The sequence below is a fragment of the Channa argus genome, chromosome 20 (genome assembly GCF_033026475.1).
Source record: "Channa argus isolate prfri chromosome 20, Channa argus male v1.0, whole genome shotgun sequence".
Classification (NCBI taxonomy): Eukaryota; Metazoa; Chordata; class Actinopteri; order Anabantiformes; family Channidae; genus Channa; species Channa argus.
In genome coordinates, this window is record NC_090216.1 from 6,475,752 (window position 1) to 6,695,000 (window position 219,249).

Here is a 219,249-nt window from a genome sequence, read left to right on the forward strand (position 1 = left end):
TACAGGCTCAATTTACATGCCATATAGTAAGGCAGTCAAACGTGTTGACTCTACTGGTTTCATTTGCAAATGGAGTGATGTGCATCACTTTACACATATTTGCTCAACATTTGAACAGTTCGAAGTTTGTGCTGAGTAAAATGGCTTAATTTTAAATGTACTACAATTACCAGCTACTGCAAAAGAGGGAATATAATGTACAACATTTCAAGTATCAGTTTATAAAACTGTAAAGTGAATAACTTTACTGAGGTACTTCACACTACAGCTGTGTAAGACAGGATGTTAATATTGTCAGGGGGAACAAGAAAATGTAGACTAGTGTATTCAAAACATTTGTTACTAGAGTAGCTAAATAAATTTAGCCAGCTTTGATAATTAGATTTCTCAGACTTAAATTACTTGCTGCTTACAGCAAAAATCAAAGCTACAGATGAGTTATATTATTCAGGTCTGCTTTAAGCAGGTTTCTCCAGCTTCTCAAATATACGTGCGCATTCCATGAAGTTCTGTAAATGCTTTTGTTCTGTCACCATTCTGACCTTTTCTGATCAAACAGCAGCTTTAGACACTTAAAAACCAGACTGCTCTGCTGATGTTATCAGCGGTCTCCGCATTTTGTCTCAAATGCTTTTGTGTAGCGGCTTTTAACCCTGCAGCACTTGTCACTTATGTCTCCAAACAGCCTGAACACAAAACTACCTAGTAATGTTTGACAGTAGATGACATCAATATTTTTCTATGTTGCAAGTTTTTAATGTAAAAACTTGCTGACTTCTTAACTCTTTACAGTTTAATGAAATTGTAGCATATATTTGAACTCCTTAGGAACTGCAACACCTGACACACTGTACACACAGAATCACAGCAGCTAGTCAAACTAATCTGTGGCCGGCGTTCACCTGCAAAACTATTGCTTCATTGGGCAGCATTTTTTCTTTTTTAAGACCAAGCAGTCTGTAATTGATCAGTCAATTTAAAAGGCAAGACACCTATGATCTAATAAAGTTTTATTTTCTTAGAAATGGCCAGTTTCCTGTTTTTTTTTCCTTTCTATGAAAGTATACCCCTTTTTGAATTTCAACTAGCATCTACATAATGGTTATTGAATACTTCACAATATATTAAGTCTAGATGTTATGGTACATGCATACGATTCAGGCTGCATGAAGAGCCACAGTCACCACGATACACGGGGAGAGAAGGGGGAGGGGGGAACGACGGGAGGAGGGGGCCTGCAGATTGACTCATCAGTTCCAGTTTAAGGAGCTCTAACACCTCCTATTGAAACCCTCTCCACAATACACCGACTGCATCAACATTTTAAACATATATACACACACACACACACACACACACATTCACACACACGCATACAACTTTCACTGTACAACACACACACACACACATTCACACACACTCCTTTTTACAAGTGTGGAGCCCCTCCACCTGCCACTTAAGCTAATATACTGGAGAGGGTTATTAGTGTTTAAACCATATTCTCTTTCACAGAAAGAACTTCACCACTGGGACAATAGAGTTTCTGCAGTTTGCCTGGGTGTCAGGGTGGGAGGAGGGATGCTAACCAAAGAAAAATAATAATTATAATAATATATAATAAAATAAAAGGACATTCAAATACAGTCAGCTTTTTGCTTGAAAATACAAAACTACATGAGAAAGCATTGAAATAAAATCCATTGATCAGAACATTTAAAAAAAGCCCAAGTGCTCCATCACACACACAACATTGCTTTTTACCCACACACACACACACACACAAACACACACACACACACACACACAACAGAGCAACATCTGCCCATCCATTGCCTAGTTACAACTGCCTGGGCAGCCAATGGGGGTGGCAGCTGCGAGGAAGCAGGAAGTCTCATGAGAGCAGTTCTTGGGAAGTAGAAGAAGATGTAGTGGGCCGGGAGCAAGGATTAACACAGTGGGGATCTTTGCTGCCAGTGGGACGCAGGACATCGTCGACAGCCCATCTGCGCTGCCCTTCTCTTCCCATCTTCTCTGTCTATCGACTGCAATAAGAAATACTCCAGTGAGGAATCTCTTGTGGCCTTTCTGTCTGTCTACCCTCAGCTCCACTGTTCCCTCTTGTGGAGTCTGCCTTGACTGCAGCGAGTCCAACTGCAGTGGGCAGGAAGCTGCTTCCTCTGCAGCTTCTTTCACTTTGATCCCACCTGAGAGCGCCGCAATCACAGAGTCTCTCTGGGTCCTTATGGCTGCAACTGAATGTGTGTGTATGTAAGTGTGTGCGCGTAAGTGTGTATTTGGCTGTGTGCATTGAATGTGTTTGTATGTTTATGTAAGAGAATGTAACTCGACCGGATGCCTTCAGTTATGTTGAAGCGTGTTAGACTCAATGGGCGGTGCTGAGTCATACAGAGTGTCTGTGTCATGTGTGGGTTCTCCGGCCAGTGTGCACGGGTTGGACAAAGTCCCTGCTCCACAGTCACAGAAAAACCTGAGAACAGATACCACAGATTGAGAACCAGTCTCTTCACTTAAGGGAAAAAAAAAAAAAGGTCGAAAATCATGTATATTAAAAGAAAGAAAGAAAGGAAGAAGAAAAAAAGGTTATAAAATGTTTTGGTTTTCAGATGGAAAAAAACCCAATATACTACATAATTAAAACCTGAATTCTTATAAAAACAGAACTACAGGACTCTTACCGATCGTGCCGTATAAACTCTACATCATGCCCTTGGTGGCATTTTTTGATGCAGTTTACACAGATAGCATTCCTATCTGTTGTATTACAAGTGTGACATCTGCAGAGACAAAACATTTACAAAGCACAATGAGATGACTTCAAGTTAAAATTTTCTAAATTGCCTTTTTGCAAAATACCGTTACAACTAACAGTTTCATTATTGATTAGCCTGCCAAAAGTCTATTTTTGTAACTGAAATGTCACATTTTTTGTGAAAGACCCATTATAATTTCATAATTTCCTAAACTTAAGTGACATCTTCGAAATTCTGTTTGAACAGCTCAAAACAACAAAAAGATTCCAGATATGCAAATAATAAACCCTAACATAAAAACCCTCACAAATGCAAACTCAAACTAGCACTATTGATTTCCGTTAGCTGCTATAATTGTAGATAAATTAACTGTTAATCCACTAATCATTAATTTGTCTAATTAAATGTGTAAGACTTCTTCTGAACTTTATATCTGATGCTTTTTACCTGTAGAAGTCATGCATGGGGTAACTAGTGTAGCTGGAGATCTTGTAGAGACACTGTCCCCTGCTGACTGCTTTCTCAATGGCATCCTGATTGTTCAAAATCTTATTATCTGAGCGATAGAAAAGAAAACATGATCAGGAAAGGGATGTTAAAGAGCAGACAGAACAGCTTATGACTGGCTGAAGTTTTCTAACCAACAGGTGTTGGGTACCTTTCATTGTAACATTGACTCCTGAGGCCAGAAACAGGCCTCCAAAGCGATTGTTAAAGATCTGGTTGCCCTCCAGTGTGGCTGTGGCATGGTTAGTGATTTCAATACCTGGATAAGAAAAGTCTGTCATCAGCACCATAATGCAGCATCAAACTGAGATGTTATGTGTGCTTCTTTTAGCATTGATCTGAAAAGTGCACCTGCAGCAAAGCCATCAAAAATGCGGTTCTTGCGGAGAATTGGATGGCTGTTAGTGCTGATCAAAACACCGGCCTGTGCATTCCTGAAGATGTCGTTCTCTTCCAACAGACCTACATAGAAAAATATTTTACAAGGCAAACTACATATTCAGAAAGCTGAAAAGTACTAACATGTTTCAGATAAGTATCTGCCAAAAAGAAAATTCAGAGGCTAGGTTTAGTGTTTCTGAATTATGTGGCTGTTTGTTTCGTTTAGGTATAGTACCTCTGCCGCCATTGAAGATGCAGATGCCTCCATCTCTACCATCATGAATCTTATTTCTTCTCAGTGTGGGGTTGCTGTCTGTCTTGATCCAAACCCCAGCCATGGCATTGTCGAAGATCTCATTGTCTTCGATGAAGCCAAGACCTGTTACGATAAGCAGCAGGATTAGACAAAGAAGTTCATATGCAACACATGCTGTACAAAAAAAAAAAAAGAAAGAAAAAAAAGGAAGCTAAAAACTAAAATACAAACCTGAGTTGTAAACTAAAATCCCTCCATTCTGGCCTCCCCATATTTTGTTGCGCCTGATCTTTGGGTTGCTCCCCGTTCTGTCAAGATTCAATAAGAGTTGTATAAGTGTGTCATAAGAAAATTAGGAATAAAAGTTCATGTGCTGCAGCTTTTATGTAGAATCAGTGAATATCCAGCTGAAAAGGGCAATATTTACCTTATTTGTACACCAGAGTACATGTGATTATAGATGTCATTGTCTTCCAACACACCATGCCCATTGTCATAGAAATATACACCAACCTAAAAAGAAAGATATAACACTCAGCACAAGCAAATGTCATTAGCGTGTTAAAATGTCACATCAAGTATGTTGCATCTATATAGACTGAAACTACACAGCAATTTTAAGTACTGTAAAATATTAGCACAAAAAACAACTAGAGACCTCAATTATTGCACCATTTACAACTGGCAAAGGATTTAAATGCTCAATTTTGCAAACAATAATGATGAAGAATGTTTAAAAGTGTTTACATTTACATAAATGAGGTAACTCAGGAACTAATTATAGTCTCACTATAATTCCCTCTGAGGGGTTTATACTAATTTCTAACATCCTACAATCTTGTCTCCCTGTTTCCAATAATAACCCAATTAATAAAGCACCTGAGTAAAAGTGCATGTACTTGGTTTAGTACACATCCTCTCATCTCTTCAAAAGATAATTACAAGCTTGCCTGGGTTATCTACTTTGATGTTTTTACATGCCAAGGCATTTTAATAAGAATGCTAATTAAAGCAAGATGGAAAAACAGTAGGGATGGTACAATTATTTCACTTTTTTCTATAATACTCCTCTGCAGTAAATCACAACAAAGCATAAGTTAGTTAAGTCAACTTATCACTGACATCTAAATGTTAGATTATAGATTGCTATTTATCACTTTATTAAAGCTGGATCTGACAAGGCAGTTTAGGTAAAAATAGTTTTGAACATCAGTTACAGTATATATACATTCTGTTTTGCCTTATTTACACCTAATATAAGATGGGTCTTAGCATGTCCAAACTTTATCTCTTTTACCTGTTTGCCACTGTGGATGCGGTTCTTGCGGAGGACAGGAGTGCTACCTGTGGTCACCCACACCCCGGCCAACGTGTTACTGTAAACCTCATTCTCCTCGATCACACCCTGTCCTTTCTCATGCTGCAACACAAAGCAGGATCAGCTTTAAAAACTTTTGAATCTTGTTTACATTTCAACCAAACACACTAGGACATTTTCCATCTGTTAGCAAACTAACCACATAGATGCCTCCATGCTGTCCATCGTGGATCTTGTTGTGCCGTACGATGGGGCAGCTGTTGGTTCGGATCTGGATTCCGGCCAAGGCATTACCATAGATATCATTATTCTCTATCAAACCCCGACCGTCACCAAATATGTACACCCCTCCTTGGTTACCGTTAAATATAGCATTTCCCCTGGATATAAAACAAAAGAACAGTCAGTCTAGGAATAAAATGTGCATATGAACAGAATATGAAGCTGGTTGGGAAATTAATTGCCAATAAAACCATATATATATATATTTAAAAGGTTAGCCATGTTAAATAGGTGTTTTGTCCTCACCGTATCGTGGGGTCACTGTTGGATGTGATCCACACACCAGCAAAATTATTAGCATAAATTTTGTTCTCTATAAACTGCCCCCGCCCCTTCTCGTGGACATAGATGCCTCCCGTTTGGCCATGGTGGATCTCACAACGCACAACTGTGGGGTTGGCATAGGCCTTCACCTCAAAGCCCGCTATACGGTTTCGATGGATGTTACAGTTCTCAAAATAACCCTGGAACAGACAAGACGACAACTTAGATGGACAGTGAAGCTTCTACAAATAAAACACTATGTGATAGCTAAGGAGTTGTTACCATGCCGTGATCAAAGGTGAAGACTCCAACATCTCGTCCGTGATGAATGTGGTTACGTCTAATGATGGGATTACCATGGTTCTTCACCCAAATACCTGCTAGTGCATTGTTGCTGATTTCATTGTCTTCATAAATGCCCTGGGGGAAAAAAGAAGAAGCAAAACTTCAATTTAGAACAAAGCCTGTGCTGTAGATTTGTAGATTTATGGCAAACTATGATTGTTACTGTTAATGGGAAACTATTATATTTTACCTGTGCATGGTCTGTAATGTAGAGTCCTACATTCTCACAGTCACTGATGTTGCAGTGTTTGATGGTTGGACATGCTCCCTGGCCACTTACACACACAGCTGAACCTACTGAATAAAGTGGGGGGGAAGTTACACAACAGTAGGGACACAAGTAACTTATATTACTAAGTAACTTACAGTCTAGAGGTAATCAATTTAAAATATTAGACAAATAACACCAAGCAATTTATCAGAAGTTACATGCAGAAACATTTTGAACTGGATATTTTCCAAACCTAAATCGTTATAAAAATTGTCAGTGAAGAATTTTCTGCTAATTGAAATAATTCAAACATGTTATTTACTAGTGGCCAGCTAATAAATATAAATAACTGTCCTAGAGAGCAAATATATTTTTTTTAAAGTTCAAAATTGTTCTGTGAGACACATAACGTTTTGATGAACACGACATATTGAACAAGATGCTTTTTTTTTTTTGTTCTTTTGGCTCATCCCAGGAGTGGTCACCACAGCTACAAATAAAACTGTGCGGCAGAAAAGCAGTTTTTATGCCCTTCCTGGCGCAAACGGGCTTCCCCACAGCTGGGGATGGGAATGGGCTGTTTGGGGGGGGACTGGATATCGAACCACTGACCCTGTGGTTCGTGGACAACTGCCTTACCAACTGAGCTAAACCTGCCCCTTCATATTGAAGATCTAAAATAATGCACTTAATGATTGCCTGGAGGTGATAAAAACTAACTATATATGGAGGAGTATGCACAGTTTGAAAGAACACTATAATAAAAGTAGTCTTGAAAAAAAATAAAAAGGTAAAAAGCTAATAAAGCAAGGCTACTTGGTTATTAGCCCAAGACACAAATGACAAAAGAATCCTGTCATCCTAGGTTGCAGGATAATGAGGAACACACTAATCTCTCAATGATACACCACAGTTAGGGAGGAGAACAGTAGCTCTAAAGAGATTAAATGAACAATACCAGTACAACATCATGCTACTTTTGTCAACTACTACTATGTGTCAACATAATTCACATTCAACTCAGAACAGGTATTTTATCTAATGTATTTCATAACAATTGTGATTGTGTGTGTGTGTGTGTGGGGGGGGGGGGGGGTACCTGTGCACGTGGACCGAATGGTGCAGTGGTCAATGTTGGGACTGCAGTTCACTGTAATCTCCAGACAGTGGTGGGCGTTGTGGTGCTGCGCTGACTTATCGTCAGGATTAAACTGAGAAGTGAAGAGCAGAAGAGGTCAGAGTGGTTATGATTACTGAAAATACATCAAGCTTTCATCCACCCACCACATCCACATTGGACTCTCCCTACTTGAGATTGAATTATTATTATTAAAAACAACACCAACAACAATAATATTTGGAGCTGATTGCATGATATAATTCTAAAACACAGATTAAAAAAAACAATTTGATTCACTAGTTCTGATTTCTTTGCAACTAAATTAACATGCTTACAAGCTTTTCTCATACACACTGTTTTTGTATAACTCCATCACTTGTCCCTTGTCTGACATTTATATCATGGCAGTTATTTCATAATTAACAGCTCATCAGCAAATCAGGCTAAACATTTTTAAATTGTTTTCAAACATTTTTATAAAAACGCCTCTTCACAATGCTCAAAAACTTCTGAGATTCAATTGCCAGTACACCACACACACACTCGTGTTTTTTTAATCAGGAGCTCCTGGGCATCATTACAAAGCGTGTGTTTCACTCATTTGGGATTCTTGCTTACTTCCAGCATGTTCTCTTTAAGCCACACAAAAACCCAGAAGTCTCCATTAGGTAAATAATGTTATCCTCAACTGTATTATAAATAATAAATTAAGGGGTAGGTTAGATTTTTTTCCTTTGTGACTACATTTATTAAGAGTAACGGGAGTACTCCTAACATTTGTTTGAAAAGTGAAAAGAAAAGGAATGCCTGTGCTTACTTTGATGGTCATATATCCCACGTAGGCATCCTCTGAGCCCTCCATGAACACAAATGTTGAGTCTCTAGTATTCTCTATCACCACCTTATCTGCTACTTTACCAGGTGCTGAAGGGAAAAGATGAGAACAATCGTCAACACTCTTGTACATAGGGACATAAATGCAACATTTTAAGATATCACTGCATGGATCACAAGCATAAAGGTTTAAAGAGATTTATAGTTGAGGGGAAACGCTTACCTGCACCAATCATAGTAATGGGGGACTCTATATAAATCCACTCGTCAGTATAAATGCCAGAGTGAACAAAGATTAGGCCATCAAAGTGGGCCTCTTGTACCCCCCCCAGTGCATCCTCAATGGTGTCATAATACTGCAAGAGAAGGGCACAAACACTTCCAGGCACAATATACAAACACATAATTGATCAGAAGACAATATGGACAAACAATCAGTGGTTTACATTTCCAGTGGTTTGCATAAATGGGTGTTGTGAAACTCTTAAAATATAAGGTTTTCACTTACCAGCATATTCTCTCTGCCTTTGTATCTACCAGGGTTACTGTAGAAATGCTCAGCAAACCCTGGTTTTACATGGGCACCTTTGTACTGCAACACAGAAAACATTAAGGTCAACAATTGTTGCTGGAAATCACATCCAACATTAACATCAAATTATCTTGGCTTAAATAAGTTTTTTTGACAAGACATTAACAAAGAGGAGTGTGCTAACCAAGAAAGTGTCATGAAAACTAACAGTGTACTACCACACACTGGCCACTGCATATGTCTAAAAGTGAAATGCAAAAAAAAATGAGAACTTTACAACCTTTAGAGGCCTAAATAAAGATACATTTATAATTATTAGAAATTATTAGCAGAGTCTTTTTACTACTTATCAGAGATATTACATTTTAGATGTGTGGTGTGGGAGCTGCAAAGACTTTGCATTTCTTATTTCCTTAACAACCATAACAAGCAGTTGAAATCAGAAGAATGACTGCAAAAACTTAGGAATAAAGTGATCCAAAGCAAAAAAAAAAATAATTAATTTGTTCTCACTTGAAATTTGCTTCAAAAAGATCAACTGCTTTCAGCTTGTTCCTTCAGGGGTCGCCACAGCGGAACGTGTTCCGCACGTTGATTCAGCATGAGTTTTTTTTTTTTTTTTAAACGCCGGATGCCCTTTCTGCCGCAACCCTCCCATATTTCGGGCTCAGGACTGGCACCTAGGTGGCCCTTGGTGTCTTGGTGGGGCAACACCTGGTGGCCATCTGCATCCCAACCCAATGCTCTACCACTGAGCCACCAGGCCCCCTTTGAAATTTGCGTATAGCATTCTAATTACTAAAACCTAAAACATTTGCCTCGTATTAACATTGTCTTAAATCCTCATGCTAAGTCTGCACTGACTCATTAAACACTGACAAATCCCCCAAAACATCCTAACATCCACAACCTGATACACAATTGCTTTAGATCAGCATAGTGATGACATTAACATTTTATACTGATCTTTCTGGATTTACTGAATGTTTAGCAGTCAAAGACAAGAAACAGAAGGAAAGGTTTGGCTGGCTATTTGTCATAAACTAGTCAAAATCTCCCAGAGACAAAACATGTTATGGAACAACATTGAACCAATTCTGATAAAGGAGCTCGTTTTGCATAAGAAAATCAATTAAAACACCAGAATAAAAAGCTAATTAAACTAAGACAATAGTAAATGATAAAAGCACTTTCAACACAATATTTAAATGGGTCAGTATTAGATATGTCAATATTATACATATGCAGATATCACAAAATCTATAACAGGATTATTATCAATTTTCCATTTAACTGCTGCTCATAAGAGTTACTCAACCAAATACATATAAAGTACTTGTCTAGATTTTAGGTTCTGTAATAGCCACTCTTTCATCTGTATATGAACATATAATTTCAAAAACAAAAAGACAGACCTAGATTTGCATACTAATGTCCAATAAGTGTGCACAATGTTTACATGCACTTCTTTTCCCCGGATTGTGGGTGACGAGTTTTATAGCAGTAATATGACTTCACATAATGACATGTTACGCACAGAAAAAATGTAAAGAGATTAAAAAGAAGTCGCTTATGCAAAAAAATACTGAAGCCCCTCCAAGAGCTCTTTATTCACAGAAAGACAAAAAACATCGAAAAATGATTTCTTGCAACTTACCAGCTGTTGAAAACTCTCCTTCCAGGGGTTTGGGTGTTCATGCTCCTCAGGACTAACCTGGTAAAATGTGCCTGGCTCAGGGTGCATCATGGGACGTGTATACTCAAACACATCCATATATAGTCGTTTCCTAGATGGGTAAATATCACATACACAGAATTTGAGTTTCGGGTCTTTAAATGATGTGTTTTTCTAAACAGGAATGGAGCAGATCCCATTATTGTAGCAGCACTGACCATAGGATGGGGTCATTGGCTAGCTGGCTGAATCTCTTACAGACACAAGCTGCCTGACATAGGTCCTGTTCCAGCAAGTAGGAAAAGATCTTCAAAACAACCTCATCTGGAAGTTTCTGCTGCAGATATTGCTCTGCTGGGGCTGCTAAAACACACAAATACACACTCACAGTGTAAGCGTAAGAAGAAATACATCAATTCAAGAACATTAAACTGTAGACTCGTCATTGAATGGACTGCAAAATAATAAGGTTTACTACAAGACACAGGAAAAAAATAAAATAAAATCCATAACAGGCTCAACTACAAAGCCAACACGTTCCTTGCCCGACTCCGGAGATTTAACACACACCTGGCAGGTCGTGGCTCTTACCGGACACTCGTGCCCGCTTGGCTCGATGGCCAAAGGCCTCTGTTGATGAAGTGGAAGCTCCCTGTAAATTTGGAAAAGTAAGATATTAACTTCCTGCCAAGACTCAATGAACTTATTCATTTACCGAGTTGTCACAAAAATCCTTGCTCCTTCACAGAAGAACACAATCAGCAATTCACTGTCACTGTCTGTGCACAGGAAAAAAATACTGTGGAACACACAATGAAAAAATGCACATTATTATTTATTATTTTTTTCTTTCTAACCTCCATTGGGCCCTTGCTGGGACAGGCAGAGGCGGTGGCTGAGGCAGCAGCGGTTCTCTTGGGAAGCAGGGTCTTGCGTCGAAGCTGGTAGGGACTGTTTTGAGCTCCTGGACCGGACTCCTCAATAGCCATCTCTGCTGCGGCTGCTGCAGGAGCCTCCTCATCTGGAAACAAGGGCAAGACAAGACTTCCTATGCACACATCACTTAATAAAAGATGCAACTTCAATGGACAAAGCTGCACAATTAAGCAATACATGCAATTAAAAAACGAAGAAACCTAGTCATCCCTCTTTCACTCAATTACACACCTAATATTTATATCTGCAGCAAACACTGATGCTTTTATTCTCTTCACCATTAACGGGACAATGGTGTACATTCAGCTCACATGCTGTATGCACACTGCGCAGGCTAACAGACTGGGCAAAAACTGGTATGGCAGACAAAGGTTAGTGATTGATATGCGCCCCATCACCAGTCTTTCGCGTAGTCATACCCAAGTGATATCGGACAATGTGCATTTGTCTGTGTCCTATATTAAAGAAAATTAGCCTCATCTTTTATGGGGCTGTCAATTAAGGGCCGCAGATTAAGTCGATCAGACGTGTGGCTAATGGCTAAAAACTGAACTGCGTAGCTGACAAGTCTGCGGCGTAAACAAATCGATCTACGGCTCGCAGGCACCGTGAACAAGGAAGATGATACGGGTTCAAACTGCTCGTTACGGTGCCGTTAAACTACTGCCCCAAGCACACAAAATGGACACTGTGAAACTACCCGTAGCATCTATCACAGCTGATCTGTGTGGCCTCTCGTAGCTGGGACGGCTAGCTAGCATTGCCCCCATTCGCTGCTAATGTTTTTGTTAACGTTACACCCCAAAAATGGCAGTCCAAAGACGCCACAGATTTACACCCTCGGAATCGATAGTGACAGCTGGGAATGCAACGGCCGAGCAGACGCGAAGACTTGTGTTAGAGCATGTGAAGTCGATCCCCTTGCCTGCAGCTGAGATTACCTGAATGTAAGCTGTTAATGTTGACCGTATAGCTACATACGCATTACGTTAGGCGAAGACAACCCCCAACCTCCACCTAAATGGTAAGCTAGCTAGCGGTGTTAGCTAGCCCCAATCACTCAAGCCAAACAAAGCGCGGCCTGGCCTAAGCCACAGAGCAAGAAGCCTCGGGTTTTCCTGCTGAACCCGGGGCCTCGCGATGTACAGAACAGGGCCGTGTGTACAAACGGGGGTTTTGTAAAGGCTGTTACCCCTGACAGGGCTTTGTCATAAACCATTAGCTGGCGTAGCCTGGCTTACCTCTATCCCCGTTGTTCCGTTCGGGCTGCACCGGGCGCGGCCTCGACACTCGCCTGGGTCTCCTGTTAGTGGCTCTGACGGAGTTCATCAGGGGAGTTGGTTGTTGAAAAATACACTGCTGTCCTCGACCGCCCGCTTCTAAATTTAGCCCTCGTCCCTAACTACCACCCGAACAGTTGTTCCCCAGATAACCCAAACAATTGCGATCAAAAACCCGCTGGTATTTGGGGTGTAATCGCTTTTTTTTTCTCCCTTCCTCCGTGGTGTTACAGCTGCCCCGTATCGTTGCTCGGTGCCAGCTCCGTCTCAGTCTGTAGCAGGAGGAGCCATTAACCCACACGGGAAACAATCGCGAGAAAAAAAATATGAGAATGACCGTGAGACCAATCACATTTGGCGTTTTACGAGCGGCACATTTAACAACCAACCAGGAGCTCTGTATCAGACTACTTGACAAATCTTGTTCTCTGCGTGTGGGTTCGCAATCGGTCAAGCGGCGATTTAATGAATCCACACACACGTCAGTGGACTTATCAAAATAATGTACATGTTGCAGATCCAGTCCTCAGTCTACATATACAGTTCATAACTAGTGTTTATTTTGGTGTAATTTGTGACCACTGGCTAAACAAAAGCGTTTCAGCAAAACTGAAGTTCGCTGTTTCCTAAAGCCACTGACCCTGCATTTGTTTATTTATTTTCAGTGAGCATGGGCGGATCGTGACAATGCGGGCACCAGGGCACCGAGAGGGGAAAGGCCGCTTGTCATAGAGGCGAAACAGACACAAAATAATCGTGGTGTCGTTTGGGATCTCTTGCACCATGTCTCTTTTTGCATCCCCTTCTTGGCTGATTTATGGCTATGTGTGGCTTTGATTTGTATCTCATTGTGGCCCAGTAGGCCCAATAAATAAGTAAAAAGAGAATTGATATTTATAATTTGCTATATTTTGGTTAAACAAATGGCGGATTGGAGAGATAGTCTTGAGTATATATATGTATGTTATGCCATTTTAAAAATTTGAATTACAATTATAATGGCAGAGAAACAAATTGTAAAAATAGAAAAGATAGGTTGTTTAGAATATGACACAGAGATGCATTGTTAGTTGGCTAAATATATTAACATAAATACAAATATTAAAATTTTATTTATGCAATTCAATTTGAAGGGTATGTTAGAGATTCACATTTCAAACATGCAAAAAAATTATTGAAACATGAAAATATAATAATCTTTTTAGTTAAAAAAGAGTGAAAAATGAAAAGCCTTTCAAAGTTTATCATCAAATCCTATTTTAAATGTGAATTAATAATTCACACAAAGCCACAATGAGGCAATATAAATATTATCTGGCAAATGTATCTTGTAGCTTTAAATGTTGTTTTGCACTTGTTTAGTTTAATTAATCTGATTTATTTGGATTTGTTTGTTGATTAATAGCTAAAAAGTGGGGGCACCTGTAGCTCAGTTGGTAAAGGCAGTCGTCCATGGACCACAGGGTCAGTGGCTCAATCCCCAGCCCTGGCAGGACACCGAACCCCCAACAGCCCACTCCCCACCAGCCCAAGCAGGAGACGGTTGCATCAGGAAAAGGCATCTGGCATAAAAACTGTGCCAAATCAACATGCGGGCAATGATCCGCTGTGGTGACCCTGATCTCACAGGATAAACCAAAAGGACAAAAAAATTAGTATCTAAAAAGACCCTACCACACTATTATAAATGTTAACTTTTGTTTTATCATTTCTCTTTAAATCCAACGATTGACCATCATCATTATTTATTTGTCATCACCACTGTTCATCCATTCTTTATTCGACATAACACGGCTGTTTATTGTAAACATTTTTTAAATTATCGGACATTTTCTATGTTCTTATAGACGACGATTGATGCTTTTAATGGTTTTGTGTGTGTGTGCTTGTTCTATTGGGTGTCATACAACGTAAAGCAGCTGGAACAAGGCAAAACAATTGTCCTCTAGGAATAATAAAGTTGTTTGAATTTTGAATTTTACATTTGACTGTATTTTAAACCACACGAATTTAAGCTAACTACAGCTTTTCTTCTCAGTAATAAATCAACAACAGTATCCAACTTAAAAACTCTTTAAGCTTACAGAAGATGTGTGTTTAAATCTATAAATATATATTTCTGTAGTATTTACCAAACAACTTCAATTAGACTCAGGAGACTAGACCACTAGAGGGCATTGTTTGGCTGCATATGATGAGACTGGAAGCATTGAGGACACACTTTTTAAAGAGACAGCTTTGTTCCATTTTAACAAGGTTTTAAATGAAGTGAGATTTAAAAAAAAAAGTTTTCTTTCATGACATGTTGTTCTGTCAGGGAAAAAAATATGTGTGTGCTCTTGGCACAACCTTCAGTAACTACCAAAATCATTTGTCATTTTAGTAATCGGTGAAAATAGGTGAGAGGATTGTTACAGTGCAATGCAGAAGTGAGTAATGACATATACTATATTTATTCAATAACCAAATAATTTCTACAATGTTAATACAATGGTGTTAATACAGTTGTTTCTAAATAAACTATATTTTCTATATTATAATTTAAAATTAATTTAAAAGCTTGTTAATTTTGGAGCCTTTTTATTAGCTTGCTACATGGGAAGAGAAAGATATGCAAACAAACAAACTTTTTGGAACAATTTTGCAGTAATATGGTACATACATGGCCTCAAACTGAAGGTCAACGCAAAGCCTTCTCTTTTTTTTTTAAGCTAATTTCCCAGCTAAATATTCTTTTAGTTTCAGTGGCTATCAAAAAACTTTCAGCTATTTGATTTTGTACATTAATTGGTTCTTTTTTTTAAATAAAGACTCAGGTTTGTAGTGTTCTGTGAAGAGACTTTAAGATTGCCTGCATTGTATGTACTATACTCTGCAGGGACAGGTAAGGTGAAAGAGAATTGTTCAGACCATTTCCTATTCTGAGCCACAAATCAACACCTTACTGAGACAGTGTCAGTCTAAAAGCGAGGCCAGCCTTTGTCAGGAAAACATAATTCTTTCCCTTCCACTAATGTAATGATGACATCTCCTTCTTAGCCTACTGTGGTTAACCCTTGATTTTTTTATATAACCCATGAAAACATGTCAGCAGTGAAGCTGTGAAGTACTAGAGAATAGCATATTTAATTTTCATTGTTCTGTTAAAACTCATTCTCCACACCAATTTATTTTATCTCAAGCTGAACTGCTCCAAAGGCGAGCAGTCTTTGGAGAGGAGTGTTTTTAGTATGTTGTTTTTCACAGCTGCATAGATCACAACAGAGCTCACACATCACAATGGATCCTTCATCACTAGCATCACCTGGTGGTTAAAAGGCACAAATACACACACACATTCAGGTTTGCCATGTAGGAGGCAGTGTATCCATATCAATGAGATGGACTCTTTCATGCAGCTGCAGCCTTGAAACCCTGGGTTGCTTCTGAGTTTGTGTGTGTGTTTGTGCGTGTGTCTTATCTAGAAGCCATGTCCATCCTCCTGTAATAAGCCGAAAGAGCAGCTGTGTAGTCTCCCCTCCCATAACTGTCCACCCACCCTGGCACACAGAGTAGAGGTTGGTGGGGTCACTATGTCCTTGAAATCTTTGAAAGCCCTGGAAGACATCATTTCTAGATAAAGATGGCTCAGTTTAATGAGTGTGTTAGTTTTTTCTTTTGTCACAATTCTTCATACACCCACATTTGACATATAAATTTTACTCAAGCAGAAATAATATAGTATACAAATTTTAGAAAGGTTATGAAAAAAATCCACAATATACATTTTGCACAGAACACCAAAATAAAGGTGACATTAAATATAGAACTTTCATTTACAAACAATAACCATAATTACACTACGAGGGTAATTACACATCTTTCACTTAAAAATAAAGGAAAACTGAAAGGTTGGAGGGGATGTTGAGGCACGGAGAGCTACGCCAGAACGAGTATATGAGTAGATTGTTAATGAGTAGGTCCCTGTAGGGTGCTTCTTAATGAATATCTTTCAATCATAATGTTGAATGTTAAATGAGGGTTGATTTCTCAGTGTGTGTTTGCTGATATCCCCAGCATCAAAACCTTTGCTAAACTGTTCCAAAGTCATTTAGTTAATTACATTATCTTGGGATACCAGATGGATGGTGTTTGTTACATATACATGAAAGTGAAATCTGTTTACTTCTTCTCCAACTGTTTCTACTTCTACTTGTGATGTAAATTTATTGTGATGCAGTAAACTCCACCCATCTGGTGCATCATGGACAAATAGAACGAAGCACACATTTTAAAAGTAGAATTTTTTAAAACTTTAAATAAAATAGAATGCAAAAAGTCTATTGCTCCTTTGAAAGACAGTCAGGATTCTTGTTTCACATCCAGGCTCAATGTATTGGCCAAGGAGTACAGTGTCACATGACTGGTCTTTGGTGATGTCCATGCAGAGGAACTCTCTGTCCGGTAAATCTGTGCCCGGGTTTTAAACAGGCCAAAGCGAGCTGCGAAGAGAAAAAAGTCCATTCTGAAGGTGCGTGTGAAGAAGGCATAGAGGAAGGGGTTGGAGCATGAGTTGATTGGGTAGAAGAGGACCAACAGGAGTTTAGATTCTGAGACTGTAATGAGAGGGAGCTTGAGGGCAGCCGAGATTGCAAAGAAGGAGATAGGAGCCATGCAGATGAAGTCAGTGAAGATGAGGACGGCCATGCGTTGGGCGATGCGGGTGTCGGCGTGGGCTGGTGCTGATGAGGGGTTGCGGACGGTCAGGTAAATGCGGAGGTAACAGCCGCAAACACAGATGAAGGCCAGGATATTGAGGAGGAGGAGAAACACCACATAGACCTGAGACACCAGAGACTCCACGTCCATGGGCAGGCAGATGCTCACCTGCACCACAAACAAGTACAGATGCATATTCAAAAACTTACTTAATCCCCACCTTAAACCTCGGACTACTAGGCAGTCTTATGGACTAGTCGATCACTGGCTAAAACCATCTCATAGTGTTTGTTGACCAGTGGGCTTTACTGTATGAACAGACTCCCACTGTATGTGTGTGAATTATTCTAGATACATACGGACAGCTGGGAGGTACACAAAAATACAACAGCCAATTGCAAGATTTTCGCAATAATTCCTCTCTTTCTGTAGGTGATAGTATTTTTTGTTCAAACTATACAAATACAGTGTCGATTTAACTGCATGATCATTTAGGAGGCTGTAGTTGGTGTTGCTTTTCTACTGTTTTGTTTTATAAAGGCAGTTATTTAACCTAGTTGCAGTGATATAAATAGGGTAGTTTTTTAGTGGTAGTGGTTGAGTGATTTGAGACCATTTAGCCAAGTCATTCAATTTCAGCAGGGAGCCTTTACAACAACCCATTCAGAAGAATTTGCACTTCCATTAGGGAGAAGTTGCCGGTTTAATGAAGCACCCACCTTGCCATAGCTGCTCACCCCAACTGTGGGCAGCAAAGCAGCAAGGGAGGAGAAAATCCAACCTGCTGTCATGACAATACACGCGTGTCTCAGGCGGAGTTTGCGATCGAGCCTCAGAGCATGTGTGATAGTGTGCCAACGCTCCACGGTGATTGCTGTCAATGTGAACACTGACAGCTCACTGGCAAACACCTGCAAATTACACACAAACACGTTTTCTATTCAGCTGTGTACACTGATGAATGTTGTCGTCTACCAGGCTATCATATGCATGCAAACACACCGTAAAGAAACCTGCAGCACTGCATCCCACACCCATCTGCCAGTCTATGGCATAGTTGTAGTACCGTCCCTGGGTGAGTATGTCTATGGTTGCTATGACTACCAGGTAGATGCCCATGCAGAGGTCAGCAAAGGCCAAGTGACACATGAGGAACCGAGGAACAGTCAGCTTGGAGCGGCTGCCTGGAATCACATCAGTGGAAAGAGAAAAAATATCAGACTGTGGTGATGCCAACACAATTAATAAATGTCCTTAGTTGGATATTTGGAAAAAGTCATCATTTTTCATCAAGTGAAGAAAAGATGGAAATAGTGTTTAGAACAAAAAGACAAAGAAACATGAAAAGGAAGGAAATTAGAAAAGGCAAAACGCTCCTACATTACAAAAAGTGTAAAAAAGAGAGGAAGAGGAAACAAATGATGAGACAAAGTAGGAAAGAAAAAAAATAATAAAGTAGGACAGGAAGCAAACCCCTACAGGTGATGTTTGCAAGTCATTTTATTTGTGGTAACTGAGACAGTTTCAAAATCTTGGTGCCTAAAGCAGGCAGTGAAAAACATGCTAATAACCATGAGATGAAGAAGAAGAAAAAAAAGAAGAAGGAGGAAGCTGACGTGCAGCTAGTTTCAATGAACAATGACTGTCAATTATAAAATGAGAGTAGATGAAGATGTAGGAGCACAGGAGCACAGGAAGATGGCAGTAATGCAGTAAAAATCTTCGTCTTCTTCTTTTTCTTCTTCAGATCGTTACTTTTTTCCACACTCCAGCATAGTAGGTGGCAGTAATGCACCTTAAAGTTGGATTCCACCCGCCAATAAATATGAAGAAGAACAAGAATGACAAGAACAATATGAAATGTTAATGACAGGAAAAGGACTGGTTGAGTGAACTTAATAGACTAAAGACAGAGGTCTATGTGTGTTTGTTGATTAGTAACAAGAGAGTTAGCATAGTGAAAAGCCTTAGTAGGTTCCGGCATTTTGATGGTTAGATTGGTTCTTGGCCTGATATTAAATGCTTTCCAACATGTGGTGGCTTGGCTGGTTTACTTGTAATGTTTGGCTCTGCTGGGATGCTGGTTGTCATAGCATGCAGGGTAGTTTTTTGTGTGGCCTAGTTGCTTGATAGTTTGTTTGATGGATTTGAAAGATCTAGAACATTACTGGGTGGTTCTAGGATGCTGGAACACACAGCTAATCCTCGTGAAACAACATTGGTTAAGCCAGCAAACAGAAGCGATGATCAAGCCTGGACATTATCAATAACTAAACAAAATAATCAAATTAAGTAGACTAAAAAGAGAATATGAATAAAGTATGTCCTCCACAGCAGTATCTCATCATTCACCTGAACATCCCTTGTCAAGAGGAATGCACAGGAATAATCACAGTATATACTGTATGGCACGACCCTAATCTCATGTCAAATGTGCAAAATATATCTACAAAGTGCAAATTAGTTAAGTTAAGTAAATAGTACGTTGGCATCTCAAAGTGTTGAATGCTGTGAACACTGAAGTAAAGTGTACTTGACAGGTTAGACCTTTGGAAAATACAAGTACTTGACTATTTACTTGTGTTAAGTTGGTGTGTCATTAGTTTGCAGCTTTAAAAACACTACTCTAATATGAAATCACATAAAATAATAAAAAGAAAGAACACAAAACTAGACGATGACAACCAAGCTCAACACAAAATGCCACAAACCAAGGTAGAATACGATACAACACAAATTCTGCCTTTAGAAATGATGCTCTGGCTCAATACCTAAAAATACGAGGAGAACCATTGCATTTCCCAGCAGTGCAAGGATGGAAATGATCCAGATGAGGACCCGAAGGGGGGTGCTGGACATGATGTCCTCACAGGGGTTAAAGTCATCTGGTGCCGGGCTGCAGGTGATGGAGGTCGAGTTGGAGCAATGGTCCCTGTAGAAGTGAAGATTATCCTGAGCCTTTGGGTGGGAGCACAGGGAGTTCCACACCGATCTGAAACACAACAACACCCACAAAGTTCAGAAAAATGAATTAAACTCCAAAAAATGTCCAATTTTTTCTTCATTTGCAGGATGTACTGTATAGGCACCTTTTGAATATATTTACCGGTTTCTGTGTATTTTGTGGAAGGCGCAGCAGTGGGATGGGTATGTCAGGTCGGCCTGGTGCAGTTTGGTGAAGAGCTGCAGAGGAGGAAGTTCTTTCAAATGGAAGGTGGACTGTGCGATCAGCCTCTGGAGGCCCCCAAGGATGGAGTCCGGCAAGGAGCTGAGAGCTGTGTGGGAGACGTCCCTGCAAGAACAAGCACAAACAAGTGAGAATTTAACACCAGTAACTGAAACTGTTATTTCACTTTCTTGCAATTACTTGCATTCACAATAATGTTTTTTTTTAATGCAAGTATGAAGATGTCAGAAGCTGTTAAATATGGAAACATTCAGTTGGAATTCCTGAAAACATTATTACTGATCCGATCTAGGTTGTGACTAAACTAGCGGAGAAGTCACTGATGAGGAGATGTACTCTGGAGGCCTTGAGAGAAGTGATAAAAATAAAGCAAAAAACTAAAAAATTTCTAGCAATAAAACCGTAAAAGTCAAATTTCCTGAAGCACAAATTGATGGAGGGAACTACAGTTTGATTGCCAAGTGATTGCTGGGACATGGAGTGAAGAAAACATCACAGCAATGACAGCACAAAAGATTTTTTTTGTCTGATTGCCACTTCAAAAGAAATAGGCATCTCTTAGTTTGGAAATAAAAAGATTAAAAATCCCTCTCGCTAGGTAAATTTAAATTAATTCACCTGCTCTTGGTTTATTTTTACCTTAAACCTAGCATGTGTGCTTATTTTTTTTCTAATCTTCCCACACATGTCACATTGTTTTCTCCTACATCCTGATTTTAATAAGTGGCGATGAAGAGGGTGAATCATGTAGGCATGAGTTACTGTTAGATGTCATGCTTACAGTACCACCAACTCACTGGAACCCACAAAGGCGTTGGGATTGATGTGAGTAAGCCGTTGGTTGCCTCTCAGGAACCTAAGACAGAAAGAGACAAAGAGAGAAATTAAACATGTAAACTACTTGTCTTTTTATTTTTCAAAATCTTCTCTTTGTAATTGTGTCTGCTTGTGACTCACAATCTGTGCATTTTTGTGCCGTTGAAGGCGTCACTTGCCACCTCCTTGATGCCATTTCTGGTGAGCCGTCTGTCATTAGAAAGAGGAGCCAAGTTACAGTCATGTGGTTCCAACACAGAAGATTCCCAACAGTCAACTTATCTGACTATCAAAGCTAATTTTAGTGAATGTGGCTCTTTTGTTCTCTGTATCTGAAGCTGCACAAATGCAGAAAAGTTTGGTCAAAAACACAAAGAATGTATTTATTATGTAAGACTACTTCTTTTCTTTCTTTCCTTTTCTGCTTTGTAACAATCTGGACTTTGAAGGCTAATGGCAATCTGCATGCATTATAGATGGGTTTAATATGGTATAAGACATATTCAAGTTTTTAGTAAAATAGCAAGAGGACAAAAGAACTTCATTATCACTGTCAGTCAGATCGATAGCACTCTCATATCTTATAATACCGTAGAACAACCCTGTCACTGTAATATTATATTGTATTTCTTGACTTATTTTAACTGCTGCAGAACCATTTAGGCTGCATGTGAGCTTTCTCTTTTTCTCAATCCTACCTTTATTTTTGTATTTCAAACAGGAGAAAACAGAGGCACCTTTTAAGTGCAATATGAAAATATCTCACTCATAGTATTAGAAGCCTGATACAAAGGGAGAACATGATTTTCAGCCGCTTAAAAAGAGGGACGATGGAAAATAGAGTCGAGATGTGTGTGTGTGTGTGTATAAAGAGAGAGAGAGAGAGGTAAAGAGTTAGAAAAGTTCAAAAAAGGGAAAGAAGTGGGAGAAGATGGAACTCAGCAAAAAGGGCAGAGAGCATTTCAGGGAACATTCATCGTTGCGTATGTAATGCCCACTTTGCGCTGTGTGAGGGTGGCGTCAGTGTGTATGTTTCTAAAAAAGAAGAAGCATGAATCCCTTACATCTCCTGGATAGTCTGAGTGCAGAGGCCTCTGAAAGCACTGGCAGGGACTCTCTCTATGTGGCTGTTCTCATGCAGGTCTCTGAGCAGCACAAAGATCAACAACACATGATAAACAACAAATACAGAGAAATAAATAGTACAAGGGCTTTTTCTAATAGAAGAAAGCAGACGTGGCAAATATATGACCACTTTGAATCTGTTTCTTTTTTGAAGCAGAGACAGTTTGAAGATGGATTTTAAAGGTTAGAGACCAGCGAGTGATGCTTTACAGGTCTCCTCAGTGTGTAGGTTTTAACTGCAGTGTTACTTTTTATTCTGTGCATATTTAAGTCTGTGTGCATAATAGAGCCTGTACTTTCAGGTCATGTGAGAATAGTTGTGTGTAGGTGTGTGTCTGGGCATGCATTTGTATACTGACTCGAGACTTACAAGAGAAAGCCACTGGCTGTGGAGTGGATCTTGGTGAAATCTGGAATAATTCTCAGTCCAGTGTTGGAGATGGTCCTGTGTGATGTGCAGATTAAGCACCAAATGTTACTACATTCCCACGGTGCCCTTAGAACAACACACACTCTGTTTGGTGACTCAGAGTGATACAAATTGGACAATGTAGTAAGCTGCATTTATTGTAGTGGCCAAGATTAAAAAAATGTAAAACTGAAGAGATTCCAGAGAAAATTCAGAAGGATTCAGGTGTGAGAGTAACAAATCATCGTGTTTAAAGAGCCTCTTGTTTCAAACAAGACAAAGAAACAAAGTCAACCTTATTCTAATTATGTATTAGCATTAGCTACGTGTCTTATAGGAAATTGTGGTAGACTTTTGGCATTGTATGCAAGTTTATATTATATTGTTTAATGCAACCTGCAAGATGCAATGCCTGGTAACTTCATTTAACAAATTAAGAGGGGGGCTGATTGTAAACATATCATCACATACAGTAAATTCAGAAAATGTTTCAGAGACAATTCAGAATACATAGCTGTTGCACTAAGGTGCCCTGGTTTTAAAGTTTAATAGATGTAATTGTACATTTTCCACCATAGTCTGCTCTGTTTATGTGTCCCAGTTCTCATAAATTGGGACAAACACAAGAGTAATAGTTATGGTAATGGCAGTAAGGGATTTTAGCAACATACATTCCCTTATTTGCAGTTTCAAAATACATACACAATACAACCGACTTTTTTTTTTGTAACACACACCTTGGATAAGTTGTGTTGTAGAAAAACTTTCTTGGGAAGTTGACACTTCATTTCTCTTCTAAAGGATCTGAACTAATTAAAAAATGATGTGTCTGGTCATATGGGGGCCCATTACAAGTAGTTCTGTCACCCATGACCCATTTTGGACTCACACTCAACACAAAAAAACAGAAACATATTCCTCTCCGCTGCACTGGCAGTACTCACAGATACTGTAGTTTCTTGATATTCCTGAATGCATCTGGATGGATGTAACTCAGGTGTTTTGACTTTGTTATGGTTCTGAAAGAAAAAGCCACAGTCATGTTCTCATTTATGTGAATGAGTGGTTGTACAAATACTGGGTTTCACCACTGCCATTATCCTGTCAGCGATACTTACATCTCAGTGAGACTGGAGAGATTGGAGAAAGCGAAAGCTCCAATACTCTCCAAAGCTACATTTTCAGAGATGAAGCTGAGGGAAACACAAACATATAAATGAAAACTATGACACAAAAATCAAAAGGTCAGATATCAGGTCTTCATTGTGTGAAATATTTAGTCTGTGTCAAGCTTTGTCATAAACTGTTTGGGTGATCAGTTCTTTTTAGACTTTGCAGCCCTTCCTGTTCCATAACAGAGACTAAACACTTAAACATGTTGGATAAAATACGTCATGAGTGGCGGATTTTAGAGAGCTGTATACTCACATATCAGCAAGCTGAGGGAGGCTGGCGAAGGCAAATGCACCAATACTCTCAAGCATGTCATTCTCCAGTATCATACTAAGGTTAGAGGTAGTGAAGGGAAAAATGAGAAGAGACAGTGTGAGAGGAGGTAAAGGAGAAGCTCTATATGGTGCAAACGTGCTTTTCAACACTATTGAAGCTTCAGCTACAAACAAAACAGAAGGCATCTTCTTGTATTCTTTCATTTGAGAAGATTGCAGCCCTCACTAAATGCAAGAAAGCAAAGAAAACGTCAGACTTGAATATGTTTTTCTTTTTTTTATTTCCTTTTTTGGAGAAATATGCTCCTAAACTTATACAGTTGTGGAGAGGTGCTGTCAAAGTGTCTTGATGACTCCAACTCCAAGGACTTCTCTGGCAGCAGTTTGGAAAGTTTCACTTCTAAAAGTGCCTTTCTAACCAATGAGACAATTTCCATGTTTTTTGCTTGACTTTGTTTCGGAGTTTATTTTTTCTTTCAATTTTAACTTCAGTAGGACAACTGCCTGAAGGACTGTGCAAAACGTGACAGAGCCTAAAGACTGTGAAACAGCAAGACCAACTGCTGCTGATCAAGGACTGACTTCTAATCAAGGATATGTCTGAAAGGTTCCAAATTCTACTGCTGTTGTTACCATGGCCTCTTCTAACGCAGTGATTTGCTAAGCTCCACAGCCAGTCAGAGTGGTCTTTCTCACTGACGGACCAATGCTGACTGACACTAATTAAACATGTCAAAGCTGCTGAAAAAAGCTGTTGATGGGGGAACAACAATGTGGGACACATTGCAAAGACTAGGCCAATGGGGCTCATAGGGGAGCTGATTCATCGTCTCGAGGTGCCATGGCCCTTAAAGTGAAGCAGATCTGTTTTAGAGCAGGTTTTGATTCTGATTTTCACGCCACTGCCATCTTAATTGCTGTTTGTAGCTTTACATATAACTAAAGGAAGCTTGTCTGTTCACAGCTTTAGGTTCGACAATAGGAAGCTCAAAGTGCAACCAGAAGGTGCAATTAACAATTACAAGGAACTCCGCAGATGCAATTAGCGTGTAAATTACTATATGAAATTTGTTAAATAAAGAAATAATTTGATCTGAGCAATTCCCATCTGATGCCTGTAGATAGTGAAGAGACAAATATCATTTATAGCACAATATGTCTCCGTATTTCAAAGCCTTCTTTTTTCAAATACTGTTAATGTTAAGCTTGTAGTTTCAGTATCTCCATCGTAAATAAACTTTATTAAGCCTTTTTTTTGGTTTGGAGGAATATTGCCAAACCCAGGTAAAGAGAAATGTGACAGTGACACCTCATTATAGATCTTTCAACCCCCCCATCCCCCCAACCTATATTTGGATGATCCATATCGGGAGTGTTTAGACTAGCTCAGCTCATTATGTTCCACATCAGAAAATAAACACGAATACCAGACAAACACACTTACAGTTTCCTGAGGTACTGCATGCTGGTGGGGGCGCCCTGAGCAATCACTCTAATCTGCGTCTGCCTAACGTGCCTGTTAATGCAAAAACAGAATGTCATCAGCCAAGACAAGTAATTGGTGGTATTTTTAGGTGTATGAGGGATGTGCACGTGATCTGATTCACATTTTCACATGTACATCAGCATTAAATCAATGTGCATGTTTTGCGTACAGGACGTCTATAATGGTTCCCAAGCTTGTTTTTGCATCTGGTTGTTTTTAGAGTGCATCTGCAGTGGCCCTTCAATGCTGCATACTTGTATGCATCCCCACTGTTCCTAAGCCTTGACCTTCGAACAAAATAGATGAGAACACACACATCGCCGTCTGGCAGTCTACAGCGCGACTCTTGGGAATAGTTGCTACTTCTGCCACTGTGTATGTCCTCATTTGTGTGTGTGTGTATGCTTGTATGCAGTGTATATTTTTAGTATATGTTTATTTTTGATGTTTGCGCAAAAGCCTCAGGCTATCCTAATCTTTATGCTGACCCCCATCGTCATCCCCCTCCTGCTTTCTAGCCTTGAGATTCCTTCAAAATGTTTCAACAGCAACAACAGATCAGTGTTTACTCCAAGTGGCAATGTTACCTCATCCAGCTCTATGTCACTGTGTCAAACACCTAAACCACCGATGCTCAGTTACCATTGTTGGAGGCTAAAGCTACACTTTAGCTTTTACAGGTAACAAAATCAGCCCTATCAGCACTTGTAAAAGTTATTAAATTTCAAAACAACAATCATTTCCACCTTTCACGCAAAGATGCTGCATGTTATCCAGCTTGGAAGTAAATGCCTGATGTAGCTGTCTGGTCAGATTGTAGGTTCGAAAACTGGAATCTGCCTTTTGGCATTTGTGGGTAACATCTTACCTTGTGACATTTGACATTTGTGTGAGCATTGACAAGGCAATACACAGCCTGCATGCAAACAGTGTGTGTGCGTGTGTTTTTTTTTTTTATGTAAAAGATGAGATTTGCTGATGTTCTGTGAGGAGGAATGCTCTCAGTGTAACCACGGCATCTTCAACCTGTGGCTAGTCGGTGGGCTCTGTAGAAATCTGTGGTTGCACTGGGACTTGCTGAAGTTGATTCTACATATATTCCCTCCTGCACACAGCATTGGCTCAGTGCAAACATTAGCCAAGACGAGATGAGCAGGCATTAGAGAGGAAGGTCTAAATGATTATGAATGCTCATGAATGGGTTTCATTGAATGAGTAGGCATTGCATATCCCCCAAATGTAAATTGAAGAAAAGAATGGGAAATACTATTGTGGGATGTAGCTCTCGAATTCTGACTTGTTTCATGAGTAGTTTCCCTCTGCTCAACTATAACAATCTCACGCAGTATGAGAGTATTTAGTCCATTAAAACAGCTTTATAAAATAAGGCAGCTTTATAAAAGTTACACACTGGATAGAAAATGTACTAAACAGAGATGCTATTAAGTTGCATTATGGGATATATAGGGCCATGAATACTAATAGATGAAATGAAATGAAAAAATATGAAAACAATTCAATGATTCGTACAGAAAAGACTGTAACTACAGACTGACACTGTCATTACCAACACCTTCAGATGACATTGGGTGGAACACGGTTTGGTTCACAACTGCATCCCAACACTGATGCAGATATTTGTATGAATGAACTTGAATCTGTCTCTGTGTGTGTGTGTATACTCACAGGCATTTAATTTTGCTGGAGATGTTCGAAGGAATCTCTGTGACGTCCAATCTCAGCTGGTAGCAGGAGTATGTGGTTTGCTTTTCCAAGCTGGTTTCAGGTTTAATGTTCACCTCAGACCCGGGCACTGACGCGGCTGCTGTCTCAATCCTTACAGTTATCAGCATTGTGAGGATCATCCCCATCATCATTGCATCTGTTTGAGTCTAGTTTGATCTATTTTATCTTATCTATTTTCAAATGTTATTTCTTCTTTCGTCTTACTTAAATTGTATCTGTTTTCCTGCCATTTTGTCTCCCACGTGGAATTTACATGTATGCAGGCCTTGTTCCATCAGAGCCCAGGCTCCACATTTAATTAGAAAGTTTTTGTCGCTTTATTCGTTCGTTCGCACGGATCACCATGATCCTGAAGGTGCAGGGAACAGAAGTTTCTGAGGTTCTTTTGTACATTTCTACCATGCAGCGGTGAATGATGGGGGCGTGTGTATGAGGATGTAGGAGGTCTCCGCTGGATTTGTGTGTGTGTGTGTGAGAAAGAGAGAAAGAAGGGGAGTGTGGACAAATTACCTCTGCAAAGGATATTCACTCATGGGTCTTATTATTAGATACACCTGTACAATCTAACACAATCCAATACAGCAGCTCTGCAAAGGCCCTTTTTAACTCTGAGTTTGTTTCATTTCACCAAACAAAATTGCATTTTATTTGTTTTAGGCCTTTAAAAGTTTTTGCAACAAGCCAGTGTTAACAAATATAATTAAATAAAGCTCTGCTTTTTTTTTTGCAATGAAATCCACATACACAGCAGTATATAAAGCAGTATATAGATCTTCTTCTTTTCCTTTCGGCTGTTCCCTTCCAAAGGTCACCACAGTGAATCATGTGCCTCCATCTAACCCTGTCCTCTCCATCCTCTTCTCTCACACCAACTAACTTCATGTCCTCTCCCACTACATCCATAAATCTCTCCTTTGGTCTTCCTCTGAACCTCCTGCCTGGCAGCTCCAACCTCAGGTGATGCCAACTCTTGCACCAATGTAATTTTCATTATTTCAATATAACTCTTTTATAAACTCTTTAAACATATTTGTTGCTCCTGATGATGAAAAAGATGTGTACTAGCTGAATATGCATTAATAATGCAGCATTATTATCTTAGGGTTAGGGTTAAGTTTGCTTTATTTCAAATTTAGTTTATTATTTAGTGTCACTACAGTAAACAATGTAGTTAGTGGGAGCATGATACTGGGTGATAATCTTCCTTTTCACCTTCTTCAGCATCATGTCAAAATATTTATGGGGAGCAGACGTGAATCTGTTATGTCTTCTGTCTCATATTTGTGTTTAATGATGAGCACATTTTGACATCGATGGACATAATATTCCTTTCTACGCCATTCCCCACATGCCAGCAACACAGCCCGTTTGCAAGGACACTCTCTTTGCAAGCGCATGCACCCATCCATTAATGAAACCTTTTTTGAAATGCTATTTGCTTTACATTCATTTTTAATATAAATATTTAAATTCTTCTACCCAAACAAGGCTCATATTGAGAAATAGTTGAGTGTATGCGTCCTATACTGTGGGAAATAATGTGGACGAACAGAGTTCTTTGTGATTTATTCCAAAGCAAGAAGAAAAATGCAGCCTTGAGCCCTTGACATGACCACACACACGCTCTCTATCACGGGCACATACACTCTCACGCAGTTTCGCTTGCACACAAGGAAAGAGAGAAGCAGAAGGATAGAGAGTGAGTAAGTCAAAAAGAGTCTGACAAACACAGGTGCACAAAGGAGTGGCTATGAAGGACTGAGGAACATCTATGCAGTGCGTGTGCTGATACATCGTGTAAATTTGTGGATTAATCTGTTACAAACAGATTAGTTTTCACCTCTGCAGAATACAACCACCCTCCTTGTTCAGTGAGCCGATAAATGATTGAAACGTTGAGGGCTGGTTGTTTAGGGGGGTTAAGTTTCAGAGCCTTTTTTTTTGCATTTCAATAGACTTAGTAAGACATTTTCCTGGACTGATTGGTAACATTATTAGATACTACACTTACTACAATGTGGTGTAAAAATCTCTGCTCTTTCAATATACACATTCTCATGTTGATTGATTTGTCTTTCACTTTCATAGCTCACTTGGTTGTGATGACAGTGTAATTCTCTGCACAGTCAAATGTAATTAGGCATTAAACCTGTGATTTTGTTCATCATTAGAGTTTTCAAATGGCTCCAAGGACAGATCAGAATGTCTTATTTTCACATTCTTTCATTCATGACCATATTTCTTTTAAAGGTAATTAAATTCTTGCATGACATGTAATAACAATATTTCATTGCGCTTGTAACAATGTCGCCAACTGTAAAAATGACTAACTAGACTTGTTTCGAAAGCATTTATTGTATATAGATAAAGAAAGGTGAACCAAATCTGATGATGTATGGGTTGTCTTCAAATGGACAGTGTAGACTCCACTAAAGTTCAGTCACTAGTCGTCATACATCCAGCTGTTGTTTTCTGAAAGGACACATCTATCTCTAAATATTCAAGGTGCAGACTGACAAAATGTAACGGATTTGGGACTGTTGAAAATTGAAGTTGCTTCTTATTTGTCCTTTCAAAATAACAGAGCTGTGTCTTTATCTTTTTCTTCTAACTGGCTGTGGTCAAGGACAGCACAGTGGCAGATGGCTACAGCCTAACACAAGCTTTTTGTCTAGCACAAGATGTTCAGCAAAAGACAAAAAGAAAGCAAAACAAGATAGTGAGACTTGGGAGATGTTTATTGAAATAGCAGGTCCTTGCGGCTTCTCTCACCTGAGGATGCAAGCTCAACTCTGCAGGCTCAGCGATCTTTCATCTGGCAAACAGCAACTCTGCAGAGACTTCTACTGTTCACTGCACTGAGTCATACTTCAAAGCCCTGCTTGGTGTATGCAGGGGGGTATTTATGTGCATCCACTGTCCCAGATAGAGGGAGTGGGACTTGTGAGAAAAGGTGCTGCTTTCCTTACGTCGATGAAGTGAGAGGAGAAAGGAAATAGCAGGGACGTGGGAGAATCTGCAACTTGTAGATACATTAGTTTGTTAGAAGCAGATTGTTAAAGTAATATTTTTACTTTCTGAGAACCATGATTGTTCACATTTGACACAAGACAAGCAAATCCACTCTGTTGACAGCCCTACATTAGAGATATTAAGGAGAATTAATTTTAAAACAGCAAATATTGAAAATCACTGAAGTTACCAACCCCCGCCCCAACCATGACAATTTGCCTACTTGCACACTCTGAAGCTCACAAATTATTGCATTACAATTAGCTCAATTGCTTTAAAAATAAAAAGGAGTTTGCTTTATCTGGGTGCAGAACAATTTGTTTGGCACAGAGCAGTTGCCAGGCAACCAGTGGGGACTGCTTGATGTTAATTCAAGCAAGACAGCAAGTTTTGACACTTTGTTGTAGTATGGATCAAATGAACAAGATATGTGTTTGTGTGACTTTCCGATGTGGCAGCCTGATAAGTAGATCACAGAGCTAGCAGCTACAGCAGCGTGTCAGACAGACAGGCGTGAGAATATTTCTTATCTGCTCATCTACTGCAACGCTCCTCCGCAAAGTGTTTTTGCCAGAATGTTGAACAACTCCTTTAAGATCTTCCTTCTAACATAATCAAATCATGTTTTATTTATATAGCCCAGTATCCCAATCACAAATTTGTCTTAAGAGGCTGAAGCCTGCAACATCCACCCTTTGCCTTTACCCTCAAATTGGGTAAAGACCCACCCCCTTTATGACAGGTTAGAAAATATGCAAGCTGCTATTACTTTGTCTTAATCACAGTGATCTGCTTCTGTGGCTGAGTGAGATGTAATATGGACACAAGTGTTGCTGCAATGGGAGCAAATACCAACACACAAACGCACTCCCGGCTCACTTGGGTAATATTTTATTTACTCATTAAACTTCAAAACTATTTTTCATAATAAATTTCCACTTTATGTTCATCAAAGAACCGTAACAATAAAAATAAAAGTAAATACTGTAGAAAAATTGTACATATAGAAAATAAACATGGTTAATGAACACCTAGATGTAAAATCCCATTGGTTGAGACACCTCCTGTTTCTGATGGCAACACAACAGAGACAGAGAGAGAGAGACAGAGTGAGAGAGAGAGAGAGAGAGAGAGAGAGAGAGAGAGAGAGGGAAAAGAAAGCGATAGACACAGGAACTGGGAGAGCAGATAGGGAAACGTACTAAACAAGGGGAAAACAGGAAGAGAGGAAAAGGAGGTCGAAAAGGCCAGTTAAGTATGGAGAGAATAAGGGAAAATGTTAAGTTGATTTTGACAGAATACTTTGATATCCCACACACAGTCCTTCTCATGTCGTTTCTCGCCCTTGTCCATTTTGCATGCATCTGGCTGGTTGGTTACATTGCTTGGAAGAACTGAAGGGGCGTGTCCGTGACTGTTTGTATTGATATATCATGAGGCTACAATTCTCGCGCTATAGAGGGCTCGGACACGGCAGAAGTCCATAAACAGATAATTATCCCACAGCCCATCGGAAACCCATCTGTCTGTCCTGTATTGGTCATGTCATTAGTATTGATAAACTAATAGCATCAAGACAAAAGGATGCAAAGACAAAGAGAGGAAAGGCAGAACCAATGAAATCAAAGCAACTCAAGTTGTCATATAGCCAATGGCATCATGAACTGGACTTTTCTATCTATTAGCAACATATGGTAACATTTACTTAGTTCTGTTTTTGATTCTTTTCCTCAGCTGGTTTTTGCTATAAAAGGTGGTTGTTTAGTGGGCGTGGCCTATAAGAAAACAAGGTGTGGCCTGTGGTGGGCGCACACATCCAAGTGTTGCACTAGAGTTACATTGCAACCCGCAACACTCTCCTCCTCCTCCTCCTCCTCCTCCTGTCCCCAGAAACAAACAAACATACCACCTCTGGACTTAGAGGGACACGCAACCACTCCACTCCACAGCTCAGAGATTCAGGCATGCAGCACACTCGAGATGGTCATATTTTGTCAATGAGGATTTAAACTGAGAATCCATTCAGAGATTAAAATATTGTTGAAGCCCACAGACTGAAAACCATTTGAAGTGCCTAGTTAGGAATACTCCAAGCCAAGGTGTTAAGCTTATGATGGTGCTTCACTTCATAACCTCTGGAGTTTCAACGCAGTATTAAATCACACGGAGTAAGATGATTCACGTGCAATAAGATCCCCCCTCCCTTCCCCCAAAGAGTTTATACTGCCCAAATGTTCTTCATTTTCATCGTTATCATTGCCATAACAATTATCATAATGGTTATTTTCACCATTGTCTTCTTGTACAGTTTTCAGCGTCAGTTATGAAGATATGGTGGGTCTTTAGCATTGCAGGTTCACGTATGTCTGCATGTGTAGAATGTGTGTGGGCATGTGTGCTGTATTTATGTGTGCGACTCCACAGTCGTGCACGACTGGTGTCTGTAGGTAGCATCTGAAGTCTCAAGTATCCTCTCCAGGAAATTATCTCTCAGTTTTCTGCTGATTCCACCTCCATGATTTACAGGGCACAGTAAAGCATCTGTCTCTGTAGCGTAACAACCACAGCACCATGCGTTATATTAACAGCACCAGCCCTGCCTCTGTCTATTCATCACTGTCTGTATGGCTACACTCGGATTTCCTGTCCTGTTGCTTGGGATTAGGCTTGGACTTTTGGTGTGTTGGTTTCTTCAGCATCCTCATCACGCTTCATTGAGTCCCGTCTGCTAACAGGGAGGAAGGCCAAGAAGCTTGGAGGAGACACTTAGTGCTTGCCTTGGTGCTTTAACATCATGTTTGTTCTTGTGCTCTGCCTCTTCCTCAACACACTCGGTCTGCCATGTGGTTCACTTAAAGTCTTCTTTGACCTCTATGAGTCCAACTTGACAGGTCTTACTTCAGCAGGGGAGTGACTGATCATTTTTTCTGGCTGGTGCTGAAATGGTTCATAGCTGGGGATTGAACTGGTGCTTTCTAAATCATTTGGAATGGTGTTTATGTTCATAAAACAAGCCTCTCTCCGAGGATCTGCTCATTGGTAAATACTGTACAATACGGGTCCATGCCCTTGGGCCAGTCTGGGTGCTTGGGTGTATGTTTGTGCTTAAATGTCATTGTGTGTTTGTGCTTGAATGTGTGTGTGTGCAGGTGTAATAATTAGAGAGTAAACATTAAAATCGGCATGTCTATGTCAGTGTGCATGTCTGTATTTTTTTGAGAATATATCTATTTATGTACATATACCGTTATATATAAAGGCGTATGCGTATATGTCTGTGTATTAGACATCTTCCACCTCAGACGTAGTACTCCTTGTCTTTGTTCTTCTTGTTTTTGGAGATTTTGGCAATGCCCAGAGGCTTGTCCTTGGCGCTGCCGTTGGGCTGTGTGGCCGAATTGCTGATATAGTTGCGGCTCTCGTCCACGTGGTAGGAGCCTTCATCACGGTTGCGGTACTTGTACATAGCATAGAGGAGGATGAGGATGCAGAGGGCAGCGGCTGCCACGATGCCCACCACCATGCCTGTAGTGCTGCTGCTCTCCCGCACCACCTCTGAAGGACCTGGGAACACCTTTACATCTGGCAGTGGTGGGCGTGCTGCAAGGAGACAGGGGAGGAGTGTGATATTAAAGTAGAAATCTACGGCATCCATTATTAATTTGAATTACATGTGAAGATGGTGGGAGGAGAGCTGAGGCAAGATGATATAATGAATCATCATGATGAACTTTTTGACATGTATTTTGCATAATGCTATATGCTGTCAATGAAACGCTGCAGCTTACAGCCAAAGCTGTTTCCATATTATCACATAATGTGTAAGCAGATTACATTACGCCATGTTGAGAGGAGGGCCAGACCACAGGTGCACGTTATATCAATTTTTATTTTGACACTTCATGACATGCACAGGTGAAAAAAAACACCGGTTTAAATTATAGTTGGTAAAATAATTTGCACACAAGTTATTTGGGCTGCATAGATACAAGGAGGAGGAAAGAAAAGAGGAAGGAAGGGGAAGAGCATTGGATATAAGGATGAACACTGAGGGATAAGGGAGGATGATGAGAGGGTATGAAAGAAAACTAAAAGACGTGACTGAAGATTGGATATGGGAATGAAAATATTAGGACATGCCTGGAGGCAAAAATCAAAGTGGAAATGAGAAATTCATTGTAGCCGGGGACAAAGCGGCGAGAAAACACTGCATCGGTGAATCTGGAGGACACATGGGGGTGAGGGAACTTAAGAAGGTGAAGTCTAAGTTTGTAGACAGTTCTCACCTGAACTCGGGTCACAAGGATCGATGTCTTCATCATCGCTGGGACACTCGGCTGAAGCCACCAGGAGGTCGTCTGCCGACTATGGAGAGAGAGAGAGAGAGAGAGAGAGAGAGAGAGAGGATTAAGAAAAATTAGGAACATAAATACAGACATTGAGGCAACCATTTATCAAAAACATATCAAAAATAAAAAAAAAACAGCAAATGATCTACACCCCTTTCTACGTGTGAGCACACAGAACCAATATATCATCCATCCATTTCCCAGTTTGCCACCGACACCCTTGCGTGTTACAGCCCCCAGCAATGGCAAGCAGCCAAAACCAGAGAACCAAGAAAAAAAATTAATGAGAAGGGAAAGGAGAAATATTGAAAACCACAAGGGGACAGCGAATTATCATGTCCTACTCTCTTGAACACCCCCTTCATTTTTTTTCTCCTCGTCTTTCTGTCTTCTGCACGTATTTGCTTCTTGTCTTCACTGTCCATTTAAGATTGACATTCATTAATTTATGTTGGAAAATGCACAGGCCAAAGCTAAAAAGAAGAATAAATCAGTTTTCATTAAAATTTTTCAAAGCGCTTTATGGTTCATGGAAATCTCCTTTGTTTAAGACACACGCTCCATAGGCAGCATGTCAACAGGTAACTTATATTTAACCTCTACCCCACATCAACCAAGTGATATCTCAAAAACTGCTCTTTCAGTGTGCCTCTCTCCCTCTCTATGGAAAAGGCGCCCTTTTTCCTCTCATCCCTGCTCCTCCTGTTGCCATGGCAACTCTAAGTTCAGTGTTAAAAATGATGGGGAATGGCAAAAAAAGGGAGTGTGCACCCTCAGATGGGACCTGTACATTGATTTGCCATTCCATCCAAGGTGTGAAAAAAGGGAATAAAAAGGGAGGAAGAGAGTGAAAGATAGATGGACGAATAAAAGGAATTACAAGAGGAGGTGACTAGGGAAAAATAGTGAGAGAAAAGAAGAAGGAATAGGAGGAGAAGGACTTCAAAGTGCTGCGGTCTTTACTTAACACTGCTAATGTGCTCTGCATATTCATAAACTACTGTTAAACATCTTCTGTCTTGAGTGTGTGTGTGATAATGTGTGTGCATATATATATATATATATATATATATATATATATATATATATATATATATATATATATATATATATATATATATATATATATATATATATATATATATATATATATATATATATATATAGAGTGTGTGTGTGTGTGTATGTGCGTTTTAACCACACTGGGTGCTCAGTGCCAGTATTAAATTAAAATTGGATTGTGATGCATTGCAGTAGAACTTAGCAACCCACAATAAAGGAGCGGCAGAGCTATAAAAGAGAGGAGCTCTAGAGGCAGATTACAACCAGACCGGAACAGAATTCAAACCAAATCAAAGTAGTAAGTGGTCGATCATGTTTTAGCTTAAACTTACAGCCATTATTTCTCACAGAAGTTTATTAGGCAGTGAATCTGTCCTTGTTTTCGCAATTTTCTTGCCCACTTGACTTTGTAAAAACGCAGTTTACCTAAGGTTAAAGAAGCGACCACTTAGTTTATTCATCTGAAAAACCCTGCGCTGGCCTTGTATAGTGTGGTCTTGGTCCCGACAAGTCTGCTGTGGCTTAGTTTGGCCTGAAACATATATTAGATTATTGATGCTTGACTCTGTCTCTTTCCTCCGCTGCCTTTCCAATCAGTTCTGCCCACTGGGCTGTCAAATGCTGCTAGAGTGAGCTTAGCCTCTGGAATCCGGCCAGTCAATAAACCTTTGTGCATTTGCCAGGATCCAAATAGCACAAGAACCAATCAGTCAGTAGGAAACACATCACCCCTGACATCTGTCACCAATCAATGTCAAGCCACCATACTTTATTATTCTTCCAAAGACACGTATGTGCCATCCACAGGTGCCTGTATTGAAATATGATTTTAGCTTTAAAAAAAAAAAAAAAGACAAGTAAATTTAACATGGCCCCTCCTCTGATCTGTGGCATCACCCTGTCAGCTGACCACCCCTTTGAAATAGGGGGATGTCAATTGGACTATTGATCCACCTATCACATGGGAGACAATAAACAAGAGGAAAATTAGAGACAGAAGTCAATAAACTACAGAAGTTTATAGAAGATGTGCTAAAAAGATATGTACAAAAAACCTCTACCCCTCCAACCACCCTCCATCTTGCCCTCCTTCTGTCCCTCCCCCTATGTCCCCATCTTTTCTAAGAGCATGCTGACATAATGATGGTCACAGATGCACAATGATAGGAAGGAAAAATACAGCAGGTAAAAGGAAAGGAGTGAGAGGACACGAAGAGAAAAGACTGCATGCTGAAAGAGCAAATCACTACCTGAGCAGCCGAACAGTGCCAACGACCATCCATGCCTCCCTGACTGCCTAGTTCACACATAGTAGCTGCACTCTGTCCTCACACACTCTTGCAGAAGATTCAACAGCTTATCTGCTACTTTCACAACTGGAAATCACACACGCATATTCACACAAGCTCCATAATAACCAAACATGCTCCATTGGTCTATTTCTATTTAGGCACATCTACAGAGGCACACAAGCATACACCAAATCGGGCTGAAGTTGGCAGGCTGATGAAGAGATCCTGACGAGAGAGGAGAGAAGCTAGCTCCACTACTGCAGATGGTGAGATAGACTCATACACCGCCTGCATTAACAGCCTATCACTGGAGCTCAACCACAGAGGGAGGGAGGGAGAGAAGAGAGGAGGGGGAAGTGATGGGTAAATATGGAAAGATATGGAGGGAGAGAGAGTAAAGGAGTCAGGAGAGGAAAAGAGAATAGGAGGAAGAATGTCCAGAAGATGGATAGCAAGGCGTAACAAAAAGAGAAGGAAGAAAAAGATTTGAAAGATGTGGACATATCATGAAACACAGTACAAACAAAGCAGACAAGATGGGAGAAAGCGAACGAGAGAGAGAGATTCTCTGAAAGCTGATAGAAGTGTCACCTGATTTGTGATACCTAACTGCTCTGAGCTTCAGGTTTTTTTTTCTGCCTGCCCATCAAACACAGGTACATACATACACAAGAACATGCACAAACAAGACACCAAACATCAAACTCAAACTGAAGCTCTGTGAATCACAGCAGCCTCTAGCATAAACACACACGCACACATACACACATGCATATGCCCCCCCCAAACACACACACACACACACGCACACACACACACATACACTCACATAATCTCTTCACTCTTTTTCTGACTGGTGCTCAGCTGTCATGCATTATTAATCCATTCCACTTTTCAACATGAGAAAAAAAAATTCAATAAACTGTGGACTTCAGGAAGATGCACATAACACATTAGTACTGCACAAAGTAGGTACAGTGGGAGTAAACCCATGGGGCAACTTAGGCTCATCCACTTCAACGCACATAAACGTGGGGTGTGGGCATGAAATTGATATAGTGTTTGAACCCATAGCACATCTTGAAGACATCTCCACTGCCCCTCCTCTGATGCAATGTGCTGCAATACAAGCCTATTGTTCTCAATCCACCTGAGTGTGTGTGTATGTGTGTGTGAATTCTGTGTTTGTCTCTACATTGTATGTGTGTGCTGGTTAAGGCCAGGTTGGTTGCCAGGCAACACAAGGCAGCCTCAATGGAGAAGCTGTAGATTCTTCTTAAACAAGACAAACGCACACACACTCAAACATGCAGAGTTTTGGGGCCAGCAGGAGTGATTCCACTCACAAAGATGAAATGCACACACTGCAGTATGTTCAGGCGTATAGAAGACCTGACCTAGTTCTCATACATGGACATACTGAGTCCAGTGCAAGACTGCATCCCAGATTTAGCACCGACATCAGCATATCATATAAGCAGAAATAGATTAAAACCACATACACAAAAACAGGGAGAGAGACGGAGAGGTGAAGTGTGAAAACAAGCTCCTGTGTCAATGCTGTCATTCTGCACCGCAATCCATCCAGCTCTCATATCCATTATTGATGCCTGAGGCTTTACTCACAGCACTGTGCGTTCTATTATTTATGTCTGAAACAGCTGGCGGTTTATACACAGAGGACCTATTCTCTATGGGAGTCTGGATAGGAGAGTGAAAGCAAAGCAGCGGGTAGTGGGGCTCACTATCTCCATGGCAACTTGTATCACTGGGAAAAAAAATCTTTTCAGTGCGGCAGGCTGGCACACAGTTTTATAACACAGAAGAAGAACTGCAGTACACACAGACGCCCACAAAGAGCATGACAACATCTCAGTAGAGATCTGAACAATACACCAAAAGAGTCTGCAGGGTGCCTGCTGATAATGTATCTTCTGACATTACCATCAACTTCGCAGTTACATCAACTATAAATAAGCTTAATAACAGTTATATGTTTTTGCTGTAGAGTTCCATTTGCATCAGTTTACTGGGTGCATATTATGTGAAACTTATTACTGCATCCATTAACGTAAGCATTTCCCCTCCTATAATTTAGTGGGTAGGAACCACTTAGTGGAAAATTGGCCATCCATTCATGTTAATGTGCTGTTGCAGAAAAAAATGTATGTGAGCACTATTGATTAAATGTTTCTGGCTCTACTATATATTTGATATTACAGTGTAAAAATGTAGGGTCCAACAGTGGGTAACTAAGCCACGGACAAATCTAGTCGCAGTGTTATGTGCCCTAGCATTTCTACCAGGCCACCACTTAGCTCTGTATTTTTTCTGGGGAAATTTCATATTTTGATTTTATTAATGCATTTACAGAGCAAATAATATCAAAGTAATCACTCATCAGCTAAAAAACATACATATCCCATTGAAAGAGACAACATTACAACATTATTTCCCTTATGTACAGTAACATGTTGGATCTCTTACAAGTGAACTCAAGTGAACTTTTAGATATATGGTATTTTTTTATTACAGATTTATAAATCATTAATTGAAGCATTGTGTGTGTGTTACATATGTTGTACATTTTTTTATGACGATGATTTCTTATTTTACCTTATGTACTTTTTATACACAGAAGACATTTGAACTAGCTTCTGTCCATTTGTTTTCATGTCTTATGCTGTTCTTTTACCTAATGTGTGTAGTGCACTATGCAAAACAGCTTTAATTGCCTCTGTGTTTGAAATGTGAGATATAAATAAACTTGCCTTGTCCCGAGTAGAGATTGAAACATTTGCATGTCTCCTGACAGAACTTCAGTGCTCTAGTCTTTTATAAGTGGGCTCTTTGCATGCTAATCCTCTTACTGAGCTTGAAAAAAAAAAGCAAATTAACACTTATAAATTACCCATTGTCACACCAAAGGATGATGTGTGTGGGGTGATGGGACATACTGTATGAGAACAAGATATCAGAGGAATTACATTTACAACAGTTGATGTGTGTGCACCCACACATCACAGGGATTCAATTGGTTTTCCCTACACAGGCTACTGGAGAACAGTGTACAAATATGATTGTGCTCTGACCTGCTGTGTGGCGCCCTGTTTCCTGTTGGTGGCTGTGGTGGTTGTGATGCCGCTTATTGAGGGGGCGGAGTCAGAGCGGTTGCCTCCAGCCGCAGCATTGGACTGTGGCGTGATGGAGGAGGACGGCATATCGCCGACAAGTCGTGCGCTGCCCTCCACTCTGATGTGCGGGTGCCCCTCTGCGGCCATGTTGAGGATGCGAAGGCCATTGTAGTAGAGGCCAGACAGCTGGCCCTGGAACATGCCGGCACCTTGCTCACCTCCGCCAACACGCACAGTCGTCTGGCTGTTGAAGATGGTCAGCTGACGACCTACACACACGCAAAAACCCACACACCAAAGACACACAGCCACACCAAGAAAAAGGTGGACAGACACACGCAAATACAGTCACACACACATACATACCAGCGGTCACATATGTGCATACACACACACACAAGAGTGTTTGAGTGTTACACATTCCACCACCCCCAAGCCATGGTGAGAGGATGGGACAGATTAAGCATGGCAGAGCAAATCGAAGCCGTGGAGAAACCGTGGAGAGGGCTGAGACTAAAAGCGATAAGAGGAACAGAAAACAGAGAAAAAGAAGTAGAGGGGAGGGGAGGCAAGGAGACTGAGAAGTCGAGAAGAAGGATGAAGAGGCAAAGAACAGAGGGAGGAGAAAGAGGCAGCAGATGAGAAAAGTCAGAGGGCCCTGGGAAGACAGGGCTGACAGATGGTTGCTATGGTGATATGGTGTGCGGCACGACATTGTATTTGAAGGAGCAAAAGACAGGCAGACAGAAAGACAGTACCAGAAAACTGTTGTAACAGCCCTATGAAGCATGCACAGGTTATAAGCTCTAGCACTGCTCACTGTTAAAGGGACTAGAGGCTAATTTAAGGAGCTCTGCTGAAGTTTAGGAGGAAAACTTTTACATTTTTTTCAAAAAGCATTGCTCTATTATTCATTTCAAATTTACGTAATTCTTACATGACACAATACTTTGCACATACTTTAATTTGATTACAAATTTTTTTCAAGATATAATCTTTAGTAAATGCTTTATTGTTTACAATTTGATAATAAACAAAATTATTAACCAGTCTTAAAAAGGAAACATCTTTTATCAGTAGTATTTTTCTATTTTCTCATTTATTCACATTTAATTCTCTCCATCGTCCCTTTAACCTGATATTATCAGATACACACTAACAAGATACGTTCACAGGCACTACAGTTTACACAGTATTACACACTACAGCTGCCCAACTTTTAAATACTTAGTTATGGATTTAGATTTTTAGATGTTAGTTGATGGTGCACAATATAGTATATTCAACTGCCTTCAAATTGTATTTTTTAAGCTCAAAGTTTTAAGGAATTTTAATCAGGGTTTTTACCTTTGTCGAGTAGCCAATCGTCAACTACTCGACCGAGCCGATAGGGGATTCGCTGTCTGGCGATGGCCAGGCGCTCGTTATCATTGTTGCCTTTAATTTAGAGATGAAAACACAGTAGTAATTACGCACATCCAAACGTGGTACAGGAGCTGGATACAAAAAGAACAGCAATGAAAAGAAAGTAATGGTCTGCTCATTGTTAGCATGCCACTGCGTTAAGGTAAGCTTGATGTGCTAAGAGAAGAGAAAACTGAATTCACTATGTTTCCAGTGAGCGGACTCTTACTCTCTGTTCATTGGATTTAATTTAAAGAGACATTTCAGGGGTTAACATCTGTAAGAGCACAGGGAAATAATGTTACAGCTACCACATACTGTCTATATGACTGACTGAGTTTAGAATTACATACAGGAAGAACCCTCAAACATACCTTACAACAACTAGCATTTAGCATTTTAACTATCAGCTACCTAAAGCCTGCACCTCATTGTGTTAAAGAGTACTGTCTAAGATTACCACTTTAAATATAAAAAACAACAAATATAAAAACAAAAACTATGTTCAACAAAATACACTTTTTTCTTTTTCTTATTTTTTCTCTCTAGTTAAAACATTTAACTCAAAATATGACAAGTTTTTAAATTATTGTTTGTCCAAAAATGCACCAACTGTTATTATTTTCTTTTATGGTGAGAAAAACAACTGACACCTGAATTGAATGTTTTCATAAATTACCTTTAACACTATTTAACAGGCCAAACATAAAATAGCTGGCTGGTATACAAGCTTGTAATAACTCATCTCATTTTATGGTTTAAAAACTCATGTTTCATATCAGATCACACATATTTCATTTCAAACACAATAACATGAAACAAAGCTGCAATTATATTTCTCATCCTCAGTGTTTGGATATAAACATTTATAGGAACACTGATGCGGTTCATCAATCAGAAATTGGGTTGATTTGGACTATGGTGTAGTTAACTGTGCCCCAGAATGGGGAGTGCTGTGTTGGGTCATTGGGTTGGGCTTATGTGGAGGGGGGGGGCAGGGCCTACCTGATGGATAGCGCTCTATGACTGGCAGGTCATCCAGTTGGAGGGTTGCGTTGCCCCCGCTGCGAGTGAACCGAATTATGTGGTATTTCCCATCGTTGACGAACTTGGAGCTCTCCTCGATGTTGATGTCATCGGTGCCAACATTAAATACTACTCTGATGTTGCCCTTGTCCTAAGGAAAAAGACGGAAACAAAAATGCCTTATGGGGACTGCAATTGTTTTAAAAAAAGGCAATGATATGATGTATTTCATGCCTGTAAGGTCCTATTTCATTGAGGTCATGTGGGTGCAAAGTAGGCAACAAAGTAAAGAGATGCTATCTCTGGTTCTGCTGCATCAATTTAAACAGCTCTGTGATGTAGTAATTAAGCCTATGAGCTTAGGCCTAGTGGTTCCAGGCTTAGCTCTGCTTAGACACGTTTAGATTTTTGCAATTTTCCCTCTTTGGATGAATAAAATCATATCTTATGTTGAAGACTCTTTTTCAAACCTGTCCATTTAGACACTGTCAATGCTATCAGGGTGCAAAACTAGATCAGTGGAGTTTCTTATGTGGCTATTTTGATCAAGTCTCTCTTGAAAAGAGGAAAATGGATGCGTCCACATATCCCCACTTGCCGTGTGTGAATAGTTCAGTGCCTAGTTTTATGAAGTAGTTCAGGTAACAGAAGGAAGTTGTTAATACTGGATGTGTGGAGAAAAAAATCCAATCTGTACAGGCTCTACCATAACTTTGTGGTGTTCAGGTTTGAATGTTGAAAGTGTAATACAATTATCTCTGAAGTTGTATCAGGATTAGTGAGAAATGACTGTGGCTACTACGTGGTAGGACAACAAGTGTGGCTATGGAGACAGATCCCATAAAGCTCAACCAAGGTTAAATGAAACACTTTTTGTCAGTATAAAGTCCTTAGAGAAGAGCAATATGTACAAATAACCTAAATGGTACAAAATTACTGTATGGAAAATCAAAGTTCCTCGGGTTCGTTGTTTGATTAGTGTGTGTACTTACTATCTGCAGCTGAAGGTAGTCTCCCAGGCCAGAGGCGCTGTCCACCCTGAGCAGAATGGCATGTTTTTGTTGTGTGCTGAACCCCAGGGCAAGCCGGTCTGCCCTGGTGCTGGGGCGTTCATTAGGGGGCCACGTGTAAATGACCAGGCCTCCATCACGACCAAAGATATAAGTGGTCCCAGCTGGTCCACACAGATAGAAGAAATTGAATTGTAGGCACATCTAAATGCTATAAACAGTGTTATCTATCATCACAGGTCCCCTACTGCAGATGGTACCTCTGCCTATTTTTATCTAAATGTTTAATACACAAGGGATATGTTGGAAAATAATAATAAGTGTTAAATGTCACAGTTTACTGTCTTTCCATATTCTGCCTGCTCCTCCTACTAGCTCCAAGAAAATCAGTATTACCTAAACTACTTTGCTGACTGTGACAACTGACTCATACAAATAACAACACATACAATTCGTTGACTCACTGGGTGAGAATTAATTGCTGTCTAAAGCTACAGAAGGAAAATAAGTAATCAAACTGGACTTTGTACATTAGGCTTTACAGTATGTGCCACTTTAAAATCAATAGGTGACAGTGCCCTCACGTGGTGGCTCTGATAAGATGCATGACAAAAGTGCTTTGATTCAACAAATCATCAAAGTGCAGCAATTTTAAGCGTGCGGACCAACACCAGGTTTAACGGTTTAAGGTTTGACACAGAGCATTTGCTAAAGCATTTAGGGGTATATTGTATTTGATTTTTGCATTTAAACGTCCTAAAAATGCCAATAATGCACGGCTGGCAATACAAAAACATAAATGCTGAATAATCTAGCCAAGTATGAGAGAGAAAATAAGACTCACCATCATTGCACAGTGGTCCAGCATACGAAGTCATGCTGCAGTCACAGGTAAAGCCCTCCCACTGCTGCAAACAAACTCCCTGATTTGAGCAGGAGTCTTCTTGACAGGTAGTGCTGGGACCTGCATTAAGAGACGTGGTTGGATGGGAGGATGCACATGTTAGGAGAAAATAAACAGATACACTTTTTGTTTTTTTGTTTGGAGCCCAGTCTATTCATAGCAGTATGAAAGTGCAGTATGGTTATTTTTAGACCTTATTTCCCTGAAACATTTTGCAGTTTGAAATGGCTGGGTAGACTGTTGTACAGCAGTGGTCTTAAGATTAGTAGTATTAGTAAAAAATCAATGTGAGACTAGGATATTGTGGATAGGCTCCCATTCGTTTGCTTACACTAAGAGAAGATGTTAGATTATCTATACTGTAAACTGAACTGGAATATATGCTACAAGGTGAAAAGAGCCAGATGTTGACAGCATGCAGGTGGTGAGACTAAATGAATGGGGCAAGGACAGGAAGAGGAGTTAAACATAAGAGCAGAGTTATGCTTAAAGGCCTTTATCTCAATACTCTTCTTCAGCTGTATCACTGTCACCGTTCACTCCCTGCCTCGTGCTAAATCTACACTGGAGGAGAATGTCAAAGATCTAAACATAGTTCTCCTTTGTTGCAATTCTGACACGAGGCATGGAGAAAAGGGTGTCAAATTATTCATAAATGGAGTATTGATGTTTATGTTGAGAGTCAGTAGGAGGGGTTAGAGAGCATGCTGCTAGGCAACTCGGGTAATGGAGCTGTGGTTAACTCAAGTCAAGCGGTGGTGATGTTACTACTGTGATGAAGTCGCTATGGTGACTAGGAGGGGACAGATCACCTCTGACCTTTAACTCTGGATCACTGGGATCCACACAACACTGGACACCACTGGGTAGTTTGAACACACGCATACAGACACACGCACTCTCACACTAATTTTCCCATCCTCGCACACGTGTCTCACATGCTCAGACAAAGCGATATACCTTGCAAGTCAGCTTTCATCAATGTAACTTTTGTCAGCCAAACAAAAAAGCAAACAAGCAAATTAAGTTAGATGGTTAGTCAATGCACACAGATGCCTGTGAACTGCTGAAAGAGTGGAACAGAGAGAAAACGCAATGTGCAAAATACTGAAGGGGGAGATGAGAAGAAAGAGTAAAATTTACATCTAACAGAACAGAAGCTGGGTTAGTGGGTTATCCTCATAACGGAGAGCATGGGTTAAATGAAAACTGAAATAAAAATCAGTAGGTACATGGGACCTGGACAGAGTGTTTGCACCTCACCTTCACAGCCTCTCTCAACTTGTCCCATGGTTGCCAAGGCTTCAGCCAAAAGGTCAGGAAGCTTGCCATTTAGATCAACTGTTGCTAGGCAACCCTGGAAACCTTCACGTGAGTGTACCAGCTTGGGCAGGTCTCGGTACATCTCTTTGGAGACTCCCCCAATGTACAGGTCACCTATCAAAAAGCAACACAATGAAAGTAGCTTTGTGAATAAATTACATTCCTATTTCTTAGACATTTCTTTGTAAAATGAATCATTATTGACTGACTCATTCATACTTTTTAATTTTTGGATTGAATATTGTTTTACAATCTATAGGCTCAGTCAATTGATGGCTTAACATTGGCTTAGCACAAAGAGGGTTAACACAGCGGTGTCCAAAAGCAACACAATATGCCTAACACCATCTCCAGGCAAATAACTTCCCCTAAAAAAATGCATATTGTTGTTTAACACACAGCTTAATCTGTTTGTGAGATTTAGAGGTGCTGCTACACTCATATATTTCTCATGGACATGAGATCATAATTAATCTTTTCCTTTAACTTTCATTAAGCACCTAAGGACAAAGATGTCACTCATTTGATTGTTTAAACATATAGTCTATACAGTAGGTTTATACTATCAGCTCTACAAACTAGTATATATTTTTTAATTTTATATGTATAGATATTGTGTGTACAATCTCATACTGTATGTTTGTCCCATTACCTCATATAAGCTACGTTAATTAAGCTATCACTGCTTGTATTTTAGTGCCTACCCTTTAGGTCAAGGTTCTTGGCGCCCACAGTGGTCTGGGTGGTGACTTTGGTGTCAATCTTCACCGTATGCAGATTGTTAGTGTCTCGAGATATATGCACGTTGTGCCAGTGATTGTCGTTTAGAGGACTGTTGGAGTTACCCTTGATAAGATGTGCCCCATTGCCTAAGTCAGAAATGTAGTGTAGGTAGCTAGAGAGTGAACAAGAAAAAAAAAGAAGTGGGAAAAGAAAATCCAAATTAATCATATTCATGATAAAGAACAACACAGGTTCATACACTTCAGGGAATCATAATCTGTCTTGTAGAAAGGTAATTACAAAAAATGAAAAAGAGCTTTCATATTCGATACTTCAGCACTGCAGTCAAAATATTTTTTTTGTCAACCAAAAGCTGTATTAACAAAATCTCAGTAAAAGTAGCAAAATTATAAACATGAAATTCTGCAGGACAGATAAATGCATATTTAAACAGCAGATCAAATAATTTCCTTCTCATTTGTACACAATTTATTTAATTATATGTTACTCTAAATGTAATGTGAAGACCTCGCACTGACTCATGCAATGTAAATACCAGATGCTGCACATTTTCCAGCTCACCCTTTAACCAGCTCTATTACAATGAAGTCATTGCCGTCTCCCCTGTTGTAGAGAATAAGGCCATCGGGGGACGTTGTCTTGAACTGCATGAAGAGATGCATGGAGTAGTAGGCCTGCAGCGTAGGCAGGGTGACGAAACTGGAGCGCGAGCGGAAGGTGACGGGGTCAGCCACAATGCTCTTATAGCCTATAACAGCATTGAGTTCACAGTAGTCGATGTCGCCATTCTTGCACAGGTCAATGTAGGGCATGCCATTCAGCGTCAGCCCCTGAAGGTGGCCGATGAAATTAGAGGGTACGGCAGGCATGAAGCGTTTCTCCGTCACAATACCCGTCTCCACATTGTGGAACTCCAGCTGCGTGTGGTCGCCCGCCATCTGACCTGGTGGCGGGGGTAAACTTCAGAGGTGAGGGCTTCAAGTGGAACTGTTGAATACTAAAACTAATCCTAATCCTACATTTTATTTCACCAGCTTAATGAAGAAAAGAAAGATTACTACTAACAGTTGCAAAAGACACTAATACTATTACTATGTAAATTCTGGTAAAGCAGTGAACAGTTATAGCCTAATCATAATTCAACATGATTATTTTTCACTTACATATGTACAGATGTTCTCTAAAAAAAGAAATAAACCCTTAATGGTTATCTGAAGGCATTAAATTGAAACCAGGAATCAGCAAGCAGCCTATCATATCAGACAATAAACAGACTACAAGCAGAAGTCTGAGCCCCTGGGCAGAGTTCAAAGTGTCATTTTATGCAGCTTTATGTTAGGCGGCTGTGGTTACCTTCTACAGGCTGCAGGTCGTCCACTATGAGTTTTAGGCTCTTGCCACGCCGGACAACCCTCACTGTGTGCCACTCATTATCATTGAGGCCCGACCCCGCAAAGATGGTCTCTGGGCCTTTACCTACACATAGCCCAGAGCACCATTAACATATGCACAGAAAGGTGGAGAGAGACAAAAAGGAGCTGGAAATGTAGAGGGACAGAGACAGAAGAAAACCAGAAGCAGAGAAGAGAGCCAGGCAGCTTGAATTAAAATTTACGGACATAAAGTGTGGAAATGATGCGAAATAGCAGAGGGAAGGTGGAACCATACATATCTTGGGGAGTCAAACGCCTCCCTGTCAACACATTTTCTCTCTACAGATAGACAGACAGGTCTCTTTGCAGATATGCCAGTGAGACAGATGATGTGACACAGACAGACAAAGAAATTTACATAAATAGATGCCATGGGTACTTAAGATGGAGACTGTGAGTCACAACAGGCCCACGCTGAGACAATCCATCTGTGGACAGATCACATCACCATGATGACCACCTACTACCAACACATTCACACCCTCAATTCCTAAACAGGCCCACAATCCTCTCATCCCCACACATATAAAAAAAAATATGTGCCCTATGTGCCCTTACAGACTTTACTACAGGAGCGTGATGATGATGATCTCCTTTCGGCTTATCCCGTGAGTTCGGGGTCGCCACAGCGGATCATTGTCTGCATGTTGATTTGGCACAGTTTTTACGCCGGATGCCCTTCCTGACGCAACCCTCCCCAATTTCTTCCGGGCTTGGACCTCGCTGGGGAGGGGGAATGGGCTGTTAGGGGTTCAGGGTCTTGCCCAGGGACACTTTGACATATAGCCAGGGCCGGGGATCGAACCACTCACCCTGTGGTCTGTAAGCAACTGCCTTTACCAACTGAGCTATAGCCACCCCTATTAGCCGCCCCTATTACAGACTTTACTACAGGAGCGTAATACTGCAATTAGCCTCATGGTGGCACTAGACCCACAGAGAAAGATCAGAGAGCTCTCCTAGGTGCTGATGTGTAGCAGAATAAAAGAAGCTGAACTGCTGTCCTCTCATGATGTCTCTCTCTCTCTGCCAGTCTACCATCTCATATCTTCATAGAGTTGACTGCACACATGCACACATTTGACAGACTGTTCTTAAAGACTCACTGTCCCCTTCCTTTTACTCTCTACAAGCACCCCACCAACCTTGAACACAACACCTATCTCCTTCTAGCACACATACACAGGCTCCTTTCTCTTCCAAGCCTTGTTGGTTTGAGGAGTGTAAGTGAGTCTGCTTACAGTGACCTATCGAATGTAATGATGGGGGAGGTGAGAAGTAAACTGACCCAAACAAGATTCTGCTGCAGAAAATGTCAAGCATCAGTCATGGAGACACGCTGATCTCCACACGCACACACACACACACACACACACACACACACACACACACACACACACACACACACACACACACACACACACAGGTGGAAAGGTAAAGAAAGAGAGAGACATACAGGCAGAGAGATGTTGCAAGCCCATTTAATTTTGGGAAGTCAATCAAATTGGATATGGAAGTATTAAATGCACGTGTGTGTTTTCAAAGCTAAAAGAGTGGGTTGTGCGAGAGAGAGGACACAGGGTTCCCCTGAGGAGACTCAGCTGTGCTCTGGGCATGAGCATCTCATCCTGTTACCATGGATCACTGCATAGCACTGAGTGAAGCAGAGAATATCTGTATGTAAGAGTGAGTTTGTTTGGGTTTTTTTTGCTGCATTTGAATACTTAAAAAAATGAGCAGATTTATGTGAGAGTGAAGCAGTGATCTGCATCAACCTGGAACACACACATGCACCTATTTGAGGTCAGTGCTAACAGTAATTTCAGCAGCAGCATGGTGAGCAAGGTTTAATGTCGAGCTACCGGTCAGCAAAAAGTCCTCACTCGGTGCTGTTAAACCAAAAGACAACATGGTAAGATAATTCAAATAGAAAGACTAGAGGGACTCTTTGTTTCAATGGAAATACAATTCAAATCAAATGACAAGAGATACTGGAGGTCATAAAAGCAGAATAATGAAAACAAAATGACAAAGAGCGTTTCATATTTCATTAGCTGCAAATAACAACTGGCTTTTCTGCTGGATAAGCCTGAAATCTCTCAGATGTTGGGGCTTTTATTTTACTGCTGAGTTTACAGATTTTAGTGGCTGTTAAATACATTTTGTCTTTTCCCTTGAATATCAGATGTATAATTTATTGTATGAACACAGTGTGCCAGAAAAGTGGTTGCCTACTGAAATGTTCATTGAGACAACCAGTCTAAAATTGGCCGAGAGACATACGGGATAGCAACAGTGCTGTGTGGCTAGTAGGGTTTCTATGGCAACTGCAGTCGTCCATTTCACCACCTCTTTGCCGTCACAGAGCATTCGTCTCTCTCTCTCTCTTTTTTGCTTTCTCTATGGTCATGATAGAAAGAAACTCCGCGTGAGGCAATTAAACCCCATCAGGGTTTCAGCTCCACTCACAGCGCGTGAAGAGAAATGCACACAATCACTCTCATACAGGCAAACACACCCAGAAAACACATACACAGATGGGCAATGAATAGATTAGTGAAAGCACAGGCACTAATTCACTCGCTGAATGAAACACTATGCAAAAAAAAATCCCTCATGTACAGTTTAGAGAGAAACAACAAGCAGACGAGAAAAAAAAAATAGCAACCAGACGTTGGGATGAAGGTTTGACTGGGAAACAGAGGGATAATACATCTTTTGTCTCTGGCATGAAGGAGAAGTAATTAGCCTGGAGCTCTCATCCTCCAGCTACTACGCTCTCTCTTTAGCTCACACTTCTCAACACATCTTAATTTTACCTGAACACAGCCTACTTAGATTTTGCCCCTTTTCTTCACTTTGTTTTCTCTATTCCTCATCCCCAACTGTCTTCTCTTCTGTCTATCCTTCTCTGCTAAAATGGCCGACCTGCAAAACCCTGGCCCTCAGCAAAAATCACATCAGTCCTGTGGTGCAGCTGAACATGCAGATACCCATATGTGTGTTTCCTTTGTCCAATACACACTCATACACATATATGCAGACAGACATATGGTACAAAGGTATGTTAAATGAGAAGTTATGAGCAGATGGACTGAAAAGACAGAAAGATTAACAAAAACAGAACTGCACATGTGCACACACACATACTAAGGAGGAAGATGAAGGGAAAGGGGTTAGCTGAGATGGAGGAACACTTACTGGCTGTACAGTTTATCCTGATACAGTCTGGAGGGAGAGCAGAGCAGAGGGTTAATGCTGCACACATACACATATTGTCCACGCCCTGGGGACGCACACATCGACACACCCAGCACGCATATATACATATACTGTATATATAAACATGCACACACACTGCTGAGAAAACACATACTCTCCTTTGTCACAGGACCTCAAAATGGACAGTGTATTTTCTCACAACATTGTGTAGCAAAAAGTTATTTCTGTGTGAATTTTAACTAATAACAAACAAAATCCTAAAAGTAGTGGTTCTTTGCATTGAAAAGTTACATATTAAGGAGAGTGCTGTTCCCCAGCATGAGCAGTGTGCTCAATGGCTACTCTGGTATGAGCGACAGTTTTCAGTCACCAATCGAATGTACTAGGAGTCTGAGACGGGTGATGTGTGTCAGCTTGTCTGATGACATCAAACACACCCCATAATTTTTGTCGCCCATCCAGAGCACAAATCTCCACGAATGATCAGAAGATTCTGATTCGGCCCTTGTAGTAATAAATATCTTTTTCAAATTATTATTACCCATGATGCTGTGGTGTGTCGTGTGGCATCAACCACAGAAACGACATGGCTGCAGACAACCAGAGACCAACACATGCACCCTTCAGTCAGTTTGTATGTGTATGTGTGTGTGTGTGTTAGCGTGTAAATGTACTTGTGTTAATTGGAAAGTATGTGTGTGAGAGAGAGGCTGAAAATGTGTTTAGCTGTTGAACTGTGGAAATGAAGTGTGCAAAGAGGATAGGGATGTGCTTTTTTGGGGGTTGTTATGTGTGGTGTAAGCTACTTGTATGGATTTATACAGTTTTAGAGTTTTTGTGTTGATTGCTGAAGATGTTAGGCATGCATAGGTCCACTGGGAGTGAGCAGAGAATGCAGCTTGGGGTTGGACCCTCTGTTCAACATAAAAAAACAGTTTGTGTCTAATTGTGTTTGTGTCTGTGTGCAAAGATTAGCTTTATATACACCGTGAAGTCTTTCCAAATGCTAACAGGTATATGCTAAAGCCTGTGAAACCTTGTCTATACTATGCCAAAAATAAACGAATTATCAAAGAATATCAAAAGAATTATCTAGATGAATAATCTGCATTATATAAAATAAGTGTAAGTAAATACAGTATATTATTAATCAACATTTAATGACGCTGTAATGCAAAAAATAGCCACGAGGGCAGCATAGATTGCATTCCCCTGACAGGTAATTAAAATAATGTTGGAGATTCTACATGTTCGTGCGTTCATGTGTGTACCTAGGTTGACAGTTAGTCGGACACGGCCCCCATCCAGCTCCAGACGAAGGGTGTCTGCGGAGTTACGGGATGTGGTTGCCATGAGAACGCCATAAGCCCGCTGGGAGCGAAAGCGTAGTGAAACGTCCTCCGCCTCAGTGTGCATCGCCACAGGCAACTGCACCTTCATAAACTTACTGCCATCGTAGGACAGGATGGTCGCATCTGTACAAGACACACAAAGAGAGACACATGGAGTGAATGAGGGAGGAAAGAAATGAAAGACAGACAGAGGCATCAGAAATGATGACGGAGGAGGAGAAAGTGGGCAGACAAAAAAAAAAAGATGATTAACTGGATGATAACGCGCAAGCTGGGTGGAGACAATGCCAATCTGACATTGACTGAACAAGATTTAAACATGACATACGTAGCAATCTTTCAATGTGGTTCCACTTGCTTGTTCTGGTGCCACGTCATGCTGAAACTCAAAATCTGCTTCCTCCAAAATTATCCCATCACTTCCCACCCTTAATTCATCATCACTCCCTCCACCTTACAAAAGAGGGTGTAAAAATAGCCGCCACTGCCACTTGGCTGTGCCTATTATCAAAATCAGAATGCATGGTGGTGAGTGTGTTAGCCACCGTCGCTGACATCCCAGACCCTGGAGTCATAATGTAACAAGCTCAGGTGATCCCACTTTAATGTCTTTTGCATACTCATTTGCATATTTATAATCTTCTCTCCCTGTTACCTGCTGGGGCCAATCCCTGACTGCTAAACTGTTTACCTCTAAGGACCCTGTTTTTTATTGGCCAATTACATACGCAGCTAAACACACTTTACATGTCTCTGCGACTTCACCCCCCCATCCCCTCTTCTTCTTTCTCTTATGCTATCTCTCCACTCCATTCCTCCTTTGCTTTCTCTCCTTTTTGCTCTCCGTTTCCGTGGGAGATGACTGGAGCCAAGGCAAAAACAAGAGAACAGGAAGAGAGGGAGGCTTCATGAATACTGATGAGCTGAGAAGGATGGAAAGAGATAGTGTTTGTGTGTATGTGCGCATGCATGTCAGAATAAGTGAGTGAATTTAAGTGTGAACAGAGGAGGGTGTAGTAAAGTGAGAGCAGGGGGAGAGAAAATAAGGACAGAGCAAGATGGAGAGCAAGGAGCGGTGGAAAGGGAAAAAAGCTCCTGGCTAAAATGCAAATGAACCCTCATTAACTTGAGGAAAAAAGAAGGTGGTTGGTCTGTTAAATCACAGATAACATCACAGACACACATACACCCGTCTAAGCACATTTGAACACATACGTGTACACATTTTGTGATAAGGGAGACAGCTGACTAAATTTTCATCACTATGGCAGCTGACTCACAACCAGGTAAGTAGAAGGGGGAAAAAAACAACCCCCCCACCCAAAAAAAACCCCCAACAAAAACTGAAGTGCAATGCACACATTGCATCATTTGACACCTGTAGCCTGCACCAGATGTGCCATGCAAGAAGAATGAACAGTATGTTTTAGTCAATATTTCAACACTAATTTCTCTACCTTGTTTATTTCAGTAGTTCCAACACCCTGGGGATGTAAATCTTTAAAAAGGGGTCAAAAAGGCTCAGTAATTTTACAAAACAGCAGGACACTGTTTTTTTTTTTTTAAAGAAAACTTTACGTTAGGAGTAAATAGTGCACTTGTTTTGTACTTGGTGCACTAATAAGTATTTATGGACGCAGGGCACATAGGACATGACTCAAAATAAACTATAGCATCCATTTTCACAATAATGAAGCAAACTGTTATCTGCTGCAACACTGTGAGAAGTGGAAAAGATCTATATCAGGCTTTGGCTACACAGACAGTATTAATGGGATTTATTTATATCACCAAACATTTCTTTTTAGTTTAGGTAGCTGATTTACAACTGCATAGAGTGAATAAAAAATTTGTAAAGTGAAATGTAAGTGAAGAAGTCCAAAGGTAAACATGCTCTTTAATGACTCAGCACTGCTAGTGCAACAACAATTTCCCCGTGGGGATCAATAACGTATTGGTGTTCCACCTTGTTTCGCCTTTTGAGATCCTACCTGATGTGATCAAAGAGGGAGTGAATTTGCCTTAAATACCTGACTAAAAGTAAATATGCAGAGGTATACGAGCCCTGAGAGGGTAGTATATCTAAAAGAAAAGGAGGCAACGTTGAGGGTATGTGTCATTATTCAGAAAAACTACTAAATCACGTGATAACACTAATAAGATTAAGAGTTCACATTTCTAGCTGCACCATCCGTACAGAGTGTTATTATGCAGTTCCTCACCAATTGCTAGGCCGTGCAGGTTAGACGTTAGGGCTTCTACTAAGATGGCATCCGGAAAAAAACCTAAACCTAATGTGGGTGTTTTGATGGATTTCCATTTAGTCTTTCATCGTTTTGACTTAAGTCGGGAATATTTGAATTTTATGTCATGACTTTGATTGAAGTCCTTATTTTTACTTATGTCATCATTTTGACTGAAAAGTAATTATTGTGACTTCTTATCTCATAATTCTCACTCATGAAGTCAAGCGGGCAAACCAGTAGGATTTCTATTCAAAGGAGGAATGTGTTAAGGCCACCAACAGGCTGACTTTTAAATGTCATAGTTTAATAAGAGACTACGATATTTAAATATGCTGAAAAATAAGTATAAATATTTGTTTGCAAGAGCTTAATTTGTTCTTTTATTAAAAATTTGAGAATTAACCATCAGAGGAACTTTTTGCCATTTTCAAATTTCATTTATTTTTTTTGTTTTTGTTAGAAAATGACTTCCACAGACAAACCAGCAGTGCATGAAAAACTGAAAATGTGTTAAGAGATGTGTGTGTACCGAAAAAAAATAAAAAATTTATTTCGCAACCACAGCAAGGCGACCATCTCTGTTCATTAAAGAAGAGAGAGGGGGAACAAAGGAGAGAGTGAGAGAATGAGGAAAGAAAAAAGGGAGGGAGAAACTGCAGGTAGAAGGCGTAAACATGGCCAATCACTCTCTCCATCTGCTTCTCCATCTGTGCTTCCTTTAATCCACCGAACCACCAGTTAGTGACCCCTCAATGCACACAGAGAGTGATAAAGAAAGATATAGAGAGGGAAAGAGAGAGAGAAGGTGCATTGCTAAGATAAACATTCACTGCGGATGTTTACCCCCAGAAATAAAACATTTTCATATCAACATCTTTCAGAAAGTGTTTGTGTGTGTGTATGTGTGTATGTGTATATCTCCTGTTAGATGATAGTACAATCATCACTTGAGACGCGTCAGCAGTTGTGGCACAAACAACATTTCTTTTCTTCTCCTTGTCTGACTCCATCTCGCTGCTTTCAACAGGCCTCTATCAGTCCTTCTGCCAATCTTTCCTACTTTCCATTTCTCCCTAGGCCAGAATTCATACCTTTTCTCATAACTCTCTCTTTGTCAGATTCTGCGCCTGTCTACTATTCCTCCTCATCTCCTCACCTACTGTCATATGGCGGTTCCAGGCCGATGGGTCCTACCTCCTTTGTCACAGCTCCTGCTCCCTGCTTTCTGCGCATTTCCTCTCCCATTGATTCCTAGTCTCTATATCTACAGCAGTCCAATAGTCCTGTCTGCGGCTGTGCTCCTCCCACCTCTTGTCTTTTACCTCTTTGGCTCTGATCTTTGCCCTGTCTCCATCTTACTCTTCTCACATTGACCAAATGTGTAATTAAATAAAAGCAAACAAAAAAAGCTGCACTTATTACATTTTGTTCTTTAGCAAGCAGCCTCAATTTCTACTTGTCTTTATTTTTTATCTCCACAAATCTTTTCCCTGTGTCTATCCACTAATGTTTTTCACCTTGCTATTGTCTGATGACTTAGTGTAGGAAAAACCTTCTGCTTCCTTATTGGACCAGTAGTATGTCAGTATTGTGAGCACAGAGTAAGTACTATAAAACAGATATAATGTGTTAAGATGGGTTTTTAAATGTAAAAAAGCATTACCTAAAGGCATAACGAATAAAACATTTACTACCTACTATAAAAGATGACCATAATACATTTTCAGGAATTGATAGAGCTATTTTTAGATTTAAAACTTCAAACTTTCCATTACATATCATATGCCTTCTGTCACTTGTCCCTTTGGCATTTCTCAGTGTTCACAAGCCAAATGACCAAGCTGTTATTGTGGGTTGTAGTTTGCATCATGATGTATTATGAGTTTTTACCAAAACATTGCTGTGTAGTGACTGTAATGGTTAGTCATATTTATTCTAAAAGTGTAATACAAGTGCTTATACCGGTGTTCAAATTCTGTGTCCTCTCTGACCTCCCACTATCCTTTCATTCTCACCTCTTTCACAGGAGCGTCCCAGGTAACCCGTCCCAGAGCAGTCACAGACATAGCGATTCCAGCCCTCTCTGCAGATGCCATTGTGCTGGCAGGGGTTGGACAGACACTGTTTGGGTGGCTCTCTGGAGCATGAGGGTTTCACTCCCACTGCCCTCTGAGTCTCAGCCAGCCGCCTAATGTCTTTGCTCTGCCCGTCGACAAAAAGGTCTCTGATGCAGCCCACGTAACCATAGTTCAATAGAGCTGTCCAAACCTGAGGAAAAGTTCAGAAGTCTTTCATTCAGGAATTAGAAATCATTATATGTGGAATCAAACATTTTTGGGGGTTAAATTTTGATCCTGCCATTGACTGTATATGTTTATCTAGTTGCATAAGTCTGTTGATCCAGTGAACCTTAAACTGTTTTTCTAAGATAACTTCCTATGTTTTTTTTAAATGTGTTTCACTTTTTAAAGCTAACAAACTTAAAATGTGTTTGTTTGTCCAAATTTAAACTCAATTAGCCTTTTAAGCCTTTATCTGCAGCTCACAGTCCTTCAAAAAGAAAATGCTTAAGGGAAAAAAGCATTCTTTTTTACTGCCAGACCATAAAGAATAATGAATCTATATTTTATATTTACATTTCATCTTATATTTTATAGCTATCTTATATATTTGTCATTTGCAGTGGATCTACAGTCGTAGCAAAGGTCCACTTTATGAAATGGGCTGCAACTAACAACTACTTGTTTTCAATTAACTGTTTGGTTTGAAAAATATCAGAAAACAATATAAAATCTGGATTACACGATGTGAAGACATTGTATGTGTCTTTTTTTTGTTTTTCACTTTAATATAAAATAAGATCAAAGATCCAATATGACAGTTACATAGTTAAGACAAATTTAATATGGAGGATTACACTGTAGTTTCTCTGTACTTATAGTCATCCGTTTGAGAAACCATAATCATATATTTGGCATTAGTACTTGAAAAATGGCCCTCTGTCATTTTATAAATTGATCGTTGCAGCTATAAAATCAAATTTGTATGTAATTTTGTGAACAGAGACCCTGCAAACCTCTGTAGGAAAGATGAGTCCAGCACGGTCCTCGGGTAATCCTCCAAGATACAAGGTGTCATCCAGGTCCAGAATCTCGCTGTCTCCAGGAGCCGTGTATGCTGTTCTTAGGTTGTTCACTGAGATGGTTCCTGGATGTGCCGTGAGACATCAAAACAATTTCAGCAATCACCATGACCTTTAATGTGAACATCCTCATCACAATCATCACTGTCATCACTTCCTCCATTATGACTACCATCATCATCATCATCTTTATCGTCATTGTCCTTCCCCCTCTCGTTGTACTGCTCCTCCTCCTCATCATACCCACTGCCGCTCATCACTGCTATCATCAGAAGCAATGGAAATCCAGACCTACACAGGCTTTAGTCATCGGTGAGTGGCCTTTCTGGTTTAAACCTTTCACCACCGTCTCACCATTGAATCATTAATACATTTATTTTTAGATATTACAATTGTTGCAAACATACAACAACACTCCATCAAGGATACAGGTTGCCTCTCCTGTACTTTAACTATAAAAAAGACGGAAAAAACCCCAAAAGTCTGTGGTGTACACACAGTAATTGTATAGTTTTAGTCATATGGCTCACTTTGTGTTGTTGGTGTGCAAAGGGCAGGGGCAGAATACACCCAAGAAAAAAGATGTAAAATTCATTAATAACAATACAGGGCATTTATGAACGTAGCAACAATATTTGTGACAGGAAACGTGTGTTTCAGCACTACCAGTAGGATGAGAAACAGGCCACCAGTTGTTTTAATTATAGCGTCAGTGTTCAGATAATTATATCAACACATTATGACCATTTTGACAGTGCTACTGTGATTTAGTAAAAAAAGGTCTATACAGCACATTAAAAAACAGACTTAATAAAGCCAGTTTGAATGAAATAGAGACAGCAGGCATATTGCAGGGAAATGGCTTCGCTAGGCTGGTGCTCAGTATAAAAAGTATGATCTCGCCTAGTCATTATCCTCTATCTACTTATTATCAACCTCTGTGGTCAGGGTTAGCATCAGAGTTGAGTGGGCTGCGAGTGTACCTGAACGTCCATCTCTCTGGAAGTCCACATGATACCATTCTCCATCATTAACCTTTTTGTCGTGGGCCTTGGTCTTGGTGGTTCCCGAGCCCATGTCAAGCAGCAAGTACAAGTGCCCATCCAGCATCTCAATTGCAAAGAAATCCACCTGTAAGTAAAACAGACACAGCATCAGCATCATATTGTGTAAAAAGCTGGGACACCGATGGCTAGTAAAATGCTAATTATAGCTAGCTGAGCATTAATATAAAGTAAACCTCTACGTTTTTGTAAACTGTGTTGATCAAAAATAGAAGTTATAGCTATAAACTTGGATTGCATGTCCACAGAGTGAAACCTCTTAGGCAAGGTATTGTCTGTTTGGTCCAGACCTAAATATCTCAGCAATTTAATTGGATGGATTTGCAGGGAGTTTTGTTTAATAAAATATGAATCGTAGTTTTCACCTTGACTGTAGGAGGTGTTCGTGGGTCCTTGCGTTGCTGCTGTCGTGGTTTGCCATGGCTGAAAAGCATCAGCCCATTTGGCTCTGTGGTTCTGAAGTCAAATGAGATGGATCCCGCCTTCTTCGCTGTCCACTTGTTCAGTGCCACATAAGACTCTGGGGTGTCAAAAGTCACGGGGTCCAGCGTGGCCACACTCTCACACTTAAAGGACACCACCCCACTTACCTGAGTTAGGCAGAAAAAAACATGTGTAGAGGTTAATGCATTAAAAATTAGCTGTTAAATTACAGCAAGTATCAAGAACTAAATGGCTGCTTTGTGGTCTGGGACTGAAATAAAGCCAGTTGCTCCCAGCTGTGAACCAACTAAAAGACAAAAGCTTGTGGCTACCCCTCAAAATATAATCCCATTTACTTAAAATCCCTACAGTAAAAGTCTCACGGGAGGTTGTGATACAAAACAATGTCTGTGTATAAGAGGATAATGTGCTGGCTGGCTCAAGTTGTACATGCTGTTGGAAATGCATACCTTCATCTTTGGGTCTCCCTGTTTAGCAAGTCTAGACAGCTCCAACCGTACATCATTGTTCTTGTACACCACCTTCAGGGGATTAGGGGGGAGAAATGAAACATGATTTCACATTTAGAATTAATAGAAATGAGACTTTTTCTTCATGTTTGGGTGAAATACACTATGTATTCTTATCAGATTTACTTCTTTTGTGGAACAGACTATTGTGTATAGTTCTTTATGTATCTGACTTGTTTTGACTATAATAAACAAAAAACAGAGGAAATCTTTTAAATGGCATTTCTAATCAGAAATCAAGAAGAAGACAATTATTATTATTTTTTTTAATTCAAGAACTGTCCAGAAACCCACTCCAGGCAATTTTTTTGTAACTGTTATTTGTCCCTGCCATATGTGCGCTTGCATTTAGTCTTTCTTCTTCCTTTTTCTGTTTCTCGCTTTCCTTTCCCTGACACAATACGCTCTCTGACTGAGCTGTGTGTGTGTGTGTGTGTGTGTGTGTGTAAAGAGTGTGCTTGTGCTGAGCATTTTGATGTAGAGAGAGATGAGCACACACAGGCTCTGCTTTATTAATCCAGACCTCCTTCCATGACCTGTAAGGAAACATCGTAGAATTTCTTCGCTGCATTTGCACCTAAACTCTTCACAAAATTATTTATAAGTCACGTGGTTTTGTGTCCATCTGTAGGAAAATGAGGTTAATTCTTTAATATACATTAAGTGTGTTAGCATGTGGGTGGGCCTATGCCAAATCAAATGCACAAAATTGTTACAGCAATGATTGTTCACGTGTGATTCACTGTATACATCTTAATTTGCTCACACGGATTATCATATCATCGTATTAAATATGTAAATGTGTCAGTGGAGTGTTCACTTTGACAGCGGCAGCCTCGTTTAAACAACATCAGTCTTAATGAAGCAACACAGAGTGCTTTCACCACTGATACAGATAGCTCTCTGTTTGGCACATCATCTGTTGGCTTGTTTGGTTGTTTGTTTATGCCTCTGTGTGAATGAAAGGGGACTCAGATGGGGTGGATATATAATGGGTATGTGGATGTTTGGGAGTTTTGCTGCATCAAATGGTGTATATCTAAATATATGTTTGACTATTTTTATCTGTGTGATTTTTACTGGCATTCCTGTTGTGCACAAAACCTAAATTGGGTTTAACCATACATGCATGTGTGTTAGTGTGTTCTCATCAGTGTGTTGTGACTTTTTTGTTGTTGCTGTGTTGTGGCCCATTTCGAACACAGCGGATGGATGGAGCGTCTCTGTGGCATAGCTAATTAGCATGTTAGTGCTTAGTGCTGTATCTACTCCCTCAACGACACTCATCACTGATTCTCTCTGATGCTGGGGAGGGTGTGTCTGTGTCTGGGACTGTTTGTGTAGATCTGCCAAATGGAAGTATTTTTCTCTGTGTGTGCTTTATAAGATAATATGTGTAAAATGACTGTGTGATGTGTGACAGAAGGAGGGAAAGAATAAGGGAGGGTGAGAGAAATTAAGAAAGAAAGTGAGAAAAAGTAAAGGATTTCTTAAAACTTGAGATGGAAATCTGAGCAGAGGAGTCTATACACTAGGCTGGGCAATAATTAAATATGACCATATCACCTTTCAGTACAATTATATCATGGTGATGTGAACATTATATGAGTAGCTCATTCTGTCTAACTGTTCTTAACTAACAGAAATAATGTTTCGTCTGATACAATGCCATTTGGCTATTTTTATTTTAAATGATAAATAATCTTAGTATTATTGTGGCAAATTTTCATCCATACCAGCACAAGAATGAACACGTCATATGTGTTTTCTATGTGTATATGCACGCATGCATCCAACCTCTTTGAGACAGCCCATGAAGTTATTGCTGACTGGAGAACCAGGCAAGTCAGCTGTGCTGGGGCTTCCTCCCACGTAGAAGAAGTCGTCTGAGCCCAGCATGGTGTAGTCCTCCTGGGTATAGCCTGTGGTGGTCAGGATGCCATCCACCGAGATGGTCACCTACACAACAAAGCACAGGGAAAGGACACGCTATATACTCACACCAAAGGCAGCGCTAAGCGCTAGCTAGGCGCTGACCAGCCAAATAAGCCCCCGTTAGTCTTGTAACCAATGTGTATGCTTTCTAAGGGGGAAAAGGCCTGATTGGCTTTGGGAATTGGCCAGTTGTGTTGTTGGGACTTTGATTTGGTGTGATTGGATTTGTGCTAACTGTGTGGTGTAATTGAATAGTGCTGCCTCTTGACTTTGCCGGCACTTAGAAATATGCTGCTAATGCACTAATAAAAGCCACTCACTTACTCAGCCTACATTTGCTGTTATATATAGCCCCATATACCATATATAGAATCTGGCTATTTCTTGATTAAGAATACTCAGAATCAAGATACATAACCTGCTTGTTCTGCTGTATAATAGCCTCCTGCCTGTCAGCATCTGTTATACAGAATGGCATCAAAATCATGTGTGTGATTAATAAAGACTAAATGACACCCAAAGCTTCACAGCATTCATTGATGGGTTCTGAATCCTTTTTCTGCTATTCTGCAACTAACTTTTCAAATCAGTCTAAACGGAGCATTACAATGTCCACAGTGTTTCATTAAATGGCTGATCCTTTCTTCTACAGCATAGATCGCAGCTTATTCTTTACATCAAAGCCTTCCTTTATTCGCTGCCACATACTATGGGCTGCTTTTTGTAGTAGAATTGGATTTTCTTCCTAATAACAACTTTCTTCACAGCTTTACCTAAAATGACACTGGTGCTGGGTTTGTTTTATAACTTAACCTGCTGCTCCTGACGTTCAGGAGTCAGTGTAGGGGCTTTTACAGCAGCTAGCACACATAGCCAACCTTGCCACACATAAGTTACAGTTAGTGGTATGTTATCATCCTGATATTCTACAGTACATTACTGACCACGTTTTATGACCTATAAAGGTGGTGAACTTTTTACTTTCACACCACAGTTACTTCTTTTTCACTGATTTTGTTTATCATAGCCGGGAAAACTTGCCCAGCCAGTCAGGTGTTAGTAGTAGGTATCCACAAGCTTCATGCTATACAATAGGTGTTAGTACTTGTTACTTTACTTGTTAGTAGTTGTTAGTAGTTGCACTCCTGGCAGCAACACTGTTACTTGTGTCAGGCCAAGCTGTGTTGGGTCACTGAGGTTAGGGTAATGACTTTAATGCTGTTAGTAGGTGTGATGATGTTATGTTATTGTGTTGTTAGGGTGAGTTGTGATGATGGTGTTAGTTAGTTTGTGGTCTGGGGGGGTTGTTAGATCAGCGAGTCTGAATGAGAGATGACAGACGGACGTAAAACACACAAATTGATGCACACACACGCACAGGTGTTAGATGGGTTACAACTCATTCCACGCGCGCAAACACACATATACACACACATTAAAATATAAACATGCTGCCTGTTCCTCTCTTTGCATGCAATCACTGGCAAAAGAGGACACAGAGTAGAAGAAAAAAATTATGTCAACTGAGGAAATGAGTCAGGAGCACCATGGAGAACATGCAGTGGCAGAGTGGAAGACGAAAAACCAAAAGGAGAAGAAATAAACAGGGGAAGGACCTCTCTATCCATTTTCTAGACCAATCAGAGAGGGTAGGGGTTTCTGAGTCACGCCATGCAGGAAGAGGGGCTCGCCATTTGCGTGCAGGTGAGGGATGAGCCAATCAGTACACGCCTACAGTCACAGAGTGATGGGTTGGGGGAAAAAAGGTAAAGAAGGTGGGATTGGGGGGAGGGGGGGGGGGGATTTAAAGAAAAAAGTGGTTGGCAAGGAGATGGGGGCTGGGGCTTTTTAAGCGTAAAAGATTACCAACCGCATTTATCCTTTTATTGGTTTAGTTTTGATGTCTATGATTCAAAAGGAAATAGACACGGGGCAAACCCAAACTAAGAAACAATTAGAATGATATCTACCGAACAATGGAGTTTGTTTACCATAGCGTGTCCAATGCCTGAGTGCTTTGTAGGAGAGGGGGAGAAAGGAAAACAAAAAACTGTGAACAGAACAACTTCGGGAACAAAAAAGGAAAGCTAGAAGGCCTCTGGTGAGGTTAGTAGGTTGGTTGGAGTGGTTTCGCTAGGAGAAGGGCACAGGTTAGGTTAGTAGAATGAATCATTCCATGGATGGTGGTTAGTTTCACTAGCAGGTTAGTAACGTTAGTAGTCAAGTTAGTAGTACAAACAGGCAAACGGTAGAGGCAGGGCACAGGTGGGTTTCAAGCACCTGAATGCTAGTGACCCTCAGTGTTCTCTAGTTCCCTTTTTTCATTTAATCACTCACTTATTCACGCTCCCTCTCTCTCTTTCTCTTGATTAGACACAAACACACACACACACGCGCGCGCGCGCACACACACAGACACACACACACACACACACACACACACAATTGAAAAAGCACTCACCTAGACTTGAAAGCAGTGCTGGTCTGGTGGTTAACCCACTGTAAACTAAGACCAAAACCTCAGGTATTTTCTTTTTACCACAGCATCACTGCAGTTGGACAACAGACCACTGAACGTAACTTCTACATTGATTATTTTCATGCTGTGGGCTAAAGTATTTATGCTGCCCTCTGCCCCTGAAACATCTGCAACAGTCACTGTGGTTCACCATATCACTCAATTTTACAAATTAAATGAAAGGAGCACTACAAAAGTGTTTTAATTTATATCTTAATTATTTTTTTAATGAATAATCTATTCTAAAAAATGTCAGAAATGTTTATTTCTGACATTTTAATCACAAAATGAAACCTTGACTTTATGTGAGGTCTGACCAAACCCAGTATATATTGAATTTACAATTGTATAAATCAAAGAAAAAAAAACTGAATTAAGCAAATGTTTAAAGTTTTTTGCTTGATACATTTCAGCTGATTTCTAACAATTTTACCACAAACTGAAATCCAAGCATGCTTCAGCAATTTTCTAATCTACAGCTTGTCATTCTGACACATAAAAGTCTTCGAGACTTGTCAATAATGGATTTTTTTAAACCGCTTCTTATCTGTGCTCGGTCTCCCAATTCTCCATCACCTGTTTTCTGGTTACCTGTCTCAGGTTGCGGGTGACCTTGACGTCGTGCCAGGCGTTGTCATTGAACTTGCCATTCACGGGCTCCACCAAGGCCTCAAAGGCCCCGGAGCCAAGGTTGATGACAAGTGACACGGCACCATTCTTCAGTGCCAGGTTGACGTAGTCGGCTGACTTGCCGGTGTGCAGCATCAGGCCGTTGCGCTGCAGTGTTTTGAAGGAGAGTGTGATTTCATCGCTGCTTGACTGGATGGGGTTCGGCGACAGGTCATAGCAGAAGTACTCAGAGCCCTTGAAGGTGGCAACATACTCCTCACGAGCTGAGAGAGAGAGTGAGAGGTGAAAGGGAGGAAGAACAAAGAAGTGTGAAACCATTATGCTGTTGAACATTATTATATTGACTGGTATGTTGCTTCTTCCCACACTGATCTTTAGAATATGCTAAAAGATGATAAAATAGTGGGTGTTTTTTAGAACCAGATGAGTAAAACAAAGCTCAGCTGGGCCTGGTTAAATTCGATTCGGATGTGCAGTACAAAACGTATTGTTTAAGATGCTGAAAATGTTGTTATTGTCAAGCAAAGCCTCACTGATGCCAGCACTTGGAAGAAACACTTCCTTCCATACCTCTAATCGTACCATGGAGTGGTGTGTAAACAAGCTTTGATCACTCATGTGGGTTGGAGATTAAACAGTGTGGATGCGAGAGAGACAGTCGTGAGTCTGTAGCATTCCAAACTCGTTATGAAACCTGCCATCCTCTCTTTTGAGAGAACAGCTGTGCTGGCAGTCTGAAGTGATGTGGTCTTGTTTGACAACATGGCTCATTTCGTGATGTTCATCAAATGCCAGAGTGTGTGTGAACATGTATGTATGTGCAGTATAAGTAGAGGTTAGAAAGGTTTTGAGCAGGATGGTTGCAAAAACTGATGATGAACATGGAAAACAACAGCCTGTAAGCATCATGGCAGCCAAAGCAGGCAGAAGTGTTCCATTAAAATTCAGCATAACAGGCAGACAGCCAATAGTAACTTACCTTGCACACCTTCAGTGACCCCCAAGGACACTAGACCAAGGTTTTGCAATCCATCATCCTTAAGCTCACACTCTCTTATCTACTCTTTCATACCTACACACACAGCAGTGCACATCCATATATACAAGTCAGCAAAGGAACAAATATGCACACCTACACACACATCTGTGTGCAAAAAAGGATCATACTATCGTGCTAGCATACATAAGCAGGGGTGACATTATCTGTCTCCTTCCCACCCATTACCCTAAAACATCACTCTTCCTCCACATCTTTCTTGTTTCTTTCTGTCATTCCTATGTCTCTCACACCTTCCTTCAAGATTCATGCCACCATTCCTCTCCGCACATCTCATTGGCCTCTTTTTCTCGGTCTGTGGAGCCTCTGGCATAACAACCATCTTGTAGTTCATGATAATGAGGAGAACAGAGGGGGATTTAATACACACTAGGTCAGGCTGGAGCAAGGCAGACACTTGGTAAGGAACTGCTGGAAAGAAGGTGGTGGTGGGGGTTGTTGCCACGTAATGAATACACTGAAGTGTAATAGGTTATTAAGGTAGTGAGAGGCAGAGAGAAGAGTGTTGAAATGGAATCTGCTGCACTTGAGTGAATATGACACAGAGAGAATAATGAGAAGGGAAAAGTGAGAATATATCACAATTCAACAAGCAATTGTGGCAAATTGTCTTTCTTAGCTTCTGTTGCATGAAAAAAAACCTGAAGTGTGAATGCCAATATATGAGTGAGAAACAACACGTTGTTTGCCAGCGTGTGAGTTCCCCCTAGTGTGTCATTCCTTCCCTCCCAGCATGTTAATTAAGATTCTCTGCGTGTGTGTGTGTGTGTGTGTGTGTGTGTGTGTGCATGCCTCAAAAAGGGGAAAAATGTCTGCAACTTCAAGCATATAAATGTGTATGTGTGCCCAGGCGAGTATATGGTTTTTATGTGTGCATGAAATGTGTGGGGGTGTGGGTGGGTGCTGGTCTCTGTAAATATTGGTGTATTGCTGTCAGAAAAGCTATTACCAACTCAGGGCCTCGGGCTAGTCTTTACTGAGAGGAGCGAGAGCGAGGAGGAGGAGGGAGACACACACACATACACAGAAATAACAGCCGCAAATGCTAACACAAGCACACATATGCACTGATAAACACACACACACACACACACACACACACACACACACACACACACACACACACACACACACACACACACACACACACACACACACACATAGACAAATGTAGATGAGGTGGCAGAGTAAGGGGGGGCAGCCAAGTTGCTTACAATGAGAACACACGCAGCCGTCCATAAGCATTGTAGCGGTAATTTACAGAGGTGCCATTTAGATTTCAGTGTGGTGCTCCACCATTCTGTTGCTAATTTACAGACATGTCATTAGACCAGTCAGGAGCACATAAAGCATCACTGCATCGATCTGGAAGCTCTGGTCTGCAAACACTCACCCCTTGTACTATTACATCACACACACACACAGCAGATGCATGCACACACAAATCAGGCAGGAAAATTAATATTGGATAACAAAAACACAACTTGTGTCATGCATGCATAAATGCGATGTGTAGACACACCTACAACACAAAGGCACTAACACACACACTCTCAAGTGGGCAGGTTGGAGTGGATCTGTTGTAGCTCAGATTAATGGAGTGAGTCAGTATTAGCTCAGAGTAAACAGTGAGACAGACACTGACATACACACCACATGTCACACTTCATCCTGTGGAGAGCACTGTAGATCAAAGCGAGGGAGCAGAAGAATTGAGGAATACAGCGTAAGAAGCAGAAACTCAAATTACAGCCAACAAATGTAAATCACTCAAACTACATTATTTAATTTCCTTAATCTCTCAAGTTAAATTGTTTCATTTCTTTTGAAGATTTCTAAGCTCAAGTTTCTTAAATTTTAATGACTCTCATTAGATTTTCTTCTATTAGTTGATTAACAAATTATTTCTTGTGTGCTGGTGCTGTTGGGTCCAAGGTCCTGGAATGATTAGTTGATTAGCTGATTTGTCATTTGAAAGGAAATTAATTTAAAAGTAATGTTTCTAGTAAACCACCAACCAGTTGTAGACTAAAAGCTGTTTTGTTCGGCTCAAAACAAGAATAAAAAGCAATTTAAAGATGCTATTTTGTGCATTCGTGGAAATTGTAATGGGCACTATCTTGGTATTTTCTGTCATCTTATATACTCACTTTAGTGATCCCTTTAGTGAACATTTATTAATTGCAGCTTTGAGTGTAAATGCTTTTTTCATTTATAAAGGTTTCCCTTAAAGGAGATTTTTATCTCACTGACACTATAAGATGAAATAGTTAGGACAGGAAAAGAAATGAAATGAAAGGAGTGTAAAGAATAAGAGAGGGGGGCAGTAGATATGAAGGTAGGGTCTTAGTCTAACAAATAATCAGGAAAATATGCAAGTACTGGAAAGAAGAAATACATTAATCATGAAGGAGTGGGAATAGGCAAAATGTAGAGATGGAAGGTGATTGGTTGTAGACCTTGAAGGCCATCATTAAACAACTAGTCTAATGAATAAAGCAGTCTTTGGGGAGGCAGGAGGCAGAGACAGAATAAACAACTGATCTGCTAGTTGCTGCTGCTGGGACCAGCTGCAAGTGTGCTGCCCCTTCAACGTACAAATGCACATCACTTGAATTTCTATGTGCGTTTGCGTGCACATGGCAAGTGTGTGTCCTGATGTTTGTCTCCTCTCATGGGTCTCTTCCTCAATATTTCACACACTAATTTGTCATTTCCATGGCAACCCTGTGTTATAGGGGCTACAGCAAATATGAGCGTGTTCGTGCATGTGTGTTTCAGGGTGAGAGGGAAACAGGAAGAGAGATGGTGAAAGAAGGAGTGAGAGGGAGAGAAAGAGTGATTGAGTGAACAGTACATTATCATGGACAGCTGTACTGAATCAAAATGGCGGATGGAAGCTGGGAGCACATCAGGGGAGCCTACATTATACAGCACCTGATAGAGGGAGCATGGTGGAAAAGAAGCAGGATATAGAAAAGGATAAAGATACACAGGGGGAATTTGAAAGAGGAAAATGTAAAAAAAGGGGCAATAGAGAGACTCATTGAGATGGGGAACACAAAATGGAAGAGTAGAGAGAAAGAGGTAGACGGATAGAAAGAAAGACAAGGAAAGGGAGTGGCAGAGAGCGAAGGATGGATGCTAGAAAGAATGAAAGAGAGAAAAATGCTGGTGTATCTAAATCCTAGTGTAGCAAGCCTCAATCATGGCAGCCCTGTCATTCTAGAGATAGCACACTGCAATTCCCCTGCACCTCATTTTTAGCCCACCATGCAGTTCTGCTATCAGCTACACACACACACACACACACACACACACACACACACACACACACACACACACACACACACACACACACACACACACAAACACACACACACACAGCATACATTCAACCATCCTGCATGAAGGCATCCCTTCTTAATAACAGACAGGTGGATAAACTATGCATTTTACAGTATATAGATAGATGACCAGTGCAGGAAATACATGTAAATGTATGCTAACATATGCATACACTCTATATTAAGTGGAATTGTAAAAATCAACACAGCAAAGTTCACAAAAGGCTAGAACTGCTGTTTCCATCTTTAACTATGATATACAGCATCTGGCTTTAAAACCAATGGGCCCACCACATCACAGCCAAGGGAGCAATACTGTAGAGGAGGATATTACTGTCAAGACACATGTGACAGATTGGTTGCCTGCAACGTTAAGCTCTTATTCCTCCTTTTGTTGTTGCTATAGTTACACTGAAGGCATTTATTATCAACCCAAGCTTCATCAGATAGTTTTTAAAACTCTGACAGAGCTATAATAAATAATTATTTGCCCAATTGATCAACAGAAAATATCTGAAAATAATCAATTAACTATGATAATAATACATACATACATTTTTGCTAGATACACAGTATGGTAGATTAAAGATAAAATTTTAAAGTTTTAAGCAGATTTTTTTTTTTAAAGTGAATGTCCATGGGATGGGAATAGAACACAATATAATGTAATTTTGCAAATCTTTTTGATTTTCATTTTATAAAAACTGAGAACTGCGCAATTCCTGCCATTATATCTAATATTTTATTTCTTGTCCCTTTTGTTTCTTTTATCTATGCTCATCTTTCCCTGTCTGTCTGTAGCTTGAATTTGGCCTTCTCTCTGGTACCCAGGGAAACCGGCTTGTTTCCATGACAATGTCTGCAGGCAGAACAGTGTATTTGTCTTAAGCTGGATAAGATCAGAGCCAGTTTCATCCCTTTTAGACACACACCCACACAAGCGTGCTCTCAAACACACGTACATACAGTACATGATGGCACATATGCACAGAGGATGCCATAACATATTGAAACTACACAGACACACACACAGGGAAATTTGCATTTGTGCAAAAAAGCAGCCAAACCGATTTGAAACCATGCAGTTAAACATAACCACATAGACAAATGATAATGCTTTTCACACAAACAAACACACACCTAATGAAACCCTCTTATAGCAGGTTGTCAACAAATAGCAACAGCATAAAGACCTCTTTTCATAAAGGTAAAGTAATGGGTTTTTAATGAATGCTGTGGCTATTTCTGTTGTTGTAGTTATGCCAGACAAGTACCACAAGTAAATGAGTGTTTGTGTGTACGTGTGCAGCCTGTGAGCGAGAGTGTGTGTATGCTTGTTTCTGTGTTTGTTCTTGTTTTGGCAAACAGCAAAGAAATGAACTTCAAATGCCAGATGGGGTATTGGAGTGAATTGCCAATTGGGCCACTACCCTCAGCAACCGATCAGACACAATAGAAAATTGCTAGAACAGGTAAGAGACAATTGGAACACAGACCAGCCTCTATCTTTTAAACAGAAAGAGGGAGAGAGAGTGTAAGAATGTGTGTGCATGTACTGGTGTTGAATGAGGTATCTGCATCACTGATGAATACCATGCTGGCTGATGTGAGACTGTGTCAGGTCGGGGAGTCCAAGGAGAGATGCAGCACCCCTGTTGAGAAACGCTGCAGTCTTATCTCCCTTATGTCTCTCTCTATGTCTCCGACCTTCTCTTTCCAACTCTCTTTTCCCACTTTTTGAATACGCTCCTATCTTTCTTCACCATCACTTTCTACACTTTTCGCCCACCCCTCCTTCCTCCCTGCCTCACACACTCGCAGCCAGCCTCCACTCTATCTGTCCCCCTTCATCCTCTGTAAATGGAGTGTCCGTTTGATGTCTCTATTTTCACAGGGTGCATTGGCTTTGTAAGTTCCCTAATAATAGTGATTGTGCAAAAATGTGTAAACGCACTAACAGCAATTGTAATTGCATACAATTACCAGTAAATGTATACATTTACCAATGGGATTACTACACATTTGCCACGTTGAATTTGGAAACTGTGCATCTTCCCGATAATGTGGGGTTAGAGCTCCATATGTGGTGCTATGACTTTCATTACAAGAAATGCATGGGTGTTAAGCATTAATGAGTGTTGTCGTACAGTACTGTAATGGTTGTTAGTGGCAGAGAGTAGAGGCAAAATTAGTCCCATTAGTGATCAGGGGATGTCTTGGAAAATTGTACATTTTGCAATAAAACTTTCTTGCAATTGGTTTATCGCTGCTGATAGCCAGGGGGGGCACATCTTCAACTTAGTTTTAAGGTTTTTTTTACTTCACAGCTCGAGATGTGGCCATCGGGAGCCAAACTCACGCCAGTCACTCGGGCAGGCAGCCAATAAGTAGACACTTGCCTCTTAACACCAAGTGGCTCTCTCACCTCGAGTTGGGTGCTGCTCATTTTATCGTCTTGCTAAATTATGTAAGCATTACAACTACAGTGGCTGAAATATGTATAACAAATATATGTTAATAACAAATATATATAATACCAAATTTATTTTAAATCTTTGAAGATTTTAATATTTTCTAGCAGGGATATAAATATGAGCAATGCAGACAAAACATTTCAGTATAGTAGGATTTCTCCCTGTAAAAATTCTAAGATCTAATGTTTGCTAAGTTCATGTACAGTTTATACACTAAGCACAAACATTAGAAGGCAACTCTGTTCATAGCTTCATATCCGTGCAAAAAGTAAAGATCATAATCTATATTGATTGAATAGATATGTCTATGTACTTTTTCAAATATCTGATTAATCGTTTGGGCTAGTATTTTAGAATTTGGTGACAAATTCCCATCTCAAGTTGTCAGATACTGAGATAATGTCTTATATTTTATTTGCAATTTCACCTGCCATGATTAGTTATTGATTAATTAATCATCAATTGAGAAGTTATTGGCAACTATTTACTGATGAAAATTTGTTACTCAAATTTTTTTATACTACATTTTTTTATACTACTCTAAAAAATGCTCCTTTTTTTTCTAGTTATGGGGATTTGATACTTTTCTTTGTCATGCAAGATAATACATTAAATAATTTGGAGTTTCGACATTTAAAGACATTATCTGAGGCTGTAGACATTTTTTCAGTTTTTCACAGTGACATTTAAGAGACAAAACTATTAATCGATAAAGAAATAAATTGTTTGGCTTAATATATAAATTAATTGCTTATTAATTTACAAAAAACTTGTTGAATGTTGACAAATAATTTAAGCACTGTTATCTACAAACAACATTTGGTTAGGATAAGTTAAAAAAAAATTCTCATTTAGATTCAGTGCATATATTTTGTATAAATAAGAATAAATCAGTCCTTATGTGATTTATTATTAGGACTGTTAGATGGTGATGAGTAAGAGGTAGGAGACATGATGTACTTTGCTGGTACTGACTGGTTCCTCTTGTCTTGGCATCTGCTACCACTCCCAACCTCACATATGGTGGAGTCAGCACAGAGCTCACATGGTGTGTGTGTGTGTGTGTGTGTGTGTTTAGGGGCCTTTACATGTGTATGTCCAGAAAAGTACAAGAGAAAACAAAAGAGACAATTTAAAGAGAAATCGAAATAATGTGGCACTGAACATGTGAGCGAAGCAAGCGCTTAAATGTGAGAGAGTGTGTCCATCTGTGTGTTTTTTCCATAAGACAATGTGTTAAAATGAGCTGCTTTGATTGCCGACGCTTTGTGAGTCACAAGTGATGACTCACAATCCACCTCCCCTGAACACGCACTGACACAAGACACACATACATTCAGACACACACGCCTCGTTCTCTCTCCAGCCTTCATCCACTGACCGTGAAGAATATGTGCAGGCAGCCTTACTCATGCATATTTACACTGAACACACTCACTCACCTACTCAGCGGGCACTCTCTAAAGGTTATTGTGTGCAAGTGTGTGTGTGTGTGTGAGTGTGTGCCTGTTTGTGCGTTTGGTCATATATGTGTGTGTAAAGGTCACTTGAAGCGAGGCTGACCACTTGTCTATGCTGCGCAGATTGTTGGATTGATATTGAGAACACTTGGGCATGCAGACAAACAACCATTATTAACTGGACAACCTGCCTCAAAGCCAAAAAAAAAAAGAACTAATATAAACAAGCATAGCTGCCAATTATGTCCAAGAGGCACTCCTCAATCCTATTCAGTACAATCAGTCACTCACCCAGAACCCTTCACGGCCTACTCTTGGCCAGACAGAAAGAAGAGAGAGGGCAAAGTCTGCTACTTGGATTTAAGCACATTTTCCATCCAGATTATTGCTGCTCAATACCCCCCTCCCCTCAAACAGAAATCCATTTCCCCTTCTTCCTTTTGGCTGCTCGATACTTATGAAAATCCAATTTGGCTCCCTCTTTTCTTTCTTCCTTCCACAATTCATGTATTTTCACCCACTCAAAGTGATTAGTGATCTGTGGGTATCGTTTCCAGAGAGAATGATTGCTGTGTTTTATGGAAGAGGGGAAAGGTCCAGGGCTCCCCATCAGTCCACTGGAGAATGACTGGGCAGGGAGGGCAGACAGGAGCACCACTGTCCCTTTGCAGATACAAGCTGTTGCTCTACATCACAAGAGAGAAGACGACTCACTTTATCTCTCCCTTGCTTCCTCTGTCCCTCTCCACTCCCACTATCATTCATTCCTTTAGCTCTTCTCTCACAGGCACAGTCTCTTTTTCTCAATTTCTTCAGCACACACACACACACACACACACACACACACACTATATATCTTTCTAAGACACCCCTCCCCACACCGAATCTGCCCCCTCAAAGAAACTCATTTCAGCTTTGCGGGCTCCTCAAAAAGCCTCTTTATGCTGAGCTAACCTAAGCTAGGATTCGTCTGCACCATTTGACAGCCTTTACATCTCAGTATGCAGAGCAAAAACACACTTATGCACACACACACACACACACAGTTTTTTCTATGTGTACAGTTTCTGAAAGAGACTTCAAAGGGTTCAGAAAAATAAAAAATAAAAAAATCAGCCAGTTTCTTTTTCAGCCTATCACAATCCAAACATCCATAATAGCAAGGGCATTCACCATACACAATTACACCAAATACATTGTGTAAAAATGCTGGAAACATATGTTAAGCATGTCGGCCCTTAAGTAGGTGATTTAAAATGCTTAGCGTTATGCCAGATGAAGCAAATAAATATTCACTGTCACCTTGACGGCAAGACTTTTAAGGCAGAAACTCTAGGAGCTCACTTAACACTCAGAACATATCAAAAATCCTCAGATAGAAGTATACATGTCAGACTAGAAATGTCACATCATTATAGATGGTTGGAGACATCATATATGCTCTATTCAAGATATTTCCATCCACCAGCTTGAAAGAACATTTCATTAAATAGCACATTTCACCGAATACACGGTGGCCCATCACAATGGGAGACAGCCATCATGATGTCCTTTCTCATCCAATCAAACAGCACAATAGACCCAGATCAGCCTGTCACGGTCAGGCCTGTCTTCATGTGGGCCAATCAGTGTATTCATCAGCGTCATGCAGAGTCGACCGATCAAGCAGCACCTACCTTCAGATTTTCAAAAGCATCGTACGCTGGAGCTCCCATTCATTTGCACACATGCACACCTAAGTATGAGCATCATCGCACACACATGCATCAACAGCTTACCTTACCAAAAACGAAAAATTCCAATTTATTGGCAACTGCAAATAGGAACTTGATGATGACCAGCTCTATAGGTGTGTGTTACCATACACACAAGAGCCTGTCAATTTTTCAAAACCATCCAGAGCCCATTAGCCATACACATGAAAAAATCAGAGGGGACCTCTGAGCTTTTCTAAATTCACAGAGGGTGGTGTACCAAACAATGAGTGGGGCAAAAATGAAAAACTAAAGAGAAAGGGGGCGATAAGACAGAAGTGGCAATGTTTATTCATCACTGAACATTTTTTTAAAGGCAGAGCAGTCGCACTTGTTTTTGGGCTGTGTTCAATTACACTGGACAGCTTGATGGTTGAGGTACAACAGTATTGCTTTCATACACTGCAGGAACATCTGTTAAGTATCACATGTGCTCGCCAAATGTGTGAGCATGAGCCCATGTGAGCACCACTGATGGCAGGACATGCTGGAAGCCAATGAAAAGCCATGATGAATGTGTATGACTGTTGCTGTGAAAACTGCCACCGTCACTGATTTGATTCCCGATGTAAAAGCAAACATGCAGCTACACAGCACATACACACATACATTCAACGCTCCCATCCTCTCGATCAAACTCTTACCTACAGATGAGAAAAAATGAAATGAGGTGGAAGAGTAAAGACCAAATCAAACCATCCATGGAGTCAGTTGATCAGTTTGCCCTTAGCTCCATTTCCATGACCTGCAGCCTTGCCAAGTCTAACCCAGCCAAGTGCAACAAAGCCACAGGCGTCAACACCATCCCGATACTCCCTCCCACATCAGCAGCCATGATTCTAAATATATACAAAATATATTTCAGCTGAAGTTGTTCTCAGGCTCATTACACTATTCAAACACCAAACCAAATATCTTTAAAGCCATTATCCATATCTAATTGTTTCATTGCCCTCAATGCGTTTCAAAATAAAGAACTCTCAATTACAGAAAAAACAACTGACCTTAGTTCAGTGCCTAGAGAGACAACTTCCTCCCGTGCCAGATGGTGATGAAGTGTGGGAGGGATACAGGGAATTGTGAGTGTGGGGGTGAGGAGGTTGGGGATGATGGTATAGCAGAGGACAACAGGAAGTGAGGTAAGAGGAGCCCATACCTTGGTCGCCAATCATCAGGTGTGCCAGACCTTAAAGGAAGACAAGAGCACAGTCAGCACAGCAAAGGATTATGGGGTGTGAAGTATGTGTGTACATGTGCATACAGTACATGTGTTTTTGGGGTCTTTGTGATACAGGAGAATAGGAATGACAGGCTGAAGACTAGCTCTCTGTTTAGAGGTGTGCCTGCATGTGTTTGTACTAGTCGGCTAAATTATACCAAACGTCAAAAAATAAACTCACTTTGAAGACACTTACTTTTCTTAGGCAGTGATCCTATGCACAAACAGGTATGCACACAGACGTTTGTACACAGCCATAACTAGGTCGTATACACTGCAGTATTTGTGTGTGTCTGTCATTTTAGATGATTTCACATGGGATGTTGTACTTACCAGATTTCAGCAACCAACCCCTACATACCCACATAGACCAAAATAAACTTGTGCAAGCTACCTTGTGCTTTACTTACAGTACAAAACATACAGTAAGATGTAGTGAAAATATGAAAGCTAGAAAGAAGAATTCAAAGGCCAAGGCTAATAGAGAGTGTGGAGAGAAATGGTGAAAAGAAGACGATAAAGCTAAGGAATTGTTTTTTTTAGAATTAAGGTAAGAACTTGTAAAAGAGGAAAGTAGACAAAGAAGCAAATTAAGAAATGTCTGAATAAACAGCAGGATGTAAAACTCAAATATAGCCATAGATAGATAGTACAACCTACCTGGGGTGTAGCTGTGCTCTGGAGAGGTGTCGCAGCCGGGCGAGGAAAGAGAGAGACAGACATTCATTAACATGCATGCTTAGCCCTTAGGTTACCATGGCTACTTACTGTACATGCACACCCGTCCAGTGTTACCGTGGTAACATACATGCAAAAGTCCACGCGTCACAATGGATACCATGCTGCACTGGTAGCCAAAACAGATTTTTCTCTATGTAAATGCACACAGCTGCGCTAAAAAATAAAAAATCTCTCTCCTGTGACTCTACATGTGTACAAATATATACACATAAGCACACACACACGCACACACACACACCCAAACCCACCCGCACTTGCATATACAGACAGTGGAGGAGGGCGTGTGGATGTAAGTGTACATTCCTACCTGTGCATTTCGATTCAAGAGCCCTTTACCCCAGAACTTACCTTGCAGCTGCTTCCTCTCCCCAGAGCCCCTCGACAGAAAGCATGCAACGCACGCACACACACACACACACACACACATACACACACCTCACAATCTCTCCATCACTCTCTCTGACTTTCACACATATAGACACACAAACACTAACATCAACTATGGCAGTAAGAATTAGGTGAAATAGCAGGGTAAACATAGGGATGGATTAGCAGTGTAGGAAAACAAAAGACATGCATGATTCAATACCGGGACAGTCAGTGTGTGTGTGTGTGTGTGTGTGTGTGTGTGTGTGTGTGTGTGTGTTTTCGTGTATGTCAAAGTATATGTGGTGAAAAGAAACTGTGTATACTGTATATTCTGAGCTGAGTGCACATCTGAGTGCTTCCTTGCTTCTGCCCTTGTGCTCGTAGCATGGCAGAAACAGGTGGAGCCATTAGCATGCTAACAGCGATTTGCCCTCAAGGACAATGCAAGCCAGGCCAGGCCTAACAAGCCAGGTTCACTTAGCCTTCACTGGAGGGTAAAATGGCTTAGACAGTTATTACATTAATGCATAACCCTGTCCAACCTCTCTTCATTTATTACGGCAATATTTTGAATATCTCAAATAGTTTTTTTTTCCTCAAAACTGACACATTGATGTGCTTGTGAATAAAACCCTCATAAAGTACACTTTCTTCACGCCGATATGAAAGATGAAAAGAACATACTTTATTTCAGGTGAGAAAAATAGTGATTACAGTAAATAATATTACTTTGAAAATGTTTCTAAGCTTGTCAAAAACCTGCAGAAATATGAGTGTGAATAAAAGTGGATCATTAGGGAGCCTTGAAGATGTTGTGTAATTGTTAATGTGTACAGAAACTAGCACTGTCATAGCCATATTGCTTATTTCTGCCTTCAAACACGGTCCTTAGGATCAGTTTTTTCCTCTGAGGCATATTCGTTCTGTATTAAAGATTCATAAGAGATTTTTTTCTAATTTTCAGAGGGTTATAATTTTATCTCAAAGCTTTATTGTGCACCTTCAGTGAGGTTCCTGGGTTCAAAATAACATCCTATTTTCCAGGCACAACATCAGCAATAAACCTTGATTCCCAACTCTTCCTACTTCTTAATAAATAACTACACACCTTGGACTCTTGCAACTTGCAAATAATGATAATTTACAAAGAAAAAACCACGGTTCCAATACATACAACTGATATTTTACAAAACCCAATAACATATTTATTTTTCTGTAGTCAAACAGATTTTGCGCTTGGCTTTTATTCCATTCTTCTTTTGCCATCCACTTGACTTCTCTCAGTTTCAATCTCTGAAATTTCCCCAGTGCACCTGGAAAGAGATTTCTTTTGATATACTATAAGTTGCTATGAATTACTCACTAGTAGTGATACTGATGTATGGATAACAGCTCAGCCTCCTAAACCTGTGGTTGTAGATATCCCACTGAGCCGGCATCTTATCAGAATGAAATAAACAACAGTAGATGGGGCCAGTTTAAAGAAACATTTTTACCAAAATACAGCACTTCAGAAAAATCTACACAGTCCAAAAAAGAATAGGCTACATCATCTGCTTTGTACTGTACCTGTGGACTGTTTTAAAGAATGGGTAAGTGACTTAAACTGTAAAGGTCTGAGAGAAGAACCAGGCATTGTTGTACCACATTGTTCATGGCTTATGTTTTTGTTACCTACTCCCATTTGCTATTTTTGTATTTCTATCTGACACCGTACTCACTTGTAAAAGCTCATGCCTTGAATCTGTTATTTGAATTAATACAACAGAAAACAATTAAGAGTAACCATTTAAAATCAGTCATTAAGCTATTCTCAATTTTCACCACTAACCATCTCCTTCTGAACCCTGCAGCAATTACTACCCAACATATGAAAGAAACTAAGAAAATACCAGAGACAACTCATTCATACCACCGCTCAAAAAGCAATCTTTGTGTTCCAATTTCAGAATCACAGCACACAGGAGTTTATCACAGTATTTTATCTTAAGCTACATGTATATTCATGAAGTTTATTTGCTATGGTAATGCTATGTGATTTCACATTTAACAACTGTCACAAGAAAACACAGTGCTACTCAACCCATACACATCCATCCATCCATTTCTCCAAACTGAAACCATTTTTGAGGCTATTACTAACATATAGAGTTGAAATGTGCATCCATCTCTTGGGGTATTAAACAGCCCTTTAAAAGGCATAAGTAGCCTCTTGTTGAGTGACAAAGTGCCAGTTTGGAGCAGGTATTACATCTGGTGAGAGCCTTTATGTAAAATGTCTGCACCTCCCATTTACCCCGTAGAGCTACACTGCTGTTAGGAACCCAGGTATTGGTGTGACTAATGATGGAGGTGCAGGAGTCTGCACACTGTGTGAATGTGTTTGTCCATGTGTTTGTGTGCAGGTATGTGTGTGTGTGTGTGTGTGTGTGTGTGTGTGTGTGTGTGTGTGTGCGCGTGTGTGCGCGTGTCAGGGCTGTCTGTGTCGCCCACTGTGCTCCAACCAGCAGCAGAACAGCAGACTGGATTAAACTGGCTTGGATCACACTTAATTCTCAGCATAGCAGTGAATTTCTGCAGAAAACTGATCATAGCTTCACCTGTCATTTCTGGAACTTACAGTACAGATGCTCCATATTGCAGCTCCGACACATTGTAAATTAAATAACAATTGTTTTTTTTATGAATTATTTTGACAATTATTATTTATCAAATTATTGTTGACTCTATTAAAACAAAGAAATTGTGAAGAGGCACCTACATGCCTGAGGTGAGTTCTTTAAACTGGTGCTCTGACCAACAGTCAAACAGCACAAGGTATTAAATTTACAAAGTTACAAACAAAGAAAAGCTAAAAGCCTCATGGAATGTTTGGCATTTTTTGCTGCAACTAACACCTATTTTCATGATTGATTAATCTACAGGTTATTTATTTTAATCACTTTGTCTATAAAATGTCAGAAAACGCCTTTTAGGTTTTTACACAGACCAAGGTGATCAATTGATTAATTAGTTAAATGGTTGACTAACTGACTATGAGGGATTATCATTTATCAGAAAAGCAGAATAATTTTCTGTTGAGCAACTAATGATTGACTCAGTAATTGTTGTAGTTGTAGTTAAATGCGTAATTATTTCTCTGTCAGTCGACAAATCATTTTAGCAGCCGGAGCATAACACACCGGCAGCCTTCCCCACCTGCTAGGAAAAGTCATTATCGCCTTAAGCATGTCTGTCATAAACATGCATACATAGACACTCACCACCACAAGAATGAATATACCGTAGATCGGTGCAGCACACAATGCCTGGCAGAGGCTGCCTTAAGTCATTAGGAGGTGAGGTTAAGCTGAAGGCAGCAAGAGGAGAGGTTTGTGCTGAGGAATGGGGGTCGGAAGGAAGGCAGAAAGGCCAAGGATGGAGAAACACTCCTAGCATGAGGTATCCCTATTAGTCCTGTCTCCATGGTAACATAGAACATCCCACTGTCCACTGAATGCTAAGGTGTGATGCTGACTGGGGTGCTGGCTGATGTGTGAGGTCAACTCAGTGACAAATGGCGGCCATGCGGCAGGGCCACTGTGCCAGTTTAGGCATATGCATTTGTGTCATCACACTAAAAAAATCTATCGCTGAGGCAAAGCCGAACGGTGTCTTTATTGTAGGAAAGAAAAAAGCACAGTAGTACTTTGGAGAGCTATTGATTAAGAATGCAGATTTCCTCTGTGAATGAACTGAAGCAAATCTGACGACACACACAACTAAGCAGCGGAAAATGAGAGCATTTGCAGTATTGGCCATAACAAGGTAGCTGAGTTCATTAAGCAGCTGTTTCGTTTTTGTTATTGGCCATCATTACATTGCCCTGTGTATTAGCACTTTCATTGACCAAAGGCTTGTTTGACAGTATTTAGGAAGAGTGTTCTTGTAGCTGAGGTATTAGACAATTTGTAAAAGAGCATTTTTCTTTTGCTTCTTCCAAAAATTCACATCGAAGTCTAATTTTAATATTAGGCTGTGTACTGTCACACTGATATTTATAAAGTACTACTGACAGGACACTATTTTCTCTTTTATAATGCTTTAGAACACTGACACAATAACATGTACAATACACGCTCACGCAAACAAATACAGAGCATCTTAAAAGGTGGCAAGCTGTTCAGATTTATGGCAGGCGATAGATTGTACACACTTCATTTCAGCGCCCTATGAATGGTGCCTGTGAAGGCCATTTACAATCAATGCACATCCATTAACACAAACAGCCATGTGTCAGCCATGTAACAACCACTGATTTCTAGCCTCTTAGCCTAGTTCTAATTAAAGTCTCATCAACCACATCCATAACGGAACTACAGTACAGTACAGGTTATTGTGTTGTGCCAAACACCAACTGATCCCTTTAAAGCTTTAACACTGCCAGCTAGGTAAGGCTTTTTCAGGGAGTTGCAGGAATTTGTCTTAAATCTCCAGACTCTCAAGCTGAATGCAGCACAGAACAGCTGTTCTCAAGCTCTCAGCTTCAGCTCCACTAAACCGATTGCACGTCTTTGGAAGGGGCTTAGCTCTGAGTTCTGAAGGTACCCACTAAATTGGGAGTCAATGGTAGCCATAAAAAAATCAATACCATACATAATGAGAATGCATGCCTTGCACTGTATGTGAAGGCTGCTGGTCCATACACACTGACTGAAGGCAGCACTGCTGTGGAGGTGTGAATGAGAAATAGATGTCTACAACTGAATAAACTTGTGTTTGGTGCAAATTTGGAAAACTGCATTCACAAAAGTAACTGCAGGTGCATGTGTGAGTTCATGTATAAGTGTGTTTATGTAAAGGATGACATGTATTTGATGGGTCAACATGGTTCTGGGCCTTACCTTCGCTGCAGTCGTTGCCTTGGAAACCGGTGTCGGAGCAGTCGCAAACGGCCTGGTCATTGACTACGCTGCACACCCCTCCATTCTGGCACTGGTGGTCCGGTCCACAGCCAGCTGTTACGGTGACGCCTTCTGAGCCATCCAGTATCACCAGTGAGCCATTGATGCTCACTGCTGTGATCCAGCCACGGAAGGGGGGGTATTCCCGGACCGTTTGGGAGGTGAGACGCAGGGGCGAGGAGTGAAGTTCTGGCGTCACCCCACCCACGTAGGTGTGGCTGAATACTGTCATGTCTCTTCTCTTGCTCTTCACTTCCGCCCATCCCTCCAGTTGCCCGTCTACCTCCAGCGAGGTGTTCCTCCAGTCCCGTTTGACACGCACTGCGTGCCAGTGCCCATCACTCACTGCCACGCCTGACTGCAGCTCAGCTGGCTCAGCACAAAAGATGGAGAAACGCAGGCGAAGGTGGCCATGGAGAAGCAGTAGCTCCAGGAAGTCACAGAAGCCCTCATCATCCAGGTAGAGCAACAGGCCCTCCTGGCTGTGAGTCCGCAGGCTGAAGCTCAGCACACTCTCACAGCAGGCATTCCACACAGGGAACCGCCCCCATTGACTGGACACACCTCCAAACTCCAGGACCTCTCCCTGGGCCTGGCCCCCCACGCTGCACAGGCACAGCCCCAGGAAAAGCAGGGGGGCTGCCGCCCAAACACACACTGCCATCACACTCATACACACACTCGCTCGCACACACACCCAGGAGGAGATCGAGGCTAGAGTTGGGGTTTTCCCTCTAGCCTACAGCTCATGGTGAAAACTGTAGGGCACTTCACAGAACACGTTGTAGGTGTCTCAGATGCACCTTCTCTCTCTGTAGTTCTCTCTGCAAGCAAAGGGTCCCGTACAATGCAGCTCCAGTGGTGGAGATGGTCAAACAGTAGCTCCCGCCGTCCTTTCAACACTGTCGGGACATCTTCTTTGGCCTTGGCCTGTTTTGTGCCTCTTCTCTAAGATGTTCACTGTCTTCTCTCCATTCAGTCTTTCACTCTTCACTTCTGACATGAGATTTCAGGTGTGTGTATATGTGTGAATGTTAGGTATGTGACACATAGAATGTGAACTCCATCTTTGTACCCTAGATAGGGCCTTATCCCCCATGCAGGCAGCTCCCCACGGAGTAGAGTGAGTGAGTGAGTGAGTGAGTGAGTGTGTGTGTGTGTGTGTGTGTGTGTGTGTGTGTGTGTGTGTGGCTCACACTCCGGTAATGGAGAGAAATGACACCGTCATAGCAGCATTTTCTCCCCCTCCTCCCTCTCTTAGTAGGGCAAGACTTAAAGTGTGTGTGGGCAAATATGTATGTGTGTGTGTGTGTGTGTGTGTGCGTGTGTGCAACGAGGTATGTGTGTCTCTCACTGCCGCGTCATCACTCTCTCCAGCGACCTACAGATTCATCACTCTCTCCAGCGACCTACAGAGAGAACAGAGACGGCACAATCAACCAGGGTCTCTCTCTCTCTCTCACACACACACACACACACGCACACACACACGTAAACAAGCACACACATACTCTTGCATACACACAGCACACACAAGGAGAGTCTGCTTTTATTCTCAAATTACTGTCTTTCATGCATTTTGAGCGCGCACACACACACCACATTGTCACATTCCAAATTTACCAGGCCCACATCCAAACTGTCTATAAACACAGTGAACATACACAATACAGATTTTTACGTCTACACATCCCACACAGTGATGACTTAAGATAAACAGTTAAGGCACACCCGCACACAAACATCATCTCCTCTGTAGAGCTCCCATCATGCCGCAGGGGACATTTATAAGGTGCCATACCTGAGCCGGATTTTTAAAGCATGGATTTTTAATTACTTTGAAGTCTCAGAATATATTCAGGTGCACATTAACCGACAACTTTTGCTTTATAATTTACATTTTAGCTTGATCCAAAACGGTTAACGGCGTGCACCTCGCGCCACCATCGGGGATTCTGTTAGCTGTATCACAAAGAGCGGGAGCAGCACCGCGCGCTGCGGCGAATGACTCAAACCGCCTCGCGCTTTATCGAATTAACGGCTTCAGAGCTCGTTTCCAACAGCTGAACACATCCACACACAACACAACAGAACGGCAGTGGCTGAAAAATGTGCGCGCGCGCACACACACAGTTAGCTGCACATAGTTTCTATACAAGTCTTTGAAAAACGAAAAGCGGCGACAACCCGGTTATTGATAGATAGTGAATGATTGCGGTTAAAATATCGATTCTCGATTTGTGGCCAAATCTCTTCTCCATTTTTTTCTCCGTCTCACCTGCTGCTTGACTAGCCTACACCGGGGTTTAGTCTCATCACCTGCGCCCCAGCTGTTCACTACAGCTTAGCTAACCGGTAACATGGTAATTACTTTTTCCCCCTACTGTTTTGAATCTCAACCTTTATTAGTGATGTAACAGCTTCACCTCAGTTTTTTGGGAAACAACCCAACAACGTCCCCCCCCTACAGTAAATGCTGGCACACATAGGCTAGAAAACCGACCTACCTCTCGCACATCCTGTGGTTTCGTGGCAACAGTGCCGCGCGCGACTCATCGATTTCGCTTCCCATTCGGGGAGAATCAGAAAACAGCACGAAAGGAAAGAGCAGCCGCGCGCCCAGTGGTAGATAGAGCCGGTCTACCGGACAGGGACAAAATTATCACAGGCTCGCCTCCAGGCGACAAGGTGCTATTGCTCTCCCCCTTGTTCTCTCTCCCCCCCTCTCTCTCTCTCTCTCTCGCTCTCTCACTAGCTCTCCTTCTCTTCCTCGCGCTTGCTCTCCCCGTCTAAGTCAGTGTCTCTCTCTCTCTCTTCTCTCTCCACTCTCCTGACGAGGAAAAGGTGCAGTCTGATGCTCTCCGCGAGACTCGACAGAGGGAACGTCACGTGGCCGCAGCAGAGAAACTGTGTGTGTGTGTGTGTGTGTGTGTGTGAGTTTGTGTGTGTGAGAAAGAGAGGCGGTGAGCTCGCTCGAGAGGATGGGCGGGGCCGCGCGCTGCTGCAGCACCTTGGACAGCGTACACTCACCGCCCGCCCTCACGAAAACAGAAACGCAATTACCGGAGGCAGAAAATAAGGAGAGAACCGGGGGTAGATCCGAGTGATTAAATCCGTGAGTGACAGTGACGGTGGCCTTTACCTCTCTGGTGCTACAGGAGCGAGAGTGAGGAAGACAGCGATTCAGTGCACTGTGGGTGGAAGGACAAATTGAAAAAGAAACAGAGGAAGCACCGTGTTTCCGTTTCTCTGCCACACACTTAGGCCCACGATCATATATAGACAGAACACATAATTCCTCGGAACAGATGCAAAGTCCGTTCTGGATGCGCCACCATATGAGAAAAGCACAGTATATGGATTTTTGTTTGGCCTACTACTTTTTCTCTTTCTGTTTGCCCTGAGAGCTAACACACAGAGCTTAACAAAAATGTATGCAAATAGACAAAAGCACCAGCAAGTGGAGGATTCATTCACCAATCTGACAGCACAGCTAAGAGACCACACACAACCAAATAACACTCTGCAAATACAAAGCACGCATCAAGATACCCACACAAACACAGTGCAATGACATAAATACAACCAGAAATGCTTTTTACAAATATGGAAACAAATACCCAAACTCTGCAACACAATGACAATCATCAGTTTCCAGGGGACAGTAAAAAAGGGATAAACACACTAGCATTAGTTGAAATTTGTAGGTATTTTCTGTATTTGGTTGCATTTTTAATGTTATGTGTTTTTTGTTTTTTTGTTTTATTTTTTTTTTTATTTGGAGCCACTTCTAAGTTTCATTGTCTTTTTTTTATTTTGCAGGAAATTTTCTAAATACAATCAAAGTAATGACAAGATATTTTCTCTTTGCATGTGTTTTGCGACAGGAAGGTAGAGCAATTGTCCACCAATCTCGCAGTTGTTGGTTCGATCCCTGGCTCCTCCGGTCAAATGTCGAAGTGTCATTGAGCAAGACACTGAACCCCAACTTAGTTGCTCACTGTGAGTGTTGGCCAGCTGCATAGCAGCTCCCCCCTCGGTGTGTGAGTTTGTGAGTGAGATTGTAAGTGTGAATGGGTGAGAAGCAGTGTAAAGCGCTTTGAGACCCAAAAGGTAGAAAAGCGTTTTAATAAGCTGAGCACTGTAGTTTATGCTCTATGTCTCTGCCAGTTAGGACATACATTTCACACCTCTTCTAATGTTTTTGCAACAGATTCAGTCCCTGACCTTAACCTAATCCAACATCTTTGGGATGAACTTGATTCGAACTGCAAGTCAGGCTTTATGTCACAAAAACATCACTAAGACTTAATTCGTACATCCAGGTTTCCCAGAAAAGCGAGGGCTGTTGTTGAAGCAGATTAATGCTCTTGGGTTTGGAATGTTTAATAATAACACAATCGCATACTAAGTTTCATACAGTCATTGTTATCCCACTGATGTTTACTCATCATTTGCATGTGATTCTGAATGTGCAGAAATTCTCAAAGATACCCACAATTTGACAAAGGCTTATTAGCAAGCACCCATGCAGACACACAAGCACATAGCTTTTCGCAGCCTGTCTCGGGGAGAGATTCCAGCTGTGTGAGCCCAGCTCAGAGGTGCTCTCCCTGCGCTCACTGGGCCTGCTGTTCCTGCTGCTGCTGTCTCTGTTTCTATCTCTCTTTCTCTGGATCTGTTTATGTCTGCCTCTGACTAGCCAGCACATCTGCTTTACTCCTGTTACTCTGCTTTGCCACTCACCTTCATCGAGTGCTGGAGATGAAGGAGGAGGAGTAGCAGGGCTTGAAAACTGGCAACTGAAAGCTGAAGCCTTCTGTAAAAAGAACAACCCTGACCTGATCGGATATGTCGATTCAAGATGCACTCTAAAGAAATGCTGAATGGTGCAGCATTCAGCACTTGGCAATCAGCACACTGATGTGCAGCTGTCAACTGTACACACATAGTGTATATTATTTCTGTTTTTTATACAGTAGTTATCCTCTTTATTTGTGTCTGTTTGCAGAAGACTGTACAGTCTGAACTAGCAGCTTGATGCAGTCAGGTGGTTGCTTACATACTTACTTGATCAAGGCAGACACAGAAAGGCAGGCAGCTTGGGGGTTGGGCCACAATATATCGTATGACCAAGCGGCTTGAACATGAAGGCTGAAATTGACAACAGAGATTGATGCATAAATGGCCGACCGCAGATACCGGTGTTTGGCGAAAGAGGGGTGGTCTGTGCATGCAGTTGTACACATTTATGTGTGCGTTCTCATGTGGGAGGGAATAGGGGAGAGCGAGAAAGGGAGGAGGAGGAGTTACTATGGAAACTATCTCAACATCAGCACCTGGTTTCCCATTGGGCTGACCACAAACTCTACCACACCTAAATCCCTAAAAAACTCTAGTCCTTCCATTCCCAGTCTGTTCTCTCTTTCCATCATTCCTGGGCTGGTCTGACCTTTAGTACCAAATTGGATTCTTTCTTCTTTTCCCTATGCAATGAAAAACACTAGAGGAAAATTGCCTGCAGTATAATCAGTTAAAGTCCCCTTTCATTCTAAGAAGATTTTTAAACAAATTTATTTATTTTGCTAACACATAAAAAAAAACTTTAAGAATCTCTAATGGTGTTGACATATGTCAGCTAGACTGTAGGTTATAAAAATAAATCCACATTTGAAGAAAAAAGATCTCTCCAAGCAAATGATCACTAAAATAAAAGTCAGTAGTGCATGATGAAATTTCAACATTGGATACTATCGTCTGTAGTAATTGTGAAAGACTGAGCAGTGAACCTAATCTAACTTTTGTTTTTAATGAAAGTCCTTTGCAGTTGATTAAGATAAAAATGAGTAAAAAATGGCCAGGCATAATGGAGCCCCGATTCAGCAAGCTGCAGAGCAGGCTATCTGTTTCTACAAGAGCCATCAAGGCGTGATGTGATGCATCATCAGGCTGTAAGAGGCACGGGGAAATGCATTATACTATGAGCATTTTAAATTGCTGCGACTCTATCAGCCAACATTAACCATGACAGATATGGGCTGCCTCTGATTGCATTAGTTTTTATTGAATGATGAGGCGGAGGATCTCCATTCTGTACATTCCTCCAACCACATTTGCTCTTTCTCTGCATCTTCTCGCTTCCCCTCTCCTTTCCTTTCTCTGACAGGCTGACAGCAGGCAGTGACCCCTGACTCTTTGCCTACTCAGCAGAGAGAAGGTCACTGTATTGTATATGTGTGTATCTGGGTGTGTATAGATATTTTCTTTATATATATATGTGTGTCTGTGTGTGTGTGTGTGTGTGTGTGTGTGTGTGTGTGCGCGTGTGTGCTTTGGAGCGCTTGTGTATGGGTAATATGTGTCTGAACTGCCAGTGGAGAAAATATATGGCCAAAAATAAAAACTCATCTGTCAGCATTTAGAGTGTGTTTGTGTGCCCGTATTTTGTGCTTGCATTCATGTCAGTTTGTGCTACACTGTTGGAGCTAAGCTTGAGATGTTGAGGATTACCTAGTTTGCACTGCGAATGGTAACAAACGGCACAGAGGGAGAAGCTGAAGTGCCACATGTAGACAAAATCCAGGTTTTTAATGGTGATATGATATAAATATAAAGTGAGATCATACATACATGTTTAGAATACTTTCTGTGTCATTTAAAGCACTGTACTTACACAGCGGTGAGAGCATATGATTATCAGTGTATCCTTTTATGAGTCATATACCTCTGCTGCCATTCATATAGAGAGGGGTGCTCTTTGTGTAAGTGCAAGTGTGTGCATATCTATGCATGTGAATAAGTGAGTTAGTGTGTATATGTGTGAGTGTGTTTGACAGTCAACCACCCTTTTCTAAATGAGATTAAATGGGAGGTTTGTCTCTAATCGTGTTGTAATGAGTTTCTGTGTAGCTCATACATTTAGTAATTCCACTTGCCAATAGCGCAAACAGCCACGTGTGCATGTGTGTATATGTGAGTGCATGTGTGTGTGTCTTTGTGCATGAGGTAGGAGAGGTCACCTCAATTCAATCTTACTCTCATTTATAACAATACTGCTGACCTGTCCCCATCAAAGGATTGCAATATTTAAACACAGATACCATTAGCTCATGTGCAAACGTGCACACGCAACAACAAAAACTAACGCTCGGTCCATCTGTGCATAGATCTGTGTGTCATTAGGACTCTGACCAGGCATTAGCATTGATCATCTGACCAGCAGATGGAGAGCGGCTGACAAGGACCAAACAATGCCAATGTCTGATTGGGTGTATGTGTACAGGAAAAGAAGAAAGGTTAAAAGAAACAGGAGGAGGTGTGTGTTTGTGTGTGTGTGTGAGTCGTTCTTTCATGTGTGGCAAATGGAAAACAACGCAAGATCCATATTTTATTAGCCCTCACGCCACTGATTTATGTGAGTGTGTGTGTGTTTATAAATGTGCAGACCTTTGTGTGTGTCCACATGCATCGGAGTGACCATAAATCTTGACCTATAAGCTGCTGCTGGTTGTCACGGCAATGCAGCCAGTCTCAGCCCACGGCACTCTGTGCATTACAGTTAGGGGCCAAGGGTCAGAGTGGTTTTGTGCAGTGGAACAGACTTGCAGAGCGGAAAATGAACAGGCAAACCAGTAAAGAACACATCATCACCTTTTTACCTTTTACCCTTGAAGTTTTACCTTGTTGCCTAAGAAATGTCATAACACATGGACAAGACTCCAGCACACTATACTGCCCGAAGGTGCATGCTCCCTCACAGAGCAGAAGAAGAAATCGAATAAAGTGGATGAGTCATGACTAAACCACAATGGGATTTCATAAAAATTTGGCCGAAGGTATGCAGTCACAGAAGATATCTAGAAAGAAAACCACAGGAGTAAACAATACTGTAACATTAATGGCTGAACTCCATTGAGCTGCTACATTTTCAGGGTGACGATGTTGTGTACAAGGGCTCACAGTCACACTGTCACGGCTTGTTGGGACGCATGACTAGAATGCACAATTGCTATTAGTAACACTTGTGGAAAGTCAAAATATTTGACATGAAAAGGGATATTTATCGGACACCTCTTCAATAATAATAGGCTTTCACTTGTTTCTTTAATAGCATCCACATAAAGTATCGGGGAGTACAGATGTTGGGTGAAATGATTTGCTTGCAGTCATTGTTCACATTCATTCTAAAGGTGATGTATAGTTGGGATTGAGGTCAAGCCTCTTTGCAGGCCACATGAACCATTTCTCTAGTGACCTTGCTGTATGTATGACAGCTTTGTCTTTTTGAAACAGGACTTGGCTGTTGCTGCACAGTGTGACGTACACCTTTTTGTATTCTGTATAGTTAAATGATTTCCATTAATGAAAAACAGCCCCAGACCAGATTCATACAAAATTTAGCTTTCATAATAAAGTGCCCTGTGTGTGTGTGTGTTTGTGTAGGAGTATGCAGGTGCAAGTACGTGCACTCAGGCCGTGGTGGAGAGGGGTAGCATGAATTAGGAAGTGTGAGCAGGGAGAGGAGGGTTACTATGACAACAGGGGAGAGTGTTCCAGGTGACAGTGATCGTTGAGATGCTAATTGTCCATTTTCAATCCTCCATAAAGTTTAACAGCCACTCTGCTTCCACATGTTATTCTAACTCAGTCACAGACTATACCTCTGGGATGTACAGCTATTCCTCTGTCTCTCACTCCCTCTCTCCCTCCTTTTTTTCATTTATTACAGCACCCCATCCTCCCTTCCTCTCCTCCTCCAACCTTCTGCCATCACTGGCAGAGAGAGGGAGACTGTGTAAATATCATAGACGATCCTGAGCATATGTGCACATCTCTCATGAGGCCAGGCAGCACCTGATCATCAGACTCTTTCACCATCCACCTCTCTCTTGTTTTATTCGCCCCATCCTTGCTCTCCACCCATCTCCTTATTTGCACCCATCTCCCCACTTCTCATTTCCTACTGTCCAAATTCATTTCCCTCCACCTTCTTCAAGTCATTCCCCACTGTTTATCTCTACTGCTGTTCCCTCCCAACGCACTGCATTTAACCACTTTGTTCCCCTTTAAGATAAAGATAATTAAATCAGCAGCTAAATGAGAGAGAGTGTGCTGCTGGCGTCACTATGGTAGCGCTTTGATGTTCTATTTCAGCGCGATAGTATCAACATCAACTCATCAGTCCCAAACTACTGTTGCAGTACACACATAATCACACACATCTGTACGATTCGTGCATTCACACCCCATGTTCCACCTACTACCTTCCACCTCCTCGGTCTACTCTTACACCATACACAAAGACAAATTTGACATGCTACTGTCTTGGGTCCACAGCATTCTTTGATCACCCACTTCCCTTCTTTCTTTCCTTCTCTTTCCACACCTCTCCATTTCTCTCTTTTTCTAATCTTCTGTCGCGTTCTCTCCCTCTTTCCTCCGCCTCCTTCTTCCCGATCAGCAGGTTGCTAGGCAACTGTGCTCCATTGATCTAGAGGAGCACGATGACAAGCTCCCATAACTGTCATGAATACACACACACGGGCGCACACAGGAACACACACATAGTTATTGTAGATGTCTAGTAGCACTTTCAGAATTAAGGCGTCCTCCCTTATCTGATAAGGACAAGGAACGGGAGGAGAAAAGGAGGAGAGAGAGTGATACAAATGACAGAGAAAGAGATGGAGGAGGAGAAGTGGAGGAGAGAATGGCACTTAATGTTGCTCACCCATACCCTCCCTCTTTTCTCCATTCTCATTCCCTATTCTTTGTTACCCCTTCGATGTCTGGAAAACATTTGCCCTCCTTGGTGGACTAAATTTGATCTATCACACGGTAATGGACACCTCCTCACTGTAAGCTGCAAACTGGGTCCATTTATGTGGTAACAGGTCCAAGGCTCAGGTGTATAATGGATGAATTCTCATTTGTAGATGATGCACATGTCAATGTATCTTAATAATTTAAAGTGAAAAATAAATAGGTGATGTCAGGTTTTGTGACATTTATTCATTATATAGCCTATGGTGTATCTCAAAGGACCTTTCAGCAACGACAACTGCCCAGGAGGATGAATATTGTATTTTTTAGTGTGAACAGATTAACACAAACAAAATACAAACATTTAAACACATGCAGATACAACACGAGTAACAATGTTTCTCCATTTTCATTTTGTTTGCTTTCCTTACTTTGTTTCAGAGGAGAGTTACAAGAACAATATGACTCTTGACTGCTATTTGCTGTATATGGCTACAGGTAGCAGCACAGATTATCTTAGCATAAAGACTTGAAACAATAAGAAGTTTGTTTCTCTCCAAATGTATCAAAATCATTGCAGGAATTTGCAGCGTTAAGTGCTATTGTCACTGTATTGTATATGTGTGTACTTGGCTATAGACAGATTTTAGTAACTTTGGACCATGCCGGCCTAGATTTTGCCTCCGCACGGCATTAAACAGAACAAATCAGCTACAGGTTGCAGAAATTGAATGAACACATTGTTTAGAATGCACCTTAGAGTGATAAGATTCTCAGTACGGTCAGCAGGCACCTGTGACAGTGATATAAAGTTATTTTTTTAACTACTGGAATAATATCTGGCAGTTAGATCAGTGACAGGGGAATGTTTCATCACTATCTTATTGATTATGATTTTAAAAGAACAGAAACGGTTTGAAGAAAGCCTGTACTTTAAAAAAAAAGGTACACAAAGATACACAGTTTATATTACCAATGTCACAAAGAAAACACAAGACTTCATTAATAAAACATTTTTAATTGATTGTGATTTATTTCAACTCCCTTTCTTAAGACAATTTTGGATTAAATTCATACAGATGGTACCAACTATAGTGTCCCTTTCTCGTTTCGTCGATGTTTTGCCATTGTGTGTAAGTTGTGCCGTGTGCTATAGATACTGCTATTTCCCTTTAAATCACAAGGCCTCCAAAACAGCAAAATGCTTTGTTTGTTGTTTGTTGCCTTCTAGGACAAAATATTTCAATATTTCAAATATTTTATGCAAAAGTAACCACCACAACTGGGGTGATATTATCACAACTACCAAATGTCTTTCACGTGATTCGGATTACTGTAAAAAATATGCTTTACAGAACATACATAGCCTGCGAATACTATATCAAAAAGTCTTAGAGATTAAATACCAAATAAATCCTTGAAATAAATGAGGCTTTTTACAAGGCTGAAGCAGAGAGAGAAGAACAAGTTGTTGAAAAGCAGACCTTGAGATGCGTTAGTAAAAACACTAGAAGCAGGACTGAAGGATAAATACTTGACTGCTCTGGAATAAAATAAAGTCAGAAGTAAATATGCTAAACAGACTATCAATGAGCAGCTTTAAGACATTTTGCTCAGCAAGGCCAAGCTGGAAAAGAAATGTGTTGTAAGTGGTTGTAATATGTTGACCTTCAAGCTGCCAGTCAACATGCCCCTGGAAGCCACCTACAACATTTTCTCTAATTAATCATATAGAGGGTCAGGGAACAGGCGGCTTCAGGTATACAGTAGATCATCTTGATCACATTGAGAACAATAAGGAAAAATGTGATTAATGACTTTACAGCAAAAAAAGAAAAAAATGTTCCTGTCTGTGGCTACCAGCACTGAGTCTGTCAAGTGTCCAAAGCAAAATATTCTGTCTCCAGCCTGAGTGGCAGACTCCCTTTCATCACATCAAGTCAGTCCTCTTCACCTGCCAAGCTCAACATATTCATTGACAGCGCAATTTCTCTTCGTCAGCTTCACAGTGTTCTCCGCCTCTAAACTCAACACATCAATAAGATCAGAAAAGCAATGGAATGAGAAGAGAAAGAAAACTTTCGTGAATCCCCAGTCTCTTACACCTCTTCATCTCATTCTTCTCCTCCCCCACTACAGTTCTCTCTCTGACTTCAGTTCAGACTCCAGCAGCTTTATGCTGGCTCTTCTCCAGCAATTATCTGGTTGGTTCCACTCTGACGCAACTTAGACACTCATCGTCTTCGTCGTCATCAGCTCCTTCTTCCTCAGTAAAAGCGAGACTCCCTTTCTGACATCAACTCCTACTCATCTCCAGAATGGGTATCAGCTCCAGCTCTGCTCAGATTTTTCTCTTGCGCTGGCACAGCCTTAGTTCCCATTTCTCTGTCTCTCTTCGGCCAGATTGGCACCCAGAATGGTTCTGCTGTAATATGGCTATGACTCCACTTTGGCCATGAAAGCATTTTGATACCATGCCAGCTGTCCACCAGCTCTGGCTTTGATTCATCTCTGCTCTTAAAACCCAGACCCAAGTCTCTTTCTAATCCATATGCCAGCTCAGTGCCAAGACTTTATTTTCTAACCAAATTTTTGGCCTTAATAATTAACAATAATACAGGTTATTAGAGGATCAATTTATAGCCTCACAGCTAGTATGTGGCAGACCTTTAACGCCTACCATATGGATAACAATAAAAATTTGGATAGACATTGGTAGCTGGATAGTGGTGGAATAGTTTTTATGTAGGATCACCAAGCTGGGGAAGCCTGTCCCAGCTGCCATCGGACAAGAGGCAGGGTACATCCGGGACAGGTCACCCGTCTACACTATCTCAGGAACAACAGTAAGAGACATACATACAGTTGATAGACAACAATTTACACTCATAGTTTAAATTCACCATTTAACATAACATGCATGTCTTTAGGGTATAGGATGAAACAAGAGTACCAGGAGAAAACCGACACAAGCATGGGGAGAACATACAAACTCCACACAAAAAGGCTGCAGACAGCAGGTGGATTCAAACCTGGGACCTTCCAGCTGTAAGGCAGCAGTGTTAACCACTCCACCTTCGCCATTTTTATTTACTATCCAACCATAACCTACTCTAACTCTGTTGTCTTTGTGCTTAACGCTAACAAAGACATCAGACTGTTGACTGTTGTAAGTGACAGTATATAAAAGACACTCTTGGTCATATGAGGGACAAACCACCTATATGGGCGTAAAAGTTAAAAGACTTCAACTTTGAATGTTGAAACCAATATTAACAAAGCGTCACAACATCTCCCTCAGCTTCAGTTTTGATTCGTGTTTTGCGAACGTGCAAAATTGAAATAGTGAACATAGTAAGCAATTTTTGTGCTTTGTCAGCAATAAAAATCACATACACGTGCAAATAACTGCAGACTAAGCTTCCATAATTTATTAATACAGCTAACGTTTCAACCACAAATGGTCATTATCATAGCAAGTCATATACTGATGTCAGACAGCCTTACATACCCTCGCATCTCACACCCGATAGCAATTCCCTGCCAGGTGCATAATGTAAACAAACATCCTCACTTTTCTGGAAAATGCATATTATTTCATAACATCAGCACTGTCATTGTGAGCATGTTTTACATGAACATGTAGACATCAGAGAACAGCTGTAGATTACGTATGGTTTTACAGAGATGTGAGCAGTCTGTTATTATTATCCAGAAGTAAACCTGAATAGTTAGCGGCAATTCAACTTTTTTCAGGGTCAGTTTTATTCTGCATCAGTTCTCTCTACTCCCACGTGAATACCATTGAGCTGTGGAATACTTTTGTTGCTTATTGAGGATTGCCATCCCTTAAATGTAGTGCCTATAGAATTTCAGTGGAATGTCAGAGAAAAAAGAGGGAACACATACCTGAGCTGTTTTCTTTTACAACAGAGGAAAAACTTTTGAGTAGTTTAAAACACAACATCTGAGCCATTCATACTCTTATAAAAAAAAAAAAATCCCAAAGTTGCTTCAGCCCAGTTCTATCTCTAGCAGTATGTATTTTTTGTTTTATAAAGATGATTTACATACTTACATCCTACACATCCCCATTCATTGTAAATTGTTTTGTGGAGTCTGCTACATACATAGTCTGCTGTTAACAAGATGAAACATTTTAAACTGGTCAGTCCTGCAGAGAATAAAAAACGAAGGCAATCCTTCTTATCAGCCTGTTATAACACTTTATGGTTCTCGCTCGGGCATGCTGATAAAGTTTTAGAGTTTGGCTAAGCTTTAGGAAGCTTTAGAGTATTAGATTCCATTGCAGTGACTGGACGTAAGCCGTATTTATAACAATTTGTGTGTGGGGGAGTGAATATCTCAAATCCCCTCAGCAATGTCAGTTCCAAGTGAGGAGTATGTAGTTACTCATACTCAGCACGAAGAACAAAGAACATGTCAAATCAAGTGTATTTATACAGCCCATTATAATTAATCATAACTCTGGCTCAGGGGCTTTATGATCTGTGAAACATACAGCATCCAATGTCACTAGACCCTTGAATCTGATAAGAAAAAATAGGTCCAAAAAAACCTTTAACGGGAAAAAGTTGAATGATAGGGCTTTTAAAATTAAGGTTACAAAGACCCCAATTTTGTCATTTAATTTATCTAACTCAAAAAATAAATAGGGAAAAAGAGCAATGTTTAACTGCTCTGCTGACTTTTAAGTTTCACCAAGAGTAAAAAAAATGAGACAATGTAGAAAAGTAGCCTGTGGTTTGTTATTATAAAACAAATTAAAATCTGAAGTAATATAATTGAGGTGTATTAAAGCTTAATCAGTTTAGGGCATACAGCAAATAATAGAGAAGTTGCTCTCCGTTCACTCCACTTACTGGTACCAATATAATGAAGTGCACAAGGCTTCTGCTTGCTCTATTTTATTGTCGGACTATCAGTCAATTTACCTTTCTCATGACAAGTAATGGCTTTTATCCTTAGAGCATTTTTTTGGCTAAAGCCTCAATTTGTATAAACAAACGTATACATCAATTAGACATTTTTTATCCAGGAGACTTTATATTTTATCACCACTTTTGTTTTTATATCTAGAATATTTGAAGACAAGAAAAGAACATCATTTATGCCAATGTGAACATGATTTTCTTATTATATTCTACTAATTAGTCTATGCCTACAATGCCTATGCTGGTCCAACATTTTTTAACAAGTGAGGTTCTTGCAATCTCAGAGTGAAAACTGAGTCAAGAAAGATAATGACTTGTTAATAATGACTTTTTTATCTTGCAGTCCTTCACATCTACATTATTAGTTGTTACACTCAGAATAGAATCACTTTCTCAGGCAAATACAACTCTGCTGATAGATGTGGCTGCATTCACCGAGCCTGTACCCTCTGTGAGAAATCTCAGGAGTCATATGAGCAGTTCAGGATCAAACAGTACGAGGCCTAAGAGTCTAAAATGGCCCGTTCAATTCTGCTCTCTACATATAGTGGATTTTTATGGCTCGGCTGGTCAATTCCTCACAATGGCTGCTGAGATGGAGTCAGAGGTTCACAAGCTTTTTTGTGTGCAACCACTGCTGTCAGAGTGAGTCAATATGGAGGAGACCTTTGGATAGGTTTTGTGGACCTCAATCACTGCAGGAGAACCTGTAAGTGCTGAAGGTTAGTTAGACCATCCTGCAGGTAGATGGTGGAAAAAAGAAGTTCCACTAACTGAAGAAATTTCATTGTATAGCTCAACAAGAAAGGAAAGAGCAGGTTAAGGAGCTGAAGACCGCCTACATTGTAAAAAGTGCCAACTTATATTTGCTGGCATAAATAAATAAATAATTGTCACAGGTTGTTAGGCCTTACAACAATCAACAATTAAAGTTAAAATGGAATTAAATCTTAATCTGTGATTCATTACAAATTTATGTTCATTAATTGGGGAACACAGAAGCGCAAGTTCCACAGTTTATGTTGTCATAATAATTCATATTTAATCAAAACATTTAGTATAAACTTGAAAATGACTTTCAGAGCGTACATTTTTTTTTTTTCAGTAGAGTAAATGTCCAGTAGGCTGCTTAATGAACTCAACAAATGGAGTTGTCAGAACATGGTTTGCTTATTTTATATTATTCCCATGAACGATTTCACAAAAGTGAAAAGTTCTTCTGTTTTTAAATGAAACCATTACATGCTAGGGGTATATGTTTGTTTCTACCTGTGTTGCAGACAACTAGAAAACTCTTTTTTTTAGTCCAAATCAAAACTATGATGAAAACTAGGATGAGGAAGAGTACTGTGAATACCTCCCTGTCCTGTTTTTATTAAAAGCTACAGAATGCAACTTAGTAATATCAGTGCTGTCCACTCCAACTGGCTTTTTTCCTTCTCTGCTATGCCCTTCTACCATCTACTACTCTCTCCCAACCTCTGCTCAGCTCTGCAGGAATTGAACTGTTGGCGTAGTTTTTGGTGGCGTGTTCTGCATCGCTCGTTCTACTTGCCCTGTCGGTGTCTTTCAGCTAATTTAAATCATCATACACACGCATCGGCCCGTCATCAAAAGAGACCACTGTGATTTGCTGTTTAGCTTAGTGACTCAATGCATGAGAAGATACTTCATATTTAAATGCTATTACAATTTTTTTTATATTTTATCAGACATATCATTCATCTTGTGGGGAGTTAGAGTGGTGTGAAGCTAATGCTGCTTTGTTCGCAGTTTGTTTATATGCAGAGCCAGATCTTCTTCTTTGGCTTCATCTCATGCAAGTGCAGAACCTACATTCTGCCCCCCGTCTTTGTTGTCTATTTAAAACCATTTTTTTTGGTTCAGACAAAAAGCGATGTTAGAACACAAAAGTACATCTTCATTGACACTAGGTTGACACTAGGTTCTTCCTCAACAGGAATAATGACCCCAAACTTGTTGTAACAGCTGGCTGTACGGCAAAGCTTTCATGATTAGCACGGTTGATTACTGACATCACTGTCAATTTTATAAAAAAGAAAAGTGACTCTGAAACAGAACTTAACATTCTGAATTTTGATCATGTAAAACATGTTTTTGATCATGTAGTGTACAGGCTTTTTACAAGGATGTATTGACAGACAGCAACGATGGTGGTACAAGTTGCTAACTTAAGCAGTGCAATACGCTGGTCAGTGTGGTGCAGTGTATTTGTCAGCTTCCATCATCATCTTCAAATTTACCAATCACAATCTTTTCTAATCTTTTATGTAATAAACTATGTCTATGTTAAGCCACAGGTTCGGCCAAATGAATGTAAGAAAGTCCAAGTCAGAAATGATGATGGCTCTTACAATCTCTTCACACAGACCACTGTACACTGTTGCTACAGTTTTCAATGTTGCTTGCAGAGCAGGGCTTGTCTATAATGAAGCCAGGTCTAACCAGATCTATGCCTAAAGTCAAAATCATCTGTGTCCTGACTGTGATTTCATCTCTAATTCTGCATATCGAGAAACTGACAACTACAGTACATGCAGAACCTCTCACATACCCTTCAATCTTCGCTGGAACAAACAAACCCAAAAGATGTTCTTAATGTTAAAATCTCAATTCAGTGAAGCACAAAGCACTGGGTTATAGATGGCCCTGGCAACAAATACAAGAGACGCATTGTCCTACACTTTTGCTCTAAACAAGAAAACCCACTCAGAGCAGGGACAGGCACTGCAGGAAAACAGAGATTGGGGAGTGTAACCCATCTTAAAAAGACTTGTCACGATTTCATGCTGTGTGTGTGTGTGCGTGTGTGTGTGTGCATGCACGCGCATTTGGATCCACTCTGCTTGTTGTATATGCACAAAACGTGACAGTGGTTTAGTATTGTACCTCTCATAAAGCGGGGGGAGTTGAAAGACTAACAATAAAATGATTAGTCAAAATCAGTGTAGACGAGGTTGGCATGTTCTGATATTAGTCCCTGGTATGGATCAAACTCAAAAACCAATTTTTCATGCTGCAGTTCAATAGCATTATTTAGACACTCTGCCTGGTAAAGGCCTACATATTTCAGATTTCACACAGGCTTTCTGTTCAACACGTCCTTCAAATTCACTAAAGATACTTTACTGGTCTGTGCCTTCTAGAACAAAACAAAATTCTCTAATTCTTCTGTGATCTGGTGTCACTATCAAGAGTTTTCTACAAAATGTTGCCAGGAATAAAGTTAAGGAAGCCACATGTTTTGTTAAGGTTAGTTGACATTCCTTGTCATGGTTACAACATCAACCACTAATGTAGAGTTAAGAAACAATCGTGGTTGTGTTTAAACAAAACAACACAGGGTGTGTGTTGGAAATGAATTGAGGTCTCCTGTGTTCAAATCCAACATTAACAACATCACACTATGCCTCTTTTACTCCCTGCGGCCAAGTGCCATAATTACTGAGGCTGACTTTAACAGCAATAAGTGTTGTTTTGGGGGAGTTGCTAAAACATCTGATCCACCCACCCTGGCCTCAACTAATTGTCTACATTTTATTAACGTCACAAAAAACATATGATTATAAAGATTTTACTGAAACAACAACCTTTCCTAAACTTTAAATAAGGTGCTTTTCTTACTACTTTTGTTTCCTGCACATGGTGGAGAACTTGGCATGACAAGGAAACTCAATTCCCATATGAAGCAAATTACAAATGAGACTTCGTGAAAGAACACCAGCATAAATGAGTAAAACACAGAAAAAATGGTGCAGTAAAGCTCAATCTTGGTCACCTCCCTAATGAATAAACACAAGACTCTGCAGGAGGAGAAGAAGGAGGTTTAGGAACAGCTGTGTAGTAGGTGATGGGACACAAAGAGAGGTGGAGCACAGGGAAAGAGACTGAACGGAAACAATGTGCTTGTCAGGGAGGAAGAAGGCCTAGGAGAATAGAAGTTAGTGGAACACGTATAAAGAACAGGAGGATGACACCACAACAAAACCACCCAAATATCAGCATGGATTACACACACTGGCATATGACATATTTGATTTAGTATTATTATGTTGAAACAGGGACTTTTTGATTGCATCGGGAATCAAGATTTAATTTGATCCTATTTAGTTAAAAAGTACAGACTAGCTTTAAAATGTCTTTTTGTAACTGAAATAAATGTAGCTGCTGTAGAGCAACAGGCAATTTTCCAGTAAAATCTGTTCTCATTAATTCCTCTTGAGTTACCTTCATATTTACTGCAACATCTTTATTTACCAGCCTTAATCCAGGAGGTAACAAATTTGCTAAATTCACCCAGTGAAGGCTCTATGCTGCATGCTCCAGCATAGCAAATAAAGCCTATTCTCATCATAAAAACAATACTGCAAGGCAGACTGTGCATATTTTTCTAAATGTCTAGGGTTGTTTGTGTACAAACACATGCGAGATGCAGCAGGAAAAGACATGAACAAATATTAGACAAAAAGGTGAGCCCATAGGAGCAGCTTTAATTATTTTTGCGTTTATCAAGACATGTATGTATTTAGCCAGACATGGAGCAGAATATTCAGTAAACCTCCTCAGTAAGTATGCTTCTGTCTAGCTCTGTAGAGGTTCATAGTTAATTTAAATATCCCATTATTTTTTTAAGTAGGGTACATTATAACGTTGCAACACTGAACAATCTGCTTTAAATTGTATGTTAAATTATATCAGTAACTTGGGCAACACACAAAGGGCTATAAGGCATGGAATAAAAAAAGAAGAAACGAGAAGAAGTTGCCAGCCACAGGTTTTAACAGCTGTGGAAGTAGAATTTTCTTTATCCTCACACACATACACACACACACACACACACACGCACACACACACGCACACACACACGTTCCTACCTCAGAGCTGACCTTTAGTCTTCTGGTTTTCAGCTACTGACCAGCTCCACTGCAGCAGGTTTGGTTGTACCACCCTTACGGCAGATGCTTCCTCAGCAGACTGTCCAGCCGAGCTCTGAATTCAAATCACAGATTTGACTCTCCAAATTCAAGAATGGTAAGGTACATAAACAGTTTGCTGACTGGCTTCTCTCAGAGGCAGATGAATGACCGTGGCTGCTCCTCATGGAGCTGACATCACAGGCCAGACTGTAGCTGTCCACTTTATTTGGATCTGAATAAGGGCTCACACATGAACAGCATGTTGTTTGAGAGAATTCACAGTTAGACTGGGGGAAATAGAAACTCAGCACCCCCTAGTGTCAGGATTGAAGCCCAAATTTTATCCATCCATCTATCCATACATTCAGACATTCGTCCATCCAGCCATCCATCCATTTTCTTAACTGCTCATCCTCTTCAGAGTCGTGGGGGGCTTGATCCTATCCCAGCTGTCATAGGGCGAGAGGCGCTGTCCACCCTGGACAAGTCACCAGTCTATCTCAGGGCCAACCAAGGGAGACACTCACAGACCAGCAATCATTCAGTCAAATTCACACAATTTAAAATCTGAAGCTCATATAGTGATTGTGATTTGTGCCATTTTGAGGGTTAACAAATGCAATGAGCCAAGAAAATCAGGGAACTAACATTTATTACGCAATTCACTAAAAAAGAAATAATACCATTGTTGACAATGACACATTAACACATTTATTATTTAATTTGTGTTTCGGTGTTTTTTCTTTGAATGTGTTATTGTATTTTATACTAAACATACTTATAAACTCTTTGCAATGTCAGCTATTGCTTTGAACATTTCAAAGGTCTGTTTTCTTTTTTCAAGGAACAACAACGACAACAATAATGAGTTGGAGAATGAATAATGAAGGTGGAGAATTGTTTTACATAGTTTGATATTATAGTCTATTATAGTATCTTATATGTATATACTGCAAACACACACACTGTATTTAGTTTGAAATTGAAAATTAATTACATTTTAAAATAACAATAGCCTAGGCTTAAATTAATAGTTTAAGTTGCAAATAAAGTTCAGCCTCAACTAAACATATCCGCAAATGTGTCTTTGCCTTCAAAACAAAGCTATCAAAAAACATCCATATGATGATGCGTTAAATGTAATGTGACAAGATTTTTTTTTAATTAAAATCACTTTTTTATAGTTTGTATCATTAAATTTGAAATTACGATCTGTAGTTTATGCAACTTATACTGAAGGTTTTGAAGCGGAAGTCCGTGTTCTTCTGCAGCGGTCGCTAGCTCATTCAGATGCCAGGACCTCTTAGTCCGGGGACAGTGTGACACTGTTAAGTTAATCGACGTGTGTTTATGTGTTGTCCTCAGTACGTCCGCGCTCTTACTTCATTTCAACATTACTATCCTGTCACGGGGGACACTGGCTTCCATTGCAATGTTGTGACTGTCGTTGTAAGCTAAGCTGTGAGGCTAAATCGTCGCCAGATGTCCCATGTCTAACGCGAACCGTCCTCGTTAGCTTAAGTTAACGTCAAAATCATGTGGGTTTTCGGTTACGGGTCCTTGATATGGAAAGTGGATTTTCCATATGAGGAAAAGAAAATAGGCTACATAAAAGGCTTCAGCCGTCGGTTTTGGCAAGGCAGCACCGATCACCGCGGAGTACCGGGTAAGGTGAGTGAGTTAGCTGCGTTGGCTTTGAGACCTGTTTATCCAGTCATAGCTGCAGCCTCTGACTTACAGTGACTTGTTTTGTTAGCTTGCGTTAATGCAGTGTTGGAGATTAGGAAGAGCTCATTGTAACGTCTCTAATGTCTCATTTAATGTTCCCTGAGCTTATCTGAGTCTACAAACGCAGGAGGAAAAGTACAAATTTGACTCTGATTTTGGTATTTGACTGTAAATTAGATTAGGTTTTGGGCTGTGCCCACGAAAAACGGCAGCACTGTCGAAGTTCTACGATATTAAACTATTTGTTAGAGTAATATTTATGTGGAAAAGAGAACTTTTCAGCATATTGGCATCTACATCCAGAGGTCATTAAGCATCAGGTTGACCTAAAACAGCAGCCTATTTGTTAATTGTACTATGATTAGCATTTATTGTTTATATTACACTGTTGCCTAAATAGTATCTTGTATTATTACAATAACCTTGCTTGTATTTCCAGTGTATAGTATTACTATACATTTTTACCACGTTTGACTGTCACAAAACTACTTTGCTGGTTTAAAATAAGATAAAACAAGTTTGTTTGTTTGTGCCCTTTACAGCCTGGCCGGGTTGTGACACTGGTGGAGGAACCTGAGGTGAGTTACGACCCGTATCATGGATGACTTTGTATTAGAAGTGCAATTTATTATTTCAGCAGAATAGTAGTAGTTTTTGCCATATCATGACCTAATTGATCAAGTTATTATCTAACCAGATGACATATAACAAGGCATATGCAGTTTATTCACCCTTTATTTCTTTAAATAACTTGCCTCTTCCACTAAAACATAATAATAAGACATAAATCATTATGATATTAATTAGTTGGACAAAGTAGCTATCAATGTGACTTTTTTATTTCGGAACAAGCCATATTAGGGCAGAGGCAAACAAATTGACAGTTTATTTATACAGTAATAACAGGTTATAGCCACCTCCATAAGTAAGTTATCCACCCTGTTATTCATTAGTGGTTGTGATTATAATTACATAAGGTTTCCAGTGTGTAGGTGACCTTGTAGTGTCACTTGCAGTACATTCCGTTTCCTCATAGTTTATGGAAAAGTTATGTAATGTTATGGTAATGTTTTCTTAAGGTACAAATCGTGCCTTAGTCTGACGTGGTTCATCATACGTTTTTTTTATTTATGATCATGTTGATTTGGCACAGTTTTTACACCGGATGCCCTTTCTGACGCAGCCCTCCCCACATGGGACGAGCATTGCACGGCTGGGGATGGGGATGGGCTGTGGGAGGGTTAAGTGGCACTTTGGCACTTTGACATGGGGTCGGGAAGAGCGGGGCTTGAACCCCCAACCCTATGGTCAGTAGGCGGCCACTCTACCAACTGAGCCACTGCCGTTCATTATAAGTAATTGTCATGAGACAATCTTATCAAGGAGAAAGTGGCTGCTTCAGAAAGAAGTTGGCATCATGTATAGCTGAAACAAAGGAAAGGACATTTTCTTGTGACCTTGGATGAGAGACAAAATCTATTGCAGTTTATGTGGAAGAGATAAAGAAAAACACCGTTTTTCTTGTAAGGTAGTGACAACATGGTAAGCATCTAAATCACATATTTATAGTTGACTGATGAGTAACTTAAAAATAAAACTGATAAGTCTAAAATAAATGATTCACTTCTTTCTACAGCATTTACAAGTTGTGGCCACAAACAGCATCAGTATAAACATACTGCTGATTCGTTGTTGATTAATTGGTTATTCGCTTTGTGTACGAAGTGTCTGACAAGGGTGGAGATTCTGAAAAGCGATTATTGTACTTTCCTAGTCCAAGGCAGCATCCTCAGTCTAAAACCCATATATATTCCTAATTTCAAAGAAAAAGCAGATCCTGGTTTTACTGGCTGGACCCAGAGAAATTAAACATTTTCACTTTCACCATAATTCTGGTTTTTATTATCAGACGGGAGTTTTAAGAGATTTTCAGTCCATGGACTTGCCTTCAGTCTTCTTAACCTACTCAGTAGACTGTCTCCAGAATTCTGAGAACCTATGGCAATTAAGCCTGAATATCGTTATCATATCATTATCCTCAATGTTATCATTCTACATTATTAAGACAAAAAGTTCTCAGATGTATTTGCTACTCTTTTTCTATTCATGTCATCATGAATTCACTTTTTTGTGTTTGAATAATAATTCCAAGATGTTACCTTGGGCTCTGGGAAATAGTGTTATTAATAATTATTTCTAGAGTAAATAGCCCCATTGTTAAGCCGGGGTTATTGCTTGATTATAATAACTACTGTTAATTGTATTAACTGATCAGCTGATCTTTCTATCAGACAAATAGTTGTAGCTGTAGTTGGTAGTATATGTAACATAAGACATAACTTCCACATCATTCTGTTTCCACAACCATGACTCTGCTTTCTTCCCTGTAGGTGTGAATGAAGTTTTTTTCTTTGTTTCTTTGTCTTCTTCAGGGATGTGTCTGGGGTGTTGCCTACAAGCTACCGACAGGCCGGGAGCAGGAAGTAAAGCGTTACCTCGACTACAGAGAAAAGGGTGGTTATCAGGTCGTCACAGTAGCCTTTCACCCCCGTCCGCCACTCACCTCTCCGCCCAGCCAGACGTTGCTCTACATCGGCTCTCAGGACAATCCAAACTACCTCGGCCCCGCACCCCTTGATGAGATAGCTAATCAAATTATCAACTCTACTGGTCCAAGCGGGAGAAACACGGAGTACCTATTTGAGCTGGCTGATGCTGTGAGGACAATCCTGCCAGAGGACTCAGACACTCACCTGTTTTCTCTAGAATGTTTAGTGAGGGAAAGGTTACAAAACTTAGAGTAACACCTGCTCAAACAGGCTGATTGTGATTAGGTAACGAATAAATCCTGATTGTTAATATACAATGTACAGCGGTTGGATTTGTCTAATAATCTCAGGGTTTAAGGTGGACAGTGCATGTCGTGTTCAAATACATGTTGACAAAATCATATATTAAAAGCTGCTTGAAAATAAGAAAAATGACAAATATATAAAGGTACTGAAACCATTGCTCAAACCACATGCTGAGTGATCATAAACATGCTTCAAGTACATTAAATCTTAGTCCTTGTGGAATATTCTTCCATGTTCCTGTACTGCTACCATTATTTCAATGTTGACATGCTAAGACAAAAAAAGCTACATGATGAACATGGTGAACATTTGCCAAACTGACAATTCAGCATATCAGCACTGCCATTGTGTGCATGCCAGCTTGCTGATGTTAGCATTTGTCTCAAGCACACCGTCACTGAGCTGCTGTAAATGGCTGCTGTCTCCGTCTACTTAGGTTAATTCTACTTTTCAAATCTCTATCTTTAATCGTGTCCCCAGTACAGTGTAACTTCCCTTTGATTAAACAAATCATTTCAAAAGATTCATCAAGGGTTTTTGATTATTTGATTCATATCCGAAAACAGACAATTAATTAAAAAAGGAACAAGGTTTGAAGAAAAAATTATCTTTTGAATCTCTAAAACTCAACTTGAATATCATCAGTTTTGCTCAAACACATTTTTTTAAGAGATAATATTTGAACTTTGTCCAACCTGATAATCCTGCTTTTGCAAATCTCTCTTCTTCATGTTAAAAAAAAGACATTTCCGGGCTGGTATCATACAGTACCAGTGTTATCATACTGTCAAGTACTCACATGTGCTTTATTTCAGATTGTATCTACCTGCACCTATTGGTCCAGCAGCATCAACTATCAGCTACTTCTCATTCTGCCAGCACATGTCTCAGCACAGTGAGCATATCAAAGTCAACAGCACTGCATCAGACAAAATCAGCATGCAGAATAAAAATGGTGACAGCTCTATCTGTGATCCTGTCTTTCTTTTACACACATTTACAACATGCAGTCACGTGTTTGCTGGCTGTCTGCGGCAGGATCTGTACATGTTTGACACAAAACCTGAAAAAACAGGTTTATATAGCCGGATGTATTTCTTTGAGAAGTATCTCTGCACAACAGGATCTGCTTTGGACAGATGTGTGCTGGGATGTGTGCAGACAAACTGCAGGGATTTCCTCTGATCAGTCAACGTGGGTAACAGCAAACAGTCACTCCTGGTCTAAAATAACATCTCACTTTACAATTGCTGCAGTGAACTTGATCAACAGGGAACCGTTAATTCCCAGTGAAGAGCAAAAATTATATCAAACGTATAGCTGTACAAATGCCCTCTGTGAAGTGACGGCTTTGGGGCTCTTTAGTAGCTTGGTTAGACAAAATATCCGAATATTTAAAACAGTTTAGCCAAGGACGGCTTTCCTGCTGGGTTTGTTTGGCACTAGAGCTTGCAGAGGCAGGATGTTATTTTAACAGGCTGCACAGAGGATTGGAGTTCCCAACAGTGTTAAAAGGTGTAATTATTTTTCTGTGGCGGTGGTCAATCACTTTGTAGAGGACATGGCAGGGCAGCTGGCTGGTTAGGCGTAATAACAGGGTGACACAAGCAGGTCTGTAAGCACAAGCAGCTGGTCATCGGTGAAGCACTGCTGATGCTGATGCCTGTTCTCAGACAGGGTCTTGTTCACGTTCATCTTGGGAAAAGAAAAAAAAAGAACAGTGTTACAACTTCTACTATTGAGAAATAAAACATATTAGACTGAGCCCATGCCTCACAAGATGGCGCCCAGATCATCTCACAAAATCTGTTTTGTACTCACAGTAATTTACTAGTGCAACTGTGCAACTAAAGATATTTTCACCACAGAAAACTCTTTAATATTGTTTAAAATTGTTTCTCTAAATTGGGACATTCTGCTGCTGATAATCCTCTCTCCTGCTCCATTTGTTTTGAGGATAAAGAAATGTCGGAGCATAGAACGGCTTTTTATAATAGCCACTGTCTGTCGAAATAGAACAAGAAAACATTTCATGTTTTGATGGCTTAAAACAAAGCCACCACTACTTGCTGATCTGGAGAGAAAATAATACTTTTGTTTACATGTGACAATATTATTTTCATGTTAAAATGCCACTTACTGTATAGCCATTTTAATACGTAACAAAGGAATCATTTAATTGACAAGAGCGTGTTTTATAAATGATGCAAAAACGGGGAATTGTACTGATGTTAACGGAAGCAAATGTTTATTTGCATGGCTCAAGTATATTCATGGTCTTCTGACAAAATGATGAAATTTTACAAGATAGAGAGGTCTGCCAACAAAAAAACAATTTACACCACTAAAGGTAACAACCCCCATTATTCGAAACAACATCTTTCATTTTACTCTAACATTTGTACAACTATTCTTTCCGTTAGCTTAAGAGATTCAATTATTCATCTACCTGCAAATATGTGTTTTAACTGTATTCCATTGTATTTTCTTTCTAATCTCTTTCACTTTGCAACAAAAAAAAGCTCTAAACTGTATCATCGTTGCCCCCCATCACTGTAATGTATTATTTAAACTCTGCACTACGGATTACTTTGTATGTCTTCTTCATGCCTGAAGTAAGGCCAAAGACACAATTTTCTCCTCAATTGGACAATGAAATTGTATTCTTTCAGCTCACACTGTGTTGAACCAGATATTTATATATGACTTAGTGTGTGTGTGTATGTGTGTGTGTATACACATCTCTACAGGCTGTGGGTCGTTGAGATGGTCGCTCAGGTCCATCAGTATTTGAGGCTTCCAGACTGGAACATCATAGGGGCTTGACGGGATGCAAGCACTGAGGCCGAGCACTCCAGCATGGCACCGCGCTCCCTCAGCAATGCACACGTACACACACACACTGTGTAAAATTGGCCTTAGAATTTCAAGATTCACAATTCCCTTGAGAAAAAGAGGGTAATAGGACAAGCACTGCTGTGATTGCCTCACTGTGTGATTGTGACATGAACATAAATGTGTGTGTAAATGTGTGTATGTGTGGAGGCCAGCTCTACTTTGGCCTTGGGGAGGTGAGTCTGACTCAGCGTCTGGAGCTGTGTCTGCGGACTTCCAGAGGGAAGAACTGGCACTGCAGTAAACCACTGAGGGTGGTGTCTGCCATGTCCCTCACCTACCGGGAGAAGAAGCAGAGAGACAGAGAGAGAGAGCGTCGGAATTAAAAAAAAAAAGAGAGACCTGGGAAGATTAGAACCAACAAACAAAAGATGCAGTAGAGAGCAAGAGGCAGTTTTAGGGCGAGAAATGCATACACAAGTTATTCAAATAAGGGAGCGCAAGGAGCCTGGGGGAAACCAAGGTACATGGGACAAAGATAAGTAGAGAAGAGGAGAAGGGATAGATGCCGAGTTGAGCTGAGGTAGAAATTCACTTGAACATCACTGGCTTCCTTCATCACTTTGCATGAATTATGAATAAGTACTGAGTGACGGTTGAAGCACTGAAACAGACATTAATAGGAAGAAAACACATTTACCAGCTGTGCACATCCGCAGTTTACAAAATATTAAGAAAAAATGCAATTGTAATTTAGACAACTGGGTTGAGGCATATTGTTTATTGATTTTCCCCTGTGCATCCAGATCAATGGAAAGAGAACCTTAGAGAACGTTTTAAGAGCATGGAGACATGTTTCGAATGTACAAAAGATGATGTAACTCAATAACAGAAGAGATCTTTAGTGGTAATGAGACATTAATAATTAACAAACGGTTCAAATTACAAGAGTAACAATCAAGAAACAAATATGCTCAAATGTTTATATTTTGGACATTAAACTTTTTGCAAGTTTGTGCTCACTTGCATTATAGCCTGTTCCATCAGCATTCCTGTAACTACAGATGAAACAAAAGGCAGTGCTGAGCAGAGAGGTAGAGGGTTATTATTAATAACTGTGAATATGAATCAGGGATTAAGATAAGGGGACATTCGTAATCCCGTGACAGTTATACAGCACCTTACAGAAGGGCGATGGCTGTTTTAAAACAGCACTTGCTCCTTTTTGTGCATACATCACCTCGAGCCTTTCATCAAGCAGCAGCTGCATCACCAGCTTGTGGATGTGGAGCATCTCAGCAGGCACGCAGAGCCGGGTAAACAAGTTGTAGAAAAACCATGATCTGGAGGTAGGTCAGTACTGTGAAGCATGCCACGACCATCTAAAGAGAAGAGGGAGAGAAAAGGGAGCGAGATACAGAAAGACAGAGGTGTGATGTCAGTTACACCCGACGGTCCCCATAGATGATGTTCAAGTTTAATATTCACCTGCTGTACAGTAAAAAAAATGTAGGTCCTGCTTGCAAGCTCACATTCCTCCCACAAACACAAGTGATGTTAGTGGTATTGCAGGTAACAGCCTGTTTTCCTTCCCCTCGTGCCAAACTAAGCTTTCTGTCTCTTGGCTGTAGCCTCATATTTACTGCAGGAGGGTAGCATTTTTTATATAGTATTCTCATCTTCCTCTCAGCGAGAAAGTAAGCAAGGGTCTTTCTCAAAATGGCAAGCTGTTGTGTCCACTAACTCACATACACAACATGTTATCTTGCTCCCACATGATGAAAAAAAAAATGTAGGTTTCATGTCAGCGTGAGACCAACAATGCTCTCTCTTTCCAACTACCCAAACTGCATAAACACATTTGAGAACAAGCATTTGGGAACCCTCACAGCAGGAAGGCCGTGAGCATCCCAAAGTAAGCAAATTAAAATAGCAAAGGTTGTTTTTATGGCAGCATTAGTTTTGGGACACTAACAGCAGGCAGGTGTGTATTTGTGTGTGCGCATATTACCTCTTCCAGCGATGCCAGAACGAGAGGCATGTGCACAGGATACAGCAGGCCCTGGGACATGAGATAGAGACACGTGCGCGCATCCTGCTTCATCTCATCATAGCTCTCATCAATCTCCACTGGGGCAATCTGCAGGGAGAGAGAAACGGGGAGAGAGATGGAGAGAGGTAGGAAGACACGGAGCTACGCACCATTTTGAGTAAATGAAGAGAGAAATTGAGTTTAATGGGCTAGTAAGATTGAGTGGGTAATAATGCTGTTCTGGGACCTGTGTGTGTGTGTGTGTGTGTGTGTGTGTGTGTGTGTGTGTGTGTGTGTGTGTTGTTGCCTTGAAGAGCAGAGGCAGGAGCTGTAGTTGCTGCTAAATAGAAGTAGTGAAAGTTCGCCCTGCATCCCCATCAACCATTTCAAAACTGCAAAGACACACACATACACAAACACAAACACATATACACACACACACAGGAGATATTGGGTTGCTGCCAAATAAATAATAAAACAACAGACTTGGTGCTGTGACCTTACTGCATTGCTCTGCTTATGAAACACAATCGATTATGATTTAGGATCTAATGATTTGGATAATTTTACAACCAGATATTTATCTCAATAGTGAAGATTAGATTAGAGATTAGAGCAACAATGCACCAATATGACAAGAGATGAGATCTAAATTCTAAAGAATTTGGGGAAACAGGTATCACATCACATGGGTACATGTGAAAAAACATCAAATGTGTTTTTGCAGCGAAAGAAATAGGCTCACTCTCAAACCTCCAGCAGATAGCGGTGGTTTAATTTGTCCAGGCTTTGAAGTAACCTTAAGTGACATTTCTTCTGCCACTTTTGAAAAAAGACTCAGCTGCTGACTTTTGGATAACGAAAATGTCTACACTCTGAATGCCAGCGACGGAAATCCAACTCCGACTCGCCTACACTGTTCAGGGATGCGGACTATCTCAAAACCTGGTCAAATAAAAAAGAATTTGTGTGTATGGCTTGATTTCACTTGAGCTAAGTGATATAAATATAACAATTAACAAATGTTAAAAATATTAGTGACTCTTTACTAAATATTGAGCTTGACTCCTCTCCATAAGTTGTCTTAGACATGATCCTTCGTCTAAGTTGTGAGGTAGATTTACAGCTTTTAGTTTAGTTTACCTGGACTTTATTTGTCTGTACGTCTCATCAACACCTGTTTCAAGCTTCCAGAAAACATATTTTTTCCCAGAGTCACCATCTATCCCTGGGCTACGCTATGTCCTTCCGCAGCTCAGTTTACATGCTCACATCCACATTGTGACCCATCTTGAGGAGTTTGACAGCCCCCATGCGTTCCTCCCTCTCCCGGGCGTCCTCCTCGTTGACGTGGTGGAGGATCTCCGGCTCCGATGTGAGGGGATGTGAAGGACCCGAGTGACAAACTCTCCCACGGTGGGGGGAGGAGGTGGGGCTTGGTGTGGGGCAGGGCCATGTCCATCATGACGATATAGGTCAGGACACTGGAGGAAGAGATGGGAAGAGGGTAAGGAAGCAGAGGAAGAGAAGCGAGAGGAGGAGAAATGTGAGGGAACACTATGAAAAAGAAACAAAGAAAAAAAAATTCACACTTACAGAAATAGGGAATAACAAAGAGGCTTGATTACAGCTAATTAGATCAACATATTTGAACATGATTATGTAAGCCAGAGGTCACGCCAAGTTAATTTGGTACCTGGCAATGCTTTCCCTGACATCCTTATACACCTGGCTGAGTCTGAGCTCCAGGTTAGACGGCAGCCTGTGCAGCAGTTGAGCAACCCGCCATGGCTGCTGGGCCAGACCTCCCTGAAGCACATACAGCAAACTGACAGAGACAAAGAGAGAGGGGAGTGGAGGGATGTGTGTGTGTGTGTGGGGGGGGGGGGGGGTGAAATGGGGATGGTTGTTGTGTTATTACTGCACATCAGCTCCACATACACAAGCTTGGGTTAGTACTGCAGCCTGAAAACAGAGACCTCTGAAAAACTGTAGATGACATAAATGCCGAGTTTGGGCATATAATTATTCATGCACACACACACACACACACACACACCTGGCATCCCTGGAAGAGGGCTCTCCATCAGCAGTTCAAACAGCCAAGAGAGTTCCCTGGGGTCCTAGCCTTCCTATTGGACAGCAGCCAATACAAAACAGGCTTATTTTTGGCTTTTTGTAATTTTATTTCTGCTCGGCAACATGTACGTATTTATCCACTGAGGTATTGTATGCACACCAAATATGATATGATATGATTATACCCTAACAGCCCATTCCCATCCCCAGCCGTGCAGTGCTGGTCCAAGCCTGGTAGAAATTGGGGAGGGTTGCATCAGGAAGGGCATCCGGCGTAAAAAACTATGCCGAATCAACATGCAAACAGTGATTCGCTTTGGCGACCATGAACTCACAGGATAAGAGTAAAGGACAAAAAAATAAAACTGAATATTATCACAAAAGTCATTTAGACAATGAATATCTAAATATCATTAAAACAATGAATATCTGTCCTTTTAAAATCAATCACTGAAGTATTTTCTTGTAGTAGTAGTTGAGCTATTTCAGTGCTGACAATGCCATCAACAGAGTGATTGTGCTGCACGTGGTTTTACCAAATCTCCTTTTCACCCAAATGTTTTATCAGTTTTTAAAACATTGCATCTGTTGCAACGTATGCACGTGTGCTGCTAACACAGGCAGCAGAGATGCAGGTCCCCAGTCTGTGTTGGTTTCCACTGTGATGTTGGTGAATGCTGTTCTTATCAAAGGGCACAAAAGCTGCCATAGCCCGTCCACCTGAGCACACACACACACACACACACACACACACACACACACACACACACACACACACACACACACACACACACACACACACACACACACACACACACACACACACACACAATAATGAAAGTTTTTATTAATATTGACTTTTCTTATCAAAAAGTAATGCAGTGTGTATGATTGTGGCTGTGTGTCTTCAGTACCTTGCAGAAAGTCCAGAGTTTGCTCCCTCTGATTAGTCCTGCAGTCATCTCACACACACACACACACACACACACACACAAAAACACACACTCACATACACACACACAGTGCTGGGAGCTCTCATGGGGGTCGCTGGCAAGCTGCTCTGTGTGAGGCCATAGTAACAGCAGGAACATTGCCATAGTTACAAAACAGCCCCCGTCAATCAATCGTGAGCACATAGGTTGGTTCCAAGTAAAGAAACAAATGCTTTTTCTCAACCAAAGAAAGAAAAAGGATAGTTATTCATTGGACACAAGGCAACTTTCAGCTGTGTGATGGAGAACAATGAATTGCAGCAGTTGATGATACAAATTCCAGCACTGCGTAGTTTGGTTTAGCCTTGGCCAGCAGTGGTATGCTGTGCCACTTTTTTGTTAAAGGTTTGCCAGATCAATTGAAGCTCAGAGTTTAAATTGCACCTTGAAGAGACAGAAAAGTCATGAGTTGAAGGTGTCTTTTGCTTTCTGATCCTCCAGACAAAGAAGCTCTACAACTGGTCAATAAACTCCAGGTCCCAGAAATGTTCTAAAATGGTGTTTTCACCCTGTGTGGCGTCACTGAGAGGCTTTGTGTGAATACACACACACACACACACACCTCGCTCATCTCTTCATACGGCAGGTCATCTTTTGGCTTCTCAGAACTTGCATAGATCATCATTTCTCTGAAAGGAGCTACAGACAAAAAGAGGCTGCTGTGATTTATAGATAACAGCTTACAGAAAAAAAACAGATAGGCACATACTGTCTTCAAATAGGCAGCGAGGATAAATGAATGATTAAAAAGTCAGTTAGTCAGCAACCCATCCGCATACCAAGACAACCAGCCAGCCTTCCATCTATACATCAAGTCTTCTATCTAGGCCAGGCAGTAAGCCATTCAGTCAGCCTTTATCTAGGCCAGGCCATGACAGGAAGTCAGTTCAGCACCCTGCGAGTCATCCAGTTGCATGTCAGACATAAAGCTAGCCACAAAACCACAAAGACAAGCATCCAATCAAGCCGACAGTTAAGTCAATCTGCTATTTAGCTCCATCTAACCAAGCAGTTAATCAGCCTTACCAGGTTCTGAATCTATCACCTTAATGCTCACTCATTGTCTTTGCCTTGGCCGTGAGCAGTAGCACCAGTGTGTTTTCTCCACACAGTGCTGAGAGTCCCTCTGTTCCAAACAGGTAGGTTGTTACAGCCAGCGATTTCCCCCCTTAGGATCCTCTATACCAGTTAAAAACACACAATTTGTGATTTCCACACCATTAGTCTGTACATCATGATGTATTATTTCATTCAAATGAACCCTGCTAATGTTTACATTGTAATCACTGGTGCACCAATAGTTTGCTACAGAGTTTAATGAACATAATTGTTATTGCCTGTTTGCCACTTTCTTTCTAGGTCGTATTAGCTGTTTGAATATAATAGCCACTGATGAGATTGCCACCTAAGAGAGGCACAGGATAAATAGTAAAGCTTCCTTCAGTAAGCTGTTGGTGTGGACATCTTGATCCCGGAGTTGATGCCACAAAGTGACCCTGTACTACAATTAGATCTACTTTAGCTGGAGCCCTACATACATGTGCGGTAAACACAGTAGCTGCTGTAGCAAAAAGCAGCTGCTAAGCAAAAAAGTGCAGTGGATATTAAAGGCGCTGTCTGTAACTGTGCCCCACTTGCGACACTGAGATGGAATATGCACTTGTAAGTCTCCATTTACTTTATCATATGGCATCGCTGCTAACATTTAAGTTTAGTGCTTCTGTGATTATTTTTACTACACATCCACAAGTGATACTCGTGCTTCTTGCACCTGCTCATAGGACAAGATCTCTCACAGAGATCGTTGTGCTGCGCATGTTATGATTATACTTTGTTCCTTTGGCTATAAAGGGGTCAACAATCTAAAGAAATGTGCAGAACATTTAAGTGGATATGGATAGGCATTTTAAATTTGTGTGGATTACAGGATGTGTTCATATTATATTATTATTTATTTATATAATGCACGTGTGTGTATTATCATTTAACAACTGGTCAGCTCTCATACACAAAGTCATAAAAATGCACAGGGCTGCAGACCTTGCATATGCTGATAGAGTCATGCATGATGCTTTGTGCAAAGTGAAGGACATCCAGGATCTGAAACACAGACAACAGACAAACTAATCCCAACTCCAGTTTACATTCCTACTTTGCCTTAACCACACTTCCAATTCATTGACGTTGAAGCCCCTTATTTGGCTGCTCTATGGACAGTGCCTCCAGAGAAGATCTGGGATTTTCAGATGAGGTGATTTGATTGGCTATCTGCAAACATCTTTCAGATATCTCTAAATGGAAATGGACAAATGGGAGCAATGTGTAATTAAAAAACATCAGATGAGGGAAGTGCATTGACTGTCAATAGACACATCGCTCACACTGAAGCACATCCCAGCGGTGTCTTGCTGGTGATGGATTATCTCAATGATTTCCACAAGCAGTCAACCGATGAAGGGCTTCTCCGCGGTCATGGTCGGCGCCAGGACACTGCGTACATGGGCGGAGTCGCAGTCTCTCACAAGCACTCGAGCTGAAACGACTTATCAGATTTGTGTGATCCTTGCTCCCCTTTACACTGATTCATAATGTAAGGAGCTGTTGTGACCACATCGTGTTCAAAAGGTGGTTCTCTTTAGACTGTTATCAGTCATCATAGTAGTCAACTTACCTGGTTTACAGTGAAACAATAACAATTTAACACACTAGTACAATAATGTAGTAATCTCTATGTCCTGTGAACAGTGATTCCCTGTTATATGAGCTCAGCCTTTTGGATTTATTACACACTGGAAAACATACATTTTGTAAAAGTAAAACGTTCTTACACTAACCACAAATTATAAAAGTCATATTTGTTTTGTTTGTGCATTTATTTTGTTTTAATAAAGAACTATACAATCCACATTAAGAAGAAATAGTAATGTAAAGCCAAAAACCACACATTCATACATTAGATGAGCACTCACAGGTTTTTCTTCCTACGTCTTTCCTTTTATTAAATCATTGGCAACAGTCCACTACACATGGGTGTTTCAAAGAAAACATGTGAGTGCTCACATAATGTGTGAAATCAATGGACTTTTCTCCTGGCTAGTATCGCCCTCAAGGATTTCAAAAGATTAAATAAAAGTCAACAAGCAGAGCCTGTTCCAGCCTTTGTAATACAGAAGACGTGCCGCCTTTTTTCCATCAGCCCGTGAACATTTTGCTCAGAAGCTTTAAACCTTAGTACTTTTGCTTCAATATGGTTTGAAGTTAGCTTTTATAATGACAATAATACCCTTTGATTTATGTAAAACTTTTCAGAAACATGTTTAAGAGGTGCTTTCCAGTACAAGATAAATACAAAATACTAAATTATTTCTAGGACTACACTTAAAACAGACAAATGTACAACAACAAATGTAATCATAAGCAAACTAGATAAAAGTCAATAAGCAGAAGTAATTAAAAAGAGGATGTTGCTCACCTGATCCACAATCAAAGACTTATCCAAATTTTGCAATCCTGACAACAAAGGCCTTATAACCTTTTGACTCAGGTCTAGTCCTACAGCGAAAGTCAACGCCACCTGACCGTCAGAGCTCTGCCCACGATCGAGAATGTAAAAAACTGAAAGGGCGAAGTATTTTCACTGCTTTGAAAACAAGCAAGGTCCTTTAAAATCAATACTGAAGGTCACAGGTAACACGTGCACTGAGGACAGATTTAAATGCATATGAAAAACAAAGTTTTGGACAAATTTCAAGTTTCAGTACCACGGACAGTGACCTGTGTGTGTGTGTGTGTGTGTGTCTGTGTGTCTGTGTGTCTGTTAGTAACTGTGTGGGAGTGTGTGTCTGTGAGACAGACAGAGAGACAGTGTGTGTGTGGGGACATTTTATTGAATCAAATTTTTAACTTCATTAATTCATTCTGTGGTTGTGAATGTGAGTGTGAATGGTTGTCTGTCTGTGTAGCTCTCTCTAGGTTGGCCCTGAGATAGACTGGAGACCTTGTCCATGTTGTCCCCGTCCTCTCACCCTGTGACAGCTTGGATAGGTTCTTTAATTATTGATGCACTTTAATGTTAACAGCTGGTAATGATGGAGCTTATAAAAACAACATCAAATGCCGTTTTGATCACATTTTCTGATCTAGTTATTCTAATTTGTATCCCTGTACAGCTGTGGGGCTTGTGAAGTTTTACAGCACAGATCAATAAAGTTTTAGGATTATTATGTATTTAGTTTTATCAATCTAAATCTGAAAAGTAACCATTTTTATCAAATAAATGATAAAAGTATGAAAATTGAAATATTCAAGTAAAGGAAAAATACCTTAAAACAGTTCTTAAGTATAGTACCTGGGTAAAGTGTCCCTGGGTAAGATACTAAACCCCAAGCAGCCCATCCCCAACCCCTGCGTCCCCTGGACGCAGTGCCCGTCCAAAGCCGGCTAGAAATTGAGGAGGGTTGTGTCAGGTGTGTATGATACCTTGCGTTGTGTTTTATTGGTGTGTTTTGGTGAGAGCACTGGCAGGACTCCAGCAGTGATGTCTCTTTGTGAGATGCTATACGGATGCTAATGTACCTGCAAGGAAACAAACACAGTCGCACGCTCAGACAGCTGTATTCACTGTATGCAGATACACAGATGTATGTACATACTGTTCATACACTTTAAATGATGTTGCCATCAACAAAATTGCAGCCAGCAAATGGTTTGTTCAGATTCTTCTTGTTTAAATAAAAGAATGAATTAATGAACGTGTAAGTTTTACTTGTGCTGGAGATCACAGAGCAGTTCATGATGAACTGCTTTATATTCACTGCCCTTATCTACCAGCATCTACATCTATTCAAATGGAAAAAACAGATTTCAGGTTTTGGAAAAAAAGCAAATTCTGCCTGAGAATGAAAAAATCTATTTAACGTGCACGTGACTGCAGCTACATCTGTAACCCGTGCTGGAGTAGAACCCGGTCAGTGAGCAGTGCTCTAATGTTGCTTTTTCCCATGAAGCTACAGAAGCAAATGTTAGGAAAGGTACTTAAGTGTCCTGACAACTGACACATTCAAACTGACAACAATCAGCAGCCTTGTGCACTTTTCCAACTCACCCTGTTTTCCACGGACTTTCCGACAGGAGTGACGCTTTTCCAGCATGAGTCCAACTCCTGATGAATGCCTCGGAAAAACATGAGGTCACTGATGATCTTTAGTCAGACACAGAGAGAACTGTGCTGTGAGACCTTTGCTGGCCTACCAACCATAATAGAAAGATCACACCTTAATGATGACAAAAAGTGACTTTGTGTCATCCTTTGCGTGCTCCAAGATGCGATCTGAATGGGGAACAATGGACATAGATTAGGTGTGCATTTTGCTCACACTCTGAATAGAGTGAGAAATAAACAGCTGGAGTCTAGTGGAGTTACAATCTTCACTCACGTAGCAGCAGTCTCATGGTTTGCCAACTGGAGTCTCTGTAGTTCTCCTGTGAATCATCTGGAGGGGAGGAGGCACACAGGCGACTTGTATGGTCAGAGAATGCAGGATTAGCATCCTTGTTGCCCACTGAAACTACAGGGAGAGTAACTTGTGTATTTACAGTGCACAATATGTGTGTTTTGTGACTGTCTGCTTTGGTGTTCTTAACAAAGACCACACCTATTTGCATTTTGAACTCTCCAAGATTCACCACAGAGGGGATGTTGAAAGAGTCTAAAACCTGACAAATCAGCTTGAAAATGTGTGTTTTATATTCAGTATGTGTGGTCCATCCAGAGGGGGCAGCAGGCTTCCAGCTCCGAGAAGGCAGGGCTGCACACTCACAAGACTCTGCAACAGCTCCTCCCTGTGAATTAGGCCACGCATTACATTTTCATAGCAGCGAGTGTGTTTGTGTGTGTTATGGATTCACTAGGCAAGTCTGTAATTTTGATTAGTCTTCATCAAGTGCTGAGGCAGATATTTAAAAAAACTAACGGCAAGCTTCATGTTTCTGTTGGTGGATGCAGATAAATCTCACTTATCAGCACTAGAAGTCTGTGGTTTTCTTTACAACACACCTGCTCACTGGCTGATCTCCAGAGACGTGGCCCTTGATTCACCGCAGCCCTGGGAGCAGGAGGTGGGACAACAGCTGGAAAGCAAAGTTCTCCTCCTCCGTACTAGGCACATGCCAACATACACCCAAGGCTGCCACATCTCCAGCTCTGCCCCAGCTCTGGAGAGAAAAAGAAGGAGAAACCTGCTGCCAATTTTTCCACTGGAACAACTGAGTAAACCGGCACAACCAATCTGCCTCGAAACCGCAGACCTGTGTCATCTCCCAGTATTTTAGTATCTGAAACACATGTAAAGCATAAGGACGCAAAATAATAGAGAGAGGAAAATAACTTATACAACCAAACTGATCCACTATCAGATGACACACAGATGAATCCAACTAGCTGAATACCACAAAAATGAAAGAAATTCAAAGAAAATCCAACAAAATACAGAATCTATGACCGTGAACTGCTGATGAAAAGAGGTTGTTATTTGAAACTGTGGAAAAGCAGCGGAGGAATTTAGCTGTAATTACCACCACCTCGACATCAGAGCAGACACACACTTCCCCTGCACTCACGCACAAAAAACCTGACAAAATATTACCAAGGTTTTGGGAAGAAGAAAAAAAACCACAATTCCACAGAAGCTTCTCTCTCTTGGGGAATGACAGAAGGGCAAACAGCTTAGTTTGTCTCTTGCTGCAACAAAGTAAAACAGATATCAGAGAAAACAACTTTGAACTTGTGTTTAGCAGCCGTAACGATACATCATGCAGCATGAAAAATGAAGAATTTAGCACATTTCCACCAATAAACCTTAAAGGTTCCACTTGTAATCTAAAACAATGCAACCCATCTGCAGCCTTGTGTGGTGTGGTATGACCAGCATCTAATAAAGGCTAAAGTAGAGAATTCTAAATTCTTTTTCCACTCATGTGTGACTGTCCTCTCCTCACACACAGTAGCTGGCTACCAATGTACTTTCAAGAAAATTCAGCAGCAAACAAACACACAACAACAGTGGCAACAGCTGCTAATGTAAATGCTCCTAGCAACCTCTACAGGTCATGGCACAGCAGGGACAAATTTCACAAGCAGTGACAAATCTGCCCAACATGTGGACACAGTGACAAGCTGAATAAATAATGCAAAGCCAGTCTGATTATCAGGCTGACGGTGTGGCGGCTCATCTAAGGACTTTTTCTTTAATATCTTGTTTTGTGGTTTTCTTTTATACAGACTTTTAAAGGTATTCTATATTTAAAGAGATACAAACAAAAAGCAAAAATTGGAGGCAAAGGTTTATTTTTACACTCACAGCCACCTGTGTCGAAAATGTATTTGTAAAAAAAAAAAAAATTGCTATTACATTTTTTTTCCCCTTTTCCTGCTATTTTCCTTCCTGGAGAGGGATGATGATACAAGAAGCTTTTTGAAATCAAAAATGGGACACGAGGAGGGAAAAAGACAGAAAGAGGGAGAGAGAGAGAGAGAGAGGAGTTTATGGTCCAGCAGTGTATTTATTTTTACTTTGATAAATGCTTTTGCATTCCTTGAAATGGAAACTGCATTATAACATCCCATCTAATTGAACTGCAAGAAAAAGCAGTTTTGAAGGTTCTACCTGTGGTATTTTATACTTTATACTCTAAATCGATGTGGTAACAGCCAATTTGCACCCAAAACTGCAGCTGAAGCCAAGCAGGTGGAGTAGAGAAACTGCATTTAACTTCAGTGAGGTTAAATAACCGGGGAATTATGTTTCATCACCTAATTTAATCTTCATTTGTGCTGTGAAGCAGCCGTTTGTGTGTGTGTGTGTGTTTACCTGTACAGGGAGGTCAGTATCAAAGCCTGCAGAGGTGCTGCTGTACTCAATGGGATAGATGAGGCACAGCGAATGAACTGTGTGTTCCAGTAAACTGCAGCAGAGTGTGTCCACCGGTTTACCGTACAGACACACACACACACACACACACACACACACACACACACACATACACACACAGGATCCACTACAGTTCCCTCTGGTATTTTAACAGCTGTTCACAATCCACATGAGTTACTTAAAATCAACATGCACACAAGAGTCCACGCACAAACACACACATACACAGGCAATTCAGTGGAGAGCTGTGTCTTAAATATTGGAGTTCTCCGGTAAATCACAGCATCTGTCTCGCTCCAACTCCCATTAAGCTCCCCGGAGTAATAAAACAAAACAGAAAGGGTATCAATATGTTCTGGTTAACGACAAACTGCTTTGATATTTACGACTGTACATGGTGCACACTGCAAAAAAATAGCTTTTCGCCATAGTTTTTTCTAAATTGCAGTTCTACTTTTACTACTAACCTGTGTCAAATTACTGAATTTGATTGTGGGGATTTGCAGAAACACGTTTCGACGACTCCGTGGATCAAGAGTAAAAGGGTAAAATCACTCCAGTGTTATTGAAGAAATGACAACTTAACTAAAATATTCTTAAAATAATTTGCTCTGTAATGGAATCCAGTAAATGTACCAACCTCATTATCAGACTTTTCAAGACTTTTCAATCACTTAGAGATTAAATAAAGATTTAAGACACAGACTAGATTACGGTATTAATATTTCTTAGAGTGTTGAAGCCCTTGGGACGCGATAGTTCCCTGTCTCATCTCAGAGAGCAGCTGGAGATTCCACAAAAGCTTCTTATCCAGCTCGTCCTCACTCTGCACCTCCTCATCTACACACACACACACACACGTATGAAGAAGCAGGGTTATGTACTGTATTTCTCCCCTGACAGGCTCAGTTCCTTCAGCTGAATTTTTGGCCACACTAGCAGCATTAATGAACAACGAGCGGGTGAACTGTAAGACATTTTCTAGAGATGTTCGTGGTCCCAATAGGGTGAACCCCACTAACTAATCCCCAAAGTGACCCCCAGACATCTGTGGTTTTTGTGGATTTGTCTCAACAGCTCTGGGACAGACATCAATGACCTTCTCATGACAATTCCTTTCACTTTTTTCACTTTTTTAGCACTGTATACTATGGTATATACTACATACTAAAGTTACCCCGTTACTGTGGTAACCACCTGCAAACATATTATTCCCACTGAGAACCCTTGATTTATATATATATATATATATATATATATATATATATATATATATATATATATATATATATATATATATATATATATATATATTATTATATACTATGTACTATACTATAGTATGTACTGTGTACTCTGTGATATAATAGTAAAAATGGTCAAATGACAACGTGTTAGCGTGTAAAAGTTAACTGTAAAGCCTAACAGGGTAATTTAATGGTGATAACTCTGCATATTTACCATGTTTTTATAAAAATAGTTCCTTCAGGAAGTCACAGTGTATGATTGCAACAATTAATTTGACTAATACCCTGTGAATTCTGCACAACATTGCCATTTAAATCATCATAAAAACATCACAACATGCATCAATTTTCAACACTTTGTTTTTGAAAAAGTGCTGTCACAGACTATTTGGCAATAAATTAAATTATATTTCCTGCTGGCTAACTGCCCACACAATCGCTGATGTCCTTAATTCAACACTAGCCATCACTTTAGTAACCACCTGCTAACAAATAATTCCCACTGAGAACCCTTGACTTATTTATTATTTTATTTTTTGGGTTGAATTTCTGTTGGTTGAATTATTTCACACTAAAAAGTTCCTAGATCACTAAAACGAAATAATTAATGAATGATGAAAGTCCGAGGGGTATTTGCACTCCAATGAACTGTGATCAGTGAAGAGACTTGTGAATGAACTCATCAGCTCCTTAAATTCTAGGTGCTTTGAACAGTTGTATCTAATGGACACACACACACAACCACACAATGTGGTACTGACTGTCACTAATGCGGAAAATGACACCACAGCAGTGAAAGATGAACAGATGGAGAGACTTGGCAGGATGACATTCCAAACACACACACACACACACACATTTAGTTGGCCCATACACAAAAAGTTTCCTGAAGACATAAAAACACTAATTTATTCAAACAATATAAAAGAAAATAAAAATAAACAAGGGATTGAGGATTCAACAGGAGTATGACTTGTAAGTTGAGATGTTGAGTGAAAATGAAACAATAAAATAATGATTTTTATTCATTTCTTTTTGTTTTTTGTTTTTTTGCCACGACATTGTAACATTTTATTTTCCTGCGATGACATCAAATTCAACATCAGAAATATGTTGTCTTTCAGTCCTCTCTGTCGGTCCTCTTTGGTACAGTTTTTTCTTTAAATCTTGGGATACATTGAGTCAGATTTAACTCAAATCTACAGTCAGACAGATTTAAAATGACATATCTTTGCTGCAGCTCTGTACATGTTGTCAAAGATGCTGGAGGTGGCAAAAGTATACACTCTCTGCTACTCCACCTAACATAAAGGAAGATCAGACCAGCATGGCATTGTGTTTATCGAGTTTCTGTACATGTAGCTAATACACTGCATAGCTAATGGCTTTCCCATCCTAACTGTGAATCTAACTACACCATATACCAACTGTAAACTGTAAGGAGCAAAAAGACTGAAATTATAAATTGATTGAGCTTAGTGGTGCTTTTGTTGATTCATGTGAGTCTTGGTCTCAGTTTCTGAGCCAGATTTGAGGTGAAATGTGTCAAAGCTTCTGTGCAGAACAGACACAATTCATGCAACTAAGACCTACTGTATTGTCATGCACATATAGCCTCACATCAACACTGTATTAGGAGCAGCTTGAAAAACCCTTAACTATTCCTTTAGTGTTGTAGCTTTAAAGATGCATCTGTGAGTGTGTTAGAGAGTATGTGTGCAGTGTCTTGTATATTTCTGTGGAGGAGTGTGTTAGGGTGGTGCTAACAGAAGAAGACAGGGCCCAGCTTCACCAGGCTCTCCACATGAGTCTGGGTATCCATCTCCATCTCGTCTCTCATCTGTTCCAGGGTACTATTGTCTATTGGAGCAAAACACCTGCACAGGCACAGATACACACACATAAGCACACACTTACTCACCTGTCAGCAATGAAAATGTCAACTGTGTTACGGTGAAAAACCAAAACGGCTGTTTCATGCTCACAACATAGCCAGTGATGCAGACTGGTGCACATCAAACAGAAAGAGACACGTTTGCCGCTCAGTTTACTCAGATGTTGACAATGAGACTAAGCTACTGTAAGTGACGGTTTGACTTGTTAATTTGTCACTACCTGTCCAGGAACGGAAGAACAAAGTCTTCAAACTCAGCTGAAGGCAAAACACAGGTGTTTCACAAGCTGAGCAGCAGAAATAGTTGTAGGTAGTGTATTTGTATTATACAGTATGACAAGGCTTTATTTTACATGAGCTGGTTTTATTCCTAAAAGTAATGTGGACACAAATGAGTTTTTTGTTTGCAAATATGCTTACTTCATATTATGTTATCCGTACATCCATCCATTATCTGTAACCACTTATCCTTGTAGGGTTTAGGGGCTGTGGCCTGTCCCAGCTATCACTGGGTGAGAGGCGAGGTACAACCTGTACAGGTCTCCTGTCTGTCTCAGGGCCTGTCTCAGAGACACACACAGAGGTAGACAAACAACCATTAACTAACTTTGGTATGTGGGAGGAAACGGAGGAAACCAAACACGCAAACTCCACACAGAAAGGCTGCAGCCTAGCGGGATTTAAACCTGGGACTTTCTAGCTGTGAGACAGCAGTGGAGGATCAAAAACACTCTCATGCTCGTTCAGTAAATAGGAAGCAAAATCAAGAAAATGGTCAACTTAGCGCAAAGACTGGAAACCTGGCAACATCGTGACAAAAAACACAAGTTCAAACAGATTAATGAGCTGGTGGGACTCGTTTTGTTGCATATGGACAGAGCCGGGTTTACTGTGTTTCTCTGTTTCCAACCTTTGTCCAAGGAGAAGTGAACAGGAAAATGCCAAAAACGCCTTAAAATGAAAACAATATGTTTGCAAATGATCATTGCCAAGTACTTCAAGAGGTTTGCTTATTTCAATGAAGTTATGTTTATTCTGTTTTGTGATTAAATTTCTCTGTGTGCATCTTTCTGAGATCACTGTGCTGAGAAGGAGCAGATGAACGATCCACTGAAGGCACCGGAGTGGCGAGGGTGGCAATGAACTGGAACCTTATCTGGACAGAGTCACCCAGAAGGAAACAGATCAATTTACTGTACATCATCAGACGTGAGCTAAAGAACTTTCCAGATGCCTGCGCTCTAACTTTCAATTGCATTTATCTACTTAGGTGAGTTGGACTAATGGTGTCTGGAGACAATGAGGACACTGAAACCAATCCATTTTACAACCCAAGCAGAAACTGAAGATTGGGCCTAATTAATTGCAAGTTCTTCAAACTGAGATATTCATTCCACATTCAGGAATTATTAATGGAAATGGACCAGAACAAAATAGAATTTAATCAGCAAGAGCTGCATTGTCTACTTGTCTAACAATTCTTCTTCATTACTAATCAACACATCTATTACTCACTATGCACTTGCTGAAGTGGTCGTGGCTCACGCCTGGCAGAGAGCCTGTGAGGAGTGGAAGCGCATGGCCCTCTGGGTAATGGTTGTCAGGGGAAACCACTCTGCGAGCCATGCCGATCGTGCAGCTCCGTCAGGGTCTCCATCAACGCGTAGGTCCTGTTGTACCCAACAAAGAGGGCAAAGAGACGGGGGAGACGTGATGCTGTGTGAGGTGAAAGGCGCAGGTGCATGTTGCTGCTGTGAGAGCAACTAAAAGGTAATTACTGTAGTCTGATGGCTGCTTTGGCCCCGTTTACCCACAGGATCAACAGTTGCAGTGGTTGCTTGAGATACAGCTCATGGAGGCAATTAAGGTACTTCAAAAGCCTCTGCACGCCAAGGTTTGTCAAAATTCATACCCCTCAAGGGCCGTGTCAAATCCCAACACACACAAATTATACATTTACTTTTAGATTCTAGATTCTTTAGACACTTTTCAAGGACATAATCATGCACATGAATAAACGTCCATGAAATAATGGAAGAAGACATCTTGAAACTCCACAACATGTTGAGAATCATCACGTTTTTACCAGAAATTAAACTTTTGCTCAGTATAAAAGCCTCTACATCAGTGGGTATGATTCCAACAGGTACAAATATAAAAATTAAAAATACAAGGCCATTATCCAAAAATACAATCTTAACCTAAAGGAATGCATTACTTTCAGTTAAGATAAATGTGGGACCAAAACCGTCATTTTCAATGGTTTCAATAGGTCTTTTTTGTCGTTGGGCTCTAATGTGTCTGCTTTTGTGTAGTTTAGCCATTTCAGGCTAATTTAAGGAACTGACACAACAATTCCTAACTTTCTCAAAATTAAATGTCCTCTGGCAAACTTGAGCTACGGCCAAATGTTACACGTTAACATGTAATATTGATTGCATGATTTAAATTAAGCTAAAAAGAGAAAGTATTTTAGATTTCTAGGTTACATACATTATAATTTTTCTTAATGTTTTTTCAAATTATTTAGCTGTGAATCACCTCTTAACATCAAATTAAAGGCACTGAAATGCTGTTGAAACATGTAACTTTAATAACTTTAAAAATCATTCACTTTCACCCCAGTGTAGCATTACATATCACCAACTAAGTGGGAGAGCTAAAAGAACCTTATTGTCGAGGTAAAGCTGAAAACTGGGAGGTGGAAAACCAAATATAATGATCTAATAATAATAATTATCTGGCTCAAAAGATGAAGGTCTGAAGGATTTTTTTTTTGTCACTAAACGTGGGTTCACAAGACTAACTCACTGGCTCTGATGGTGCAACAGAATGCTCACACCTACTCCCAGAATGACACCTAAGGTTTCTATTTCTGCCTGAGTGGAAATAGTTTCCACGTTCCTGCTTAGCATGAGGTCGAGTTGCTCTACCTTTGTTTTTAAATGTTATTCCACTACCGTTTTTATGCAGTCATTTTACTTAATTATTTACTCAACTTTGTCATAAAAAAATCAGAACCTATTGTCTGATCCTGTTATCGCTATTTTAATTATGTGTGGATGTATGAATGTTCATGTGTTACATTACTTATATTGTCGTAATAAGTTCTGAGAGTCAAACGTCATCCTGATACCTGGTAATGAAACACAGAGGAAGCAGTGAGAGCACATGTGCATAGTAGTTGTAGTCATGGCAAACTACCACCAAGGTGCAGACCCTGAACATCACCAGCAGGGCGGCTCCAATGAGGCTGCTGGTGAACCCCTGCAAATCTACAGCAGTCAGCCTTTGACTCTCACATGTCAGTGTGATCCAGCTCGAAGCAGCGTGAAATTCACGGTGCACACGAACAGATGCTGGAGCAGCTGCATCAGACGAGACTGCACACACATGCACAGTCGGCGTTATCATCTGGGGACACATTCACACAGCCTCTGGTAAACAGATCTGTTACATCATTCTTCTCCGGCAGTTTTGCATTTTATTATTGCGTTGTTAGTGCAAGTAGAGCCAGCCAAGTCCTGAATGACAGGTAATAAATCAAAGGAATGTGACAACAAGCGACTGAAAACAACTTGCTCGAAGTGTGTGTGCGTGTGTGTTTGTGTGTGTGTTTGTGTGTGAATGAGACCTATCTGCCACCGACCATGAATTGAAGGGATGATAGAAGGAGGCAATGCTACCGAAGAGACTAGTCAGCTCTTTTTGTGCAGTTTCCTGGTCCACCTTGTGGGGATATCGCTTAGCTATAAGTATTTAAACTGCTACAGAACATATGTATGTGTACTAGAAGTCACAACACCAAGTCTGTCGGTGTTGTAGGAGTTGGTGAGATACCAAGGTGCTACCATTTGACTGGACCCAACCGCATTGGATCTTCGTGAAGAACTACACACACACACACACACACACACACATTGGAGTACACCTCACACCTAGTTCTTTGAAAAATATTTTACAAACATACTTGTATTTCTACAAATTTTCTGCTAATGACTCGCTGTGGGTATATAAGTGGTCAATGATGTCATCATTGGCAAGTTGAGCAAACAGGTTCACTAGGTGCTGCAACACAACATTACACAAACAATCACTGCAAGTACAAAGAACGTTCCCAGAAGAGAAGGCTGCCATTCCGAGAATTAAATATAGCCACTGTGAAAGAAGCAGAAGATGTCCAAGAAGAGAGGAAGTGCGCACATCAGCCAGGCCGCTTTGGGCCAAGCGTTTGGAAGACTGCAGAGGCGCAAATGGAAAATCATATCTGCACATTTAGTGGAAACTGACAGTTCGTTAGGACAGCATTTCAACATTTTAATCAACATCATCATCTTTGTCAGGAGATGAGACATGACATATTAATCTAAATGGAAGGCCACATGATCCATTGTTCCATAAATCCAAAAGTAATGATAGTTACAGTTGCAAAAAGGTGGGATTTCTACTTATTTAAATTAAATATAATTCTGACGTGGCACTGACATTATTGCCACACCAACCAACAGTTTGTTTAGATATGTTTAAATAACCGTGTGTGCATGTGTGTGTCACCCCTTCCCAGAGTGTGCGATTTTGCAGTGACACCCAAAGATTCATTAAGTCATGAAACCACATTTTGAAAACACACACACACAGCACCTGGCGTTGAATCCCCTCATTTATCCTAAATAATAACTCATACATTCCACCACTGATTCAGGGAGGGAGAGAGAGAAAAAAGTGAAACTGAAAAATTAAGTATTAAAGATGATGCATTGTGGAAACTGTGCACAAACTACTGATGAGTCCAGGAGTAAATCCAGACAAATTGCTTCCGAAAAAGCCGAGCAACCACACTGAAGAATGCACTGAATATTGTGCAGAGGATTGGTGGCTGGATCACATCCATGAAGAGAGAGAGAGAGAGAGAGAGAGATGCTGGCAAATGTTCAACAAGAAAGCAACATATTACCAAAAGCTCAAGAGGGGACACTGCAAAACGCAAGAAGCACATTATTAAATGAAGCTCACAGGTAATACCAGTCTAAAATTATACTCCACTTTCTTACAGTAATGAATTAAGAAATCACTTTATATAGTCAGACAAAATATTTAACAGTACACACAACAAAAATGTAACATATTTTATTTTACTTCGGGGCTTCATTTATCACATTCCAATTTCTACGTAGAGAAAAATTGAAGGTGGCCCACTCTGGCTGTGTTCCTCCGGGGGCACAATGGAGGGAAATGAACAGCTCTGTATTGCCGACGGCCTCCTGCATGACCACGTTAAACACACACAGCAGGGGGCGCCACTAATCCAGCATGTGTTTTGGTGGAGGATGTGGGGAAATACCTGGGAAATTCACAGGAATGCCTACACACACACACACACACACACACAAACACACACACACAGACCCACACACAGGGAAGATGGACACTAGTACAAATAGGTACAGACAAAAAAAGACAGACTGGAGATGGAAATATACAGTGATCTACAGTGCACAGCTCAACTAGGGATCAAAGCAGAACATTATCAGGTGCATAAATTACATAATTACAGAGGATAAGACTCACAGTCAGCAGCTTCAGATCAAAGCTTTCAAACTGTGGTGAGGTGTCTGTGTCTGTGTGTGCGTGCATGGGTACATGTGTGTGTGTGTGTGTGTGTGTGTGTGTGTGTGTGTGTGTACGTAGGAATTCTGCTTGCAAGATCCACATGTCCTCATGTGTTTTAGCAACTAACAGTTATTTTTATCGTCAATTAAACTGTTGTTTTTTTTTTCAGATTCATTTTGAGTTTATTAAAAGTCAGAAAAAAAGTGCCCATAAAATGTTCTCAAAGCTCAAGGAGATATCTTAAAATTGGTTGTTTTGTAGACCAACGCTATCCCCCTTCTAAAAGATCATATTTTAGATGAATATAAAACAAACAAACTTGAAATAATACTTTAGAAACCAGAGAATATTTTGAATTTTTGCTTGATAACTGGCAAATTTACCTTTTATTCAGTAAGACGTATTTAACTGTGAGCTAGACTCTCTTTTGCAGGAAGGCTCTGATCACAGTCACACACTTTAGTGACATTAAGAAAGGAATTTAATTTAAGTTTACATTCACATCGTGTCGTTTAGCAGATGCTTTAATCCAAGGAGAAAACATTAAAGCACAGTGCTATGAGGTACAAGAAAAGACAGATAGGTAATTTCCATTCAAGCAGAGAAGTCAAAGAGACAGACAGCAGTGTGTGATGAGACAGGAAGAGCTGTGTGTCATTGGCATAGCAATGATGGGAAAGCTGTATGAGCAGATTATAGAACACAGGGGTGTGATAAAGATGGAAAAAGGAAGAGGACCGAGAACTGAGCCCTGAGATACACCGGCTGCCAGCATACCTTGGGTTTTTGTCCGGATAGGTGAGACCTTGGCCAGGCTGGAGTTTTAACAGAAATGATCAAGTTAGAGAGTGCAGGCAGGATGATCTGGTGGTTTGATTGAGTTAAGAATAAGACAGAAGAATCAGTCTGCTGGGATTCTACAACCGTTCTGCCGGTCCTGTTGTGTGTGCTGGTCCTGTTGAATTCCTGAAGCTGGACTGGTTGGCATCAGAGAGGTTGAAGAAGAAAAGCTGACATTTGATTGAAGACTGCTCATTTAAGGGCCTTTGCCAGGAATGGGAGAATAGTGACAGCTCTGTAAGGGAGGGGTCGAGGAAAGTCGCCTGTTGTTAGAGATTTGTTAATGATTTGTGCAATGGCTGGGACAGAGTGGGTGCCGTTTCTTGTAGGAGAGTGGAGGGGATGGGGGTTCACAGAAAAGGTGGTAGGACAGCTTGAAAGGAGGAGTGGGGATGTGTCATCCTCAGTCAGAGGGGAACACGAGGAGAGTGATGCAAAGTTTGATGAAGTCAGCAGGGTGTCTCCATCTGGTGGGAAGAACTGATACTAAAGAACCAATGAGAGAGGTGGACAGAGGAGCTGGAGGGGGGACAATGGGGAGAAAAGCTCCGTGCTGTCAGTGGAGCTGCTAACCTTGTCCTAGTGAGCTTTAGAGGTGGTTGTAGGTGGATTTCGTTTCCCGTTTCCCTTATTTTCTTATCAAATTCTCAGCAGCATGAATAAATGTTAAATGTCAACTTTTCTTCCAATGCGAATGTGTATTTAGGAAAAGGTCTGGTTTAGCAGTAAGCAGTACAAAAAAATGTAATATTTGCTTAGCAAAAAACAATCAGTTACAGCCAATACAGATGTTCAGCTTCTCTCAACAGGTCATTAGGAAGGTTAAAGTACACACTTGGGGAATCAGATGAGTCCATGTGCTTGAACTAGATGACCCTCTCATAGAGATCGGCACCATGGCAACCAAAGGTCATCCAGTGAGAGTAGATTCTTCTTCCTGTTGTCATGTGTGCAGCCTATTTATAAGGACTTTGCAGAACTCCAGCCAGGTGGTATGATTTTCAAACAATTGAACACAAAATGTCAGCAATAATTTATTGCTGAAGAGAAAAACTACCAGCTGTCGAAAAGAGTCTATAATCACAGCATCGCTGCCTCGCAGACTTCACTCGGCATGTTGACTGCCAACTTCCAGAAATGTCTGCAAACACAACGACGTGACTTTTCGTTGTTGGTAAGACAACTGACAGCTGTAGGCATTAGTAATGTGCAGGTATTACAACACAAGTCCATAAGGGCCTCCATAAAGGAAAAGAAAAACGATTTAAGATCTGTCTTTCTGCAAGTTAACCATGCTTGGATCCTTTTTCTGCGAACAGCCAGTTAAGCTTTTAAAGTGCACAGTAACTGGTGCACCACCGATGAGGACTTTGAGCAGAGCAGGTTTTTAAATCCTCTAGAGAACTTTCAGAATTGCCTTTTCTGTCCTCTATGTCTTAGCTGCGCGTACAGTCACAACTTATATGGGATTAAACCCCACAGAAAGGTTGAGAATCTCTGCACTGGAGAATATGCACAATTTCCACAGCCTCAGATTCCTCTTGTCTCCATGTTCATTTATCAAAAAGCTATGGAACAGAGTCTCTTTGGGGAGATTTGAAAAATGATGGAAAGAAGAGACAATAGGGGAAAGCGTATATTAAGACCTGGCACTTAATATACTGTTGCCCCAGATCTTTCAGTTTTCATCTAATAGAAAACACTCAGACAAATGACATCTACATTAAGATGATGTTTTGTGATGGATGCGAAAATCACGGAAACAACTGGAGGAAAGTGGGAAGTGATGAATGTGATCATCTTGGAGAATGTCCTGCCGTCGCTGGGAAGTGACAGATCTGATCTGAGAGACAAAAGCAGGGAGCTGAGCTTAAAAAGTAATAAATATGCTGTGAGGCCAACATACATCACTGTACTCCTTTTACATCTGTTTGAGTGCATGTTGATGTGTATTAATGAAGTGCATTTAATTAAATAATTAAGCATGACCATTTCTAGTACTTTGAATTGTAATCTCCATTTACAGTATTCAGGAGTTATACAAATTGGATTTAAGATTGAGATTTTCTGGAAAAACAGGGGAAATTTGCCACTTTTTTGTGAGTTTGTATTGCAAAAAATGGAGATTTCTTTTTATGCTTCTCACATGGTTTTATTTAATGTGCTAAAAAAAGGCAGAAAAAAGGTAAAAAAGATTCCAATGTTTCACTAAAATCCAAAGATTAAAGTAAAGAACAAAATGTGCAACTCTGCGTGGAACTTTGTTTTTCTTTCCTACAACGTTAATCATCTAAAGATGCCCCAGATTTATTTTGTGTCCCACTGGAGGAGGCCTGACCCTTCAGTTGACAGTCACGTCAAACTGTTGAACTTTACCCACCTAAAATTAGCATTTCAAATGCTGATGAGTGCCAGCAAGAATCTAATAATGTCATATGTAATAAAAAAAAAATCACAAGAGTCTTTACAGAGAGTGCTTTAAATTTGATAGCTTAATGCGACTATTTATGTGAGTGGCGTGTTTTGCAACACCTACATGTGCAAGCCACTTTGCTGTTTCCAAGAGTGATTAGACTTTTCATTTTCACTCCATCACAACAAAAAATAAAATAAATATAAAAAAATCAAAACATTGGGCAGCAATCTAGTGGTCTGGAACTCATCTAAAATGTTTCAAGTGTAACTGAGATCTTGCAAAACTTCACATATTTTGTACGCTTTCTTGGAAGTCGCTCATGCAACATGAAACGAGAATCACAACGGAGCCAAGGCTGCTTTCAGGAGAGGGAAAAGAGACTACATACCTTTTGATAAAGAGGTACAATGTCCATAATTGATAATCATGGACAAAATGGCAAATGCTTAGTGAACACAAGTGAGACTGTGAGAGCAAAATTAAGTCCATTTTACATCGTATTTTAGTTTTCTATTCAAAAAGGTATATTAAGTTATGTATTCTTTAAGAAGTTAGTCACTTTGCATCCGCTCTACTGATTAGTGAATAGTTATATCAGCAGTAACATTTATTGGCAAAAAGTAATTCCTGAAGTTCAAGACAAAGCTCTTTATATTTTCTTATGATGCACTGAATTGCTTTAATGCTACTATGTTAGTTGGATGCAGACGAAAATCTAGGTGTATGTGCAGAATGTGTGTTTTCTGCATAACTTTTATTTCTCAGTTCTGTGGGTTGTTAAAGCTCTAAATGGCGGAAGTACAAATGGCAGAGAAGTAAGTGAAAAACCCATTTAAACACATGTGACCTGATATCATTACACCCCTTGTAGCACAGTGGTGCCGGCTCTGGGATTTCATTTTATTAAAAGGTGCCAAGGACCAAAAAGGCTGAAAGAGTCCAACTAGGTCAAGGGCTCTTCCTGCATTAAAACATGTCTACGGTTGCTAATCCATAGTGTAACTCATCCACCCGGCTGCATGCTACCCACACCCTTATACCTGGCCATGTCTTCCTGTTCCTCCTGGGGGATTCCGAGGGATTCCCAGGCCAGATGGGATATGTTATCCCCTCCAGCATGTTCTGGGTCTGCCCTGGGGTCCACTGGGAGGTGTCTGGGAGACATCCTGATCTGATCCCTGAAGCACCTCAGCTTGCTTCTTTTATTAATGTGGAGGAAGATCAATTCTCCAAGCTCCTTCCTTGACCTGTCCCTGAGGGCGAGGTGCTCAGAGACACCATATCAATGTGTGTGTGCATGTCACACCCACTTAAAAGGTGAATAAGAAGTCAGGCAAAGTCCTGGATCATGTAGGTGTGACTAACTCAAGGCAGCTTGATCAAGAGAATGTGGTCCTTTTATGCTAAATCTGCTTCTAGGCTGAAGCCAAATGAATGGAGGATTAAATCTTTAAAGTTAAAGGGCAGAACAAGATGGCCTGATGCGCACACAAAAGCAGGGGAAGGTCAGCATCAAATCCCCCGATTAAAACAACATTTCGGCCTCTTTATCTTCTATTTTCAAACAGCAACAGATCAGCAATAAATGCATGCTTTTAAAAGACATTTTTTTACAGCTCTAGCCACCTGTAAAGTTGCACAGAGGCACATTACATGGTCCAGTACAACAACCCGGCATCAATATTACTGCACATTTATGAAATCATTTAATTTTGCTTTGCTTCGCTTTTACTGCACCCGATGTATGATGTAACTTAAAATATGTCAGGATTCGTTTGGAGGATTTATTGTGCTGGTTGCTTTATAGGACAAAGAAAGCAAATACTAACACGGTGTTGTCAAAAGGGTTTAACTCAGAGTTATAGAGCCTATCAAGAGAACAAATTTCCTCCAACAAATATGAGTAGAGTTTCCAGAGCCCACAGAGCCAGAGCTCTGGGGACAGGTTCACAGTTCTGTGGCCTCCTGGTCCAAAGGAGGCCACAAGGAAACCGATCTGAACAAGGTATAAGGCCGCTATACATGATCTCCTTTTGAGAGAAAAACCCTTATCGGCTGTGTGTGTATGTGTGTGTGCAAAAATGTAAAGACAGCAATGCTCCTCTTTATCTTATAAGTGTTGGTGCCTTATGGGAGATGCTTATTGAAGTTAAAGGGGGTAATCTGATGTGGCAGGTAGCAGGGTAGAAGGCAGGTGATCACGTGGGAAAGCATGTCACGCTAATTGAGCTGTGCGAAGCCCCAGAGCGCAGAGGCTCGGTTCTGCTCTGATCTGCAATGCCAGACAGTGCGTCACCCCTCACTTCACACCTCACTCCCAGATATCCACCGGCTGCATGTGAGCAAGGTGCTTCGCTGGGATGTGTGCAGCGAGGAAAATGAGTAGCCCACAGGTTGGTGGAAAGGTGCATGGCTCTGAGGCCAGCCTTTGATTTCAGCACCGCTGAGCCTAATAACAGAAGGCTTTGATATTTGGAAGCTTTTATGTATAAAAAACTGGAACCCTGGGAGCCATCATCCTGAACTACAAATCCCAGAGGTGCTGTATGCGCGTGATCTGATAACAAGATTCGGGCCCCTGTTCTACTGACTCACAGTGGTTGTTGTTGGGATAAACAAAAGGATGCACGGGATGTCTGGTGCGTTATTTTATTCCACCGTGTCTGCATGTAGAGTTTCCTTTTCACTTCAGCTTGGGCTTTGGCTGCATGCCACAGAAGCTTTTATCTGTGCAACTTAAATGGGCCAGTAATAGTTCCTAACAAGTCCTGCTCGTGCCATCCATGCCTACTTTACAGTACTGTAGGTCTCCTATGACGCTTGTCCCCCCGACCTTCTCTGATCCCTGCGTGCTTAAATCGGTGCAGCTATTGCAGGATATTGTCTGGCCTGTCTAGCTGTGAGGTCACAGAGCATAATGCAAAAGACCTATGAGCCCTCTGCCCTGGTTACTTTTAGAGAACGTAACCAGGGCAGCCTTTTCTTAAGCTGCCTGATTGCATTAAGTACCGTGTTTCTCAAACCCGCTTCGGTCTCACCAGAGGTCATCTGGTGGCTTTTGCAGGTCTGAGTACAGGTTATAATGGCCTTGCAGCCTCCAATCCGTTTCCCTCTCTGACACAGCAAGTGATGTACCCTTTTTGAAACTATTTCTTAGATGAAATAAATACACAGAAGGATGGTGGACTGAGTGAGAGCTCAGAACAGAGTGTGCCTTTCTTAAAGCATATCAGTCCAAGAGTGTCTCACTGGGTTTTGCCATGTCAACTCACCCAGGTCTTTACCTTTTATATCCCCCCATATCGTATTACTTATTTGGGCTTTTTCGGGCTCTAAGTGAAGTGACAGCATCTGCTTTCACTGTCTCCACTGTCTAACCACATCCAAGCAGAAACATGGTGTCTGTTCCTATTTGTTCTTCGCTATGATGTTTCTAGATATCTGGAAATACAGAATTTGTTGGAAGTTTGTCAGTGTGAGTGTGTGTGTTTATGTGGGCATGAGAGTTTATGTGCGCGTGCATGCGCATATGCGCACATCTGGGAGATTCATTATTTTACAAGTGGAGTGTACAGATGGAAACTATGATTCAGGACGATGATGCCTCTTTGACTCAGCAGGGACAAGAGCAGTAAGAAACAGAAAGAGCGAGAAGGAGAGAAGTGATGGAGGACAAAGAAAGAGAGAAAGATGATGAGATGACGGTTCCCATGGTGGTAGATGTTTTTGTATTCCATCAGCTTGCTCATATTAAGCTCATGATCTCCTGCAGACATAAAGAAAGTTGGTCCCAAGAACACACACACACACACACACACATATCAAACACATATCACCAAGGATTTATGGTAATGCCAGTTGTCTTGCTTTTAAAATATTGGAAAACTTGGGCAGCCAATAAGTGAGTATGTGCGTTTTGATGTGCGAGTGCATGTTTTTGTGTGTCTCAGTTTGGAGGGTGAAAAGTGTAAATGATGTGTCTGGGAAACCTGCAATGAGAGGTCCACACACACGCACGCACACACACAAACATGCACAGCGTTCCTTCCATCCAGCTGTGTTTCTAGCTGGGAGATATGCAGTCCAGTTCATCGCCAGACAGACGGATAATATATGGCCTCGCTCCTGCCTCTCACACACATACACACACACCCACACACTCTCTCTCTCTCTCTCTCTCTCAAACAAATACATTACCACATTAGAACTTTCTTCTAACAGAGCTGTCCGCATGTTCCACTCTCAGATTTCTTGCTCACCAACTTCTTCCTTATGACATTTGGGCGCTTCAAATTACTGAAGAATCTGCGGTGATCCTCAATCTGGGTGCCAAGTTGAAAAGGAAACAAGGAGGCAAGGAAATACAGAAAAGGAAAAGGAGACAGCCTCTGTGGAGTTGTAGCAGGGATTTGCCTACCAGCTGTGGTTTTTAATCGTAGAGGAAGGCAGAGCAGCAAAGAATACGCAGGTATGCAAAATTAAGTCCTACTTTTATCTCCTCTGCAGCATTCCTGCTTGTATTGTGTGCACTCTTATAGAATTATAGCTGCTATAATTCATGATAACTACCTATGTGATTTATGTGTGAACAGGAATGAGTCCTCTGAGATGTTTCCTTTGGATTTTGATATTCTTCTATGCAGCAGTGGTCTGTGCAGGTATCCCTCACATTGCTTTCACATGTGGATTTGCAAATACAATTAGTCAACCAGAGTGTTTATATATATATATATATATATATATATATATATATATATATATAAATCAACGTGATTTTTCCACCTCTTTCTATATAATCAGTGCAGATTAATATATAATATCTAGCACAGATCAAACACACTGTATCGTTTTATAGGTGTACGTGGCACAAAGGTCGCTAATGTGTCTTCAGAAATCTGTCGTCATCCGTGTGAGGACCTGGTGGGCTTGCTCACTGAGATCCACGGTCTCCGTATTGTCACCAGCAACCTGCTTGAAGACCTGGAAAGAGTGGTAAGACACATAGTGCATCCATCACTGGAATTTGTTAGTTATGTTTAACTTTTTAAAGACACCTTTTTAGTGCACATTTACGTTGTAAATAACTGAGTTTAGTTTTCAGGGAAATTTATGTGACAAAACCATTGCCATCCAGTGTAAATGGAACAAGCAGCGACATCCTTATTTTTGGCAGGAATTACTGTGGATTGTGGTCAATGCAATTTTGGGGAAAAACAAGCAGAAGAATATCATCAGTGTTAAAATGTTGGCTACTAATGATCACAGTTCTTGCCCAATTCAGCAGGTCTCCTGAGTGCTAATACAAATGGAAATCTTGAGAGGAAAAATGTTCAAAAAGCATGCTTTGAAATTTACACTTTTTTATTAATTTTAGATGTATATTGTTGTTTTCACAGTCTAAAGAAAATGATGAAATGCGCACATCTTTGGCTGAGCTGAGCAACAGTAGTAGCAGTAGTAGTGGTAACATCAGGAGCACTGGTAACATCTGGAGCAGCAGTAACAACAGGAGCAGCAGCAACATCTGGAGCAGCAGTAACAACAAGAACAGCAGTAACATCTGGAGCAGCAGTAAGAACAAGAGCAGCAGTAACAACAGGAGCAGCAGTAACATCTGGAGCAGCAGTAACAACAGGAGCAGCAGTAACATCTGGAGCAGCAGTAACAACAGGAGCAGCAGTAACATCTGGAGCAGCAGTAACAACAGGATCAGCAGTAACATCTGGAGCAGCAGTAACATCAGCATCAGCAGCAGAGATGGCAGCGACAGCAGTGATGACAACGAGCTTGATAGAGACAGCGATGGGGAGGTCTGGTGTATGCAAGATGGACGAGTGTACGAGCAAGGGGACAGTTGGGAGGTTGACAGCTGCACCTCCTGTACCTGCCAGGTCAGCGTCGAACACATTTTATACAACTATAATAATATATACTATGTTTGCAATGAGGTTTTAGTGTTAGAAATAGCAGAGGTGTTTCAGGGGAAGTTTGGTCAAATATCAGGTCATCGAACATTTTGTTTCCAATCCCAAGACAGTCTAGTCAAAGTTGCCTTCAGTTTCCTTCCTTAAGCCTGAGTTGAATCCAGGTCTCATTTGTTGTTTTAATCATTTACTATGTCTTTATGAGACCTGAACAACTTCAAATTTACTCTTAAACATCATGATTCCTTAAAGAAAATGTCTGTAAGTTCTGGAAGTGTGTGAGATTTTTTTCATTAGAAGAACAACACCCACCTCACATCTGAGCCAGTAGACCGATAATGTAATTTATTATAGACTTGAAAGAGTTCACCTGGCTCTTCATGAAGGTTAAAAACAACCCTTATAATATTGAGAAAGCCCCTGAACTTGGCCAGTCACTGAAGGACACTAACCTAACTTCTCCTAGCTTTAGTTTCACATTTAACATCCCTCTTCTTGCCTAACTCTCAAAAAGAAAGTAAAAAGTAAATTCCCCAAAATATTAATTTAAAATGTATTTACCACTTCAGAAAGTTTCACTGGAATTCGTGGTGGGTTAATGTTTTCCAGGGCTGCCTTTGTGAGCTTCTATGTATATTTTATATTTGTTTCATCCTCCTTTCTGAGTCTGGTTCTCTTTATAAAATATCTTTTATTTTGTCAAAATGGATTGAGGGAACAACTAAACTTGTTATGAGTCATGACAGCATACATTCCCCTGCAACGACTGGCATTTAGCAAAACATCTGGCTCAAATAATGTGGTTTAACTAGTAATAATGTGGCAAAATCTACTGGTCTGTCTGTCCTTTACCTTGTTTAGGAAGGAAAGGTGGTATGTCAGCAGATGTCTTGCCCCCCTGTGTCCTGCATCGATCCAACCTTTATTGATGGAAAGTGCTGCCCTGTTTGTCTCAGTGAGTGGGATTTCTCTGCAGCTGTGGTCAACATTTGATACTTACTGAAGTATAAGTATGATAATATGAGGTATTCCAACAGTGTGTGCGTGTCTATGCATGTAAAGATAATAAAGATGGCTGGTCCCCATGGTCTGAGTGGACACACTGCTCTGTCACCTGTGGACGTGGAGGGCAGCAAAGGGGCCGATCCTGCAATGGCATCATGCCTTCCTGCGCCGGCCCCTCAGTTCAAACCCGCAGCTGCATGCTGATGAAGTGTGACCGCAAGGGTAGGACATCCTTCTGCATGTCTGATCTGTTTCTGATTTTATTTGTTTTTTTGTGTGTGAGTGTGTGTGAGATTAAGTCAGCATGGCCAGTCCAAGGGAATGAATTGAAGAGTCCTCAAAGAACAGAAATTTGAAACTTCATACAAATTAATTTTAGAGATCATAATCATAATTGAAAACATGCCGGTTTAGTTTTGTAACTGTATACACAGTTTGAAGCTGTGGTGGTGGTCTCTGTTGAATGTTACTACAAAACAATCCTGGACATTTGTTATATTGGTTCTTTTTTATATTGTTCTGTATTGTTTCACGTATAGTCCGTGCTGACGGGAACTGGGGCCAATGGTCTCCTTGGTCTGCATGTACAACTACATGTGGAGAAGGAAACATCACACGGGTGCGTCTTTGCAATAACCCTCCACCACAGAAGGGGGGCAGAGGGTGCATGGGCAGCGCCATAGAGACACAATCTTGCAACAATATTCTGTGCCCCAGTAAGTTTGACGCAAGCACAAATGTCCAAACAAACTGTGCACTGTGGTACTTTTCTCTGGCTCACAGTTGTTTTTGTGTGTAGTTGCTGGAGGGTGGACGACCTGGACTGAGTGGTCAGTGTGCTCAGAGTCGTGTGGGAGAGGCCTAACCAGTCGCCAGCGGCAGTGTGCGAACCCTGCTCCTCAGAACGGTGGGAAGCCTTGTGCTGGAGAGGCTGTGGACTATGAAGTTTGTAACAAACAACCATGCCCTATAGGTAAACTTAGCCCTGTCCACACACGTCAGACTATAAATACATATGTATTAATCTTATTGTATTGTAATCTTATTGTCTTAATGTATTTTCCATCCCATATGTTCATTCTGCCTTTGTTCAATTAATTTGCCTTGTGGCTCTTTGCAAAATACTAATTCCTTTAATATGCACACACACGTTTGTTTTCAGATGCATGTTTGGTGTCAAATCCATGTTTTCCTGGGGTGAAGTGCACTTCGAAAAGTGATGGCTCATGGGAATGTGGACGCTGCCCTTTGGGTTTAAGTGGCAACGGCACTCATTGTGAAGATGAGAATGAGGTAATGACCACACATCTCATGCTCTTTTATAAGGGCAGGCGCAGGATCAGACCGTGTGATATCACACCAATAACTGCTCAATGTCACCACTGTAGGGCATTTGAAACACCACTTGCTTGTTCAAACTTGCTCTTGAAAGTTGGGACATTGTGTAAAATGTAAATATATTTAATCATTGAAACCTGTTTTTGACTGTAAAGACAACGTTGCAAAGACTGGGGATAAGAAGAAAATCCCTGAGAGGCTTCTCAGAAGTAAGGATGGGGAGAAGTTCAACACACAGTAAAAAAAAAATGCTGTGTTCAGCACCTTGAGAATAATGATTCTCAATGTAAAAATGGAAAGAATTTGGGGATTTGGGGATTTTATTATCTACAGTTCATGTAGGTTACATGTTTGGTTATTGATGAAATGTATCAAGAACTATTGGAAGGATGGATCCTAATTTCTCTGGTCCTAGTTATGAAAGACTGCATAAAATAAAATATGGTTGTTAACAGTCTTTTTGGTCGGTAATTGAAGGCAAATATGTGACTAACATGGTCAGGGGGACTATGTTTAGTATGATCCTGTCATCACATGTAACATCTAGATTGTGTTTATCTCTGCAGTGTGAGGTGGAGGGTGTGTGTGTTACACAGTGTGTGAACACAGACCCGGGGTTCTACTGCCTGCCCTGTCCTCCTCGCTATAAGGGCACGCAGCCATATGGCCTTGGGCTGCAGGCAGCCCAAAAAACCAAGCAGGCATGTGGTTTCCTCTTTGAAACTTTGAGTTACAATCATGAACCACTTTTGGTTTCCGAATGAGCTTTTTTTTTGTTTTTGTAGGTGTGTGAACCATACAATCCTTGCAAAGACAACACACACACATGCCACAAGTACGCTGAGTGTGTGTACCTGGGCCTGGCATCTGAGGTCTTGTACAAATGTCTGTGCAATGTGGGGTTTGCTGGTGATGGCTTCCTGTGTGGCGAAGACTCCGATCTGGATGGCTGGCCCAATAACAGGCTGCCCTGCAAGCAGAATGCGACCTATCACTGTCAAGAGGTAAAAATACAGAAATACAAAATACTGTCAAGTTGTCAATACAGTACCATAAATAAAGGATTAAAAGCTGGAGATACTTATGTTCTGGTTAGACGTGGTTCCAAGTTGTTATTGGCTGCAGGATAATTGCCCCATGCTCCCAAACTCTGGACAAGAAGACCTGGACAAGGACGGAGAAGGAGACGCCTGTGATCCTGATGATGACAATGATGGCGTCATTGATGAGAGGGTGAGACTGTGGCTGAGAAAACGTTTAAGGGGTGAAATTACTGAAGGCAGGCACAGTATATATTCACATCTCCTGTGTGTGTGTGTGTTTTAAATGTGTGCTTCACATAGGACAACTGCCCACTGGTTTACAACCCTCGACAGTTTGACTCTGACAGAGACGGGGTCGGAGACCACTGTGATAACTGCCCGTTTGATACTAACCCGCTGCAGACGGACACGGATGACAACGGAGAGGGAGACGCCTGCAGCATTGACATTGATGGAGATGGTAGGAGCTGCTCACTACACTTCAGATCTTTCTATATATGTATCTATTTGATAAAATGATTAAACCTTAAGAGTACATTCACAACCTACTCTAGCTTGAACCCCTGGGGTGGGTGGACCTCAATGTGACATTTTTGCAATTTAGAAAAGTTTGACACAGAGTACGTCATAGATTTTTCAACTTAAGGAGGGTCTTTGGGTTGTTTTTATGTGTAAGAGGAATAAAAAAAGCTATTTATCTGCTCTGAACATGTGCCCCTCTTTCTCCAGAGGTCCTGAATGACCGTGACAATTGTCCCTTAATCTACAACACTGACCAGAGGGACACAGACCTAGATGGCGTTGGAGACCAGTGTGACAACTGTCCCCTTCTGCACAACCCACTGCAGGTTCTTGAAAAACACACAAATAAAATCGCACCAGGTTTAAAAGCGTAAATGTATTTATGTTGCTGAAAAAATGCCATTGGTGGTGCACTTTAGGACACAGGGATCCAATATCAGGACTGGGTGGTGGTACAGTCAAAGGGAGTTCAGATTTAACACTTTTTGCACATGCTGTAGTATATATTTCATATTGCACATGTGTTTTGTTGTAGCGTGACTCTGACAATGACCTGGTTGGGGACATGTGCGATGACAACTTGGACATAGATGAGGATGGCCACCAAAATTCTCTGGACAACTGCCCCTACATCGCCAACAGCAACCAGGCGGACCAAGACAAGGATGGGAAGGGAGACGCCTGTGACCATGACGATGACAATGATGGCATCCCCGATGACCGGGACAACTGCAGACTGGTGTCCAACAGGGACCAGCAGGACTCTGATGGTAAGTGTTGCTACTGTTTTTCCAAGTTTTAGGTCTACTTAAACGCCATCGGCAGAACTCTGATAACATGATACAGATGTGAACAAATGCTGCTAAATACATGGAAAGTATTTTGTACAACTTATGGAAAATGGATAAATGGATTTTGCAGTCATGTAGTAAAAGCTTTTGACAATAAGTCCAGTACATTCAGGTCATGTCAATGTTGGATATCAACATAAAAAGGTTTATGGCTCCCTATGGTGTAATTAATGATACTTTATCTTGTCTGGTCAATTTTGATTTCCCTTTTGGCAAAAACACATCTTGGAATTCATGTTGTTACATTTGCTCTACTTACTCCTCGCTCTTGCAGGTGATGGCAGTGGAGATGCTTGCTTTGATGACTTCGACAATGACAGTATTCCAGATGCGCTGGATCCCTGTCCACTGAACCAGGATATTGGGTCTACAGACTTCAGGAAATTTCAGGTTGTTTTGTTGGACCCTAAAGGCACCACACAGTCTGACCCCCTCTGGGTGATCCGCAGCCAGGGTACAGAACTGCTGCAGACGGCCAACTCGGACCCTGGGATTGCGTTAGGTGAGAACCATCTTTAACTTCAAAAAACCCATTTGTATTATGATGAAATTTGCTGTTGGGGACTAAAAGACTAATGTTCAAGCAGGATATCACAAGTTCAGTGCAGTTGACTTCAGCGTGACGTTTTATGTGAATACAAACCGAGACGACGACTACGCAGGCATTGTGTTCGCCTACCAGTCCAGTCGACGCTTTTATGTTGTCATGTGGAAACAGGTGGGACACCTGAGACATGTTTCCATGTCAGTGTTTAAATACACAGTTATTTCAACCTTAACTTCTTTGTTCCTATGAGAGCAGGTGTCTCAGGCCTACTGGGAGAAAAAGCCTACCAAAGCTTTTGGCACAGCAGGAGTCTCCATCAAACTGGTGAACTCCACCACAGGACCAGGGGAATTTCTACGCAATGCACTCTGGCACACTGGAAACACCAGACACCAGGCATGAATTAGGGATCTCATTTGTCTCTGTTTAATTTTAATTCTTCTTGTAAAGTCATAAATCACACATAAGATCTATTTTATAAAGGTCAACCCTCTATGAAATCGCTTTTGCTTTGATCAGATGCTCTTGTCCTCCCTGACATCTTTGTGCCTGTCTATTTCAGGTCAGAACATTGTGGCATGACCCCAAGAAAATTGGCTGGAAGGACTACACAGCCTATCGCGTGCACCTCATTCACAGACCCAAAACTGGGTTCATCAGGTACTGTTCAAAGACGCCCATAACATCATTTTATCAGTGAATAATCCCACATTATTGGATTATGAATTCATCAATCTTCCCACTGGAAACATTGCTCTGTTAAAAAGATATCACATTGTTTCTCAAAGTGCACTGTATTGTTTGCAGTTTTCAAGCAGCCACTAGTTTCCATTCAGTTGTACACTAAGACTGTCTATCGACTTTTGCAACTACCAACATGTGAAACTGCATAAGCAACAATAGAGACACGATGGTCAGAGGTGAACATCGATTTTAAAGAGGTTTTATTTTAGGTGTCTGAAAGTGGGTTTTATTAACTAGCACCAGCAACACGGTAGAGGAAATATGATTTGTACAAAATAGGCAAAAAAAAGCAGCAGCATAATTCTTACAATCCCACATTTGAGGCTCAATCTAAAGCAGTTCAGTTTTCAGTTCACACAGGTTTTAGCAGTGCAACAATATGTGCTGAATAACTTCCAAAATCTGTGAAAATCACATTCAGTGCCACCCTTGAAGGGATAATTAACCCTCAGATGTTCTTGTACTCAGGGGATATCATCAATCTCAAAGAGTTATTTTATGATAACAGTGTAACTCGCTTTCTTTGTTGTACCCAGTTCTCCTCAACCTGCCACATGTACTTCTACTTAGTTGTATTTCTTGCTAATAGACTTTCAAAAAACCTTCAGGCAATGAGTTCACTGGGTTTTCTGCAGTTTATGTGCAGATTGAGAAAAAAATGTTACATGTGAGAAAAAGTGTGAGGTAAGAGAACAAAGTTGTTATGTATCACAGTTGAAGTAGAAATACTTTTAAGAAAAGTCTACCTTCGATCATGCAGTTATTGACTACACGGTATTTGGGCAATAAATAATTTTACTGTAGCATGACCATACAACTGTACTGAATGTGAGGCTGAAGAGAAGGTCTTGTTCTTTGATTGTGAAGGACAGACACATTGATATTTTGGATGCTACTGCGCAGCTTCATTGTAGCTTCTTTAAATATATCTCCATTTGACGTCATGTCCTCCTTAAAATCTTAACCTTCAAATGAACCATGGCTCTCAGATGAATGGAGTAAAAATAACAATATCTTCCTCTGAAATACTGAAGGGAAAAAAATAGCAACTCAGACTTGTACTGGCAGTATTTGGCTATATGTATTTAGTTTAGTTTTGTTTTTATATCAGGTGGCCACAGGTGATCTGCATCTATAGTCATATACAAAATATTAAAAATAACCGGCTTTTTGGATTCCAGGGTCGTGGTGTATGAGGGCCGGGAGATTCTGTCAGACTCGGGAGCAGTATACGACCACACCCTTGCTGGAGGCAGACTGGGACTGTTTGTCTTCTCTCAGGAACATGTCCTCTTCTCAGACCTCAGATATGAATGTAGAGGTGAGACATTCTGTCAACAAGATCCGCTGATTGTGGACAATATGATAACTGCCAAAAACGAGCAAAGTTACCAACCTTTCCTGTTGGTTGCGGTGGGACTAGTTTTAAATGCTATTTAATGGTAAGATTGTTTATAGAAGTGGCTCCCAACCCGTGGTTCAGGCCCCTGCAATAGGCCATAATATCTTTTTTCTATATTAGGATTATAGGTGGTGTTGGAAATGTAAGATAAAAGGGAAAGAAATGGTCTCCTGCACTCCATTTTGTTGTTGTTGTTGTTGTTGTTTTCAAAAATTGGATTTTTCTTTTACCCTTTTGAGCCCCAAACTGTTTTTTGCTTCTGAGAAGTTTAAAAGGGACACGCTTCTTTCCTATCCCTTTCCTGATGCAGTAAAAATACAATATTTACCTCTGAAATATAGTGAATCAAAAGTATAAAGGAGCATAAAATGGAAATGTTTAGTTCCACCCTTGCTACTGATCACCGTGCCTCCATGCTCCAGTGTTTGCTGCATTGTTTGACTCGGTGATGACTGTCTCTGTGATTTGTTTTTCTTTATTGTTTCCTCAGATAACTGAATTATTTTTGCTGGGATATTCTCTACAAGGGCCAACCAGAGATGCACAATAACTTCACAACATCTTAATACAACTGAGAAAGAGAGAGAGAGAAAGAGGATGTGCCAGACCCACGCCTTTATCCAGCCGAGACTATTAATTAGTGACCATCATCTATCTATGTATCTATCAGCTTTTAATGAAACTCTATCGATTTCAGGCCGTCTCTTTCGCTCTATTTTACTGTAGGACTCGGACACAATAGCATCTCTAATGACAACTTCTTTTTGCTTATCATTTGCACTTTCCTGGAGGTTGTAAATAATTATTTATTGCCAATTGCCAGATATAAGAGAGAGAGGTGAGAATAAATTGATTATGGATTGTGCTGAGCACTGTGCAGATACCTGGTGATAATTTATCAATATAAGACCATTTCCCACATGTTTCTTCCCCCCTGTTGTGATAAGACCCGAAGAGTTGGAAACATGGTCTGTAGCTCCTTCTAGTGGTTACATTATTTATTAAAAGTAATGAATGAGGAAAAACAAACTAAACAAAGGTTAATTAAGGTTAAGTCAGTGGTGAAAGAAGAATTGAAATCATTTACTTGAGTAAACACTACGAACACTTCCCATTATAATTTTACAGTTCTGCATTTAAAAATGCAACAGATTGTAATTAAGGTACAACACCAAATGTCTCATGTCGGTATCATTAGTAGATTATTTTCAAGACGTAAGCTATATTTTGATGTTATAGCTGGTTGAGTTAATTTGTGCCTTTGTATTGGTGATTAGCTTGGAGCTATAATAGTGCATCATAATCTATAAACTGATCATATTTGTAGTTTGTAATGTCTTCAGCAGCTCTACCTGTTAGACACATGTCCCGGCAGAAAAGAAAAGGTAGAATATTTCCCTTAATTATGAAGTTGTGGAGCCTGCTTGATTCGTTTTCACCCCTGGGTGAAGTTAATAAGGGTTTGATTGATTATTAAAAAACTTAATAGCAAATGAATGAAGAACTAAATAAATAAAAATGATTTATTCCTCAAGGAGAAATGGAACTTCCCTTATGAATAAAGACATTCTTTACTGGTATCAGTGGTTTTCTTACTTTTTGTGTTTAAATCACATTTACTGTCTGTTTTGTGAGGATTTGAAAATATCTTTTTAAATAAAGTTATTTTTATTATTAAATCTGGCTTTTCAAAGAAACCTGCTCCCCAGACTCAAGTAAAACAAATCTTTTGTGTTGATTCAGAATACAAAACCAGTTGAACCGGTTGGAAATCCATTGGAACCGGAAAGTGCAGCAACACACACCGACACATAGTCTCTGCTACATACCCGCACACCTGATGAGGTGCGTAAACGACGTCACTCCCTGCCTCCAATCGAAGGTGAAGAATGAGGAAGACGAGAGGGCAGAGCAGACACCGCTTACCTTAAGTCCAACAACACAACGTTTCTTCTTTATCGTACGTGGTTTGTTTTTAGTGCCATTCTCTGCGGGAAGTGGAGGGATGGTGCACAGCTCCACTGACGGCTGCTGCGCTCGCTTTGCGGACGGACGCGAGTCGGCGCTCACTTTTGCGCTGCTGATTGTCGGGTACATCGTTTACCTCCTCATCGGCGCCGGCCTTTTCTCCGCCATCGAGCTGCCTTATGAGCACGAACTTCGGCAAGAGGTGAAGGCGCTCCGGCAGGACTTCCTGAGCAACAACACCTGCGTGTCCGATGAGCGCCTGGAGGAGCTTCTGGCACGAGCGCTGGAGGCCAATAACTATGGAGTGTCGGTGCTGGATAACGACACCGAACGCAACTGGGACTTTGTGTCCTCCTTGTTCTTCACCAGCACTGTGCTGACAACAACAGGTGGGCTCCTGGACACAGGTTTTCAAACAGGAAAACTATGATAATGGTTTTTGTGAAACCGCGCATGCACCTTAAATGGAAGTGCATGAACACTCAATACCGATTCTAATACATCATTACTAACATTATTTAAGTCATAAGCAATTGTTCATAACAAAGTTTGGGCTGCACCAGCTTGTTCACAAACATCTGGCTGGCGTTTGTTCATACGTATATTGTAATTATAAAGGTTGGTTATCCTTTAATAGGATAACTACGTAGAAGTTAAATAAAATGTGGAGTTATATCCTGCTGCTGCTCCCTGGAAGGCTTATGGGAAGTGATAATCGCCAAAATTCACAGTCGCAAAATGTTTTTCATAGGAGATGTTAGTGATCTGAGTTCATCAAACCATGTTGATACCTTCCAAAGTGTACGGAATTTTCATTTGATATTGTTATTTGATGCAGGTTTGTAAATGTTAGTGTGGAATAATGTGCGTTATTTAGAGGCACCACACCCCTACATCTCTAGTAAATAAATAAACAACATCTAAATTGTTTAAAAGTACACAGGTGGTAAATAGGTTAACTAAAATACATTTTAGCATTAACATGCAGCCTTTTATTTAGTTAAATAATATTAACCTGGGACAGGAAACACATTGAACCACCTTCTATTATTCTCTGCTGTCCTGGAAGAATCTCTCCTCTACTAATAAAGCTGTAATTAAGTCTGTGTTGCATGTCTGGATGTGTTTTCAGGTTATGGCCACACTGTTCCTCTCTCAGAAGGAGGGAAGGCTTTCTGTATTTGCTACTCCATCATTGGCATTCCTGTTACTCTTTTCTTCCTTGCTGCTGTGGTTCAGAGAGTCATGCTCCTGGTGACTCAACGTCCTGTGTCTTACTTCCATCGCCAATGGGCAATGTCTAAATCAAAAGTAGCCATCATCCACGCCATTTGCCTGGCCACCATTATTTTCCTGCTCTTTCTCATCATCCCTGCATGGATCTTCATCACCCTGGAGAAGGACTGGAACTTTCTGGATTCTTTGTATTTCTGCTTCATATCTCTGACGACCATTGGCCTTGGGGATTACGTACCCGGGCAGGGCCGCGATAAAGAGCTTAACCCACATCCACAGCTGTACAGGCTGGCAATTACAGGTGAGTATTTGTGGCTGCAAATACTGCCACAGCTGTCTGCTCCAACAAGTAAAACCGAAGGCCTGTGCATGTTTGACTGTAGCCAAAGCACGTATTGTTCCTTTGTGAGGCTTGTCAAAAATTTAGTTTAAGCGTGAAATGTGTTATTGTAGCTCCAGGGTGAAAAACATCCTCTACCACAGCACTTTTAACCAGCCATCAGTGGGAGTTTTCTGCCTCACCGACCTCAGAGGTTGAAGTAACAATTTTAAATCTAGTCTTTAGAAATCTCGACCATTTAATTTCCTTAGGGCTTTTGAACCACCATGTGAGGAAGGCTATTAACTGATATTAAAACATTTACGTCACAGACATTAGATCACTACTCATTATTATTTTAGCATTTGTGATAGACAAAGTTAAACAATGTTATGATTGTTACCCACTACACCCTTATTAATGAACCAAACCCTTGGTTTGATCTTATTAGTCACACTGAATTGGTGTTTGTTTGCATTGCTGCCATTGTGTGTGTGTTTGCTTATCCAGCCTACTTGCTTTTGGGCTTGGTGTGTGTCCTGGTGGTGCTGGAGACGTGCTGTGAGCTTCCGCAGTTGAGACGCTTAAGACAAAGGTTCTACCAGGAAAATGTTCGGGAGCTGGACTCTGAGACCACCAACATCATCGACCGAGATTACACGAGCGCCCAGTTCACTGAGCCCTCAGAGCACGTAGCAAATCAACTCCCAGCCATTACGTCTGTGTCAGCACAGGCTGCGTCCCTAAGGCAGGACAGCACCTCAGTGCCTGACACCACAGCATCAGGATCAACTGTTAACAGAAAACCTCATTGATAGATTGTCTATACTGTAAGGACTTGGCTATAAACTTTTGTCCCATACAGCATGTGGTTGCTGAGGACATTCCAGCACTGACCTCTCCCTAAATGTATACAGTACACGAGTATACACTATAGACTCTAAAAATGTTTGTGCTTGTATCTACATCTAAGCTGAGTCTCTCAATGGCTTAAAAAGTGATTGGTTTGCTGCTGTTGTGACACCAACACATGTTTGTGGTGTAAAAGCAAGAACCACCCATAGATTATCAGGATGGAATTGTTTACTTACTCTCCCATTGCTCCATTCCCGGCAGATACCAGGCAGATCTGTGACATAGAGGAAAGGCTGGGCCCCCATACGGAGGGAAGTCCCATGAGTTTCCACTTCCTGCCAAAGTGTTGGTGCCATAATTCCAACACGGCACAGTTTTCTCTAGAGAATTTCACACTTGCTTTAAGTGCAGTATATAATCTACGATGTTATTTGCATCTAAAATTTGCCTTTTTAGAAGTTGTAAAGAAGTACAAAGAGATTCAGGCACGTCAATTCGCCTGTTTTGCATCATTATCCAAGTGGAACACATGATGACAAGGAAAAACTGTTTCCTTTTTATGATCTTACAGGCAATGATTGGCCTTGTTCAAATATTTAATTATGGCACTTTTAGTGCGATATGTGCTGTTTCATCACTAGAGGGCAGCATTTTCATGCTATATAAAAAGAAGGGGTCACATGCTGGTGGGACTATCTCTCATTTTATTTACTGTTTCTTAAAAATTAAACCACATGAATCATCATTCTTACAACTGAGAGTGAGGGAACATGTAGCACATGGCTGTCCCAGTTTACAGAAGGGACAAACTAAATTCACAGTATATGGTGGATATTTTAATTCCCAAAGTAATTTTATTTACTTGCAATTCAGTTTAAAACAAATCAAAACCACAGGATAATATATATCTTCCAACTGTCATTTTGCTGCTGTTTTCATTGTTGTTTCGCTCAATTATTGTTCAAAATCAAGAAGGTCTTTGTTATGGTAGCTTTTATGAAATATCCACCTAGGTTTTTTGGGTATAGTGAAAATATATCATGCAACAATAAACATTATAAATGATTCTGTTTTTACAAATGGCAATAAAATCAATAATTTTATATAAACATGGGTTATTTTATTAATATAGTATAATATTCACATCATAATTCAAGACACATACATGCAGACTAATATGGGTACATTCAAGCATTCATTCAAATTCAAACATTCCAACTCAAACATACTTTACATACTTGCACACATACACAGAAACTCTCCTTTAACCAGACAAGCAGAACTCCCTTTCCAATGGGAGAAACCGTTTATCCTTCTGAAATGTCCTTGAGTTACTGTTGTTCAGCAGATTTTGGAAATTTTTAAAGCTGACTATCTTATTCACATATAGGTAAAATATAAAATACATACTCACTCACAGCATTCCCTCCATCCTTATCATTCATAAAACATAGGCCTACATACAGTACATGTTTAAACAATTTGGAGCTGCTTGGAGCACCGGGGGCAGAGAAGGCAGATGCTGAGGATCAAGAGGATGAAGATCAGTATAGCCATGATACTCACTATGGAGACATAGCCAGTGTGGGGTAGAGGTGGGGAGTCTGGAGCCTCAGCTGGGATCATGTTGGTCAGATTCAGCATGTAACCCAACGTCCAACCTGCGTCACTGCCTTTTATCTGGGTACAACACAGGGAGACCGAAAACTAATTCATTCACCTACTATAGGCATAGTGCATACCAATTTTGTTCAGTTCCTCCTTGCTGTGTAATCAACCAATTCATACATGCTTGATAGTTAGGTTCCTCTTTTAAAAATATTAATAACTGATTAATTTTGTCAAAGTGGGATTCCCCTCTTTATTATAAGTCAAATAAACAGTAAAAAACAAACCAAATGTCTCCAGCATGCAATGTCACACCACTCTTTGTAGTAGTTTATGTAAATGCCTCCTCAGAGCCAATATGACAAGTTATTGAAAAGTTTCTTTTGATGTTGACAGCAGGCTAAAAACCATTTAAATCATTGCAAAGTAGGATTTTACCGATATTTTACTTTGATAAAAGCTTAAACGTTTTAAGCTTTGCCAATATCCTGCAATTTAACTATGAATGTATTTTAACTTTATTATAACTCTTTATAATATAATCTTGTATTATAACTATAACCCGTTAAATATCAATTAATGGAATACTTTTGTAGCCATCTACATCCTTAATACATTTAATACGAAAAGCCCGTATTCCCCGAACCAGGAAGTCACCTGATCTGCCCCGTCCAATCATTTTCAAGCAGGTGCTCAGCGCGGCCCTTACAATCTGGGCTTCGCTGTTTGCAGTTGCAGGTAAGGTCCTTTCGGTTCTTTTTTTGTGGCTTATTTTTGTAATTATTGTTTGGTAATATTGGAGGACAGAACAATTTCCCATCGAACTACGACCACTGTTGTTAAGCGGCTACTCTCCCCATGTCCACTGTCGTTAACTCTGGGTCCCAGGAATGCAGCATGTAGCTTGTCCTGACAGTCATTGCTATGATTTGTCTTACAAGGTTTTATAGCAAGCTGTAAGTCTGTTTCACTTTATTTTATTTATAATTTTGTTGTTGTGCTGTTGACAGAGTCATTCGGCTTTGCTAACGTTAGCCCACTTGTTGTGTCGCTGCTATACGTTTGCCACTTTATATGCTGCTAATTCAGGCCAATTGCAGTGGGATATGTAATTCAAGACCTCAAAAAGGACACTACCGGTCTGATTTGGTTCTTTATCTTTTCCTTTTTTTTTTTTTTAGCAAGAATATGAACTCACATGCTTCTAGCTTTCTGTGTTTATCATGAATGATGGCGACTCAGCGTCTTTTGAGTCTTTAAGATGCTTGTTGGAAATTTTGCAGTGGTCATTTTGATGTCATGTAAACTATAGTAAATGGGAAATGAATCCACAAGAGGCTAACTGTGGTCCTATTGCTAAACTCTATTCACTCAGCTGCATTAAGAAACATTTTACTTTAAATATTTGAAGTCAGATTATGTTAAACCTTTACCTTTTTATTTAATCCTAAATAAATCTAATTCCTCCTTGCTGATGTGGCTTCCCCACTGCACATATTACTCAATCACTATGTCCCCACACAATGTCTGAATACACGTTGTGTACTTTGCATTACAACCACCCCACAGGTTGCACCTGAATATTTGAAGAATATTTCACTGTTCTCATGATGCTTTTGTTTGTGTATTAATGTGATGTGTGGAAAGTCTGGTAATTGATTCCCAGCTTGTCCTGTCCGTTTGTCATAGTGGCTCTGAGAAAGATACCAAACCCTGATCTAACTCTCCAAGTCATGACATAGCCCTTCAAGTGAGAACCAGTAAAAGTCTAAAAGTTTCCAAAATGTCTAGTGACAAAACTTCACAAAAGTAAAACTACAAGGCCACACTTGGATAAACACATTCACGCTTTTATCGGTCAAAAAGATAGGATGTAAATTTTCAGAGATATGGCTCTGGGGAGCATTATATAAGAAGGGATGTGCTGTGGCCTCACCTGCTTGATGAATTTTATTTCGGAGTAGCTCTCTGAGGTGAAGTTGTAGCCTTCTGTCAGCAGAGTGAGGATGTATGTTCCAGAGAAACAGTACTCAGCCAAGTACTTTACTTTTACATTACGATGCTCCTTTAGTATCTGCGTTTCAACACAGTGAATGTCATTAGTGCTCAGTCAGGTTCGGAGACATTGTTAAGAGACAAAAGCAGCAAAATATGACTGGACTTTTGTTTATATGAGTGTTGCATATATATGCCCTGACCTCGCTCCACGGGGTAGCGCAGTAGCGTTTAAGCTTATCTTTAACTTCTGCTAGATTGGCGGATGTCAGGTTGAGGAAGTCCATCACAAAGTAGTAAGCTGAGAAAGCCTATTATGAGAGACGAGAAGTCAGGGCAGAAGACATGAGGCATAACATCAAATGTTGACTTCATAAATAGTTTATCATAAAGCCTTTTTTTGTCCTAGCAACTTTACTTGTCTTTGAAAGAAGTTGTTTGTTTGTTTATTTATTTAAAAAAATGTTGTTCACTTAGTGAGTTAAGGATTATTTAGACTACCGGAGAGACACTTTCTGGGATCTTTCATATTTACACAAACAAAATACTATTTACGTACATTGGGGTGGGGGCAAAAATCTAGAAGACAGGTTAAACAAAACCAGAAAGTATCTTCGAGGCTAGACTTGTTTTGTATTTTCATGCAGATAAAGTGCATGACTTCAAATGTCAGATGTCAGCGATTAGACAGACTAGTCATGCCCCAAAAACAGAAGTTGCTCAAATAACTCTAATTATTTAAAGTTAAAACAGAATGATCAATATGTTTTGTAACTGCTGTGTTTGCTTGAACATACAGGCACACACAGCACAATATATCATAGCACGTGTGCCTTATGAAACGGAAACATTTCCTCTCTCGTCACTGTGCTCTGACGTTTCTTCTTAACTTAGATTTTCTTTTTTGCTCACTTTTCACTTCACTTGGAAGGACAAAGGCATATACCAAATGATTAAATGTAAATGTAGGTCACTGATACTAATAAAGTCTGACAGCTGTGTTACATTACCCCAAAAGGCCCCTGCACAAGTGGCTGGAAGACCCCATTGAAAGAGCATCGGCTGTATTTGCAGGAAGTAAAGTTGAAGACACTCTTGATATTTTCCTGGCACTGTTGGAAGTTTCCTATCCCAGTGTGATAGAAGGATGCAGGAGCTCTCTGGGGCTTTCTGTTTGACACGCAGGGGCTGTCATAGAGGGTGGAGTAGTCTTTTGATTCATTGTAGCCAAGGTGGAAACAAGGATCTGATATTATTTCTGGACCTGACTAGGAGAAAAAGCAAGATACAGAGGTATTATAGACAAGGAGCAGGTAGCATTGCTTACATAACTTTGCATTAGGGCTGCATGATATCAAGGACAATGCACAGATTAGTAATGATTGTGAAATGTGTATTTCTCAAATGAATCCTACAGAATGGCATACAAAAGCATACAAACTTTTTTTTAAATTATTGTTTTCAAAACAAAACAAAAAAAAAACAGTTTTCAAAATAAAATTTTTACAAAATGTAAGTAAATGTAGTGGTCGACCAACCATGGGTTTTTCAGTGGCCCGAGCTGATTTTTAGAGAGTGCGGAGGCCAATTTAAATAATGCAGACATTTTTTCTGTTTTTGTGTCTAAAATTCAGTTAACGACAAGTCAGAAACGAATATGCTCAACTTAAATTAACATTTAATGAATATAGAAAATATTTGAATTACTTTAAATAATGTTAAAATTAATGTTTTAGCAAGGTTAAAAAATTAATATGTGCTAATTCAAATGTATGATCATCTTGAAGGCTGTAGTGTTTGATTCTGTTGTGTGTTATATTAACAACAAAACATTATCACCTTCATGGGGTGAGGATTTGTTATACGACAATTGGTTAACAAGCTTGCTGCGATTAAGACGGTGAATAAGAGAACGTGGGCAAAGCTGATATTACTATTTATTTTTATTTTACTTTTTACTTACTTACTATTTACTTACTTTAATTTTACTTACTTTTATTTTAGTTTGCCCTGATGCACGCTCTTATTTTCATTCACCTATTCTATTATAGAGTGCAATGGTGCAAGTGCGATGGTGGCGGTCTAGGCTGAAGATGTGTCTGCAGACGTTTTTTTAGGCACAGACATCAGCCAACGTCAAAGATTGAACTGATTAATTGACCAACTGATCCAACAGTAGACTACTAAATAAATGTCTTAAATGTCTTGCTATTTAGTTTATTTAAATGTACTTCTAATATTAAACTTTAAGTGCACTGTTGAACAAACTAAAATTAATTCTCAGTAATAGAGTGAATCAAAACATTGGAAATAACTCATGCTGATAAACTCTTAGTGTTTTGTGAAAATAAAAACTAAATATTTACATTTAGTCTTTCTCAAAACAATTGAGAAGTAATTTATGGGAACCGGATGACATATTCATGGATTTCCCTGAACACTCCTTATACAAAGCTTTGACAGGCAGAAGCAGAAGCTACACAATGTTACTTCATTGTAAACTCTGTGCAAAAAGACAAACGACCACTCAAACCACTTTGGTCCTCTAAGAACAACAAGAGAGGAAATGTTTGTTCCAACTAGCATCCAGACTTGTAAAGTACGGAGAAAAAGTCAGTCAACAAAGTGAATTGTGCAGCACTGCTTTGCAACTTCTGTAAGTACTAAATCATTTCAGATTTTATTATATTTCAACAGTACTCTAACAATGACAATGAAACTTAACTCAAAAGTTTACCAAAGTCTGCTGTGCCAGCACCAACCGCAGCGCCTGGTCTTTCCCGTAACACAAGAAGCTGTGTGTGTACAGGTTATAGTCATTTCCGTAGAGTCTGAAGGTAACGGAGTTGTCGGGTGACTCAGAGCCATCATAATTACTGGATACAAAGCTAATCTGAGTGGAGGCCCCACCAAGGTCAAGAGCACCTGTGGTTTCCAAGCCCTGCAACAGAAACAAAAGCCTTTGAAGGCTGTGCCCGGCTAAGAGCACAGTACCACACACAAAGCACATCTGCTGGAAAAGTGTTTCTTTACGTATGCAGGAGGTACAGGTACGTGTGCAGACCTGTTTGAGGCGGTCATCTAAGTAGTTGACTGTGACCCAGCCAAAGGCACCCTCCTCTTGGCCACTTAGGATTCTTGCTCCCTGAAAGGAAAATGGGAACTTTTGCAGGGCTTCCTCCACAGCCTGAAAGACTTTATCTGATGCTGAGCTGTTCTCCACACTGCATGCACACACAACACATTCATTAGATTGATTCATATCCTTAACTCAAATCAATATAGCAGCACATAAATAATAAATAGACTGTGTCATATATAGTATAATGGATTTGGCGGTAACACATTTGCAGCTCTGGCAGAATAGTTGATGTGAAGATTAATCACAGTAGGCAGATGGAAAAGGCTACACACAGCACTTCAACTGGAAATCCAATTATGGTGTTGACGCTTAGATAGGTTGCACTAGTACCATCATAAAAAGCCTGTGTGATATTTTAGTGAATACATCTTTTATAATGTATTGTTTGTATATATGTAAAGTTATGTCATACTTAAGCAGTCTCATTCCTGCTGTAGCCCCCAAATAGAGTGGGGTCTCGTGGTGTCTTTTTCCAGGGACCTCCTGTTTGGCCTTCTCCATACACTCTGTCAGGGATTCTCCTGCCTTCCATGGAGCAGATGCATAGCTAGAGATACCTGGACCTGAAAGAAGAATGTGCAGAGGGTGTTAAAGCATACGTTTCGCCAAATTATACCCAAATAGGAGCCTTGTGTTCAAAGCTAATAACCTACTTTGGAATTGAAGATCATCTAAAGAAATTCATAAACTGACAAGCAAATGTGCAATTTCCTGTAATTAGGTCAAACATGCAGCAAGTGCTATCTCTGATTTGGATACTTAGAATTTTGCATTTAAACTCTGTATGAAAATAGATCCAGATTTTAGGCCCTTTTAGCTATTGCAAAAAATGTGAGGCAATATTCTAGGTCTTTCTAACTGTACAAAAGTTTCCATTTAAAAAAGACCGAAACCTGCATGGTGTTAGTATGGCTTGCTCCAAGCTGAGCACCACAAGCTGCTTCTTGAGACACAATTTGCATTTCATGGGGACTATTTTCAGCAATGCATAGATGAATACACATTTGGTGCTCTAATGAATATGTACAGCAGTTGGAGTAGGACAGTATAACTGGAATTGACTCTAAATAAATTCCAATGTGCATGTTAAGGGTAATGTCAGAGTGGCCCACTGATATTAATTCACCAGTTTTGGACAGAATATAGATATTGGAATAATTTGCATTACATCAGAGTGTGGGTAAACGGACACTGTAGCTAGACAGTTCCACTGAAACAATGACCATGCCTCATACGGATGTCTCTATAAAGATTACGTGTGCACCTCTCAAACCACGTGCATTTTAAACATTTCTTTTTGGGCCACTTTTCCTAGCTCTCTTTCCTTTTTGTATTGTGGTTCGAAGTAATTCTTTAGGGAATGGTTGTTGCCCATTTCCTGTAATAAGTTCTTTCCTAGCAAGAGGAAAGAAGCCAGTAAGCCTTGAGGGGTCAAATGCAGAGTAGAGTCATGGGGATTCCTTGCTGTGTTGGTGTTATTTTATTTCTGTTTTTCATCCAGGGTGGCTTTAAAGGAGAAGGATTACTGTTCACACTTTGCTTTACTCCTAACACAGTTTGGATGAGGAATTCATCACAATGGAGATAATCACCTCCACTATTTCATTTAAGCCCCTTTCACACATACACTGGAATTCTGACATTCTCTTGTCTTTGTCTAAAGGAGATGTATGCGAGAATGCAAATGTCTGGGTAAGATGCCCCTGACATTATCCAGACTTTATCTTTCAAGCTCCCTAGTACAATGTCCGTATTATGTGCATGAGCCTCTGTGTGCAGCTTGCTGTTCTGACGCAAATTGTTGGGAGGATTTAAAGCGAAAGAATGGGCTATTAATGACGTTTCCATCACTGGAGTGTCGTTGTAGTCGAGTGACATGACTCTGGTGGCCTGTAAACAAAACACTGTTTCCCACAGCCTAACTTTTCTATCATGTTGTTCCTCCTGTTCATGTTGACCATGAACCGAAATCAAGTTTCTCCCCTGACAACGCTTCTCCTTCGGGTAATGTTCTGCTGGGTACTACTACTCAGGACAATGTCAGAGGCTGATTCATATTTGAAACGGGAAGACTCGAAGACGCTGTGACCTCCTTGTTGATGGAGTTGCCTTCTGAAGGTGTCATCACACACTTTGTGCTTCTCTCTAAAAGATAGATGGCTGTGTTCATAGACTGTGCATCATCAATATAGAAATTCATCTTGATGTAATTGGCTGCTGCAGGATACACATTCAGTCATTTCATTCACATTTCATTTTGACTTGCAAGACATCCTCCATAACTGTCCAAGTTGTTTTTATTTGCTAATTTTTTTTAAATTAAAACGGTGCAAAACGTACTAATCCGGCAGGAGTTGTTTGACTTTTGTAATTGGTTAGAAGGGAGAGTCTTGTTCAGAAAGTTTTAGAAGCAAATCTCTGAAAATCTCTTTACCAACATCTGTGTTGTTGGTTTCAGTTCACAGCAATTTGCAGAAATGAGCATAACAAGACCATAATCATTAACCATGAACATACACATGAAATGGTTTAGGGATGAAAAGGGATCTACGCACGTTGACTGCAGGCAAAGTGGCAAATTTGCCTTCTTTAATAATTCAGATGCTAAGAGGCTCCACTGTGGCTGAAGGATGTTTTTTGACGTAATTGTTCTGTTATGATTGTATGTTGTCATACAATCTATTAATCACTATTTTCTCAGTTCTTTTTATTTTCAGTTTTAATGAGAATAAAATTAGAAGACTGATGATACTGCTCTCATGTCTGTATCGTATGAGTTTATAGCCTGAAGGTGCTTACTGCATAGCTTAGCATTAAGAAATGGTATTTTGTGGAAGTCAAATTGTTTGGGACACAAGTGTCTCCTGCATAGTTTGTCTCTTTAGTTGGCTCTTTAATTCACCATGAAGAAGCACCCAGTGCCTTGGTTACATGTAGTAAGCCCTTAACTGCAGACATAATGTTTATAAACCAATGTCACTGGTTTATAATGAGCAATCACATTTGCAGCCTTAATGATGGCAAATAATTGCTAATGGCTTTCTCCAAAATCAAGTCAGGAATTTTAAATGTTAATTAGTTTATAATGAATAGATTTTGGCCCCAAATGTCCACCAACTCTTTTAGAGAAAGTAAGTGCTTTGGAGCTGAAATCATTAGTTAATTAGGTGACTGGCACATGGAAAATGATTTAGCAACTATAGTATATTGCTAGTTCTTTAATTGATCCTCATTCACTAATGTGAGCTTTCCTACTTGTCATAGTTTTGCAAATTAAGTCTTATTAAGTTCAGAATGCCATTTAGATTCCCAGGGAAAACAATTAATGCTGGAGGCAGATAAACCCGAACAAAATGATTTTTAATAATGCCAAATCAGGCCTAAAGGAGGAATGTTTTTTTAATAGAATCCATTGTTCACAACTTACTAACACCTCTTGAAATATGTGTTAAGTACACATTGGGACATGTTTACATGAAATTATATATTTAAGTTAAAGAGTTGTGCTAGCATTACGGAGTCATTGTATTGGTATCTTGAATGACATGAAATCCTGTATGCACATTCATTTATGATCACAATAGCATTTAATAAAAAATTGCTTCAGTGTGCACTATAGGTTGTAAGCTTTATTATAAGAGCTGCGTGTGTTTTTGTGGCGCCATACTTCACTGTACCTTGGACTTTGCAGGAATGTGTCTGTAATACTCGTCCAGTGTTGTTATCCTTCTCTGCTGGCCACTGATAAATATACAGAGCTGTGTGGGAGGATCCAGCATCCAGCACAATCCCATACTGGGGTGGAGAGAGAGAGAGGAAGGAATTCTAGTTCAGTGATGTTAACTGTGGATAACTTGCATCCAGACATACATTTAAAAAAAAAAAAAAAATCATTACTGGTTATATACTGTTTAGACAAACTTCCCAGAACTATAACATGATTTTCTGTGCGGAGTAAAACTAGCCCTGCATTTGTGACAAAATGGTAATTTACTATCAACGGCTGTTAACCTTATTTGGTGGTAGATTATTAGAACTGGTAGAACATGTTGGGGTCATATTGAAGAGAGACCACACTTGGCTAGTTTGTAATACACTGTGCTCTCAAAAAACAGGCTGCAACATAGTATTTAATTTTCTTTCGCCATACCTTGTACTTTTTGGAGAGTGGCTTGTTCTGCAAAACGGCTACCGTCACCAAGGCAACAATAGCTATGACACCAATCACAGTGATGATGATGACAGGCGTGTGCCAGGGGCTCTTCTCTTTCATCTCTGAAAGCGGGGGCGGAGGGACAGACAGACAGACAGACAGACAGACACAGGAAGGGTAGGGGAAACGGTTTTCGGGGTAGATGGGGACACCATAGGAAAGAGTAAGAGGTTAGCAAGTCTTGCATCCAGATGTGAGTGATGTCACAGCATGTGTATGTTGTATAGTGTTTGTTTAATAACCCATGACTAGTGATTCCTGATTAAGTGCCTATGAACTCATGCCAAGCTTTTCATTGACTCATGGGGATTGTTGTTATCATTGCACTTTTGAGTATTCTCTCCCAACAATACCAAAGTGCTTACCTAATTCTAAGAGATCAACAAGACTTCCACTTTGAATAATCATACAAAGGAAGCCAGTTTCACACTTAGTTTTGTGGGAATAGTTGAAACAAAACCTGGAAACAATTGGCTTCAATCAATAGGATAACTTGCATATTATAGAAATGTTAATGTCTAATTGTTCTACATTTAATTATAAGTCAGTGTGGGCAAATGCGAAACATTTAGGCATTGTGGTATAGGTATTTATTTAACTAAGGGTGTATTTTGCTGCTGTCTATTGCAACTGTGTTCACTTCCTTCCTACTGTAAATACTCATTGAGTTTCCACTGTTTACTAAAGGGATTTAAACCACACACACACACAGTTGCTATTTCTCCAAAGCACTTTGCAATATAATAGACGCTTTTATCCAAAGCACTTTACAATATAATAGACCAGGAGCAACTTGGGGTTCAGTGTCTTGCCCAGGTACACTTCAACACATAACCAGGAGGGACCGGGAATAGAACCACTGACCCTCTGGTCCATGCACAACTGCCTTACCAAGTGAGCTACAGATGCTATTGTTGATGTGTGCTTAAATATATTTACAGTGTATAAACAGCCAAAAAAAAATCTATTTAGCTTGTGGTCTCTTTTCCACCTCAATAAAATTGTGAACATGCATATGAAGATGATACCATCCGGAACAGTAAAGTACTCACACACAAGTACACATATAGTTGTTTGATCATTTCTAGGGTAAGCACACTAGCAGCCGCTATCGAGGTGCACATGACAGTTGGCCAAGTACACACACATAGAAAGGGACCTGACTGTAGAGCGCTGAGAGCATTGCATGAGGACGTAGAAAAAACAAAAGCACACACAGCTGTGTTTCTGTCGAGCTGCATCAGTAGGACCTGCAGCATTGATAGTGTACCTGACCTTTCTCTAATGTGGGAAAACAACCATCTAAAATTAAAGGAATTTCCAGCTTCTAACAGAGAGTGGAAAAGATCACTTACCTCTGTTGTCTACTTCAATGAACTTACCACTGACGAGGGAGGGAGGGAGATGGCAAGACAGGCTGAAAGGGGGCGTGGGGCTGTTCGCAGTGGGGGTGGAAGGGAGGAAATATGGGAGGAGAGGAAAAAGAGGGAATGGACTAAGGGAGGTAACAGAATGATAAGATGAGAAAAGGTTTTTCCATTCCAGCCGAACAGAGGATTAGAATAGAACTGAGTGCATTTGGGTATTTCTGGCTGTGCACGGAGTTTGGCATTTCCTCCCCAAGATGGGGCAGCAAAGCCCGTCTCTATGGGAACACAGCTAAAGTGTTTTGTGCGTGTGTCAGGGACCTTCGTCTCTCGCCCTGTGAACTAATGAGTTTCTTGCCCCAGCACTACTCATTCTGTTCATTATCTGCGGTGTGTAGGAGGGAGGGGAAGTGGAGACTCCTTATTTAGCTGTTTTTTATTACTGACAGGCTGTGATGTCATCTCTGTGACGGATTGGAATCCCCTGCTTTTCTGTGTGTGTCTGTGTGCATGTATAATGGGGGTTGCTGTAGAGAGTGTGTGTGTGTCTGGACACAAACATGACTTGCCTGCAAATGCCCGTTCACAGATCCATTCTGTTATTTCACTCTCTTGCTCTCACATTAACTTATCAATTTTCCTGGGTTAGAATGATGTGAAGGTGGTACCATCCTCATGTGCACACGTGTACCGTAATTGACATTATAAATACATGTTAGGAAAGAAGAAAATTAAACAACATATTTTCAAGCTCAGTTTACAATGTGTAAAGTCCAAAAAAGGTGGCCTTTTTGGGTACTTTTTGGAAGAGAGGCGTTTTTGCACGGTAACTCATGTTCTGTGACCTGATCGGATTTAAAATCCTCAAAGAAAACACATTAAAAATAAAACTACTATATACAGTAGATTACATTTAGTCATTTAGGAGACTCTTTTATCCAAAGCGACTTACAAGTGAGGTACAAGGCAGCAAAAATCTAAGTCAAGATTAAACATGTGTTTACACATTAACACCCTACTGACTTTAGCACAACTTATTTTCCAGCAGCTCCTTGCTCTAAATACTGAAGGTCCTGTTCAGAACTTTAACTTATGTGAAGTCAGCCGATGGTTTTCCTTGTCATTTCATTGTGCTCAAGTTAGAACTGCACAAAGACTGATTTTTTTTCCATTAGTATTTCAGAGTAATGTCTCTATCCTCATATAAATTATCTGTGGGTTTAAAGACAGTGTGTTGTCTGTTTCCTCAGTCAACAAGAGAGCAGACACATGCACAACAGGGGCAGCAGTGGCCGCCTATTGACCATAGGGTCGGAGGTTCACGCCCCGCTATTCCCGACCACACGTCGAAGTGTCCCTGTGTGAGACACTGAACTCCCAACAGCCGCTCCCCAGCTGTGCAGTGCCCATGCCCAGTAGAATTTGGGGAGGGTTGCGTCAGGAAGGGCATCCGGCGTTAAGAACTGCGACAAAATGACCCGCTGTGGCTGAACTCACAGGATAAGCCGAAAGGAGGGGGGAAAAAAAACAAACCCTTGGACAATAGGAAGTTTCACAGTAACCTTCCATCAGTTTAATTCAGTGAATTCGTAAATTCGTGAATTTGCCTATGCATTATATGAGCTATTAACCCAGGTAAGGCTTGTACTTTGCCACTGACACTTTGAAGAGAAGTAATGCCAGACGCTAGAAAACTGGTTTCCATGAAGACGACCCACCAGAGCCTTTGAACCACCTCGTAAATCTGTCAGCAGGAAAAACCCTGTATATCAGTTTTATTATACCTTAACCGACTTCCTTGTAGCAAGATGTACAGTATGAATCAAATGCAGGCACTACAAAGCATCCTGTAATTGTTGGACTATGACCAATAGAATTCCCAAGCAACCAACCAATGTTCATGCTTATTTTTCTTCATCTCTTCTAAAACAATACTAATAATAATAATAATACTGCAGCTTTGTTTTTAAGTAGCATTATTTTGTCACTTTCTTTACCTTTTTTGTAACTGCCAGGCTAACATCCTTTATGCCACGTAGGAAATGGCAATTGGCCTAGATGTAGCGCACTATGGGTATTCCTCTATGGCAAACAGTTTGCAGGAAAATCACATTAGAATGTATTAGCATTGCTGAAAACAGTTGTTTAAATTATTTACCTAAAGTTACATTCAACACAAAATACAGGACTTGGAAAGCATCACTTTGAAGTAGCTCATAGACTTGTACAGTGCACTAATACTGACTACATTACTGTCTGTCCTACATCATAAGGCCATCATCTTGTTTCACTGGAATTATGGAATTCATTAAGCCTTTCCTAGAAGACGGGCTTCCACAATAAAGCTAGAAGGAAACCACAAGTTATTACCACATTTGTTTACTTGTTTTACAATGCCTTCACATGCCTTGATTTACACGGGCATTGCTATAGCAGTCTGTCTAGGACATATAGAATGAATGACAACTGTCACGTGTCTGCTGCTTGAAGCAAACAACCAGCCTTGCCATTAATGAACAACTCTATCAATGACATTTGGCTCCAATTACAAAATCTGTGCCTCATGTTTATTCTAAACAAAGTCTATGATGGAAGTGGTTACAGTAGAGCCATAAAGATTCCATGAACTGATCTAACCTCGCCCTTCCTTCCTGTTACACTCTCATAAGTGTTTTGCAACAGATGGAACATTTAGTTCCCACTGAAAGCAATTTAAAGTGCCTCCTCTGTTTCCCTAGGGGGTTTTTTCGCATCAGGTGCGTCCACAACCGCACGCCACTGGACAAATGCCCATAGAATTATTAAAAATAGGCAGGGTTATTAATGTTTGCTTTGATGTGTATTACCATTCTGGATGGTGCTAAACAGATACTTTGAAAACAATGCTGGTTCCTAAATATTATGTCAGCATCTTGCTCTTGCCATCAGGAAATAAACATTTGCTCATAATTTTGTATTAACAAGAAACTTTGACTGTACCTTGTAATGATGTCAAAGTTTTCTGTTATTAAGTAATTGAGTTATTGAGTAAGCAGGCTTTTTTTTTATTTCTCATGGTGCCAGCAATATGCTTCTGTAAAATGGGGCATGAAGGATATTTAACTGCAACAAAGATGGACAGACTAACACACTATATTTTTTCCTAACAACTCAATCAACTTCTGTCTCTCCTCCCCTCACTCTGTACCCCGACCTCGTCTCTGCCCCTACACATAAAGTTAGTTGGTGTTGATAAGACTGAAATTACCAACTAAAAGAAAATGCAAACAGTCTTCAAGATTCCAGCTAACTACCCCCTTTCTCTGGGTCAGCTGGCCCACGTAGTTTTCGATGTTGCATTAGCAGACATGTTTTTAATCATTTACTCATCAAACACTGCCTGCTGGAGGGTGGAAATTTGTGGTGTTACCTTGCATGGTCCTTAGCCCAACACCTTCACAAACTTTTTTTAATTTTTTTTAAAAACCAAAATATATCCAAATGATCAATGTGACTTTGCTGTTTCGCTTTGACACTTGTGGTCTTTTGCTCGTTGACACCGTGTGTTACTTCTGTTGAGGGCATTTTCACTACACTTAGCAGCACAAAAATTTTACTTCTTTGCTTTTTTATTGTAGCGTTAAAGGTTTAATCGCAACTTTTGTGATTAGAATTAGAAAAAAAAACAAATAATACTTCAGCCCTAGTTGGGAGATGTGGCATTACTACCATGCTAACTTGACAGACTGAACAGTTAAAACCAACACCGTGTAAAACGTCTTTAGTGTCGGTTATGATGTTGGTGATATTATGAGGTGTGATGTAGAAAGTTGCAGTATTCACAGTACACTAAATAATAAATATTAATGAACCATCTAAAATTTCAGCAGCTATGCTGATCCAGTAGCACTAGTGCACTGCTGTTTGTTGAATATAGGAAAAACACCATCCTCTTAGTCTGCTTTCAGACAACTGTGACATCTCTGTAATCACTGATGACAATGTTGGCAACCAACTAAAAATGGACACACCTTGAGTCAGAGAACAGGGCTTACCTGGGCAGCAAATAAAGTACATGAAGTCACAGAGAGAGCCTCCAGAAAGAACAACACAGATAGCAACACCCACACTTTGTGGCCAACACACGTTTGAATTTCTGGGGAATTTTATTTACGTAAATGGTCGCTTATATAACATGTCATCCTTGATGATCTCAACTCCCTACCTAGCCTCTGACCCTCAGCCTATGCCAAGCCTAGTGTTATTTCAACAAACCTTTTAAACAAACATCTGTTTGAAAAAGAGGACCAAGCAAAATGTCCTCACTTTGCTTCCCTCAGCACACGGACAGGCATAGACGGGTACACATAGAAACGCACTTTCGTTCACAGACAAATAGATATTCAGATAAGTAAAATCATGTCCACAGTTTCACATACACGAGCCAGTGTTTCCATTATAGACCACTGTGTAATACACAAATGTATTGTTAAAGTGAAGCCGGGATGGTGTTTTATACAACATGAGTGAAGGCAAAGTGGTGGGAGAAAGAGAGCGTATGGAACCGATAACATCTGTTATTGATCAGTGAGCTTTTTTTTTTTTTTTTTTTTTTTTTTTTTAAATAATGCAGATATTTTAGGAAGCAATTTTTGGCAAAGTGAATAAAAAGCATGACCACATGCTTAAAGTAACTTGATAAGTTTTAAAAAAAAACAAAACAGGAGAGAGACCTGAAATTTTAAAGTAACTTCAGAGTTTACAAAACCTGATGCCTAAAAAAAACAATCGCAACACACGGCCACACTTTTATTGCCTAACACACACATTCTGCTGCCTTTTGATGACCATTAGTATCTATTGCCTGATCGTAAAACATAAGCGTCATCCAATCCAATACTGTTTACCTGAACTGAGACAGTTTGAGGAAAAAAAACAAGTCCAAAGTTAAATTTACGCCTCACTGCATAAAGTAGTTCAGTTTAACAGCAGCACAAACTACATCATGATCATACACCTGGATCAGCACCTCTAAAACAATTTGAGTAACAACAAAAAATATTCTTCTTGACACAGAATTTACAGAATGGCTGTTGTATTAAACAGCATTCGATTTAGCTTGATGGAACTAGCAAGTGTAAGTACTTATACAAATACATGAGCACACATCCAGTAACTGAAGGCTTTTTCAGTTCAGAGAATGGCCTAATGCACGATCACACAACTGAGTTTATCTAGTATGTTGACGCTCAGTCAGTTCCTTGTTTAATTTTTATGACAGGATTATAGCCTCCGCCCCTGTGGATCTAAAACTTTGTGCTCATAAATCTCCTCAGATACAGTTCTACAAAAGTAAGAGAGAGAGCGAGAGAGGCAGACGAAAGGTGTTTTGGAAAAGAGGATCACGAGAGGGATTGTTGCTTTACTTCTTAATGATGAGTCAAAGAGTGACACAGATGGGGATCAGCTGTGTGGTTTCATAATTATGGCAAGGCGAGACAACATTCTAACAAGGCATGTCGTAAATTTGTTATGCTCTGTTGGTTAGGCTCCAACAGGTCATAAGTCTGTCAATAGATATATGTGAATATTGAAGACGTAAGGCACATTACAGGGGCGTAGTCACCACAACTCTCCTGACACCGTGGTGAAACAAGCATTTTAATGCATTAGTTATGTTAAACGAAAAAAAGACAGTTATCTTGATATAGTTATGTTATTTTCTTTTAAAGTAAATGTAAAGAAGTATTGGCGGTAAAGTTTATTTGTGTTTCCAAAGTTGAAGTACTCATCCTGGATTTTAGGAAAGTTTGAGAGATAAGGAAGAATAGGAATGATGGAAGCCCTGAAGAAACAATGAAAGGAAATAAGTAACGACAGGAAAACTACATTAGACGTGGAAAATTTTATTTAAATGACCTGCCTTTTCAAATCTATTAACTAGGGAAGTGCCGATGCTGATACCAGTATAGGTTGTAAGCTCAAATACTTGTACATGTACTCAAACACTGTTTTGAGTAAGAGTATACAGTGTGAAACATCCACTCTTTGTCTTAGTTTGTATTCAGGTGTGTCCCCACTGCTTTTTGGACCAGCAGCCTCTATCCAGTGTCTCATCACCTTAACTGTGCAGTGGATTGATAACTACTTTACTGTCCAGCAGCTCCTAATAGAACCACAACAGTTTAAGTGCTTTTATCAGTACTCTGTATCGTCAAGTTCTCAAATGCAAGCAATCTTGTTCTCAATCTGGCAAAAGTGGTAAAACTGAAATTAGAAAATGGGGGCATAAAATAAACAAATGTAGAATAGTGCAAGATCAATTGTATATCTTGCTGTTGCCATGAGGAAATATAGAAGTCCCAGTACATGATTTTAAGAGCAGACCCAAAAGGTTGACAACCTGCTGCTCAGTGCACCAGGCTCCTAAATACTTCATAAAACTTGGATTAAATAAGCAAGTTAATTTAAATTGGTAAAATATTTGCATCAGAGATGCTCTGTTTAAATAGTGCAACTAGTAAATATGCTGTACTTTAGACTTTTATATAGCAAAAGATGAATTAACACACAGTCAACAGCAAGTTCTAATTTATTCTCTTATCAGTTTAAAATATTAAAATAGCGTTCGTTAGAGACAGATGATCTAGTCTGCTGTTGGATATTTTAATCAGCAAACCAAGTATGGGGGTGGTAGAGTGAGGGGAAAATAATTGTCTGTTTGGCATCGTTCTCTCACATTAAAATATGGGTATTTTACACAATACAGTTATTACAGTCGTATTTTACACAATTACAGTTCTATTATGGCATTGGGGATATTTAACAATGTGTTTTTTTCCGCTCTATATCCCAAGCCACACTCACATTCTCCAGCAAAGGTCAAAGCACCACTACAGCAATTGTTCCGCAGAATTCAGTGTCCTTGAGTTGTTATTGAACTTCTTTCAGCTCCTCCAAAAGGTAACAACCTCAAACTCATCAGCTTTATAAATATACTTTTAGAGCTATTGCAAAACAGCATTGTCTGTTGTTTCCTGAAAAGGGGAACGTCTGGTCGCGTCTTATGAGAAATGAGAGGAAGCATCTCTCGCCACGGGGAAGTGGTCTGTCAAGGAGTTCATTCTAGTCTTGCTTCACCCATAGACATATTGACACTTAGCTAGTCTATCCCGACCTTTACCAAAGAAAACAGAGCCAAAGCTTTTCCGTCGAAAGATGGTTGAACTTGTTGCGATGACAAAACACCACAAATTAAATTTTATTGCTACAGAACTAGCGGGGCCACTTGCCATATCTTGACAGTGGTGGTGTTAAACAAATCTTAAGTGCAAACACTTTTGCAAAGAATCTTATTCATGGGAGAAGCATTGACAGCAAAGCGCAATGTTTCAGAAATGTGCCCAATAGAAAATAAACAGAAGCTGTTTTTTGTGGTTTAAGTGCATAGGAAGTTGCAGAACATTTTTCAATAGCTTTGTCTTAATACTGGGAGTCTGCTAAGGGGGCGGCGTTAGAGCTCCACTATGGTGGGACCACTTCCCAAAGTACTATCTCCTGTTGTGAGGTGTAAGGACCACGAGACACTGGTTTGTTGGTGGAGGGCATTGGGCAAGAGCGATTGTAGACCTACAGTAGATGATGGGGTTTAGATAAGATAGTGTATTCTGTAGGTGTGAGTCAGGGCTAGCTGATGCAGGCAGCCACTGGAAGTCGGTGTAGCGATATGAACAGTAGTATATCATGAGCCATATCTGATCAAAAAGGCAATTTAGTTTTACATTTCCAGGTTTGGAGTTATCATGGAGATATGCAACTTCTTCAGCTAGTAATGCTGAGAGAATTGAAAGTTATAGTGAAACTTCGTTATGCTGGGATGGACCAAGAGAGTCACTTACCTTATCTTGACTGTTAAGCCTGGCTCATGAGTCACTTTACATAAGCAAATTTGACGTTTGTACACGTTCATTTTTAGGATTGTCCAAATATTGTTTTTAATTCACTAATAATTAAACCTACAAAAAGCTAAACTTTTTGAAAAAACTCCCATATTATATCTTATTATAAAGAGCTTCCATTAAGTCAGACTCCCAGGACAACACTGGAAGCTGTGCAGAGGCATTCGGTGAAGGTTGGAGCAGCATTCTTATTTATTGTAATTTCTTAATGAATAATACCTGATGGGCTATGTAGAGTATGGCAGAGCGGATGTTAGAAGAGCATAACGGAGCAGGGAGAGCTGGGTGAAGCAGACTGGATTGATTTCAAATTTTGTTCCAGCACCATCTTAAATTGTATAGTGTAGCAATGCCTCAAACAAACTTTTTTTTTTTTTTTTTTTTGGTTTGAAATTATGGTAAATAGTAGTAGTAAATCAATCATAATATTGAGTCATATAAATACGTTGATGAACCTCCCTCCCTCAAATGCATGCAATTAATAAGATAACATTGTGCAATTACCCTTCGTCACATGTACTTTGCCTGATAAACTACCATAAACCTAAAATTATCTCACATGGACGGACACTTAACTCTAGGCTGAATTTCAGGCACCTGCTTATGCTGCCCATACACACATTCAGTCGCAGGCTATGGAAAAGTCACACACATCTGCCCCACACGAGCAGTAGTTACACTAAAAGAACACTTGCTCACCAACTTTACGTTTACTATACATACACCTAGTACATACTACTGCTGCTGCATACTCTGGGTTGAGGATTTCCTACTCTACCTCCTACCCTGTGTGAACATGTACTCTGTGTGTGTGTGTTTGTGCGTGTTTGTGCGTGTGTGTGTGCACGCCAGTCATAGCAGTACACCTACCTCTTTGTGCAGACATGGGTTCTTTCAGCAGCAACACAATGATCTTTCTATTCTTTGCCTCTCTCGCTCTCTTTCTGTCTCTCTCTCGCACTCTCTCTTTCTCTTTCTCTCCCTCTCTCTCTGTGTCTCTCTCTCTCTCTCGCTCTCTTTCTGGCTCTCTCTCTTTCTCTCCCTCTCTCTGTGTGTGTGTCTCTCTCTCTCTTTCTGGCTCTCTCTCTTTCTCTCCCTCTCTCTGTGTGTGTGTCTCTCTCTCTCTTTCTGGCTCTCTCTTTCTCTTTCTCTCCCTCTCTCTCTGTGTGTGTCTCTGTCTCTATCTGGTAACACAGCTCTCTGTTCAGTCTGACATTTTTTTCAGTACCTCCTTTTACATACACTGGCTTTATTAGGAGAAGAGAGCTTCCCTCCTCCCTCCTGCTCCCTTCAGCCCACTCCCCTCCTTCCTATGCGCCTTTTAGTTTGCCTTCTGTTTGCCCCTTTTTCTTCCCCTCTATACCTTTTTCATTCTTTCCTTTTCTGTTTCCCTTTCAATCAGACTTCCTGTGTTTTTCTCGTTTTTTAACTTTCCACATCACCCTCTTAATCTCTAGGCCTAAATTCTGTGGCTCAGAGATAGAATATTGTTTTTTTTTTGTTTTTTTTTTTGTTTTTTTTTTACCATTTTTACTATGTCTTTTTTTCTTTGTCATGGTCTCTGATTTGTAAAGTGGGTCAAACATGAAAGCAGTGTAAGATCTGGATGGCAGCTGGAGCTGAAGCTCCTCCATATCTAGCACCCTTCTTGTAGATATAATCTCAACTATAAGGAAAATGGGTCTTTTAATGGTTCTACAAGGCTTTAGTCTCAAACACAGAGCAGGATGTTAACTCTAAGAGGCATTGTCTAAAGTTACTTAATGCAGAGTAGCACATTGCATTCAGTTCAGGTTGGTGAGGAAGCCTTGAGCCCAGGGTCGTGTCATAAACACTGTTACCCGTGTGCTGGTATGTGCGCTTGTTACACTCTTTTCCCAAGGCTGAAAAACAGAGCCCAGTCTGTTTTTGAGACATGAACACAGGGTGAGTCTAATTCAAATTCACATACCTGAATATACTTTAACCCCACAGTAAATCACCACTCTTCAGCATAAAATTGGCCACTGTTAGCAAAAAACATCTATTATATGTATAATATGTAATGTGTATAGCATAGCTGTTTTGTATTTTAATTGCAACTGCAGGCAGACGCATTATTTTGCTTGGAGCTGGTCCAGTATTCTGTGTCGTTATAGAAGAAACACATTATGCAAACATATTATGATAACAGTAATCCTCAATTAATATTCTAAATGACATGCAGAATATTTTTTTTCAACATGGAATCAATGCCCATTGTTTAATTTGAATCTTTAAATGCTCTATCAGTCTGTCACCGATTAGGAAAATCTTCATTTATGGTCGATCTCTGCCTGTGAGGGCAACCTATATTTTTTTGTGCCCCCACATACCGAGCATCTGCGAATCCATTTGGCTGCTTAAAGAGTCACCTTTTGGAATATATGCTTATTCGCTTTCTTGTTTGGTAATGGTTAGGAGATCCCCTACCTCAATTACAGAAAACCGGTATCTCATTAACAAAACTGTTACATTAGGCATTCTCGAGTAAGGTGCAGTACCAGATTAAATTAGAAAATGTAAACACGCTGCTTCTTGTTTTATTCTGTTTCTTCAGAAAATAGTATTGTTGTTTTTTTGTAACCTCCATGTGCAGCTGTCCTTGTTTTCAATCGAAAATACAATTCAATTATTAGATTAGGGGTGCAGCATATAATATCCTGGTAGCTTGAGCCTTGGTCTTTAATAAATTACAAACGTGCGGCTGTAGGTCAGTTGGCAAGGCAGTCGTCCTTGGACCACATGGTCAGTGGTTAGATTCTTAGTCCCTTCTGCATACATGACAGTGTCTTTTGACAAGACGCTGAACCTCAAGTTATGGTGGGTCACGTGAGAAACCTTGCATGGCAGCCACTGCCGTGTGTGTGTGTGTGTGTGTGTGTGTGTGTGTGTGTGTGTGTGTGTGTGTGTGTGTTTTGTGTGAGAGAATGAGAAGCAACATTGTAAAGTGCTTTGAATAAACTGCTATATAAGCTGCCATTTAACTAGCACTGGCACAAGCAATAAGATGTAATACATTTTGAAAGTGAAGTACCAGAAAAGGAAGGGTTTATCTAAGATTTTATCAAACAGCTGAACTCACAGAGAGCAGAACATAAGACACAACATTTTGCAATTTCTATTGTTTCCTCATTTTGCAAAAAGTTTACTAATGCAACATTTTAGCAGTTGCTATGTACAAGTAGAAGGCAAACTGACAAATGACAAAATACAAAGGAAATGATGTGCAAGCCAAGCATTTCGACATTTATTGGATGCATGTCAAAAAGGGGCTTACAGTAGTGAAACTAATCACTGAAACCGCAATCAGGTTTAAGTTTTAATTCTATGATCTCTCCCTGGTAAGAGATTAGTTGTTTAATCAAATTCAGGTAAAAACAATAGCAAAATGTTAAAGACTTCTGTTCATCTATGCTAAAATCTTTAAAACCCTAAGCATTATTGAGCTCATATTGCAAAAATAATATTTGAAAGATATTTTGGGACCTCACACTGTAGATCAATTATCATTTAGATAATTGGGATTAAATGTGTGATACCATTCATTGAAATTTCACCAATGAATGCAATATTTGCTCAAACCTCAGCGTATGGTCAATTGACCACTCTACTATCTGAGCTGCTGCTTCCTTCATGATTTTTTTTTTTGTTTAGTTAATTGGTTATGTAAGTAATTAATTTATTAATTACTACATCAAAACCCTTTTTTGCTACAGTTACCTAAGAGGACCACCATAAGTTCTGTGGCTATATGAATATGCTGCTGTGTTTGGTGCAACACAAATAATAGCAGTAGTATAGTGTTTGTTGGTTGATATGGACTGTAATATCTTGACATTGATGGATTTATGATATTTCATACATATATTCCAAAGCAAATTTCATTCTCATCTTGGCTGTATTGTTTATTGCTAACTGGCAAATGTTAACATACCAAGAAGCTAAACTCAGATGCATGTTTTGTTTATTTATACTCCTTATAATACATACAATGAAGAGAATTTTTGTATATTTTTAAATGTGTAGTTAGTTATTTTCATACATAAATGAATCTTACTATAACACCGTGTTTGTTACTTCAATGAACATAAAATGTTTTTTTTGTTTTGTTTTTTTGTATGTGGGTTATCCCAAATACACTTTTCCTACTGGCCTCATTAGCACACAAACTCGGCAACCAAGGAATTGTTTCATCAGCGTCCACTGACATTCCTGAAAAAGAAGCTTAAAAAGGATATTGGCCTGAAAGAATAAGGGAGGAATAGAATAACACTAATGTGTTTTCGGGTGCATTGTCATATTAACATCTGAGTAAGAGCTGTCTGATTGAATTATGGGACGTTTATTGAGAAGCTTTTAGTGGAGCAAGATGCTGCACTGTGAGAGAACAAATCTAACACTGAGCTATTATAAAACAAGTGAGGACTTGAAGAAGAATAGACATCCAGACAGGATCACCGGTTTATTCCTAGGATATTAATGGTGTAGTTCAACCCTGTGCCTTTCTCTTTTGATTAGCCACACTGTTACTGAGGCAGGACAAAAGGGATTGCTGACATGATGGGGCTTAGATAATTAAAAGTGCGCTTCACTTTTGTCACATAGAAAATGTAACCCCCACCCCCAACATTTTGCAGCTACATATCATGTTGCAGCTACAAATCATCAAATTTTTGTGTTGTGGGTGCTGTTTTTTTGTTGTGTTTTTTTTTTTTTTTTTTTTTTTTTTTTTTTTTTTTTGTTACAGAACAAAGATTTTATCAAAGATTTTAGAGAAAATTGTTTATAGTCAGGTAATATCATTTTTAAATAGGCACAACCTATTTGAGACTTTCTAATCGGGTTTTAAAACGAAACGCAGTACTGAGTCCGCTCTTTTCTGTGTTTTTAATGACATTTTTCTAGCCTCTGATTCTGGTGACTGTCTGATCCTTGTACTACTCGTTTTACCTGCTGCGTTTGATACAGTGGACCATGATATTTTAATCTCCCACTTAGAACACTGGTGGAAAAGGCCTAGCTCTAAAGCTCATAAAAACGTGCTCATGAAAATATGAGCACGTTTCTCCCCTTTTGTCTTCACTTGACTGGCCTGTGCAATTTAGAATCCATTTTAAATTTAAACTTCCCCACTGTACAGAGCTTTTGAGGTGGCTGCTTCAAAACTGTTGTAGGAGTTGCCCTTGCAGATTAGACAGGCCTCATCGTTGCCTGTTTTTAAAACCCACTTGTTTTCACTTGCCTTTGACACAGTGTGAATTCTTGACATCATTTTATCTGTCGGTTATTTATTGTTACCTGTTTTATTGTATACGTTGGGGCTGTGTTGGACTGTGTTACAAAAGTTACAAGGTTACAGAAGTAATTCTGTAACTGGGAAATATAAAAGGTAGAAAAATGGAGCTCATCTTCATTATATCTTCACATGACTGTCTAGTTAACTTAAGATATTAATAAACATTTCTCAGTTTCTGAGAAATGTTTGTTTCTGCAAATACAAAACTCGGTTAAATGAGTTTTGTATTTGCTAAATTCAATTGAACTAACTTAAGTGTTCAGCATGGTAACATAATACCCAAGCTCATTGTATATTAAAGGCAGCAGGTGAACTTGCATTTCAAAGTTAATGAACTTAAAATTATTTATTCTGTACTGGGAATATTTAGATTTTTAGCCATGGTAAAAGCATGGCTAAGATCTGTTGGTCAGCCCACTTTGGTCCAGTTAAACATATCTCAACACAAATTGAATAGACAGCCATGAAAATTGTTAAGGCCATTTAGGGGAAATATGCTGCTTGGCACTAAGTTAGTTAAGTTTTGGGAACTATGACTTGACTGCCATGAAACTTGGTACATACAATATGTGTGCTTCACACAGAATGCTAATAACTTTGCCGTCATCAGGTTGATATCTTAATATCCTGTACTTAAGTCAGTATTTTGGGTTGGCTGCCAAGCTATTATTAAATCCTCTTCAGTTGCACAATGTGTTAATGTGTGTGTGGTAATTGACGTGTATGAGCAAAGTGAAACTCAAAGCAAGGATGGGAAACAAAGTAAACCTTATACCTTCTCAAAATCAGCTTAGCAGTGTCCTAATTAGCATTTAGCCCAACACAGCTGACATTTATATTGCAACATTTGCTAATTTCTCACTTTGTGGTTTGGATTTTGAAGAAACAGTTGAAGAATTGTCGAACATTGTGACGGTAGCAACTAAACAAGTGTACAGATGTTGACATGTAGGGTGTTGGACATACGGAAGTTGGCTTCCCAAGCCACGTGTAAAAGTATTTCATCAGAGGGGTTGCAGCTGAAGCCACCCTGTTGGCTCATGTTCCACATTGTATCAGAAAGAAAATAGAAGCATTGTGATTGAAAAAATATAATTAGTTAGGGGTCAGTCAAAATAAGAGTCACTTATGGTTCATAAATGATTCATATGACCTTTTCACTCACGCTTGACCTACAGTCCCTCCTGCCGAAGAGTGTTACCATGGCTCTCTATCCCTGAGGAAGTGAAAATTGTCAACAAAGAGGCTTTTTGTTAGTCAAGTTTTTCAGCAAAATAAGAAACAATTGCTTGGCAAAAATATCTTAAATTTACCCTTCAATGTTGTTGGCTGGTTGCAATCACACGGAGAAAGGCTTTGTGTAAGCAAAACATCACATTTTTTGCCCTCTTCATGTCTTATGTGGCAAACTAAAAGAGGAACTTTTACTAACTGACTTATAGAAATCCAGCATTAGGTGGAAAGTATTCGTATAACAGTTTAAGAAGAAGTTAGGTTCTGGGAATTAGGGCAGCTAGAACTAAATGTTCATTGTTTTGTGACTATAATTGGAATCAGTGTCATGGTGATGTCATGTTGGAGGGGTAATATTATTTATGATTTATAGAATAGTTTTAGCATTTCATAACAAAAGCTCTCACTCTTTGTTGGTATTACACAATTTGACAATTTCCGAGTTGGATTTTTAAAATCTTTATTCAACAGACTTTTGTGTAGACTGAAGCATACTGCCCCCTGTTGGATTTTACTTGGAAGAAGTCCAAGTCCTCTATATCCCAAATAATGTCACATTGACTGTGCAACTCTGGCCAACTGCTTATTGTCGATGTAATTTTGTGTGTTCAAGTAGAAGATGGTCACAAAAGTGTGGGAAATGGTTTGTAGTGGTTTTTCAGTGTTGAAAACGAGTGTTTGAACCTTTTTTTTAGTAGGCATGTTCTAAATTAACTTAGGGTTTTTGTGTTTGTTGTATGATGATCAGTTGTGTTTTTTCGTTGTGATACACATTTCGGTCTTTGGCCTATTTTAGACCAATTTGTTATTTGTAGGAATTTCCCATTACCGTTACCAGTATCAGGTCTGGTACTGCCCTTGTGTACTCGTAAACTCATACCACACCTGATACCATATTAATCACTGCAGGTAGGAAGGAAAATATCTGACTTGGAGCTGTTTTAAGATGCCTGACTTCTTCAGAAGTAAAGCCAACTGCAACAGTCATTTTCTAGATTCTGGAGAGCACTCGTCCACCAATCCAACCGTTGTTGGTTCGATCTCGGGCTTATCCGGTCACATGTAAAAGCATCCTTGATCGAGACACTGAACCCGAACCCTATCCCCAACAGTTCACTTTGTTTTACAAAGTTAATTTACCTCCATATTTTTCTGTTGAAAGTCTGTCTTATCTCAGTGTCTCCATCTAGAATCTCACCTCAAATCTGTGCTTTGTCTTTTTTTTTGTATGTTCTTTTACGCAAAAGTTGACTTGTTGATTTGCCCGCAGCTGTGCTCCCTTCAGAGACTACAAATCTGAGACAATTGGTGGAAACAGGTTTTAAGTGGGGACCAGCTAGTCTCTAGGTGTGTCCCAACTATTTGGACCTGAGGCATCTGCCAGTGTTCTCATAAGCTTAACTGCATAGGGAAATTAACATTTTACCGTCCAGCAACTCATAGAAGCAACACTGTTTAGTGCTAGTGTCAGTATTCGATATCTGAAGTACTTTAAACTACTTGCTGTCAGTCTGGAAAAAAGTTGCCAGCTAGAGTTTTAATGTAAAGTTAATTGCATTAATGCATTAATTGCATGTCGCCCACAAAGTTGAAATAAATTGAAACATTCAACTGCTTCAGAAAGTATTCAGATGCTATTACTATTTGCAAACTTTATTGTACTGTTGGAACAGACAGAGCTTCAGGATACACAAAGCACTAGGAACATAACATTTAGTCTTCCCAGGACATCAACTCCCTCCATAATTCAAATTAATTAGGTCATTTAATCAGCAGGGTCACATTCCAAGATGGTTATGTCCAAATTCTTTGATGATTCAAACCTGGGCTCTGATTTACAATGCAATATCTCAGACTCCCACAAAAGTGTCAGAAAACAGCAGAGTAGAGCTCATGTGGGATTAGACAAGGCTCAGCTCAGGCTACCACACCACCTATAAGAGAAAATTATTGTCTGATTTAAATAGTTGCAGACCCCTGCATCTTGGAATGCATTTGTATGTGTCATTTTAATCTTTCATGATGGGTTATAGAAATATCTAAGAATTCTTTTACGAATCCCCATCCAGGGCAACAGTCTTGTTCAACATTCCGTTTGCAAACTTGCTAAACATAATAAATTTGCCTTTTTAAAAGCAGAACTTATGTGAAACAAACTTGAGTTTCTTGGATGACCATTAACAAGGCTCCACTCTGTTCAACAGCTCATTGACTTGAAAAGCAAGCCCCTTTGTCAACCAGCACCACCAGTCACCACACAGGTGCAGGCCTCTTATCAGCTCACCAACATGCTGCACCATCTAAAGACATGTAAGTAAATATACCCAGAGGCTAAGAATAGGTATCACTTTTTACAGCACCGGAAATAGATTTCTGTAAGAAGGCCATAAGACGACTCAGAATTATAATTGGTGCTTGGAGTACAAAGTACTAAATTAAAGTTAAAGTTTTTAATAAGTTTATAAAGAGGTTTTAAAATAGATGGGCTTTCTTTTTTTTTTTTTTAAATGGCAATTTTGCAAAAAGTGAAGGTCACTGAAAGCACAGTATGATGTGTTGTGCAGTGTGGCACCAATAGATGTTTTCATGCAAAGGCATCTAAAGAAAATGTTCAATGACCGTCCCAGAGAATTTTCTGATGAATTTAATATTGCAACTTGCATTTCAAAGACACTGAGATTCCAAAAAAAGGATAGACCATCCACAGAGAAAACAAAAGAGAAGAAGTGCAGTCTAAACAGACCTGCTATAGTCTTGAGAGAAAGAAAAGCAGAAGTAGTAGTTGTTGTCTCTTTTTTTGTGTCGCCCACAAATAGCACACATAACAACCAATCACTTAGAGGCTCTTTGCTGCTCAGGTACTTTCACAATGTTAGCACTTTGAAATGTTGTATTCACATACAGCAACAAAAATATTACACATTTCATTGCACTGGCATTTCATTTCACTGGCAGACATCTGGGACAGATTATTCAAAATGTCTGGTTAAATGTAAAAAGTACCAGTGGGATGGGTCTCAGAAAACTCACATTCAGAAGTTTTCCAAAAGTTGAAACTACCAATATATAATTGGTCAATTGAGACATTGGTTTCACATTTTGACCCATTTATTCTAAAACATCTAAGTGACAACACTGATTGTATGAGACTTTTTGTTGCTGTAGCATTAAGCAGGCACTGAAGCACCACATTTGTGTACTGTGGTTTCTGCCAGCACAGACCTCACGTAACGTTAGCTCTTTGTAGCACTGGCTTGTTCTGACTTTACTGCATTTAGTGACCAGACATACATTTTTCTAGGATCACCTGTTGATGCTCAAATTAGGTTTGTTCTACTTTTCCGTGTCTTAAAAGGTACATATGGCACTGATTTGTGAAAAATTTCTTATACAAGTAAAGCAATAAAATACTCTTGAAAACTGCAGGTTGTTTGCAAAAGGTGGAACTATGTGCTTTTTAATGTGCAGTCATTTTAGCAAAATACTTTATGCTTTCTACAGACGAAAGGCAGACTGTAGTAATGTTACACTGGTGTTAAGTGCAGTTGCATACCTCTTTTTGAGGTACAAAACCCGTTAATCATCTCTCACAACCCTGTGATAAATCCATCAACCTTGCTTAAGTATATTTTGGAAATGGACGCCTTATCATCACCTTAGCTTTCATTGCATAAGTGTACGTCCTCTGCATATCAGCTGAAGTAATTCATTCTGTCCTTATTTCGACTGGAAAGCGTATCACATTCATGATGGGGATATAGCTTGAGGGCAATGAAAAAGATCAACTCTAATGTCTGTCATCAATAAATGAGGATGTAGGCTTACATTTAAAAATAAACAAACAAATATTGTAACATTCCTGCCACACTCAACATTGGAATGTCATCGTCAATACATAAATACATTTACAATAACTACAACTTTTAAAAACATTTGCGTGGTCAATCCAAAATAACATTTTAAAATACAATATTATACAGTCAAACTGAAACATAAGACCAAAATTGAAAGTCTTTCATGACAAAATTATCATACATAATGTTAAATATACATTAATAATCTTTTTTCATTTACAGTTTTCAGTCACCAACATACAGTATATTACAGCGAGGATGAAGTTAATGGTACGACAAGTGCATAGCAAAATAGAAGATCATTTGACCAAGTTAAAGAACCCAAACTGGCTTTAGAAAACAACATTTAAAAACCACTGTTTAAGGCAAATCTCATCATTTAAAATTGGCATAGTCTGAGAAAATGTCGACGAAGTCTTGTACCACCCTGTAGCAGAAGTCATATTGTTCCTGTGGAAAAACAGAAAAATGCTGGTATACTCAAAATCAGTACTGGTTTCATGCTAGAATGGGCACAGAATAGATATATCTATCTATATATTGAGATGGAGAGAGGGGTAGATGGAGGGGGAGATATTTTTAATACATGTTATAGGATTGTGCTGATACTTACCACAGTTTGGACCATATGAGGCCTCTGCATGCGTAAACTCTTCACAGTTTGGAACACGTCCAGTAGGCCTTCTGCCTTGACTCGCTCCAAAATATTGCTGAGTGCAATGAACGTACCTGTTCGCCCTGCACCAGCACTACAGCACACACAGAAACTCACATTAACTGAAGCACGAACAATTGCTTGCAAATACAAAATGTTGTTTTTAATTTGCCTACATTTGCGCCCAAAAGAGTGCTTTGGACGCTACCTGCAGTGTACGACAATGGGATGGTTCCCAGACTGCTGCTGCTGCCTCTGCACTGAGGCGATGATGTCGATCATGCCTTTTCCCTCTGCTGGGATACCAATCTCTGGCCAACCGTGGAAATGAAAGTGCCTGATCACTCTCGTCTGCTTCTCCTTTGAGAGGAAGTGCACACACAGTAGAGATCATAATTACTTTCTAATATGATTTATTAGCAGCATAAGGGCCGGTGCAATGTCAGTGTAGGTTAAGTGTGCAGTGAATTAAAGTGTGCTGCTTCAAGAGGCAGGAAGGTACTACTCCGCTTCAAAGAGGTGATGGGTTCCAATTTAATTAATATGTGCTGGGAGACTCTTAACCCATCCTACCCACCACATCAACTCTGGCAGCCAAGTGTTTTATGTGCTCAGTTTGATTCTGTTTAGCTTATTAAGACAGATTCAAAAATACGTTTTTTATTATTCAAGTATTTACACATTAACTGTTTATTTTAGGTTTTTGTTTTGCTTGCACGATTTACGATTCAGGGTTTTGCCAGATTGATTCACCTGATATCAAAGCTTCTATTCAAACTACACATTATTCAGGGTGTTTTTTTTGCTGTGATGGAAATAACCAAACATTTACTGAAGTTTTGCAGTTAACTACAGTTTTTAAAGTAGTTCATTGTTTCAGGAATATATTGTACTATTTGTTTAGTTTTTCCAATGCAGACTCAACTTCACCTTTAGAACTGCAGCAGCACTAGTAAGGTAATTCATCAATAGTTGGCAGTGGAATTATCAGCTTACGTGCTCTGAAATTGGCTCCTAACACCAGCACTGATAACGTGGTTAATGTTACCGGTCTCCAGTAACTTTCTATTGCCGCCTTACAGGAATAAAAAGTCGCTTTAAAGTTGATGCTGCTGCATGTTTTTGTTTCATCATGAATCTCTTCATTGTTTTAGTCCAAAATACCTCCAGCTAACTAGCACTGCTAACACCCTGTGGGCCAGCCACTAATGCATTTTTTTTCTACAGGACAGCAGTTTTGAAATTTTGATAGCAACAGAAGGTGCATCGCTCTCACACACACTCTTAATTCTTGACCTATTTCTCCATAATTTGCTTAGAATCTGTTGTTTTTCGATGTGGCCTGACTCGTGGATTGTTGTGACAAGTGCTTTTTTGAGTTACTGTTGCTTTCCTATCAGCTTGAAACAGTTTGGCCATTCTCCTCTGACCTTGCATCAACAAGGCATGTATCGTGCCACTCACTAATTTTTCATTTATTTTTTCCACTTTTTCATACTATTCTGTTAACCATAGAGATGGTTGTGTGTGAAAATCCCAGAAGATCAGCAGTTGCTAAAATTCCCAGCTGCTTAAATCACCTTTCTTCCTCATTTTGATGCCTTGTTCAGCAGATTGTTTAGACCATGTCTACATGCCTAAATGTACTGAGTTGCTTCCATGTGACTGGCCAATTTAAGTATTTGCAATTGGCAGGAGGAGGTGTACCTAATAAAATGACTGGTGGATGTATATGATGCCTGCCATGCAAAGGTAATGTGGCATCACTCTCCTTAACAGCTGTGTAAAGGGGCATCATTAAATTGCTTACCGGGGTAAAGGTGAGTACCAAATCTCGTAGACTGAAGGTGTCACACAAAGTGTCTCCCTTCAGCTCTACTGTGTAATTGCCGTACGTGGCCGAGTCCTCTGTTGGCCAATATTGGCAGCATTTGTCCTGGAAAGGCAAATAAACAGACAAGTGTTTGTATAAAACTGCAACTTTAATATATGGAATTTAATGTAACAGAATACATGCGCGTGAATGAGAGGGACCCAAGTGGAACATCGAGGTTACACAGGTGAAGGAGGTGCAGGACTTGGGGTCAACAGTTTAAATCAATAGAGAGTGTGGAAAAGAGGTGAAGAGCCGAGTGAAAGCAGGTTGGAACGGGTGGAGAAAAGTGTCAGGTGTGTTGTGTTATCAGCAAGAATGAAAGGAAAGGTGTTCAAGACGGTGGTGAGACCAGAGATGTTGTTCTGCTTAGGGACAGTGATACTGAAGAGCTTAAGATGTTGAGGTTCTCGTTGAAAGAGACAAGGCTGGACAGGATCAGGAATGAGGACATGAGAGGGACAACTCATGTAAGATGTGTTGGAGATAGAGTCAGAGAGGTCAGATTGAGTTGGTTTGGACATGTTCAGAGGAGAAACTGTGGATATATCGGTAGAAGGATGCTGAGGTTGGAGCTGCCAAGCAGGAGGTCTAGAGGAAGCCCAAAGAGGAGATTTATGGATGTAGTGAGAGAGGACATGAAGTTAGTTGGTGTGAGAGAAGAGGATGCAGAGGACAGAGTTAGATGGAGGCACATGATTCGCTGTGGTGACCCCTGGAAGGGAACAGCCGAAAGGAGAAAAAGAATGACTGACTGTATTTTTTAGGTGTTTTGGCTTATAAATGTATAATATAAATAATTGCAAAAACATGACTTGATGAAAGACCAGTTTAAGACAGAGGCATTAAAATGATGGTATGTGTTGCAGTTATTTAACCCATCAAGTATAGCTTGTGTGCAGTCAAGAGCTATTACAGCTTACCTGCTCCCTCTCCTGGAGCTCAGTGAGCATGACAATGGAGTGACACTTCCATTCCCACACCATTCTCCAGAAATCCTCCAATGTGTGAGGCAGAGGGCCCTGGGTGGCAATGTAGTAGTCCTTTTGTCTGTAGCCCTGGGTCAAAGCAAAAACAAAAAATACTGTAGTTATAGGCATTTCTGCTAATGAATCTTTAATATTGCAGATTTAAATGCAGAAAAAGGATGTTTTAGTAAATAAAACCTGCTTACATCTATAAAAGATGCATTGACATAATCAGTGTATTCCTGGCCTCTTCTCATGGAGAGAATAACTCTGTTGAAATCATCTGAAATTAAAATAGAACAGGAAACTCTTCAGAACCAAGCATCCTGATATAATAATTATTGGATGCTGCAAGGTGCAAAAACAAAAAAGCAGTAGTAGTCTTACATGGAATAATTTGCAGGACTCTGTTCTTCTTCATGTTTGCAGGAAGGTTCCCAGTTCTCATGTTCTCCTTCATTATTCGCATGTTGGTCAGTTTCTGGACAGATGGCAAGTTAAAATGTAACAAAGCAACCAAGTGTTAATTGTCCTTTTGGACAACCTTTTGGTTTAAGGGGTATTTCTTTCCCCAAAACAAAGTTTCTGTATTGATCTGTAGTTCATTATTTTCAGATGATAGCATTTGTTAATGCAGCTGTTCAGATCTAAGCAGACATCAACAACAGTTGGGTGCAAAGGTTTGCATCCCCTTATTTTAAAAGAGTAAAACAAAACGCGTTTTTGTTTTTTTCTCAATATAATGAATGCATATTCCCTTAATTCCTTTATGTCCCTTCTATTTAATTAATTTATCATTGGGGATTCAAATCTAACCCTAACATCATCAATATTAACAAAATGGTCAATTATTGTATAAAGAAGTTACAGTAAAATAATTCTATCAATGCAAAAGGTTGTATCTCCTTTTATTTAAAAGAAATGTACCTAATTTCTGATGAACAAGCACTTGTACTAACTAAATGTGCATTAAATATTATGTCGATGAAAAAAAGGGGACACAAGCTTTTGCACCCAGCTGTATATACCGGGATCATAAATAAAGTTGTCTTTATCTGCATATTTCAGAACTATTATAATTACTCTGCCTGTTGGGGTTTGTGGAAAGCAACTCCTGTTTTATCTATACATACCATCAACCTGCTCAACAAAATACCAAAAGTAAGAAGAAAACTGCATTGGCCACTTAACTTTGTTGAAGGCTGTTTCAATCATCATAGAAATCAATGCAAAATTGGCTGTTAAATAACTATTTCTTCATGATTTTAAAATTTCACAGCATTTCATACATTCTGTTTTATACCCACTCAGAAAAGATTTCGTTTTAATTACTGTGAAGGGAGCACAGTTTTCAGAAAGAAAGAAAAACCAAAACAACTCTTGCATTTGGTTTTTAAGTTGCATCAAACTAAATGTAGCCGGCTTGATGAGGTCCTACCTTAAACTCTTCCTCCAGGCCGACCCGATCACCGGTTGCAAAGGTATTGTGCAGTTTGTGCAGATGCCCTTCCAGAGATGATACATCCAGCTCTGTGTCTCCATAGAGGTAGTATTCAAGCAGCGCCTGGTAGATGAATGAGTACTGCATCTGGGGTAAGAAGCCACACAAAAGATGAACACACACACACAATGCATCTGAACCTTTGAAGATGATTGAAGGAAGCTTAATTGACTTGTGACATTATCGGCATGTTTCATTTTAACTGTCATGTGTAAGTGTGATGTTATATATCCAAAATGACTCACATCTGTCTGAATGAGCTGTGAGCGCTGTTCTCGTATCTTAGAGACAAAGCCAAACACGTCAACTTTCTGCTCTGCGTGCATCGTGTCTATCATGGCATCTATTACGATGAAGGTTCCTGTCCTCCCTACGCCAGCGCTGTCAGGACACAAAGCACACCACAGACTCCATCAACCACAATCCTCAGCGGACACTTGCATGTTAATGGAGAGCAGATGGGAAACAAAGGGTCATCTTTGCTTGTGGACACATGTACTAATATAGTCACTCAGTATTTCCTGCAGACAGTTTGTTTGCCTGCAGTCACAAGGAGGATATTTAAGCCTAAATATATTTCTCTATAGAAACCGAATTAATAATTAAACAATTTTAAAATGTGTGGATACAAGTGAACAAGCTGATTAACAATATGTTCCATTAACATTCTGGTACCTGCAGTGAACCACAATAGGCCCAGAAAAGGGTGGATTCACGGTCTTGACCTTTTTGAGGAACTTGAGCATGCCGATGGGGGAGAAGGGAACTCCAAAATCAGGCCAGCTGGTAAAGTGAAGCTGGGTCACCAGTCGGGGAGTTTTGGCGGCATCGCTGGACTGCTACGTGCAGACACAGAGGAGAACAGTTGTTAATGATGACAGATGCAGTCTGGCCCCTGTGCATTGTCTTGTAAAGCTTGGTTGCAACAGTAACTAGTCTACGTGGTAACATTGACTCATCTGGATACATTATCTGTTCCACAAAGTCATTCAGAATTTCAAAGAGTGTAGAAATCTTCTAGTTCATTACTACAAGTTCACAAACCACACTATCTTTAAAACTTACATATTGTACACAGAACTTGCGTATGGTGTAGTCGACCAGGACAGTGAAGTCTTCTACTGCCACCCTCACGTTCCCATAGGTCCAACAGCCTTGATCTGGCCAGTACTGGCAACACTTGTCCTGTGGTGACATGAGGATTCAGTACATTACAAATGTGTTCAAGGACTTCGAGAGACAAAATAGCTCACGTGCAATGATACTGATCATTCTCCTTCTTGGAGCTCTGGGTCATTGAAGTTACAGCAGAAAAAACGTCAGTGAAGTGAAATGACATACTTTACACTGAATTCCACGGTAGCACATTTGTCCATAAAGAGGGGAATTCCACTCAAACACACTTATTTTCAATTCTTTTTGTGATTCTGTTATTTAATCTCTACAAAGACATTACACTTCTCACTTCCCCACTTGACAGGAATGTCAGAGCAGACACTCATAACTGCATCAAAGTTGTGGCCACTTCAGCAGGATAGGTGAGACAAATTTAAGACATAAACAGACAGAAAATCACTCACTTCTTTCCTTTCTTTCAGATTTGTCAGCATGACAACAGTTGCTACTTTTTGCTCCCATATCATCCTCCAGAAGTCTGCTAATGTGTCTTCTTTTGGGCCTTGAGAGAAAAATTATGTAAACATTCTCATTTATTTGCACATAAATAAAACAATTGCGTAAACAACTTTGTCTTTTTTTATTACTGACTGAGTGACTTACCTTGTGCTGCTATAAACTTGTTCTTTTCAGTGTAACCCTGTTAGGGGGGGGGGAGAAAAAAAAGTTTGAATATTAATATAAAGCTCTAGAACATCCATTAAGTTCTTTAAGTGCTTTAGTGGTAGAGTCTGGAATAGACTTTGAGTCTAACTTTTTCACCAACTGATTAAAATGCTCCAAATAATGGAAAACACTGAAAAAAACATTCCTTGCCATAGAGACATTATTTCTCCTAAATGCAGACGGTGTGGCTGTTTTATAAATGAACGAACAATGGTCATTAGATTGATGACAAAAAAAAAAAAACAACTTTAAACATAACTTACATCAATATAAGAAGCATTCACATAGTCTGAACAGGGTTGTCCATCCAGCTGAGTCAATACCACTCTGGAATGATCATCTGATGGAGAAAATACAGTCGCCGGGTTTAGAAGGCACATTAAATCACTGTTTGACAGTTGGGAAACAGCAGGTCAGTTTCACAGACATGTCTGCACGGTAAATTAAGCTGCAGCCAGCATCCAGCTAGTCTGTCCAATTAAACTAAATCAGGGATCTGTAACTTCCTGGAGTCTCTGTGTACGTGCATGTGGTCATGAAATAAAGGCCAACAGTCATTTCTGCACTTCATTTTGGAGATAGAATAACCATCAAAGATGCAGTGAATTAATTAGTGGTTCTGTCAGGCTTTTCTTTAGCCCAGTGTCTTCAAGCTAAGCAAAGCTGCACATCACCACGTAACCACGTTTCCTGTACTTTCAGCATCGATCATCTACCTCTCAGTGAGAACAGCGGCAGCATAGAGGAAGAAGGCATAGGGAAACCCTGAATGCTGACTTGTAATTATTGTGAATGAATGCATGACTTGTTTGGTAGAATCAGTTGTATCTGAACAGTTTGAAAAGATTCAGAGATACAGTACAAAGGAGCGTGGACACACACAAGAAACTGAGCGCTCTGTATGAGACAAATGAAAACCTAGTTCCTGCAGAACAGAAACCACACTCACAGGGAAGGATGTTGGGGTATCGGTTCTTCTCCTTGTTGGCATCCTTGTTGGCCTCTTCGTACGTCCCCTGGGCATTACCCCCTGGCAGGGACTGCAAAGTAAAATGCATGCGTTTACCATAACCCTGCTTTTCAGCTGTTTCCAACTTTTGCATTGTGTTAGGATTATGATCAGCCTCAGTATAGGCACTTCCTCTGCTATCTATGATAAACACTGCTCAATTATAAGCAGAGAACCTTAACTTCCTTTACCTCTGCTTGATAATCTGAATAATTTATACCCTTACGTGCTGAATGAAAACCTAATCATACGTTTTTTGTTTTTTTTTTTCCCCCTCAGATCCTTAATCATGGTCAAAAATAGGCACAGGGATATTTGTCATGTGTGGGTGTGTATGTGTACTCTATGTGTCATAGACAATGTGACACAACTATCTATAAGTAGCTTTCTTTAAATAAATATATTTACACATAGGTCATAGTTTCATTTATCTCTCTTTTGAGAAGCGAAAACCCTTCAACAGTTTTAGGTTGTTTCTAGTGTAGGGCAAAACTGACCTTTTTAAAAGAAGACATCATTGTAAAATATCGGCTCTTAATGTTTCGCATATATAAAGTTAACTAATAATAACAACAATGAACAGAGTCCAGATTAAAGCCCTCATAAAACTCCACACATCTGCTACCCAGAACTCACTAAACCAATGTTTGAGTAATCCCTTAAATTATGGGGTACAACATGTAAACAACCCAATGTCTACTTTAAACTGAGGTCCCTGATGTTAACATCATTTTCAAGACTGGAAGGATGGAGAACAAAGGAAGGCGCTTACATTGTACTCCTCCCTGAAGAGTTTGCCATCGTCAGCTGAGCGGAGCCTGTACTCCTCCTCGAGGTGGTCTACGGGGATGGGTAAATAGGGCTTGGAGGCTGAGGGGGATTTGGGCAAAAGCACCACAGTTTGTTGCTCTGTGTGGTGGGGGGGAAAAAAAGACTGGGGTTATCATCCCTGCTAGACTGATCATATAATTCCAGTAATTCATAACGTTGCGATCTTAAAGAATTATTCAACCAATCCCCCGTGAATTCTGTGTAGCCTTACAATTTAAAACATCATAAAAACATTACATGCAAAAAAAAATTGTAATTATAAAAGCTGCCGCAAAGTCAGGCATTTTATGTCGTAGCAAGCAAAAAAACAAACAAACAAACAAACAAAAAAAGGCCACAGAATCCGGGAGGGACTGAGTAATATTATTCTATTTGTTTTGTACTAGGAAACTACTGATTGAAATCATCTTATATTTTTACAACTCCTCTAGTCAATTAAATATTTGTCATGATGTTTTGCCGTCCTAAGTGGCCGGTCCAGAAAAAACGATAATGAGACGGGATTAGTTTTAATTTTTTACTTTCCATGTACAGCACCCCCTGAACGCTGCACCCTCTGCTCGGGAATCACTGAATCAGACAATCAGCTTTTAAAACTCACCATAAAAAAAAACTTGTAATATGAAAAACAGTTATTATTAAACTGATTCCAAATCTTTTGACATGGTATATATTTGCTAGTACAATTACAAAAATAAATAAAAAGGAGTGTGGGTATTTAGTGATTAAGCATCTGAGGTTAGTGAACCAAAGGATCCCAGGGAAAAGCCACTTACAGCACCCTGTAGGTGAGATGTTTTCTTTTCCAACCACAACCTCTCAAGCACCCGACTAAGTATGTTGTTAGAGATCACAATTGCAGGTTGAAAAGTAGTGGATAGTGTTAGTAACAAAAGTTCTGATACCGCCACCAAGTATAGCTGACCTGTTGGTAAAGTGGTGAATAAAGACTCAGTACTGTATCCAAACTCTAAAACACAACACATACCAAATCACATAAAGCACAAACAGAGTCAGAGACCCAAATTATACGGTCATCAAAAATATCAATTTTGTGATCCATTAAACAAATGTCGCTTTAACCATAGAGGGCACTTTCATTTTAATAACTTGTTTTTATGAGATCTATTCCTAGTTTAACTTTATTATGGCAAGAATGAAATATTTAAAATTTTCATTGGACTGATTTAACATAAATTGATTAAAATCGTAATGGACTCTAATGCTGTAACAGCATGTGTGTCATGCACAGTCACAGGGATCCGGGATGTTTGTTGGGTGTGCTGTGCTGTTTTAACCTATGATAATCCAACTACTTCGTAAAGAATGTCATCTTCGTAAAGAGGAAGGTGTGTCGTTACCTGGAGAGTCCAACAGATGCAAGAGTTTTACACTCGTTAGCTGAAAGCTGAGTGACAGCTTCTCTGTTCTTTGAACCCACCGTGATGTATAATAAATATGCAGGCAGTGTTAAAAAGCTATAAAAATTGGTGGGAACACATCATATAGTTCTTCACATTAACCACAGGAAGTCTAACAACCACACAGCGATGGTGGGGCAGCCTGCACCTACAGTTACAAACATCAAGCTGAATCTTTCTGGTACTGCGCCCACCATTTTACTTTACTTTTCTTTTTCTGGCCTCGTGTTTGTCTAATTTGTTGTGCTTCTTTTAACTGCCAGCCTGTTGCTCCACAAACAACCACCTGTTTTGCTGTTTAAAAAGAAAAAAAAAAAGTTACCTTGTTCCTCCATGATGCCATTCGGTATCTTCTTGTCAACTGTTGTGACAACTGGTTTTTTCTGGCCTTTTAACCTACCAGGAAAAAATACAATAAGTTGAGATAATAAATAATTCAAATATTGGGGTCAGAGGATATCCTGGTAAAATAACTTTCTCTCAAAAGATCTAGGTTGTATTGAAGAAAAATCTATACATCCTACCATCGGAAGCTTGAGAAGCCACTCTTTCTCATTAGCTGATGTCTTGGTTTGACCGCACTTTAGTCCAAATGTAGTAAATAAGGTATTTGTACTTGTCTGTTGTCTGCTAACGTTCACCGTCTTAGCCTGTTCTCTTCTCACTAAGCATGAGAGGGAGTCAGCTAGCAGCACTTCCTATCTGGGCTCCACCTCAGTGACTAAAAGAGGAAGTGTCACCCTGAGCTCTGCCCACAACCTGGCTCACAGCCAGTCAGTGACGACCAAGCAAGGGTGGGGGGTGGGGGAGGTGGTTGAGTTGAGCTGAAGCGCGTGAATCTATGCATTGTGTGAGTATTTACCTGAGGAAGTACCAGGCTAGCAGTGCTATGATGAGCAGCAGAAGGGACAGGACCAACACGGTAGGAATAATGTGGTGGCTTTGGGATGCAACGTCTTCTGAGAAAGGAGAAGCAGAGCAAGGGGTCAAAAGGGGCAACATCAACAAAGCAGCAGGATGAGAAGGAATTTTCAAGTGCATATATTGGACGGCACGAGTTCTTGGCTCCATGAGTATGTTTGGGCTTGCATGTGTACATTGCATGAACACACCTCCCATGTTCTATTTTGGCAAGCAGCCTGATGTAATAAGTGGCTTAAGCTGTATTTTAATCAACAGAGATAAGTATCAACCCGTTTCATCCTGTCAGTATGTCTAATAGAAAATAAGAGGCTGTAAGAACGGACACCCAGCTAAGAGTCACAGTGTCACAGGCAGCTATTACGTGTGTTTATAAAGACCCCAAATAAGCTGTAAATTACTGTCCAGGGCTGCTGAAGTTTACTCAGAACGAGTAATAACAAGCTTGTAGAAAAGGCTATTATCAAGCAGATGCATACGCTGCAAAAGATACATAATAATCATATCTTACAGAGAAGTAATGGCTGTAGTAAGTAGGGGTGGGATTACGTTGCTATCGCAAACCGTCCTGTGTTATTCAGGCTCACATGTCAAGTTGCCCTGTTATTGTCCTTACCTCGTGTGTTGTTTCCATTGCCAGTGGAATTAGACGTTGTTGTGGTTGCCACCAAAAACAGAAGTGGGACCATTGTGACTGCAGAAAAACATAATCAAGACGGATATTCAATTTAGTGTCAGGCATGTCTGCAAAATTACTATTCATGAGAACAACGTTGGCTGGATAATAGCACTATTCAGGGAACACAAACGTGTGACAGATCTAAGGCATATTTCTTTAGTTGTGACTGCTGCTTTCAGGAATGTGCTCATCTGTGCAAAGTTCATGGAGACACAATGGAACAACACACTCATATCCTGCTCATTCATTAGTCCTGTCATAAAGCTCACGATACAATTCCTGACATGTCCACATGGAGGCACAGTACTCCTATATTTGAACGACAAGGCTGCACATAATAATAACATCCTCTCTCACTAACCCATTATGAAAAAAAGTATTATCCAGGTACAAGACAAATACATTTTGAAATTAAAATGTAAAAAAATGCTATCATAGTGTGGGTTCTATTTCTGCTTATTTGTGTCTTTAAGTCATCATTACAACCATCTAAACTGAATGCAATAATAAAAAACACTTGAGAATCTGCCAATTCCTTATTAGAGCTAATAAGTGCCGTTTTTATGCTTCTATGGGCTGATTTTTTTCCAGCATAACAAGATGTGGGTCTGAATGTCCTGTACCTTAGAAGTCAACAATCCCACATGCAACCTCCGCCTCAGCAAATGGCCTATTCTCACAGTAGTCTACGAAGAAGTGTTTAATCCGAGCTGAGAAGGATGCATCAGATCATGGCAAGTAAACTGAGAGACCAACACCTCAATCACAATCATGTTCTGCTCTTTGCCACTTCCACCCGTCCACCCCTCCTCTTTGACAAGGATGTGCAGATGGCACACGTGCAAACACAGCACCAGGAGCTCCACCCATGCAGAGGCCATACATACAGTGGCATCCAGGGTGGGTCTCAGCTGAATGACTTATTGCATTTATATTGTCCTTGCAGAAAAAATGCAGAGGAGGCAGGATACACAAGCATCTCTGATCTATGCCTGGATTCGCACTTTCCTTTATCAAACTACCTTTAACTTTCAAAATCTAATAAGCCTTGAGATGTTTGACATTTCTAAGGTGTTTTCTACTTATTATTTTCCCTAAACGTTGTTACATCACCAAAGCCTGACTGCACAGAGAACCCTTCTCACCCCACAATGAACCAAAGCAGAGTGTTCTTTGTTTCTTCAAGGCTGCAGGTGTGTGTGAGAGACTTTGCAGCTGCAGTGAAAAGAGAGCCCAGGCCAAGTGCCTAGTCAATAAAGACACTGTGTGTTGAATCCCCTGCGCTGTGCCGCAGTGTCCTGTAATGTGTCCAGGCAGGACACCCGAGGAATGTGGAGGCAGCCGAGCAGAGATACTGACTGCAGCGGGGAAAATGGGAGCAGAAGGTCCAGGTCAATAATATTTCCTGGGGCAATTAATAAACCTTGACATATCAAGACCTTGCTCCATGGGGAAGACTCATGAGAGAATTCTAATGAGAGAGGCAAGGAGGAGCTCCCTTCCCCTTCTTTCCCCCCACTCTTTAAGTCTCTCTCCGCAAATGTCACAAGATGAGGGGGAGGATATTGAGCTGAGTTAGTCTGTATCTCCTTAGGGTAGGACTCTGTGTATATGACCTAAACTTTTTGTGATGTGACTTTCCACTACACAAGCTGCACTGGATGTTATGCATGCTCCGTCTGTTTGTGTGTGTGTGTGTGTGTGTTTGTGTGTGTGTGTGTTGGCTCAATAGGGACAGCCAGCAGCTAGCCCATGGCAGTGTCTTGTGGTAAAATGTTGTTGCTTCTTGCCAGCGTCTCCCTAGTTCCTGGCGTCCTCTTTCCTCCATCACGTCACGAGATGTCACCCTGTCGAGTTTTAGCCTCCAACCTGTGAATGGCTCAACTGCTCCTGGGGGAACAAAAGCCGTTTATCCTTTAGCTCTTCCCATCTTGTCACTGCAGTGGTATCCAGCCTGACCTCTTCAGCATCTCCTTTCCCCTGTCTTTCTTGGGAAATCTCCTAACTATAAATAACACTGCTTCTTATTCTTTTTGGTATCCAACCTCTATCCATTTCTCATCACTCAGCATAAACTACCCAAAACCACAAGCCTCAAATTAGACTATTTGTGTTTGTCATCGTTTATGTGGGGGTCAGACCCTGGGCAAACGGCTATCATCACATTGTGTTTGCTCTCATCTGTGTATTGTCCTTTCTCCATTTAGCAGTCCACAGTTAGTCACCAACCATCACCCATAATTAAAATAGGTCATGGGAGATGTCAGCTAAGGGGAAGTTCTGAGGCGTCCTTATTTTCTGATAGGAGACATTTGCTATGGCCTTGGGGAAGGGTATTGTCTTGGCCTGCCTGTTATGTCAGTGGTATGTGTGTCCTGAGTTAGCTCTGTCTCATGGTGGGTCAGTGTATTGGGACATAGAGTGAAAGGCCTCAGCTGTTTTGACAGTAACCGAGCTCCATGGCGATGAAAACAATCACAGCAGAGAATGAGGATTATTTCCACCTCGGGGGCAGTCGTAGCTTATTTGGTAGATCGACTGCCCACCTCTAGCATCTCTGTTTGTATGTTATTGTGGACAGAATCACCAGTGTATGTTCTCTATGTGGATTTGGTCACTTGTCAGCCTACTGCCTGAATTAGCTGGCTACTTACGCCATGGACCTCCATTGTTGTATGCAAACAGTCATTTAGGAATAAAGAAATGTCTTCCAGTGGAGTCTATGGCATAAACCGACAAGCTAATCCATGCTGCTGGCTAAATTACCCGAGCAGAGAAAATTCAGTGCTGGTTTTAGCATCTGAATGGTGATTTTTTTTCTTTTAAACCATGAATTTAGAAATAAGACAAAATTATCCTTTAATGTAATTCCAATAAAAGACATCAAATAAAGTCTAGCAACTTAAAGTTGCCCAAACATACAAATTGTAAGTGTTTTGTGTCTAAAATGTACAGAATATCTTTCCTTTCATTTTTCCTTTCTGAAATTGATTCACTGTAAATTTGGGTGATTTGTCAACTTGCATGACCAAGTCTCATGTCAGATGCATCTGAACAAAATTATGGACAGAACAGGGATCCAATTTAGTAACTCGTCATTTACTCTGGAGTAAATTATGAAGCTGCTTAGAGACAGATGACAGAAAGTAAGCAGGCAAAGCGATGGGGAGTGATTTGCCACAAAGGTTCATTGTGACCCGTGGTAGAAAGCAATGCAACAATGTCTAAAATGTTGGGGCACAACAACATTTTTATGAAAATATAAGCAAGTGTGTAAATGTATAACTACGCTGATCCAATCAGTGTAATTGTATCAGTGTAATTATTTTATACGTTGCTTTAGATAAGTTTGTAGTAATGTTATAAAACTGCTTTAAAAGATTTCACACAGGCCTGTTTCTACCTATACAGTGTATATGACAACAGCCCAGTAAACATGTTCAATAAGACCTTCAGCACCTGGTGTGCGCTGTGATTCACAGCTCTGTCTCAAGTAATTACAACCTGCCAGGTCTGAATACCTGGATACCTCACAGCATGCAAACAACAAAGGGGAACACACACACACACACACACAAATGGATATTAGTATGTCACTTCACACACCAGGCCACTAGAAGGCCTTTTGTCCTCCTTTGCCCCTCCATCCAAACATGGCACTGGAAATTGACTCATGTGGAATCATGTAGTTTATTTTCCCAAACCAAAAATCTGCTAGATGTTTTTCCTTGACAGTGTTTTGTAATGGAGGATGAGCTATTTCTCTCCGTGGACTCGTGTTTTCCTCTTATTGGGCTTTTCTTCTCTGTCATTCTTTCTGTCTCCGTTTAAATAGTGACAATGATACCCCTCCAGCTCCCCACCATTGTCTTACTAATTAGTCCCAGTTACTTAACTATCCGAAAGGACAAGCCTGTTACAACTGGATGATAAGACAGAGAAAATGACTGGGTTTGCCTTTGACAGGAAGCACAGTCCCAAGCATAGTTGCTGTTCCAGAGACAGACTACTGTCAGCTCCACTGAATGTGGTTTCTCTGGGCACACAGTCTCTCTGTCTCTTCAAATACATCAGCTGGAGAATTCAGAAAATGGGTGGTGGGTGTATGGGCGGTGTGACAGGGTGAGCAGGCAGTAGGTACATTGTGTGCTCTGAGCAAAAAACTGCCAGAGTGTTTACCCTTTAGGCCACAGTGAAAAAAGCACAGAGGTGCCCAAGAGAAAAAACAAGCAGTAACTTAAAGGATTCAGTGCATTTTCTCAAAACTGATGTTTGTAATGTATAATACAAGTGCATATAGGTTACTAGGCTGTAAAGGTCCAAAACACAACAACAAAACCTCACCACATCTACGAATTACAAAACTGTTTCCTCACGACTGATGATGTTACTGTTGACCAAAGCAGTGAATGCCCTCAGATACAGACCACTACCTTACATTATGCAAAAACCAATTCACAAATACATATTTTAAGACACAAATAACAGACTAGGAGATTTAGAATCAAACAGGTGAAGTACAAAGAGAACTGCAGCAGTTAATGGACAAACACCCATAAGTGGGTTAGTGCCGAGGCATAAATCATGGTAAATTCTTCATTTGCAAGGTTAAAAGCGCACGTGTGTGTGGATGCACTGTTTGGGAGAGATGTTCTATAATTATCTCAATCAGAGAACACTAGCTACAGTAGTTCGTTTTCCAACTGTAAAGTGTTGGTATTGCTTTTATATACATCTAAAATTATATAAATATAAATAATTGTAAGCCTGTTATAATTCCATTAAATAGAATTATTACTGCAGTAATACTAAATACTAAATACTAAAAAAATACTAAAACCTAACAAAACAACTGTCACTTCTATTGTCTTACTTTCTCTCATGCATTTCTAGTTGTGCCATCAGTGTTGAACAGAAAATAGGACTCCAGTCAGCAGGGCCATTGCCTACCACTTCTTTAGTTTGGGTATACTTAAACTATATGTACTTAATTCAAAATGTGATCAAATGACTTCCTCGTTGTTAGCCTCTTGTGGTGCTGCCACAGGAAGACCTTTGAGCAAAACAGAGAAGTCTTATTTATAGAGATGAGCTGCGAGAGCTGAGTGATAGTGTGATGTTAAGCCAAACGGAGGATAAATGCTGTTTGTTTCTGTGTCTACGGGAACAGAAGTAAAGCTGTTGTTATTTTTTGTTACTATGGGGGTAAAGGTGTAGAAATAAAATTGACAAGTGTGAAATAAAGGTTGAGGAAGGCTTCATAAGTGTGGCTATGGTCTTTTTGTTGCATAATATTACAGTATGACTGTTTTCTAATCATATTCTGGGTTTGAGTGTCTAATATAAACAGACCTCATGAACCCATGTTAACATTTACACGCGTTTGTAACAGCTTTAAGCAGAAGTTCCACTGTATTTGAGTAGGTCGTCCTCATCACTGCATCTCCCTCTCTGCTGTTTCTGCCTTTGGGGAGCTGCCGTGTGTGAACCAGGGCTGGGTTAGCTATTTAAAGGACAGTGCAATACATTCACAGTGTTGGCTGAGGAAATTGAGTTGGGGTGTCCATGTGCTCAACCAGATGTGCAACTGCTTTTTATGCAATGCAGTCGAGTTGGAGAAGGTGTTTAGTGTTGCCCCCTGTAAACTTCTCCATCCATTCCTGTTGATTACTTACATCCATAATCTAAATTCTGAATCGACCACAATGGGGTCTATGCTTCTAATATTTAGAAGAAATCTGCAGCAGCCTTCACAGTTTCCTTCACTTGTGACATTAATTTTACCTTATTTTCTTCAATAAAAAAAAAAGACATTGTTAAATGTAGATTTGTTTTGGGTTTATACTGCTGTTCATCACAACGTGTTCCCATGGTAACCCAAGTTAAGGTCTGATGTTTGGTAAAAAAAAAAACAGTGGCAAGGACAGTACTTGGGCACAATGCATGTAGTAACATTCACTAGTAATCATGTATTAATATTTAGTTAATTGCTCATGTGAGAAAACATCTAAAAAATAAAGTTAAAATAGCTATTAGCCTAGAATGACTGTCTTGTGTTCACAGCGTCTGTGTTATTGTATCTTTTGAGGCACTAGGGGGTGCCATTTAAACGAGAAGCTTCTTAATTGTAGGAAGTAAAGCTTCTGGAGGCTTTATTATTGGAGCCTATATTAGTTTTAATATATAATCTATTTAACTATTAGGCAAAACTAAGCTTGGACAAGCATTAGGGGAAGTGAGTAACTTGAGTTATCAAAAGCAGCTCAGTGTTTTTTTTTTCTCTTGAACCATAGAAATACAGTGTGCACATTACAAAGGAATCGACCAGGAACACACGCTTTCATGTACTGTATACTATGATTGTTCACAGTAGTGACGTGTCACATGACGTCATGTTGCATTTCAGAAAAAAAAAAAATTTAACCACATCCAATCTTTTCCCTAAATCAACGAAAATTAGTGGGAATACAATCCAATATGCTGTATTTCAATTCAGTTGGCAGAAATCATGCTGTGAGCCATTCTGCTTTTGGTTTGTTCACATCATCTGCGTCAAAAGTTACAAATATTATAACATCCAATATAGAAAAAAGTTTAAGAATCAAAATGATGACCAGAACTTTTGTGATGATTAAATTAGCAAACTGATTTTGCTTTTAAGTATCTAGTAAAGTAGCAGATTTACTTTTTCAGCAAGTGATATCAGAACAGTAATATACTATGTTTTCTAAGTACCATGACCATCTGTGCTACAACTACAAACTGCCACATTACTAATTAAGGTCTTTTGGCAGAGAACTACTTCTACAGCAAATGTGTCAACTTTTTGAGATGAATGGTGAATCACATTCAAACTTAAAATTTCAAAATCACTGGGAACTGTCTATATCTGATTAAAGCACAGCACTAATATTTTCCTAAGGAGTATTTGTAGTACGGTGTCGCTCTCTGCAGTGTCTTGCACTAGTGCTATGTTTAGCCCCATTTCACAGTAACTCTACCTCTGCAGTGCTGCACTATTTGCCCATCTGGGTTCCTTCCCTCCTGTGCCCCTAGCATTGTCATTAATCAATTCCTGCTTGCTTCCCAAGGCACCCAGACGATGTGGCAGTGGTAATGACCTTGGAGACCCACTGGCTCTGATCTGCAGTGTCAGCTCTCCACCTCTATGGGAACAAATGTAGCATCTCCCATAGAGAAAATGCACAAGTGCTTATGTAGCCTAGTATCGTGATTACATGCAGAAGACAAACATTTCCTGGATCAAACCACATTAGTCTCTGGCAGGAAAAAGAAAGCTGTGGGTAGTTGCCAGGTTGAGGCCATAACATCCTGTTGAATGAGATATGGTGGCTACTGTGTCTGACTGCAACAGCACTGCCATTAAACTAGTTCCAATTAGAATATGAGCTTTTAGCTGCCACATATTAGTTAAATATAACACAGTAATGCATACAAAGTAGTTGATAATCCTCTTAAAAACATTCCAGCCTTAACTAAGTTATGCGCTTAATGAGAGCTGCTTTGAACTGTTAATATCTTTAGCATTTACGGCATGATTGTGATTAATAGGAAATATTTACTCCATTTTTGTGTTCACATAAAACATCACGTCATATTGCATTTGTCCAACTCGATTGTCATTTTGTCTGTCTGCTCAAATGACTGACAGTGGCTGTGTGTGTCTAGTTTATTTTCTCCCAAGGTCTTTTAATCACTGCTGATCCACAGGTTTACACGCCTGCACAAGCACACTACATGCATACGTTTTGCACCAAATCTGCTAATAATTGGCATGCAAAGCTACAGTCAGGCTGCACACACACCCACACACACACACGCACGCACACATGCACACATGCATATCCACAAATTCAAACACTACAGCAGGGATTCTTGGGAAACATGTGCCAGGGCCTGTTTGAAGACCAATGTGCCAGAAATGATTCTACTAGTGGTCCATCATTCACAATGTGTGCGTATGTGTGGGGGGCAATCTCCCTGTGAGGGTCTCATCATGTCTTTCTAGCTCCTTACACCTCCCAACCTCACGTTGCTGAACACAGATGCATCCATCTTTCTCCCACCCTGACGCTTCTGGGATTTACCTCCTCCCCTCTTTCAATTACTCAGAGCCAGAGCAATTATGGCCTGGAATCAGAGCTGTCGATAGCCAGTGTAATGCACAGCAGCTGGGCAGAAAAAGACGATACTGTTGTGCTGACATTTCTCATTATTACCCAGCACTCTGTGATTACTACCACTCTGGGATGAACAGGTATTAGCATGAGAGACATGTAGAGAGGAAAAAAGTAAAGGTGGACGCTTTTCAATATACAGCTCAACACATGGGGCAATTAAGAAGAAAGCACAGTCTAACATAAATAGCGCACATCCAGTGCTCATAAAGTAAAGTATTTCTGATTCTGAATTACACAAATGGGGATACACACTACAACAGTGCCTGTTTGTGTGCATTGTTGTGTGCAATGCAACAACTTGCATTGTTTAATCCATTGTAAACTTGCATTGTTAAGTCCCACTTGAGTGTTACCTCGTGTGTTTGTCTATTATGGTCATAACTGTAGAAAATGTAGAAAACAGGGAGTCCGAAAAAAAAAAAAAGTATTAATATGGGGAAGCTGAGCTGTTTATCTTTTAGCTCCTGCTTGAATTTGGTTTTATTTTCTGTCAAAAAGGTCTAATCATTATTTTTTCAGTTCAACAATCCTTTTGATTTTGATACTTTTAGTTTTTATATAAAGAAAATTAATTACAAAAACATGGAAGACAGTTTGACCTATTTTTATTACTTACATATCTTTGACAAGGTAATTTAAGGTTTCAGCTGTTGCTCTCTTTGATGCCTGCAATTACCACGTTTAGCATGTGTTGTTTCTGTCTGGCAGGAGGTCAGTGAAAATTATGTATTTTTTTGCTATTTGTAGACCCAGACCGTCATTCACTAGTAGCTCATCCAGCATGCACGTGCACACAGACACACAAATTGCAAATGAGCTACAGCCTTACGGCAATCAGTCCTTCTAGGAATTTGCAATGCGGCGACTGCAACAGTTAAACCAAATCACTGAGAGTTCTGTGCGGCCTTGCAACACGCAACACAGTTGTTTAGAAAAGAGGATGCAAAATCAGGCATTTTAGGTTGCAAGAATCAATTATAAATGTAATAAAATCCTAGAGGGACTGAGAAACCTAAACAAAACATCTATTTGATTAGAAAATACATTGGTTTAGCTCTTGAAGTAAACAGCAAACATCTAGAAGTCAACCATCTGTGCTTGGTGTTTGAGACCTTTTCTTAAATGTGCTTATTAAGTTTTTTCCTGCAGTTTTGTGAGGAGAAGATCAACACTACCAGTCAAACGGCAGGTGATCAGCTTCACTTAGAGGGGAAGTTAGCTGTAAACTCTGTTTCATGCCAGGGTGCAGTAATATTGTTGGGCTGCAATGCTAATTCAATTGCCTCACTTCAAATGTACAAGCAGCATGTAGCGGCAAGTAGCATCCATCTTTGCTTGTATCTCCCTTTATGAAAGTAAATAGGTGCATTTCCCCAAATGGCATCTTATTACTGATTAGTGCTCTTTGAGTAAAATGTCATCACCAAAAGACCTATTGGACACAAATATATCATTGAGACTAATAAAGATCTAATTTTTAAATCATTCCTCACTCTTTATCTGTAACCAATCCCATGATGTGGCCTAGACTGTGCCACATTAAATCAAAACTGAAACGCTGAACAAAATAAAGTATTAAATAAAGACACGCTGTGGGTAGTCACCTTTCCAACTGACCATAATTTTGCCAAGATTTTATGGTAAATAAAAAGGTTTAAGCAGATAACTAGTTCTATGCAGATGCAGCATTACAATGAACCAGACTGTCTCAACTATGTATCACGTTATTCAAGCGCTGAAATAACAGGCAATTGAGAAATCCTGCGGGACAAAGAAACCCACTTACTCTAATAAACCAAGCTAAATCGCAGTGTCAGTGCCTGTAATGATGACAACCTGCAAAGCTTTTCATCTGCAATAGAATGTGATTTATTTAACATCAGTGCCAATGCAGACAGGGGATAAACAAACCTTGCTCTTGTAGAAAGCCAATGTGCAGAAAACAAAAAAAAGGAGTAAGACAGAGAGAGGGGATCCGGTAGAACCCACTTTTTTCTGACATAGAGGGAGACAGATAATCACATCCCTTTGAGATCTGCACAGGACAAACAATCCCCCAAAATATCCTTTCATTCCCTGAGAGAAAGATGGGGCGGAGGGAGGAGACCAGTGATGGAGAAACAAGTGATAAGCACCACTGCGGGGGAACAAAAAGCCACTTGATTTTGAGGGAGCAAGAGAGAGGGAGGAGGAGAGGAGATGGGGGACCAGAAGGGATAAGTAAACAGCCCATGCTGAAAAGAGAAGTATGCCTCTGCTGCTCTGCAGAGATAGAGCAGACAGAGACTAAAAAACGCTCTTGTCTTTAAAGGGGGAAACGAGGACTGTGTCTTTAGGTTTTTGACATTCCCCTAGACTGTCTGCTGGGGAGACAGGTTTTACTGTCATGCAGCTCCTGTTGCTATAGCAAAACTGCACTATCACACTTAATCTTCCAGAATAACAGCCTGTTTTATGCTCCCTTATCACACACCTGGCAACAACCAGTTTGACAAACGAGTAGAAATACAAGTATTCTCATGGTCTATCGAGATTCACAGAGAATGTGTAGGGATTGCAGATTGGAACAGCAGCCTGCTGGAGAAGAAACTGGAGGTGGTAATGCCCAAAATATGTCACCCAAAACCCCGACCTAACACGTTTTTCGCAATCCTCTTTTGCAGGATCACAGCCCCTGCTTGCACATTATGAGGATCACTTTGTTGATTGAGGTTGTGTAACCCTGCTGTTTGGTCACTGTCTGAATTTTACACGAGTGAGTCATTCAATAGGGCCTCGGGCACCATAGCGAGCCTCTTTGTCCTCTTTCTTAAGCTGGCTTGTTACATGAATGAGAAATGACACATATGCACACAGAGACCATAAAGGAAGCAAATGACTAGCCTAAGTTGAAGGCTACTTGAACAACTTGCTCCCTTCTTGGAAAAAAGGAAGTGCAGCATCCAGTCCTCACACACTGCATAGAAAAGCCCTGAAAGACAGGCTTGCATGCTGGGGGGGAGATCTGTCCTCTCCTTAATAGCTTTCGACAGACACTGTCCATCAGAAATCATGGACAAACAGACCAGGCAGAGAGCAGGAGGAAGGTGAGGAGGTGAAGACATATTGGGTATCACTAAATGCCAACAACTGTGTTTAACCTCCGGGCCACAGAGGTAGAGCAAGATTAATTTCAGCGCCGCTAAAATCTATATGACATTAAAAAAGAAAACTAAACTGTGGGGCGAAATCAAACTATTGGTTTTTGCTCCAAGGACCTGACATTTTGGGCTTACTGCAAAGTTTAGACAGTATTTGAAAGTCATTTTCAGACTTGACATAATGTGACATTTTTCACTTTGGAGAACAAGACCCTGCCAATATTCTGACAAAAGTAAAAACAAACGCCTATGTGTTTTCCTGGGAATAGAAATGTGAAGGTTATAACGCTACAGGGCAGCATAAGGTATAAGTAAATACAATAAGGGAGCAATTAAAAAAGGTATGACAAAAGTAGAGAGGACAAAATAACCTTCAAGCTAGAAAAAGTGTCCTTGCTATTAAAAAAATGTTTAATGTTTCAGGCAAACTTTGAAAAGTGTCCTCATTCTTCCTCATTCTAAAGATTCCCCACCGCTGACATTTGTTTTGTGCTATCTGGGTCACAAGCCTTGTAAAAGCTACAGTAGCACAGTACCTTTGTGTGTGTGTGTGTGTGTGTGTGTGTGTGTGTGTGTGTGTGTGTGTGTGTGTGTGTGTGTGTGTGTGTGTGTGTGTGTGTGTGTGTTGGATATCATGCATGTGGGCCTGTATGTACGTGTGTTTCTGCAGTGTAAGCACATGCTGTCCCCCATCTGCTGTTTGATAGAGACTGCTTCCTTTCCTGTGCAGCCAGCCTTCCTGTACCACTTTGCTCCAGAGGGGAAATGGGAGCAAAAATGCCACACACTTCTGACAAAAACCCCTGGATAAGATACGTACACATGCAGACACAGCTGGACAGACAATGTTGGAGCCACACATTTGAACAAAAACCCACACAAATAGTCTTTTTTCTCTTTCCTTCCGCCATAGATTTCAGGCTTTGTTTTCCATTCCTCTGTCTACTGTAAGTCATTAAACAAGTTAGTAGTGATTAAGAGTATTTCCATTGCACAACAACGAAGGGGATTGTTAAATACAGGAAAAGTGAAAAGCATTGAGCTAGAGGGGCTTTATCAGCTTTAGAAGCTCTAAACATCACATCAATCCAGTAAAATTCCTATTAGCCACGGAGCATGGGTTGTAATAACAGGAAAATGAATGTCCCTTCCAGCTTCACTCACTTCCATCACTCTATGCTTCTCTGGTTCTCTTACAGTATGTCTACAGCTACAACTAATTATACTAGCAACTTAAATGTCACAATATGCTTTTAAGAGGAAACACCTTGGGAAATACTCTGCCTCTATAATGTCAACAAAAGTAGGAACTGTAGTATCACGGGAATAGTGAAGCCATTTAAGTCTCTGTAGAACCAAATGAAACTCAACCAATCACAGCCTACTGTAAAGTGTGTATATTGTATGTGTTCAATATTCTATATTCCAACCAATGACACTGGTTTGAATGGTGCATCATGCTTGGTCAAGTTATTAGCCATTTTACTAGTGCCCCCTAAAATGTGCATTCCCCTGTTCTTGCTTCTGTTTTATAGCACTATTTCACTTCCTGTTCCTTGGTGCTCTTTACCAGCTGACGCACACAACGAGCTCGAGCCATGTCTTTCCAGATTGAGGAAGTGACAGGAACTTGCCATAAAAAGTCCATTATTATGCAAAGAAAACATACAAATGTGCGAGTGAAGAAGAGCTGTGTGTCAAACTAAAATCCTGAAAAATAAAAAATAAAAAAAACAGAGCCATAGGACTAATCATCAGGATATTGACACGAGAAGCAAATGCAAGCGGCTACTACACAGTTAATATATTTATGTTTTTTTTATGCACGCAGGTCAGAGTGTGATGGATTACCTTGATAGAGCTGATTCAATGTATGCTGATTCTCAGATCCATAACAGCAGGTCACATGGTGCCAAGTGAGTCCAGTGGTCACATTGTTGCCATTCAGTGGGAGGTCAAACACAAGGAAGTGGGAGGAAGAGGTCTGCTCCTACAGCGCAGTGAAGAGAACTGAACCCTGGATCCAAACAGCGGGTGAGGTCTCAGTGCTTCACCTTCAGCAGCTCGCCGAGCAGCAGCCGCTCTGAATCTTTGAAGCAGCGCTGAAATTCAAGGGATGCTGCTCAGCACCTTTAAGTAAACAGACAGGGACAGACAGCATGTTACACAATTAAAAAACAGAGCAGAGACCTAAAGAGACAGATGAGGATAAGAAGCTGGGGGATGGGGGAAGGTGTGATGTGCTTCCTGGCTTGAACGCAAGACAGAGAACAGCTCCCAAAAGGAGGAAGCTTTGAAGTAATAAGGGCGACTAAAGCAACGTGTGGGAAAACGCACATATCCTCTTCATTCATGAAATCTCAATTTGAGGAAAAGTATGAATATTTAACTGTTCCGTGCAGGAATGACAGTCAGTCACAAACAGTAAATGTGGTGAAAAGCCTTTAAATTAGTCAGACGCCCGGGTTCAATGAGTTTATTTTTGCACTTGCAGAGTGACTGTAATGCAAATTAGTTACACTTTGTATACAGGCTATCCTCAGTTAATAACTAAAGAATAAGCTAATGTTTGAGCTTTTTAGCTCAAACATCTCTATGAGAAAATGCTGAAACATACAGTTATCAACCTAAACTATCATTTGAATTAAATCAGCCATTGATAGAACAACTTCTTCCCGCGCGCCTCCCAAATCTGAGTAGCAGTAGCCTCCGACGTACAAATTAATGCTTAAAGTGGGGTCAATATGTCAGGTTGAAAATGTGTACAAGCTCATGTATTTTTTCCGGTAACAGCACCTGTGTGTAAAAGGGCAAAAGGGCAAAAAAGAAAGTTTCCATGAAAGGGTAAATGCTGTTTATGAAGAGCATCACCACCACGACACTAATACACAGTTTAAAAAAAAAAAATGGGGGCTGAATGGCCAGACTGGAGCTGGCAACGTCGAACACATACTGATCAGTCTATTCATTAAAAATTGTCAGCCAGTGTATGTGACACAATTTCAAATAATTTAATGCAGCACTTTCAAATTCAGCACAGCTGGAACTGCGCACACTAATCGATTGAGTGCAACTCAGATCATCAGTCGGTTATTAAGATGTTTAGTTACTACAGGGAAGATGCAGAAAATCCATTCATCCATCCATATTGCTGATGCATATCCTGGCCTGAAGTAAATGGTTTGAAGATGTCTTTTATGCATATTGATAGACTCTGCCAGTCTGCAACAAATGCACTGTAAATGTCAGGGGAGTTTAATTTTATTAATTTTATTTTTTACTTCATGGTCCTTGATCAACTTTTCTTCCAAACTAAAATGACTAATTCTGAATCTAAATTAAACCAAACAAAAATAGAACTGAGTCAGTAGAATAAAACGGAAACTAATGAAAGCACATGTTAAACCCAATAAGCCAAAATGGAGTTTCAGATTGTAAAACTATTACACCCGGTGGAGATACAGGGTTTTTTTTTTTTCTGACATTGGCAGGGAGGCATGCTAAGTGGTTGCTATGGAGACGCTCTCGTCTAGCTGAGCAGAAGTGAGGTGGGGAGGGGGGTTATCTCTCTGCCGCTCCTCTCTCTCTCTCTCTCTCTCTCTCTCTCTCTCTCTCTCTCTGAGCTGTAATAATAAATGAATGGACATATCTACGGCTCTCCAACCCTTTTCCACTGGAGCTCAATGAAAACAGGCACTCAATATTTGCTCTATTAAATCCTAAAAATTGAGGTATAATACCTGCCAGGGCAGACAAATAATGGCACAAGCTAAGGAGTGGGGCCAGGATAGAGTCCAGTGAAAATGGACACATTTAAAAATAAAAATATGTTCTTATTTTAATATCCTGTGTAATATAATCTTAGATTTAAACCCAAGTTGCTGGAAAGCACACAAATCACATATCTTCTCAAAGTGCATAAATAAATAATACAGGGTCTGACAATGTGGAATCGGATCAAGAAAACTACTGAATAATAGAAGAAGCTTCCTGTAATGCAATCAGATGCAGAGGATCACACTCAATATCACTGCAGGAGAAAAGAAAAAAACTGCAACATATGAAATCAGCTGAAGGGAGAATATAAGGTGTACGTGTAAAATATAGTTATGTGCCTTCTGTTTGTAAAACAAGCTGTAGTCCATTTTGTAAATACCACATAAAGCTAGTTGTGCCAAAAGGTGAAGAAAAGTATATTTACTTACTGTGTTGTTTCTAAATATCAGTAAAGAAAAAGCTGTAGCACTGTCAGTGACAGTTTGTGGGAAACCAAGCAGCTTTTTGTTACCGTCAGTATCATTTCCTCACACCCATATATGGACTATGGGTTTAAAAACCACATGGGTTTATTTGGATTCTATTAAGTGACCATCTGATTAGGCAGACAAAATCTAACGTATGCTCTCTTCTTATGCAGAAAACAATAAAAGTAATACTAGTAAACTAATTGTGTGACTCCAAAGATATACAGACACAAAAGGGAAAAGAAAAGAGAAACTAACGGAGGGTGTTTTGTAACATACTCATAACAGTTAATAATATCTGTGATCAGAGCACGGTATGTGGCTACTAAATATGGGCCGCAAACACACTCCCGTGTTCAAATTATGACGTGATAATTCATGTCACTTTTAAAATACACAAACTTGAGTTTTTACAGCAAGATAACAAAACAGACAACACAGAAATGAGAGAAAATCTCCAGCTGCTAAACCTGTTTTGGTGCGTGTAGCAGCTTCATAGAAGTAAGGTGGCATTTGGGTTCACAAGCGCGAGTAGGTGTAAAGACTTGTCCGAGTACAAGGTGTAAGATTTACAGCTGCAGATTTTACACTTATTTATGAAAACTCCCATGCAGCTCTTCCATAACAAGCCCCTGATATTATCTGAAAATACAGAACACTAAAAGGTGACAACAGCTCAAACCCAGACCAACACCACACACACACACACACACACACACACACACACACACACACACACACACACACCCACTCTTGGATCTCTGACCACAACCCTGCAGAGGTGGGTGAGTCAATCAGATTAGAGTATCATACAGAGATCTCAGAGTGCACAAACAAATCCCTTTAAAGAGATAACCACTGCCGCACACCTAGAGCCAGAGGCAGAGAGACGTCACTTGGCTGACTCAGTCATGCTATCAGACCCCAACATCAGTCTGTTTACAGAGGTCCTCTCTGACCTGCCACTGGGGGCAACGTCTTAACGCTTGCTTTTCTTTAGGACTTTGCTCAAGCTTTGCCTTTGAAAACAAATGAATAGATACTTTCAGTTTTGCGGGCTTCCAGTAATTATTTCACTTAATCCCTCTGAGAAGAAACTCTTTCACTATAGTGCATTTGCAACATGTGATGAGAGGTGCTAATTAAACGCTCTTCCACAGACTCAATAAAGAAAATGTGTAAAAGTTGTAATTGAAAAATGAGAAGATATAATAAGATATACACTAATACAGGGTGTTGAATTTTTAAACGCTTTAATTAGAATAAAGCAGCGGTCTAGCATCTGCTTTACCAAGTCAGTTACAGAGATGTAAAAGTGAGAGTGGACAGGCTCGTAGTGATTTATGGTGTTTACAGCCAAATCTGAGAGGGACAAAAAAAAAAACATTCGAAAAAAAAAAAAACCCTCATGCAAACTGCAGCAGCATAAATTATAATAAATTGCATGGCAACAAAACAAATGGAGTGTACTGCATATGATCAGTTGTGAATAGAGCCACGTCCCAGATGAGCTGTCCACACTTCATGTGCTTAATGTTCCAGGTCGAGAAGACAGCGCGCAACAAGGAGTGTAATTCTGTTAGCTGAGACTCCCGCGCCCGTCTGCCTCACTTCCAAACATAACCGGTGCATCTTGGCATCCAGGTCTGTGCGAGTGGCCCTTAGCCAAAGCAAGCGGGATGCGACGTGATAATATCATACAGCAGCTCTTCTAAACTTGGCAATCGCTGCTATAATCAAATATCTGGACATTTCCTACAGGGCCCGGGCAGGACTAGATCACTTACAGGCAGGCTGTGACAGACTAAATCAATATTGTTATTTATTAAGTGGGCAGCGAGATGAGAACCCTGATTTAATCTTCACACGTGACTCTCTCAGATCAATAACCACAGGAATGATAGAATAAGCCTCTTTACGGTCGAAAATGTACAAGATGCCTCAAGATTATAAGTGAGGAAACATTGCTAAGATCTCATGAGCTTCATAATTCCTGTTAACATCATGAGTACATACCAATGGGCATCATTCACCCACTACTTAGGAATTTCTTCTGAAGACTGATGCAGTTTGTCATTCACCATTAGGGGCTTTCAGCCTACAGGATTTAGAATTATAACTGGAAGTTCCCCCTTTTTCGTGTGACTGGACCTGCAGAAACTGTGGCCCTTAAAAGTTCCTCGAAGGCTGTTTTGAGGAAACGTTTTAGCTCCTACGCAGAACAAAAGATTTTCTCAGCTGAATTATATTTATATGTGTAGCAACTCCTGATTGGCCAAGCGAAGAGAGAGAGGAGGCTCAGGCTGTTTTAATTTTCATCACAGGGCTGCTGCTTTAACCTTAGCCAAATAATCAGATAAGGCATGTCATAAAACCAGTGCGTATTCTCAGTTCCAGTTTCTGGACGGCCCTTACACCTTAGTTCATGAGAAATGCTGCATTAAAAACCGACATTGTTCAGCCTTCCCCTCAGTGTCTCGCCTCCCTTCATCCTCTCACATCCTTTCCCAAAGCTTATTCTCTCAGGAGCCTTGGAGCAGCTCAGACAAAACAGGGGTGGGATTAAACAAGTCCCCAGTTGAGGATTCCCTGCAACACTTAAAGTCCATGAACCCAATCCAGTAAATTGTTATGACGAGAGGAATAGTGGTTTTCCAGGACAAGACAGGACAAACATACATCTCCACACGTCTCCAATGCGCGTACAAAATGATTCACGCACAGTGAATGACAATAATGGGCATGTGAGAAACCCGGTTGATTTCAAAACCTGTGTGCGTATATCTGGCTACAGCCCAAGGCTACATGTCTTGTCTGTCTGCACAACCTCGTCTGCGAATTGTGATGTTTTGCACATCAGAGAGAGAGAGAGCCATGAACACCTCCACTTCTTTCACACCAAACTGCCAAAAGTAGACACAAGAGTGAGAAATCAAATCACAAATCAAGCTAAGAGATAATATGTAACAACACCATCTACTGGTTAATTAACACATATTTCAACAAGAAGAGATGGAAGAGAATTGTTTAATGCTTAGGTCTGGAAAACAAAAATAATTCTCACATACAAACACACACACACACACAAACTGAATACCTTTGGCTACCGGTCAGGGGACCAGTATGTCTTTGTCAGAGTATGACTGTAGCTCAGGAGACTCACACAAAGGAAGAGACCCAGTTTAGATCATATCCTGTGTGTGAGCAGTGGTTTACAACCAAAAGCAGGGGGTGTAAAATTAGCTGGACTATGAGAACTGGGAAAGAAAAAAAAAAAAAAAGTGCGAAGGGACAGACTTAACCCCCCACGCATGGAAAAAATAAGGACAAAGGGATACACTAAAACAGCTCTGGTGCACTGACTTCCTGTCGAGTGTAACTACTCTGACTACACCAACACAGATGTCATCATTTGCTCAACGTTGGCTCAGTTCGGGAGCATACTAAGCCAGATTAGAGAAGGAAATGGCACACTAAAACTGCATATGTGCAGGCTATGACCTAGAACATTTATTGTAAATGTGTCCCACACCCATACTCAAAGTATTAGTTTTCCAAAATCCCTCATTCTGTAATAAACTTTGAAAAACACCAGCCCACATGGCTCATGTCAAAAATAATAATACAGCCCCATAGCCCTTTTGAAGACCTCTGGCCCTTGTCCAATAATTCATATGCGCGCACAATATTGTATTACAAACATTTTTAGTGGTTGTTAAGATGATTATCTTTTACTTTGAAACAAAACTAAACTAAACTCTACAAACATGCTGTAGACTTGTAGCTAGAAAAGAAAAACCATTGTTAACTTGTTACCAGTATGCAGATGATCCACAATGCTGCAGCAAGCCTCATTTTTAAATCAGCCAAAAAGGACCCATGTGACACCACTGGCTTCCTGTAGCTGCTCGCATCAGGTTCAAAGCGTTTTCTCTTGGCCTACAGGGTGATCTTCTCGACAGCTCCTGCTCACCACAACTCCCTCATTCAGGTCTACAACCCCAATCATCAAGCAAAACTCTTCAGCTCAGTGATCCCACTATGGTGCAACGAGCTACCCAACTCTGCACGCTCAGCAAAATCTATCCCAATATTCAAAAACTTCTGAAAACAGAACTCTTCGTCAACTTCCTATGCACTTAAATCTATTTTGTTTTTAAATAAATTAATAAACTTCCTTTCTGCCGTCTCTTCCACTTGCATCTCATGAAATGTAAACACTTTTCTGATAGGACTTTGCTTTAAAGTTTTCTTCTTGACTTAGCTGCTTGCTTGCCTTGTACCTCATTTGTAAGTCGCTTTGGATAAAAGCGTCTACTGAATAAAAATGTAGTTGTAAATATTCTACTGATAATATAATCCTGCACAGCTGGCTGTCTGATGGTTTGTCACTATGAGCTACACTACCTCTACCGAATAGTTGTTTATGTGATACATTCTTTACTTAAAAAATATTGATAATAAATGCTTCAACAATCATTTCAGATCGGACATCAACTACTCTGGTCTAATTTGATCTGTGTGATCAGTAATGAGGTGACTGATTGGCTTAACGGTCTTCTTTTTTCAGCTTCACTGAACACATCTGTTACAGAAAGCTAAAATGCAGAATAGACAGACCAGAAGCTGTGATAATCTATGAATTTATCACAGCAGCAGAGGCCAAGTCAACTGGACACCCCCCATACTGCCCTGGAGAAAGTATGCTTGGGACAGGAAGTAAGAGGTCATAGGAAGAGCAACAGGATATGGATGATTTAGAGGGTAACATCCATTGCACTGTCCAGTCAGGCCTGAAATACAGTTCTCTCTTTAAATTCTTCTCTTCAAAGGCTTCACTTCAGCTGATCTAAAGGAGGGGCTGTGTGCACGAGTAAATACTGTAATCTAGTCATCAAACAGAAGGGGAACATGCACTCATCACCCTACCTCCCCTTCCAGGAAGCGGTTGTGTAAACACTAAACACTTTGCGGTATGTCCATCTGAACATGAAAGATACTGAAGGCTGAGGCAACAGATAAGCTTTGTAAGGCTGGAGGCAGATGCACTAACTTTAATTTATATAAATACTGAAATAAAAATGAACATGCTGCAGACATGTTCATGAACAGGCCTAACGGGATTGAGTTTTGTTCTTCAGGGCACAGCATTACGATCAGTCACACTTCAAATAATAACAAAAACAGGATTTCTTCTTGAATCACAAATTATCTAGGGGCTGAGATTACAGACACAAAATAGCATAGTCTGTTATTTTAATCTACTGCGTAGCAGTGTTACTGCAACCCAGGGGGAAATCAAAATTTGAAGAGCTAAGAGAGAAGCTCCGTTGTGTGGTACTCTATATTTAACAGGTTGCAGGAAATTGGCCGTTCAGCACAAATCAGCCAACAAACTGATGGATGGCAAGTCACACTCAAGCTGCGGAACCATTGATTTTCCTCCCATACAACCTGAGACTGCTGATTCAAGATAATGTTACATCTCTAAAGGCTTTGCTGTGATGCTGCGACACTTTCAGCCCATGAATTTGAGGAATGGATTCGGGCACCACTGGAATTTATTTGCAGGGCGCCAATTCATTTGCCTGGTCATGTAGAATATTTAGAGTTTACCATTAGTAAATGTTGGTCATCCACCGACCAAAGGGTCAGTGGTTCGATCCCCAGTCCCGGCTATATGTCGAAGACAGCAGCCCATTCCCATCCCCAGCTGTGCAGTGCCGCTCCAAGCCCGGTAGAAATTGGGGAGGGTTGTGTCAGGAAGGGCATCTGCCGTAAAAACTGTGCCAAATCAACATGCAGACAATGATCCGCTGTGGCGACCCTGAACTCACGGGATAAGCCGAAAGGACAAAAAATAATAAGAAGAAAAACATTTTTTAAAAAATCATTAAATGTGAAATTTCATTTCTGGTGCAGTTTCAGGCTTTTAAACAGATTAAGAGTCCAACCATTGAGTAACATTGGTTTTCCTCTTGTAACACACATATACAGAACGTTTGTGAATGTTGGGACACATCCAGAAATGCTGTCCAGATATTTAAATTGAGAGCGATAAAACATAGTCAAACATAGCTGTGTGGCAGTACACGTATACTAACAAGTTTCTTATGTGCACATTGGGTTTGAACGTGCAAATGATCGAGAGAAATTCAAATTTTTCACATACTCACACATACTCGCTAATGTGCAAAAGATGATTGTGATCGATTAGGCTACATGCGAAAGTTAAAAAGGCGTTCAACAATTGGACAAGAACTTTGTTTTGATCATACAGAGACTTCTGAGTGAAACATTAAACAAAAGGTGCAGTTCATCACGTCAGATATTGTATGAAATGCATCGATTTATGACACAATCAAGTATAAGCTTCATGCTTGTGAAGATGTTCCATCCATCCACACATCATCTGTAATGGCTTATCCTGTTTAGAGTCACAGAGGGGGCTCGAGCCTATCCCAACTGACACCGGGCGGGAGGCAGGGTACTTCCTGGACAGGTCTCCAGTGTATTTCAGAGCAAACACACACAGACACAGACACACACACACACACACACACACCATTCACATCTACAGGCAATTTAGAGTCACCAATTGACCCAACATGCATGTCAGACTGTGAGAAACTACACTACCTGGAGGAAACCCACGCAACCACGGGAGGCCATGATTGGCCGGAGACCCAAACCCACAACCTCCAACTGTGAGGCCTAAATGTACTTAAATGTAGCCATGTGTCTGTGTTTTGAGCAGTTAGGCCACGTGGACAAGATTAGTGTAATACAAATAGTGAGTGTGAACACAATGCATCAAGTCGCTCTAGGCCAGCTAGTATAGGTCTCTTCCATCACCTTCCACCAGGTGTAAAGGTGTAAAAGGTTGGAAGAATTGTCAGAATGCTGTGCTACCTGTCAGAGATTACTGCTGTAACTGAAAAGAGCTGTAAACAAAAGGACCCATGTGCACAGCTCTGGGGAGAGGAGATAAAAAGGTGTAGGAGGGGATCTGATGGGGGGGGGGGGGGGCTGATGAGTGCCAAGCTAGCAGCTGGGTGATGGATTTCAAAGACATCAGCTCGTCTATCTCTGCTTCTCTTCGTGTCAAACAAAGAGCGAATGAGCTCGCAGTAGAGGATCACCATTTTGCCATTCATGTCATTTGCCCTCGCTCCATGTCGCGCATGGGTGAGCAAACACCCCCCATGGTCCTTGAGTGTGCTCCGCATTACAGGCATGCAGTTACTGTGTTTATCAGCCACACTGGTCTCAGGCAAGAGTATTTTCAGGAATGGAAAGAAAAAATTCCCACATGCCACCAGGAAAGCTGGTTGTAGTGAAGTCAATCCATGGATATTTCTGACAAATCCAGAAACACGCCAGCTCTGTATTGTCTCTGCTATCACACGAGTGCAGCATCTTGGCTACAACCGCACAAAATCTGAACAGAATATTCCATTCCTCATGACATAAGCCATAAGCAACCCATTTCATTTTTACAATCAGTGACATTACACAAACATAGAAGACATTTGCCATGTCAGCCTCTCCAGAGGGTCAGAAATGTGCAGAGTAGACTGCCATTAATACTGAATCTGGATTATAGCAATCCTGAGGCAGCTCCGCAGATTAGTTCTATCCCAGCCACAGCAACGAAAGACAACGGGCCTTTTTTGTTTGCCCGCAACTGACAGTGCGGCTCAGTAACAAAGGAGGGCTCGTTTCTAATAGGGTCAGGAGTGATTAGACCAGCAGAAGCCTTGGCAGCCCATAGAGATCCCCCAGAATCAGACTGGATTTGTCAGATTATGACCTCAGCAACTCCAATTAGCCCATTAGTGTAGTCTGCCATTGCAAAATGGGTTAAAAGTGCTACAGAGGCTCTTAGATTTTGAGTACATTTCATTTTAATATGGGCCTGGAGTAAAAACAGTTTTAGGATTTAGAGAATTTATCTTTGCAGGATAAATTAAACTTATCAGTAGTACTGTGATAAATGAACGGCGCCCAGCTGTCTACATATCTTCACATATCTTGGCAACCTATTCATTTCTGAGCACCATTGTGCTTTTGGTGCATAATTTACTAAGTTGCCACAGAAAAGGTCTTAAGATGTTACACTGAGACTTCTGATAATCAAACAGATCACAGTGACCCTTCATGACTTTTTACACTCTAATAGGTATAAAAGTATAAAAGCCAAAGCTCAAATATATATTAAATGGACATGGTGATCTCAGCTAGTTTGCAAAGAAATTTAACACCATTTCAAACTTGCAGTGTTAAGTTATTCTGACACAGACAGTACCCATTGTGCTTTTTTATGGCTTTAAACAGACATCTGAACAGCAGCAACAGTATTATTTCAGGCGTTAAAAATCATCAATCCTTTTTTATGCCTCGTTTGAATCAAAATAAAATGGATTACTGTTGTTTCAAAAGGAGGAAATTCAAAGGGAAGAGAGAAAAAAAAGTAGAGAGAGGGGATTGGTGGGACTTACTACAACCAAGAAGTGAAGACAGGAAGACACTGGAAAAGACTGAGGGGGTTGGAAGGCGAAGACGGAGAGCGAAAGAGAGATCAGCCGGCGTGACCTGTCCTTACACCACAAAAACAAGTGACATCATAATAGCTGCCAATCAGCTGACCTGACAATTCACTCCAGCTCTTTTCACTTTCATTCACGT

General features: G+C 40.3%; 8 protein-coding genes and 1 pseudogene across 41 annotated transcripts in view; 3 read left to right on the forward strand and 6 right to left on the reverse strand.

The window, feature by feature from the left end:
- Positions 1-997: 997 nt before the first annotated feature.
- Positions 998-13,003, reverse strand: fbxo11b (F-box protein 11b). Of its 7 annotated transcripts, none has more exons than XM_067488092.1 (22): positions 12,674-13,003; positions 11,354-11,517; positions 11,088-11,148; positions 10,715-10,856; positions 10,479-10,608; positions 8,798-8,881; positions 8,513-8,645; positions 8,273-8,379; positions 7,435-7,546; positions 6,315-6,421; positions 6,062-6,199; positions 5,762-5,979; positions 5,433-5,613; positions 5,213-5,335; positions 4,343-4,428; positions 4,147-4,223; positions 3,895-4,038; positions 3,630-3,740; positions 3,430-3,537; positions 3,219-3,327; positions 2,697-2,795; positions 998-2,527 (listed from the first exon to the last, which is right to left on the reverse strand). In XM_067488092.1, exons 1-22 carry the CDS (start codon positions 12,759-12,761, stop codon positions 2,359-2,361), a joined length of 2,691 nt encoding a protein of 896 aa, XP_067344193.1. In that variant the 5' UTR covers positions 12,762-13,003; the 3' UTR covers positions 998-2,358. The 7 variants fall into 7 exon arrangements, with proteins under 7 accessions (XP_067344193.1, XP_067344192.1, XP_067344190.1 ...); XM_067488091.1 differs by having other exon boundaries at positions 10,715-10,859; XM_067488089.1 differs by having other exon boundaries at positions 11,067-11,148.
- A 2,382-nt stretch (positions 13,004-15,385) lies between these two features.
- On the reverse strand, positions 15,386-27,783 carry fshr (follicle stimulating hormone receptor). Its single transcript, XM_067489246.1, has 14 exons — positions 27,568-27,783; positions 25,840-25,911; positions 24,376-24,450; positions 24,066-24,140; positions 23,892-23,966; positions 22,909-22,983; positions 22,478-22,558; positions 21,555-21,623; positions 21,379-21,453; positions 20,517-20,702; positions 20,182-20,402; positions 18,413-18,594; positions 18,130-18,321; positions 15,386-17,578 (listed from the first exon to the last, which is right to left on the reverse strand). Exons 1-14 carry the CDS (start codon positions 27,756-27,758, stop codon positions 17,054-17,056), a joined length of 2,094 nt encoding a protein of 697 aa, XP_067345347.1. The 5' UTR covers positions 27,759-27,783; the 3' UTR covers positions 15,386-17,053.
- Positions 27,784-31,514: 3,731 nt separating this feature from the next.
- nrxn1a (neurexin 1a) lies at positions 31,515-102,551 on the reverse strand. 18 transcript variants are annotated; one of them, XM_067487804.1, is made up of 25 exons: positions 102,359-102,551; positions 82,687-84,155; positions 77,354-77,371; positions 76,631-76,660; positions 65,344-65,645; positions 64,205-64,249; positions 62,097-62,258; positions 60,240-60,311; positions 59,712-59,936; positions 59,266-59,413; positions 58,217-58,347; positions 57,156-57,408; positions 52,814-53,017; positions 51,522-51,548; positions 48,241-48,363; positions 47,449-47,830; positions 46,848-47,038; positions 46,084-46,257; positions 44,761-44,880; positions 43,899-44,080; positions 42,886-43,057; positions 41,824-41,913; positions 40,435-40,745; positions 34,926-35,004; positions 31,515-34,239 (listed from the first exon to the last, which is right to left on the reverse strand). In XM_067487804.1, the coding sequence occupies exons 2-25, from the start codon at positions 83,417-83,419 to the stop codon at positions 33,938-33,940; spliced, it is 4,476 nt and encodes a 1,491-aa protein (XP_067343905.1). In that variant the 5' UTR covers positions 83,420-84,155; positions 102,359-102,551; the 3' UTR covers positions 31,515-33,937. The 18 variants fall into 18 exon arrangements, with proteins under 18 accessions (XP_067343905.1, XP_067343907.1, XP_067343904.1 ...); XM_067487806.1 differs by lacking the exon at positions 102,359-102,551 and adding an exon at positions 85,254-85,628 and having other exon boundaries at positions 64,226-64,249; XM_067487803.1 differs by lacking the exon at positions 102,359-102,551 and adding an exon at positions 85,254-85,628.
- A 1,098-nt stretch (positions 102,552-103,649) lies between these two features.
- On the forward strand, positions 103,650-107,510 carry chac2 (ChaC, cation transport regulator homolog 2 (E. coli)). The gene is made up of 3 exons (XM_067489426.1): positions 103,650-104,071; positions 104,671-104,706; positions 106,561-107,510. Exons 1-3 carry the CDS (start codon positions 103,937-103,939, stop codon positions 106,930-106,932), a joined length of 543 nt encoding a protein of 180 aa, XP_067345527.1. The 5' UTR covers positions 103,650-103,936; the 3' UTR covers positions 106,933-107,510.
- A 589-nt stretch (positions 107,511-108,099) lies between these two features.
- Positions 108,100-136,021, reverse strand: LOC137106080 (proteasome activator complex subunit 4B-like; annotated as a pseudogene).
- A 2,873-nt stretch (positions 136,022-138,894) lies between these two features.
- On the forward strand, positions 138,895-149,919 carry LOC137106248 (thrombospondin-2-like). The gene is made up of 21 exons (XM_067489428.1): positions 138,895-139,324; positions 139,449-139,514; positions 139,712-139,848; positions 140,253-140,747; positions 141,642-141,735; positions 141,843-142,007; positions 142,325-142,501; positions 142,585-142,758; positions 142,948-143,078; positions 143,690-143,824; positions 143,909-144,127; positions 144,249-144,356; positions 144,467-144,626; positions 144,896-145,014; positions 145,224-145,458; positions 145,814-146,041; positions 146,127-146,257; positions 146,342-146,482; positions 146,649-146,746; positions 148,012-148,151; positions 148,723-149,919. Exons 2-21 carry the CDS (start codon positions 139,451-139,453, stop codon positions 148,728-148,730), a joined length of 3,159 nt encoding a protein of 1,052 aa, XP_067345529.1. The 5' UTR covers positions 138,895-139,324; positions 139,449-139,450; the 3' UTR covers positions 148,731-149,919.
- A 121-nt stretch (positions 149,920-150,040) lies between these two features.
- Positions 150,041-153,814, forward strand: LOC137106246 (potassium channel subfamily K member 1-like). The gene is made up of 3 exons (XM_067489425.1): positions 150,041-150,589; positions 151,333-151,737; positions 152,266-153,814. The coding sequence occupies exons 1-3, from the start codon at positions 150,073-150,075 to the stop codon at positions 152,568-152,570; spliced, it is 1,227 nt and encodes a 408-aa protein (XP_067345526.1). The 5' UTR covers positions 150,041-150,072; the 3' UTR covers positions 152,571-153,814.
- On the reverse strand, positions 153,295-174,047 carry entpd1 (ectonucleoside triphosphate diphosphohydrolase 1). 2 transcript variants are annotated; one of them, XM_067489423.1, is made up of 10 exons: positions 173,743-174,047; positions 163,506-163,630; positions 163,033-163,150; positions 159,768-159,918; positions 159,278-159,437; positions 158,951-159,154; positions 157,224-157,481; positions 156,417-156,524; positions 156,155-156,292; positions 153,295-154,290 (listed from the first exon to the last, which is right to left on the reverse strand). In XM_067489423.1, the coding sequence occupies exons 1-10, from the start codon at positions 173,756-173,758 to the stop codon at positions 154,084-154,086; spliced, it is 1,485 nt and encodes a 494-aa protein (XP_067345524.1). In that variant the 5' UTR covers positions 173,759-174,047; the 3' UTR covers positions 153,295-154,083. The 2 variants fall into 2 exon arrangements, with proteins under 2 accessions (XP_067345524.1, XP_067345525.1); XM_067489424.1 differs by lacking the exon at positions 173,743-174,047 and adding an exon at positions 164,924-165,074.
- An 8,004-nt stretch (positions 174,048-182,051) lies between these two features.
- Positions 182,052-219,249, reverse strand: part of LOC137106243 (receptor-type tyrosine-protein phosphatase epsilon-like) — a 51,129-nt gene continuing 13,931 nt past the window's right edge. Inside the window, exons 2-23 of one of the 10 annotated variants that reach the window (XM_067489420.1) lie at positions 208,169-208,447; positions 196,767-196,866; positions 194,914-194,991; positions 194,239-194,332; positions 193,699-193,772; positions 192,881-192,925; positions 191,897-192,033; positions 191,065-191,155; positions 190,379-190,455; positions 190,053-190,089; positions 189,854-189,951; positions 189,339-189,458; positions 188,949-189,112; positions 188,519-188,654; positions 188,211-188,360; positions 187,160-187,253; positions 186,979-187,055; positions 186,728-186,862; positions 185,742-185,867; positions 184,140-184,291; positions 183,890-184,025; positions 182,052-183,726 (exon numbers count right to left, since the gene is read on the reverse strand). In XM_067489420.1, the coding sequence (XP_067345521.1) occupies positions 183,652-183,726; positions 183,890-184,025; positions 184,140-184,291; positions 185,742-185,867; positions 186,728-186,862; positions 186,979-187,055; positions 187,160-187,253; positions 188,211-188,360; positions 188,519-188,654; positions 188,949-189,112; positions 189,339-189,458; positions 189,854-189,951; positions 190,053-190,089; positions 190,379-190,455; positions 191,065-191,155; positions 191,897-192,033; positions 192,881-192,925; positions 193,699-193,772; positions 194,239-194,332; positions 194,914-194,986 (2,091 nt within the window). In that variant the 5' untranslated portion in view covers positions 194,987-194,991; positions 196,767-196,866; positions 208,169-208,447 and the 3' untranslated portion in view covers positions 182,052-183,651. Of the gene's footprint in view, positions 183,727-183,889; positions 184,026-184,139; positions 184,292-185,741; positions 185,868-186,727; positions 186,863-186,978; positions 187,056-187,159; positions 187,254-188,210; positions 188,361-188,518; positions 188,655-188,948; positions 189,113-189,338; positions 189,459-189,853; positions 189,952-190,052; positions 190,090-190,378; positions 190,456-191,064; positions 191,156-191,896; positions 192,034-192,880; positions 192,926-193,698; positions 193,773-193,900; positions 194,059-194,238; positions 194,336-194,913; positions 194,992-196,766; positions 196,867-205,088; positions 205,211-208,168; positions 208,448-219,249 lie in introns of those variants that run through there. The other 9 variants (XM_067489418.1, XM_067489419.1, XM_067489417.1 and 6 more) reach the window with 9 other exon arrangements.

Excerpts from the sequence above, each read along its gene's own strand:
- fbxo11b (XM_067488088.1), bottom strand. The coding sequence starts at position 12,761 with ATGAACTCCGTCAGAGCCACTAACAGGAGACCCAGGCGAGTGTCGAGG. Across the intron at positions 3,538-3,629 it reads TTTTGATGGCTTTGCTGCAG|GTATTGAAATCACTAACCAT; the intron begins GTGCACTTTTCA and ends TTTCTTATCCAG. Across the intron at positions 2,796-3,218 it reads CCCATGCATGACTTCTACAG|ATGTCACACTTGTAATACAA; the intron begins GTAAAAAGCATC and ends TTGTCTCTGCAG.
- fshr (XM_067489246.1), bottom strand. The coding sequence starts at position 27,758 with ATGATGATGGGGATGATCCTCACAATGCTGATAACTGTAAGGATTGAG. Across the intron at positions 20,403-20,516 it reads CACAAAATACACAGAAACCG|ATCGGTGTGGAACTCCCTGT; the intron begins GTAAATATATTC and ends GTTGTGTTTCAG. Across the intron at positions 17,579-18,129 it reads GGGTGAGCAGCTATGGCAAG|GTGAGCATCTGCCTGCCCAT; the intron begins GTGGGTGCTTCA and ends TTTGTGGTGCAG.
- nrxn1a (XM_067487804.1), bottom strand. The coding sequence starts at position 83,419 with ATGAGTGTGATGGCAGTGTGTGTTTGGGCGGCAGCCCCCCTGCTTTTC. Across the intron at positions 47,831-48,240 it reads CGACCTGCAGCCTGTAGAAG|GTCAGATGGCGGGCGACCAC; the intron begins GTAACCACAGCC and ends CCCCGCCACCAG. Across the intron at positions 44,881-46,083 it reads AGTTGAGAGAGGCTGTGAAG|GTCCCAGCACTACCTGTCAA; the intron begins GTGAGGTGCAAA and ends CTCTTAATGCAG.
- chac2 (XM_067489426.1), top strand. The coding sequence starts at position 103,937 with ATGTGGGTTTTCGGTTACGGGTCCTTGATATGGAAAGTGGATTTTCCA. Across the intron at positions 104,072-104,670 it reads ACCGCGGAGTACCGGGTAAG|CCTGGCCGGGTTGTGACACT; the intron begins GTGAGTGAGTTA and ends TGCCCTTTACAG. Across the intron at positions 104,707-106,560 it reads CACTGGTGGAGGAACCTGAG|GGATGTGTCTGGGGTGTTGC; the intron begins GTGAGTTACGAC and ends TGTCTTCTTCAG.
- LOC137106248 (XM_067489428.1), top strand. The coding sequence starts at position 139,451 with ATGAGTCCTCTGAGATGTTTCCTTTGGATTTTGATATTCTTCTATGCA. Across the intron at positions 139,515-139,711 it reads TGCAGCAGTGGTCTGTGCAG|GTGTACGTGGCACAAAGGTC; the intron begins GTATCCCTCACA and ends ATCGTTTTATAG. Across the intron at positions 145,015-145,223 it reads TTCTGCACAACCCACTGCAG|CGTGACTCTGACAATGACCT; the intron begins GTTCTTGAAAAA and ends GTTTTGTTGTAG.
- LOC137106246 (XM_067489425.1), top strand. The coding sequence starts at position 150,073 with ATGAGGTGCGTAAACGACGTCACTCCCTGCCTCCAATCGAAGGTGAAG. Across the intron at positions 150,590-151,332 it reads CACTGTGCTGACAACAACAG|GTTATGGCCACACTGTTCCT; the intron begins GTGGGCTCCTGG and ends ATGTGTTTTCAG. Across the intron at positions 151,738-152,265 it reads GTACAGGCTGGCAATTACAG|CCTACTTGCTTTTGGGCTTG; the intron begins GTGAGTATTTGT and ends TTGCTTATCCAG.
- entpd1 (XM_067489423.1), bottom strand. Across the intron at positions 159,919-163,032 it reads ACATTCCTGCAAAGTCCAAG|GTCCAGGTATCTCTAGCTAT; the intron begins GTACAGTGAAGT and ends TTCTTCTTTCAG. Across the intron at positions 154,291-156,154 it reads AAATAAAATTCATCAAGCAG|ATAAAAGGCAGTGACGCAGG; the intron begins GTGAGGCCACAG and ends TGTTGTACCCAG.